Source organism: Ooceraea biroi, chromosome 7, assembly GCF_003672135.1.
Source record: "Ooceraea biroi isolate clonal line C1 chromosome 7, Obir_v5.4, whole genome shotgun sequence".
NCBI lineage: Eukaryota > Metazoa > Arthropoda > Insecta > Hymenoptera > Formicidae > Ooceraea > Ooceraea biroi.
Window position 1 is genome coordinate 10,344,612 of NC_039512.1, and position 274,294 is coordinate 10,618,905.

General features: G+C 41.3%; 3 protein-coding genes across 3 annotated transcripts; all 3 read right to left on the reverse strand.

Annotated features, from left to right (window-relative positions):
- Positions 1–3,672: 3,672 nt before the first annotated feature.
- On the reverse strand, positions 3,673–207,805 carry LOC105279887 (neuroligin-4, Y-linked). Its single transcript, XM_011339990.3, has 14 exons — positions 207,102–207,805; positions 161,766–162,098; positions 159,105–159,507; positions 157,767–157,942; positions 86,972–87,325; positions 79,888–80,197; positions 78,534–78,741; positions 77,196–77,450; positions 63,713–63,867; positions 38,739–38,866; positions 8,003–8,336; positions 6,445–6,708; positions 6,008–6,167; positions 3,673–4,698 (listed from the first exon to the last, which is right to left on the reverse strand). The coding sequence occupies exons 3-14, from the start codon at positions 159,350–159,352 to the stop codon at positions 4,549–4,551; spliced, it is 2,742 nt and encodes a 913-aa protein (XP_011338292.1). The 5' UTR covers positions 159,353–159,507; positions 161,766–162,098; positions 207,102–207,805; the 3' UTR covers positions 3,673–4,548.
- Positions 207,806–216,312: 8,507 nt separating this feature from the next.
- On the reverse strand, positions 216,313–234,008 carry LOC105279885. Its single transcript, XM_020031834.2, has 11 exons — positions 233,870–234,008; positions 231,784–231,978; positions 229,945–230,030; positions 228,963–229,159; positions 228,542–228,659; positions 228,087–228,326; positions 225,704–225,861; positions 222,935–223,050; positions 222,501–222,711; positions 221,450–221,941; positions 216,313–219,522 (listed from the first exon to the last, which is right to left on the reverse strand). The coding sequence occupies exons 1-11, from the start codon at positions 233,988–233,990 to the stop codon at positions 217,530–217,532; spliced, it is 3,927 nt and encodes a 1,308-aa protein (XP_019887393.2). The 5' UTR covers positions 233,991–234,008; the 3' UTR covers positions 216,313–217,529.
- A 25,643-nt stretch (positions 234,009–259,651) lies between these two features.
- LOC113562267 (neuroligin-4, X-linked-like) lies at positions 259,652–262,138 on the reverse strand. The gene is made up of 2 exons (XM_026971101.1): positions 261,073–262,138; positions 259,652–259,923 (listed from the first exon to the last, which is right to left on the reverse strand). Exons 1-2 carry the CDS (start codon positions 261,302–261,304, stop codon positions 259,652–259,654), a joined length of 504 nt encoding a protein of 167 aa, XP_026826902.1. The 5' UTR covers positions 261,305–262,138.
- Positions 262,139–274,294: the final 12,156 nt, after the last annotated feature.

Genomic DNA, 274,294 nt, shown 5'->3' on the forward strand with positions numbered 1-274,294 from the left:
CAATCAGTAATGTTCCTATTTTCAATGAATGATTTTAGATCTTCAATACCCAGGTTTATTAGAATCACATTTTTGAACGTGGTTTGTAAAACAAAATATAATTGTAAAAAAAGGATAATGAAAAATGAAAAAATATTGTCCAAATACAAATTTTGTATTTTTCCTCATTTAATTGTAAAAAATACTTCTGCAAATAGCTACAAGTTCCACGGATTCGGACGACAATTAACACATATAGACTAATATAAAATCTAGTAATTATTTTTCTCATACTATCATTTTTATCGCGAAGCATCACGAGTTCTTGGGTAGCAATGATTTTCGATTAAGATGACGAGAGCCTAACTATGGTGTACTGCGGCGACCGTGCGCCTAAACGACAGCTACCCGATCACCACACGTAAGCTAGAGACCGCAACGTCAAGTCATCATGGCGAAAGATTCCAACGCGAGTAACGGAAGAGATGTCACGAGCGCTGACTTATCTCGCTTATCAAATAGTGACTAGCGAGAAATATAAGACCGGGGCGATGAGATCCGTGATATTGACACTTCCCCTGGTTCACTTCTATGCTGGCCGGGACATCGTATTTCATACTTGATCTTCGATAGGATTTAGTGTTTTAAATTGTTGTGTTTATATTATAATTTATAATTTCTCCAATGTCTTCTAATGTAAATAATTACCCAGAATAATTTTTTGGAAACTGTCATACGTATATGCGCATGTATGTAATACGATAAAACTTTGTAGGGAGGATTTGGGATTTGTGTTAGACGCAATGAGCAAATGGGACACATTACACATCGGTGGTTTCATGTATATCATTATATATTTACAATTTGACAACAAAACGTTCAACGTAACAGGTAGCCTCGCCCTCGGCCGGAAAGTATAATTGAGGTATCGTTCTAGGAGAGCGCGAGGCCAGCTAAAGGTCTCACATAAATATAATAATATCCGTCATAATAATTTATTACAATGTGTAATATGTGTATAATATATATATAATATGTTATTTAAATTTCTTAAACATCTGCTTAACTGTGTCCGACGACGTATCCTTCCTCTTGTTTTTTCCTCCCATCTCTTCCTCTTTCTCTCTCTTTCTATTTCTCCCCCCTTCTTCCTTTCTGTCCATGGATTTTTACTACTCTATTACCAGCTTTGTTCCTTAATCTTTAATATATTCGGATTGTCCCGTACTTGATGATATCGTACAACGCCTGCGATATTTAGTTTACACTTGCGAATCCTGCTAAAATTCACGTTCGGCGAGAGATGGCATCATCTTTTTTCCCTTTTCTGCTTTTTTTTACATTTTTTTGTGTGTCAAAAGTCCAATTTCGGACGCGCGCTTGGATCGGTTCGCCATTGTTTCTGTGAGATGTCACGGCTCCAGGAAATTTTTGCATCTTAGCATCCTCTCTGCAATTCCTGTCTTTTATGAGCAAGAGTATCGGTCACGCAAGAGTATCCAATTTCAGATTTTTCCAGAGCTGCGAGCTCTCTCGTTCGATTACAAAAGTACAAGTTCCTTCTAGGACGGTAAGACCCTTTGATTACGAGGACCCAAAGATTCAAGGATTCCAGGAGCTAACTAAGCCACTTCGTGGCCGCGATCGCCGTTCTGCGCAAAAAGCAAGCAAGATGCGCCCTTTGATATCACGTTTAGCAAAGGTGCGTATGTACAAAACTTTGACTTTCCTATTGATCTATCGATGAATCGATTTTTGCAAAGGGGATTTCGATAACGCTCGATTCTTTTCATCTTTGATGGTTTATCATTTTATTGGTAAAAATGTTTCATCATCAAAATAAACTTTTGTCTTATAGTCGGCAAGTTAACTTTTAAATTGCATTTTGCATTGGTACATACACAGATTTAATGAATCAATGAATATATTTATATAAATACACGCTTAATAATTTAGTAGAAACTTTACAGAACTTTTAGAGCCATTACTTCTTGAAAGATGTAAAGAATCGCAGCTCGTGAGCTCTCTTTATTCATTTCTGTAGTCTTGTGGCAGTGTGTTACATAACAGATTCACGTTAGTCTTTATTTTACACCTATATATATATGTATATTTGTAAAAAAGGAAAAGAGATAATCAAGTACCACGCGTGTATCCGATAAAAATCGAATTTTGGAGACTCGACATCACATGACTAACCACTCTGGATGGCCCTGTGGTGTCGTTTGCGACAAGGATAACAGTCTGCGGGGGAAACTGCAGTTTCGTCAAGTATGACACGTTCGAGTTCTATGCAGGGTGTCTGACATAAGGCGAAAAACCTCTCGCCCACAGGCAGATCGCGTTAAACTGAATTAAAAAGTCCTGTATCATTTTGCAAACGACCACGTAAAATTTCGAGTAATAAATAAAGAAAGTTCGCTAATTCAGCGGACGCGATCGGCAGCGAGGGAAGTAGGCATGAATGACGTAAAAAAACGGCTAGACGCGCGCGCGACGCGAACGTATTTCTTACAACGCGTGGACAATAATTTCTCAGCGTCTCATTCACGTGCTCGTGTTGCCGAGAAAGTGTTGTCCACGCGTCGTCTCGCCTGCCGCTGTAATCCGATACTCGCTGCTATCGCGTTCTAAGAAATACGCTCGCGTCGCGCGCGCGGCTAGCCGTTTTTTGCGTCATTCATGCCTACTTCCCTCGCTGCCGATCGCGTCCGCTGAATTAGCGAACTTTCTTTACTTAATTACTCGAAATTTTACGTGGTTGTTTGCAAAATGGTACAGGACTTTTTACTTCAGGTTGACGAGATCTACCTGTGGGCGAGAGGTTTTTCGCCTTATGTCAGACACCCTGTATGACAAGGATGACCGCACCATGAAATTTTGATGAATCCAGCAAAGTGATACAAGAAGTGTGAAGTTACGAGGGAAAACACTTATGTCGTCGTCATGCGCGTGTAATTTCACTTCGTACTTACTACAAGTCCGTCAAAAGACCGTCGAAAAAAGAAATGAAGAAATAAAGACAATCGCAAAGAGAGAGGACAATTCGAGATACTGTTCGATCACCCTTTATATATATATAATATGTATATATATATAAAACACATATGCATAGACACGCGTACATGGAAAGGGTACGAAGATCATACTATGTGCGTATGTATATCATAATTCATACGTGCACAATACATACGTCCGTAATGGAGCCACGTGCATGGCAGTCGTGGTAACTGGAGCAACGATAATGAGCGACATTGCTCCCGCGTGGTCTCAACTCACATAGCGCGGTGTAAAACAGCGGAACTTTGAAGGGAAGTGGTCGACGTGAAAAGAGCTTTCCGAGGAAAGGATCTTGGAAACGAATAAAGAACGTACGACAATAAATAAACGAGTACAGAATTAAAGGATCTTGGAGTTTACTTGGAAATTCTGCGGAAATGAAAGCTCGAAGACGTTCTAAAAGTTTCGAGAACTCATAGAGCCGTCGTCATCGTCGAGCAAGGTCGCTCGTTACGCTCCGAAGAAATGTCCATTCCACATTCATACGACGTGCTGCGACACGGGAGAATATCGACACACCAACCGAAAAACGGACTACCAAAATGATACGCGTGATGGCGGATACAGTTCCCTTAAAAAGTAGCAAACTTTGGCGTCTCTCTCTCTTTCTCTCTCTCTCTCTCTCTCTCTCTCTCCCCTTACGGTATAAATTCGTATTATGTACAAGGAACATCTAACATCGTAGTGGCTAGTATTTCTTTTTTACACATGTGTCTTCATCGCCGAGCATCGATTCATATTGAGCCGTCCACCATATTCTTTCCTTCATTCGCCTTTAACGATTAGAGATTCTTTTGTTATCGACTAACTAGCGGAATGCGTCACGTTTGATTCCTTTGCGCGAAAATTTGATTGAAGTTTCGATTGACTCAGGACGACTGTCCTGAGATTCGCCGTTTTCCTTTCTTGCTGCTTGACCTCGTGAACGTTCCGACGCGTCTACCGATTATTGCAAATCGAGAGCTTCAAACGGAACGGCTCTTCTATTCTGCTTTCTTTTTGTTCATTACAATTATTGTTGCAGTTATAGTTCATTACAGTTTGGTTTCTAAAATTAAAAAGTTTTTCGTCGACATATATATTTCCTCAAAAAATTTCTAGATACTGTTTTATTAACTGTTTTGATTGTGCACAAGTGATTTCCGTTTCGTTTCGCAGAAACGTGTTTTGAGAGTTTGTATTTGCGAATTTTAAATGATTAAAAATCTACATATCTTTATTTAATTTCTGATTTATACAATTTCGGCGTTTCTCCCATTCCTCTCTCTCTTTCGTACTCGGTAGACGCAATCTCGGCTCGACCACCCCTCAGCAGTGAGGAACTCTTCTCCAGCACCCCCCTCCGTTCGTCCGGAGCTCACGTTCCCCGGGATAATCTGCGTCGGCTCATTTCAGGAGCCGATAGCAGCCCTTCAGGGCTACTTGAGCAGATCCGCGGCGAGCCACCTATAGCAAGGTCGATGCCGTGAGGACATCTGGGACGACTGGCTTCGGAGGGGGGTCCAAGCATCACACTCGCATCTCGCTCATCGTCGCCTGTGACACGCGACTCGACACCGTTGCGCTTTGCAGAAGTGGCTGATTCTCCGGTGGACTCTTCGCCCTGGGTGGCGGGGGTGCCCGCGGAACCGTCAAGTGGATGGACCCGTTCGGAGGACCCTGAAAAATGGAGGGCGATTAGGTCTTGAGAAATCCGGAATACAAAGTCTCATTTTTAGGAGATCGATAATAAAGTATTTACAGTCGATACACATCGCCGACATTTCCGCATAAAAAGGAAGTTTTATCGAGGAAAACGAGAGGCGCGGAGGCTTTTAGAAGTTTAATTCGTAATTCCATTAAAAAAGTTTCCCCCGGAGTTTCTAAAGCGGACGGATAAAATATGCGCGGGGCAACACGGCGGTGTTGCCTACTTTACGATCATAATTCCGATTATGTTATGCCTTACCCGGATACTAAATTTCTAAATTTCTGGAGAAAAGTTCGAGGGGGACTTTCCAGCGATGCGCTTTATTAGAAAAAAGTGTACGTGTGCACGTAAACTATAGCACTAACAAAATCAATCATGATGTTACAGAAAATTATTTCTTCTTGTTACGCGCCGTATTTTTTGTGTGAATACACGATCTGTCCAGGCTCTGGTGCGACTTGTACCAAAAAAACACAAGACGTCAATTATTAATTTATTTTCATTTTTTTATTCAAAATGCACTCCTTTTGCGTCGTTGGAAGTAATTAAAAAGTTTTTTTGAAGCGGTTACTGTATTCCATCTTTGCAGTGCTCCACTCTGGCATCTTTATGATCCTTCGTTAACGTTTGAGGTACGAAGCGTGTTTTTTCAACGAGCGTCAATAAGGTCACATTTGACGTCAAAACTAATGACGCAGATGTACTAGTGCCTTGAAATTTTGGATGGTCATAGGTGAAATGTCAAGCTTCATAACGCAATCAGTCATCAAGAGGTGCTACAGGAAAAAGTTTTAAATGTCAGTTGCATCAGAGCTTGGACAAACCGTGTCTATCTGCATGTTTGAAATTTTTATCAGCAGAAAAATATCAGGATGACAATTACATCATATCATTGCAACCATTTAGTACACTTGCGTGCATGTGAAAAATTACGAATATTTTATTATTTAAATGCAAAGTTTTAAATCGCGATGTCTGATGGTCTGACTGATTTTTAATTCATTAACTGAACGCCAACAAATTTGTTGGACTTAAAATGCAATTTCTCGCTTTAGGAATCAACAACTACGCGCCAACAGATACGTTAGACTTAAAAACGCAGCTCTTCTCGATTTCCTATTGCAGAACGAAACTATTAATTAGGTGGAATCATTAATTAATATTATTTCGTTGCGAAAAATATCACCCCGTGCCAGGGTTATTTTATTATTTTCTAATTATGCAATAATTATAGTTATTTTAATTATGAATTATAAAAATGGACTGAAGGCTACTTACTTGAGTTTGCGTGTTTATGTCTTGAATGACTGAAGTTCGAGGAAGAGTTGCGTGCTGCTGCTGATGCTGTTTTTGGTAATGATGTTGATGAGGCAGTGTATGAGTTCCTTGGCCTTGGAAAGGAGCGTTAGAATCGCCGGGCGGTCCTTTCATTACATTTCTGTAACAACAGAAGCGTTTGAAAATTTTGCTGCAAAAACATAACTACAGCCAAACAATATTAATAAAATTCCCCCCAAATTAATTAAAGCTTTGTGTCATTATTATCCGTGTATTCTTGTTCCTTGTTTAGCAAGCGCATCAGAGAACAGCACAGCTCTCCAATATATCTTTGCATTTCCAATATTCCATTGTTTCATCATCAGCGATACGTAAGTATACAATCAATGTTACGTCAAGTATCAGATAAATAAGGAACGGAAATAACGTTTCGATACCTTCTCAACATTTCATTCTCAACGTCGACGATCACTTGGCCTCCACCGGCGTAATGAGAGTGCGGAGGCGGCGGTTGTTTCAGCTCAGTGAAACCGCGAGGACCGCATTGTTGATTCAACATCTGTTGCTGCTGAAGGCTCTTCACCTCGAGCCGCGTTTTATCCCTCTGATAATAGACGCCCGCAAATATCAGGACGTTCAAGATCAGCAAGCTGCAGCCGATCGCGATTGTCACGCTCAAAGCCGTCGAATACGCCGCATAACTGCACATGTAAAGAATTTTAATCGATATCTCGACGCCGAGAAAGCTGCGCGATGTACCTCACATAGGCAGTACAACAAGATTAAAAATTTTATCAAATTTCAGAACTTATATTTTTCTTAAAAATACGAATTTTAACTCTCTCAAATATATGAAGAGATTTTTTTCTCTTTTACTTGCGTACACATGAAATATTCGTTTTTTTAAATTTTATCGGTACTACGATGACGTGTGGAGTTCTCCGCTTAGAGATGTGGTTATCCCGGCTATCGCGTACACACGTTGCATCGAGAATATTCATGTAGCATGACCTTTCGCCGATGGTGAAGCATCAAGAGAACGTTTTGCCTGTACCACTTTTACGGAAACAAAATTCTGTGGGGGAGATACCGTAGAAGTCCGTAATGTACACACATGTAAGATTTTCGTTGACAGTTTTCCACGACAGTATATTATTGTATTCTGTTGAGTCAGTTATCACGCGATATCAGGTGTGTTTCGCCGACGGTTCAATGGAGCCGTTGCCATACACAGCTGTTCCGCTCGTATTCTGTTCGAACCGACGATCTAGTTCTCTACGGAAACACGCTGCAGAAGCTGCAGAAAAGATTCGAGTCTTCTCGCACAGCTGCCGTTTATTTCCGTTCGCTGCGCGGTCCGTCTTATATGTTTTACGAAAACGTATGTCGTTTACAATTTCACTGCAATTAAGAAATCATCGTAACGGATATATCTTGCAAAGGATAATTCGTACAATTGATTCGCTCGCAAGATTTATTCATTGCAATCATTTTTTAATTGCAGTGCAATTTCAGACAGTTAGTCGATAGTTGAATTCAATCGGTTTAACGCTCGGTTTAACGATTGGTTTATTAATGCATGCGGATTTTTCGCGAAATAAAATTTGCATCTTATATGTGTGTATCATGCGGAAGATCGAAAGTTTAAAGAACAAAGAGAAGGCACAAAAATATGAAAAAAAAAAAAAAACGGAAACTCATCGCGGCATCGTATTCTCGTAGCTCCGATACATAACCGACGTATCTGAAGGAAAATCTATACGTAGTAAAAATCTAGGATACCTAAAGTGAGATCTAAAGTGAAATCTCGAATATCTCGAGTAAAATCGGGGGTAAAGTCGATACGCCTAAAGTCAAATTGATAAGCAAAACTCTCATAATGCAACGATACCAATATCTTTAAACGGATCGTCCTCAGAACGGCAAACGGATCTTCCAGCGGAGATCGCTGGAAATTCGAAGCGATTTTCGCGCTCGAAGGAAGATGATAATTACCCAGCTGCGTCCAAACTGGCTAAAGTGTCAGTGCTAGCGTTATGGACGTTCTGGAGATTGGTGCTCTGGATAAGGCTGACGCATGTCGTGATGCTGTAGTCCGTCGTGGTCGGCGGATCCGTGCTGAAGTTCTTCCTCTTGAACTCCTCGCTGATCCTGCTGAGAGGATCCGGCCTTACGAAGCCGTCGTACAAGCTGGGATCGCTATGACTGCGGAACAGGTTGTGCCTGGAATCGACATCTTCCATCCCGGCACGGTGCAACTCTGGGACGAGGCGCAGCCATACCGAGAGCTGATGCGCCCTGTAGTGATTCTTCATCTTCGGTTTCATTCCTGCAACGATAATTTGTTTGTTTTAAGCATCAGGACAAAAATCGAAAACTATTATTTTACAGTCAAGGGATTAACTGTATAAAGAGTTGTTAAAGAATGATAGCGTTTAAATTAGATTAAATTATAATTGATGTTTTTATATTAATTATGCACAGATCTTGGTCTTCTTTTCGAAAATTCTCGCTTTATTTTCATACTATTAAGGACAATTGTTTTATGATGTGACGTTTCGAAGACTTTAACGTTTCTAAATCACAGAAAGGCGAGAATATATTTATTTCAATTTTAAATAACTTTTCTAGAGCGGTGAGAGAGAAAAATTAAATGCGTACACCTACAGTTCACATGATATGCACATAAATATGAATACATGTTTCATTGCAAGTGTGATTTGCATAAATTAAGCAGTTACATGATTCTAAATGTAAGCGCGCGTATAATTTAGAAAATATTCTACGCGTATTATATTATAGTATACATACGTACACCATGGCAAAGAAATACGTCAAGGAGTGTAAGAGTAGACGCCAATGAAATGTCGTATCAGTGACAAGCTGAATATCACATCCCAGGCAATCTGCGGTCTCGAGTTTTGCACGATAATCTGTTTCCGATAGCTTGAATATAGCTGTGCATCTCCAGATTCGCGGGGATCTTGTTACAATGCGATGGGGCATGCAACTAGCACGACATTGGCAAATCGCGTTTCAAGTCGCGGACCGAGAAGGAATCCTTTCTGAAGAATTCCGACAGAGGACAGCTTTTTCGAGCATTTCCGTAGGCTTTCAGCGCTTTCCGAGTCGTACGCGAGAGTGTCGCTTACTCCTTTCCGTCATGACTTATTTCACTCTTTCAACTTGTCCATCAACGGGAATCAGGCTGCAGGAGCACCGATTCCAGCGGAGCTCGCTGATGCGTGTGCGAACAGCCAAAGGAATATCATATGCCCGCCGTGCTGAATCTCATATACAGTTTATTTGCTTATGCGTCTATTTCGCTGATTCCAACCGGCGCAACGCTTGTTTTGCCGTCTCCCTTCCGTAAGAGACGCAAAATTCTCTGGAGCGCGCCGAATCGCGCGCAGACTCCTTCAAAGGAGCCCGCTTTGATTCACGGTTCGCGGCAGCTCGTTTAATATTCACGGATCCTTTGAAAAGGATACGGCACTGGGCGCATGGTATCGCGAGGCTCGTTCGATTACAGAACGGAAATACGGTTCCCGCAGGGGTGGAGGGACAAAAAAATTCCTCTGCATCGGTAGAATATTATTATCCCTTCGTTCGCCGGTCAAACGGAGTCGGCAAGCGCGGCCTCGTGATACCAGTCGGGGAAACGGTGATTACGCATGAATCGTGATTACGTGTGACGTCTGGGAATAATGGCTTCCGCGCACATTCACCCAGATAATCGTTTATGCAGTACATTTAACCGGGTTTTATACTCTCGGGTTTTGTACTCTTGCATTTTCTGTGATATACGGACTTTGTACGATAAGAACAGCAATTTTGAAGGATAAAAGTATAGAGAGAAAGATCTTGCGTGTATATGCATCTTTTTTTTGGAGATATAATACAAATGCTACTTAAGATTTCTCTTCTTCTCAGCAGTTTTCCTCGATAAACTTTTACGAACTTTTCTCATGATCGCGTCTGCCGGCGAAGTGTTTTCCAATGAAGGTTTCTTATGGTGCGTATTATATTTAGTTCAATCACGAGCACTGGCTAACGTAAAGATTTATCTGAAAGCCGATTTATATATGCTATAGATAGTATATTGTTTCATCAGGAATCCTTTGACGTTGCTGTTGACATTTTCGCTCAAACTACGGTATTTATCGAACATTAGTTTGATAGTTTATGGACGTGTGTTTCTTCGCGATTTAGGTTTAATAAATTAAAAATGTCAAGTTTCTCTCCATAGGATTTCTTTATAAAAAACTGTATAAGACTTTCCTAAAACATTATAAAGTTTTAATTTTAGAAATTAAATCACTATTTTATTAGATTTCTATTTATCTGAAAAGAACTATCTTTTTAATTAATAAATTATCTTCTTCTGAAACTCTTGGAACCATCCATCTTTAGATTTTAATTTCTGGATTTCCGGAAGTTTAACGCCTCATTGTTCCTGCTTCTTCAAATACAATAATCCTAGGATTCTATTCAATAACGTCACGAAAATTGTTAAAAGCTTGCTTGTAAAAATAAGCTGTACCGTGATGCGGGTCACGTTTCCAGTAGCTATCCTGGCCAGGATATCTGTCTTCCAGTGACCCGATTCGAACGATCAGGGTACAGGATACAGCGGAGGCTCCAAGAATCGATGCAACCGACGTCACCGTGAGTTTATTTCAATTTTCAATCTAATAAGAAATTCTTTCGCGACTATTTCTCAACTTACCCCCGTCTCCGGTAGCCTCCCCTCCGCGCGCGGTAAATTCGTCTCTCGATCTTTTTCAGCGCCCACCTACGTCTCCGCTATCTCTCGTGGCAGCGGCGTCACCCCTTCCGCTATATTTCCCTCATGGAGCTTCCCTATCGCTCACCTCCTTTCCCTTCCATCCTCTCTTAACTTCTCTCCCCGCACTCGTCTCGCGTATCCTCGTAGATTCCCCGTACCTTTTACACGACTTATCTCCCACTATCTGCTACAGTTACCCCTGCACCCACGTAGCGATACTGCCTCTCACCCCCAGCATCCCTCGCGCCAGCGGCCTTCCGTTCTCATTTGTTCCGCAAAATTCCCCGAGAAAGGCGATATCTCCAGCAGACGCATCACCGCTGCCCGCGGGCGATGATTATTTTACGATCGACAACTGTGTGAGCGTGTCTCTTGCCTCGTCTATTTTGCAGTTCTTATTATATGCTGGATAAATGGACAGATGAATGAAGCCGTCGAGTCTTTCTTGACGGCGTTAAAATTCACGAAACTATTCGGCGGTCCTCACTCTGCTCGTGATATTTTATTAAGCGGGTCTGTCTATTGTCTCGCGAATTTGCGGTCTGCGAACTTGGAATCCATTTCCACACCCGCATTTTCGAGTATCAAGATATCTCGTAATTTCGTCTAGCAAGATAATTATGTAACTTGGATAATATCCCAGGATTTTATCCCTTTTAAATGTTTAGTAAATTTAAGTTAATTTTTAGATTCAGTAATGTGAAAATTATATATAAAACAAGTTTTTATAAATTTTCTGATAATTTCTGTATTCTTTTTTTCTGATAGATTTTATTATCTAATAAATCTTACATGGAATGCACGTGCAATCCTTTGTCTGTTCTCAGAATATTTCTCTTTTTTAAAGCATTTAAATTCTAAAAACATTTCACGATTTTTAAAAACTTTGAAAACTCATTTTATCCTTTTAGATATACGTGCCGAAATATGCACGAAATTTAACCGCCGGTTTATTCTCGCCATTAACGTAATTCGGACAAGCCGTTTCTCTCGCATAATGAAAGCTGACTAATCAGGTAATTGTTTTCGCTGGGCGCGGAATATTCGGAACAGGAAATCTGAATATCTATATAACAAAACTAGGAATAACCGGAAAGGGATGAAGGATAGTAGGAGGATTATCGGTTGCCAACTTCTCGTTAATTTCTTCTCCTTTATGATGTTTACTTCTTCCTAATCCATTAAGCGGCCTGTTAGCACCACGACGTATTTTCTCGCTTCCCCGCACCCTTTTCCCCTCTCACCGGGTGTGCCATTCTCCAACTTTCTTCAACCGCATTCATCCTCTCTGCTCCTCCTATCCTCCCTTCGTGGGTGAAACTTCTCGACAGGCACGTTCGCATCCTTGTAATCGGAGGCTACACCACCGAATTCGATATACCGATCACGCTTCTGTCGTCGACAAGGAATCCCATTTCCTGCACATGCGAGCCCCACCTCCGAAGAAAATCTTTCCTATATCCTGCTGGCGCTTGCTACCGCGGAAAGAGTTCCTCGTTATTTAGCACATGCTGGTAGAACCGATCTTAGATTTTTTGGCAATTTTTGATGATATTTTTCCTTTTTTACGATACTATTAAGTAAATCATTGGGAGAAGAATTTACATCGATATCGTTATCCCTTAATGTAATTTTAATTCCGTTAATTTTTTAATTAATGTGATTTGTTTTGTTTGTATATATTATATTAATTTTATTACATTTCTACTTTCATTAATTTTATTACGTAATATTATCGTATTAATTTTTATCTTCTCTTAAAATCCTCCAAATCAGGATTTTGTGTAGAGATTAATAATAATAATGCGATACATAAACATTTAAATAAAATTTTACTTAGCTGCACTAGTTCTTGATGTAGCTTTCAGAGATAAAATATATTTTCCGAAAATCATTATACCTCTCGTAGCCTTCATTTTATGTCATAATGCAGATTATATTTAACATGCACAGATAAACAACATGCCTGCAATCTCCATAATTCCTTGCTGGAAACGCTAGTGCATCGTTAAGCTTCTTCCAAGAAACATGCAAGTACATTTTCCGCTTCTACAGCTCGAAGTACGAAATTTTCCGGTGACTTCAGAAGTCGACGGAGGCCATTAGTTCGGAGACGGCAACGGGCGACGCGTAAACATGTTATTCAAATTTCGTCTTCATATCCGTTTGCAGACTATGTCAGTGCCATTGACGAAGGGTTTCTACGTGAGACACCCAGGAGACCTTAGGAGCTAACTGCGGGAACAGCGTGAGAAGCTGTGAGAGCGCAAATTGGAATGACGAAGGGCGTTAAAGGGTCAACGTGCTGGATTCCGCACGATGTCGCTGCTAATTGCTATTCAATTAATCGGGGTTACATCACGGATCCTCGGATCCTTTTACATTCATTATGATGTATCTGTCAATTTATGCGTTTGAAAATATTGTTTTGTGACAATTTCAGCTAATTATTTTTGTTAATTGTTAATAAGCGAATATTCAAGCAATGGTTCAAATTGACTTTAGTCTTACTTCTAGTTCTTGATTGTAGAATTATTTAACGTCTTCATGTGTACAATGTAGGGCGTTCTATTATTTATTTTCCTAATACTGACAAAATTGTTCTGTTCTTTTTTCACCAAATATTCAACAAAGATAGAATGAATACTGGCAGTGAATAACGAAACACAATCTATATTTATCACAACCTATATTTATAATTATTAAAATATCTTAATTAAAATTATAATTCATTAAAGTGTGTCATAAAATTAGAAATGCAAGTAATATTTCATTTTGAAAAATCTTAAAAACATAGCGCCCTTTTGCGCGATATAGATTTTAACGTATCTTATGTCTATCGACAATGTACTTTATTTCGCTTCCGCTAAATCACAACTTTCTCTTATTTGCCAAACAGGCACATTAGGCCAGACGCGAGACGAGATTTTACATCACTGCCCGGGTGAGAATCCTTAATTAACAGACTGTAACTAAACTGATCCCCCGCATATTTTCATCGGCGCATATATACGCTTCGTGTAGCATTCCAATTCCGGGGCGAAGTAGACGATGCTGAACGCCCCGGTGTGAATATAAGCGCGCGAGCGTGCGCGCCCGCCTCTGTGTATACGTATCTGTGTGATCGATTTGCGAATTCGCACGCGTTTTTGCACGACCGAGCGGAATGACCGTTTTTACGTTTGAAGCGGCCTTTCGCGAGATGCACTAGCAATTATCCTAAATGTAGCTCGCCCCTACCTCTCACCCTCTTGCCGCCCCCGCCTGTATATTACCCCTCCCTTACCCGGCCGTAGAGTACGACGATAGTAACGGAGTGGTGTGAAGAGGACCGGTGTTAATTACTTTATCTGTTTACAACCCCTGCCGAAAGCCAATCTCAACGGAAACGACTAGTTTGCACCCCTTTTTTGGGGCGGAACGTCCTGCAGCGTATGCGTTGCCCGCCATCGCCGGAAGTTGTGGCTGCACTGCGATCGGAAGCGAGGAAGTGATGCGCGATGTATATCAATCTCATTTCATATATCAAATCACGTAATCAATTCGGGAATTTCACGTGGTTAGGAGGATATGTACTTGTGTTCGCTTAACGTTCAAATGTAATCAAGTTGATTGTAATTGCAGTTAATTTCATGTAACTCTGAGTTAAACGTAAATTAGATGAGATTCTCGTATTGTTATCTCGGCGGATCGCTTAGATGCATTCATGCAAGATTGCTCAATATAATTCGTTGAATTTTGCAGCATTCGTGGGATTGACGGCTTTTGAATTTCGAGTCTCTGGTTCGTGCTCGTCCAACCGGATGTAGCGAATTCCGCGGAATTTCCGTCGGATGATTGCACGAGGAAGTGAACGAAAGAATTTCGATATGGTGCTGGATCACGGCTGACTTCGTTCGCCAACTGGCGATGTGTGCGCAGCAAACTTTTATTTATTCCCTGTTTCGGCAATTTTCCGGGAATATATCAGTATTAATTACTACTGCATAACAATTAATCCATAATTTAATGAAAAAGCGCCATCCTTATTCGCGCAATTACGCGTTTATTCTATTCTAATTGCATGTATGAGCAAAGAAAGGACATAATCGTCAACGTTCGTTGCACCAAAAGTTTTTCAACGTAACGTCACTTTGAAAACGAAAATTTGCGTGTTTTGCCCGTTTCTCTTTTTCTTCATCCCTCGTTGGGTGTTCCTGTTCACTTCACCGCAAGTGTTGTTTTGAAGTGGTCAGGATCACAAAGGGTAGCTTCAATCTCGTAGGACGAGCTCCAATCTCGTCGGCACTCGCTCGTATATTCTCATTTTCAGGACGCCTCTCTTTTGTCGTGACGGATTTATAAGCGTCGATCTTGAGAGGGACGAAACCCCCTTCTTTGATCCTCTCTCGCGTGTACACATATAAATCAGAGAGAATCACATTCGATATTACCGCGGATTCTTCTACGTTGTCCTTTGATTTATAGCGAATTGTGGCACATATAAGTGGCTTTAAGTTACATAAGATACTTGAAGAGTATATATCGATATTTTTATGGATACTGCTGCAAACAACATTAACAAAATTACGTTCAATAAAACGGCGTTTTATGAAATTTAAATATTGAAGTAAGTTATATTTTAGATTTCTGTGAAGTTTACGTTTCTTGTTAATTTCTCATGAATAATTTCTACGGTTTTTTTTTCAACAGTTTTGTCTTTTTGATAAACGATAAATAGCAATAAAATCATTATTTGTTCACTCTCAATTTACTTCGACCTAAAAGTATTAAAACATTTGTTTTCACAGAATATTGCTTTACGATTTCAGTATTAAGCGATTTTGGAATTGCTTAATGACCCGACAAGATGATTGTGGAAAGCTACTATTTCCTATTAATCCGGTTAAAAATGTAGTAAACAACTAGATCAAAGTGCGCAAGTCTATTTTGGCTCGGGAAACCGGTTGTAATTCGTCGCTATAATGTTTACTGCAAAAGGGAACTGGCGCATTAGGAAGAGCTACGAGCATGCAGTCGCGCAAACTGCTAAGAAAAGCAAGCTTCCAATTACGGAAACACGGAGCCAAGTTCGTCGAAAGAACTACGAATTAGTGTTCCCAAGGCGTAGTTAGGGTTGCATTTTTGCAAATTAAAGGCGAGCGCATACAAAGATACTTGCTTGCTAAAGATGCTCACATTACAAACTGATTTATGAATGCAGTTATACATCGCATTTTAACACGCTTAACTTCGTGTCAAGTCGAATCGGCTTGTAATGTAATACTATTACACGTTTTAATATTAATTAACAGATAGCTGGGTAATTATTTGCAGGCTTCAACATGTTGTGACTATTATTATTACATTGTATTAACAATATTGTATCTATTAGGTGAATTATATTATGGTATATATACAATGTTGTAACTATTGAATTATATGTGAATTATATTTGATGCAGAGATAGATTATTTAATTAAAAATAGAGATTATTATACTAGATAACTAATAAGATATTTGCAATATCCGTTATTTCAGAATTCAGAAGTATGCAAATTCACATGTTCAGATATCCGGTTCTAGTATCTAATATCTAAGATACAGTATACACTTTCCGATAACTAATATCCAAAGTACCAAGTATCCGCAGCATCTAGTATCTAGATTACCTAGTATTCAGTGCTCAGGGTATCTAATATTTAATATTTACTCCAACGTGCTCGGTGAAATAGGAATTTCGATCTTCATTAAGATTTTAAATGCCCTACAATTTAAAAATGAAACGAATATCCGTCATTCATATCGTGTAATATTTTATTTTATCGAAAAATGTCAGAAAATTCAATAAACGTAATAGTTAATACACATAACACGTAAAAATTCAATATACACACACAAATTAAACATACATAAAAGCACCGCAGAAAATTAGTACACAGAAATATGGAAAACGATAACGGATGGATTTAGAAGGACAAAGGAGTAATATAGAATTTGATGTAGAATGACAGTCAAAGGGTACAGTTACTCTTATCCATCTCATCGTTGATTCAACGGACATCATACATGGTTCCGCAATTTCGCATCTCGGTTAATGGCGAGTCCAACAATAATTCCAGCAAATGCTGCGTGAGCACCAAGCGTGCGGTTTGTAATTATTACCAGCGATGTTTCCGACAAAATAATTCCATTATTTTGAATCCTACAAAGAACCTACGCGATCAATATGCACATGCATTTCGAGAATATAACGAACATCCAAATTACGAATGTAGGAGAAAGAAGTCTTGTTGCGATGTTAAATTATTTCATCCACCATCGAAGTTTTGATTCCATTTCAGTATAAAGTCTATATAGACCATGCGGAACAAATTACAATTGAGTTACAATACGGATTAAGTTACAATTAATTGCGGTTTTGGATTAAAAGATTCTTCGTTTTTCTGCTTCCAAATCGCTTGAGAAGTTACTTGAGCGTTCGATTCATTATTCCAGGTTGTACCGAGTAATCGATTGTTGTCGATGGCAAATGCGAGTTAAATCCAACTAAAAAACCTCGTCTAAATTGCCTCGTTCCGTTCGTTTCTACGCCTCCGGTAATCTCATATCTGATAGTTACCGTACGACAATGGGTCAAAGCGACGCAAATTAGATCGCTTCGATCTTGCCTCTTCGATATTCACGCATGATTTACGCATACGCAGTATCGTACGTGCGCGTAGATGTGTATTTATGTACACACGCGCGTACATATGCATTATGTGGAATCTTGAATGGGATAGTCGTCACAGAGAGATTGCACGGATCGATGCTGCAGCGATATCCGATCGCTGCGTTCATAATGCCGAGAGACGCACCATAGCCAACGAGGTGAGGCGCAGAGTAATAAGGAGCAAGCGTCTTTGATGTATCGAGTTTCTTGATTGACTTCGTAGAACTTGACGCAAAGCGCCGGAAGCGTATAATATTAATTTGAAATATTTTTCACGTTGGAGGGACAAGTCTTCTGTTTAGAGCCAAGAGTATTATATTTACAAGGAGTAATACGTGCGAGACGATAAAGGCGGGGGAAATCGCGCGTTTACAGATTCTCGGATTTAATGTCGCAACGATAACGCTGAAATATTCGCCGTGGGATGTTGCAACGTGCGACGGGACAATCTTGGAAATTAGAAATTATTTCTGCGGGGAGCTTTATGCGCGACGACGCGAATAATAAAAGGATGTTATGAGCGAAAACCGCTTAATCCGCGCCGTTCTTTACAATGCTCATGAATTTTTCAACGATTAGCCGGTGAAGGGAGCATCCTAACATTTAATTCGGTCGCGCTTTTATTAAATTCGAAAGTCGGGTACGGAACGTCCGAACTTACTTCGTTAATTAAAGGAGATTGCCGGGCGCAGGAGTCCGCGAAAGAGAGCAGAGAGAAAGAGAAGTAGAGGTGGCGAGAGGGAATATTGCGTAAGATCTGAAATACGATTTTACGGTAGGAAAAATACGGCCGCGCGCGAGAGTGGAAACTGTCGAATCGTGTCGGGGCCGACAGGCGGTTGGCATAAAGTCTTTTTAATATCTTCCCGTGTCATCCTTTCTCTGCCAACTTCGTAACTTATGAACTTCGACGACGACATGTACGTTCTTAAAAGGAGGACACAAAACGCGTGCGCAAGTTTTTAGCTTCGGCGAACTTGCGACGAGAAATGCGAAAATTCGTAGACGCGTGAATCCAGGAAATCGGGCCGTACCTGAAAATAATTCGTATTTTTATCGTCGGGAAGACGACTGGCGTCGTGGAAGCCAGATGCGCGTCCGCCCGAGGCGAAAGTTGTGCGTTCAATTTCGTGGTATATAATTCTCGGAGAATGCAGGATTAACAAATGGCGCGATGAATAATAGGTGGAACGATGTAAATCCGTAAGGATCCGGCGCGAGGAGGACGGGGTGGATGATGGGAGAGAAGAAAAATGCGGGGAAAAACATATCTCGGCGGATGTGGAGGAAAATGGCGGGAGACACGTGTCGGCGTTTACGCCGCAACTTATCTGGCGTTACGGACACTCTTCCTTTTTATCCTCGCAACTCGTAGTCGCAGCTCGCGATGCCGCTATCTCAAATGCGGGGAGATTCTGTACGAGATCGTGCGCAAGTGGCAACGCCCTTAGACAGCCAGGAGATATTCCTGCTACGACAAATCGTTCGATGCGATGAAAAATTGACTTCCAAGACGTTTTATAACTATCTCTTTTCTTTCTCTTTTGATGTCGTTCTCTCTTCTGCTTTCTATATCTTCTTTCTTCCGCCCTCCCTTTTCTTCTCTCGTCCCTATCGTTTCCATCGTTCTACCTTGTGCTCTCTTGTTTTCTTTTATTTTACCATTATCGTACAGTTTGTCATTTTGTCTCCTTCTTTATTCGCCCCTCGCGCTATATGTTCTTCGCTTTTTGCCTCGCTTTGTCTCACTCTTTTTCCTTTTTCCTGTTCCCTTTTCATTTCTTCGGTTATAACAGTTTTATTTTTAGATATTCTTTGATCTGTTTTTGCTGTTTTTGTTTCTATTCATTTTAACGTTTCTGCCCTATTTTCCAGTTTTTTAATTTTCCTTTTTTCTAGATTCATTGTTTTATGCAGATAAATAGAGCGAAATTAAACGTGAAAAGTGATCCCATTTTTCTAAATCTCAGGGGGTGATACGAGATGTTAAAACGTCACGGATAGTAACTTATATGATGTAAGGGTATGAAGAAAATGTATGAGAGGGAAGGAAAGGGGATGTGAAGAAGGGGTGAAAAGTATCTAGTCGATCACGAAGGGAGGAATCCCCCTGCTGAACAAGCCGGCGGGATGTCTGATGTGGGGATAAAAAAGAAGATCACGAGAATGGACGGGAAATTTAAGAAAAATGATGCTGAAAATATGGAGCAATTTACAGGCGCGTAGACTGCTTCTCTCTCGATGCTGCTTTCATCGCCGCACCACCGCGAAAACATGTCGCCTTTCTCGGATCGATCAAACTTACCACCACGAACTTCATGCTCCAAAATACACAGGACATTCCTCCATCTATCTCACTTTATCACAATGATATCGCCGCTTGTACTGTGCCAACAAATGCAACCATATGAAGAAAGTCAGTTACAGCAATGATAGAGCAAACTATAATATCAAAAATATGAACTAAAATAGAAAATTAATTCTTAAATTAGAATTAGAATTATTTTGTTTAAAAATGTAAACTTTGAATCTCGTGAAACGCTTGTGAAATTTTAACGACGTTAGTTGTTGTTTAGTTAACGCGCTCTTTCTCAAAACTTTCAGGTCAAAGCGGAAGCGAATAGAAAGTCAATGAAGCCGCCATAAGTGCGGCAAAGTGGCGCGTCGACGCTCCATTGCGTTGTGACGAATTTATAGTCGGTCTCGATTTTCCCACGTTTCCGCCATGTATCCTCGCCAAGATCACAGAGATCTCCCGCGCGCCGAGAGAGGCGGTTGCGGAACGACATCTTGCATTTTCAATTCCGATCGATCGATCTCTCGACGTGCAAGACGCCGGGCACGGAATGAGACTCGTATTTTCTGTGGCACGAAAAACCAGCCTAGGGTCAAGTAAGTGCATTCAGGATCGCGCCGGCAATCGCCTCAGCGCGAAATTCTTCGGCATGATTTACGGCAAGTGGGAAGAATTTATGTATGCGCGCATAAGTGTGTGTGTGTTTGTGCGCGCGCGCGCGAGAACGCGCGCATACTGAAACTCGTCGCATTAGTAAGACCTATGGGAACCCGAGATGTAAGGGATCCCGGGACTGAGGAGAGATCCATCCAACTGCTTTTATACATCTCGCTCTTCGCGTCTCTGTGCACATCGTGGCGCTTTTCCGCGTACTTTTCGCTTATTTTGAGGGGAACCTTCCCATTCAGCGTCCACCAAATTCACGGGGAGTATCCGAGTGCTCAATCACCGAGCACGCTGTAAGATGAAGTGAATCAAATTTATAGGGGTAATTTAAGTCTCCCCGTTTGAGCATATATGATACGAACATATATGATATGAAAAATATGTTATCTCCATATTTTTCTTGTAAATCCAACAGAGAATGTGTCACTTTTAATGGTCATTTGAGAAGAGAACTGTGTATATTATTAAAATAAAATTGAGCTGAAATGTTATACTTCCTGAAGCTCGTATGAATTTTTATCCTCATTTTATGCTCAGGTTCGCGCTTACGACGGCCGAGTGGAGCTCGTAACAGATTATATCGCGGCGGGCTCGTTCTCAGATGTTACGGAAATCCAGCGGATTGGAATGATAAACCAGCAATGTGTATGGTAATAATTCTAGGCTGGGTTACATAGCTCGTTAATATCGTGTGTCAACGCCTTGCAGCACCCACGAACTTTCGTCGCATTTCAAGCGCGACACTTTTTACGACGCTTCTCGCGTGACACTTCGTTTTTCGTCGACATTTATCGTTTATCACGGATGAATGATCATTCTGTTTGTACCTAATAACAATCGCGAAAGAAAGTAATCATATCGTGCTTATCTCGTCATAGTTCTTGATCCTTTTCATTTGGATTAAAATCTGGCTTATAGAAATCCAACATTGCTTCATACGAATTTATTTTAAAATTATTGCAGAAATTGATTAAATCCGCAACAGATGATAAATTTAATATATCTAAATGAAAACAATGAGAACTACGCTGCCTCATATTACATTATTTGTATTATATTTCTATTGTTATTTGTATTATATTTCTGAAATATATGTTGAATAAAATATTTGTATCATACAATAATATTTTAATAATTTATCCAGCGTTTTCATTATTTTACTTTACTAAAATTGCTTAATTAACAATAATGGCACATAGAGTATGAATAAAATAAACATTTTTAAACGAGATTATGTGTCTAAAATTACCGATACGTTACGGAACAACAATTTGTTACTGTGATGTAGCGATTGCAGTGACTAAACACGAATACGAGGGGTTAACGGCCGGACAGCGCTATTCCGACAACGCTATTCGCGTTAATCAAGCCGCCGGCGATCGGGAGTTTATTAAAGAGATTTCCCGAAATCTCACGGCAGGTGGTAACAAATTATCCCAGTAATACTTTAATGCCCGACGCGGCAACTTGGAGCGAGTTGGTGTTCCCAAGGGAAAGCGTCCGCAAAGCCTGGAGCTCCTGCATTATGCTTAACTATTGCAATATCGACGGACACGTCGCGTCGAGTAACTTACGGCTATTCGTACCATCTCTCGGTCGACGCCAATTTCGTCCTACCTCGGAAAAGGCAATATTAATATCGGATGTAATCTCCGGCTGCATTCAGAGAACCCGACCTTACTCGGTCATTACCGGACTTCCTGAGTTTTGGATCACATTATACACGAAAAAGAAAAAGTGAAATTGTTACTAATGTTATGGTTCGTTTTCTTCTTTTATCTAATTTTCTTCCACTTTTTTACATGTCTCTGTTACGCCGAACGTTTCGTGAAAAAAGGAATAATATCAGGAGAGATTTCTGTTTCGTATTAAAGTCGTAACAATTAATGAATAAAATTTGATATATCGCGGGTAAAAATAATGCCATTGTTAAGAAAATATAGTAATTTATATAATTTAAATATCTATCTAATCTAACTATTATAATATATAATCTTTTTAAAAATCTTTTAAAAAAGTACTCTAAAAGATAAAAATAATTAAACATAATACACTATATCATCTCATATATATGGTAATTTGTTATGTTTAACTATTTTGAATATAATCTCGATGTGTTTGTAACTACAGTGTAGAGATAACGCGCTTTGCCCTGAAAATTTATCAAGAAAATGTATCCAATATTTTTATACATATATTTATATGACATCTATTAAACAGATATGTAGACATATTTATTATGCTTTTTTTGTAATTTTTTATGAGTCTCTACAGGGGAAAGCAAGATTTCATAATTACAATTATTGTTCAACATTGTCACGCGCAGACATGAATAATACAAATCCATTGGAGATGCGGTGCTGTTAATGGAATTCCGCGGACACATTTCACATTTGTCGGAGTGAAGGTTTTGTCACGTCTAAATTATGAAGAACAACGTGCATGACGATTCGTATTTTTGGCGCCATTCGCGCTATCAACGACAGCTATTATCTCAGGCACGCACGAAAATTCGCGACGCCAGCTAATTTCCGTGAAAACGGCATTCATTAACCTGTCAATGGCAGTATTGTCCTTTCGATCAATCGTTATCGAAGACATGGATGATTATGTCAATAAGGCTAATTTGGTGCCGGATAAAACCAGAATTTCCGCGTTTACAAGTTCCTACCCTTTTGCGTTCCTAACGCATTGCTTTCTTTAAATCACATTGAACTTTAATGTGAATCACGCTAAAAGTGGCACGTAACATTTAGTACGTATGAAGGATGCATTTATGATCGACTAAAAGTCTACTTAACGCTACAAATGTTTTAAAATATTTTTGATCCTTCTTCTTTTTCAAATAAAAACAAAAACTAGAAAATGTTTTGAAATATTTGTAGCGCTAAGTAGATTGCACCGTAAAATCATCACGCAGCTCGAGGTTAAACTATGAGCGACTGATAAAAGGCTGATGTGCTGATATTAGTGTGTAAATCCTGATTAAAATCACGTCACCACCCTATATTATACGATGATAAACAGACACGGCAATCTTCCGCATTGCCGCGGTCGCTATTAAAATTATCTTCGCTTTCTATTGCCGCACAATTTGCGATGGCGCAAATTAGATTTAATAATCAATTAAATCAGTAACATTTTTATTTTCAGAAATTTTGAATTAAATGATTATGCGTAATTCTCTTTTATATAGATATAAATTTATTATTGTGATTTTCATAATTCCTAATAATATAATTTTAACATGTGCGTGATCTCCTTTTCATTTGACCGTTTGATTTTTGTCAATTAGCAGTGCAACAGCACTCGAATACAAGACCGCACGACCATAATCAGGGTGGCAATCGCAACGGCTGTCGTTATTTCCGTGCGAAAGCACTGCAATCCTTCTGGCGTCATCGATGCTGACACAGGCGCACCTCGTTGCGGCCGCTAAGCTCCCCTTCTCCGCCCTCACTGGTTGTGAGCGCATTAATTCTTAACGCCAAATTGGCATTGCATTAGCGGCACTCTGTCACGGTAATACCATGATTAAGTGCTACACGTCGATGCAACATTTGTCGTGTCCCAATGTGGCGCATTGTGGCGCCAAAAAATATAGAGTGATCAGACCATAATCCTGATTTTTATTTTGATCTATATTATTTTATTGTTTATTTTCCACATTGTAAGAGGCGAAAAATAACTAGGGGACTGCCTTAGATTTGAACTCGAACTCTCCGGGATCCCTGGTTCACACGCCTAGGTCTTAGGCTGTACAGCCAATACTCCTACTGTTATGATCAACTTGTTTTCATTCCGATCTTCTATACGACCTGTCAGTCTCGACTATCTTTCCAGATCTTACAGCTCTGCCAGCCTGATATTATATTCGTCCCCGAATGTCTCCAAATCGTCGGTTCACTCCACTTGAGTCCCTCCCAACCTCCATTTTTGGTTCACTCTTCTGAGTCCCTCCCAACATCCATTTTTGGTTCACTCTTCTGAGTCCCTCCCAACCTCCATGTTGGTTCACTCCTCTGAGTCCTTCCCAATCTCCATGTTGGTTCACTCCTCTGAGTTCTTCCCAATCTCCATGTTGGTTCACTCCTCTGAGTCCGTCCCGACCTCCATGTTCAGGCTTCACTACCGGCCAGCTGCTTCTCAACTCCCTCCTCTCCGAGGGGTAGCGAATGAATCTCAACTGTCTTCGAGGGGTAGCGGATTTTATCCAACTTCTGAATTGTAAGAGGCGAAAAATAACTAGGGGACTACCTTAGATTTGAACTCGAACTCTCCGGGATCCCTGGTTCACACGCCTAGGTCTTAGGCTGTACGGCCAATACTCCTACTGTTGTGATCAACTTGTTTTCATTCCGATCCTCTATACGACCTGTCAGTCTCGACTATCTTTCCAGATCTTACAGCTCGGCCAGCCTGACATTACATTCGTCCCCGAATGTCTCCAAGTCGGTTCACTTCGCTTGAGTCCCTCCCAACCTCCATTTTTGGTTCACTCTTCTGAGTCCCTCCCAACATCCATTTTTGGTTCACTCTTCTGAGTCCCTCCCAACCTCCATGTTGGTTCACTCCTCTGAGTCCTTCCCAATCTCCATGTTGGTTCACTCCTCTTAGTCCTTCCCAATCTCCACGTTGGTTCACTCCTCTGAGTCCGTCCCGACCTCCATGTTCAGGCTTCACTACCGGCCAGCTGCTTCTCAACTCCCTCCTCTTCGAGGGGTAGCGAATGAATCTCAACTGTCTTCGAGGGGTAGCGGATTTTATCCCACTTCTGAATTGTAAGAGGCGAAAAATAACTAGGGGACTGCCTTAGATTTGAACTCGAACTCTCCGGGATCCCTGGTTCACACACCTAGGTCTTAGGCTATACGGCCAATACTCCTACTGTTGTGATCAATTTGTTTTCATTCCGATCTTCTATACGACCTGTCAGTCTCGACTATCTTTCCAGATCTTACAGCTCTGCTAGCCTGATATTATATTCGTCCCCGAATGTCTCCAAATCGTCGGTTCACTCCACTTGAGTCCCTCCCAACCTCCATTTTTGGTTCACTCTTCTGAGTCCCTCCCAACATCCATTTTTGGTTCACTCTTCTGAGTCCCTCCCAACCTCCATGTTGGTTCACTCCTCTGAGTTCTTCCCAATCTCCATGTTGGTTCACTCCTCTGAGTCCGTCCCGACCTCCATGTTCAGGCTTCACTACCTGCCAGCTGCTTCTCAACTCCCTCCTCTCCGAGGGGTAGCGAATGAATCTCAACTGTCTTCGAGGGGTAGCGGATTTTATCCCACTTCTGAATTGTAAGAGGCGAAAAATAACTAGGGGACTGCCTTAGATTTGAACTCGAACTCTCCGGGATCCCTGGTTCACACGCCTAGGTCTTAGGCTGTACAGCCAATACTCCTACTGTTATGATCAACTTGTTTTCATTCCGATCTTCTATACGACCTGTCAGTCTCGACTATCTTTCCAGATCTTACAGCTCTGCCAGCCTGATATTACATTCGTCCCCGAATGTCTCCAAATCGTCGGTTCACTCCACTTGAGTCCCTCCCAACCTCCATTTTTGGTTCACTCTTCTGAGTCCCTCCCAACATCCATTTTTGGTTCACTCTTCTGAGTCCCTCCCAACCTCCATGTTGGTTCACTCCTCTGAGTTCTTCCCAATCTCCATGTTGGTTCACTCCTCTGAGTCCGTCCCGACCTCCATGTTCAGGCTTCACTACCTGCCAGCTGCTTCTCAACTCCCTCCTCTCCGAGGGGTAGCGAATGAATCTCAACTGTCTTCGAGGGGTAGCGGATTTTATCCCACTTCTGAATTGTAAGAGGCGAAAAATAACTAGGGGACTGCCTTAGATTTGAACTCGAACTCTCCGGGATCCCTGGTTCACACACCTAGGTCTTAGGCTGTACGGCCAATACTCCTACTGTTGTGATCAATTTGTTTTCATTCCGATCTTCTATACGACCTGTCAGTCTCGACTATCTTTCCAGATCTTACAGCTCTGCCAGCCTGATATTATATTCGTCCCCGAATGTCTCCAAATCGTCGGTTCACTCCACTTGAGTCCTTCCCAACCTCCATTTTTGGTTCACTCTTCTGAGTCCCTCCCAACCTCCATGTTGGTTCACTCTTCTGAGTCCCTCCCAACCTCCATGTTGGTTCACTCCTCTGAGTCCTTCCCAATCTCCATGTTGGTTCACTCCTCTGAGTTCTTCCCAATCTCCACGTTGGTTCACTCCTCTGAGTCCGTCCTGACCTCCATGTTCAGGCTTCACTACCGGCCAGCTGCTTCTCAACTCCCTCCTCTTCGAGGGGTAGCGAATGAATCTCAACTGTCTTCGAGGGGTAGCGGATTTTATCCCACTTCTGAATTGTAAGAGGCGAAAAATAACTAGGGGACTGCCTTAGATTTGAACCTGAACTCTCCGGGATCCCTGGTTCACACACCTAGGTCTTAGGCTGTACGGCCAATACTCCTACTGTTGTGATCAATTTGTTTTCATTCCGATCTTCTATACGACCTGTCAGTCTCGACTATCTTTCCAGATCTTACAACATTTATACTTTCGGCGCCTTACCTAATACTTGCATCATGCATTTGGTGAGTTTTATGACGTCACTTAATGGCGAATGATTTTCTGGGACACAGAAGCCGTAAAGCGCGCATTAGGAACTAATGCGCCTGAAGAAACAAGGAATTCTTTGAGTTAATACCTAACACGGCTAACACGTGCGTCGAAATGTTGCCAACTGGGTTTACGAGTTTTAATTGAACCGTCTTCGTTTGTAATCTGATTAGGGATGCAAAGTACCCGGACTTATGAAAGTTGCTACACGTGCGTTCACGTGCGAGCTAATTTATGCTCGCTCCATGTTACGCACGTAGACCATGCCATACGTGGTCGGGGAGGTTACGATGTGGGGAGATGGCGTGCATTACATAACACACGGGACACGCCGCAGAGGAACGGACGACGTTCAGTTGCAAATGGAAGCGCGCTCATCAACATCATCCCATAACCATCGATGCTTTAGGCTTCGACCGTTTTAATCTCCGCGGCGCGTACCGAGGCGACAGTTATTCGCCGCCACTCGTGTCAAATTGCTTGACGTTTATCCCGCGCCGCGAATTCCGGTCTCGGGGAATCCCACGGGAGCCATGCATCGTTTAGTAATGCACGTTTCGTCAAATATACGCGGAGACACGCGGTACATAATGCAGGGTAGTTACGCTCAATTTTACTTATCGTATCCCGCTCGGGCGTGACTCTCCGACCGGTTTTAATATTAATGTAATACCTGCACACGCTAAGTTTTAATAATTTAATTTAATATTATTTGCTCCCTTTCTCCCGATTCCAATATGTGTTTGCGTGTACATTGGCAATATGGGACGCGTTTAATAATTTACTGTAGAATGAGTCAAAATATTCATATTTCTGATAACAATAAACGTTACTGTGTGCAATTGTTGTGCTGAAATACGATCATTATCGATCTTTTTATATCACTTTTAAACCATTTGCAAATGAAAAATGACAATGTATAATGCAGTATATTTAGTTTAAATTTAGCTTATCGTGTAGAACTATTGTTATTCATATCATAAATAAAATGAAGAAATGTCCACTTATAAACGTAAATAATTGATACTGGATCGTGTGTAAGAAAACGTTTTAGCCGGTATTGCGGATGCAATCGGGTGAAATAGATTCGGCCAAAGCGAAGTAATCACCCGATAAAGTTGTTGACCCGTGATTTTTAATCAATCTTCGTTCGTGCATCGCTCGCGTGATCGGTCCGCGATATCCGAAAATCGAATGAACGCCAAGCGTGAGCTGGCCCGGGCTACTGAATCTCATTCGACGTAACTGTAAATTGTTGCTTCAACAATACCTATAAAATACAATTGAGATATATCCAGTTGGCAGCAGTTAAGAATAAAAACATGATTTTTTTGACTAACTTTTCAATTCTTTAAATTGTACAATTCTATGAGATAATACGTCGATCGATAATAAAATGGTAATGTTAATAAAAAATCAGAAACACAAACTGTAATATATTAAAATAAAGAATAAAATTGAGCATTTTTTACAAAACGTTTAATTTACAAATTTCTGCAAGAATTTAATGATTTGGAAACATTTGAAATCTTAAATTTTACCAGTTTTATTCTTCCTCATGAAATTAAAAAATAACAGTTTAAACAATTCGTTTAAATTCGATGCGTAAAAGATTATCTACAAATACCACATCGAACAGTTTAATCGTTCGCTGATTAATTACTGAGATACGAAAAAACGCGTTTTTCTTTCAACAGAAACGAGGCTCGTTGAAGAAGACGCAGTTTTCATTACGTGCTAAGTAATTAATTGGCACTTCATTTGCATAACTGTCACAAAGGCTACAGTTTGATCGATGTACTTTCGCGCGTTAATTGATCGATGGCTCTGTATTCAAATTCTCCAATTCCCCGCGCACCTTTGTGTTAAATTAAAAATTTAAACGTATTCGGAGTTTTGATAGCAATTTCAATCTTTTCACCGGACAAAAATATATCTTTTCATCGAATTTTTGCAACAGAAAAGCATGAACGAGATAGAATAGAAAACAACGTTCTACATTTTAATATTTTTACAATAAATACATATGTTTAATTGTATCGGCTAATCAAACATGAGGTCACTGCAATATCCGAGAAATTGTGATTGAGACCTCGGTTTTTCCCGGTCAGTGGGTTTTTTGTTTAACAGCATTATTGCAGCAAAATCCTGGGTGATCGATACCGTGACGCGGCTGGGGAAGCGGAATATAATAACAACAAGAATGGGAGTAACAAGAAACACATGGCTGCGTCTTTGCATTCAGTTCCAGAACAGCTGCTAGTCGTTGGGAAACTGCAGCAGGGACTCGTGAGAACTTAAAGACGAAGTTACACCGCCTCAAACTCCAACTCGATACGTTCTCCCGCCTCCTGTTTCCCTTTACCAAGATACGGGTTTACCTTTATTTTTATGTACGAAAGTTGTTGCAGTCGTAAGCACCGCCAATGTTGTACCGCCCGTGCTCATCGGCACGATAAAATAAAGCATCTCACCGGCCGAAAAGTGCACCTTTATCTCCGAGAATTGCATTTGGACCGCGGATACCTTTTACATTCTCCCGACTTGCCTCACGAGACTTACGGAAAAACTTTAAGAGCGTACCTCCGACGAGCTTTTCTCAGTCGAGATTTAATTTTTCAGCCGAGTAATTGCACGTAAGTACGTGGCGATTAAAAGTCTTTGAAAAGTGACGTCTACAAAGCAAAATAAGCAACACAAAGCGTTTTCCTCCCCCCCCCCCTCTCTCTCTCTCAAAAGTAAGGCGAACTGATCTTGCGTTCGAAGAGCTAGTTCCAACTCTATTCGTTCGATTTGCTCGGCAGTCCGAATTCTCTTCTAAATAAATTTCTCTCCGTCCGATGTGTACGTGTTTCGCGAAGAACGATCACCGAGAGGAGCCGAAGAATTGCAACGCGCAACGAGAACCACCCTCGGGAGCGGAATCGGCGCTCGCCGGTCCGAGATAATTCCGCGGCGTTACAATTTGGCAGCTCCATCGAGTTGTTCCGAGCCGTTTCTCGATCGTCGAGTGCCTGTCGTAATATGCCAGAGTTCTCACGTGCATTAGTCTCGTCTCCCCCTTAAGGGGAACATGTATATACCGCGATAGCGGGACGGGCGAAAGGAGCGAGGAGTTTGCCAAGTCCGCGCGTACTGTTTTGGCAGCGTTCTGAGACTTAAGATGGCGGGAATAAGGGCTTCAAAGAGGATCGTGGATGGCTGGCTGGTTGGCAGCTGCGTGCACGATCTCGCACACCGAACTGATTGGATGAAGCGCGATCTCTTCTTCACCCCGATGGTCCCCCGCGATAAGCGATTATTTCGATCGTTAAAGTGACAATTCGGCTTTCATAAATGCGATGTGGATAGACAGGTCTATCCTGATAATTTAGTTTGATTTATTCTAATTGTGTGGCATCCGATATTAGCAGGGACATACAGGGTGTCCCAGACCTACCGTATCACCGGTTAATGGTAGATTCCTGAGGTGATTCTGAGACGAATGTTCCTCTTGCAAAATGTCGAGGGTGGCGTAGTTTCGGCGCTACGAAGGGTTGTAGTTATCCTATCCTTGTGCAGAATTTTCCCGCGTTCAGTGACGGTGGGTCGAAGGGGTCCCGCGCGTCGCGCACACTTCAATTTGATCTTAATTTTTCGCGGCTGTTCAAATTGAAGTGTGCGCGATGCGCGGGACCCCTTCGACCCACCGTCACTGAACGCGGGAAAATTCTGCACAAGGATAGGATAACTACAACCCTTCGTAGCGCCGAAACTACGCCACCCTCGACATTTTGCAAGAGGACCATTCGTCTCAGAATCACCTCAGGAATCTACCATTAACCGGTGATACGGTAGGTCTGGGACACCCTGTATACGGATGCATAGAATATAGAAACAATATACTATAATACAAATATGGCATATAGAATATACAGGGTGTCCCAGGTTTTAACCGACAAACTGCGGGAGCATATTCTACTAGTGGAAATAAGAAAAAATTCTTATATCGAGTTTGCTTAGAAATACTTTATTACAAAGTTATAAACCAATATTGAAAAGAAATATCAGATAAGTAACAACGGATTTTTTCACAAAAATAAAAATTATGTACGCAATGATTTAGCGACGCATTTCAAAATGTTGTCCTTGCACATCGATACAAGCTAGACATCGACGTAGTACAGAATTTGTTACGGTACGACATTCCTGAAAATTTTGTTGCATCTCAGTAACTGAATTAGTAATTCGTTGCTTTAAATCTATCTGGTACTCTCCTGTTAGGAAATCTACGTTGATACTCTCGTACGGCAGCTCGTGCATTTCCGTCACAGAATCCGTACACGAAATGAATATCAGTGTATTCCTAATTTGAAAACACTTTTGGCATTCTGATAGTAATTGCTAGTTCACACGACGATTGAAATCTAACAGCTACTGTTGTGAAAGTAACAATCATACTGAATCGTTTCAACATAGTGAACATGAATACATGTGAATACATGTAACATAAACATCTTCGACCTTCCAAATTCTACACTATGTTCCGTTGTTACTTATCTCATATTTCTTTTCAATATTGGTTTATAACTTTGTAATAAAGCATTTCTAAGCAAACTCGATATAAGAATTTTTTCTTATTTCCACTAGTAGAATATGCTCCCGCAGTTTGTCGGTTAAAACCCGGGACACCCTGTATATAATATAGAATATAGAAACCAAATATAAATATAGATATGAATTATAATATTATGATAAGTCAACTTGAAATGTATTAATAATATTATCAAAATGAAAATGCACTTGGGGACGACTATATGACTAAATTAAGTGCAAAATCGAGAAACAAAAACAGGATGAAGTGATTAGAGATAAGAACAAGCCACGAGTGCATATGCACACTGAGAAACCCATTTGGTTGGATTAATCAAATTTTGGTTGACATGACATAAGTCATTTGTTTCTATATGAGCAAACGAATACTTTTGTTCGAGGAATAAATTAATTTTGTTGCGAGAATATGTATGTGGAACCAAATATTTTGTTCAAAGTACAAAACTCCTATTTTGCTACTATTAAATACAGATACTACGACTTACGGATTGTAACTGCAACACACTTTTTGTTTCTGGACTATATACATTTCAGTATTATTTGTTGAAGGAACAAAATACTTTTGTTAACAGCCAACAAAAGAAGTTGGTGTTTGTAAACAATCCAATCTTTTTCAAAAACCAATTGATTTATTTCAATGAAACAAAACTCGCCAACGAAAAACTTTTGGTTCCATCAACTAATTAGGTTTCTCAGTGCAATGAACATATCAATGCAAAGAGAACGCAAACAGACGTGCAATTCACGGATGCTCACATGCGCATTCACTAAGTGCTATTACGTGATGATTTATACTCTGCACACGTCATATTCTGTAGCGGATTTACTACCCATATAGATTCTCGTTTGCGCGAAATCGATGTGCCAAACCTACTTCGGACGCTGTCAGGATTATACCATATCATTATGATGTTGAACAGAACAACATCGCCTATTGCATTATTTTAACTCGTCTATATTTATTGCTGTATATTTCAAGGTGTGCGAAGCTCACCGTGCTTTTGGTATACACGAGTAATATGAGAAGTTATGAATGAAGAAAAATAATGCTTCGAGATAGATAGTAAACTGTTTACAATTTCTGGAAATGGAACTAATGGAAAATCTGGAGATCCAAGCTTACGCGTGGATATAATATTGTTGCAATATTGATGCAACTCGTACAATCTGACATTCGAGTTAAAATTGTTCATTGGTAGATGTATGATCGTCATCGTAATTCTAATTTTCAGTTTGCAAAATATTAACAGAATTACTGGACTGGACGGAGTCCTGGACAATGTAAATTTTAACTAAGAAGGTGAGCAAGGCTCTGCAAGTTTCGGGATTTACTTTGGTTAAATTTCTAGTTTCCTTGGCGGAATGAAACATCGCCTTCCGAACTCTCCGATTCTCTAGAATTCTAGATTTATTGACAGTTTGTCGGATACTTGGCCTGTAAGATTCTCTGAACTCCTGGAATTTATTATCGCAAGATTTATAGCTCTTCACGCGCTCCTGATCCTACTCTTTAAGATTTATTAATTCCTTCACTCTGTCCCAGCTTCCCAGAGATACGATGACGAAACTTTTGGCGGATCTTCCGCCGCGTTTTTTGCAGCCGCGACTATTACGTAAATTCCTGAAGAGAGATCTTACATGTATACAGGTATATGTTCCCGAGCGCCGATGGCGGTGCGCCAGGAAGGCGCTGAAACTTTTAAAAGAACGAACATTGTCGCCCGCGAGGGCGCATAAAAAAATCGGAAAGTCCGTTGCAGCGCGGTAAAGTTCGCTAGTATGGTTTACAGCGCCGATTGGATTGGAACTTTCTCCTCTCTCGAACTTCAAGCGCGCACACATATGTAACTTTCGTGATACAAATGTGAACTTGAACGTGATGGAATATAACGCGAAGTATAGACATGGTTGCCGGCAAGGGATATCCCTCTTTAATTAAAACATATGCGACTTAGCCTGCCGAGACCGAGTTTAATGTCGGTACAATATAACCGTAATAAAAGAAGAGCCCGGGTGCAAAGTTATGGCTCCTGCAAGGATAACTACGTGCACGCAAAACTTGTTACTTACCGGGCATCGCGATGTTTATGTCAACGAGAGAATATAGTACGAGTATCCGCTTTAAGATAATTTTAGTACAGTAAAGTAAGGGATAAGAGTTTTGAATTCTCTAAGAAAGTGAGAGACAAAAAGAAAATTATTGGGTTGTAACATATATTCGTCTCGCACTCTTTTAGTGTTTTTAATAACAATTATAATGTCACAACCCATAATTTAAACACTAAAAATAGGAATATACATTATAACCCAATACTTTCTTCTGTTTTTTCTCTTCCTTTCTGCGATCTCTAATTTTCATGTTTCGGCGATTTTGAAAGTCATGCACGCCGCGTGTAAAACATTCATTTCTATTGATTAATATCGCTGTTCCGACAATTCACTTTTTCTTCACGAGCCTGCTAATAATAATTCATGGTTAGCCGAAGTGACGTGAGGTTGAATGCGCGCACACGGGAAGCCAATATTGAAGATATTTATTGCCCGGGACGGTCAAAGGAGGAGTAGGAAGAGGTGGGTCGCGAGTTCGGCGGTGTCACCTTCAATATTTTGTAATAAATTGCCAACTTTCTCAGGATTTCCGGCATGGCGCACGGCCTGGTCTGGCCCGGCTAATCTCGGTAAGAGCAAAGTCGCGAGGCTTCGAAAGTTCGAGGATGAACTTGCTGTTTAGCGCTTTATACTTGGGCGATAGTCTCGGGACGCTACTGCCTTCAAGCCTTTCCAGGTTTCATCCTGCCTTTAATCCCGGGATAAGGAAACGTCCTCTCTCCTCCCTCCTCCCAAGGGGAACCCGTCCAAAGGGAAGCAACCCTCTAAGTAGCTTGTTCTTCGTAGCTGCCAGAAGCCAACTTCCGTTCCGTACCGTTAGCTTTATTGATATAGCGAATCAGGGACAGAAAATCAATGAATTTAGAGAACGGTTTCGGACGAATACGTGTACAATGTTAACATGCTTCAATTTTCTTTACATCGCTTTTCAATGTTCGTTCGTTCGTTGTTTGAATCGTATCATGCAGACGAGAAACTTTTATTAAATTAGGTATAAGGAATATTTTGGTTTTGTTGTCTGCATTTATAATTAGACGTTTCGTAATGATTAACTGTGTACAAGCGAATTTTTTAAACTGAATCTAATGAGTTTCACCATGAGTTTCGTCAAACTTCTTCCTCGGACTCGTACTACGATTACACCGGTTTCCATCACTGACACAAGTTTATCATTGATCCAGTGCTGGACCTTTGGTCTAGTCGATATTGGACCAGATATGATCGATTAGCCGGAACGCGTTACCTCATAACTTGCACGCGAAAAGCCGGCCAGCCTTGCCTTGTAATCTTCGCGTAATCTATTTAAGCTCGTTATTTCACGTCGCAGCGCCTTGCTACCGTTACGAGCTTCTCATACTACGTTTCTATACAGGATGGTTACAGGATATCCTACACGACACCCGCATTTCCAACTTCGAAAGACGTCTCTTTTTTAGGAAGACACAACAAAAGTTTCACCAAAAGTTTGTGAGTGCGTGCTATTTATTCAATATTCTAATTTTCCACCATTTCCTGTATAATAAATGTAACATACGTGCGCATAATGCAGATTCCCCAAAATATTCAACAATATGATGTGATTTCTGCATTTTCTTTTTATTACTCTACACTTTCTATTATTTCTACTGGAGTCGACTTCTGATAATTCGCAGACTTGCGTCTTCTAAAAGTAACGGTAAAAAATGTCAACTATACGTGTGTATCGCTTATACCGAATAAAATGTTTAATAAATAAATAATACGAGGAATATCACGCAAGGTGAGTTTGTTGCAAAGCTTGTGAAACACCTTGTAGGTGTTTATACGCCGGTGTTATGCGAACGCGACAGCGTCCACCCGTGTCAAATGTCACCGTTCATCACGAACCGGATATAAACCCCTGGCGCAACGCTCGTCATGGCTTTACGAGCTCTCAGCGCGGCAGCGGGAAAAAAAGGAAATACGGGAGGATCTGATTTAATTACGGACAATGGCGTCTGTAACAAACGCGTGAATCGGCGAAGCGACGCAATAGATCGTTTGGGAACGCCTCGAGCAGCAGACGTTGCTGCCACGATACGTACAATTGTTTTAATTTCACTGCATTCGGCGTTTTTGCCAAGCTTTTTTTTGCTGTTTTAATTAAAGATTCATTCCTAGCGTCCAGCTGGCTTAATTGAAGACTCGTTACGGACGTGTCCGTACTACGTCATTTTCGGAATGAGCACCATTAGTCACGGTGCTCATTCCTTCCGATTGTAAGATTCTGAGATTTACCAATTTTATATACGTATATACAGCACATGATACAGTATATATAGGATGCATCATTTTCGAAAAATAAAATTTTGGATTATTATATTTATTTCTAAGTTTTATAAGTTTTGGATTTTGAATTAATCGATCTCGAAACTTCGAATTCCAGTTTAGATCACCGAGAGCATGACGATTCTGTCTTTCTGGAGCGAAGCAACATCAAATATAAATTTTAAAATTTGAAATTGTAAAATTTGACGCAAAAGTCAAACTAAAACAGCATATGTCTATTTAATCGATTCCATCTAATAATGATAATAAAATTGGTTATCAAAACGTAAATACGCAATTGTAAGGTATAAAACAATGATAAATAATTGAGGTCTAACTCAACACGAAAATTAATCGATTCTAAAGCGAAGTGCGCTTATATGAGAATTAAGGAGCATCTACAAGGGATGTTGAGGGCAAAGCGAGGAGGGGGTAAAAACTATACGCGAAGTAGATAGCGAAACGCTGCGGTGAGAGCGGATGGGCGAACAAAAGCGGAATGCCGAGACGTAAAACAACGACCACTCGAACCGACGATTGCTGTTTTCGTTTCGGTCGGAAACCCCGCCCGTTTCATCGCCGAGTTGCCGGAAATCGAAGATTAAACTGAATCGAAGGAACAAAAGATTATTGAATTTCTTCGCGGCGTAAAATTCGAAACAGACTTGCTGGTAATGCTCGACTTACTTCGAATGGCGAGCGTTTGCAATCAGATTTAAATACATGTGTAAGTGAATTATTTGTTTCTTGTTAAGAACTAAAATGTGTGATGCAGTCAATTAGCATAAGAAGTATTTGAACGGTAGAAAAGTCTAATGGTATCCAACACAAAAATATCTCAGATTGTTTTAAAAGAGAAATGTGAAATAATCAGAAAATTTATAGTTGTCAACAATAACATTTATAGCCTGAGGACGAATCCAAGTCTTAACCGTGCAGATTCTAGAAAACGTATAACAATGTTGTGGGTATAATGTATCGATATCTCTAGTGAGAATCCCGTTTCCCGGGCGCGAGCTTTCTGCCGAGGGCTTTTATTCGAGCTAGATAAGAAAGACGGAGGTGCAAAAAAAATTAATCACAGGGAGGGAAAGTGCCCGCCCTTCTGCTCCATTTTCACGGCACATTTTTCTCGAATCACGCGCGAGTGTCTCGGAGAATCGACTCAAATCGACTCGCACCGAGTCGAGCAACGTGGAATGTAGGCTATTGGTTCAACACGATTTTTCACCAGACTTTCCGACGAAGAATGGCAGACACTTTCCGTCATGTCTCACACAATAGTGATTCTGATGAACATTTTTTTATCATCAAGCCGAATTATTTAATGTGCGCATAAGTTTGAAATTCTAATCAAGCATCATTTGGCTTATGGGCAGTGCCAGGCTTGGCGTCTAAAGGACCATTTTAGCAAAACAAAAGATGCTATTATTACAACAAACATTATTATTACATTATCATATGCGCATATTATTACATACATTTAATTATTACATACTAATGAACATATTTTCGTATAGATGGCAATAATAAGATTGTTTCTAGATTCTTTATTTCAAATGGTCTCGAATAAAACAAAAAGCATATGTATATAATGCTTTCATTATTGTATATTGTTAACAAAAATAACAATTGAATTAGAAAAAAATAATGATCGAGCTGGGTAATTTTCGCGGATACGCAGGAACGGTCAGTTTGCAGAATAGGCCGCAGATTTTTTTTTCCCTTTTTTTCAGGTCAAAGTGCTCATTTCGCATCATCCACGACATGCTCGAGCACGGTTCTCAACAATAAAAATGTCCCCGCGGAAAGCCTCTGGCCGCTCTTTTCCTCCGGCTTGGACAGCTACACACGAGTGGCAAGCCGTGTTCCTGGCGCGACACTTCATCTCCCGCCCTTTCTTCCCTCACGTACGAAACGATGAAAGCTCGCCCGGGATCCGACCCGTTCTAATTCGAGCTAACTCGGCAGCCAGCGCGCTTTCTTCATGCGCACAGGGCCAAGTGAAGACTAATCGAACGTCGAGTGGCCGCGCTCGAGATGAACCGCTCGCGTGAGCCCGCTCTCGTTATTCGCTCCGTGAAACTGGAGAGGGCACCTTCGTTTTTTCAGCATTTGCATTCTATCTTCTCCCGTGCTGTTAATTTAATTCCAGAAACGTGATGCTAACGCGCCATTTCCCGCCAGCTCTCGCCAGTTCAGAAGCGAGCGAGCCGATCGTTCGCATCGCGCTGCAGCAACCGAAAGCCGAAGTATTCGGTAATTTAAGTTTTTATTCGCAACTCACACGCAGTTAATAGCATGGCGGTTTAATAGTTGTGGGCCGTTTCTCACCCTTTGTTTCAGCTCGCAACTTTCCGCTTGAGCTTTCATGAGTAAATTATACAAAATGGTAGCACGAAAACTTTTCACAAGTTTGGAGAGGCTCGACGTACATTTTGAACAATTATTTTCGCCTTTGTTAGCTACCAAAAGTTATTCCAGGTTCTTTATAATTACGCACTCTCGAGTGTCTCGAGACAATCGGGGAATTAAAGTTCGAGGAAATATCTTATAATTTTCCTAATTTATGACAGTTCCAAAATATTCGTCTAACTCGAATCACCAGTATTTCAAAACGTATCGGGCGGTCTAAAAATACTTAACGCTTATTGTGTAATGCTTACCGATTTCCAAGTACTTTTGATGCACTGGATCGTACTGCTCCCAGGACAAACTGCGAAATCGGCTCTTTTCCCTACTAGCCGGCAAAAGAGTGTCGTTTCTTCCATGATGATCGATAATGTTCGGGTTTCTGTCAATCAGACGAGCAAGTTATGAGTTATTAGCAATTTTAATGAATATACAGTACATTTATGGACATAATAATAACGATAAGACAATAATTAAAAAATAATTGTGTCCTTTTAGGAAAAAATACGTTAGTCCAATACATAAGAGGGACAACACGCAAGTGCAAATAATCAAGTTAAATTAATTCATTAAGACAAGGATCCCAAATATCGATGTTTCCCTAAACTTTGTGTTCTACTAGATTACACTGTGTGTGTGAAGCTGGCGTATCATTTCGCGGAAAATCATTAATTGTTGAGAGTTCTGGCTCCCTTTTTAATAGTTCTAGAGTTCCTGATAGGTTAAACACATAGTTCTGGCCAATAAAGCGAAAAAATCGCATAGTGCAAAGTGAGACGCCAACTTCACGCAGCGTCTCACTTTGTCCTGCGACAGTTTCCGCCTTAATTCCGGCTAGATTTTAAAAGATCTGCAGTTCTACATGAGTTCTAGAAAGAGTTCTAGCGAAAAATTTTTTTTTCATCTTTTTATAATTATTAAAGCTAAAAAATGTTTAAGGGAATGACGACTGGTTAATTTCAGAGAGTTCTGTGCTTTATGAAATATTTCTCGTGTAGTTCTGAACGTATTTAAGCGTATTCCAAAGAGTTCTGACCGCAAACATTAAAAATTATTTAATAAAAAATTTTTATCGTCCGAGAAAGACGTATCTACGGAGATATATGTGAGACTCTGGTCGATTTTCGAGAGTTCTGTGAAGACTAAAATATTTCTCGTGTAGTTCTGAATGTATTTAAGCGTATTCCAAAGAGTCCTGACCGCAAACATTAAAAATTATTTAATAAAAAATTTTTATCGTCCGAGAAAGACGTATCTACGGAGATATATGTGAGACGCTGGACGATTTTCGAGAGTTCTGCTTATTCTAAAACAGTTCTCGTATAGTTCCCGGACATGTGCAATGCCTTTCCAAAGAGTTCTGATAGGAACAACGATTAGAAAATTTTTTAAAAATTATTTCGCCCGAAGGGTGGACATTTTCGACTTTACCAGTGAGACGCTGGTCAATTATCGAGAGTTCTGCTTATTCTAAAACAGTTCTCGTATAGTTCGGGACATGTACAATGCCTTTCCAAAGAGTTCTGACAGGAACAACGATTAGAAAATTTTGTAAAAAATTATTTCACCCGAAGAGTGGACGTTTTCGACTTTACCAGTGAGACGCTGGTCGAAATGTCGGAGTTCTGGCTTTCCTAAAATACTTTTCGTATAGTTCCGCACGTACTTATGAATTTCTTAAAGAGTTCTATGCACCTCTCATACATAGCACTTTGTAGGAAAATCATAAGTACGTGCGGAACTATAAAAGTATTTTAGGAAAGCTAGAACTTCGACATTTCGGCTAGCGTCTCACCTTTTCTGTCTGAAAGTTCACTTTTCGAGCAGTTTTAATTTTTTTAAAAATTGTGCAATGTTGCTGGTGCATAGCACTCTTTAGGAAATTCATAATTACGTGTGGAACTATACGAAAAGTATTTTAGGAAAGTCAGAACTTCGATATTTCGGCCAGCGTCTCACTGGTAAAGTCGAAAACGTCCACTCTTTGGGCGAAATAATTTTTTAAAAAATTTTCTACTCGTTGTTCCTGTCAGAACTCTTTGGAAAGGCATTGCACATGTCCGGAACTATACGAGAACTGTTTTAGAATAAGCAGAACTCTCGAAAATCAACCAGCGTCTCACATATATCTCCGTAGATACGTCTTTCTCGGACGATAAAAATTTTTTATTAAATAATTGTTAATGTTTGTGGTCAGAACTCTTTGGAATACGCTTAAATACGTTCAGAACTACACGAGAAATATTTTAATCTTCACAGAACTCTCGAAAATCGACCAGCGTCTCACCCATATCTCTGTATATCCGTCTTTCTCGGAAGATAAAAAGTTTTTATTAAATAATTGTTAATGTTGGCGGTCGGAACTCTTTGGAATATTGTCAAATACTTTCAGAACTACACGAGAAATATTTTAGTCTTCACAAAACTCTCGAAAATCGACCAGCATCTCACCCATATCTCTGTATATCCGTTTTTCTCGGACGATAAAAATTTTTTATTAAATAACTGTTAATGTTTACGGTCGGAACTCTTTGGAATATTGTTAAATATGTTCAGAACTACACGAGAAATATTTTAGTCTTCACAGAACTCTCGAAAATCAACCAGCGTCTCACTGGTAAAGTCGAAAACGTCCACCCTTTGAGCAAAATAATTTTTTACAAAATTTTCTAATCGTTGTTCCTATCAGAACTCTTTGGAAAAGCATTGTACATGTCACGAACTATACGAGAACTGTTTTAGAATAAGCAGAACTCTCGAAAATTAACCAGTTTAAGAAATAAACTTGACGAATTGCGTTATGTTACTAATTATATTGTGTTGTGGTGCAAGTGCGAAAAGAAAATAGCGCGCGCCTGTGTTGTTCTAGTAATTATAAAAAGATGAAAAAAATTTTTTTTGCTAGAACTCTTTCTAGAACTCATGTAGAACTGCAGATCTTTTAAAATCTAGCCGGAATTATGGCGGAAACTGTCGCAGAACAAAGTGAGACGCTGCGTGAAGTTGGCGTCTCACTTTGCACTATGCGATTTTTTCGCTTTAATGGCCAGAACTATGTGTTTAACCTATCAGGAACTCTAGAACTATTAAAAAGGGAGCCAGAACTCTCAATAATTAATGATTTTCCGCAAAATGATACGCCAGCTTCACACACACGATTACACTTTATATTAGCAACAGGATGTTATCGTGTCAGAATCAACTTGTCCATCTGAGAATGTTGACAACTTGTTGCGCGGATGCAACTAGAGCATACCTGTATGACTTACTATTAAAATACACTTGTGTAAATATTACTTGTATATATAGCGATTATTATATATTTATCATTGTGTTATTAATTTATGTCTGCTAAATATTTGCTCATAAACTAAATGATTTTATATATTGAGTACCAATGTCAATATTAACATTTCTCGAAGGATTTCACTAATATCGTTTAATTTTCGTTATAACTTCATAAACTAACATTCTCTAATTTGTTACTGATACTATGCATTAGCATTGCAAAAAGCCGGCAAAAAGCAGATTAAAGTTAGCGTTGGTGAAAGCAGCTTTTAATAGCTGCGCGATCCAGTAAATTCACCCTCAAAACTTTGCTCGCAGAATTAAACCGATCTGTATAACGTCACATTTAGATCGAGGAGGGCAATCTTAAGATAAAATATCACATCCTTCCGCGCAATAGAGAAGTGAAGGAACTTATTCGCTGAGAGTCGAGAGAGCGAAATTCAGTCGGATCGGAAAGCGAATTCGACTCACGAGCGTCACATAATTCAGTATTGATGCAGGATATGGAATTCGCAAAGTTTGCTCGTTTCCCAGCTTGTGCATGCCGTTGTACCGCGGGTGAGACTTGCGGGTCATCTCTGCCGCAGCCTTTGCTGCGGCCACGATTACAGGCCATGGGGTGATCATGGTTACTTTGGCCGGGAAACGGAAGTAACGTATGGCCGGTCTCGCGTTTACATTAACGGAGACGTTCCTTGTTCTCTTGAACAAATAGAAGGAACACGTCTACTATCTTTGCCTACTATCGTCGCTCTGTCTAAAGATCAGTTGTTTCTGCGCTTCAAAGAGGATAAGACAACATGTGCTGCAATATGAAACGTACGTTATGTTTCTCGACCGTTGTATAAACGAATATTTGTTAATAAAAGAAGAAAATGTATTAATATATCTTTTCTCTTTTATCAAGACAAATACTGAAATATTAACAAATATGCAATATATATATATATATATATATATATATATTTATATTATATTATATATATTAATATTATAGATATACAAGGTGTCCCGGGTTTTAACCGACAAACTGCGGGAGCATATTCTACTAGTGGAAATAAGAAAAAATTCTTATATCGAGTTTGCTTAGAAATGCTTTATTACAAAGTTATAAACCAATATTGAAAAGAAATATGAGATAAGTAACAACGGAACATAGTGTAGAATTTGGAAGGTCGAAGATGTTTATGTTACGTGTATTCACATGTATTCATGTTCACTATGTTGAAACGATTCAGTATGATTGTTACTTTCACAACAGTAGCTGTTAGATTTCAATCGTCGTGTGAACTAGCAATTACTATCAGAATGCCAAAAGTGTTTTCAAATGAGGAATACACTGATATTCATTTCGTGTACGGATTCTGTGACGGAAATGCACGAGCTGCCGTACGAGAGTATCAACGTAGATTTCCTAACAGGAGAGTACCAGATAGATTTAAAGCAACGAATTACTAATTCAGTTACTGAGATGCAACAAAATTTTCAGGAATGTCGTACTGTAACAAATTCTGTACTACGTCGATGTCTAGCTTGTATCGATGTGCAAGGACAACATTTTGAAGTGCGTCACTAAATCATTGTGTAGATAATTTTTATTTTTGTGAAAAAATCCGTTGTTACTTATCTGATATTTCTTTTGAATATTGGTTTATAACTTTGTAATAAAGCATTTCTAAGCAAACTCGATATAAGAATTTTTTCTTATTTCCACTAGTAGAATATGCTCCCGCAGTTTGTCGGTTAAAACCCGGGACACCCTGTATACGCGCATTACTTTCATATATACAAGGTGTCTGACATAAGGCGAAAAACCTGCCCACAGATAGATCTCGTGAAACTGAATTAAAAAGTCCTGTACCATTTTGCAAACAACCACGTAAAATTTCGAGTAATTAAGTAAAGAAAGTTCGCTAATTCAGCGGACGCGATTGGCAGCGAGGAAAATAGGCATGAATGACGTAAGAAACGGCTAGCCGCGCGCGCGACGCGACGCGATAGTGAGGTTCGGATTACAGCGGCAGGCGAGACGACGTGTGGACAATAATTTCTCAGCGTCTCATTCACGTGCTCGTGTTGCCGAGAAAGTGTTGTCCACGCGTCGTCTCGCCTGCCGCTGTAATCCGATACTCGCTGCTATCGCGTCGCGCGCGCGACTAGCCGTTTCTTATACATCACAAAAAGTCGTCTCGCCTGTAATCCGATACTCGCTGTCATCGCATCTTCGAAATACGCTCGCGTCGCGCGCGCGCGCGCGCGTTTTTTACGTCATTCATGCTTATTTCCCTCGCTGCCGATCGCGTCCGCTGTATTAGCGAACTTTCTTTACTTAATTACTCGAAATTTTACGTTTCTATCTGTGGGCAGGTTTTTCGCCTTATGTCAGACCAGTCAGACACCCTGTATATTTTCTATATATTAATATAATTGAATTTCATACATAACAAATGTTCAACCTGACGACTTCCAAACACATTACAAGTATTGCACGTTGTAATAAAAACACACTCTTAGAATATTACACGACTTATTTAACAAAAGTTGTTCTATTTATGTAACGAAAATACCACCCTTTAAGTTTGTCGGAAACATCCTGCATTTGGTTTCATCATAACGATTTAACTGACACTACTTGGTTCACAATTTACAATGTAATCGCATAAATTATCATCGTATGACTATGAACTTATCATCTCCAGAATGCACTATTGATAATGGTTGCATCATAGCGAAGCGTAGCGTGCGCATGCGCGCAGAAGCGCGATCGGGTGCATTATTTGCGTAATTCGTCGGAATTTATGAGCGTGCAGGGATAAATACCGGAATCGTGAATCCTTGATATCGCGATATTCGAGAGCATATCGTTCGATCGGTCGAATTACATGGATAATTACGAGCAAAGTTGGTCGCAAGCCAGATGTAAATCACGCGGAGGAACGCGAAAACGCGCGAGCTTTTCGCCGAAATGGAAATTTGCCATATGAAATAAGGCTGTTATTTTAGTTATTGCGATATCGTATGTTACGCGGACTTGCCTGGAAAAAAAAGAAAACATTTTATCTCGTCGGAAACAGACCGTTCTGCCGAATTCCCGCCATATATGAAAAAAGCAGCTGAAAATTTTATGAATATTGCCACTTTTCATATCTCGATGAGCGGTCAATATATTTGCAGTATATACTTGAATTTTTATCGAATAATGCAGCGATCTCCAAATGACCTTTGTATCTGTGCATTTTAAAATATATATGTCACAACGTAATATTTTATTATCATATTTTACTTCATTCTATTTCACGCAAGTTTATTCTTCAAGATTGTTTCTAAAAGCGAGATTTGTATTTGGTGTTTTATTTTCGTTTCTTTTATCTTATCTGTTTTATAATAGTTTAAATTAATTAAGTTTTTTAATAATTGAAGAGTAGTGCCGTCAGTTCAGCTGAGACTCGTTATTGTTTCTTATATTTTTTAAGTACATTGCATTAGAGTGTGATAAATTGAAGCAAAAAGTAAATTTCGATAAAGAAATCGCTCTCTGACTGGTTAATGATAGCAAGCGCGAATCAATCGAGCGTAAACCCCTTTCGAATATTCGCAAACCGACGTGCTACAAGTTTTCTCATCAGGACAGGTACTCCATTTCACAGTGCGATTATAGCCAATTATTTATCATAAATTTCTTATTACGTTTGCTGGCAGCAAACTATTGCAGAAGGGAATTTAAACAGTCGAGTTATTTCCGTAAATTTCCAATATCGCATCGTTCTTTCGCGAAATAAAATAAAACATTACCCAATGTATACATAGCTAGCTAACAATTATTTGTCTTCATTGAAAATTGGTAATAGCGTTAATTTAGTAGATACAAGCGAAAATTTCCAAACATTTAGTTAGAAAACAAGCAGTCTGACGACGCTTGCATGCAAATTTAGATACGCAAGGGTGGAGAAGCGAAAGATCCTTCGATTGCGCGTCATCCAAAGTTTATGCATTGCTGCATACAACCGCATACTGCACCAGTGTGTTCGCGCATACGTCCGCGATATGCGCCTGCGACGAAACATACCGAGACATTCGGATAACGTATAACTATGTAGATTGCGCTGCGACGGGGCCAACAATAATCTATAATGCACGGCTTTCCGCAGAGCGTGCATACACCCCTTTGCTGCATTCCCACGCAGCTCGATGAGACATTATATATAAACCGCCGCGATAATGAATCCTCGGAGCGATTCCTCCTCGCGCGCGCACGCGCTCGTGGAGCGTGCATTTATCATCGCGTCGCGTTTAGCACTTTCAATTACTCGCGAGCGTGTAAAATTTGGAAATCGCGTGCGCGATATCGACTCGCACGTCAAAATCAGAAGTCGTTCCGCGATTCATCGCAATGCACTCGTTGCAGCTCTTCTGATGGGAATTCTCTGTCATCTTAAAACAGCGACGTGTTTAAATCGTTATTTTAACTGATTTCTTCACCTTATTTTTCGTAACAACTGTGAAAAATATCGCGAAAAGAAACATCGCAGCGCGCAAATGACATTTATGAAAAAATTTGTACGCCAATCGATCGGAAACAAGTATTTTTATTTAACAAACTGTTTGATAAAAGTTTGATAAAACTTCCTAGTAACTTTGTAGAGTCGAGTTTTCCAACGTCGATTATATCGATTGTAAACATTTATGTCGAAATAACTTGCGCGTTGCTCTCTCTCAGTTTACATTACCGAGAACTATTATTTTTCGCTGTACACATTCTTGACGAAAAATATTACGTTGTGCTTGTTCTTCGATTTTTCTTGTTTCAAGCCATCATGATTTATGACACTACAGTCCATACAGTTTGCTATCCTGGTCGTATAAATTCAATGAATTATGTAATGTCGGTTACCCGTTTCTCTGAAAACGCATCGTCGACGATACATAAATTACGAGCCGCAACCATTGTACAGGCACATAAAATATGCGCGATATTGCTGATGCATTACTGTGAAGGGATCTCTATCAGTTAATATATCATTACAATTTTAATTAAATTATCCTCGAAGTACGCTAACATCCAACTCGCGAATTAATGATTAATTGTTCTTGCATAACCCAAACGCAAGATATATAACGCATAGTTATCAATGTTTTAATCTCATTTTATTATTTTACGCAGATATTGATTGTGTTCCCCTTTCCTCTTATGCAAAATTGGAAACAATTAACTGGAATAAATTATCAGGTCTTTACAAGAATTTTAGTATTTTTCGGCAAAATTATTGTTTCAGTTTTACAATACATGTATACGAAACAAAACAAAATTAATTACTATGTTGATTATATTTACATTTAAGTTGAAAAGCTTTTTAATTTTAACACTTTAAAATCACAACTCTTTCTAGAGCGTTGGAAGCAGAATGAAACTCATGCATACACATACATACATACAGAGATAATTAAACCAACTGAAAAACATAATTTTCTAAAGAGATTTTCTATACGCCTTTGTAGAATATCTTTTATTGCGGTAGACTGTGTAAATAACTCAATTACGCAAACGACCATAATAGTCACCTGTCTTCAACGGGGAAGACTTCAAATTACAGTTTGCAACTGCGGCTCATTGCTTTTATCATACATCCGTTGAGCCTGTAAAGGAAAGGGATGTTCCGTTTGAATGATGAAAGACGCCGGATACAACAGCTGGTTATGGCGATGGAGCCAATTACGAGCATCGTGGTCGTGTATGAACTTGCAGACAATCTCCGCCCGAGAGATCGATCACTAATGGACGCGGCTGCCAGTTAGCATGCATCATCGGCGATTTAAGTGAAACCGACTCCGATCAATGGCACTCTCCCCTTTCTCCCCTGTCTCTCTCTTGTTCTCTGTCTATCAATTTAAAGCTCGATTTCGCTTTAATCCCCTTACGTAAAGTCGCTTGGAAAAATGCCGACTAACGCGGGATCTATGCTGGCTCAGTGGACCTTGATGTCATACCTGACCGAACCGACATTTACCACAATCTGTGACCCCCGTCTGCGTACAAATTATCATGAGTACAACGTAAAATGTTATAAAGATATATTATAATATATATAATATATATGATACAAAAATTTATGAAAGACACAAGATTTTATATAAAGTATAAAGAAATGTGTGCACGGTATATAGAAATAGGATATTTTGTAAAGAAACATTAAATTCGAAATTAATATATTTTAAATTGATCTCAATAATGGTATAAATAATTACTAATGATATATAATAAATGAATACCAAACGTTTTATAATTTTATTATTAGAATTATTAAATTAAATTCAAACATGTACAAATAAAATTAATTAAATTAATTAATATAACCCAATAGAAGATTCATGTGAATTAATATATATTGAAATTCCTGATAAATGTATCACAATAAAAGTTTTATTAGTCGGCAATGACTATTGTTGCATTGTACTTTAATTATTACAGTATAATATGTGTTATACAGTAGCTTCCGATATGAAAATTATCAAATACATTCATGTTATTGTTAAACGAGCGAAGCTTCTGTTAACTTTCCGATTAATGCGAACGAGTCGACAAATTGTGTAGCGAAAATTTCGTTTTAGTTGGTATTCAGCATAATGAAATTTTCCTGTGTAATCGTTCTTCCAAATATTATGCACAAGCTTCACCGCACAGAAACGAATGAAACCTGCAGCATTGTCGTCGCTCTAGAATCTCATGTGGTATCCGTAATAGCAAAAGGCAGTATATCACTGTTAACCGCGCGGAGCAGCCACTCTTCCTCTCTCAATATTCATCTCCCTTCACCCCCTTCCCACTCCACCATAAGTCGTTAACACATTCTTGGTCACAGCGCTGCAGAATTTCCTGCTGATACCTGCGAAAAAGCTTCATATTCGGGCTTAACGCTCCTTTGGGGGTGTACAAGAAGGGAAAGAGGAGACGAGTGTGATTTAACCCCCTTTCCGTATGCTTCCATGCCGCGGCCATGGCACGTTATATCTTCTCGCAATTGTACCTCTACATCGCGTCGTTATAGATCGATTAATAAACAAAATTATCGCGCGTGAACGATATATCGTGAGTAATAATCAAGTGAAAATCATGTGCCTCTCGCTTTCTTCCTCTTTTGCCTAAAAACATTCTTTAAGAGAAAGCAGACGTATTTCACTCTTATTAAATTAAGGATGCGTATCAAATTAGACATTGTTTTATTTCCGCCGTGGAAGTTGTTCTTTTCGAGGGCGCGACAATTTCGAGGACGCACAAATCGCGAGTGTCGCGCAACACTGCGCGACGAAACAAATTCAGGCGAAACTTTATTTACCGGGATTTCAATTCGCGCCGTCAGGAACGAAGCCAGCTAGCCACCGTCATCGCGAGCGCACCCTCCGCCCCGATCCCCTTTATGGCGTATCAGCGTTCAACCGGCGCGGCACGGCCGCTCTAATTGGACCACCCGTAAAATTAATGAATGCGGACGACTTTGAAGTCGAATAGCCGCCGAGAAAGAACGTTCCGCGTTTGCGTGCGCCGCGCCGTCTCTTCCCGCCGAACACCCTCTCCCGTCCACCCACCACCTCTCTGTCCGCGCTTATTCGTCGTTGTTTCACCCTTCCTCCCGCCGGCGCGCAATAATTATGGCAGTCGCGTGCATCGCGCTCGCCGTGTCATCCCATCCCCTTCCTCCCCCTCTCCCCCGTCCCCGCAGCCTTTCGAGTTGCGGCACATAGGGGGCTCGTGGTCGGTGGAAGATAGGTGGTGGTAAGGGGTGGGTTTTAGTCCGAGAGAATATTAAAGTTTGCTCATTAACCGCTGATGCATTGCCCTGTCGGCTCGCCCTTTCCATTTTCCCCGCTGTACCTCCTCACCCTTTTTGCCACCCTCATGTTTCCATCACGTCTTCTTCTGCATTCTTGTTACGATGTACGAAAGTAAGATTAACGTGGATCAAAAATGCAGGGTGTCCCAGACTTACCGGTTCATTGACGATGATCGCACGTGACCTCTCCTTCGGCGCGAGATGACGAACGACTGTTATCGTTTTGCACTCTCGTCGTTTCGAGTTGCACTCGCGACGCTCATTTCGTTCGCGACAAATAACCTACGCGATCTCGATCACGTACATAGTCACATCACGCGGCACTCCCGGTACTCGTTGCACTCGCAACACTCACGGGACGAGCGAACAAACGCGAAACGCGACGACCGATCGTCCATATTGCGTCCGATACTGCGTGAACTTGGTTAGGCTAGCTCCGAAAAGCGGAGTCGCTTCGCGACAACTTCACGGCGCGCCGCGAATCCTGCCGTTAATCGCCGCCGCGATTCGGCTAATCGCTGCCGCTTCGCTTCGAAATTCTTATCCCTCGACTCGAAAATCCACTGGAATCATCGAACGACGGATAACCACGAAGCTTTCGTACAGTTTTTCGCGATCGTTCGCGCGCGGAAATCGCGGACGCAACGGTAAAAAGCGCGGAAGGCGATTCCGGAAAGCCGCTGTACTAGTGCCCATGGTGGAAGTAACAAGGTGTGCTACTGCGCAGACATTTCTACTGACCAATAAGAGAACGTGACAAGAGTCCGCCATCTTGAATAATTTAAGTGAATTAAAAAAAGATTCGGATAAGAAAAGGATTAAGTAAAAGATCTTTTGTGTGCACTTATGGTAAATATATTTTTTTAAATAAAATACAGGGTGTCCCAGACCTACCGTATCACCGGTTAATGGTAGATTCCTGAGGTGATTCTGAGACGAATGTTCCTCTTGCAAAATGTCGAGGGTGGCGTAGTTTCGACGCTACGAAGGGTGTAGTTATCCTATCCTTGTGTAGAATTTTCCCGCGTTCAGTGACGGTGGGTCGAAGGGGTCCCGCGCGTCGCGCACGCTTCAATTTGAACAGCCGCGAAAAATTAAGATCAAATTGAAGTGTGCGCGACGCGCGGGACCCCTTCGACCCACCGTCACTGAACGCGGGAAAATTCTGCACAAGGATAGGATAACTACAACCCTTCGTAGCGCCGAAACTACGCCACCCTCGACATTTTGCAAGAGGAACATTCGTCTCAGAATCACCTCAGGAATCTACCATTAACCGGTGATACGGTAGGTCTGGGACACCCTGTATAGGTAGGGTCTCACGTAAAAATGACCGATCTTTATATTGCGAGGTCTTAAAATGTTGAGAACAAACCCGAGCTAGATAAAGAAATTTTAAATAATGTATTTTATTATATTCTATTATATTTAATTTGTTAAATTCCATTTACCACCTTTCAATATTGCATATATACATACCGTTCTTTGCATTGACATTTTCTTTGCAAAGTCTTTTCTACTGCGCAATCGTTTCTTCATTTTTTGGAAATGAAAAATACCTAACATGTTTATTATTTCGTGACGTGTTTTTACACTGTTTAAACGAACACGACGGCATTGTGCGATGTGCGAGACTCTGAAACAGTGCATAACCTGTGTCGTGACACTTTCGTTTACATTTATTATCGCGTTGCTATTGGTTGCTATTTGCAAAATGGCGACAACTTGGTGCTGTGCAGAACGTGACGAAATTCGTCCGAGATAATAGCGCACCTCAGCACTTCCACCATGCTAGTGCCAACGTCTCGCGGCTGACTTCGCGACAGCGACCACGCGAGTCATATTAATTATCAATGACGCATTCGAAAGGGCAATTACGCCGCGTGATATTAATGCAATCATCGTCGACTGACGTGCCAGCGGCACTAACTTACATGATAACAATTAATCGATGATAATTGCATGGGATTATTAGATGTTGGAGGATACAGATTAGTCGAGGTTCGCTCTACTTGAACCACGTTGTCCATTTTGAAATACCTCCCCCTCCGGCTTTCTTCTCCAATTCGAACTATCTCGCGCTGCATCGCGACGTTTCGGAACAGCGCTCGGGCTCGTTTCGCGATCTTTAACTGCGTCCGCGCCTCACGCACGCCGATCACCGATCGCGAGTGCCGAGTCGCGTGGGAGGGCGTCGCGGAGCATCGCGAAGCGCGAGATCGCGATCGAACGAGTTCGATATTCGTTCGATACTCGTGACCGTTGCCCTTTGCCACCCGCCAGTTTCCGAAAGATCGGCATTGCCTCGCGTTTTCGCGTTCTCGCACGTCGGCGCGAGGAATTCTTCGATCGAAAGAGTACCGGAAACCGTGTCCCGTGCCGGACGATCGCCGTCGAGGCCCGCGATCGAACGTGAAATCCGTTGTCCGGCCATTCGTCCGACCTCACGCCGGTATCTCTCCCTTCGCTTCGTTCTGAATCCAGTAGAATTGCCGCCATCTTTTATCCTTTTTGCGCTTTTTACTTCGTCGTTGGCGAATTTCGCGTGGAGTGTCGAAATCGACAGCGGACAATCGGCGTGATAAGTACGCGATCGCGATTACTCCAGTGATTTTCAGCATTTCTTTCTGTGCGCTAGGTCGGGATTTCGGAAAGAATCGTGCGTCGCGAGACCGGCTGTGAACCGCGCGCGCGCGAGTGCACCGGGAGTGCCGAGATGAGTAACGGGCGATCAGCGATGATTATTGCGGGTATTATTGTCCGTTCATATTTACGCGAGTGAAAAAAGTGCAATGAAAGGAAATAAGTGAAAAAGTGCAGTGCTCACTCTAAATGGATTACGGAAAGAATTCAGCGCTGGAAAGAAGCAACAACGGCGACTTTGGATCATCTACAACGGTGAATACATTCGATTATCACGTTCAATCGCATGCTTATCTTGCTCCCGATGATTCAACCGCGTCGTCGATATCGCAAATCATCCCCGATCTGCACGATTTTTTATATAATTTAGATATGAACGGCTCCTCTGATATTAACTCTATTTCGAATAATTTCGATTCAGTCGTATAGTATGCGTCGATAAGGTAGAGTACGTTTTTACCTTTTCCTCGCGAAGCGCGCCGTTATCGACCTGCTGCCCCTCCACTTTCATCATGTTATCTTACAGTAAACGTTATTAATGTCTACACTTCCGTATACAGATCGATACAGCATCATCCCTCTTCCTCCCGCCAGCTACCCTTAATATTAATCATTATCTCGGTTTCGAGACATCCTCCTGCAAGAATGTCGATTCGCGAGATAGGAAGATCATGATCTCGACTTAAAGGAGATTTATTATCACTGGAAAAGCGCATTATTATACATTGATGTTCGCATCATTAAATAGACGGGGACTGTTCGATTTCCAAGACCCTCGCGCTTTTCAATGCAATAGGGTTACGTTAATTGGTTTTTGATACCCGCTGCGTGCATTGTTTCGATTGTATTTATCTTTTTTAATTATCGTGAGCATCGCGTGAATCCTTGAAATGTAAATGGGTGTAAATTCAGAGAAACCTAAGGAGGGGTTGGGGCGAGAGCAACTCGCTCCCCATGCTTCAAAGTCGGTGCTCATCACTCTTCATCGTTCCTTTTGTCACCGAGACAGAAACGAAAGCCGTTGCTGTGGTAACCATTTTAACGTGTCTCCGAAACCACTAATAGCAATTTACCCAACGTGCACATCCAGGTAGTGCGTAATTAAGCTCTGCCTCTTCCCACGCCCCCTAGAGCCCATCCCTCCCCATTCACCGCGCGGGCGAGACACGAACAGGTTTTGCGGTTGCGAGGTGCGCGTGCGAGACAGGGCAGCGCGGTCGGAGGGAAAAGGAAGCAGTGGAGAGAGCATTAGCGGCATCATGGACCGGGCTCTTTCCCCCCGGTATGTCGTACCGGAGTCGTTATAACGCTGTTCCTTCCTCCAAGGAACCACAATGCCTCCTGCGAATTTCCAAATCCATCGGGATCACAACCCTCGAGCAACGCTCCGCGGTGGAATTCTCCGCGGTGAGTCGTCCTCGTCGAAGGGCTCATCGTCGTTGCAACAAAAGAGATGAGCGATATAGATATGGCGTGGGAGCGTGGTATTTTGCAAGTGTATGGAGCTCGTGGTAACTCAATTATATCCGACTAACAAAGGATCTAATCACTGGGTATCAAATTGCTTCAGAGATGGCTCTCCTTTGTGATGTATATAATAAGCACTAAAAGATGCAGTCTTCAAAAGCTTCTTAATGTTTCTTGATTTAAACGCGAAAGGAGTCAAGTATTTAATTTTATATTAAATACTATTATATGTATGCTAATATTTTTTGCTATTTGTGTCTTGTTAACAAAATGTTTAGATTTGGACAATTTAATAGGATCTAACAAATAATTTGTTCTTACGTCGTCTATTGCACGCAACAGACATGTACATGCCGCAAGCATTCACCGCAAGCTCCTTTCAACTCATGCGAAGCCGATTGCTGTCATTCTTGCTCGGTAAACGCTGTTAACGAGTGCACGGTGTAATTAGCGCATTGTTCATTCGTCTAAACTGAATTCGGGGAACGAGAAACGTGCCGCGAGATAACAGGAACTTTTAAGGGTCTGCCAATCTGTTGAAACGCGTGTTGAATCAGGGTTAAAAGTTTCGGGTCGTGGCGTAATTAACGGCATTTAGAGGTTTCGAAAACTTGTTGATAGGCGGCCGCGAGAGTTTCCAGCAAACTCTCAATTATTTGCAATCTAAATAACAAACGCAAACCGCGACCGTAACTTGCGCGATGCATTGTTGATCCTTCGCGTGCCAACAGCTGGTTGTATCCGCAGTGATTTCTCGCCACTCCTATCACGCGAGACGGGCTTGTTGTAGATGTCCGTTTCAACACGCATAGAAACGCGCGGAAAACCGCCAAGATTTAAAATTTAAAAGATCCCGGTGTAGCTTTCAACGCTTTGCAATTCATACGAATTGTTTAAAGAGTGGAGCGAGTCCGTAATTGGTAAAGTCCACTTCATTTACAAGTTACGGGCTTAGCGCACAGCGCGCTCATATATCTTGAACCTTTTACATGTTAATTAAAAGTTCGGAGGGAACGCGATGAGCAAACCAAGTGACAGCTGCGCGGAAAGGCGTTGATCGCATTATGCAACGTGGATTATTACGCAATATGCATGTATTGCGAGTCTGTAGATTGTCGCGACACTTTAGGCTGTTTCCTGTGGAGTTAATTCTGCCGTATTCTCTCTCATTTTGCATTATCATCTCTCGTATCCTTATTGTACATTAATCTTGTACCATTTATCGATTCGCTATTTCTTCTTTTTCCGTTCAACGTCTACGTCATTTAACTATTCTTCCCTTCTTCCCTTCCTTTCGTCTATCTCGTCTATTATGCACGTGAAAGAGAAAGGGAGAAAGGGAAGGAGCGAGGAAAGTCTAACCACAGATCTTACCTGTTGCAACGCGAGCTTTCAGTTCTCAAGAACGTGACGTAGAACTTTGATATACAGGACATTAAAGAATGCGTACAACAAAATCCATGTTCTCGGAACAAGGTAAACGTAGCATGAATTATCAAAGTTCCTTCCTTCAAAGTCTTCAAGATCTTTCCGTCACGCCCGATTCCATAAATTCAGATAAACGCAACACCGAATTCCTCGAGAATTTCCAATTAATCGTGATGTGAAATTCTCGAAACTTCTTGTTTCGTAAACCTGGAAAGATGACGAGAAATCAAAAAGATTTCTTGTAAAGACTAGACAATGCACCTTGAAAAAAGGAACACAGACTATGTAAAAACGACTGTGCAGAACTTCTTTCTCGGATTTTAAAAAAACGTCATTAAAAAACGGGGACTCTTTGCTCTGTATCATTTTCATTTCTCTTTTCCCTCGAATTCGATCATGAAGGAGTGAAGATAGCGGTTAACGAGCTGGTCAGTTTTACATTTATGAATCTTGAGTTCTACCGCTTCTTGGGATTACGGAGAGGAGGGGAATTAGAATGCATGGATGCTGCTGCGGGGGTTTTAGCCGTAGACCAGAGAAGCATTAAGAGCAGCTTCGACGGCGCGTTACCGCGTATGTCTGCATTATGTGGAGTTTACCCGCGGATTACGACAGTAAAGTACGGCGGCGGTATAGTTCAAGGGGGGAGTAAAGGTGAGCGGGAGGGCGGAAATGCATCGGTCCAATGTTTGCGATTGCCGCATTCGCGGTTATTGGACGGTCGTACTGTTTAGTCCTCGACGATTATGCTAAATTATTGTTTACACCATCCGCGCGCCATATTCATCCGTTTCCCTGCGGCCATGCGAACCGATAGTTACGAACGTTACACCTGTTACAACTGCCCAGAAGAACCGGGACATATTAATTAATTTGCACGTGCCGCTGGCTTCATTAATTAATCTGCCCTGACGCGGCTCTGACTGAAGAACCTTGAATCTTCGCTTGAATTTTCCTTCGTTCAATTTTTTACCGTTATTTATTATTAGGATACTGTCTGTTATTAATAAACATGTCATCTAGTTTGGAACAATGTGATCTAAACTGCTGCAATAAACGTTTGACAAAGTGCCAGCTCATGTAATTGTTGGAAGGTTAAAAATGGAATCTTAATTAAGATGTTAAACTTTCTGTTCAATCTTGCATATCGAAACCGACTGTTTCATGTACCGACGCGTTCATCATCGGCTTCCGGCGATGCTGATTAAACCTCAAAGTCATTCCAAAAGATATATATCGGTACAGGATGCGAGTTCAGGTGAGCAGAAGGGATAATCCCGCGGAGTTAGTGTCAGTCAAGCCTGAATTACGACGTGTGATGATATGGACGGTTCTATTTGCTGTAAAATTATGATAAACTGTGCCGCGCGCGCTACCCGGTAATAAATACGTGATCGATGACCGTCGTTATTTCCACATTCGTACCATTACATATAACACGGCAAGTAATCCGAAGTTATTAAAATAACGAGCACGAACAACAGAAATGTATTTAGCTTACAAGAAAAATGTTTATGTGCGTATTACATTAATTCTACACGATCTTTCGGAAAAATATCAGAACATTGAAATCTTCTCAAAAATTCAGAAACGAAAGTCTGAGAATAGAATAGATTGGTGTCGCACGAGTCTGAAGTATCAAAAAAATCCAATTCAAAGGTCGTCAACTTCTTCGAGATCTTTGCTCGAAGGCGCATTGGAGTGACTTCTTAAAGGTCTTCTTGCATGCGAATGCACTTCGTTTAGGGGAAAAAGGCGGGTAATCAGGGCAGCACGTAATGGCTCCGGGCATTATACGTCCCGACACTAATTGCGAAGTGCAAAATATCGATTGCAGTTTACGCGGCTGTTATGGACAGGTAGCACTCGCAGCGATATCTATCGTATCATCTCGAAGTAGATTTACGGCATTTAATCACTCGTATTTAATCGCGATTAGCGCGCGGAATTACACGTCGGCGGGATTACACGTCGAATTACGGTGTGACGTGCGTTCTGAGCATTTTTATAACACAGTGTCGATGGAAACGGCACGCCGTATACCGTTGACTGGCGTTAAAGCCAATATGGCGGAATGCGACAGCGGGAAAGGTATAAAGGATTAAGTGACACGCTAATCTAAATTGTGTTTGTACGTAAGCCCGACAGATTGGCCGGCGGTAGCAATTTTGGCATTCTAAATTGCGGCCATGTCGATGGATTACAAGGGTCGGTATATTGTCATATATTATCAATGAACTGCGTGTTACCGCCGCCATTTCGATCATTACCGAAATGGTGCGGCGCTGCCGGCACGAGAGATCAATAGACAATCAATGCTCATCTCTCGGCTTCATATTATAGATGATTGGATTTTTCCCTACCGCACGCGCAATTCCCTTTAATTAATGACGATAGCTCGATTTCGCTCATTTATTATTGATAATTAGCGATATATTCGGCAGCGGCGATATATTTTTGCTATAATTCAGGCGCACGATGGCGCTTCAGGCCGGCAGATTACGTTCTATTTAAACGATTACGAAACGACATAGCTGCTCGGTTCCTGCTGTAATCAATCCGCTGTCAGATTATGTCGGCAGGCTTTTGCCTAGCGTAGAACGGTTTAATACAGACGCGATTTATGCCAATCTGCGACGATATACCGAATTTGCCGTTACGCCGGCTATGTATCACGTGACGCCGCGCTTATTGCGGATGTCGCGAAAGAAGCTGCTTGAAGCGATTGCGAATACCCCCGGCACGAACCCGGGTAAACTCGCGTTAATGAAAAGACGCTTGCGCAAGCGCACGGGAGTGCCGCAATTTCCTCGCGTTTACGTGATTAAATTCTCAGTACAGCCGACAATTGCACCGTGGTCTTCTACGCGTTCCTCGGAACCTCCCGGTAGATCCGTGGAACGTGGCGGATGGAGCAACCGTTTCGCCATTGTGTGCGTGAGGCAACTCCTCACCAATAATGGAAATGGAGAGGGCATTCGAGTGGAGATTGCCAGTGGTAGATTGGTCTGACATCGTACAAAGCTCCGTAAAGAGACAACGCCGAGTATCTATATAGATTGCGATCCGCTTTTTTCTCTGCACAGAGCGGTCTCCATCTTCTCAAAGCGAAACGTCTTGATCTTCCCCAAGAAGAGGGATGCTGTGCTCTCGGTCGGGTTGAATCTTTCACGAGCGCGACTCGGGATACGCGAGTTCTTGTATCGTCGAGTCCCGAGGTCGCTAAATAGCTGGTTTACCAGATCGTCGAATTAACAAATCTATAACTATGAGACTTCGGATTTTCAAGTGTCTCGAAGTACGTTGAAACTCGGCGGAAGTTTGTCGTTATATTTTATACACTTCAATAACGCTTTTTGATTGATACATAAAATACGTTTATGTATCATGTATTTCACTTTGTATGGTTTCGCGAGTGTTAGTCTACCTTTGATTCTTTGATGTATCGTGGAGCCTGGCGTCTTCAGATCTGGGCAAACAAACGAATCCTTGCTGGTTGGTAGCAAGACTAGTCACGCGTGACAGCAAGTAACTTCATTGTTTCAGGAAATGCAATTTCGCGGAAATAGCGCCGTGACATTCGGTAAACTAACAACCGCTGCAATCGATTCTTTTTTGCCGGACAAGACGTTTCTCTATTAGTTTGTTCGGAAGTGTTTTCCTACTGGAGCTCCCACTGGGAGACGCTCCGTGTCCTCACGTGTCCGGAAACGGAACGTGTTCGATAGCGAGAATGTCAAACTTTATACAAAATTTGGAAGCTTCTTCTCTTCGCCAAGCTTCTTGTTCAGGAATCATTAATACGTCAACGATTTCAAGCTTTTTCGGGTATAGTTCCTAGCGTAACTCAGTTATAATTTGTATGATTATAATGAAAAATGACTATAATTAAAAAAAGTCGATTACGATTGACGCACATTGGAAGCTCATAGAATCTCGTTTTCATGGTTGTTTTAAATGAACTATAAATGGGTTTTGATTTAACCAAAAGCGAACATCGTTGAAAAATCGCCAGAAACTGGCGTTTAATAAAAACGTTCGATAAAGCACAATTGAGTTGGCATTTGCCAAAGGTCTATAAAATTGATAACTCGCGTACGCGTGTTTTGTAAATAATTGAAAGTATTCGTAATTGTAAAAGTACCTCGGTAAAGTAATAAATAATTATTCGGGCCTTTGAGAATTCACCCGTGACATAGAGCGAGAAAAGTGAGGGCGCGTTAAATTTGTGGGAATCATTTTGCCGGTATTCTCTCTCTCCCTTCCTCTCTCTTTCTCTTTCTCTTCTGCCTCACCGCTTGCAAATTTGTTTTTTACGCACATGCATACACGCACGTACACAGCCGGCGCCACAACCTCGGCGGCCGATAAAATCCGTGATGAAACGGGGTTCAGAACGAAAACGCGTTTTTAATGTTTATTTTGAATCACCATTTGCTGTGCTCATTGGCCGAAATGAGCATTTGAGCGATGATTTATAATCCGAGCCGACGCGCGTGCAAAATGACGAGCTCGTTTTCATCTCTCGGGCATTTTTTCAAGACACGGGGGTGACCGCCCCCTTCCCTTTCTGCCGTTATTCGGCGTTTTAACGACAAAAAGAGACGATGGGCAGCGTTCAGGAAGTTCAGGCACCGAAAATTCAAGCACGCTCTAATCAGCCGTGGAGTTTGCCGCAGTCTACTTCCGATAGGATGCGATCGATGCGGAGACGGCGCGAATCGCATTTCTTGCATGCGGACAGATTTCTGTATAAGGTAAGGTAAGGAGGAGGGTAGGGAGGAAACCGCACGAAGTACTCGGGAGATCCTGTACATTGAAAGCTGTACACGTATCTATTCGACGGCAAGATACCGCAATGTGTTGCGGAGATGAGCCGCATATTCCGTTTCTATGGATTTGCCGACATCCGTCGACTTGCCGGCAACTACGAGCTAAACTACGAACTCCGAGACGCGTCACGTATTAACCAATCGGATCGGTCTGCGGTGTCAACGCGTCCTCCACCCCGTCGCCGCGTGTAATACAATGCAAGTAATTTTGAGGGTTCGGGGTTCAGACGCGATCACGTACACACAGGAATTACGTGAGACAAACTACGTTACCCTGTGCGTGATCGCGCACAGGATGTGTTTGCGCGTGACGTCTCCGCGCCATGCGCGCGACCCGGCGAGGTGTTGCGTCGGCAGCATAACGGAGAATTCGGAATCAATACGCTGGAATTCCAACAATCAGTGCCGATTCGTACTACAGTATTAATATATATATTCTATATATATAACTAATGCGGCAACAAAAAAGAGCCGTTATATATATGCGAGGGATTGTACGGACTTTCAACTTTAAAGCTTAAAAGCTTTATAGGAATTTCAAACATGCATGTTGACCATTTTTTTTATTAATCAGCTTCACCGAGCTCGTTTTTGTCGCTTAATTGATCGCGCGTGTCGTCATCATCATCGTGGTTGTTCATCTGATGTGTCAGTGACGTCACCCTCCGCATTTTTAATTTATTATGAATGATACATTTTTTTATTCCAAGTGAAATTTCGGATAACGTTAAATCCATTGAGACTTCCCATTTTCTTTATGCAATGTTTCTTCATCGTGAGCGCTATGCACTTGATATGAGCTGCACGTGCAAATTTCTCGTAAAAACCTTTATTGGAACGCCCTACGCGCGCAGCGTGTGTCCTGTGTACGGGACGCGTCTGCCTGTTTCCGAACACACGCCACGTGCGTGTCGATACACATTGTCCCAGACACACCCTCTTGCAGGAGTTAAGCCACGTGAGAGGGAGGTCTCTCTCTCTCTCTTTCTCTACCGCGAAACTACAAAGTTATTGGCGACATATGCGAAAGTTCGTTTAACCCCTTCGTCCCTCCGATGAATATGCAAAAGCAGCACCAAAACGAGCCGACGATGTTCCCGTACGCTCGTTGCCGCTTCGAGCGACGTGAAATCCGCTTCGCTGATGCGTCGTCGTTTCAGGCAAGGCAGATCGATGTCCCGGATCTTTTGAACGTGAAGCGAATCGTTAGCTGGAGATGCGTTATGTGTATTACGTGTGATGTTATAGAACGATTTCATTCGCTGCAATCAACGGTTATTCCTGACAAATAATATCTTGCAAATATTTACTGAGCAGAATTGCAGTGGAATCTAGAAATGTGGTTTGGTTGAACAATATTGTCTCGAGCAGATGTACAATTGTTTAAATAAGTTATATAATTATTGTGACAAGTTCTTTATTGATTTAATTACGATTAACTGATCAACCACGTTGACACAATTTTAACACATTAACACGTAATTTGTTTAATTGTGATGTGGTAATTGCTTGGACAAGACTGACTGTCATTTTAATTTAATACTTTTTTCAGTATACTATATATACTATATATAATTTATTTTGTTAGTCTTTGGGGCTTTCGAGTAATATTCATGTAGGCTTTTGACGTAATTGATGTAAAATTGACAAGTGAATTTTAGGTTTTTAAACTTTTAAGTTGTCAAGATAGTTCAAATTAACAAATGTAGACTGGTAGATGTCTCAGGCCCTTGGACATAATGAAAAGCTTTACGGAAATTAAGATTAAAATCAAGACAATTCTAAGGAATATACTTCTGCCTCTGAACAAACCCTTGGCTCTTGGTTGATTTTGTGCTGGAAGAATAACGACGCAAATTTTCTGGTTCGAGATTCTCAGTTATTTTTGGAAAGACAGACATTAGATATCTAAATTAAATATTATTTCTACTCTGGGAAAAGCTCAGCACTGTGTCCTTGCGAAAGAAGTTCGCGCTGGGCAGGCACGTTCCATTTCCCTTCGTCTCTGAAGAGACACATCGGTACTGAAATAAAGACGAGGCCTTTACGAGCATCTTCATTGCATAAAATATTTTTCGTGTTCTCGTCGATATTCCATCTGCGGTCTCAAGAGTCACGTGTACACGCACACACGTGCTCATGTACATGCGTAACAACAGGAGAGGTAGCTCAGTGTGATAGTGTTACTGCATAACAGTTATAGTGAGAGGTAAGAGAAAAAGAGATCTTGCAAGACCAACTCCAATTTTTCTGTAATCCTGGATGAGTCCTTTCTTGTGGATAATGCGCTTGGATGATACTTCCCGATCCTGAAAACTTTATCTGACTAGGATCTTGACAAATAAAAGTGCATTCCTATTCCTTAAATTCTTAAAACTTCAAGAAGTCCTGAATGTTGGAAATTTCACAATATCGAATAGCGGCAAAATAGCGAAAAATGCCATTAATTCAGACAAGTAATAAATTTATGCAGTTTGCGTTATCTGATTCTCGATAATTCAATTATTGATTATTGTTCGTTAGCAATAAACGGAGTTTAAGAATGCAAAAGCATATTTATTTATATTTTGCAGTAACAGATTGTCAATAAGAGTGGAGTTTTGCCAAACAAGCGTGCTATTGATCGTGAACTGGGGAGAATTTATGTTTGTGCTTATGAATATTTCATACATATTTTTTGAATATTTATCGGTGCAGTTTTTTTATGGCATTACTAATAGGCATGGTACGCATATGTGTGAGGAATATGCATGGTACGCGTATTCGGGGGGAGTGAAATATTTCTTAAATTTTCGAATATTGTGCACAGAAGTGATATTAAAATTGTAAAATAAACGGTGGGAGTAATGTTTGCAATCTTTCTCTACAAAATGTTGCTTCATCTCATCTTTTTTTATTCCATCTTTAATTAAAAGACGTCTCGCTTTTCCTTAATTAATAATATGATATTTCATTATCCTTAAGACGTTTAATTACATCAATATGTACAATGATGCTCTATTGAGCATCATAAATATATATACCTAACTTTTGCATGTAAGATGAAAATTCTAGCAGTATAAACTGCATTTATAAATGCTGCTAGCGAAGCGTGACCTCGTCTTTTCCCATTCTCTACGATTATCATATTTCGCGACACATTTAGTCATTCGTTTTGTAGAGAGATACCGTTTTCGGTCTTCGTTGGTTATTTCCCGAAATTACATACGGCCGCACGAATAAAACTGCCATAAAACTTCGAGTGTGTGCGTGAAAAATATTTTCGCTTTAATCTGTCCGCCAGGCGTCGCCAGTTGCCTTCATTGGTGACCGCCATTACGCGTCTGCTACTTCTACCTTCCTCGTCCCCTAGCAGAAACGGACTTCCTGCACGGCTCATTCATGAATATGGAAAATTAGACTTTTCAATGTCTCTTTTTGCATCGCAAATTGATTCCGCAAGTGGTGCGTTGCGGAACGTTGCGGTTAATTCAAAGAAAAAAGGACGGATTTCCAAGACACTCGTGGGTGGGCATTAAAATTCGCTTTTGAAGCAGATATGAGCAAGCGGGTCACAGAAAAACACTCGGTAATCCTGCCCCACAACGAAGTTGCCATTTGCAACACTCTTGCGATCATTGTATCGTTAGATTATTAAAATTCAAGCTTTAGTGACCTAATTGTTCTGTTTTTGAACTAAAGTCTTTGAATTAAGTTCCATTAATTCTTTTCTTAGACTATACGATATTTTTTATAACTTACCCGGTCTTCGCAAAGTTTGCAAAATACTGCATGATACTCTCCGAGAGCGCCATTTCCAGTCTCGTGTAGTTTTTTGGAAAATGACCAAATCCCTCGACCCACAATGGCGCCCCGAAGACGAACGGAAGTTCTTCGCCGTGCACCGAGCCCATCTTCTGTAAAACACAGTTCAGTTAAACAATTTCCACGGTTTTTATCGTAAAAGTTTTACATGATGAAAATAAAGAGAAGCTTAATATCGACGAGACGTGAACATATGTTGAAATTATTAAACGTAATAGCAGTCGATAGATAAAAATGAACACGTTTTTCACGCCTGTCCACTTTAATTGCACGGAGCGCGGACTATAAATCAGAGATGTACCGTTTAATATCAACCGGGATTTAGAAATGGCCATCGTTGGCGCGAGCTTATCCGCAAGCTCGATCATCGCGGACACGTCAGATGCGATACAATTTCTCCGTCGTCTTCGCCGGAGAAATACGACGTTCCAGCTGAAACGTTCTGACATTTAGGTTGACCCCTGCGCCAAGATTAATGAAGGGAACGGACGCCTTAAACCTAGTCCCTGTTATTAAAATGTTACAGACACCCGTAATAATATAAACGTGATAATCCTTAGAAAAACCAGATGTACCAAACAGATTGTCGCAATGCGAATTACTACCCTCATAATCTGAGATTACGGGATATCATTCGGATATCATAGACTCGTGTATTTTCGAACTTGGGGAGATACCAGACTACGGGATCGATCTGAAGGGCCAAGTCCGCCGTACCGAGGAAGCTATCTGCTCCAGCAAGCGGCGAAATGGAATCGGCGATTCTAAGGCGATTACGTACGTACACGTCCGTGCCGAATGGCGCACGAAAGGGCATTTGCCAAGTAGACGAGCTTAGTTCCGAATCGGTACTGCAGCGGGTTAAGATGCTGCCTGTTCCACCAGTGTACCACGGTGCGAGGACGAACATGAAGATGAGGAGCGGATCACAGGCAGGGATGTGGATAGGGAGGAGATAAAATATGAAACGCGCAGAAAACAAAATCCAACATGTCCGTCCAAAAGTGCATCCGTCACTGTCGAAACGAACCCGCGGCTTTATCGGAGTTGTTTCGCCAACTAAATTCCGTCGCTGGCGAGAGCGCCAGCTAACCGGTAATGTGCAACTGCTCTACCAATACCATTAATTTCATTAAGGTGCACCAAGTATACCTCGAGAACTGGGGCGATCCGCGGCGGGGTAATCGATTGACGCCACGATTGAAAATGGAGTTTGATCGTCCCCATTCGCGATCAGCTTAATCTTCCAAGGTGAAATTCTTCTTCCATTGTGCTACAGCGGCATTGACGTAATGAGATTAACGAAAACAATGTCGCGGGGTACCCTGAATACGCAGAAATTCCAGAAAAATGCGTATTCGATATGAAAGCTGTATATCGTTCATCAGATACAGGAAAAATTTAAACGATATTTTTTATGTTATGCATAGAATATTAAAAATATAGTACACATATAGATTTATCTATATAAAATATATAGATATATATTTCATTTATCTATAACAAGAAATTGCGCTCTAGAAGATTCCGATTATTCATTATCATTTGAAATTCGCAATAGTATTGAAGATGGAATTACGGAATATTCAAGCATGAAATGTGTGATGATTACGTGTAACACGTACGTGTCGTTCTGATTATCGACACTCAGCTTCGTGCTTTCGTTCGCTCAGCTCGAAAGATAAATGGCGCCTGGCGCGATCTTCTTTGAGAATGGATTTTCAGCGATTTGTTCCGGTCCTTTCGCGTGATATAATAAATCGACGCCGATGACCTTTCGCGCTTGCGAAAAGCCCGAAAATTGGAGCGGGCGTGAAATTAAAACGAAAAAAAGGAGGAAAGAAGCGAAGAGAAAGAGAATAGAGCGCGTTCACGTCGCGCTTTCAACCCTTTTTGGCACGGATCTCGCGACCGGCCCGTAACTTTTAGTTTTTATTCTGCAGTTCTTTTTTCGCTCCAATTTCACTCCCCTTTTCGGCCTCAAGTCCGTCCACCGTATGCGCGCACGCTCGGCTGCCATAAAGTCGACTTCCGCCGTGTCTGGCATCGACAATCGCAGTCGCGAGTGCAACGGCCGAACAATTTCACGATTTAACGTCGCAAATGGAAGACAAGCGCTATGCACTAGTCGCGGAAAAACGTTATCGTTGATGAAGAAATACGGTCCGACCGTTCGCTAATTGTTCCACCGGAAGTGCAATTCAGATTATCGATACATTTAGCGCTGAAGAAGAATCCGCTATTTGGCCCGCGAAAGAACGAAGCTTTCTTTCGATGGAAAGAAAATCGATTTGCTTTCAAGAATCGTTTTGGCGGATCGTAAGTTAAACTACATTAGTGGGAATTTGAGAAGCGTTTAACTATCGCTGCCATTTTGCCTCCTCACAACAGTTTAGGTGCTGCAACGGAAGCATCCTTTTGTTCATATAATAACACCGTTGTAAATTTACTGCAAACATCGATCTCGTAACATTGCTATCGTATTTTTTTACGATTTTTTCGAGCGTATTTCAAGCGTGCTAAGCGCGTTACCGTTTGTACTACACGCGCTACAACTCTATCTGGCGGCGGCATTTTCTCTTGGAAAAATCGAGCTCACCTGCATTGTGCAGCATCACTGTTGATTCCACTATTGTATTCCGCACGAAAATTTCTAATAATCTCGCTATAAAAATTTACAAGGCGGTTCAGTAAGACGGGGAAAGTAGCTGAAATTGTTGCGTTTTTCCCGAAAATATATGAATTTAAATTATTTCATGAAAGTTTAATTTATTTCGAATAAAAAAGTTCTTCAGAGTTATAGAACAAACTAAATATAGTTTTTAAGTAAATATTAAACGTAAAGTAGGAAAGATCTCTTCTTGAAGTATTTTAATATTCATTAATAGTAGACGTGACAGAGCCAAGAGAAATATAAATTTGAGTGATGTAAAGTTTAAATGAAATCATTAATTTTTAATTAACTGTTTTCGTTAAAAGGATGTTGAAAATTTATTTTCACTATCCATTGATTTACATACATTTGGTATACATTGATTTTTTATATATAAATGTATAATTTCATATTTTCTTAAAAATAATCAATTCTAAAATAGAATTTTTTGGAATAGTTGTGTCTAAATAATTTTAAAAAATGTAGAATAAATATAAAAATTTAATAAAATTTGAAAAAAAGAATTTCTCAATCTACAGGTCAAAATATACTAAAATAGCGCAGGTGATTGTCAGCGTCACGAAAGCTGTACTTTTCACAGTTTCAGTCGAAAGGCCGCGGAAAACTTTTTCCAAACATACTTCTTTACAGTTTCTGACGTTTCACCTACACAAATACAAAGAACTGTCACTGAGTCCATGCTACGCTGACTTTTAACGTATTATTCACTCCCTTCGACCTTCACGAGCGAATGGAAGGGAAAGTATTGTCGGTACAAGGGGAAGAAAGCTTTGAGTTCCGCTGATTTGCATTGCTAGAACTTTGTAACAGGGATGTAACCGGGAAGCGGAGAAAAACTGTTCCGCGACAAGGGCCGGCGCGACAAAAAGCGAAAAAGGAGACCAGTTAAATGTCGAACAAGAGAAGACGTTGGCGCTGCTTCGCGTTATTAAAACTCTACCTGTCTCTCAGCTTATACGTAAAAATGTAATGACTCTTTGAAAGCGCGATCTCTTTCTCTTTTCGATATCTTTCTCATTTTTTCTTTCTATCTTGCGATTAATTGAGCAGAAAATTCCAACTGTGCGAATCTCAGATGGAAAGTATTCATCACCATCAATATATATTATATAATGATATATTTTCATCATGTTGTAAAGAAATTTATAGATTTTTATTATGTTACGTATATGTGAATGTTTATATATAATAAATTATATATTATATATAATTATATATATATATATAATTATTTATAATTATAGTAAATTATATATAATACTTCTCAATGCGCATTTTTTCCGTTAACTTTTACGCTCCGTCCTTGACTTATTTTATTTCTGCTGTTTCCCTTTTTTTATTTGGCCATTTGTACTTTGTTGCGAGCTCATCTTACTGCTCCGCCGAGAGGATTAAAACGTCTGGGATTCTCTTTTTCCGCTGATGTTCATCGCCCGTTACCCAGCACTGCCTGATGCGAACATCCCTCCACATTTTCGCGTTACGCACGCAGAATCGTCGAGTAAAAGTCAGTCGCTATAATCCAGCGAGTTCGTAGACGCGCAAGAAACGTGCTGTTAATGTCGCATCTTGGCTGAAGAGCAACCCCCGAGCCACATTACGCCGCCTTTGTAACAACCCCGGTCTTAACAGTGAAACGACGTCTGCGACGACGACGACAACAACGACGGTGACTACAGAACGCGTACATTCAACGCGTAAATTCGTGCACTTTCTTGCGCTGCTTGCAGTCAACGTGTCGCTTGACGATTCGATTATGGCAATTAAGGAATTCATGACTTTTGCAAGATGTTTCCTAAAAATCCCTTTCAAAAAGTGCTCAAAAGATTCTCGGATCCTCTGAAAGACTGTTGTAAAACTCTGATTATTTCCTCGCACGATCAGGATTCGTTCCCTGCACCACGCGTACTCCAGACTCTTCGTAACTGCGTAATTCGAGTTTGTTCGGCTGTACTTTTGTTCGTGCACTTGTTTTAAGTAGCTCTAAAGCTTGCCGGGATGACTCGCTGACGACGTGGATCGAGCCGCGAGTGAAGATATGCGATGAGATTTTGATTTCGGTGAGAGCGCGAGAGGGAACATGAAATTTTACGATGTAATCTGGTTGACGCGATTGGACCCCCGTCTTTTCGCTTCGCCTCAAACCCCTCAAACTCGTGGATACCGACAGAATTACGGCGGACATTCCTGACATTCCGCAGATGCCGGCAAATTTCAATTCGTGCTTCGGTTAAACCGCTGCTGTCGTCGTACGTAGCGACAATACGAAGTGCTCTCGAAAGTAACACCGCTGATAACAAGGTGGAAACCGCAAATAGCAATTTCTATCGCAATTAACTCGTGGAATTGTCATCTACCTGATTATTTTCGGTTGCTCGCGGTATGAAGAAGAAGAGAACACTTTACCTTCTCGCTCTTGTGGATTATTTTTAATTTAAATTCGTAGCAGCCAATTTCCCTCATATTATCGTACTATTTGGAACTTTCAAGTGAAATGTAAGTTGTAAGGTTTTATTTTAATCTTCTACAAACGTTGATATTATTGGGATATTGCTCCATTTATATTTATCGTTATTTAAATTTAGATTTAGTTTTAATTTGTCTATTTTATTTCGCATGTTCGGGATTCCGTTCTTCGCAACTTAACACACCCTCACATCTCACTGACACAAATAAAATATTTCACTCTATAAATTTACTTCAAATTTCGAATTCCGAGATTTTTGCATGTATATAAAAAAAATGCATGTAACGGGTTCGACATGGCAATATATAACCCATAAAAAATAGATTCGGAATTGAGAAGAGTCACTGAAATGTCTCTAACGAGAAAAAAAATGAATTGGAGTACAATTGAATGCTGTCGAATGCATGATATACGTGAGATGTACGGACTAATTCTAGCCACTAATTAGCGTTCGTTCTAATTTTGATTAATTACTTTATCATATCGTAATCTTGCTGGCTGACGAGATAACGCAGTAACGTTATGACAGTAGCTGCGCGAGTAATAACGTGACAATAGCGTTCTGCCGTAATACATCACGTCCCCTTTGGTATGCGGACAACTACGTGCGCATAACTACGTGCTCCATTTGCCGCGTCAATTATTAACTGCGTGCTCCTAATTTTCCCTCAAAAATGACCCCTTCACTCGTTCTCGTGACCTTACAGATGAATTAATGACCTGAGCGAAATTAGCTTCTAACAGACTTGTCATTAGATTTAACGGTCATCATCAGCGTTTTAATTCCACTGCGTGCACTGTAATTTTCCAGTTTATGTAACGAAAATCTGTATTTCGTTTAAATCCCGTAAATTGGATGTTAACGTACAATGTCGCTCCTGTCAAACAGCAATCGCCTCATTAGAAAGAAACACAGCGGCTGTCAGACCTCGTTGAACGGACGTAAAATATATATTTCGTTAATTAGGCAGTAGTTGTACGTATACAATATAAATTCATTAAAGTGCAACACTTCATTGCACACGAAAGCTGTTTCTCATTTACTAAAACGTGCGATTCGTGTCAAGCGCCGGGCCTTGTTCAAGTGCACTATTAGTTTAAATTGATCTGATTTGTACAGAAGATATAATGCAACAATGATGTAACAACATAAACAATAGAGAAATATAATTATTTCAATCTAGAAACGAGTTCAACAAGTTACTTTACGATAATTAAAATGCAGTTTGAAAATTTCAAGTCGCCGATTGTTTTTGCGGAAGCGTTCGTTTCGTGGAGCAGAAACGGCGTCCGAAGAATCGATCCTGATATATACTTTCCATGTCTATAAAGCTGATCATTATTCACGCCGATTATTGTTACTGATTCTGATGATCCGCGCTTACCGAGCGTCCGAATTGAACGCAGAGACGAGCGTTTCGCGATCGCCAACTTGCACGCATCGTTTTACGACTAAGCTTACGAGCGCGTTTCGGTGCTCGTTTGCCCGTCAAAACTAGGAAGAACGAGCATGCAAATTGTCGGGCAGTCGCCATAAAACTGCGACGCTTTTTCCGTCGAATGGCGCCATCCGTTTGAAAGCGCGTCTATTTGGTGGCTATTTCCTGACGACGGAACGCACACTCTTCTTCCTTTTTTTTTTATCGTAGCGTGAACGCTTACGTGCGTCCACCGTGTTTAATCCTTTCTAACGAGTAATATTTGGAACAACACGGGTGGATCCATCGATTGAAAACGACGTGCAATAAATGGACTCGCTTGGTAAGCGCTGATTAATTCTGTTGCAGGAATGGTCATTCGCCTCCATATCTTAGGATTAAAACAAACAATATCGACCCGAGCCTCTCGGCGATAAGAGGATAAGCGTACTGCTTTGCAAGATATATATACTGCTTTGCAATATACAGGGTGTCCCGGGTTTTAACCGACAAACTGCGGGAGCATATTCTACTAGTGGAAATAAGAAAAAATTCTTATATCGAGTTTGTTTAGAAATGCTTTATTACAAAGTTATAAACCAATATTGAAAAGAAATATCAGATAAGTAACAACGGAACATAGTGTAGAATTTGGAAGGTCGAAGATGTTTATGTTACGTGTATTCACATGTATTCATGTTCACTATGTTGAAACGATTCAGTATGATTGTTACTTTCACAACAGTAGCTGTTAGATTTCAATCGTCGTGTGAACTAGCAATTACTATCAGAATGCCAAAAGTGTTTTCAAATGAGGAATACACTGATATTCATTTCGTGTACGGATTCTGTGACGGAAATGCACGAGCTGCCGTACGAGAGTATCAACGTAGATTTCCTAACAGGAGAGTACCAGATAGTTCTGTGTTTAGTAATACCCATTTGCAATTACGTAATTTGGGTTCATTTCGACCTATGAATGAATATGATGATGTTCGTTCAGCTCTAAGACACCGACGACGCTCGGAAAGAATCTTAAATTTTCGCCAAAACAGCTGGATACAGTTAGACGGTTGTCCATCGCACTATGCTAGACAAGTGAGAAACTGGTTAGATGAACATTATGCTCATAGGTGAATTGGTCGAGGAGGACCGGTTTTCTGGCCTCCAAGATCGCCCGATTTAACGCCTCTTGATTTTTATTTATGGGGAACTTTAAAAAATAAAGTTTACAGTACAGAAGTAATCTCGCTTGAAGATTTAAAGCAACGAATTACTAATTCAGTTACTGAGATGCAACAAAATTTTCAGGAATGTCGTACTGTAACAAATTCTGTACTACGTCGATGTCTAGCTTGTATCGATGTGCAAGGACAACATTTTGAAATGCGTCACTAAATCATTGCGTAGATAATTTTTATTTTTGTGAAAAAATCCGTTGTTACTTATCTCATATTTCTTTTCAATATTGGTTTATAACTTTGTAATAAAGCATTTCTAAGCAAACTCGATATAAGAATTTTTTCTTATTTCCACTAGTAGAATATGCTCCCGCAGTTTGTCGGTTAAAACCCGGGACACCCTGTATATATAGCAAAGTATTACAACGAATTGCTAAGACGATGAATGTATTATATCAACGTTCATTCGCAAATATTAAAATAATAAAACGATTATAATTCATAGTTTTGAAGCGAAAGAAATGAGATTTATTTTTCGTTTATTATTATTCTGTCTTGTTACTATTTAATGCACATATAGCGGAAGAGATGTCGACCGATTTGTTTGCACGCGGAACATACGCAATACGCTAATCGACGATTGTCGATGGTAGTCGGCGAACGACAGCGCGTAATTCATTCAGCGTTACCGGGATCGCCTGTCAGAGAAAGCTATTTTTCTAAATTGCATTCATAAATACCTGTTGCGTGGGCGTTCACGCGAAAAGCGCATGCATAACTAGTGCGGAGATGCATATTTTAGAGGAACAAATAATTTAATTGCGCTTTAGCGGGCGCGAATATTAAGCTGCGCCGTGTTAACTACGCTCCACGACTGCGACAGCTAACAGCCGTAAACTTTGCGATGAATATTTTATCGCTGCGATGCGTTCGCGTAATGGGAAAAATCTCCCGGGGACATCGGAAAATCCGGCACGACGTTCCGCGGAAAAACGTAGCGGACGTAAAGACAGATTTCCTCATCCGTGCTTACTTTATCGCAGTATGCAAATGTTTCAGAGTCGTACTTGCTCACTTTTCTATCGTTCTTTACGTAATTTCATAAGAAATTTCTTTTTGAATCAAAAATTAACTTTATCAGATTTTATTTCTCATAAAATGGTTAATCATTAATAATAGCTTTCATCGATGTCTGGTGAAATAAAAGTTTATTATATATTTATTTGTGTTACACATATAAACTTTGGACTGGTTTCTCCAAACTTTGTAACTGATACCGAAAAAAATACAAAAAATATTTTTTGTTTTTATTGTTTTTGTGTTTTGTTTTATTCAGAATATACTTCTTTTAAATTATGCACATTTATTACATATTTCTTTTATTTTAATACAATTATATATTTTATTTAGCTTTGAATATATATATATATATATAGCTTTGAATATATATATATTTTTCTTTTCTTTTGTTCTTATTTATTGTAAATACTTTAAATACTTGTTAGAATTCTATATCATTCTTTAAAAAGCAATTGAAAAATGTTTTGTTTTGTTCGACTCTAAATTAATTTATAACATATAACATTATCAGCGATATTTCAAGCTAATTCTCTTTTTTTGTTTGCACATTTCGCAAAATTTTATTTTATCGCGCCGCATTATTCGTTTATCGTGTGTAATTTTTTTTTAATAGTTACACGTAGCGAATACATTTTACGCAGCGATTCAACTTTATTTAATTTTTTATAATACCTCGCGCGCGATGACGACATTTAATGTAAACGAATAACACCGTAATTTCCGCGCCGATTATTACAGCACGCGTGATCACATGCGCGTGCAATTTCATTTAATTACAGTGCACGCGCGACCATGCGCCTCTGTTTACTACTTGAATTTATTTAATTTCACATTCAGCATCATACAGTCGTATGAGCGTGCACGAGAACAACGGCTGTGGATCTTCGGCGCGGCTGTTTCTTCCGCGTGTACTCCATAGCGAAAAATCCACAAGGCAAGGCACATTGCGACGAGAAAGAAATTGAAGAAAACGGATAATCTTCGTCCGAGGCTCGCAGCGCCGTCGTTGCTTCAGATTTTTTGTCAGCTTCCGGCGTTTTGTTTCATGTCGTTTTGCCCTCCTTTCGTCGCTCATTAGACGGGGTGTTCCCCAATTAGCCGGTAAAGGATTGCCGCGACAGGGTGGGAAGGGGATTCAAGCCCGGTTTTGAAACCGTGCACCGGATAGCTTTAATTAAATAATTCGTTTCCTCGTCCTTCCCATCCCTCTCTCACCCCACTCGATTCCAACATTCATCGTCTTTGAGGTTCTTCGTGTCCGTCATGGCGTAATTTAACCCTGCGAATAAAGTCTAATGTACATGTATATTGTGCGCAGCCTTTTTTTCCTGTTTCAATAAAACTGTCCTACGAGACGGATAGACTCTCGGCTCTCTCGCTTAAAACGGGAAATGAAAGGGAACCGGGGAAATTCGAATGTCTTGAGTCTCGTCGAGGTTTACAACAAAGGCCCTACGCAGCCATCCCTTGTCACGCACCCTTTGCTGGATGCTCGCGTGAGAGGAGCGCGCTTCTCTGGAGACTGCGTTTCACTCGATGTCTCTTAAATGAATGCCGAGGCATAAAGCGGTATCCTGTTTTGCAGATTTCATCGAGAGTCATTCCACGAGAAGAGTCATGTTCATTTTCTCGATGCGCCCCGCATGTATCCGAATCCTTCATCGAGAGAGAGATCCTCCGCGCCGAGGTGGGTTTACGAAATTTCTTTCGGGAGGCGCGGGCGAATCCCGACGAAGGGAAATCATCCGCGATCAAATTACAGTATGAGAAAGCTTTTTAAAGGGATCCGCCGCGAGGAGGAGGCGCCCCGGAATGGACGAGGTGCCGTGCGAGCTGATAGATTTTGAACGTCGGCTTCGCAAATCCTCCGCGTATCGATGGGCCTTGCAAATCCCATCTCGATCCTCGGGATGAATTTCGCTCGTGTCGAGGCGGAATCGATCGCGCGACCCGCCTGCAACGTCCGTTTTCACTTTGCCGCTAGATTACAAGTTGCTATCTCGAGAGAGAGCTTTTATGTATTTTCGAAGAGAAAGTGATTCCCTCCGCTATTCCTGCGCGTCGCTGTTTCTCCTTCGTCCTTATGCAGAAAGGACGAAATTATGGATCGCATAAGAGCGACTCGGTTTCGCGCTTCGTTTTCCTGCCGTTTCATCATTTTTATTACGTTCACAAATATTTGACATTTAAAAATCGTCGCAATAAAGACACGCAATTTGTGATTTCAGTTTGTTATTTAAATGAGAAGAAGACATTACGTGAGTTTGCAATGTTTGAATTTTCAGATCGTGGGAACTTCGCCAACTTTCTCGATTTGAAGATCTCCATCCGTGAACATTGAAACGATCATTTCATGATCCTAGCAAGATATCTTCCAAGCGAATATCAATCACGATAATACAACGTTGTCAGAAAATCGGTTTTCGACCGGACCAGGCAATGTGCTTTCTCTCGATTACATAAGTGTAAATCGAGTTACGGAAAGATGCTAGTTCGCGAGATAAGGAATCGCCGGCGAACGTGAAAAAGCAGGAAAACTGCATTGTGGACAAACGTGGAGGCGTGTTGCTGTGCATATGGTGCACGTGACATGACTGGAATATTTCGTGCCTCCTCTCACATCGACAAGACCCTCTCATCCTTTAGTCTACGTACGCGACCGCCATAAAATTACGCGCGGGACGCAAAATGTGGTCCAGGATGTGTGGAAAAGATATCCTGAAAACGCCGAAAGTGACACAAGCGTTTGATCAGCCGGTTTTCATTTATTATACATTATCAAATTATCTCGTAAAAACATGAGAATAAAAAGGTACATATATATTGGAATAATTCTAAAGTGGAAGAGCCAATTCATTTTAAAAGGTAGGTCGCGCAGAATCCATCGAGCCATTCTGTAATGTAAAACCTAGACGAGAGAACGAGCACTTCTCTTACGCGAGCTTATAAAAGAAAAGACAATACATCATCCATCTCGAAGCAACGGAATTGTTGCTTCGGTAATGTGCATGAATTTCTTACGGCGCATCTGCTGATGGAACGCATTCCGCATGAGAAAAGGATATCCACCTAATTAATAGTTAACGTACGAGCGTACGCAGCCTCATTGTATGTGTAATAGCAGCTGAAATGTTGCCAAGCCGCAACTATTTATTCGGAGTAATTATGTATGCAACCGGATGGAGCAGGATTCTACCCGTTTTACGATGGCAAACAACGGGGAGGAGATTGCACCCTGCGAGATAAAGACAGAGAGGAAGGGGATGTTAGACGACACCCCTGGTTGGAACAGCATCACAAATAGTGGAAGCAGTGCGACAGTCTCGCGATTCGACTGATTATTCTGCCGATCTACACGATCTCCGTACATATTTACCCGGCGAGGTTCCTCTCGCCGGAAACTAGAGACTCGAATACCGCCATCCATCGCTAATCGACCACTCGTTGATCGATCACCGATTTAAGTGGGGTTTGCGCACGATAAGTTTGCTCGCGAACGAATCCGAGATTCATCAACAGTGGATCCTCTGTGTCGCGCGTCTTAAGTGTACAAGTAGATAAATAGTCCATTTATCTACTTGTATGCTATTGTAAGCGATATTGATATCAAAATGATCACATCAATGTAAAAAAGACTATTATAACGTTAGTCCGATAATCCTTTGAGTGTCTTATTTCTTTTAATCCTCTTTTAAGAGGTAAGCTTTTTAATATTTAATTTTTGCAGTACATACATTTATCAATATTGTCAAGTCAGTGAAATATTTGACATCTAATTCAATTCTGTATTTCGATGAGCAATTTATAGTTCGGAAAGAATTACAATTCACGAGACGTCTTATAAAAATAATTTGGTACCCGAATTCTCTGTCTGAAGGCCTGCATCCGTGCTGATAATGGATGGCGTCTAGCGCATCGCGGTGGAGAACAATAATGTAACACCGCGCGTATAACGTAATCTGTGCATAATTGAACGTAAACACGCCGATAATTTGAGCTGGCAATAGCGGAGGTATAGAGAGAGATAGAGAAACGGAGGAGAGACAGAGACTAGCAAAAGAGAGAAGGAAAACATTCATCATGCGGTTACACAAGAACATCTCGCAGCGCTGATGAATGAATACCTGTTTCCGTCAAGCTTTTATCTTGACAGGCTACAATTAATGAAACTAATGAAAATAATGAAGCTAATGAAGCTAATATTAAATTAAATAATAAAATAAGTACCCACGGAGACGACGAACTTTGTTACACTCACAAGTTGCGGTCCATAAATTCGGATTAAGAGGCAAGATATTACTACAACGATATTACGCGAAAAATAGATGATTAATCAACAAGTAAATTAAAGTAAGTAATTTCGCGTTTACTGAAATCTGAAAATGCGTGCATCAAATTCGTTCATAGCTTTGTTTGATCAACTCATTTTGCACGACTGTTTGTCGCGGCGCAAGAATGAGATTGATGCTGAAACATGAATTGGAACGCGAAAACAAATCCATTATTTTTTCTCTTGACAGCGCAGACAAATTTGCGAGTTTTTTAGAAAGGTTTTTCTCGTCTTTATGCATCTCATGTGAATTCCAATTATTTCTCTCACCTGAGGATAATCGCCGTCCTTCATTTGGTAGTCGAACACGTAAAAGTAGGTCTTGGGCATCGGTTCCTTCTCGCTGTCCGGGATGGGCGAGATGTGAGGGTTGTTCGGTTTTTTCGTGTGCCTCAGGGTGAAGAGATCCCCAGTTTGCACGAGTGGTGCCACGAACTGCGCGTCGCTTAACGCCTGCACGCACGCGTCCTTCGTGTTGACGGGGTGCTGAACCGTTCGTTCCCAGTCGGTGTATTCGTTCACCACCTATGCGGAAAAAACGAGTTTGAAGTCTATTATTCACGCGCCACTGCGAACAGAATGCTACCGAAAAATTGGAGAGAATACAGGATTGGTTTCAATCCAGCTTCAGATAGTTATTTTCCTTATTAAAAGCGTATTTCTGACAAGCCATGTCTTTTCGTTGAAGAATATAGAATATAAGAAGAATAGAATTTAAATAAAATCAAGTCGAGAAACGAGAAGAAGACAATTTAATTGGAGTTGAAGGGAGAGGCCTTCGGAAAAAATTTCAAATTAGCGAAAATTTCGAAGGTGAAATTCTCACGAATTCCGCACAGAATATTCGGCTTGATTTTCGTTACGATCGCGTGGAATAATAAGCAGCATTTAACAGCGCAATGTCTCCCCTGCAGCGCGCCCGTAAAAATATGTTCTCGCGGTCATAATCATTTAATTGGTAATAATCATTAAGTAATGTCCGGCATGCGTCGTTTCTGGCACGGACCGATAACGTCCCAGCCAAATGGAATTGCGTCCGTGTATTTCGACAAAACGCAACGCACCGGCGATTCAATCGTTGTGTGGAACGTAACAATTATGTCCCACGATAAATTCCGTGCGGATGCAACGATATACGCGCCACAAATATGCATGGTATGTTGTACTGTTGTCGATAAACATAATCCATCTTTGCTTGAAAATGATTAGGATTTTCTTTTTAGGATTAGGATTAGGAAAATGATTAGGATTTATTGTGAATTTCTCCATTCGCGCGTTTAAATTTAGATTCTTGAAATAGAAAACTATAGAGTTTTTATTAAGGATCTAACAAGGGTTCAAACACTTCTAAAAATCAAAATGTAAATCCGAGCATTGAACTTTGTCATTATTAGAGAATTTAGAAGCTAAAAATACGACAATGTGAATACCGATAAAATTCAATTCTAAATACAAATCTTAAAAAGTTTTATGATACGATGACTTAAAGAATAATAAAGTGCAAAAAGTACAAAGCATTTTTATAAGTTAAGAAACTGCAATCATTATAAACATAATCTATATGAGATTTAAATTACTCAATTTGTTAAAGAAAGAACATTGACTTACCGTATAAAATATTTCGGTGAGATGGTAGACGTAAGCATTTCTCACATACGTGCGGATGATTCTATCTCTCCTTTCTCCTTCGAATCCTTGTAGAACGTCTTTCTCTGCAAACTTCCATAACGCTTCACTCGTTGTCACACCAAACAACAAATCGTATTTGTTGTTACTCGTGATAGGAGCACCGTGTTCAGCTTTTTTTGGAAGAGGCCTGTGGTCAGCAACAACAATAACAGTTCAATGCTAGTTTATCTTATTCAATTTGAAGAAAATAATATTTTATGCAAAATATAATATTTTTATTATCGTAAAATAAAAAACTAAAAGATTAAAAAATTTAAATACAAGAAATTAATTGAAAGAGATCGAAGATTTCAAGAATTCGAGTTGAAGAAAGTAAATTAATAATTAAAATGTTGAATGTAAAAATAAATAAACAAGCACTCGGTGGACAATGTAAACTGCTTCGATAATTAGAACACAAAAGGATCATTAGTAATTGCTAAATCTGAAAATCTCGGTTAGCAATTGTGGCTGGAAAGTGCAACTTGGTAGCGAAGATGATAACGCGAACTCGTTCTGTGGTTTCCGGCACGAGTGTGGTGCGATCTTCGATTGTAAGTATGCTAATGACGTGGTAGGGTTGGGGCAGGTCGTTTACAATCGCGTTAATGAACCGCGCTAATGTTCGCGGTGGAACCGGCTCGTTTAGCTTCCTTTTTCCATTTAACGAGAAAACTCCGGGACCCGTCAGACGGAAGACGGAAGGCGGAATTATTGTGGAAGCCGACGTTAAGTACGAAACCCCTCTTCTGAAGCAAGAAAGCAAAGCCGAGTCCGGAAGTGCACACATCAAAATAACTTTTCCGCCGCTTCACGGATTTCCTTTGCCGCCGCGAAAGAAAATGTAGAAATATACGCCGCATTACCATAAAACTCTATTAAGCCCGCTCTACCGGAATCCAAGGATTTCCCCACTCTCCCTCTTTTTCCCCACTGTCTCCGGATTCCATTTTTTTCTCCATTTGCTACGACCATATTCAAAGTGATGCAATGTCGAAACGTACTTTATCATGTTTTTCATCGCATCTTGGAAAACGGATCGAGAATCCTGGAGATATTTTAAAATCGCACGTCGTTATATAGATTCAAAATTGCAAGAATTATCAGGTTTTAAAATACAATTGTAAACGCATTGCGAGATTACGAATTCTTGAAATTTCTTCAATTTTATGAAAATTTAAAAATTGTAGAATTGTGGAATTGAGCACAACTTGAGAAATTTAAATAAGGAAAATAACAGACAATAAACTTAGATCTTAAAAATTAACAATATTTTACTACCAATCATGCTTACCCGAACCCTTGAAACTCTGGGCCGAGATAGGACAAGAGATCCTTCTGGAAATCTGGTTTTATGACGACACCGTCTACACTTGGGCCGAACGCACTAAGAAACGTCGGCGGCTGAATGTCGACTTGCATTAGCTCTTCTAGACTACTCTCCCTCAAACAATCGACTATTAACTCATTGTCCTTGAGTAGATCGTCGGGAATGGAGCAGTTGACAGCCTTGGCTAGTTTCAAAGCGTACGACACAGGATCTTCGACTACCGCCCAGGATGAAAGGGCGCTACCCGACAGCAGTATAGCTCGCTTGAACAGTCCTGGAAGAATAAAAACGCTTTTGTTGTTCATAAATTGCAAAGAGCGTAACCTTTAAAAAAAGAGCATTTTTTGTCTTAAGATTTTATTTATTATGTCAGATATATTTATCTATTCGGTGTGGATATTAAAATACATGCTTTGACATTAAAAGGGTATCAAGAATATAGATATTGTATGTAACATAGTTTTTGAGCTCATTTTCAATTAATCAAGTTCTCTAATTGAGCTTCTAAGTTAAATATCATTTGGTATTTTTAAATAATTTTTGCTTTATAATCAATTTAAAAAAAATCTAGGCAAATATTTTTTGAATAAAGAGAGAAAGGAAGTTATAACATTTTCGATTAAAGGAATTCTTTATCTACAATAACAAGAAGTCATCTCCTAATGAGACATTTATGTCGCAAAGGAGGACGGATCCTTTGGTAAAAATTTATACCAGGGGACTGGTATTTTTACTTTTATTTTCGTAGATCGCAAAAGAAAGATGACAACAGGTTACTCATAAAGGAATTACTCTCGCGAGAAATTGTCCGATGGACTGGAACAGGCTTTCTATTTCTTAAAATGACGCAGAAACGGGATATTTCGCGATAAAGGAGTTATTTTCGTGGATTCTGCACTCCCGACAAGGCATCGATGGATAATCTGATTTTTATTTACTTGGCTCTAAAGAGGAACAAAGCAAAATAGATATTGATTTATGTGGCAGACGCTAAGAAGGACGTGTATTTTTAAGAAGGAAGAAATATATTTAGATGCACAGGATTATATTGATAAAACAGAAAATAATTATGAAATATATCAATGAAAGTATTCAGGGCTTCGAATATTCGTAATATTTGAGTTTGGACGTCACAGATCTCGTAGATTTAATATGCCATTTGGCAGACATGAAGAAGAAGAAACTTGGTGTTTTTAAAAAGAAAGTTTGTGCTTGTTACTGTTTTCTGATATTTAAATTTCGAGAAGTATAAAATTTCAGATTTTTAAACCATCAAATTTGAAGATTTACTGCTATTTATAATTTTTTACCATATAAATATGCGAGAGTTCATACTTTGTAAAAATCTCAAATTTTTATCACATAATCATTATATAATTATTTATTCTTTCTTCTTGTTTTATATTCAATTTATCAACTCTGCAATAATCAAATCCTTGAAATTTCATAGTATTTTGTCACCGTGCCTAAAACTGGAAAAAGCGCAGCCGTTACGATGCTGAATATTATGCGAGTGAATTGTTTGAAGAGGAAATTATGCTGACGAAAATGGCGCTGCGGATGGGTGGAAACCACGTCGTTACTTTCAGTGAGAAGAGAAAGACAAACCGAAGTCACTCTCAAACCTGAGGATAAAGGTGGCCGAGGACCTATAATTATCCAAGAAGAAAGTCGTTTTCGCGCGGATTCCCATAGATATTATTTGCCTAAGGAAAAATGGAATGTTTGGTTTTATGCTTTAAGGCAGGGGTTTTCAATCTTCACTCCGCGCGATAAACGCCATTAACTTGCCGACAGTTTTGCTGCGAGCACCACGCTAAGGAAAAATTATTTTCTTTTTATAGCTATTAACTTGGTATAGCTTCCCAACACTATTTTTCAATAACAACATTTAATTACCGATATTTATTACATAGATTTAACTTTTTGTTTTCAATTTTAATTAAATCGATTTTTATTTAATTTAATTAATTGAAAAAGCAGGTTTAAAGAGAACATTAAACACTCTACTATTTTTAGTAATTAAAGAATTCCTTAATTTCGCAAGATAATTTTGTATTTAAAAGTGAGATGGTGTTTTATACATATACAGTTCAGTAACAATCTTAGATTGAGATCTCCTACTCTGAAATGAGAAAAGCTGCCGGCGCTGTGCAAAGAGGCAGAAACGTATTTTCCAATTTCGCGGGAAGATAAAAAAGATAGCGAGATAGGATGTTCTCTATTTCGAGAAGTCCTTGCGCCTCAATATTTTCGTCGAATTCAGCTTATCAGAGAAATTAACATGAACGTAAACGTAGACGTAGAAACGAGGAGGGTGAAAAAACAAGGCAGGAATATAGGAAAGGGGAAAAAGACAAGAGCGAGAGACTACGCGACATCGCCGTGTTCTGAGACTGCCGTCTCGGAAAAATGGAATTCTCATTTCTGTTCTCAGTGATACGAGGAAGAATGAACCGTCCACAGAGGCAAGAGGACGAGAGAGGACATCCCGTGCATGCCAGGATTCTTTCCGATCGGAGGTCCTCTCACGCAAACAAATAAGCAAAGAGATAGAGAGCGCTTCTTCCTATCGCGAAGTACGCGAGCGAAGAGCGTTTTGTGCGACAGAAATCGCGGGTAACACGGCATACAAGCATTTTACGGCATTACCCTCGCGAGTGCTAGAATGGTTGGCAACGTAATTCTGGTAATTAAAGGAAAAGAAGGAAGAAAAAGGAAAAATACGGAAAAATACGGAACAAGGATTTTTTCCATTTCCGTTAAATCCCGTTAAGGCGGTTAATGTCCTACTAATCCAGTGGCGTTTCCGCGGTCATAAAAGCTCCGTCATTTTAATCATCTCATTCTCCCGCGAATGGTTGTTACATCCCTCGGCGTCGCTCAACGACTCGAATCTTTCCTCCGTCCACGTGATTGTGCAATGTGCCACATAGTTTGTGATACGTTCCCCGTTTCGCACGTGCCGAGTACGCGATGGCGGATTTGCCAATTAACGAAATCAAGCAACTCAATAAGGAACGTGGAACAGCTTTGACGGATAAAAAGCGGAGGAGTGCGGGGAAAGGAAAACTCCCGTCCTGGACACGCGTGGATGGCAGTGCCCTCCTCATAAGGGAGAAAAGTATTTTCCAATAGCGCTTACGACGGGGGTGGCGCTGGCGGTAGGAAGGGGCGATATTTCACGCACATAATATCACGAGCGGTGGAGCAAGATGGAATGAGGATAAAAAGAGTACAGCAGAAAGAGAGAGAAGAGAGACAGGAGGAGGAGGCTTTCCCTTATCCTCTCAACCATGTCCACCCCCGTTCGCAAAGGCTGTTAACCGTCGAACGTTAACCGTGAACACGACCACGAAGATGGCTCACTGCTGCTGCTGGATGAAGATATAAAGGGAGACAGCCAATATCCTCAGCAATGTGTTACCACGCCGATCCGCGCGTGTTCGCCCTCGAAAATATCGCGAATCCTGCAAAATAGCAAAAGGAGACAGAGACGGAAGGTGGGAGACGGTGAATATTGGAGAGAGAAATTTCGAGCTGATATTATTTTGCTGGTTTAAGTTACCTCTCATTTCTGAACACTGCTCTTCCTTTTTTCCTCCCCCGGATGAGGAATGCATTACGAGGCATGGCGCAACGATTCCTGCGGCAGATGGCCAGAATGGAGTTTCTCACGAGATATTTTGAGTCCGCCGGACCTCGTGGTTTTCAACGATTTGCCCCTTAGATTCCCAAAGGAATCTTTGTAATTTTCAGGTTTTAGTAATTTCTCAGTGATGTAATAAAAGCAAATGTGTGCAAAAAGATGTCAAAGGTCATCGCGTTTCAAATTTTTTAATTAGTAGAAGTATTTTTTAAATTCATGAATATATCTAGTTTTCTATATATTTCATATTCAAATTCTCAAGATTTAAAATATTTAGATCTATTACAATTTGTAATAAAAAATAGTTCATATGGATATTTTTATAATTGAAATTGAGCACCTCTGCTTGTTTGAAAGGGTATAGCAGGATAAGCATGTATGCGCTGCCCCCGCTAGGATCTGGATGAGATTTTTACAATAAGTTGTCATTGATGTGAGATTAAATTTTCCGAAAGATTATATCTGAAAAAAATTTTTATGGGAGTTATGGGGGTAAGAAAAAAAATCGAAAACAATTTTTTTCTCGAGAACGGCTGAACCGATTGTGATGAAAAAAATACATGTTATGGGTTTCAATGCCACAATGTTATAAAAAAAATTACGGATTTTTGTTCAAAAAAGACAGGTTACAAAAAATTTTCAAACTTTTTTTGAATTTTTTTTATGGGATGCACTTGAGGCACTATCACCATTTTCGCCCTAAGAAATCTTTAAATACTCTAGAATAACATGTCCGAGTTTCAAAACGATCGAAGGAGTAGTACATAGTTTAAAAAATGAAGATCTTCAGTGCGTCACGTGCGGCGTATGGCGCGCTGTACAACGGGTACGTGTAGCCAGTGAAGCCAGATCGCGGCCGCGGCCTCCGACTTACCGTAGTGGAGGGGATGACACACGCAAGTAAAAACCGCGTACGTGTGCGCTTCACTGATTGGTTCATCGCTTGTGTGTGTCATCCCCTCCACTACGGTGAGTCGGAGGCGGCCGCGATTTGGCTTCACTGCGTGTAGCACCGTAGCATTCATTTTTTTCACGTCAACACGTCCTGCGATCTTCACTTGTTTCTTTCGCTGTTGAGTAGTCAGTGTTCCCAATGTTGGCGTGTTAAGTTCGTTCTCAGAAATCGAGCAATCAACATCAAGCTTCTCCTTTTTGTATTGGAACACTCGACATTTCGAACACAAGATATCGTTAAGAACAATCGTTCGTTGAAGTTTGTTAGAAAAATTCGTTGCTTCATCTTCAGTTCCAATTTTTTTTTCTGGCCATGTACTTTAAATAAACACTTATCACATCCAGCACATCTAGGATTTTTATTTGTCGCAGACATTTCTTACTATGACAAGTCAAATCAAGTATGGCAAACGAAAATCCAAAGCAAGTATTTTAGCTGGAAAGAATGTGCATGAGAAAAAAACACAAGGTGTAACAAGAAGCTATTTAGAGCTATTGTAGAGTACAACATTTGAGATGAGTGAAAGAAGCTCAAATAATAACAGCAAACAAAACGCTTTCGTACTGTTAAGTCAAATCGTCACCTACATTAGAGGCTTCGGAATATGTGAATATATCAGCAGCAGAAACATGCGACAATCGCAGAACAAAATAAATGTTCCTGAAAGAAATTAAGCTACCAATGTCTTCCTTTACATAATTAGAATCAATGGAAGCTTCAGTAAACAGAATAACTATCAGAAGAAAAGAATACCACGCTGAACCTATTCTTTCTAAGGAAAAACAAATGAAGACGTATGAAAAGAACTTAACACGCCAACATTGGGAACACTGACTACTCAACAGCGAAAGAAACAAGTGAAGATCGCAGGACGTGTTGACGTGAAAAAAATGAATGCTACGGTGCTACACGCAGTTAAGCCAAATCGCGGCCGCCTCCGACTCACCGTAGTGGAGGGGATGACACACACAAGCGATGAACCAATCAGTGAAGCGCACACGTACGCGGTTTTTACTTGCGTGTGTCATCCCCTCCACTACGGTAAGTCGGAGGCCGCGGCCGCGATCTGGCTTCACTGGCTACACGTACCCGTTGTACAGCGCGCCATACGCCGCACGTGACGCACTGAAGATCTTCATTTTTTAAACTATGTACTACTCCTTCGATCGTTTTGAAACTCGGACATGTTATTCTAGAGTATTTAAAGATTTCTTAGGGCGAAAATGGTGATAGTGCCTCAAGTGCATCCCATAAAAAAAATTCAAAAAAAGTTTGAAAATTTTTTGTAACCTGTCTTTTTTGAACAAAAATCCGTAATTTTTTTTATAACATTGTGGCATTGAAACCCATAACATGTATTTTTTTCATCACAATCGGTTCAGCCGTTCTCGAGAAAAAAATTGTTTTCGATTTTTCTTCTTACCCCCATAACTCCCATAAAAATTTTTTTCAGATATAATCTTTCGGAAAATTTAATCTCACATCAATGACAACTTATTGTAAAAATCTCATCCAGATCCTAGCGGGGGCAGCGCATACATGCTTATCCTGCTATACCCTTTATAAGTTTCTTTTACTGTAAATGTAACAGAATTCTTCAATCGGAGACGAGCGCGATGCGCGTGTAAGCTCGTTTCGCATGTTACTTGAAGATCTTGTTAGCGGGTTTGCGTTGCAATCCGATATATCGATGTGAATTTCTGGGAGTTCGTAACTTCTTTGCGAAGAATTTCGCTTTAGTTAGAAATAGACGAGGGGCAGGTTTCCATCTCCTTTGTGAATATGTAATTGGCATAATATGTAATTAACCAGCGCGAAATAACGCGCTGCAACGAGTCATGTAAAACTTCCTACCTTTCAATTATGTGTAATGCGAAAGCGCTTTATCATTTATGAGACGCGCGGGGAGTGCAGCGTGTTTTCTGAATAATTGCGAGTGCAATATGGCGGCGAATGGTTCAGACATTTTAAACAGTTTCACTTTCATGAAAATTAACAACGTCCGTCTGAATTTTGCAATTCACAACTATAATTAGTTTTGCTTGTGTTGTGATTTTCCACCTGATGTTATCACGGATTAATTCATCACATTGGAAGTGTCCATGGTAATTAATATATTTATAATCCTCAAGTTATTTGACGTGATATTTACAACATGGCAGCTGCGCTCAAGTTTTCATGTGAATAAAATATTATAAAAATATTTTATTGAAAACACTTTTGCAAAATGTTGTCGGGTATCAATTACATAATATTTCTACAAATAAAACTTAAAACTTAAAACCCCAAAATTACAGTACACGTACGGTATAAGAAATAAATCGAAATTCTGTATTGTACTTTCGTTCAATATTACTATATCGTTTTACTATGTACCTACCGCATGATATCATCTCAATGATGCTGTACTTATCTCCCCTAACTCAACTACTTTAATCACTTACCCCGTATAACGGTAGGGCTGATGGCGAGAAAATGCACGCAAGCGGCTCCGGTGCCTTGGCCCATTAAGGTGACGTTGTCGGGATCACCTCCGAAGAGAGCAATGTGCTGCTGTACCCAGTGCAAAGCGGCGATCTGGTCCATGAGGCCATAATTCGCAACCCTTGCTTTGGTCTGCGGCGACACGTTGGCGTTCAGGAAGCCGAGTACGCCCAGCCGGTAGTTCATGGTGACGATCACTTGGTCGGTGTAGCTGGCTAGGACGCTGCCGTCGTAGGGGTTTCCGCTACCCCAGTCGTAGCTCTCACCGTGAATGTATAGCAACACCGGATGCTTCCTGCCACCCTCCGCCATGCCTGCGACACAAAAGGATCGCGTCGTTTCAGTTCCTCTTTCGCCGGTGACAGAGACAGCAATGGCGCCGACGCCATCGTCTTTTTTTGTCGCGGACACGTCGAGAACATGAGGCGTTCTACCTGCCGAAGTGACTCACATCGGCGACACGACAAGGCATTGTTCAGCCGTTCCGGACAAAACGTGAACCGCGGAGTATCACGAGATTATCGAACTTCTTTCAACTGCCGCTGCAGGAACGCGATAAGATGAGGGAAGATACGAATCTCGAGGTTTATACGAGAGAGAAAGAAATTTCTTTCATGAGGATTTTGTTTAAGGGAGCAACAACAGCCATGGAGTTGACTTAAACAGTTAAAATGTGCACAGAAGCTTTCCCAAGCCTATTTATCTTTTTGTAAAACTGAAAACCAGGCGATAGAATGATATTTAATTTAATAAAATACAAATTATAATTAAAATAAAAATTAAATATATCTAATATTTAATTTATCTTTGTTAATCTTTCTATTAAGCTTATTTCTGTTAATCCTTTAATTAATTTCGGTTTTCAGAGATCAACACACACACATACATACTCAACATTTTATATATCTGTGCAATCGTTGCATTGATATTATGCATTTGTAAAACGTGAGCGACCGCGGAATTTGACATCTTATTTCGTTCCAGAACATGGAGTCCCGAAATTGGCAAAAGTGAGACATGAATTTATCGAGCCGTAAAATTACAGAGAACCGTTTCCGCATTGCCATCTTGCCGAGCACGACGGTGACTTCGCTAATGTTTCTTTGAGAAAAAGTCGGATCTATATGATGTTAATCTTCTGGAAAGAAATGCGCAAAAACTAATGCAAAAATTGATTTTTTATATTCTGTGCTTGCAATTATTTTTGAATCATTTTATAGATTTATAGATTTTTTTCAAAAATATCGTGATTTTTAATAGCTTTTGGTTGTAGATTCCTCTCTCGCGGATTCTTCGGAAAACTCTGCAAAACTATTTCCTTTCTCGGTTTCCTTTCTACTGGAGATGCGACTTTCTATGTGACTAGATACACGGTCAACATAGCTCTTTGTTTCGATAAGAGCCACTTCCGTCTCGCTTTCGCGGACATAACGACGAGAGTGGTGCGGTGGAGTGACGTGGCAAGTGGTAGGTCCATATTTCGCGATAAGGAACGCCTCCGGAGGATCCTTCGGTGAGAGGAATCTACAATTCCAATGCTTACCGTGTGCACTTCTCGGCCGTCTACAACCGAGGAAATACAAGAAAGAAGGTAACTTTTGTTGAGAATTTTACTTTTTGAGAAGACAGATTTCTCAACAGTTTTCGGAAAACAGACACGTTGTGATTTGTTTATCGTCGATCTTGTGGCGCCAAAACGTTCACAGTCACAGTTTCTATAACTCCAAAGATCTCGTAGATATTAAGAATTTAATGCATCTAACGGATCTCTATTAAAATTCTAATATAGATGTAATAGATTTCTTAAAGGTCTAATAGAGATTGTAAGAATTTTTATCTTCACTACTTTAATTAATTTTAATTAGAAATACATTTTATGTGTAGATGACTTTCATCACTTTTGATCAGGAGATAAGTATTTCAGGACGCGTTATCAGTTCCTTCGAAATGAAAGCCCATTGAACGCGGGGTTTTCCCTCCTTTTCAACTCATTTGGTGATTTCTTTTTTATGCGACGAAGATACTCTTCGAATTTCCGTATTCCTCCGCAGTTAAATCTTGATGCTCACCAGCTCCCCCATCTTGGTATTGGAACAGATCAAGATACTCGGATCCAGCCAGGGAATTTTTTCCTTCGTAGCCCACTCAGAGAATCCCTCCCCGATCCTCTCCGAAATTATCTCAGAATCTTAATCAGGTAAGTCTTCCGTTTCAAAGTACTTCGCAAGTTAGCAGCGTATTTGCCGAGTCTCTTTATTCGGATTAATGCAGATCCATTTTAGCTCCGTCTTCCTCCGCCGCACATAGTGCTCTCCGCGAAACGGTAACGAGAACAAACTGCACAAAAGCCGTTCTATACATTTATACGAATGTGCACGGTTGAGACCGGAAAATTTGCGCCAACTTTTCCACACGTAATGAAACACGTTTCTTAAGTAATTCGCGTTGTCAATGCTGCCATTCGTCAGAAGCTAACCGCACAAATTATTTCTTGTTAAATAAGAATGAAATTACGCAGATTAAATTATGATATTATCGTACCAGCTTAATTGTATAAAAATACATATCACGAACCGTAAATGTTTCATCTCAAATAATCCTGCGTAATGAATTACAGTTTCATTAACGTTAACGTTCTGCTGAAGGGTATTTATACAAAAATTGAGTTTTTCAAGCTTTTGCGAATGGCAGGGAATTAGCGGTAGGCGGGGCGAGCATTAATCGAAGCGTACTGGAGATAAATTCGGCGATTGGACGGATGGGCCAGCCGCGCTCGCGGATGTTTCGAAATGGCCGCGACGCGAAAATATTTAACGCTGAAACTCGATGTTACTGCAGGCTTTCTGCATTCGCCGGGATATGCTCGATAAATCCCGCTTGGAAAATAGATTAGCGCGATAGGTCATCAGCGAGACCTCCTCACGACATGCACGCGCATCGGTATCAATTTATTCGCCCTCTCTACTTTCATCCCCAGCCCGCCACCCCCTTTCACCGTCATTCCCATCCACCTCCCCATACCACCAGTGATCAAAACAACGGGTGTCAAACATGCCTGAAATAGTTCCAACTTTGTCTCGGCATGCTTTATGTATCGTGCGCATCGACACGGCTCGTTAATTAACGTTGCCCAGATGAGTTAATATTAACGAGGGTCGATAATCGTACAAACGCAATGACGTTGACTTCCACCGGTCTTCCATTATTTCGAACCGTAATACATGATCGGGAAAATGACGTGATATATATTTTACAGGTTGATGCGCGAGAGAGACGAGATGGATTAAATTAATTGACGTAATCAGCTGCAATAAGTAAACGCAGCTACAATATAATCTTAGCGAAACGTGTATCAGCGTAACGAGTGTGCAACGATTTACAAAAAGCAAATGACACGCACTTTCCTTTGCGTAAAAACTCCGGTAATCCGAATTTAAAAGTCAAAGGACGAATTTGCTGTAACAATACGTTGCCGCGGGGCCGGCCATTTTTGCCAATGATGTTATTCGTCCATCATCGGAAATCCGATTACTTGTTCCCGCTTTAGTTTGCGCTCGCTGAGTATCATTTTTAGCTCGTTATTGTGACAGTCCGTTATATAAAGCCCAATTTACACCATCCATCCTTGACCGTTATCCGTCACGAATTAATCTGTCAATGAAAGAAATTGCAAAATGGAGCCATGTTGTTTAAATACGCGAAACTTGCGTTGAACTACACTTTTATCTCAATATCTGTCGCAGACAATATTTTATAATTCTACGCGCATATATTTACTATGTTATATATATTCATATATTTTATTAACGCCCTTTAATTTTTTAATTTAACTTGTATTTTTCAGTGGATAAACTTTCCAATGAAATTACTAAAATCGCAAATTCTGTTCTACATATCAAATATTGCGATTATACAACGCCCCTCTCCTTTCTCTCGCGTGTGACGAGATAAGTGAAATGATTATTAACAACGAATAGTGTAAATTCAGTGTAAAGTAGATCAATTATTGTTTGCGATATTACGTGGGATTGCGTAGCTGTAACGCGACGAAACTTGCAGGCGGCTTTAGTAACTTTATCGCTCGCGACTCATTATGGACAAACAGAATCAAAAGTACGTAATTACATCGCGAACTTTGCAGCACAAACTGCGACGGGCATAATCCGCGCATAATGTGCGCAGTACGTGAAAGCAAATTAATTACTTCGTTCGTCGCAATATCGCCGGCAAGTTTGCAAACGCACGGACAAAGCCCGGCTGTGTCAGATTTCGTCAAGTCCTAATAACAATTAATTTTGTATCACTTTTCTGCCCTTATCTTCCTTATCTTGCAAAACTTGTAATTATATTGAACTTAATAAAGAGTTTTGAATCAATTTAATACTAATTTGTATCGCATAACATCTTATTTCGATTTCATTTACAGATTTCAGATTTATTCGCATTTATAATGCATGTTGAATCATGGTAACAAATAAAAAGCATAGAAAAATGATGGTTTCAATAATTGTCAATTATTTTAAAAAATTTAATTGTCCTATATAACGTATTACAGCAAACATCTATTCATACTCACGATCAGAGCGCGTATGCGTCAGATTTCTCTTCCATTTCTCGTCGGCACAACCGATACTTATAAATCAATTGCATTCGAAGTATTTTCGTTCATGACACGACAATAATTAATCTCAACACAGAATCAGTAATCCATATTAATAGTTAACAAATAAATCATTTATTAAGTAACGATTATACGAGATTATTTGGAAATAGATGTCGAAATGCAAGAATAAACTCGTCGAGTCTGCGCGTGAATTTCATCCCGCTCATTACGCGACGGGAGGAAGTGGGAGCGGAAGGAGGAATCGATAAAGAATTTATAATATATCTGTTAAAATAATAACACGCAATAACGGAAAGTCCCAGAGTCCGTACGCGCGCGTCGTTGCGAATTAAGCGAACGGCAGCGAATGACAGAGAACATCGCCGATGTAAATTATTACGGATGCCTCCCCGGGGCATTGAAGGATTAAAGGCGTTATTACTTTATCAATGAACGTAATTATGTCACCTCGCTTGCAACCATCCTCATCAATTCGAGTACGCGTTAATGGAACCTTCGGAAATAGTGGAATATCGCATATAGATTTTTACGAAGGCGCGTACAGAAGGTGTCGCCGTTCGCGACATGAGACTGTGCCCGCGCGACAAAGGGTTCGACACTCCGTGGATTGTAGAGGCACGAGGGCTGTGTAGGCTTCACGTGCGTGGGATAGCGCAGCTGGTCGAATCCGAATTCACCGGAGCGTCTCTACGGCCTCCCTTCTCTCTCATTCCACGTTATATCCCTGTATCATAAACTCCTAGTATCTTCTTTTAGTGCGCGATAAAATAAACCACGATCACTTGCGTTATCATGCGGCGCCAGGGGGTGTGTTAAATTAAATTGATAAATACTACGACGCGAGTTTACAGCGATCGCCGCTGCGTGCCGGGCTTTTACTGCGCCCAGAAGGCAAAGGAGATGTTTCAATAAGTTCCGGTAACAAACCGACCCTTCCAGGTGTTGCAGATAACTCCTGTTTTGGGGAAAAAATGAAATTTTAAGTAATATTTTAAACGCATTTTATCTATAATACCTCAATATTAATTTCAAAATCATTATTTTTAGTTTATATTATTATCTGGAAGAGAAAAAGTTTTGTAGTCAATATTTGCGTATTTTGTCCATAAACTTTTTAATGTAAATAACATGTAATAGGAGGTGTGTCTATTTTTGATTGTCACTTTGCATCGCGATATTTTCTTAAAATATTATTATGATACTAATTTCAATTATTGCTTTTAATTATTTATAATTATATTTGCTAATAATTAAATTATAATTAAGGATAGAGATTGAGAAAGAGAGAATTTCTTTTCAAAAAGTGTATAATTAAAAGAATCTCGTTATCATTTTGTTGCTAAAATTTTTGCTGCAGAGCAATGAGTATCAAATTGGCAAGAACTCCTGCAAATGTAGAATAAAACGCCGCAGTTTCGAGACATTCAGAAGAAATTAATTAAATAATCGTTTCCGGCGTGCGAGTATCAGCATCCTCCTGGCGGATTTTCGCCGGTAAACGAGATTAGAAGGCGAGCTGGTAGTTTTTGAGCGGAGACGCAAACAGAGGGCTGTCGGTGTGTCAGTATAGGGGGTGTAAAGAGAGTGAGAGAGAGAGAGAAAGAGAGTTAGGGTGGAAGGGAAAGGGACGCAGTTGGAAAACGCTATGCAGAACTTGGCAGTCGCGCGGGCTCCGGGCACGATCTCACTTAATTGGGGTCGTGTAATTTAAGTTAAGCAAGTCGTAAAATTTGAATCGTAATTGCGCGCATCCGTTACACACACACACGTACACATATATACGCACACGCAAGTGCACCAGGCGATACTTCGCGCACGTGTACGTATGTACGTAATCGAAAATCGCTTTCAGAGAAGAGAGACTGTCGAGTAGTTTCGCGTGTTCTTAGGGTCGTTTTTCTGGAAAAAAGTGCAATTCTCAAAATTAAACTTTTCGGACCTGATCAATTCTCCCTCTGTTTGTCCGGGAATTAGATTGGGGAATGTACGTTGAATGTTTTTTCCTCAAAAAATGAATCGACAAGTTGAACGAAAGCTTAAAGTCACTGTTTTTGTAAATTGATTATCGAAATATATTTACTCTTTCAATCGCTAAGCTTTAATCTTAAAATTAGGTCGTGCAACATGACATGTATGTGTGCTTCGCTCACACCAACTCGACGATCCATTTTATATTTGCGGGAAAAAACGGATAGGATGATTTTTTCGGAATTTTTATCATGATTATTAGATCGCGTCGGTGTAAACGGCACGGCGATTAAAAGCCGTGTTGATATAGGTAACAACAGGTAGATAACAGGTACCTGGGCATTATATGGAGATGCGGATAACGCGATTAAGAGCTTACCGCTTCAGTGTATCGTCAAACGCGGATTACGAGTGGCTGCGGCATCGCTGGTGCAACCGAAAAATCCGCTCGTTCCGAATAACGCGTTCGGATCTCGAACTTAAAGCACGTACTTTGAAATCACGGATTAATCCTGTTTCCACGTTACGGAATTAGGAAGCTGGAAAACCTGCGAGTTCTCCGGAGAAATCAAATATCTGAGAATGTCAATGTCACGCGAACGGAACTGTCTCGGCGACATTCAAAAATCTAATTACCGCGTCAGGCGATCCGTTTATTTAAACTTCTGAAAAATGAGAAAACAAACTTCAAAGGGAACGGGAGGAAGACCTAAGGATTACTTGAAATTCATTCGGGATCGAAACTCTTAATTATTCGGGATCGAATTGCGCGCGGAATTAAGAATTGAAGAACCGAGCAAACGGATCGTGCTTTCTTTCAATCAAACCGGAAGCTCGCGGGACGTCGACGGTTTCCGTGGACGGTGAATTAATTTAATGACAGACGTAAAAAAATGAATTGCTGAGCTCCCGAGACGCATCCTTCATAAACTCTCTTCCAGTTACAAGGATTATAGGAGCGTCATGAGGGGAGGACGAGGGATTCTCTCAGATAATAATTCACGGAGTTCAAGCTTTAAAGATCCGTCGACGTAACCATAAACGCAACAGTTCCGTCTCGCCCCCGCTCACCACCCCTCCTCCACGAATTAATGCCGGCGCAATCTTGCGGCACAGACGAGAACCGACAAGAGTTAGACAAGGGAGGTCCCGACCGCTATTCCAATCTGGCGCCAGGCTAGAGTTTAGCAGACTCCATGAAAACGAGCTTCTTCCTACTGCTCGATCCCCTTCCCCCTTCTACCCCTGTGCATGCACACAGGCCGTGCAAGTGGCCCTGCATATTTGATGGGACGTTTCTCGGCATCCTTTCAACCGGCAAGTTTCCAGGTATTAGCATAGTAAACATGGATTTACGTTATGCACGGCCCTCGCGGCGCTATATTACTACATACGGCGAAGAGACCGCCCAAGCCGTTACAGACAGGCACGATCAAGCTTAGAGCGAGCTTAGACGTTTACTCACTCAACGCACTTAAGCGCGGAACGACGCGCCCTTCGTTCCTCCAGACATTGCCGTCGATCACGTACACGGAACGAAGATTTCATGGCTTGATAGGACGACCTTGAAAATCTGTATGCCTTGGACAAGTTAGGTGAGCGTGAGCGATTGGTGGATAGATTGGCTGATAGATAGGTGAGGTAGTGAAGCAGAAGATGATGAAGAGATCATTGAAGAGCTTACAGTATACGCGGAAGATATTTATTGTGCGATACAAGATAATCTTGCGTATGTGAAAAACATTATTTTATAAAGAATCTCTAAGTGAATCAATTAGAGATTAGTGATAGACTGATAGGTGAAGAAATGAAATGATGAAATAGATAAGTATAATATTAAAAGATAACTAAAGAAATATTGCAGCACATATGCAGAAATTATTTTTCATGTAATACAAAATACAAGACAATCTTAAAAACGTTTTACGTTTTTATTTTATATTTTATACCACAACGAAGCACACTGCTAAGAGATTGGTAAATGCTAATGAATGAAGAATGAGGTGATGAGAAAATAACTGAAAAGAAGCTATAGCATACGCAGAAGTTATTTATTACGCAATACGAGTATTATTATAATATTTACCACGTAACGCAAGTATCGCAAGTAGCGACTGTCCGATGTGAGCAGTCGAGAATCATTGAAGTTCTCAAGAATTTAAGAGCTTTATTCCGGTACTGCTGGTAAAGATCTCAGATTTGGTATAAGTAACACTGAGAAGCTTTAAGTACGCTTAAGTACAGTTAGGTAAAACTTCCTCGCAATGCTGCTGCGCCGTATTTATCTAACAAATGTATTAATTCTTTCTTCTCAGAAATACACAGTACAAGGTAAGCCTGCATGGATAAAACTTGATTTCGCCGGCGAACTCGCTGCGCGCAGGCGCGCCCATCAAGCCGTGCGAGTAAATGAAAACACGTACACAGGTAGATGGGTATTGAGCACGACGTTATAACAGCCATGTGGAATTTCATGCGGGATACGCCAGTTTCGCGTGCCCGCGACAAACGCGGAACGTGCGAACCCCGCTCGCAATAACGTACACCTAAAAAATGACCGAGCATGTCGAAGAGGGAGACGGCGACTCGAATCCGGGAAGCCGCACTATGAATTACACGTGCCATGTGACAATAGATTTTTTTTTCAACTTCTACCATTGCTCCCAGCGCGACGACGAATAGCATCCAATTTTTCTCTATTCAACTCCTAACAATCGAACGCGCGTGGTTGGCGACGGGAGTCGGTGGCGACGGGATAGGTGGAAGCGCAGGAGGAAGGGGGTGGAGGGTGGGACGAGATCGAACGGAATTCTGTCGTCGCACCGAGTACGGCATATACAACGACCTGAGCTTTATGGGGCTCCGGGTATCCGTGCTCGTAGTTTGTCTGGAGCGATGCTGGTTGGTGTTACAATTGAATTCTATCAGGAATCGCTGGCGCACGCGAGCGAAAATATTCCGGTCATCGATGAAAGTGCGTACGCGAGAGCTGGCAGACTCGAATCCACGGGATTCAATCAGCGTTTATTTTTTCACGCGCTTATTTTCGAGCGTATTTCCACGCGAATCTGAGTTCTCTCTCCGCTCGGCGACTGTTTTCTATGTCTTCCATTTTTCCGTGAGCTTGCGCGGGAAAATCGGTCTGCGGGGTTGCGGTCTCCCGCGAGCACTCTCGTTATGAGACTGTTTCGCGCTACAGCGATAATCCCAACAAGTTGAGAGTTTCGCCGCCGGGCCGTTCCTTCCTGAATTTCAATTCCACGTGTGCCTTCGTTAATCCGATGTTACACAGAAATGCGCGAGTGCAACCTCGTTCCAATATTTGCTGATTCGGTTGAAACTTCCAGCTGAACTGCCTGCATGCGCGATCGATGTTCTCGATCGTGATTTGTTGTCATTTTCATTTAAGAGGAAAATTGTTCACGTAACTTTTTCGACAAATATTTCAGCGGGTTAGAAATGCGCTCCGTTTCCACGGAAATCTGGACGAGATTTAATATTGAACACTGTTAGAAATAAAAATTGCCTGTCATATTTGCGTCGAGGCCGGGGAGAAGGATCCAGATTTGTTGGGGAATACATCCATCTCGCTGCGTGCGCCTTTTAATTAAATATTACTCATTAGCACGGGGAAAGTGGGTTTAATGCCGGCGACGTGACGGCATTAACGAAACTCGGGCGATTAAAACCATCCCGTAAAAACCGACAGCTTAATTTCGTGCTCGGAGGGATATCACGTGATATTTGCTGGTAGTTTCGCCGCAATGGCAGTTCCTACAGTACTGTCAGCGCGGTATAATTAAGCTTAACGACATAGCTAGCTGTGACAGACAAGGAGACTTAAGGGCTAAAGGTTTCAAGACCCGATCAGCGAATCTACGTGTGTGAGATCGTGGAAATCCTCGAATCTATGTCTGCAACGAACAGCGCAACGTCGGATTTCAACAGCGAGATCCGAGAATCAAACGTTATCTAATTATACCGTCGTGTCCAATAATCCGCATAATCGGGAGCATGAAGATCCACACGGGCGATTGACAATAATTTTTATTGGCCGATAACAGTTGAAACGTGTGCTAACGCAATTATCATATATTGACTAGCGTTTGAATTGCCGCGATAATTAGTTACCGTCATATTTTCGGTGATATTGAAGCAATATTAGTGAGCGATGCGCTCGTGCACAAATGAAGCTAAAATGAAAATTCGTGAGCAAAGAGAAGGGGAGCGAGGAGCAAGGTGGAGGGATAAAATTCATATATTGATCGATAATTGTTTGCGACCGATCACGGTGCGAGACATACCAGCAATAATGGCTGTAAAACGCACCTAAATGTATCTCAATTGAGAATTGCCAAAACTATTACGAAACATGATATTCCACATTGATTTGAATATTTCCCGATTAACAGTGCAATTTTCATAGTGCAATAATGCGATACTGTAAAATGCATTTAATGTTTTTAATATGCCGCAAACACGCTGCAAACGTTCGCAGATAAAAATAAAAATAAAACCTTTATTGAAATATCTTATTATATCTTTATTATTTTATATTAAGTTATTATGCAACCGCTCTACAGAATTGTGTAGCAGGCCTGGTTGTATCATGAGACTAGTTAAATAGAGATTAGCAGACTCTGCCGAGTCACAAACTTCCATAATATTCACTAAACGACTGAAATATGAGCGAAGCGAACTACCATACGTAATATACAAATATGCAGCAGTTATAAAACAGTTTCTGTTCTTCATGATGTATGCAATATTATACAATTATTTAATCATATAAAATCGTTGCGATAAATCTTACCAACAACTTCATCTACATGTATCTTTTCGATAACAAATTGTACCGTCCTCTTATTTTTTTTTCTACCATTATTCGTAATTTTTTATATTTTGTTAAAAAAGAAACATTATAGATGAACATTAGGCTATTAGAGAGACTTTAAAAATTTGTTACAGTAAAATTGGCTACCGTGACAATTTATTCAAATGAAGCGAGAACTTTTGACCGTGCTTTGAAAAAATGGCTGACAAAATTATTTAGCGCAATAAATTAGAACGCACTTAGAAGCATGGCAAAGTGAACCGATAAATTATACTTAAACGGCGATGCAGACATGAATGCGGATACTGCACGAACATCTTTTCGCACTCCGTGTAATCCGGGATTAGCCGTAGCGCGCATTTTGAATTCGTCCGCGGGGCACAGCGCGTGGTTATAAACTTTCGAGGGGTACTCGGATTATCGCTTTAACGCAGAAGAGTTTAGTTGCACTATAGAACACTATTTGCGTCTTGATGCAATTTTCCGCGAAGAATCATTAATTAACTAAATGTGCTGATCAACTTCGCAACGTAGACGGCATTTTGTTATTGTCTCTAATCGCAATATATTAGAGTGTAGAATGAAGAACCAGTCCCGCCCTTTCCACTTCACGTGATTCCCGTGCCGCAATACTTTTCTTTTCAGACAAAACTCGCCAGCTAAATCGAACGAAACTGTAATCACGACCAAATCGATGTCGAATAATACCTTGAGAAGTAAATATAACTCCCTTAATTCTGGTTCAATAGACTGGATATTTTGCTAGTAGTTATTGCCGATCCTCCACCAAGCGTTCGTGAGGAGATATTCTTGATTGTCTGTGATAATCAAAGTTTTAAGCTCCTTGAATCTCATAATCACTTAATCTCAGGTTTTTAATGAATAATGGATTTTTTCTTGATTTATAAATCTTTGAAATAGAGAATAATAGTGTTGATATGTAAAGGCGTTTTAAAGACCTGGATATTCAGTCCCGAAGACATAAGACATTTTTTATTCTTAAAGTTGCACAAAATATGGACAATCTTAGATCTAGCCAGATTTTTCGGTCTATTTTCCGGAAAAATGACAGCGAGAAAGAAATACGCGCCGTTTCTCCCTCCTATGCCTGCCCGCACATGACCCTCTTAGTTAAGACCTTGAGGAGGTTCTCCTTGAGCCAATCTCAGGAATACCCTCCTGCGAAAAAGGGACGACGTACTTTAGTGAATCCCTTCCTATACTTTCTCCTGCCCAGCCAAAGGCTTGTATCTAAAGATTAGACGATCCATAATCTTCGAGCAAAGATTGCTGATTCCAAAAATACCGATTAAAGATCTCAGCATCCGTGAGAGATTACATATGTACATACCTATGTATATGAATAAATATAAAATGTATATTTATATACAGAATAGTTAAATAACAATTATCCAATAAAATATATTTTACAATATAAAATACAAAATTAATCATCTAGCCTTTTATGGGTACTTAACTCAAGTATGTAAGGACTTAAAATTCCAAGAATCGTGGGTGAAATATGTGTCGCAAAAATTCAAAGTCAAAAGAATCCAAGAGGCCAAGTATTTGACGATTCATATGTGTAAAAGAGAAACTTTATTACATGCACATTAATAGCAGTTGATGAGGGTCGTGGTGTAAGATACGATGGAAAGGCGATAAAAGCGCAAAGACAAATCTCGTCCTGCTTTATATGTCGGAAATATAAGAGCGGTACGTGACGAGATTCGTCGATTCCTCGTCGGCCTTATCGCATTTCTGATCCGTCGCTGGAGCAGCCTCGTCCTTCTTTCTATGCTGACAGAGCGTTGAGTAAATTTATCCATCCGCGATGATACGTGGGAATCCGGCGTTTCTCAGTCTTACGTCGCTTCCGTTGATAGCAAAGAAGACAGTAGACAGGCGATGTATCTCCTAGGCTATAGCCCAAGTGCATCCGCCCATACCAGAGGACTTACGAAAAATCCCGCGATATTATTCGGTCTTACGACTGCATTCTTGTAGTCTGCCAGTGCAGGATGGGGCAATCTTTACTTCAAGGGAAGGACAATAAATCATCATTAGTCTTACATTTATATAAGTTTATTTAGATACAGATTATTGTAGCACTTGAATGAACTTGCTCGCGCGATTTCGAAGAGAAGTTTTTTAATAACGCTGTGTTCAGATCGAAGTAATTCGAGTAAAAGGTGTCCACTGGTCTCATCTCTCGCTGCCGATTTCGAGATAAAAAGGGACACGCAAGAAGTGCGAGGTGCTTCCTGCTTTCGTGCGACCTTGAGCGCAGAAGATTTACTTGTCCATTCCGGCAACGCGAGGACTAAAATATCGTCTTACGTCTTGCCGGGCGATAGAACGGAAATATAGGACAGCGGTATTGTCGGACTTCCGTGCGCAATCCTGCAGATGGAAAGATTTACTTTACGGCTCGAGTGATTCAGGAAGAGAGGACTCTTTTTCTGTCGCGGGAAGAAACTGAGAGTACCGCCCCGCCATTTGTCTCGAGTCTCACGCTCGAGAATCGAATTGGCACGTTATTTTGTGCGCGCCGAAACTTATCGTTCAATCGCGTAAATCTAACGGTTCGGTATCTTACATAAGTAGGAAGCATGGGAAACACAAAATATTTATAAGGATCTCTCATGTATTCACAGAGAGTGCATCGTAAAACGCGATCGAGTCGTTAATGCACGACCAATGAGATCGCGTGTACTGCGCGATTCTCGTGATTGGGCAGCATGATAAAACTCAAAAACTTCGCGACGCCTCGTTGCGATGCGAGCGCGCGCCATGTTTCCAACTTCCTCTATCGAATAAACTCGCGATGAACTTGCATAAGCAGACCGTACGTGGCGGTCCATCAGAGTTCCTTGTCGGAGTGCTCGGTCAGCCTGCTGCGCGTTCGAGTTTCCCCTAGAATCCTTAAGACTTAAATTTACATGTTTACTCATTCCACGCCAACTTTTGTGACGAAACAAAGCCTCATATACGGATACGAGAGGTTGAGAAAATGGCGGAGCTCTATTTCGCTATGCCGTGAGAGGATTGGCTTCTTCCTTGCGTCTCGCGGATAGACATCAAAATTTTTATGGCTCGCGCGTAACCTGGCGAACGGGGGAGAGGAGGAAGGATTTCAAGCTCGTAATGCCACTAGACAATACTCTCGTCGTTCGTTTCTCGCGAAACATTGTTTCGGAATAAAGAAGGGGTAATTTATAGCATAGCTTCCATTACTTCAGACGTATAGGCGTGCCTGGATATTTGAGTTTCAAAGCGATATCAAAAATTAAAGAACTTGGAAAACAATTTTTGAATGGCTGTGCGAATATTCAATATTGCTGAGTATTCTTTTCTTCGTGTACTTTATAACTTACACTCGTGATTCTATAAGTGGACAAGGTGTGAAACTCATGAAGAAGAGTTAAAGAGAAATAAAAAGATTTAGAAATGCGATTATATTAATATTAAATGTTCGTTTATTTTGCCTATTAGAATTACATAATTATCAGAAAAGAAATTACCTAATGCAATAAACTTAATCTAACTTTAAAAGTCAAACTTTGAGTTTTTTGAAGAAAGCGTAAATCTGTAAAGTCTTTCTCGAGATATGAATCCTAAATTCGAGGCGCCGGGGAAAGGTTGTTAAGCCAAAAGCTTTCCGTCCGAAGGCCAAATACCAAATTATCCCTATGCATACGATACTTTTTCAGCGCCCTGCACCTTCCGCACCCGGCGATCCCGAAGGATCCGGCCGGGTTTTTTACGACGCCATTCACGGAAAATTCTATTATGGCTGCGGCGCGCGATCCTTTCGGCAGGATCCAGCGCCGATACTTCGCCCAGACCGCGTTACGACAGCGGCTCACCTAGCTATCGGGGGAAAAGTCGATAAACACCGAATATTGTGTCGTCACCGGCGGATAATAAGAGTTAACTCGGTTAATTTCGACGCGCCGACGTTACGGCAAAGGCAACGAAACTAAAGCAATTTGCGGCGTTCAAGCGCAAAGTTCAGCCGTTCGCGGGGCGAATGTCGTTCTGGCTAAAATCCTTCGAATTCTATGTTAAATCCATTAACCCACACTCCCACTCCCTCTCGACCCTCCTCTCTCGTTCCTTTTCGTGTTCCAACGATCCCACGCACTCCACGTAATTTCATTGGCAGCCTCCCGACGTTATCAACCCTTCAAGAACCAATTAGTGAGTTACGTCAGTGGAGATGTAAATAAATAGAGGGTCGGTCGAGAAGCTACGTTGGAACTTCTCGTATCTGTTAACGGAGGTAGTTGAGGAAAATATTCGTACAAACTTCAGAGACCGAAAACGCACATCGTTTTGGAACATTTTGGAATGTTAGAAATGTTTGATAACCTTGAATGGCTAAAAAGTTATGATATAACGTTGAATCAGCTATCATCACGAATCCCATCTAGTACGTACACACTTTTAACTTGTACTGGGCAGTTAGAAATTTTATTTCACTATACACATCATGCATGTTCAAGTACAATACTCATATTGATCGACGGACATGACGTAGATACATCGAAAATTGTTTCACTCGATTTAGATACATCATGAACAAGAGACTAGTACAAATGCAATTAATAAAAAGTAACTAACACTTGTTCAATAAAATATCAAATTTATATCGTCAATTTTAATGACTTCGTTTATTTGCTTATGTATCAGTTTGCCCTTCGGTGCTAAATTAATTATCCTGGAGCTTAATGAGTATGTTAATTGTTTATATTAATACGCTGTTACTCGATTAATTGCTTCGTTTGATTGCACAAAGTTGATTAAAGTTGCCGTTAGGCGCGATGAATTATTAGTTTGCTTGAAGTATTTCCCGCGATACATTATTATGTATAATATTGTACATTATATCTTATGTTAATAGACCTCACGCAAATATTCGGGCATATCAGCCACGTAGGATTAATTCGGTAATTGCACACATGATAATTGTGTAACAGACATTAATACCGCCGTTGGAAAGTTTTGTAATAACCGACGCGCGTTACATTAAGAAGATATTAAGTTCAACGAAGCGCTCCGAAAATAATCCTTGAAACAGCGACGAACTCATTACTCGAGATAATGAATCCGCAGAAAACTTCTAGCCTTTCCCAGGAAGAAAGAAGTAATAGTTTCGGCCGATCCTCGCACAAGAACCCTTGTCCGATTTTTGTGAAATCTCCACGCTGCACTTCTCAAATAACTCGAATGAAGTTCCCAATTAATTCACGTAAATAATACGAATAATAATAATGACGTAAATAATAACAATAGCAGACTCTTCTGCTTCTTAACTAAAAGAGAATGTGAAGTCAATTTATTTCCAGAAAATGAGACAGAGAGGAAATTTAAATTTATTTAATTATTCAGGAGTGTAGACATTCTTATAAATAATGACGTGTAGTTTTGAAAAAGGTTAATATACTTTTAAAAACACATTATCAGAATTTATTTTTAGTTTATTTTACGTGATTTATTTGTTTTACGGAATTGAAGTTAATAATTTGATCGTCATTCCGCATTATACTGTATCAAGTTTCCGATAAAGCAGCAATTTTTTGAGGAACGCATTTTAAGGATAAGCGAGGCAGACCACGTGCACAGGCCACGAACAAAATCAAAGTCTTGCCGAGTGACTTGTCGAATGCTAATGCAAACACTTCGGTCGTCGTGGAGGCAAGTTGTGTAAATTGATTACTGAATTATTTATCGGGGGCGCGCTCGACCCCTTCTCGAATGTGGCTGCCGCGATCGCAATTTCTGTCTGCTTCCATACCTGTGTCTACTACTTCTACATATGAACGTTTACGTTTTAGATCAAGTCAGAAAATTATTTTCCTTTCACGAATACGCGTAATATCGTTCAAAAGCTTCACATCTAAAATTTTAATTTAGACTTACCGGAAGAACTTTTTAGAAATATTTCTTTTTTATTACTTAAAATATTTTTAGCTTCAAGCACGGAAAGGCGTTCGATATTTTACCGCAGAAATTTATCAGTCCCCTCTTGTTTCAGCGGAACTTTCAAATTTCAACTCGAAAATTGCGGAGATAAAGGTATAGGATAGATGTTATAGGCACTATCATTGTACGATTACTTCTATCCTAAAATTATTCGCGGTCGGTTTAAATCGCTCGACAATTCTCTCGCTTTGAAAGGCTTGTTCTACAAGCACCGCGCTTCTCGTGGTATTTATGAAGGACCCTCAGAAACGTTAAATTATACTTTCTCTTGGACGTATAACTCAATCCTAGAACAACTTTTAATTTCCATAAAACCATTTCTCGCCAGCATTAAACTTCTCTCGCCGGCCATACCGTCGCTACGATGCATCTTGCTTTACCATCTGCTCAGCGATATTATAGTCGTAAGGATTAGCGTAATGTCTGAATATTTAATTCTAGTATTTTCTAAATGACGCTCGGAAAAATGGGAAAAATAATAAAAATATTTTACAACTGACAGAAAAAAAAAGACAAATTTTGTCCTTCGTTATATTATATTTTATGACAGCTGCATAATCCATGAAAGAATATACGACAGAGTTAAAATAAAACTATACATATATCGCGATTAATAATTTCTCTAATTATTTGTACTTATTATATTATAAGTATACTTTGTTACTAAGAATGAAAAACTAAAGTCGTAAGAAACTTGAGTTTGGAGAAAAGACAGTTATTTCTTTAGCTGATGAACAATTATTCTTTGAGGAAAGACAGTATAGAAGAGGACATATTTTTAAAGATAAAAAAATATCTATATGCCGAAGAATAATATTTGATACGTTCGCTATTAATATCAGAAAGTTTACCACAAACCATTCCGTATTTCAAAAATTTTACGATAAAATAGATTTTATTCAGCTTTCTGAAAATAAAATAAAAATAATTTAATAACAGTTCATATTCTCTCTCATTAACTGATTCGTATATACATGTAATCTTCCTCACCGTTCGTGCATCGTTTGCACGTGCACTTGACAAAACGTAATCGTCGTGCCCCTTTATTCATCTACGTGCGAAATTATTATATGCAAGTTTTTAATTTCGGGAGATTTTTAATCTCCTTAAAAGTCTTTGCAAAATTTTTATATTAATTCTTAAGAATATGGTATAGGCATGCATCCAAGAACTTGAAGGTAGGTAAGGGATTAATAAGACTGTAGAATCTTCGGAGAATCGAGAGCGTCTAACATTAATTAAAAGCTGATCCGAGTGACATCGTAAAAGATGTCCTTGGAAATCCTCGTGGCGGTTACCGAGACCGCTGATGGTTCTTCAAAGGACTTCGCCAGTAGCGACAAAAAAATTACGCAAAGAAAAAACGAGCGGTGAAGGAAGGAATGATAAAAGGCGAGTACGGGGAACAAGGAGAATGCTGAAGAAATATCGAAGTAAATTTCACTGGGTATACTAAAAAATTAACTTAACCCGTGGATAAAAAGGTAAACGGGGAATCTCTTTAAAGAGTTAGCTTAATGACACTCCTCTCATACCTTTTCCTTCGTCCACGTAGTCCCTCCATTCTTTCTAACATCGTCCGCTTTACAGTTATCACGTCTACCAAATTAAGATAGCAGGAAGTTCGATGAAAGCACACCACGGTAAAATATAAAATTTTATTTGTCAGCGTGAACGTTTTCAGAGTCCCACGATACTCATAGATACATGCAAATATCTTATATTCAGAGCATTCAAAGAAATCGTTGATATTATTTTGCAAATGCTTAGTATGACTTAATGCGTGAAAATATAAGGATATGAAGATGTGAAAGAGGATTCAAAATAGAAACAAAATAGACTCAAATTTTCAATCAATTTTAACTTTAATAAATGATTATAATTAATTAATAAAAAATTATTTTATCAATCAATTGATTAATAAGAAATTACAAATTGTTAACCATATTTTCCAGATTTTTGCTTGTCTCAATTATCCAAAATTATTATCCAAAAATTTCTAAAATAAGATATTCGAAGCACAAAAGTGCAAATTTCCAAACACAGATTTGAAAGATAATAAAGATTACGCGATCTTCAGATGAATATTTTATTTATAATTTTTTAATTTTTTAAACAATCTCGTTTTAATTTTGAAGCTCTTGCCTTTGTAATAACTATCGATGTGACAGCCATCGGGTCAACTATTGTCGAGTTGGAAAGGTGTTACCTTGTACGGGATGGAAAGTGGAAGTGGATCATTCAGTCGATAGACGTCAGCCTAACGTAGTATAAACCTAAATCTCGATACCGAGTCAGTTACGCCCGACCGCGAACGCGGAAACGCTCTTTGGGTATCGGTAAAATCGTTAGTTCTACGGTGATCCGATTTACGACGTGACAAATCTCCTGGCCTGCACTTGCGGCCAACCCCAGTTTCCCCATTCGTCCGCCATCCGGGCTGTTTTAGAAAAAGCACATCTTCGGTAGCTGATGAATTTATAGTGACAATTGACATAATCCGTGCAATCCAGAGAACAGCCGAAAGCACTTGTTAATCAATTACTTCATCGATTAACTTATTTTTAAACGTTTTCTAAGCATGCAAAGTGTGTAAATGACTTGATATAGAAAGATTGGTAATTTGTGAGAGGCAATTGATAGGTATAGATCTGTTTGATCGCTACCGTGAAACTTCCGGATTGAAAACTGTTGAAGCGCTGGATTTCAGCTCTTCCGGACTATTTAAGTCCATGAATATTCATTCCATTGAATATTTACATCCCTGATAGAAGAGATTCTTGAAGTGATTGGATTTATTATTGAAACTTTGCATTCCTAAACTTTTTACTTATGAGACTCTTCAGGCACGGGAAGATATTTAGAGATTCATACAGGCTCATTAAAGATTTGCGTCGTTGCTCGGGAATCCCTTTACCTGGTCTCAATCTTGAGTGATCAAAATCATAAAAGCGGATTCGTTAAGATATCTGTAGCTCGACATTCGCAGTCGTTCGTCGTACGACTCTCTCCTTTTCCTCAGTCTCAAAGAGACAGTTCAGTACCGATATTTCTCCGGCCTTTTAAAGCCTGACTGCACGGCATCCAGCAAGCCAACTCGCTGCAAGTTCGCAGGCCGCGAAATAACTAATCTCCCTTAGCGCGGCTGTGCAATTTCGGGGCGAGACAAATCCAATTTCTTTGCGGGGCGTTGTGGACACGGAGACACGTCCTGTGAGCGAGGTTCATTCGCACAACCACGACGGGTACTGTGCCTTACAATAATAGTCGTGCCCCCGTAACGAAGAGATATACGCGTGGGCGGACGCGACGCCAGGCCTGACAAACGAAGAATCCCACCATTGCCCGCCATTACGAAAGTTTCCCCGCGCTGTGAAAAACGTCGGATTTCCGCTCTCGGACCTCCCTAAATCACCGGATGTGCTTTCGACCGCGAAGGTCCGTGGTTGTATCTCAGCCTTAAGTCGAAATCAGTGTTTAGTGCTTTTAAATCAGCTGCCCTCGAGGCCACATTCGCTGCTGCTTACTCTGACTTTACTATTCTTTATGTCAGACCTCGAATCTCTCTCCAAATCTTTCCGAAGTTCTGACGTCTTTATGTTCCCGTGATGTGTTCTCTACGTAACTCCTTTTTTTCCTTTTTTGAACAGGAATCGCCATTAAAAGGGTTCATGTGCTTCTTTCATTCTCGAAATTACGTCTATCGGAATTTGGGAATCTTTCTATTGATAATTTGCCCTCCAAAAAATATAAAAGTGTAGAAAAGTGTAGTAACAAAGTATTAAAAAAGTAATAGCGATATAAAGGAAAGAAAACGGAACTGAATTTCCTTTTTGTACTTCGTAATTATTTTTAATCCTTTAGATCAGAACAACATCTGCAAAATTTTTAATATAAACATTTAAGGTGAAGTTATTAATTATTCCATCAATTTTTTTAATATCTAACTTTGCAATGTCTGGGTTCTTTCAACGAAAAGTTTTGTTCTTTAATCAAGATCACGAAGGAATTAATGTGCCAAGTTTGAAATTGCATAGTACTTCCGAAGCTTCGCAGATCGATACAGTTGATCCTGAGTTGATACTTTTCATAATGATAATCATCTTGTTCCCTGGATATCCTATTGCATATTGATGATGCGAGGAAAGCTATATAGGTACAATTAGTCTAGAGATGGCCTCCGGTATTAAGCTCACAATAAACGCAAGTATAGATGCGATTGGCTATAAACTCTTGATGGGCCACTACGTGAGCAAATAGACGCACCGCTATTTTACGCTCCTCTCTTTACCTCCCTCCGTTCTTCTTTATACGTTGTCACTTCGCGTGATCGTAAAATTTTGAGATCGTTTTTCGTCTATAGTGCTCCTCCTTAAAATTGCTTCATATTAGGTCGAACAGTTGCTCGATAAAGAAATTCTTGCCAAATTGTGTTTTTATATTTTTCAATTGTTACGAGACTTTATGAAGCACCCTAGACTTTTAATTGCAATCGAAACTACTCATCTTCAACTATCTTGATTATTTTAATGGTTTAGCATTAACGTTAATTAATTTCGATATTTTTACTTTTAAAAGTTTGAACTCTAAAACTTTTTTATGTATTTTCCTTCATATTAGAAAACTTATAAATTTTCATAAACTTTTTTATAATTTACAACAACAGGATTAATTTTGATATTAATATTTTCATTATTCTGCAGACAAGAAAGGTGAAGATCGGAACCGATGTGAATATTTAAATGCGTCATTTATAGGGACTTAAAAATTCTTATTAAGTGCAAAGTTATCCACGAGCGGAGCGCCGCTCTCGTAAGATAATGCATCGCTGTTCCAGCTAGCACAGCATCATTTGCAAGGATTACAGCTTCATAACCAAGTTCCGAATTCCCGATAGTGCGGTTGCCGCTGTAAGAAAGCCTTTTTACGACGTCTTCCTTGTTGAGTTTATCGACGTTTTAAAATAAACGCATTTACGGGATTTACTGCGCGACGGGCCGGCAATTTTCAAAGCTATTTGATATAAGAATTCTCATTAATTCAACTGAAACGATCGATCGCACATACAATAAACTTTACAGCATCCCCCGCATCAGCAAAGTACAAAAAGCTTATCTGTATCGTGAAAAACGATAACATATCAAATATATAACAGCATCAAAAGCCGCATGAGCAATACCACTAAAAAAAAAGAACTAATCTGCTTAAATACGGAGGCTATGCTAGAAAATTAAAGCGGGACGTTCTTTGAATGCTCAACGAGCACTCAAATTATACTAGTCAAAATAACTGATGTTTGAATCGATTGAAATTACGCTGAGCTCTCGATAAAAATATTTATGTCGAGCCGATATGAAACCCGGTTTTTATCAACAAGAAAACCTTGTGTCAGCGAAGTTGCCGCGAAATATTAACGTCAACGCTGCTGTTGCCCACCCCTTTTATCTTCCACATGTGAAGTTTTAATATAAAATACGGAATTTTAATATAATGCTGCCGTTATCCCCAGAAGTTTGGCACGTAATATTCTGACATGAATATGTTGCTATATGATAAATACGTATAATTAATTTTCGTGCAATAATTTCTTGCATATCACGCACATTATGAGAATTCTCCATTATTTAAATTTGTGTAGCAGTGGACATTCCACATTGTTTATTACCGGAATATTTAACCTTTTGTTATTCATATCATTCACGTCAAAAGCACTTTGAAAATGCGTGAATTTATTTTGCTAAAAGCATAATTAAAAACAAGTGTACGTAATCTTATACAAGTTTGATACCTATTCTAAAACATCGATTTTGTTAACTAAAACCATTTGCCCAAATCACATAATCAGGATAATGTATCATGCCTATTATCCTTTATTATACAGAAAAAAAATCTGAACTGAACAAAATTTTATTTTATTAAAGAAAATTATGTACTCGATGGGTGTACATGCTATAAATATATTAGTTTTTTTTCGCTCAAGATACTTTTTTCCTCAGTGTAAAAATTTAGTTTAATTTTAATATTTGCGAATTAAAAAAATGCATCGTATTTGATTATACTCACATTAATTTCAGTCACATTAACTTGCAGTTTAGTACACAGCAAATTATATTTTGTATAATAGTTGCTCGTATAATAGACCTTCCAATTAACGTGCAAACACGTGGAAATATGTTTTTATGTTTTAGGAGGAAATCTGTGTTCACTACCAGGTTTCCACATGGGTGCGCGAAATATTAATCAAAAAACTTCCATCACGCGCTCTGACCACGCTTTCTTCGATAAATAATAAGCGTGAGAGCTACGCAACCAGCAAAAGTAATTTTCGAGCTCCTCCGTGCCCGATGATTAATGATTTCGGCCGCTGATATTGATGAACTGCCGCGCGCGAACTTCGTATAATCGCATCGGCGATTGGCAGCTGCTTTCAGCTCCCTCGCATTATTAATCTTGTAACGTTCGATTATGCATATTTTCCTCAAAAACCCGTACTCTTCCGCCCTTCTTTTGTTGCTCTTTCAAATTACACTAAACGTCAGTGCTCAAAGAACACCACTCTCTGGAATTCAAAATGAGAGAAACTCAAAAGTCCTCAAATTTTTATGTTGAAAAATAGAATTCCTCAAAAGTATTCGAATATACTTGAAAATATTGAACATGTTTTTTTATATTAAAAATCAAAATAAGAGACAAAACATAACATGCACGTAATGTGAGAATGTGTTCAAAACTTCGTCACGTTTAAACTTTCATTTGTTTGAATAGATCTTTGCGCGGCAAAAGGTTCGGGTCTTGAGTGACAGATCTGCAAAGCCGAGGTGGCGAGAAAAGTGATGGTGGCTCAAAAAAAAGAAAGAGCGGTCACGGACAGAGTTACGCAGGGATGCGCTTCTTTCACATGCAAATTCCCGACTTAACAAAAGTGCGACTGAATAATACAGCCACCGCAGCGTCGGCGTCGCTGGATTTTATTTCACTGTGAACGCGTGTCCGGTAATCCAGCGAAGCCAGCGTAGTGATCATAACGATTGACAAGAAACGTATCACCCTTTATGGGAACTATTGTTTTTAGAGAGAGAATCGATATGCTGAAGAACCGAGGTTCGTTATAATTATTGATTGATGGGATCGGGAATTCCGCGTTAATTAGGGTACCCCATAATCGATCGATATTAATTAATTAATCAATTAATATTCAACTATGCATAACATTCGGTTCCCCTTCCCTCCTCTCCTATTTGGATATCACTGAAATGTAGGTACTTAAGATAAAACTCCTAATTAAGGAAAGAATTCTTTGAAGAGACTTTTGGGTCATGGAATTAATGCAATCACACTGAGAAATGAGCGGAAAGTTAATTGATGATCAGCCAATCACTAATAATCTTTTGTTATCGTAATGACGTCAGCAGTTACCTGTCGAGATAGTAACACCTGAATGCAATTAGGGACAAATACATTGAATTGATTTGATTTCTGCCAGAAATCATGATCATGTTATAAAATTATATATAAAATGTACACCGTAATGAAAAAGCAAAAACTGTGATGAAAAGTTTGTGTTATGAAATTATCTCAATTTATGATGAATCCGCTTCGTGATGCGCAAGGTTTTCGAGGTAAAATCGCAACCGTGTGAGGAATGTTCTTAAAAGACTCATTAGAAGAACAAATCAGCAAGGCGCACCATTTGGCCAACCATTTGGCCAGCCGTCTGCGGCCCTGTTCTGCAGAACACCTTCGCCATCCTATTCGCCAGCGACGCCTTTTATTTCCACTTAAGGGCCATTCATATTTAAAGTTGTATCCGCCACGGACTAGGATTTACTGACGCTACCGCTTAGTAAAGTATGTAAAGCAGTAACCAGCCGCGCGATGTATAGTTCGCCGAGCAGTCGCCTCAGAAGTAAATCCACCGCAAGCTTTGTGCTGGCCCGGCTAGCTTCGATGCACCAATGGCAAAACCTCTTCTAATACTAGCGCGAAGTTGGGGATTAATCTTCTCGGTATTCCAAAAAGTTCCGAATTCATTTTTAACAGCGAGAGAAAAGTAAAGAATGACTCTTAAGCTTAGCTTAAGATTCTCGAGAGTTGGTAAAGCCGAAATTGTTGGAGATTCCATGCAAAAAAATTATCGGCCATCTCGTATAAAATAAATGTACAAATGATCCTATCGTATAATTTGTATCACATATACTAATCATAAATTTTCCATATCGTAATTATTCAGTTTCTTAACAAAGATTGAGTAAATTTGACATTATATATAAAATGTACACCGTAATGAAACAGCAAAAACTGTGATGAAAAGTTTGTGTTATGAAATTATCTCAATTCACAAAAAATATTGACGTTATATGCTCATAGTGTGCACATTGTCCGAATTTCATTCTGGCTTGTCGCACCTGCGGTGACAGGCAACTAAACGGAAAGGAATTTTCTTGAGGAGCGACTGAAAGCCAGACGGATAAATTCCGAAGGGTATCGGGACAAAGTGCTCCCTGTAGTGTCGTCGTGCGGCATTTATTTGTCCGAACGGAGAAAGAAGAAAAAGTTATTATTTCATCCCATCCCGATCGTTTTTCTCCCTTCTTCCGGTGCGAATCTCCGATGGGTCGGCCGAGTTTTCCCGGCAATTTCCACTCACGATCGCACAATCGCCCCCATCGGCGTTTCTTCCAGAATTCAGAAAATAAAACGAGCCCGCTGCTCACCGTCTCGCATTTTTGATGAAGTTATGACTTCGAAAACGTATATGTACGGTACGTCAAGCAGGAAGATCCCCTTTCGCCTTGGACCTTAGCAACAAGTGTTCGCGGAAGGATACAGCTTGCAGATCATAAAACAAACGAGCTGAAAGACTAAGGGAACGATAACTCGCGAAACAGAAAAGTGAAGAAACATTTGCGAGACAGATATTGATTAGGGGGAGAATCGAGCATATCTTACATCATTATTTATATATGAATAATACAATAACGATAAATAAAGAAAGAATTCTGAATTTGGATATATAGGGTGTCCCAGACCTACCGTACCACCGGTTAATGGTAGATTCCTGAGGTGATTCTGAGACGAATGTTCCTCTTGCAAAATGTCGAGGGTGGCGTAGTTTCGGCGCTACGAAGGGTTGTAGTTATCCTATCCTTGTGTAGAATTTTCCCGCGTTCAGTGACGGTAGGTCGAAGGGGTCCCGCGCATCGCGCACACTTCAATTTGATCTTAATTTTTCGCGGCTGTTCAAATTGAAGTGTGCGCGATGCGCGGGACCCCTTCGACTCACCGTCACTGAACGCGGAAAAATTCTGCACAAGGATAGGATAACTACAACCCTTCGTAGCGCCGAAACTACGCCACCCTCGACATTTTGCAAGAGGAACATTCGTCTCAGAATCACCTCAGGAATCTACCATTAACCGGTGGTACGGTAGGTCTGGGACACCCTGTATAGATAGGCAGGCAAATAAATGTGTAAGTCCGGTACTCGAATTTTTTATGTTTCCAACGATTCTGACAGGTTTCCATGATGCATTGCGCCTTTGGGATCAAATCTGATCGTGTTCTATATCTGTCTAGGCACGTTTTTAAGATCACACGTTACTACCGTTAATCGTTAACTAGGTGATTTCACGCGCTTCTAAATGTTTCCTGGACATTTTTTGTTACCATAGGACAAAAAGCTCCCCCGAGGATTGGCCGTTCCCGAAGTTTAAGCGGAGGTTTAAGAGTCGGCCGATCGTAAGTAGTTCGCGAACTCGACAACCGCTTAGGAAGTTGGGTGAAATTCGGAGAACGCCGAAAGTGATTTCCGACCGCCGGAAACTTGCTTAAATCTCGAGATGATTTTCGAGGTTCCGCGAGTTTATGGCGGCCGCGTCGATTGGAAACTTTCACGCTCCTCACACGAAATGGTCCCCGGAAAGTCCCAAGCAGATGTTCACGAGAATCTAAATTTCGCAGATAAGGAATCGCGAAATGCACAAGGAAATATGCTTCCTATACTTATCATTTTTAGTCCATGAGTTTCTCCTCAAGCTAGTTTTATGCTACTTATGCAGTTTCCATAATCTTGCGCGCGCAAACTATTGGGTTGGCCAAAAAGTAATTGCGTTTTTTTTTATATAAATAAAAGGCGAATTTTTCATGGGAAACAAAAACTTTATTAAACAATATATTGTCCATTTTGTTTGATTATCTTTTGCCATTTTTCAGGCAACTTCATGATTCCGCGCTCAAAAAAGTTCTTATCTTTTTCAGCAAAAAACAATTCCAAGAACGATTTGATATCCTCATCAGCAGTAAAGGTTTTACCATTCAAGGCGTTTTGCAAAGAACGAAACAAATGGTAATCTGATGGTGCCAGGTCTGTCGAATATGGTGGATGTGGTAACACATCCCATCCAAGCTGCAACAATTTTTCACGAGTGACCAAACTTGTACGTGGTCTAGCGTTATCATGGTGAAACACAACACCTTTGCGATTCACCAATTCTCGACGTTTCTGTTTGATGGCATCATTTAATTTATCCAGTTGACGACAGTATACGTCTGAATTAATGGTTTAATTCCTTGCAAGCAGCTCAAAATACACAATACCTTTAAAGTCCCACCAGACTGACAGCATAATCTTTCTTTGGTGAATATCTGCTTTTCAAGTGCTTTGAGCAGGTTCATCACGCTTGCTTCACAATCTTTTTCGTTTGACGTTGTTGTAGACGATCCATTTTTCGTCGCCTGTTATCATACGTTTCAAAAATCGATCATTTTCCTCACGTTTCAAAAGAGAATCGCAGATGTCAATACGCTTAGTGAGATGAATTTCTTTGAGCTCATATGATACCCAAATATCGAGCTTGCTAATGTATCCAAGTCGTTTTAAATGGTTTTCAACACTCGATTTCGATATGTTAAGATCCTCAGCAATCTCTCGTGTCGTTAAACGCCGATTCGAATCGATCGGTGCCTTTATTTTGTCATCATCAATTTCGATTGGCCTTCCTGAGCGTGGTGCATCTTTCACATTAAAATCTCCAGATCGAAATTTAGTAAACCAATTTTGACACTGCCGCAGTTTTAAAGCATCTTCGCCATATACATCAGATAACTTTTTATGAGCTTGCACAGCGTTTTTCCCTTTTCGGAAGTAATAAAACAAAATATGAGGAAAATGTTCTTTTTGATTTTCCATTTTGAAATCGACGGCAAACAAACAATTGTTAACGAAATCGTGTACTTTCTTTTTCTAAAACAAGCTTGAACTGTGAGTTGTTAACCTACATAATGAATTTGCGGTTTAGAATGAAGTTAGTTACATTTCAAGACATGTATGTCGATCTATTGGAAAAAAACGCAATTACTTTTTGGCCAACCCAATAGTTACAAAATTTTTTACAGACTCTGAAACTCTTAAAATAATTACGATTAAATGCACAGTATTTCAAAATTTTATATTGATTTCTCAAATTATTAAGTTTTAATCTTTCTAATAATTTTTCTAACACAAGTTATGACACAATAATAATTGATAATTTATACATAATTTTAATACAATAATTATTAGAAATTTGAATTTCGGAAGTTATGGGTAGGTACTAACAAACATCTCGTGGAATACGGACATGATGGTACCTAGAATTCGCAAACTGGCATTCCAGCTGCAACTCGAGGTTACTGATGTACGAGTGGGACATCTCGAGTGCCGGCGAGATCTCCGGCAGCAACGTCTTCGAGACGTCGACTTGTCCGGGATAAGCAAAGCACGGGCTAAGAGACGCCACCATCACTAGCTGATAATATCGCGAGCAAGAATCGCGTCGTGCACATACGAGAATACATACGACAAGGAATGTACATAGGCGTGACGCGTGAAATACATCCTACCTATTCTGCATCTGATATTGGCCAATAAATCAGTGACGTACGCGGGCCACTTTATCGGCTGAGTCTCCTAGATCTTTATGGGTATCTTTATGGGTGGATTTTGGCGATATGATGGGGAGGATTCAGTACACTTTAAAATCTGAAGTTTCTTGCCGGAAGCACGTACGGCCGATCGATTTCTGCTATCGGACGAAAAATAGTGTATATCGGCTGCTGGAATATATAGACAAGTGTAGCCCATAAATTATAACCACTGCTGACGGTGGGAGCGCAATAGTGCTTCCTTCTTACATGTAAAATTAAGCAAATTTTCAGCGCGAATTTCATTCGAAGTATTGGTGCATTTATATCAAATCTCATTGCGAAATACACGATTTATCGCTATGAATTTCATTGTCAAAAAAAACAAGTAAAAAGAGCAAAAAGGATCATTATAAATGATTTCTGTCCAATTGAAAACATTCAAATTACCAACAAAATTCCGCTTGTAAAACGCGACAGGGATGGAAGCACGAGCACAATGCAAGAGCAATTTCCCGATAAGCAAAACGAGTGCAGCTGGACGGGAATGATGACGAGGAAGCGCAGAAGGAACAAGACCGAGTATAAGAAAAGTTCGTGCTCGGGGACGGCAGAGAGCGGAAATGCGCGGAATAGAACCGTGCATGGAATTCGTGCATGGACGACAATGGTCATAACTTTGTGTCCTGTCAGTTCCGACAGTACCGGTCTGCGCGGACTATTCGTCATGCGTGTGCATGCCGCGAGGCTGGCCAGAGTTTGGGGACGTTCCCGCGAAGCTGCGCTGTCTTCGCGCGCGATCGAAGTGCAAGTGCACGTGCGCGTGTGCATATTTGCTCTCCGTCTCTCCTCTCGGTTGAAATGGCGAGCGGGATTCTACTCGGAACACAGGAAAAATATGCTGCTCGTGCTCGATTTTTCTCGGTTATAAAGCCCGCCACTCTCGGCAAGGGAATCGATCGGAAAAGGGGATAGACGGAGCTGGCGACTGTTGATATTTCATCAATCAATAAAGTGTCAGTAGGAATACACGTGTATTGCCGAATCGCGTTGCAGCGGGCTCTATTTGGATCTTGAAATTAAGTTTGTTGTGCGTCGAAATTTTATTTTGTCGAGTTGCTCGTGTATTGGCGCACAACTCTACCGGGAATTTAGAATTAAGTTTCGTTGCAGTTAAATTTTATTCCATCCGTATGTATATATATGTATACGCGCGTTTGATATGAATGGATCTCGCTCGTACATCAATCGGAAAACTGGTTGAATATTTTTTCATCAGTTTTCAGCGAGTCCTGTTAGGCAGTTGTAGATCATATGTTTGCAAAGAGATTCAAAATTAATTTCCATATCACTTTAAAATGTAAAAGCATATGTAAATAATAAACGAAGCCCGTATAGGTTTGAGATCCGCAAGACGAACATTCTACATGACAATAATGAGGCAACGCTAATTGGCCAATGGATATCGTCGTTATTCGATGGTGTTGGAGGAGCCACGAGCAAACACGGTATGCGAGAATCGCGAAGGAAACAATAGTCCTTGTAAGAATCCGCTAAGGGACAGTTGTGATAATAGATTTGCTTGCGCGCGAAAGTGAAGCAAGGTTTCGAGTTACGTTTTGCGGTTATCGTGGCCCCCGCGCTTTCTTTCGGTTACTGCGTTACCAGACTTTTGGCTTTTGTGTGCAATTATTTATCCTGACATCACTATCTCTTATACTTACGACCTACCACAAAAATATATAATATTTGATTTTTAATATTTAATAGTATATTTAAATCGTGTGATTTGTATATGCTGTAATATTGAAATATGCTATTCTTAACGGCTGAAGCATATGTTAACGGAAAATAAAATATTTTTCCAAATACCTACGAATTGTCGTTAAAATAATATATTTTTGCGAAATCTATCACGTTCCTCGAAGACGCGCCGTCAAGGATAAAGGGGACCGATTGTCTAGATATTGATGGGACGAGAATCTTGACGCGTGCTGAGTTATGACTGACAGAAGGTCATCGATCAGGCACAACTTGGTAGATGCACTCCGAGGGAGCCATTTTGAAGATGAAGTGTCGATCAGTCGATAGTTTCTGGGTCCGGCTCGTCACAGGAGTTTCCTCGTTAGAATGCCCAACATCGTGTGTTTTCCTTCCAAGATTGACAGGGCGATCTGTAGCGATCACTAGCAACTTCCGTAAACTAATTCAAAGGCAAACGATAGCTCGATCGAGTACAAATTTGCGAGAATCCTTGATCACGACTAACAGATACTTGCTGGATGGAACGCTGGAATTTTGGAAATTAAATTAGCCAATGACCACCGAGATCCCCCGAGAATTTGAGGGTACGTTCGCAAATAAGCGGGGAAATTGTTAACTGTCCCGTGGCGGCAACTGTTGTACGGATGGAATACTGCTAAATAGTTTCCTGGAATCTTATTAGTGACCATGAAAATGGAGCGAATCGATCATTGTTCCCTCGATTTTCGATTGATTTTTATCTTTTGCTTTGAATTGATTTTTAAACTAATTTAACAGCGAGCGCTATTGATACAAATTCGACATTGTAACTAAATCCTCTTTAATTTCTTTTTCCCATAAATCTCTTTGTTGGAAATATAGAAGTTAATTAGTCAAATAAGTTAAATACGGAAATTATATATGGATTACAGCAATAAATATAATTCTTTTAGAGAAAAAAAAAGAGAAAAAAAACATAATTTACTGAAATAAAACCTGATCAGCCACATTTAATCAAAGTTTCGGCTGCAACGTGTCTTCAGCTAACTTATAATTAATACAATCAATCTCGCGAATTAGAAGCTGTAATTACAACATAGGAAACTCAAACTTAGTTTAACCGCGACTAAAGCTCGTAATCTGGACGCAACTGTAAATCAGTCGTAAATCGCGGAAATGATCGATATCCGAATGGCCTTGTTAAACGACAGTTTATGCACAATAACGGGATATTATTTGCAGTATCGCGGAAACCGGCCGGTCATATAGAAAACAGGGACCGCTTGCCGCGTGCGCTATCGATCTAGATTGTCGGTCAAAGTGGTCAGCGAAACTGATGGATGTCCTGCAATGACTCGCGATCACCGCCGTGTTGGATCTCGAACGGATCTCTCCGCAGCGATTTTACTCAACGCGATTTCATCTCGCATTGCGTTTAATTTCGCGCCGTAATTTCGCCGCCATTGGCTTCGTGCGTAAATCACCCGCTCGCGGAAAATGCCGCGAGATTGTGGCTGACAACAAAATCTCCTGAACGTCGCGCGACGTGATGCAAAGCGGTAATTGTTGGCGCAAAACGATTAGGGCTTTCGTGGCGTCTGGTGTTTTATGACTAATGCGAGAGGAAGTGGCACGGCGAACGGAACTCTCAGGTTACCGCGATCGAGGAAACCCAAGCTGAACTAGGGCGAACAAGCGCGAGCGAGCGCGCGCGCGCTTCCTCGATTCGCTTGATTTTGCGAACTCCGCACGTTCAGGTATTTCGGAGCGTACGTGTCTGCTGATACTCCGGATTTCTTCCGGATTTTTATATTCTCCGTTCCTTCTCGAGTGCAACTTCTTCCCGGAGCGGAGCGGAACGTTTCAGCCGACGACGACTCGAAGAACTTCCGGCGACGTGGCGATGCAAAACGCGCGAGTGTGAGCGATGTGGCAGTAAGTTGTCGTTTAACAAGCTATCCGGCGACGGTTATCCAACGCGTACTCGGCTGAATCCGTCGCACGCTACCTGCCGGTTAACGGGAGGCAGTTAAGCGTAATATATCTTTGGTAATTATAGCCGGCGGAGAGGGATATTAGCGCGCGGGCGTACATGCGCGCGCGTTGGGAGTAACGCGAGAGGACGCGCGGCGTGACGTAAGGCGTAACCGTAACTGTAACCACCACTTATCTCTAGCTAGTCGGCGTAATTGGAAACAGGATAGCCACCCGGTCGTCCTGCGAAACGCCTCGGACCACAATTTGCGACATGCGCGATTATGCTCTTTCGCCTCGTATATCCAGCCTTACAATGCATTAAGTGAATGTGAATTGTCCTGAAGTTAAATAGGGATGCATTGTACTCGTAAAATGTCCAATAAATATTACCTAAATACGTAAACGACATTTCTACTTTTGTAAAATAAAATAATATTAAAATTAATGTGTTCTGTAAGGAAATTGGTTAATGCGTTCGCCACGTGTATTTAATTGTCAGCTGTCATAACATTTGTCAGAGGGTTTTGGAAGTGACTCGACATTTGCAAGGCAATTTTCACGCAAAGTCCTCTTCGATGGTAATTTCTGTATAAAATAATTCCGCAACAAAAACTCAGAGAGCAGAAGTCAATTATCACGCAGTAATAAAGGCAAGCGGAAGTAATACGGGCCGCGCAACGTATCCCTGCTATTATTTTTAGATTGACATATATACCGGTGAAATATATGACAGGTGGGATGTGTTTGCGCGTATATGCACGCAGCTACGTTACGCAAATATTTGTACAAAATTTCCTGCTCGTAATTCACAACTGCCAATATTTTGTCTCCATTCCATTTTTGTCGTGAGTGAGGGTGTGCCTAAAAAAAATATAAACTTGACCCACACGTTTCGAAAGGTCAACGAGCGAGGGAAGATGCGATTAACTTAGTTCTTTTATCCCTACGCACTCGACTAAAATGGTTTGAGGATCCCTCTCAAGATTGATCTTATTTAGATAGAAAGGTAAGTGTGATCAATTCTAAAAAAATACAGATTGACGATAACTGTTTGCGATTTCAAATCAGCTTGGACTGTCAACCTCCGCAAAAGTTCACCTAAACACTAGCTTGAAATGAACTGCACTTCACCAACAAAGTCTTGCTGAAATGAACTTATGTCGAAGTGCGTTATCGAAGGGTGGCTGTGCGGGTGCGAGAGAAGGTCGCGTTACAGAGCGCAGATGCAAATAAGTCGTCGTTGTCGTCGTTATAACGGCCGCGAGGCGAGGCGCGGGCCGCAAACTTCAGTTAACCATAACTGCTAACCATATCTACTAATTAACATGCGCAAAGTTTCTCGTAACACAAATAAGCAACGACAGAGAGTTGCGTAACGAGGGCTTTACTACCCTGTCAGAGGCGTTCTCCACCACGCTACGTCTGTCTACGAGGGTTGGCTTTGCCTTCGCTCGTGTTCTATCGAGTGTCCTTACTGTCCGCCACCCTCAACACGTGTGAACCCCTTATTCTGCGCGTGTTATACTACTTATTAGCATGATTCTGCGTCACCCGCAATCGCTTTGACTGTTATTCATGCCGCAAAAGGGCATGAACGCGCAAGAAGCATCATGAGAACAACCAGTTCATTTAATTCAAGAATGTATAATGGCAAGTCCAAATAAAAAGAGTGCTTGAAATTCTAAGGATGCGCCTTATCTAAAATATCTATGGATGTAGATAATGATGTTGATATTAATGTTTTATTAGTTCAAAAGATTTATTTCAATCAAATTTCAATTAAATCTCTATTAGTCAGACCTCAGAGAGGCTTCAGATGTCATTAATGAATTAACTGATATACATCGATAGTCATGTCGCATGCCGTTGTCGATGCATTAGAGCGAGGGTGGCAACCATCTGCATTACTGAGGACAGCCTCAGGGATGTTCGTCGCTTTGGAAAGATATTAGCTAGTTTATTTTACTCTTAAAGGGATGTCGTGAATTATTGTCAGAACATTTCTGGTGAAGAAGGATCGTGATGAGTTGAAAACAATGCTGGTCTTCCCGAGCGAAAAGTCATTTTCTTGCGTACAGGGAATACTCACTCCGCCGTGCAATTTTTACACCTCGTGAATTTCAGACGCGTCGAGTGCATCCCCATTGAATGCCAATGCATGCGCCGTCACTGCGGGCGGCCACGGGGGTGTTGCAAGTCGTGCACCGTAGATACGCGCGACCGCTCCTCGAGTCGATACGTCGATCCAAGTCAATTCCACGAAATGACGATGCAGCTGCTTCCCGGTCTTCGGCTGTCAGGCGCAAGCACCGATCAGGCTGTATACGTGTACGGTCGCATGTAGCTACGTGTGTCGTACGCATTGATTTCGTGCCACCCCCGGTGGTCTATTTACTAGGTGCCCGATATTCGAGATATCTCTTAACGTGAGATTCTCTATTCGTGAAATATATAATAATATGTGTGTAAAAATTTTACATGTATGTGTGTGTATGTGCATCTCCTCGGTCTTCGTCAAAACGAGTTGGTTTGTTGCTTTAAAAAACAGGATCTGTATCTGGAAAAGTTAAGGATATCTTATTTAAGGATTATTATGTAGAGTCAGAAGTTTGTTTATTTAACTGTAAAAAGTTAATGATAGGATGCATAGAGGCAATTGCACATTTTGTCGACTGCGATCCTTTTAATCCTTCTAGCTTCTAATCCTTCATCATTGATTCGTAAAAGTTAACGAAGTCTACGGGCTGTTTCGAGATATCTCCAGTCTATAGACTGAATTAATTTGTAGTTGGAAAATTTCTTAGGAGTTGTGAGTTATCGGGAACTTTCCTTAGCTGAGAAATTCATAAGCCGAAGCAATCTGACACATGATTCCAAGATGATCCCTGCGCTTCGATGTTATTGAATCCTCAAGTTCCGCGTTTTCGTAGCGTCAAAATTCCAAGCTGCCGGAAATTCCAGTTGAAGATACTGGCTGGAAACTTCCGCCCTCGCGACCCTTAACGATCGATTTTACGGCAGCCGTTAAATTTCTATAATACTAACAATTTATCGATGGCGTCCCGCGACGCTTTACTCCCATTTTTAAGGAGATCATTAAATCACGCCGCTATCGTTGTCATCGTCGTCGTCGTCGTCGTCGTCGTTTTCTAAGTCTTTGAAACATGCCAGTCTTACGTTGCGTTTTCGCCTTCCGGTGCTGGAATAGATTGGTATTCGCATTCTTCAAGTCGATTTTCCAATTTCGATTTCGCAATTCCGGAACATTTCCGCAATTCCTGAATGCAACGTCACCACCTGCCTTTAGATGCATTAATTCTTTCTTCTTTTACGCTGAACTGTACAGTGATAAAATCAGAACAAATCCAAATGTATAATAGATTCCACGTGTATTTTATGTAAACGGCAATATAATTTTATATAATTGATAATTTTATATACATAATGCACATTGTTAGCAAATTTTCCTAGATTTCTAGATTGGAATTTTTCCGAATGCCTTTGAATCCGGAAAGTGGCAATGTCTCGCGGACTTCGGACGCTCCTTGCGTGGCTTTGAGACTTCGGAATCTTGAAACACCGAAACTCCCGCGATATCCGGATATCGTTACACAATCGTTACGTCGTTCGTGGAACTTTATCCGCCGGCGGGAAATCATAAGTTGAAATTCCAAAAGGAATCCTTAATATTCCATTTCCGCGTGCCTCGCGGCGCGGAATACAGAGCGAAAGGGCGAGACTTCGTTTCCCCTCGTATTATCTCGGAATATCGATATTCGTACTCGTTTTCCTCTACGATTCTCGAAAGCGATGCCGCCGTAAGGAAATGCGAATACCTCGCTTGGGAAATTATTGCACGCTCGTGCTTGAAAATTACGCGTGTTTCGCGCAACAGCAATTGCATCACTCTCTCTCTCTCTCTTTCCCCCCTCCCTCCCTCTCGTACACCAATTGAAAATATCGATTATTGCGCATCGCAATCCATCTTAAGCGTCGCAACATTATCAATTTTATTGATATATTACATACTAAAAAACCGATGCTAAAGAGATTGAAACCAGCGAAGCTCTCGAAAGCTTCCGACTTGACACGGTGCGATATTTCGCTCGACATGTTCGCGAACGAACCTGTCCATCGACAGGAATCTACACCGATGATCACGTGACCAACCGAGCACACACCATCAGCGCAGACCGATACGGGATCCAGGTCGTTCCCGGAATGGCACAGATTTACAGGACCCAATTCGTAATGGAGACGTAGCGCAGATACGCCGGTGGAATGAATTTGAAAAAAAAAAAGAAAAAAAGCAACGACGGTAAAGGGAACAACGATAGAGTCCCCGACGTAATCCCGGCCGCTCGCCGATACTGACTACCGCCGTAAATCACACATCACTGCTGATTGGTCTTAATTTCCTTCGGCTACGTGCCGCGAAACTCAAACGCGCACGAGAACCGCGCGCAAAGAACGCGACGACCGAACGGGTACAGGCAGTTTTTCGCGCCGTCAACCTTTCCGCTCGGAAACCGTCAGATCCGTCAAATCAGTCGGGGCTTAGAAAACCCGTCAACATCCTTCACCGACTCCCTGGCGCGAATCTCGAAGCGTGTTCGATCAACGCGCCTTTTTATTTCGAGTATATCTGGAAAACCCTGTAATCTCTCTTCAACTTGGAATAATAAGTACGCACGCTGACACATTTTCCAATAATCTTTTTTATTTACTCGGCGGTATACTCAATTTGTTTTTTAACACGAGGAAATACCGTGCCTTTAAACTGCTGCGTTCGACCGCGTTACAATACATTAGGTGTATGCAAAAGTTTTAGTCTCTTTTTTCAGCGCTCTGGCTCTTTGTTATTTAAATTTCAAATAAATTCTCGCTTTTTTACGTTTTTGAAGAGTTGACATCGAAGTTTGTAAAACGTCATGCGTCATGATTTAATGGTAAACTTAACTTCGAAAAACAATAGTGAATGCGATGAACAATGAAAAATTGTATCCAGCAAACCATTTTGGACTTGAGTTTTGAATTGGACAGTTTTTCCGTACGCGGCGTAGTCACCAACTTGGTGCCTTCGGATTATCACTTATTCCAATCGATGCAATACTTTTTAACTAGATGGTACTTTCGAGATGTAGCTGAGATACGAAAAAACTTTTTCCGCAAAGGAATTCGGAACTTACCTGAGAGATCGCAGAAAATCGTAAAAAAAGGAGGGCAAATATTTCGATGAATTGTATTGCATATATTATGCAATAACCGAAAATGTGCAAAAAGTAATTCGGATCGCTATCTAAGTGGCGATGAATCAAACTGAACACATACTTATGACAGCACAACATGTCATGTATTAATTTTATAATAGGATAAGCAACTTTTAAAAAACACGAAACATAATTCTCCAATACAATATTTGTATCGTCATTTACACACGTGAGCCGGATTACTTAGTTCATGACCGAATAATATATGAAATACTGATGTCGTTCGTATCTTAGCCCGATGTTATTTCAACGTGAATTCACGAGAGAGAAACAAAATTCACTCTTCTAGATTTAAACGTTCATCTCTCCCAAGACCCCAAATACTTGAGTCTAAAACTACTCTCAGTACCATAATTCTCACGATCAGCGATATTAATGAATCTCCCCGGGTGTTTGCGAGTCAAAGACTGCTCCATCATCGCGATGGATTTCGCAAATGGGGTTGCCATTTCGCCGCTCGCGGTTTCCTCGAAACAGAAATTTACAGCCACAGCAATGACGCGCGGGTAAAAAGCTTTCTCCTCCTTCATCCAGCTTTCGTAGCTCTTCCTTAAAGACGTGTCGGGACGGACAGGCATTAGGGAAGAGCCCTGCGGTGTGCTTTCGTCACCCTACTCACTATGATGGAGGGTCGGGAGTACCCTTGTTCGGGCACGACGTTACTCAACAAACCAACCAATCCGTGATGTTTCTTTTTCTAACGCCAGCCCCGCGGAAATGGAAACTCCGGAAGTATCGCGAGGCACTTGCGCCTTGAACTCGAATGTTGATGAAGTTGCGAAGCAGACAATATTGCCACGTGATAAATTATTCTCATCCTCGAGACAGAACATCAAGACAGATTAAATCAAGAGGGATTAGTTTCTCGCAAAGGATTATACGAGAAGGCTCCATTCTCTTTAAGAATGAGTAAATGGATTAGTTGATACATCTCGATGATCAGAGAAGTATACTCGTATGTACACACGTATAAACAAGTACTAATATTTTATACTGAACATTTTAAGAGAAGACATTACTTATGGGGCGATCTAAAAAGGATTGTATAAAATCGCAGTATTCCGCAGGACCGAAATCGCAGAGTTGTGCAAATAACGCATCACTTCGTCGATCGACATCCGGAAAGTTTTGGCGCCGTGGCAAGAGACATCCGGAATCCTTGTCACTGTTTTCTGCTAGCTCGCTAGGATAATAAAAAGTCGACATTAGGAAAAAAGGAACACAGGAAGGAAAGGAACAGGATCGGACTTTCCGGTTCCGTCGAAGGGAAAACCTACGTTTGGTTTGGCGGAAATCCCGAATCCCCTTGCTTCCTGCCAGGCAAGAGGATACAAAAAAACGACAGCAGAACGTGCAAGGAGCACGGAAGAGAGACTGACACGCAGGATCCAATGCTAGTCGGACGGAGGTAATTTTCTACGGTAGTGCAAGCGGCACTTCCTTCCCTCTTCAAGATTCCGTCTATTGACAAAGGAAAAGAAGAGCAGAGTCAAAGCCCTAATCCGGGCACATTAGGTAAAGTTCTAAGTGTCGCGTACACATCTGAAAATTTCAGATGCAACAGTCAGAAGAACAACAGTGATGCAAAAGGGTAATAATGATCCAAAAAGAAAATACGAGAGAAAACCGAGAGATGCAACATGACGCGGAGAAATCAGAGCAAGGGGGAAAACTATGAAGATTTCAGTGGAATGAAAAATCCGGGGGGAGAGGCGAAGGGAAACGCGTACGAGGGAACGAATTCGAAAATTAGAAGACACGTATCTCGAGGAACAACTTGCGTAGTCCGGGATTTGACAGATCTGTCGCCGGGACAGCTGCTCCGGAGTGGCTTCTTCCTCTCGCGGCTCTTTCTCTATCCCTTTTTTCTTCAACCCAGACTTTTTCCTGGCCGAGGTGGATGCGCTATATCGGAGCCTCGTTTCATGGCGCTGGATTCTACTCGCTCGTGTTCACGCTATTTTCCCGCGCGCGCGGTGTGTATTTGTGTCTATCTGTGTCTGTGTGTGTGTGCTAGAGAGAGAGAGAGAGACTGGATCGAGATAATGGTGTATAATAGTCCGGCAAGGAAGACTGAGGAACGCGCACTTCCGAGCGGATTTCTGTTTCCTTTTGCCCGCCTTCCTCTTTGTCCGTGTCCTTTACCGTTCCCTTCCCCGCGTCCTTTCATTATATACGGAGTAAATAAGAATATCCCGGTTGGCCTTCCAGCAGCATCCCCGTATCCTACGTTCAGCTGAAGAAAGTGATTTCCCGGTCAAGTTGATCGCGCACCGATTTGTTCGCCGAGCGAAACGATGCGTGGCGATCTATTTCATCGGACGCGACAATCGCGTGATTCTGAAAACGTTCCACGATCGAGCTGCGATTACCAGCACTTTTAATAAACATCGACGGCGCATGAGATATAATGGAACTCTGAATTAAATTTCAGATTATTACTTTTCCGATATTGCGCGCGTATCAGAATACGATAAATCGAATGCAAAGCGGACAAATGGTACAACACATGTTTCTCTATGCAATCTCTAGAACATAATTAAGCGATACTTATGGAAACGTTTAAAAACGCGCGAGGAACCGCGGAAAAATACGAAAAAAGGAAAAAATAGGGGAAGATGAAAAATATTAAAAACAAGCTCTAAAGATTGGTAAGAATTCGTAGAATAGTGATTTCGATATCAATGTTTCAATTAAGCAACGCAGCTTTTAAAAGCTGATCGATTGCACTCTGCATCGATTTCTCATGTATGTTGAATGTAAATTCTCTTCCAGTCTTCGTGTTCCGCGGATTTAGTGCGACCTGCTTAGGAATTTGCATGCGGATACGTGGAGAAATGAAAGCCACTCGAATGATTTATACGCGACTCGCCTTTTTCCGCTCGTAAATTTTTCAGTTCGCCGATGAGGCCGCCGTCGATCGACAAGACTGGCGTTTCCCGGAACCGTAATTTTAAATTAAAGGGGAAGGAGAGAGAAAAGACAGTGAAATTTTAATCAGCACTCGTTTAATTTTAATCCAGCAGTTATACTTTAAAACCGGATTTCCACGGAGAGTCTAACGATACGCTTTTGTCTTAACTAGAATTTGCTGTATAATGGTGCTGTACAGAGCGCTTTCTACGGCACATTCTGCGAAAAGCAAGAGAGAAGGAAACATTCGACTCCGTCTTCCGCGCAAAACTCGTGAAAACTCGAGCTGAAATGCGGTCGTATATACCTGTATACCCAACGAATGCAGGTGTACGCATTCACAAAAACGACAGAAAAAGAAGGATAAAAGAACGGTTGGATTGCGCACACACGGAAAGGAAAGAAGGCCGAACGGCGAGCGATTTATCAAGCGAGATCCGAACTGGCTTAACCGTTTATTTTCCCGTGTTGTCCGTTTCGCAGGCCGAATCGAGTTTTTCCAGAATGAGACTTGACGCCGGAACATTTCGCGGATCGACAAAGTGGATTTTTGCAGATCGTTTTGCGTCCATTGATGCGCTCGCAATGATCGTGTACGGTCCCGATGGGACCAGTCCGTTTTATGGGTAACGGTCGAATTCGGCATGACGTTGGCGAATGTCGTGAATATTATTCTGCGATGGATAATCGACCCCGACTGTCTCTCGCGAGTAAATGCAGTCCAGAACTGCCACAGTATGTTCAATGCAGGTCGGTGCAATGGAATTTGACGATTTTCGCAATGGACGGTGCAAAGTGCTGCTTTGAGTTCAACTGGGTTTGATTAAATTGTTTATTCATAATCTAATATAAATCAGGGGTATTATATCGACATATTATATCATATTGTATTATATTACGTATGTTACAAAGGGATTTGATATGTTACAAAGGCAAAATGATAGTAACTATTAACTTCCCGAAATGATTAAATGGCAGATGTAAAGCGTCTAATCGATTTCTCGACAACGATGTAATCGAGTTTCCAAACGATAAGCAAACGCAGAAAATGTATCAGGCAGAGGAAGAAATGACCGTATAACACAAAATACGCAAAATTCACTTTGCTTACCGTCGATATATCGGAAAAATCGAGACGATACGCGCTCTACAGGAAGATACATTTGCAAATTCGAATAAGGAATCACAAAGTGAAATAAAAAAGAGTCAAATAAGTCCGCGCAATATCGAAGAAGCTGCTGCGCGATTTTTGAAAATATACGCCCGCGGGTACACATATATACGACACGGTCGTATATATGTAAAATACAATATTCCACGGGGTACAATGGGTAGCCGCGAAGTATAGCGAAGCGTCAACGCATCCATCGTAAAGGTTTTTATCGTTGGCGCCATGTTCGCTGAAAATCGCGGCTGAAAATTGCGTGTCGTTAATCGAATCTGCGGGTGACTTCGCACGTCCTTTCGATTCATTCTGATTTCCGGTCGCGGCGAAAACAAGAGAAAACAGGGGAATCGAACACGTTAATAATTCATAAAAACGCGCTTTCCATTGAAAGTTAATTTCGACGACGCCATCGAGAATTTCATGACGAACGTCGACATCGTCCTCGGTTTTCGATCAATTCTGCATAAGAATACGTTCGACTCTTCATGCCTCGTAAAGGTCCCATTAGAATAAAAGAGAGAGAAGAAAAAAAAGGAATAAAAAAAAGAAAAAAAGCAGCAGGAAGAAAATACAATGTATTCCACTTTTACGACAGTCCTGCGTTACCGCGGATCGTTTTAACTTGCCAACGGACTCGGCGAGAGAAATGTAATAGCCGTCCCTTTATTCCCGGGATAATGCGTATCAGCTCGGACGCCTACTTGCAAATCCCTCCACTTACGATTTTTCATTCCATCAACGAAAACGCGAGAAAATAGTCCAATCGATAAAACGCCATTATTGGTTTGCGGGTAATCATCTCTCTCATCATTCGTCTTTAAAACACATTCCGAAGATTTTGCAATCAAAAATTCTTCAAGATTTTCGAGATACCGCTGAAAACATTGATTGCTTTGCAATCTCGATGTTTATTACGGACAATCATACAGACTGCTGATTGGACTCTTACCATTCTAGATCTAGATGTTCAAGACATATAAGATAGAAAGATAGAATTAACCAAAGAAAGAAAATAGAAAATAAGCAAGCTAGCTTGTTAAAACATATATGATATTTGGAACGTATGAAGTACATAACAAAGATTATTCTTATCTCTCCAAATTTTATCTTGAGGATGAAAATAGAATTAGAGAATGCTCGATTCACCAGTACGTTTATAAATCCGCCGTCCAATCGTGAACGTTTATTAACAGGCGCTCTAAAAGACTTGAAATTCCTCAAAGTTATTGGACTTATTCTCTTTTCTGCAGACGGCGGATCGCGGACGGAAAGCCGTGCCGTAAATAAACGGTTAAACGAATAAAGCCTGCCACGAGATCCGCACACACAATGCCAGCTGTTGATTATCAGGAAACATTCCGCAGCTCGGGCAAAAAATTCAGTTTAACTGAAATACACTAAATGCAGATAAAAGAGATTGGGAGAAGCCACGTCGAGACGCAAGAAAATTCGTATAATCCGGGTAGCCGACTCCGACAAGCCAGCGAAATTAAGAAGAAGTGGAGAAGGTGGTTGGGGCAGCTTATCCACCGGTCTAGCTACGAGAAGGAACCAAGACGCAAAGGAGGGGTGGTTGCATTCCCCTTGCACCGACTCGAATCCTTTAACCGCGCCTGTTAGCTGCCGCCATCCTCCGCTTCCTGACATTCACCTGATATTCCGCGAGAAAGAGATATTCAAGAGCATCCAGAATACCCAAAAGCCTCTAAAAAACGCATTAGTTTTACTCCTCATTCCATGTGGATACTGCGGAACTACAGATATATTCAGTTAATGACTTACTCTCTGAGCGCAAAGTTTGCGTACGTCTTAGGAGACGACAACACTGAATTATTTCGACCTAATTATATAACAATGCCCGTTGCTGGAAGGTAAATGGTCGCTGGACGCATCCATTGCAGGCTTACATAAATTTACAAAGCTGTTACTGAATGTCCTTGATTACGGCAGATTGTAACTTTGTACTAGAGACGAAACGGAAAAAGAGATTATGCAACAATATGAGTTTTTAAACTAAAAGAAAAAACGAGAGAACCTATTAATCCCAAAATTTTGTACAAGGTTTCATACATTTGAATTTTTAACTACTTTTAAATAGTTTTAGATAAACGTAACTTTTTACGTTTCAAACAAGGTCTGGATTTTTTGGTTTCCAGTTTCCGTAATTTGCAGATCCTCGTGATTCCAAACAGTTACATGTATCTATTTGGCTTGTGGCTTCGGTCTTCCTGCGATCCTCGAATCCCGCGGATTTTGTCCTTCCGAAATCCACCGCTATCAGAATATTTAATTCGATAGATCCCTTAATGGTCCGTCTCTTTGAATTCTTTCATCGGGCTCCGTTAAATTCTTTAGATGTAAATTTTACGACGGTGGACCCTCCGATGGGGATAGGGGATGGGTTTCCTGAGAATATTCCGTGCTTCGCAATTGGAACGTCCTTATTTCTCGAATTCCGATACTCGGAGTGGACGCTTACTCACGGTCAACACGGGCTTGAAACCTTTTTAAGATACCGCGTTCACAACTTTCAAGAGAGTGGAAATATATTTCGTCGGCTGGCACACTCTACGTGCAGATGCATCAAGGATATTATAACAGCGTCGTGAGATTATGACAGACAGTTACAAAGTTCGAACTTCTCAATTACCTAACTTTCGCGATGAAAACATGAAGCGCAACGAGGAAAACTTTTTCCCCTCCTTTCAGGCTTATTCCGTCCTTCTTCCTCCTTATCTTGAAGCATTAAACTTCTCGTTAAATTCTATCCGCCGGATAGAAAACCGACGACATGGCGCAGACAGATCACTAATATACGAAAAATATCGGGCGCCGAAGAGAAATGCCGAGTCCAATTCGAAACATTTTCAGCAGGAATGTTAACTGTGCGAGGAGCACAAGAACGAATCAGCAAGAGAATTATTTGCTCACTTGTTTATTCCGAAACTTTCGCTTTCTAGTTGTTTTCTGGAGTCAGTTACAGCTCAGTTAACTTCAGGCTACATTTATGGAAATCACTCTAACTGCAGTTAATGTCCTTTAGATTCCTCCGTTAAAGCACCGGCTGAGTTTCAACGATCTCGGGGAATCCATTCGACGATGCTGACTGTCGTCAGCGCCGAAGTGCCTCGCACATCTCGCGACTTTTATGGCGATTCTACGGATGCGTCCGACATACAATTGTAGAGTCTGTTTTCTGATAACGAACTACATGTGAAACAACCGCGAATACGTTCGTGACGAAATGGAGAAGAAACGGTGTCTCAGCCATTTTGACGCCGATCGTACACACAATCGGGTGGATTCTTTGTTCCGTCACGTCGTCGAGATTCTCCGCTCCTTCTTCGGACTCGTTCGACCGTGCCAATTTCGACGTTAAACTGCAGATTTGTTGGATTTCGCGTCGAGCGGAATCTACACCGTCGTCGTTCTCGTTCACGTCGGCGACTCGGTTTGATTTTTGGCCAATTTCCGGAATGGAGCTACTCCCTCGAGAGAAAAGGGAACGAAAGGGGGGGAGAGAGAGAGAGAGAGAGAGACGGAAAGATAAAGGAAGGATGATCGCAGTTTTTCTCCTTTCATCTCTTTCTCTCTTTCTCGCTGTCTTTCTATCTATTTTCCTTGTTCTTTTCTTCACGTAGTCGCTTTGTAGAGATGAGCTTCGTGGAACTCTCATGCATTTATTCAATCGTGATGCATTATTAGCTGCGACGAGCATGAGGATGAATACAGTGCATATGTATTGCGCCGCGCTGCTCGCATAAATTTGTATTCTATTAATAACGCGCACTGTCGTGAAGCAACTCAAAGAAGCTGGATACTTGGAAATGCCCTCAAAGTCCCTAATGAGAGATGAAGAAATGCTCGACGTAGGAATTTGAAATAAGAAGTCCAAGATTTCAGGACTATGACGACCAGAAGCGTTCACCTAAATCATCAAGATAAAATATTGGGACATCCGAAGAAACTGAACAATTGTGGCTTGTTTTGTTTTGTTTGTTTTTTAGAAAATCGACACCTTGGCGAGATAACGAGAGAGTTCCGCTGCAAGTACTAATGATGCCGTGTAGAATAAACGTTAAAATTCGAGACGCCCAATTAGTCGCCCATCATTGGATTGTGAACAATGGACACTAATTGACAACGGGCCACCGTCACTTCGTGCCATTATGCAGTTAATTACTGACCGTGATCACAGACGGCGATTATTTGTGAGTAATCGCTTGCTCGCTACCAGTCACGTGTCTGAACGTGGCACCTGTATTCGCCGATAAGAGCCGATTCAACAGAACGATGATTATGCGTGATTGTTAGTGGGTGCTATTTGCCGATTAATGACAATGGTGCGAGCTTTAGTGTGCGCTTTATTTTCTCTTAGCGCGAAATTAAAACATCTCATGAAATAATGATAATATATTGCCGTGATAAATAATAGTTTAAGCTTTTAAGCAAAATTCTGAGACAACGGATAATTTGGATCTTTTGCTGAAGAAAGTCAAAATATTTAAGATTGTGATATCTAAACATTTTTAAAAATGAATGTTTAGTAAATACTCTCTTTAAACATTTTAACCAAATGTCTAGCTTTAGTCAAATTACAAAAATACTTTTAGATTAACATTGCGAATTAAAGTAGTTTTATTAAAGTTTGAGAAATGCTACTTCGAAAGCTGCATTATGTTTTTAATTTGAGTTTTTAAATTTCATTAGGTTCTAAATTCCTTGATTCCTTTTTATAAAAACTACGAAGGCAAGATAACTGGAAGTCCTGTATGAATTGAACATAACGAAAGCCTTAATTGAAACCCATGGGATTATATAGGGGTTACACGTGTCCTGTCTTTTGGGAGAACATGTCGGCTAATTCGACGGTAAAGTGGAAGCGCATAGACAAGCCGTTAAGTATCGATTTATCGCCGAAACAGAACCCCAAGCATTTAATTGCGGTGTGACAGTCGCCAAGTCAAATCAAAGACGAACTTTGGTCACCATTAGGTAGGGATCCGTGGTGATTACGCGATGTTTACGCAGATATACATGGAGCCCTCGAGCAATCGAATGTATCGTGAAGTTATTAGTTTATTCGTTATCAAGCCTCAATCTCTTAGGGGACAGTCCACCTAATTTTACGCACACAAAATTGTTCCCTTAATTATTGATCTCCCTTTAAGATGACAAAGCAGCAAAGAGAAGTCCAAAATTGATAGAAGTTGAGACATAAACTTTTGTGTAATGATTCTAAAAGAAATGTATGCATTATGAAGAGAACAGTGCCATACAAAAATAAAACTTACTAAGCTTGCACTTTTCTATTTTATTCAAAAAATACATCTTAAATTCTTTTTTAACATCTATGAATCTTGCAATGAAATCTTACATAATTTAACAATCTCTTCGGATAAAATATTTTTAAAATCAGAAAATAAAATAAAATATTTTTAAAATCAGAATTTTTAGAAATTCAATTAAAATTAAAACTTCAAAATAAGAAGATTAAATTGTTAGCTAAGAAGAAGAGACACAGATGTATAATTCAAACGTGAGACAAACATAATGTAATAATTGTGATCTAGTACTATAAAATATCAGCAAGCGGTAGTGAGTGAATTTTTACTAAAAACTGACGTCAATTACCAGTGTCAGAAAAATTTGTTTACCACGCTTGCAACTGCAACGTAAAATAAACGCGTCTTTACACGGGACGCCCGTATTTCACCTGCATTTTTGCACGAGCGTGTTTCCTTATGGATACCAGCCTGCCTGCCCCAACAACGTTGACGTCGTTGAGACAACGTAAATTGTAGTAGCATCACTTTTATAACCCTCGACGCGTTCGTTATGTCAGCCAACGAGTGCCTGTCTGGGTTTTATATTCAGACATTTTGTGCAACGCCTGCGTCGCGCACATTCGTCCAAAAGCACGCTTCTTAATCATTTGCGCGTTAAAGAAAAATGTCAAAAAAAAGGAAAAAAATGAAGTCTCCATTATACCGAGGAATTATAGACAATTGGCTTTATTATGAGAAAGCGGCTTTAACTTGCTTTCAGGTTACAGAGGAAAGTATAAGACACGAGACACTAAATACGAACAAGTCCTATAATTACAGGGTCAAATGACTGAGTATCCAAAGGGTTGAAAGATAAGACATGCGAGATATTGTTAAGCTCGTTATATTCTTTGGTATTAATTTTTCAGCGATATCGAGACGCAAGGAAATAGGAAATTTTTTCCTCCTTTTATTCATCTTCCATCTTCATCTATAATAATAACTCGCATCAATTAAATTATTTCAGTTATTTCAGTTATTTCAGTGTCTCATTGAATAAATTAAATTGTGTATCGACTGTTTAATTTGCTCTTCTCTTTTCGCAATTTGCTCTCTCCGCTCTATCTTAGCTTACATTACTACTACTTTAACTAACTTGAACTGCTTTATTAAGTAGAGTAAATTTACTCGCAGAACGCGGATTAGATTATCTAAGCGTCCTCGTCAGCGTTTGAACACTAAGCGAGGAAAAATCGCGCGTGAACGGTTTCCTAGGGCTCGCCGATGCGTGAAACTTCCATTAAGGTCTCGTGGCGCGAGCGCGGGACAGTTATTTCATGTGAAACGTGGTTATCATTATTTCCCGATGAAACATTATCTTTCGCGCTTGAGTGAGGGTGCTGTTGTAACGCTCGCAGTGGTCACGCACGCAGGTGGGCCGTTTGTTATCGAGGTTACGGTGACGCGCGTTTCAATGGCGCCATCGTCGGAAGGACGAGCGTGTCGAAACGATCGATCGTAGAAAGAGCCGTCGTCTCGTCGCGACTCGCGGAAACGTCGTCGGTAACAATGCAACGACAAAATTGGAGCGGACATTATTAGATCGCTGATTTTGTCCGCTAGTTTAATGAAGCGCCATCAGTCGAGAATTTTCAACGCCATCAATAACACACTTCATCGACGCGCGCCGCGACGCGCGCCGCGACGCGCGACGCGCTGAAAGAGGTAATGGAAGGATTTATCCGCGAACCCTCTGTGCCTACGCCTATGAGTGCATTGTTACAATTATTTTATGAAGATTAAACTTTTTTATTATCAGTAAACTAATTTCTGTAATATACAATTTCTACGTAATTTTTCTGCTTAAAATCCTTCCATTTTTCATCTTTGCTTCATCTTTCTAGACACGTCGGACATTTCTTTGATAAGTTTACAAATTGAACGTTGGTTGGTTGGTTGGCGTTGGTACCGTTAGAAGGAGAATAAGAGAACATGTAGATACGGAATAGAGGGATAACGAAATTCAAAAAGCTCGGAAACGTCCGCTGGAATGGCTAGGTCGAAAGGTTGACGACAACCATCCAAATTCAATGCGCCATGGTCTTATCGGGCGTGACAGCCAATCGAGCGTATTTGATATCTCTTTCGCAGGTTCGGCTTTTCGCTCAGCCGCTAGCATTGTCAGAGCCAACCTATTCTTGGTATCTTTTGTTCGCGACTGAAACTTTCCTACTCGTTTCAGAAGCAACTAGGACTTTTATAATTAGGACTTTGCCCCCAAGTTGCAGATCTCTTTTACAAAGAGAAAAAAAAACCTTTAATAAGAATTCTGGGGATCAAAACCTCAAATTTGAAAAGACGAAAACTCGAAAATCAAACCGAAAACCCCGTGGAAACATATTAGAGTCGTGAAACTTGTAATCGCAGGATTGCTAAAGTTCAAAATGCGACACGCTGAGGGAGAAATGCAAGAGATTTAAATTAAAAGTAGGAATTCAGTTAAATACCGAGTAAACAAGTGTTCAGCGAGAGAAGTTTCCTCATTATGATCTTTCTACGTTCTTTAGATCGTTCTCTGTACGTGCACTCATGCCCAGAAACACGCTCTATATTCCCGAGCGACACAGTCGCGCAAAGAGCGGTGTGATAGTAAAATTATAGTTTTGTTCTCGACACTTATACGGAGATCGCCGTATAATTTAGCAATGAGCGGATCCTCGCATACGGTCATCGCGGGTTCGAATCGCCGCCGCCGCCGCCGTCGCCGAATGCGCCGCATAATATCGGGCCGCGAATTTTTATCCGGATTTCCATGCATATTTTCCAACGCCTCTCCGTAACGAACTATCCTTCCAGCCTGATTTGCATATGTTCCCTCGTATCCCTCCATCCTGCGGCTCCCGCTATCGTTAATGCGAATATTACGCCGGTATTCTCGAGTGTAATTTGATCTCGGAGTATTCTAGATTAAAATCGTAGATTGGACAAGCCCCACCTTTCCTCCCTATCTAATCGCATATCGATTTTCATTTATTTTGAGTCCGTTTGACGGGACGATCAGACGTCCCCGTGATGGAATCGCGGATTAAAGCGAGATAGCAAAGCTATCCGGCTCACTGCAAAGTGGAGTTATTTAGCCAGCATGTAAATTACATAAGCGTGTAATAAAAAAGGACGTCTTTCGAGGATATATTTGAGGTATGCAATGAATGTGAAGGAGGGGGAGGGAAATTTAAGAGATATAAAGTAAAACGTCGATGATAAAAAGTTTTACGTCGGTGCCCTGCGCGAATGCGAGTCTGTACTGATCCTTTGCGGCGAAACCACCAGGACTAAAATATTCTTTATGACGGAAATGAGGCGAGTTCCATAGTTGGATCGACGCGTTGAGGAAAGTTTCGCGAATACGCTGTAATTTCATATACTCCGAGTATTGCACCGGCCGTCACTTTATCGGTACTGTAAATTTGACGTCCAATGTAATTAGTGTCACGATAGGCGTTGAATCGCCGTTCAAGAATGACGAGTAACGAGTCCATTCGGGCTACTTATAGAAATCCATTCTTTCTGCTTTTAAATGAAATGCATTTCCAAAAGGAGAAAAGCCAATAAATTAGAAGAAACAACTAAAGTTCCCCCACATATTCCATATATAACAATTTTTAAATCTATTATGAATGCTAGTCTTAAATAAACTTAGAATTTATAATAAGGAAAATTCTAGTTCGCGTCCGAGGTAAAAGTAGAACAAAAATGCCAAGAAAGGCGTTACGATGTTCAAACTAAAAATAAAGAAGACAATGGAGTAAGAATACCGCGGCGCATTCATACTAAAAATATCGAAACACCAAGAAAAACCGTTACGACGTTGGAAGTAAAAATAGAAAAAAAGCCTCGAGCGGAAGATTCCGAAGCGTGGATACTTCTCAAGCAGAGAAGCTTCGCACTTTTTCCGCTATCCGAAGCCCGGCTCGTGAGAAAGGAGTTGTCGTTCCGTAATACAATCTATTTTTCGTTCTCATCTACGAAGCAAGACGACGATGGCGGCGCAGGCGACGCCGACGGCGACGAACAACTCGAGATATAATTTTTCTCCGTTCGCGAGGATCATCCAGACATTTTTCATACTAAGCTTTAGCGCGGCCGGGTCGACCCTCGTCGTTCTCTTCGCCGCATTTACCATCCTCGCCCGCGTTGTCGTCGTCGTTGTCGTAGTCGTCGTCTCTTTCCCAGCACTTTGGCGTCGTTGTCGGGCGTTATTAAGTTTCTACACTACCGCGTCCGTCCAAATTGCACGGAATGGAATCCCAAACAGAGCGCGAACGCCATTTCGAGCAAGAAGAAGAATGCATTCTGCCGACCATGGAATTCTCTCGGACCGTTCCTGTATTTCAAGGATCTGGCCAGGCGGTTCTTTTCGATCCGCCGATTGTAAGAACTCTTGTAGAAACACCATTATACCAACTTAACTTATTCCCGTCAGAGTTATTTGTTCTATCAAGAGATAATATGCATAAATTACATATATAATTATATGTTATACAATGCGATAATTCAAATTTCAGTTTAGTATCATGATTTTTTTATTTAATCAGATAATTTATAAGCCATATATTATCGATATAAGCTATAATTCAAAATGGAAACGTTAATTTTATAGGATAATGTACATAATTTTTTGATAATTTTATAATTGGAATATACGTGTAGCAAGGTTCTCTCACTAATTTATGTGAGAATTTAATTTCCTTCCTTGAATATCTCGGTAATGAAAATTTAAATTACACTTCAAATAAATAGCAGAATAAATCTCTTATTACCTGTTTACTCTTTTGAAGGTGAAACTAAAATGTGGAATCTTCAATATCACTGATTTTCTAATTAAACCGTTAATTAGAATTTTATTACGGAAATGTAGATGTTACGTTGATCCGAGGGAAAGCTGCAAGAAAGCTTTACAAACAATTACGATTGATCCATCGACGAGCGAACGTATAAAATCGCGCTTAATTGCAGTCAATAAGGATTCGTCCATTCTCTGTTCAAATATGGCGGACTAAAAGTACCTTGTCGTTTCCATATGATATGGCGAACCTAACTGAACCGCACACTTATCATAATTGAAATCCGATACTTTCCGCACACGGATCGCAGCACGGTGACACTCGAGGGCGGCGACTCTCGAGTGTTCCTCGACACGTTGTTACACGAAGTTCGTCGATGGATCCATCCAATTACATTCACGGATGAGTGGTAGACATGTCCTCGGAAACTCCGTTAAGTCGGTGAGGCACTTGCGATCGCAAAGAAAGATGGCCGATGAAATTGAACTTTAATATCTATTAAAAATCTTGAACTCTTTTCCTTCTCCGACGCGAAAAATCGGACGCTTTACAAGAAACGTAAAGATTGTATTGAACAGAAAATAGCAAGTCCTGGAAATTGTGAAAATGTACAAGTTGATTAATCCGCTAATAATTCGTTAACGTATATCTACCTTCAGTTCTTATTATTTATACAAATTGAATCTATTATTTATTAATCACCATTATCTCTATCTGCTAATTAGTGTTATTTTGGTTTTATTTTATTATAATTTTATTATTTTTTATTTATATATAAATAAATAATTTACAGACGGATTTGCATAAACAATATAATTGTTACATCATAAACTATTTATATAAATTATAAGATAAAATTATTTTTTTATTCTTTTCGCTAAAGGAAAACACTATCCTATCTCGATTTCGATGTAGAAAATACGAGCTGTTTCGCAGCTGCTCAAACACGATATTATCTATTTAAAAATGGATGATTCCGAGTACAAACAGTGCCGCGGCTTAATAAACGTCACGTAGTTGTTAAAATTAACGGATTACTTTTTGATAAGACATCACCGTAACGCATTGTACGCCGTGCAATTGCAAAAATATGCACCAGTGACGCAGCACCTGCTAATTATTCTCGCAGGGCGCGATTTTACATTCATTGATTCGCGATATTGCGTATCAGCCGTCGTCAAAGTAATAATTTAATAGTGTTGATGTTAATCAACGTATATTTTCAGCGTCCGTTAAATAACAAATAAATATTCGCTCTGAAGACTCACACTTGCCATTTTTCCTCTTCTCGACAAATTGCATTTTTTGCTTCGTATTCATTTGCGAGATTGCGAGCGAACGTTACGTTACGTTAGCGTACATGTACATATAGGTATACATATTTTCCAATTACAATTGTAACTGTGCGTTCGAGTCGATCTCGATCGCGGTTGACTTGATTTTACATTATATGGCTTTCATAATGAGAAATGGCAACATTTTATGTCGTTTCATTAATCAAAATAGCTTTCCGCGCATCGCTTGTAGATTCGCACATACTTTACAGTCTTCGTTAAAAGGCGCAAATGCTTTCACGTCCGTGGACACGTTCATCCCTGATATTCGATTCTTTATCAATTCTTCGATGAATTATCGGCTGTCATATCGCGATGCAAATTATTGAAATCAAATTCGCCGTTGCGAATGAGAATAGGACTCCGTCTTTAAAGATAAAGTTATGGCTTTATGGGTAACCACGTACATGGCCGAACGTCTTTACATAGCAGGTGAATTACGAGTTTTGCACTAGTGTCCTACTTGCGTATTTTACGACATGACCCCGTACTTCGTAATTAAGAGGAATACGATGAGGTCAGTGAAACTTTAAAGTCGGATGCCGGCTCTATCGCGCGTAACGTCTCAAAGCGTCAGGAATACCTCCCTTGGCAATTATAATTTTAATCTTTCGCCACATGGTTTTCCATAGATACAGACGTTTGTCGTTCTTCTCCATTTTGAGCTTCCATAGTTGTTTTTTGATAAACGAGAGAAAATTGATAAATGAGAGAAAATTGAGGATGATTTAATTCCTGAGTGACTAGATCAATGTTTTGTCCAAATTAACCGACGTATGCACAATCAATTGACGATGTAAATTTGTACCTTGTTAAATTACTGTTTAATAGCTTGTATCTAAATTAATATTTTGATATATGTGTAATTAGGAAATGATTCGGTTATAAGATATATGGACATTTAATATGATTATTAAAAGAGTAATTGATGTCAGAAATACTAGATTTATCGCGTTGCACTGACAGGAGATGCTGAAAAACGTCAGGTGCTCGGTCAAATTAAAAGGAATTAAAGGAAACTCTCGTCTCGATTCTTCTTTCCCATCGCTGTGGCGGTACGCGAAAACTTTTCAGCAGTTGCTTAAAATTCCCAACACCGCGTACAGTATTGGCATTCGATTTCGTGAAAAACTCGCTCGCCTCTACTTTTGGGGTTCGGGAAGCGTGGTGTAGTCTCGTGCGTTTGACGACTTCGGCGGTTCGTTGCATCGGTATAAGAGAGATGGGGGAGGAAAAAATACAGGGAGTTGAAAAGTATGAAGTGAATGGATCGGAGCCTCTTAAGAGAAAAGGGGTGAGAGAGAGGGGGGCGGGGAGGGGGAGAGAGAGAGAACGGAGAGGGGAAGAAGAAAGGACAGAGGAGGAAGCCGTGCGGAATTTAAATTGCTTTGAGCGAATCGCGCTGACGTATTTGCCTTTTTTCCCATCCTCGGCACATGCCCGGCGAGTTATCGCCCGTCGTAAAACTGCCACCGACTGATTCCTGAGTTCCGGAACTATGGCACTAAACATGCAAACATCCCCGGACTGTTTCCCGGATTCAGCCAGTTCAGGCGAAATCAGGCATCATGGCGAAATCGAATGCCAAGGGTATTTCGGGCAAACGGTAATTCAAGCGATCATGGTAAAGGACCTTGAAACCAGCACAATTGCCGATCCGTTTCTGGCGTTAAATTGAATCTCCGAATTAGATCTTTCATTTCACTTTGATGTTTGAATTCGAGCATTATAACTGTCACAAGAGGACTATCACACGCAATAGAACAAAATAATGATAGTACTCGAAAGAAGTCCGATGATTTTATTTGCCGTATGTACAGGTGGCTGTAAATTCGAAGTTAGACACTTGCACTGGTTGAGGATAGCAAGCGACCCTAACAGAACCACTGGCCATGACATCAGCAAGCCCTATAAATTCTCTGAAAATTTATAGGATGCCAACGCATCCTTGGCTCGGTATTCTCCGGGGAGCTTTCTTTCCAGAATATTGTGCGATTTCTCGCTGCTAGAGAAAATTTACTCCCCAAATCCCAGCGGAATAAATTGCCCGACAATTTCGGTATCCAAGGATTTAAAAGTGGAAACATTTGACAGTCCTACAACTCGGGAAGAAAATAAAGGAGCTTAGGCTGCAAAGAATATTAATTTAAATTTTGCGTCAAGGGACGAAAAATTGTTTCAACGCGGCATTTCGAGATTTTGGGTCTTTAAATTGTCGCATTTGTGAATTAATATTGTCCGTTATAAATAAATTTTTAGTTTCGCATGGTTACAACTTCGAGTCTATGCATTTGTGGGTTAGATTTGGGGTTACGACAGATCTCGTTGAAATTAGGCGTAGTTTCTCCCGAGAAGAGAGACGAACAAATATAAATCCAGATGAGAAAAGAGGTATCGATGCAAATATAAAAGGAAGGCAGGTGCGCCTTTGCAGCTCTGCATTATTCAGGCGTCGGCAAACATTTTGCTTCAATTGGAAAGTTCAATACTCTGCGACACAATTCTCTCACTTTGCATGCAGGAAGCCGTGCTGGCATCGATATTTCAGCAAGGGCGCTCTCCGACTTGCAGTTCTCAACTATTCCGTTAACGCGCGTCGAGACCTCGTCGATAATTCAATTAAAATCTATCGCCCGCCGTCACTTGCGCCACTCGATCCGATCTATTAAATTGCTTTAGTAAATCCCGAGTTCGCCTACGAACTTTCATCGTAGATGAATCCATCCCGAGGAGTCTTCTGCCGACGTATTGCTGTCGTGGCGCGCAGTTCACAGGACGATTACGGCGTCATCCACCCCGGGAACACACGCGAGAGACCACGCGATCTGATAGTAATTCGTCATTCTTCGCTAACTCCATTCTAATCGTTTCGATTGGCTTAACGCGCGAGAAGCGACAGCGCAAACAATGCAGTAACTGATATATAATTACCGTTCAAGTGTAACTCTGTGCCTCATGATTTTCAATCCGCATTGCAAGTCGGATTTATGCGCGTGAGGTTGAACAACTTCAACAAAAACTATTCCATCTGATATCGGAAAACGTATCTCGCGACGGAAGTTGATTAATGAGACCGAAGCCAGTTGCGAAGCTAGTTAGCGCGCGCTTCACCACCGAGCGAAAATTCTGTTACCCTCTAACGTAACCCTTCACTTTCGCCTTCAGTTAACCCTATCGTGTGACGTACACGCGCGTACACGCGTATATGCCGAGCTCTCTCCTGAAATATTCAAAGCAACTATCCGGTATTGGATGATAGCGCGCAGCCATTTGCCACGCCGCGTCACGTATTTTTCGCGCTCGGCAGACAATTTAAAAGTCCATTTGCGCGTCCTGGAAAGCGTGCAAGGAAATCCGGCAGCGGGGAATTGGAGTCCAGAAGAAGGCTGTTTCCCGGATGCGACTTCCTGCGTCGGATAACGAGGTTATTCTCCGGGGAACCGATTACACTGTCGTACACTCGCGCTTTATACATTCCCATCACCCGATTCTGTCATACCATCTTCGTTCTTGCAGCAGCAGCAACAACAACAACGTCATTTCATTCCACCCCCGCAAATTTCAACAAAAATTCATTAATATGAAATGAAGAATTGTGTTCCGCGATCTCATCTCGCATTTCCCTCACGGCTACGTTGTATAAACAAAGACGTGCAGGGCGTTGCATTACATCAACGTCATTACAATTTCCTCGAAGAGAATCCACGAACGATTTCTTCTTGAATGACAGAAATAAATTCGATGACTCGGCGGGATTACCACGATCCAGGTCGCCGATTACCCTGTGAGCTTTCGCTCGACCACTCAACTTTGTCTTATGACGTGTAATGGGGAAAGCAATTAGAGAGATGACGTCGACGATTCGCGAGTGCGAATGCTTACGCTTTCCACAATGACTGTTTTTATCGTATAGCGTGCAGCTAACGTCGAGTCGTTATTTCTAAATTGTGTAATTTCAACGTGGAATAAAACCCTTACTTTTGTATTAAGTGCATTCTTCAGGAAATTTATGTTTTCAAAAAACAGTTATCAATTTTCAGGTATGCGGAAACTCAAAAGTCGCAAAAGCTAACTCCGCGATACTAAAACTATCTCGATGCAAATTCAAACGGCATGACGAATGTAATAGTCTAGAAACTCAAGCGTTTGAAAAACTAAAAATGACTTTTAGAATTTATATTTCTAGTTTATCAAGTTTATGTTCGCGGGGTTTTTTACTGCTGAGTGAATCGATAAGCAATTACCTCGACTCGTTTGTTTGACTTGGCGCGAATTTCTCTCTTTCCCTAGGATTGAAAATACTTTTGCTGAATGAGTGCGGCGGTTTCGCTGCCACTCCCGAATGTTTGGGCGCGTAATTGAGGACGGAAAATATTAGGCGTTGGTCAGCTGGCTGGTTGAGGAAAGGACAAGGAGCGTGGACCTGCCGGCGATTTCACCCTTGATGTTTCGCCAGACATGTTTGCTCACTTTCGTATATTTTCAGCCCTTTTTTCCGTCTCCCGGCAAGAGAAGGCGGGTGCATATCAGCGTGACGGTAAGCCTGGAATCTCCTCTCGCGCGAGGGTTTGTAAACCGTCGACGGAGCAAGATACATAGCGTTACAATAAGGTGGTCCCACGCCCACCTCCTCGTGTCGTGCATGCACAGCTACGTACACACACGAGCAATTTTGTCAAGCAGACGTGCGAACGCAGAGACACAAAGTTCGCAATGTTGTAGCCGTCTTCGTGAAATAAAATCGCTCTCACGCTGCCACCTTCATAACTTCACGTGTTTCCCGCCCTTCCGGTTCTGCTTACCGACTTTTACTTCGTCTGTCTCGTAATATTATACTCCTGTTCACTCGTTCCGAAAGCGACCCGAAAATCCGGAAATCCCGAACCAGATACTTTAGCACCGAAGCATGTTGGAATAAAACAAGAAGATGGGGATGATTGTAAATCTTCCGGACTACGTCGTTCAATTCTTTTTTAATAGATAAAAACTTGCATTATTTTATTATAAATTATTCTTGTCGTTCAAGACACTGTTAGATGTTGCTCAACAAGGAGGATTTTAGAGACCCACTTTGCACAATATTGAACTCAAAGTTCCTTTTATATAAGAGTCGTCGAAATGACGCCAATTTGCGAAAGCGGCCATTATGCCATTTCAACTCATAACCCTGAAGTTAAAGTTACGAAGACTGAATTTATATATGCTGCACATCCCTGTACTCAAATGTGGATCTCTTCAGGCGTACAATCACAGACTTTTCCAATATTCTTGCGCGATACATCAAGAATATTAAAATCCAATACATTCAGCTTATTCAGAAACTTTCATATTTTATTTTAGTTAATTTATATTTAATGTTTGCGATTCTTATTCTTCTTGACAGATAATGAAACATTAACATTAATTGATAAAATATCCTAACAACTTTTCAGTTTGCAACTTTTAATCTTTGCCAATCTTCGACAACCATCAATCTCAATCATTCGCGCATAATAGACTGGTCTTCGGCGTTTAGCTTTTCTTTTTCCTTGAAAGATGCAATTTCGGCGAGTGTATAACAGGAATGCGAAGTGACACGAATTTACCATGTCCCTTGAATGAAGCGGCATTGTGTGCGAAAGTAATTTCGGCGTTTGATCGGTTTCCGATTTTGTCGCCGAAAAACAGACACCGCGCGTGTGATGTTGACATAAGCGCCTGCAGGTAGAGGCAATATATCGAATTTCGATCGATGGCGCGACACGCGGTTCCCAGTCTTATGCGTTTTGGACACTCGCCAAAGAGGAGCAGAATCTCGTATCGAGAACCGGGGAGCAATGGGGCTGCGAAACTTATCACTTTATTTACATCTCGGTTTCCTCTCGCGAATACCGGAAACCTTTCAGCTATGAAACCTTTCTTACGAATCAAGTCCTTGCACCACGTGAAGACGATGTGGCGCCGCAATAGAAAGAAAAGTCTGCGTTCGCTCGTCTTTAATACTCTGTACTGTCATTTTCACGCAGAATCAGCTACTTGGAAAGCGTCTATCTTGAAAAGTAATATAATTCCGATAATTTCTATCAACGGAAGATTTCCTCTTTATCCGAAATAACCAGCTGAACTTGAGAAGGAATTCAAGGGCGAGAGCTCCTTTCTCGCGGCCTCAAAATGGAAGCCTCGTTCCCTCCGCGACAACAGGGAGAAAATCCTGCATTTGACGTGAAATCGAAGTTTTCCCCTTCCTTCTACGTATACACAGTGGACAATCTTTCGGTTAGTGAGGAAAACTCAATCGTGGGATCCGCTCCGATGAGTCTCCAGGTTGGAAGCTCATAACACAGAAAACCATGTCTCCGCGGTCACGTGATCAGGTCCAACGAATGTAAAAGCTCTCACCTAGTTCACCATTGCTCCTTCAGAATGAAGGTCTAAGTTTTCCCGCTTGCCCCTCGTCCGACTGCTTCGCCCCTCGACGTCCCGCCTTTTTACGTTCCTCCTTCCCTGGACCCAAGGGATGGCTAGCGGGTTGATGTTGGCAACTGTTTTGAGCACTTAAACCGAATCGGTGGGAAAGTTTTGGCACACGTTGCGGATCTCCTCGAGCGCCCGTATTTGCGGTAGCCAGCCGGGCGTAGATCATACGAATCGGCGCACTTGTGTAAATACTCGTCATCAATTGTCCTCGTCGAGAAAGAAGAGGAGGGTGGGAAGGGGGTGGACAGGTTCTTCCCGCACCCGCGTGCAGATTCGTGTAGAGCAGCGCGCGAAAAATCATGAGACACGTCGGCCAGGGACAATACTTATGCCACTCGCGAGAAGGTGTGGCGCCACGCCATATTTCAGAGTCAAACGCAGAACCGGCGCGTACAAGGGGCTACGCGATCCTTAAGAGAACCCGCGTACAAGGGATGACCAGCCTTAATTTCGTGAAAAGCGGAACTTTGGTAAATAATAGTTGAATGTATGTAATAATAATAATGAATGTATGTAATAGTTGAATGTATAAAAAACTAAATTTTTTTGAATACTCAATTTAACGCTGTTTTCTCTTCTCCCCGTTTTTCTTTCATTTCGCTTATCATTTCCTTCCTTCGTCCATGCTTCGTGTTTTGCCCGAAAATATTCCAGCCGAAGGGGCGAGGCACTGTGTTTTCTTACTGTCATAAAAATAACGTTTCGTCAACCGTCGAGAACGTGGTTGGTTTGAAAATGTTTTAATTCGGTCGGGAAGATGAGAAATATCCCGGAAAATGCAGTGGATTAGGGAATCCACGGGTTCAGAGATTCAAACGCTTAATCGTAATCGCGCGGTAGTTTTATACGCGAATTATTCGATGAAGCGATTTATCGGGAAAACGGGGAAACGACCCGCGGGGATTCGCGATTGTGTCGAAGACGAGGACGATCGATCACTCTGGCACCGACGCCGACTGTGGTTTGCTCGTCGATCAATCAAACGGAAGCGCTTGAGACGACGATATAATGCTTTCGCGGAATTACGGTATCTACCGCGCCACGTGAATAGGCTTCCTAGTTTTTTCGTGAAATCTATGCATTTTTTAAAAGTCCATTAATCTTCGAGAGCTAAAGTGCAGTTTACCGACGATTGTTGCAGTTCTTCAACGGACATGAGTCTTTTATCTTGCTCCCACTATAGGATTTGTATAAATTACTTTTACATTACATCATTACTTAATGTGTTATTTTTTTATATTCACATTAAAAAGAGTCCAATTTAAAATAAATTAAAATCGTTAATCGAGTCGACAATTAAATTTAGGAAACATCAAAAAGATATCTTTTATTTTATTTTAGAACACTGCGAAATTATGTGAGCGCAACCTTTTAAGGATTTCAACGGTTGAAAATAGCCGAGTTTTTGATAGAAGGTTAAATCCGAAAGCAGAGACCAGCATCGCACTTTCCGCCGGATGTGTGCGGGAGCTAATGCGAGGGAGTTGGCATGACGTGCTTTTCACTAGCACGTACGTGCTTAGAGTTTCGCGAGAATGCTTTGCAGAGGGCGAAAGAGAAAGTCGTAGGAATTATTTGACAATTCGCAACGTCCACCGTAAAAAGAGAGAAAAATGGCTGGCCACTCGGGGAGAGAAAATGTCACGAAGCTTCTTATACGGCGGACTATGGCAAACTCGTCATAAGGATATCGTCAATTCTACGCAAGGACGTGTTTTTGTAAAAGCGTAGCCACCGGCAACGCCATTCAAATCCATTTCTTCTGGCAAAAAGGATTTCGCTAGAGAGGGATTTTAAGTCAAGGACAAAAGTGACACAACCCGTTCAAAAGCGTCGAGCGAAATACTTTTTTGACGTGAGGTTCCGCGAACGATGCTTAAAACAGCTCGGAAATGTTTTACGGTTGTTACTTAATAATTAATGTGATCAAAGTAATTTTGTTTATTTTTAATCGTTTAAGTTTTGAAAAACTTGGTAATTACATAAAAAGTTAATTAAGTTAGTGCAACAATATAATTTGTTCTCATTGTCTTTGATTTGATTTTATTCATGTATATGTATCTAGTTTGTGTCGATTAAACGGCAATAGTGTTAGTCAGACTCTTTTATATTCGGTAACACATGTGCAGTAATCGACGCTTTAATCAGAATTTTAATATTCGGTGTAATTAATAACTGTGTGAGTAATTAATAATTATACGGGAAGAGCAACAGTTTGTCCGAAAATTAAACGCTTGCTTCAATAGACTTTATTAATAAACGACAATGGAAAATTCTCGCGTTATAATTAATATGATGATATTGTTAGTGAATGTGACGTGCAGCAGAATTTTATAATACACGTTCAATTTGTGCAGTTAGTTGGTGACAAAGCAGAGAGTTATATAAAAATTTACTTGTTTATTTACAGAAATTTACAGAATTACAAAACAATTGTAGATTGAACCGTTGTGTTTTTATATATTTAATAAATAAAATTGTTATTGAGTTAGATTGTTTCAAAACCATAAAGCTAAAAGTAAAGAGACAATAAAATAATAAATAAATTCATCAATAAAAAATTAAACCTACTCTCTATTGTTGAATTATATTATCCTTTTTTCTACGATCACTTTTAGAATGCAATCTGTTTCCACCTGCTTTCCCCGTATTATAAGATACTCTAACGTTAATGTAGGCTGACAGGATGGAGGGCGAGAACATGATGGAATTTTTCATAATAGCTTTTGCAAGAAAGAAATTGCGGAGTTATCGGTTAAGCGAGTTAGGTTTAAGAAGCTTCGTAATTTCGCCGGTCGAAAGAAATTTAATTATCGGCGGAAACAATAACCATGCGGCTTTGGTCCCACGACGGAGATGGGAAGGGGACTCCTTGATCTACCGCTATTTTTCTTGAAGCAAAAAATCAAGATTGCGCAGGAGGAGTTCCCCTCGCGGTGAGGAGAATGAAAGACTCTAATTTTCGTACCGTGCTGTCCGTCCGACGAAATTTAATTATTCTTAATTAATCCATGGGGTCCATGCATTACTCGGGACAACTCCCGATAAGGACGGGAGGACCGAAGGACCCTTTGAGAAGACGACAACGACGACCGACGTCGTGAATGCCGGGCGACCATGCGACGTCTCGCGTGAATTATGTCGCTATTACGAGGAAAATGATTGCACCTGCGTTCCTTCCAGCTTCAAGCGGAATTATTAAGAAGGATTCATTAAGAAAACGACATGTCGGACAAGAAGCCGATCCATCCCAAATTTGCAAGTAATCGCTAGTTATAATGTGCCATTAATTTCGTGAAATTTAAGAACATGCGTATACAGAGATCCTGAAAGATAATAAACGAAAAGATCTAGGTTTATTCAATATGATTTGACTCAATTAATTCATGTCATATGTTGTAAGAATTTCATAAAACTTAATTCATCTCGTAACTTATAAGAATTTGGCTACAGAGAGAATTATATAAAATGTTGTTTAATAATATTTCTGATAACAATTTGTTTTTGAATAATTCTTCTTTATTTAAATATCAAATCAAAGGTTATCAATTTTTCAATCAACAAAACATAATAAGAAAAGAGTCTAGGATCGCGAGTGGTCAATGCAAAAAAACAAAATACCAATTATATTTCAAATTTTAATAGTGAATCTAACAATAAATCTTATTTTTTATTGCTTTTTAATAATCTGTAATGTATTTCCTCCAAGAATCTCTTGAAATGATCAGAGAATTGAAATCACTCTTTCGCATTGGCGTTTGTTATTTGTTAATTATTTCTAAAACGAGCTTGTGCTTATACCTATATTGACGTCCAGTTTTGATCGGATCATGCGCATGACGGCAGATACGGTGGAAATTGAAATCCGGAAGTACAGAAGGGTTAGAGGGTAGGTCGGAAGGGTGGAAGAGACGAATTAGTGTTCTGCTCGAGAGGTCGCGAGCGATAGCAGAGAATTATTGCTTAGCAACGAAGGACAGAATCGATGTTGCCAGTAGTGACAAGTCCGATTACCTCACCACGGCTGCGCCGGAAATATGTTTGCGCGCTTCTCTCGTCGATCGCAATCTCCGTTAATTGAACCATTGTGCGGGTGTAGTACTTGTGACTTACAATATACCGACTGTACCAAAAATACCACGGTTTGAAGATCTCAACTTGAGAGATCTTAAACTCCATCGCCGATTCACCATGCATACGCCCTGAAAATTGTTGGAGGAAAATACGTTCGGGGTGGAAAAATGTTAACTGGAAAGCGCTTAAAATCGGTGAAACTGGTTCCTTCAATTTGCCTACTTCGATAATTGAGTTTCTTTCTCTTTAATACCCGCGCGAAGCCGCGGATTTAGGCCGCAATTTTTTCAATATCGGGAAATCTCTCCGTGCGAATCTACCCCGCTGGGATGAAACAGAATTAACGCATTTTGATGCTTCATGACGGAAATGATGAGAATGACGAACCAGGAGAATACGTAACGAGCTGATCCGCACCGTCGGCAACGCCGGGCTGGCTATACGTGCGCTATTGGTAACTCCATAGATAATTAATTACTTTAGCAGGACGAGGATGTGATCCTTTGCGCATGAAAGGATGCCATTACGCCCATTAGCTACCGCTAATTTGCGCAAAATCATTCGGAAACTCCCCTTGCTCGTACGACGATACACGACAACTCGAATGTCTGCTAACAGTACTGAGTTTCCGAGAGAAATGTAGTTGTCTTTGCGCTTGGGTGTCGAGGGAGAATTCACCTTTCTAACCGGGAATAGTTCTCCTTAATTAAAGTAGTTCCACTGCGTTCAATTAAAATAGTTCTACTTCAATGCGTCACTTGCGGGTGTATCGTTGGTTTTGGCCTTTATCTCTGAATACCACAATACATCCTCGCGTCTATGTATATTCCGTGAAGGTACGGATACACCTCTCCTGGGTGCCTCCGATTTCAATGCTGCGGCCCTTCTCAATATTCCCCGAATCGGCAAATCTCACGGCGCAAATTATTTTCTAATTGAGAAAAATCAATAATAAATCAGAGAAAGGTGAAAGCGAGCGAAAGTAACTCAGTAAGTCATTTAAGTAACAGAAAAGCTTTGTTAATGATATATATTGAATATTCTAATTAATCTTATTTTAGTTTGCCGCACAAAAGCTACGTATAATTGATTTTACAAATATAATTACTTCCTTTGTTCTCAAGAATTACCAATAAAATCTTGCAAAGCATTTTATTTGTAGTAGAGTTTTAATTGTAGCAGAGTTTCAAATAAATCAGAATTATGCAAAAGAGAGGATTTGCCTGGGTCTTTCTAAGATTCTGGCGAAATTGGCGTTAGCTAGATTAATAAACCGCTAAGGAAACATGCCACGCAGTTTGGGAGATGGAAGACAGTAATAAATCCGACGAAGTTAACAGGTCTGTCAAATCTCAATTAGCCGCGGTGTATTTTGGCTATATCGACCGAAATAACACAACAGCACGGTCCATCTGGCAAGCCCTAATTACCATTTATATTCCGCGTTTGCGCAGCCCACGGACGATGTAAAATTACAACGGCCCGGGGAATCTCGGCTTTCATTAAAAGATAATTAAATCAGCAGCGAATCGATCCCCTGCTTTATTCTGCCATCTCCTGTTCGCGGAACTTCCTGAATTATGTAGCGAAGCGAGACGAGAACGTCGACTTTAAAATTGTATCATGAAACAGTCCACAGGAATGATCCTAGACATTCTTTTTTATTACATTGCCTTTTCGAGATGAGCAGTTGGCAAAGGAAACCTTTCAAGCCGCTTTAGGTGTATTTTAATCTCTCTAAATGAAAAATTAAATACAGCGGTCCTATATTAGCAGAAAATCTCGTTTACCTTCATTTAAATTTTAATTTGCGGGACACTTGGTTCACATGAAAAATAACCGCCGTTGTTTAAACCTGGGTAAAACGCCATTGTCAAAATAAATTCCAGCTATTTCTGGAGAATCCTGGATATAAATAACAGTATCAGCTTTTTTAAAAACTTTCTCCCATGCATGTGATTAATTCTTACTAATTATTATTTATTAATATTAATTATTGCTTCTCTAGAAATGTATTTTTATCTTGTTATTTTTATTCTTGTACTCCTTGTATCCTTATAATTACTGGGTCCTTCAATCTGTTTGGATTTCCCCACTTGTCAGTGCGTGCTTGTCAGTCTCGATAACGACACTCGTGCATAATAAATGACAATCTCGTGCGGGGACGGTGACCTTCGTTATACGACGTAATTAATAAAACGACTAAACGGAGCAGCACTCCGGTGCCATTAATCACAGCGACGAGAGCTATTAGTAATGCCTTTTCGGGGCGGAAGTTGAGCGAATGCGCACTCTGCACTTGCAACGTTCTCTTTCACTAAAAAGGGGAAGGATGTGCAAGGATCGCGCGATTTCTCTCAGCTCGCCGCATTAAATTTCCTGTCGCTCCGTCGCCCGCGCCAACGCGCGTATAACGTCCGAAAAGTCACTTCCGCAAAAGCGCCGTGAAGCATCCGGAAATGATTCTCGGCATGCAGGTCGCCGTATCACGAGCCCGTTAATTATTCATCCGCACCAAATTATCCGCGGATCCAATCGCTTTGTGAATCTCTCGCAATTATCGATGGGCAACAGGCTGCGCGTGATTTATGTCACTGTGGATTTTATTATATTATATCGACGCTTCCGGAAACCGCGATTCCAGCAGAGGGATCTCGGTGGCGAACCCTCGAGAAAGAGGGTGAGACACTTTATCTTCCGCACGAAACGAACAAATCATTTCGCGTGCCATGCCCTCCACGCCTATAAGAGAAACGAGCGGACACTCTTTCTGCCTCTATCTCCCGCTGGATGGAGAGGGTGTGGGGAGAGGAGGGACGATCCGTGAAGAACGGAGGATCCTTATTCCAAAGTATTCCGCGAGTTGGAACAAATTCCGCGAACTCGGTGGAGATTCGATTATTAGTTCGCGCCTCGAAAACTCGTCCCGCTCTCTTCCTTCTTCTTTCGCTTCTTCCTTCTGGCTGCTCCTCCCTCCTCATCCGCTTCCGCCATACGTTCGATACTGGGCTTTACCTATCGTCGCTGGAATTGTGAGTGCAGGCGGCCGTGTAATTGCGAGTCTTCCAAGGTAAACGGAAACTTCTCCCGAAGTCAGCGGCGCGAAGGGGTGAAAGGGCCGAAGGAGAGTGCCGACGACGTGCATTAGCCGGATCCGAACTTTCGATAGAAATTTCCATTACGTAAGAATCCGGGAGACAATACCGCGTCGCGAAGGAAACGTATCCCCTTCAGAATTGAAACGGCGATCGTGAGGATGCAGTTCGAGACTCCGTGCTATTATCTCGCAAACTGTTATCGAGCAGCCAGTTGGTTTGCTGGACGTTAAGTTAATTGTTGATTACGGCAATTATCAAGAAACTGAAGTTAAAATGAAGAACAAGAATGAAAAATGGAAATGGAGAATGGAGTCCCTTACTTGTTTCACAATTGGGAAATATATACGAAGAAGAATTTTAAAGGATTTGTTTTGAATAAACAGGATTTAGAATTGGACGATCATGAAAATTCATGGGAAAAATAACATAATTCAACTTTTCACTAATAAATTACAATTAAATTAACGACTTAGAACAATGTAAATTTTTGCATAATTTTTGAATTCTAAATAAAGTGAAAACTTTAAACCGCGCTTAGTATACGAATATTATAACTTTCTATTAATAAAAATTGTATAACAGCTTGAAGACTTTTCTTTTAAATCTTTTTTAGCCGAGGCAATTGTAAACCTTGATAAATCATTACCTTTGGTTTTCTATCTTGAATCTTGGAGTCCTCGAGACACTGTACTTTAATTTAGATGTACTCCCAGCGAGCGAGCTGAGATCTAGACCAACTTATTTCGGAGACAGAGAAATTCTGGCACAAAATCTCCTCAATCTTAAACGACACAAAGACTGAAGGATTTACGGATCCATTAGAGCTCACGCTGTAATCTCGCGAAACTTTTACGCAGTTCGCCATGGCGCGGAGATTACAGCGAGCAATTTCGTACCACGTGTCAGTGGCGTGCGTCCGAGAAATGAAAAATATTTGATAAATCTAGCCGTGTCACTCTTTTCAGTTCAGACTTTTCAGTCGCGAAGACACGTCGAACATTGTGGCAGGCACACGCAATATATTTCTTTATTGTTGTACCTCTTCATCTTCAACCCTTTTTATTGTTGTCACTGCTTTTCCACCCCTTGTATCTCTCGCCGAACTTTCTCTTTCTGTCTCTTCCCTTTGGCTGCGAGGAAACCCCTTTTACATCTCCACATATGTCGGCGTCAGAGTGAATGGTGTTTCAATAATCGTATATCATTGAATTTTCTCGACAAAATAGAAAATTTTGCCTTTTCCCGCGCTAGAGAGCCATTCCAGGCTTCTCGACGTCTCGAAGCCGGAAATTGAACAGCAAATATGACCAGTCCACGTTTTCTTTATTCTCAAGAATCTATATGTCAACAATCCTGCGTGTATCTGTGACGAAAGATACATCATCAAAGGGAATATGAATACAAAAGACTAATATAAATATTCTAGAATGAAGAATTTGATTCAATAATTATAATGCAAATTATAAGACACGAGTTTTAAGCGCGCATTTTCATTACAAAAACAATGTTTTAATCATGTATCATCCTGATGGTAATTATATTCCTCATGCTGCCCCGAATTCGCGAGCTATCTAGGATATTCTGCATGTCTTCCCCACCAAACATTGGTTCAAGCTCGATAACTCGCACAATCCCGGAGAAGTTCAGTTTTAGACAGTCCGCGCGAGAGACGTCGCTACATATATATACTTACATATATATGTGTGTGTAAGGACTGCGTGGAGGTCAATGACACCTATTCCGGCCAGCGTAATTTACGGGATCGACCAACTCGGCGGAAAGTTCCCTCAAACTTAGATTAGTGATTCAATTTGGACCGCTACTGAATCATCTTAAAAATCGCTTTTTAATCGGGACACCATATAACGAACAAAACGTCCGGCATAGCCGGTGAGCGGCTTTTCCTGCCTCCGGCTTTTCCCGCCTTTCCCACCCTTCCGTTCGCTCCTGCGCCGTCCTCCTCATAGATTTCCGCGCTATTCATTCAACGCTGCTAGCTCGACGAGCGGTAAGGATCGCTTCATCTGCTAATGCTCAGCTAGAATTCCGTTTTTCCAAGAGAGCCGACGGATATATTGGTCTCATTATATTCTCGCGAAAGAATAATATATTCGCCGCAAAATCTACTTTTCAGAATAATATTTGTCGAAGAGATATGATAATACCGCTGAATTTCCCGACAACAGCACAAAAAACAAATTCGAAAATTCTTGATGTAAAAACCGGCACATGTTATTTTCAGGAAAAACAGACAGATTAAAGAATATTCATTAAGTGATATTGCCAACTAATATTTAATCAACCTAGTCAGTTAGGTAACTTTTAGGTAGCAAAATGATTACAGTATTTTATCAGTATTACAGTATTTTTTACAGTATTTACGTAATAATTTAAATATTATTTATGAAGACATGAAAAGAATAATTAATTTTATTATAATTTCAAGCAACTCACGATCTGATATATTATCTGTAAATTTCAGTCGTTAAATATCATTTATATTTAAGCAAACGATAGAATATTACAATCTGGAAGTTTGCGAATCTTGTAACTCAAATGTTTTGTATTAGGAGTGGATTAAATATTTTCAAGAATTTTATTATTCAAGTATTCTTCGAGCATTTGAAAGTTCCACAGAGAAGTCTCGGAATATACGTTACAAGAGTGCATATAATTCTGAATCGCGTTACAAAGTTCCTCCCTCGAGATATATACACATATATAGCGTCGAAGGCATATCCCTTGCTGTGACTTCCGAAAGGGGAACGTATGTTCAACGTGGAAGTAAAGAAGTTTCGATACTTCGTCTTATCGATCTTATCCGCGCTTCCTCCCAGCACAGATTGTCTCGACGTAACGAAGAAAAGAATATCTGACATTTTTAGCTCAATACATATCTAATCTGAAACGGCTATTGTACTTATTGTTAATACAAAAAACAATCTGGAAAAAGTAATCGTGGAAAAATTTATTTTATTGACTGAAAAAGTTTTTAGAAACAAAACCGAACAGTTTGCCGATTAAATTTACAGCTGTAGAAATTTTTGTTCTCATCGCTCAACAATTCTACATGTTGTCTTTTTTCTAGTCATTATGTCAAACTATCAAAACTATTAAGAATTTGGTGTCGCAGTTAAAGGTTGCAATCGTAGTTCTTGGTGAAAGGCCCGATATCTCAAGGGGGTTCTTACAGAATCGCCCGGGAGGGCATTGGAGAAAGGATGACAACGATGGCCGTGTTGCTCGCAATGTTGCTCATGCGGTTGTATTGCCGGTAGGTTTGCAAATTCACTCACCCATCGCAGGTGCGTAGATGTTCAGGTAGAGGCAGTCCTCGCTCTGGTTACGCAGATGAGGCAGCAGTCTCTTCAGGTACTCTAGCCTTCCCTTAGGCATCCGCTCGAGCGCTTCCTGCTCGTTTGCGATGTCCGGCAGCTTTTGGGGACAGACTGGACCCACCGAGTCCGATAATCTGCAGAGGAAATCGGAAATCGTTCGTGCGTTACAACGAACCGAACGGTCAAAGTTTCGCTTGGAATACGCGCCGCCATGTTCAATGAGGACGGACACCCTCGACGGAGGTGAACTTCCGGGGGCGTGCACGCGCGCCTTAATCACGAACTCATTCGAAAATGCGCATAATGCTCTGAAAAACGAGGTTTCCCTTCATTCTGAGTGATCATAATTTCACCTTGTTGGATCCCGTCCAAAGCAAACTGTCAAATGGATTCGCCCCCCCCTGTGCGTAGTAGTTTCCGTGGATAGGAAACGTCGGAGATTCTTCGACAGCTGCGCATTCGTACGTGGATTTAACGGCGATATATAACATCGGCACGCCAAAGATTTGCCAAGGAATATCTTGGCATAATCTCAGAATGCCGTGTACCCTGCGATACTCCCGGACACTTCGAGACTACGAAGACTGCGCGGCATCCGAGGTATCTCTCGAGAGGATCGCGCTTGTTATAAAATTGGAAAGTAGTTGCTTTCAAACTGAGAAGGGGAGGTCATAAAGGCGATCGAGAGAGCCCGCGTACGAAAATAAAAATTGATTAGCCTCGACGTAACTCCCTGCATAACTCGCCGTAAACTCGCGAAGAACATCGAAATGTGCATCGAAACGCTAACAAGTAAGAGAGAGACAGAGAAAGAGAGAGAGAGAGAAAGCGATACTCTATTTATATAGAATATAAATGAACAAGTAAATAGCGAACGAAAAATTAATTGTGTCACAGCGTTTGTTCATTCTAATGGAATCGCGATAAATAATTAACGCTTTGCGTTAATCATGCGAGTTACGTCTAAGCGCCAGACATTTTATATGTCTGCAACATGCGTTTTAATTCGAACTTTTATAATTTTTATGTTGACGTCGCCGACATGACGCTGCTTATCGTGTTTATGCTAAGCGCTCACTGCAGTGTTACGCAAAACGATAGATTTATCCGTTCAGTTGTGTATCTCGAAACGGATAAATCTATCCTAATCGACATTCATTTTCACAACTTTATATTGCGCATCAACTTCCGCGCATGATACTGGTTTCCCAGAATTCATACCATTCCCTTGTCGACTTTAATCAACACAAGTCCACGTAAATGCTGCTAAATGGAAAGCACAAGAACGAGTTTTACCTGACACCCTCCCAAGGACTCGGCGCCCTCGTTGGCGAAAAGCGATTGCTGCCAACCGGTGGTGTCGCATATGGTATCCCAAGGTACACGTCGATCGACTTGAGGAACTTGGGGTACTCAAAGGACCTCGTGATGCCCTGCACTTCGCCGTAGCGCGTCTGGACGATCCGAGGGTTGAGTTTGCTCTTGATGGAAAGCGAGAGGGCGGGCGGTGCGATCAGGCAGACGAGGATCAGGAAGAGTTCCATCTTGCCACCCCTCGCCTCGCGCTACCGCAGCTGCCCGATCACGCCCGGCACGATCTATGGATCACCTCCGCGACCCTCGGCGATCGTCTCTCATTTACGCCCGTGCGATCAATTGCAACGCCGTCGATCTGCTCCCGCCGACCCGCTGGGCTTCTCTGGAAACATCACGTGAATCATAACGCTGGCTGGATTATTGATTACAGATTATGCATCCTCGGGTTTTAATTTGGTGTCGTTTTTGTTTTAATTGGTCTCTTAATTAGTAGTTTTAATGGACTTTGTAGTTGCTTTGGAATTTCATTTGAATATACAAATTTTGAATATAAAAATTTCATGTTGAATATAAAAAGAGATCTACAAATAAAGGATATAATTAATTTGATAATTTGTTTTTTCTTTATAACATTTTCAACATTAATTTTCAATATTAAGCCATTCGATCAGGCAAATTTCTATTACATTAAATGCGACAGTAACAGTCAATTCAATTATCGCTGTTGCAAAATAACTAATAATAACTAGCAATAACAAAGGAAGGATTACGGGCGCAGTAATGTAAGAAGGCAAAGTACACTCTTTCCGCGATGACAATTGTTAATTAATATCGATTCTGGATTATAGCAATGTTGTTACCAACGGGATCACAACAAATGGATTCGCACTTTATTTCACTTGCGCGCGCGATTGCGTCAATTAATTTCGTGTTTTTGTTAGTTTTAATTTTCAGAGTCGCCGCTCGGGTGTATTTATTTTAACGTACCGTTCAATTAACTATATCAATATTTAATTAATACGCGCTGCGGTTTCAGCAACTGTATCGGGAAACGAAAATGATATTCAGATGAAAAAAGAAATGAATAATTGAATATATTGTACATCTGAATGGAACAATCGATCGATATCCTACTTTAGTTTCTTATGGAATGCACGTCCATAACGCAACATCTCTTATCGGTCCGCCAATTATTAGCGAATTCTAATCCTCTGCTCGAGAGAGAGATAGAGAGAGGAGGCAGAGTGACGGGGGTGAGTTTCATTGGCGACTACTTGATGGAAGATAAAGTAAAATAGCCGAAGGGAAATAACGACGAGAGGTGAATGCGATGGATAAGCGCGAGAAGGGGAAAGTTACAGAGTTCGATAAGCGCGTGGAAGTACTCTTCACAGAAGTCGTACGCGTTTGCCGTATCTCAGCGGAATCGAATATCTCCAAGTGAACTAATCAACCTCGCCGCTGCGAAATCTGCACTTAATCTATCGCTGCATCCACCGACAAGCGTGTGTTCGCGCTTCCGTTTGGCGCGCGACGCATTTAACGTTTCCAATCGCGTAATACGCGATAATGAATTACGCGCGTCGCGATTTCTTTCCCCGCTTCTGCCACTTATTCAGCCGCTGCGTGGTAGTTTAGTGATTCGGAAATCAACGATGAAACAGTGGAATTAAACCAAGATTAATTTCGAGAGACTAAAATCTTACCGAATCCCTTCACGCCATATTTAATATACTTTTTGTCGAAAAAACGATAAAGCGGAACGGAAAGCTTTTAAAATGCCGAGCTCGAGAAACGCGTACTGGATGGCAAATCGTTTCGGCATCAGTCGATGGATCGGGGAATGCGGATATAGAAACCATCGAATAATTCCGCATTCCGTCGGTAAAATTCTCAGCATTGCCGTAAAACCGCGTCGCGCCGTACATAAATGGCGTAAATCAAAAAATTAATCACGTCCCGACGCGATTATCGGCGCTTGAATTCGCATTGCGGGATAAGATTACGGGGACCCCGAAGTTTCCACGGGCGGATAGAGAAAGGACGTAGGGAAACGTAGGTCGCGTCGAACGGGATAACGGGGCTGAAGAGGGATGCAGAAAGGGGTAGGGGATAAGTGAGTGCACTCGTACGTGGAGCCATTATGGAAATCAGTACTTATCGGCCCGGAGAGGAGAAGGAAATTCAACGCCGTGTAACGGCGCCACGTTCTCCACGTGATCCACGTGGCGGGAAAAAGGAGATAAGCTGTTTCGGCCCCGTCACTCGCCCCGATAATTTCTCTCCCTTATCAATGATACGGTCTTCTCGCCGCGAATCTATCTCGCCGCTTCACCGAGAGCGAGAAGGATCCTCTTCTTCCTCCGCAGGGATGAGAGGAGACGGATCAAAAATGATATCGGACGGAGTTCGCACCCGCGAATGAGTTATTCATCCTGATCTACAATTCCGAGAGCCATTTTAAGCGAAAACACCATGACATTTGACTAAAGACTCTCTCGATTCGGTGTCGCGTCTCTCAATCGCTCGTCGCAAAGAGATTTACAACCTTGATTAACAATTGAGTGAGCGAGCGATTGGCCGGTTCGTTGCAGCGGATTTACAATTGCTTTAACGTTATTCGTAATGATTCAAGCTTACCATTCGTGCAGATCGTGGACCTCGATTGACCCTTTCGTTTTCGCGGAACTTCTAGAATTATCGAACAGTACAGGCTCAACCCAAAATGCCTCGCAGCATCTTGTCGTGATCTTGTTTCGCGTTTGGTGCTCGTTTATTACGAACGATCGATCGCTAATCGTTTCCTCAAATTAATCGTCGGGATAAGCAGCCGTTACTGTCACGATCTTTATTAAGTCGCTCGAGCATGCCCACTCGTAAATAATGATTTGCGAAACTCCTACATTCTTCGTTCTACTACGATCGCTTTGTACAATCATCTGCGAATATTTCCTAGACGTTGCTGCCAGCGTTCTGAAACACAAAAGAAATAAGTGTAATTAATTTCTATGAATTCTATTGTAATACATTGTATGTAACGAGTAATTGCAGTTTTGCAAAGAATTCTTCATATTTTTCTGACAATGAGTCTTTATTGAAATTTTTTAAAGAGACATTTGATTCGTGCATCTATTCATCTTCTTGTTTAATTTTATAGGAATATTACTTTTATGATATTCTAAAGAACTATAATTTCTAAACAATTATAACATGTCAGAATTAAATATGTATATATATTAGTCTATTCCAAATTTACAAAGTGTTATATTAACATAGGATTATGCTAATCACAGGTGTGGCAACTGGTCAAATTGTTAAATCTGACCATGAATAAATCATCATATTATGTGAGAGTATTGTTTAGAATTGAATGACTCGCATTAACGATCTTTATTAATAATTAGCCAATTAATTTTCGAAGAGAACCAAAGAGGGTAATCAAAACATAATTAATTTCACGCACAATAAGATATTGATTATCCGGATGAGCTAGAAAAATAATAAGTAATGTATAATTACACTTCATGAACTCATCACGAACAAAATATTTAACAAAGAAATACGTTATATGAAAATAATAATTAAGTACCATAAATAATAGAAATATAATTAATTATAATTTATTATATCAGCTCTTGTTTAAAATATCAATCTAGATAATACCGTTCGTTATCATATAAATATAATTTTCCAATGTTTCCTATAATCCGTCTTCATATCAAATAAATAACTGGAAACAGTTGAACAAATATCTGCAAAAAGTACAGATGAAATGCAATTAATTCTGCAAAAATAAATCAAGCAATTACCGAAAGCAATGTGAATTGTTATTTCACTTTTGTTTTTATTATACCGATACAGACTTGCTTTCTCTTTTAAGCTCTATGTTCTTCGAGCCAGCTGTATTCTACTTTGTTTAATTTACTTTATTTGCAAGTAAAACCTCAATTTATATATTTCTCTCAGTCAACCTAATTAATTCATTGAATCTCACAGCAACTTTACATTATCAGTTCTCATTATTTATTCGTTCAAACTTCTTTTTCTTCTTACCCCTCCATCTTTCTCAGTACCTTTATAATTTATCCTTATGCTCTCTCTTGTTCTTTTTCTCTTTTTTTTTCTTTCTTCTTCTATGTACATTGTAATGTACTGGGATTAAATGAGTTAATGCCAACATTTAATTAGACGAGGAAAAGAAAGAAAAGGGAATGAGAAAACCTGAGAAAACTGCACAAATTTTTTAAGCAAATTGAAATTAATACGGCGGAAATCTGAATGAAACAATTAAATAGAAATAAATACAATCTGTATGAAAAGAATAAATCCGTTTTTTCTGATCAAGGGAGAAAAATGTAATTATAAACGTTTATTTATTAATTTTCATGAAAGAGCCAACATAATTATTGTCGTAAAATTTTTCATTACGCATTATTTATATATAATATTCGATAAATGTTAAAATAAGAGGCGATCTCACTGATTTGACTATACATGTTATGATCATTAAAATCGGTGAAATCGCCTCTAATCATAACATTTACCTTACCACATAACATTTAATATCTAACATTTTAACATTTAATTTACACATCGTATGGCACTGAATACTGAAAAAAATGTAATTCTTCCAAATGTACTTATGTACTTGAGTCTCACGTGTCAATAAACCTGCACGGGTTAAACCATTCCGGAATACACGTCCGATCTTGAGTAACGTTAATTTACTTATCTCAAAGGGCGAGTGCTACGCGACGCCCAAGACTAATCGTACCCCATCTCCGACTCTCAGTGCTTAAACCTTTAATCTTATCGCGCTGCTATCTTGTATGACGCGGATGTAGCGCAAATTCACCATGGCGCCCAGATTCTCGGCCGGAAGTGGAGTCGCTCGGCGAAAGAAAGACACGGCTGGGATTCGATTACGCCGAAGGGCCATTCTTGAAAGGGTCGACGTGGCGATGGCTGTTGCAGTGATAGCGAGATGCCGGCCATTGCCCGTGCGGACGACGCTGAGAACAATTATTACTACTCGGCGAACTGAAACAGTCTCCGACCGGCAGATACGACTTGGCAACTTCTGGGGCGCACATGAATGCAAGTCCCGGCATAAGTCGAGCTTCTGGACCGTGGCACGGTCGAGTCCGGCGGACTCGTTTACCATCCCGGCTAACTGTATTCAAAGGACGAGCAACGGATAACTGGTTACGCCATGCAACGTCGCGGTTAACGACACGTTTGCCGGTTAATTCACGCGAGAACGCAACTGCCTCTCATGGACGTGCATGTGAATACACCAAGTACCCCAGTACACTGAATTTCAGGACTTAATCTCGTTGTCCGCGCGAAAATAGCGCGAACCATATTAATTTAATAACTCGGTAACCGCGTTTCGAAACGGCCCGCATGCGGCGACGACGCTGCATTTTAATTTCAGTAAGGATACGGGGATTTAAAGATAAAACTGCTCAGGGGGATTTCGAAGTGGAGACCTTCGTTCTTATAAAGTGAATCAGTGAATACAAGAAATTTTTTAAAATTAATTTTGTAGGAGGGTTTCTTTTTTTGGAAGGACGAAATTAGATTGGTGGGATCAAGTCTTTTTCTCTCTCTTTTTCTTCTTTTATTTTTAAAGAGATGAATGTACCTCTATAATATGCATCCACAAAAGAGAAACTTGAAATTTTAAAAGAGAATTAATTTTAAAATTATTAATTTATTTTAATTTTAAAAGAGAAACTTAAAATTTATTCTATTAAATAAAATAATCATTACTCATTGATATATAAAAAATAATGAAATATTATATTTCTTGATAATAACGTTCTGTCCCTCATTGATTTAATTATTTTTATACTTATTTATTCATTTAAATTATATCAATAAAAATGTCACTGGCTGAATTGTGATAACTGAGTTGATACTAGTCACTTAATTTCCGCTGAGTTACAAAAAATCAATGAAAACTTTATTAAAGAAATAAATGGAATTTACTCGTTTCAGTAACAATCTTCTTTCGCTCCAGGCTTTTAGCAATCAAACACGACTGACTTATTGCCGATGAGGTTCACCGATCGCAGTGCAATGCTTATAACTGTATTTCAGTGAAAATACAATGTTGTACCTAAGGGACCCTATTCAAGAGGCTATATCATCCCCCGCTTTTTTCTCTTTCTGTTCCCTTTTAACGCAGTTCTTGCGTTTCGCTTTCGATCACGGTGAGAGACCGTAGTCCAGCCGCAGCCATGGCGGCTGAAACGGCGAGTGCATCGCCGTGCATCGGGAAGAGGATACGCCGCGACAGGATGACAGGCGCAGGAAGACGCAGCAGCGAGTGTGCGAGCATCGGAAAGCTATTCACGACGTGCCGCTTTCTTACGAGATTGACGGGAAGAAAAGAGGACTGTGTATCTCGCGGTGCCACGCACAACGGAAGAACTCCATTTCCACCATATTTCTCGCACAATGCCGCGAAATTGACTAGCCAGAAAGCGGCGTTTCGTGGCCGATGCCGGCGAAGAGGACCCGGGAGACCGCCATTGAGCACCCAGGTCCCGCTTCACCCTTTCCTCCCAACCACCGATCGATCGATCGATCGATCGATCGATCGATTGAGCAGATCGCCGTGTGCTCGCCGGCGAGCGTGTACACACAAATGCATCACCGGCGCGACTGCCTTCCGGCGATTTATCGAAGTTTCGTCACTGGATACTACCTCTCTAAAGATATGCATGAAAGTACGATCTTGGCTGGCATGAAATTTTTTGTCGATAAATATTAAACGAGCATTCGCAGCATGAAGTTATAATGAAAGGTTGACGGACGAGGTACATGTTTATTCGTATCTCGTCTCGAAAATTATTGCAACGTCTGAGAATAAGAAATAAGATACTCTGAGTGAGTATTTATAAATATTTATGACAAAATTAATTCTGTATAATTTCGCGTAACAGAAATAATAATTTATAATAAATTCATATATTGACATTGATTTAAATAATAAACGGATATGATATATTTTTTATTTCTTTTTTATTATCATATTGTGAGGAGACAACTTGGAAATGTAGTTGATCAGGATTAACGAGAATTGATTTTATCAATAAAATTGTCTCTCACGTAGCACCGATAGATGTACGTGTATTTTCGTATCAAGAATAAAGAAGTTTCGAGTATACATATTCACAGATTATGGATAGCAGACTGCATATCTGCATGTAAATCGATAATAGAACCGACGGACATAAATAACGGTTGTTTCGGAAGCTAAAACGGTTTTGCGGCGCATTCAGCAAAATTCTCAGGGCGAGCAGTTTCATTTTCAGAAAGATGCAGACGCGGCACGCTAATTTCCGCATGAAGTATCCACAGAGGAATTCTGGGAGATAGCCAAAGCGTGCGTATAAATAATGCGGGCTAAATGAAAAATTCCCCGGGACGGTGGTGGGGAAGGAAGACGAAATTCCGCTAGTCTCTTCACGAGGCTAAACGAAATCCACGATGGAAGCGTTTTCGAAAGTGCGATGCAGCTGCAGCTGCGTTCGCGGATTCTCTTCATAATCCCCGCGCACCCTTCCGTTTTCCTTCTGACCCGCTTTCCTCGGTAGACTGAGCAAAGACAAATAACCTGTGGGTTGTTTGTTGCTCCGCGGTCGTTTCTCCCGGAAAACGGAAGGAACGTTGGAGAATCATCGGGGGATTGGAGTGACCTCTTGAGATGCAGAATTGGGCAGAGGTCGGTATTATAAAGTCGGTGATCGTTGTGAGAAATAATAATGGACGAGAGATTCAAGTGCGCGAGTGGAATATATATAATATTCGAGCGGGAGGGGACGCTCTCCCAACGAAGTTGTAGAAGTGCTGAGGGTGCAGCGACCGCGACGAGGCTGACTAAAAGTCGAAGTCGAGAGCGAAAGTTTATTCGGAATCTGATTCTGGTGAAAATTTTAAATTCGATTCTCGAGAAGTCAGAGTAAATGGAAAGATCCTTCGAATGTTCTCCGATTTCAGAAGAACTCAAGATTCGATCGGTTGATACTTCGATGAAGCGAACACTTTGATAGCGCGTAATGCGTAACGATTCAAGTATCTCGCTATGTTTAAAGGGCAGAACGGGAGCAGCAGAGGCTGCTTCGAAGATCCGGAGAAGTTGAAACTCGAAAATCCCACTTAACAACTCTCAGACGCGAATTTCCCTTGCGATGCAGCGTCTCTGTACAGCGGCGCCAGAAGGGCGATTTAACGTAAATACCGAAGGATTCGCGTAAGTTCGTTAGTGCGCGGTCCTCTCGCGAAAGTTTGCGCGGAGGGAAGCGTGCGTTCTCCTCTGCACGCGGGTCCCTAAGCGACGATCGAAGACGCCTCTAACCAGCCAATGACGATATGGCCGCAACATTTCCCCGGGAGCCTCTAAGCCGGTTGAATCCAATTCGCGGAACAATAAGGACTAACTTGGCCCCAGCTTTCAGATGCCCCCTCGTGCAACCCCGAACGGGGGTACGGCGGACGATATTATCCTCCCTCAATTTTTCCAGCGATCTGCTCCTTTGCTCCTTTTCGCGCCCTCACGCCCCTCGCACCGAGCACGAGATTACTTTGCTACGACGAACGAGAGGATTCAACCCGCCGCGGGGGGTACGGGTGGCGGAGAGAGTGGCTCACTTGCGATCCTGCAATGACGCTTGATCCCCCGACTTTCCGGTCAATTGTTCGGCTTCTCTCTGTCTCTCTTGTGCGCGCGCGAATGATGGAATCGGCGGTACAAATCGGCGGCTCAAACGCTATGCGATCGAAAACACCGATTCTAATCCGATCTTTCTCTTTTTTTCCGTTTTTGTTTTTTCAAAATCACTCCGCTATCAGAGCTAACTTTATTGCAATTTTTTGGCGGATAAATCGACGACATAGGAGGCTCCCGGAGACGGGAGCGGGACGGCGACGTGACAGGAATTTATCTGCTCGTCAGGACCGACGGCCTGGACGGTCCTATTTATTTGGCTTGGCCATGAAAAATGTCCAACTGGCCCTTCCACGCGTTCAGTTTGATCCACGCCGCCCCAATTAAACTGTCACGTGATATTAATCTACCACTTGTTTGCACCTATGTCGGTGAATACAACTTTCAAATGGGATTGACGAGCAATTCACGGCTATTTTTTCCAATTTGTCACACCGATGACAGAGGGCGCGTTACGTGCCTTAGAGACAGATTATTTCTCGACCCCGATACGGAGCGTGATGAATTATAATCGAGAAAAGAAGAAATCGAGCGTTCACGTTGACTCGATCAATTATTACCTAATGGCGATCGCCATTTCCAAGTTTGGCTTGATCAAGTTTTCTTGGAATTCCGGATATCAATTTTCAAATACCTTGGATTCACGTTTTACAACTGGGTTATTATGTAGAGGTGCAATAAATTCGCAGAATTAAAAAATGCAGAATTAGTTTCATGCACGGCATGGCCACGTGAAATTTTCCACGTTTTAAATTCAATTCGCTTGAAGCAGTTACTTGTTTGATTAATCCATGTGCACAGTCCATCGAGTATTTCGTACGCGGGTGTTTATCAAGAATTAAAGGCAAAGCTGTGCCCATTACATCTGATACGTGTGAGGTATGCCTGAGAAAACCGGCGTACATATTTATAATGCTTATAGGTTCACATTTATCATTTAATATAATCGTAATCGCGTAAGAGGATTATCAAATATCGAAGAATCCGCGTGTACATTTGATTGCACTCACACCGTAGCGGAACACTTTGCACATCCGGTACCATACGAAATATATCCGTGTGCGTTCAAATAGCGAACAGTTCTGCAGCTCTGCTTCTGTCAGCCATTATCTAGGTCGAGCTACGATTAGATCCTGGAAGCGGGATATCTACGGACGCGGTATCAAATATTGTGCGGTCAAACATTCACGGACCGTTGCATCCGTAGCAGTTTGGATTCGGATTTTGGCTGTGATAGCGCCCGCCTGAGAATTAACTCTATGCTTATCGCGTCTCAATACTTCGCCTTGCTGTTATCGAGGCCTTCCCCGTGCGGAACATAAATTCGCGCGAGCTAATCATTTTTCAATCTGCAATGCCGTGAGAAAAATGGGAAGATATGACATTAATGGCTAACTTTACAATGCTATAATGCGAATGTCCCGTAATTCTAAGCTCTCCTATTTTGAATACAATTAATACTTGAATGCAATTAGTGAATACGGTTGAATACCTTTAATATTGGAATATAATTATAATTAATTATAAATAAATGAAAACAGTTGAATACCATTGAATATAGCTGAACGCTATTTTTTTAAATTAAGTTGGATATAGTTAAGACACGGCTGTTTTTAAATCAGATCTTCATCTTTCGAGGCTCATCGACTTTTTTTCTAAACGTGACCTTTCGAAATTCTGAATTCTTAGATCCTGACTTTAAGATCCCGAGATATTTTAGTTCTCCGTGACGCTTAAACGGGATCTTTGATCGAAAAGCGTGGCTCGTGAATTTTAAATGAATTTCTTTTATTATTTCGACGAGATGAAGTCGGGACTTTTCCTCGAAGCGATGGAGAACGGGGAGAGAAGACTTGACGGAGCGTGCGAGCGACGAAAAGTCGGACTTTTGAAGTCGAATGGAAATAAGACAGCGGGCTTATCAAAGGACCACAACCTTCAATCGTCCTCAAACTTGCGATTGGCGATAGCTATAGATCGATACTTCGATATAAACTCGGGTACCTTATACGTGTGCCTCAAGAAACATTTTTACATCTAAAACGCAGAGAAATACAGACCCAGCGATTCATTTTCTATTCTTTTCTATTTCATATATATGTATATAAAATACATCTTTATGATATTAATTATTCATACATAATATTACTTGATTACATAATATTAATTGGTTAAACTACTTTACTAAAGCAAAAGTCACATTAAAATTATTGCTATTTTTATTAAAATCGAAAGGCAATTCTATTTCAATATTCAGTATAATGTTCAGACAACAGAACACAAATACTTTAATCTTATTCAGCGCCTTGAAATAAATTTTTTAACGAGAACGGCATTCTGTAGCTCATTCAGACCTGCACGTATACAAGAGTTTTTTTTCCAACACATTTTAACGCTTTTCAACGCAGTCCCAGATGCGTGTTCTAGAACAGGGAATCCGAGTACCGTGTCCACGGGCGTTCGAGAATTATGTGTGTCATTGATACCGGCGCGGTGTGTGCACGCCGTTGTTGCTGGCCAGTTTGTGTAAGGATCGTTGTTCCGCGTGATCTATGCGACGCGCGTAAAATCGGAATAACGCGGCCGCGATATAGATTTCACGCCTGACAAATTTAATTACAGCACCCGGCATCCCCGTGTATTATTAATCAATCCGCACGGAACGAGGCGCGCGGGCGCGTCCACGTTTTCCGTAATAACACTCCGCTATATTATATCATCTGTTCCAACGGCCAATGTAATTACGAGATTGTCGTAATACTTCGTCACGCGGTAAAATAGCAACGCGGACGATCGGAATCGCGTTTCATCGGGACCCGCCCGTTTATCACCGCGTTTGCGGGCGCGCGAGCGCAGTTTCGCACGCGGAATTTAAGACGTGCGGGATACGCTGCCGGAATTGCATGCGCGTGTCAATTTATCAGTTTCCCATCGTTCTTTCGCGCGATTTTCAGATTGCCATTCGTTCCGCTATTTCGTTTGCCACTCGGTCGTCGACGCGTAGTAAAGGACACATTTTCCGCTATTTTTCCGCTATTTTTCTGTCATTTATTTTTAATCGCTGCAAAATATGCTAAAAAGGGATACATTTCGTTGCTTGCGCGTTGAACGCACTCGACTGGACTTGATGATAAATTCGAATAATTTATTTATGCATTATTTATATTCTCAACGTGTAAATGCAGAAAACGACGGCCGTTTACAGAGGATTCCATGCAAAAGTCAAACGTTAATATGTCAGCAGCTTTGACTGTTAATTAAATCGTGTTAGTATCTTAAGCTTTGTTGTAAATAAAACAACGACCGTTCGAGCAGCAACGTATCCGGTTGAAAATGGCCTTCGGCGTGCAGGTTTCGCGTACAAGTTAATGTGGGTTAATTAATCACGCGATTTATTACATTTCCCCATTATTTTTCCTCGCTCCCGGACGCGTCGCGAGCTTTTGTGCGAAACAAAGCGGCGCCGCGCGCGTTGCGGTCTTTGTCCGTGTCAGCCGGCTGCCAGCGCCGTTGCTGCTCCGACAATTCTTGCTACGCGTAAAGAAAAAAGATGAGCCCGGGGAGAAAAAACATGAAAGGACTTGTTCGAGTTAATTACATGCTACCTGCAGGACAGCCGCAATTTTTCTTGCCTAACTCAGACCGGCTCGTCGCCGCTGTCCCGATAAACTCGCGCTACATAGCGCGGCGCTTTGCATTTATATTCAAATTATGCGCAATGCTCTTTGTATTGATACAGGCATCACAAAACGAATTTACTGCTGATCCTTTCCTGTCGGGAAGTCGATTGTGGATTCAGTTGCAAAGCTATTCGACGACGATTAAGTTGACAAATCAGATCCGGGAAATACGGATATACAGGTGCATCCACTACTTTCGTGTAATATACAAATTTGTGCAATATAAAAAGATCAACGATTTTCTTAAAACAATATCTCAATTGTTCAAAAATGCGAAAAATCTGAAATTTGAAGAATTATTCAAGGATTACAATTTCACGCAGTCCAAATGTGTGATACGTGTAATAAAATATATCACAAAGCAAAACTCTAATAAGATAATAAAAAAGATGCGATAAAGTAAAATAAAAGAATATTCAATCGATTACAATCGATTCAATTTCTTAATAAATAGTTAATAAAAAATATACACGCTTCTTTTTCAGATAATCATTCATTCGCAGACTTTGTCGATACACCTGTCTGATCTCCTGCTTCCTTCGAGCCTAATCTACTTCCTAAAGCCTATTCCGCTAATGTGTCGTTGACAAGAGGCGACCGGAAGTGGATGGAATTACGGACGGCGAACTCGGCGTACTTATGCAGGAATTTAGCGGGAAAAAGCGGCTTACCAGGGTAAGCGGGTAGCCATCAATCACCGGGCGTCGTCGTAAGTCTCGTCCGCATCCAGACGAGTTCGCAGCTCCGGGCCGCATTACTTTTCTCAACGAAACGGCGAAAATTTAATTGGAAAAGTTCCGCGCGGAAATTGTCAGACGTTGCGCGTTATATCGAAGTCTTGTCGCAACTGTCAGCAAGATTTCACCCACGCACTGATTGATAATTACGCCCGAGAAGATTAATCCTGATCTAAGCCGTTTGGTTCGTCGTTTCAATCAATTTCCAAGAACAAGTTTTCACTCTTGTACAAATCTTTCTGGAGATTGGAAAGATGTGCAAAGAAACGTAGAGATAGTTAATCCAAAAACTTACATCAGACTTTTCAGCAGACTGCAAGAGTAATGGAAATGTGAATTCTGATAATATCAAATTCAAAGGATTACTCTCAAAGATTAAAACATAATATATAGAAAACATAGTATATAATATTTCTGTGCAACCAGAATTTTAAAATATCGCAGTTTAAAAAATTCTGTCAGAAGGAGAAGGGGGGGAAGAGAGAGAAAGAGAGAATATCCTGACATTCCCGAAATTTTAATTTCACAATTCCCAATTGTCATATAATTCCGTTGGAATAGGGACACAGGGACAACGCTTCTAGCAAGGTTCCCTTACCTTATGCACTGCCGTATGCGTGTGCGTAAACGTAATCCGGCGCTTTGATAGCCTGGCTAAACCAGATTGAGTATAGCAGCGATGGCATTCTCAATGCACGAACTCGGTCCGTCTCCTGAACAATATCGCTAATCAACATGCTTCTCTTGCATTCTCTCCGTAACCAGGACACGCGTGTCGTGCACGTCCCGTTTATTTTGCGAAAGATTGCGTACAATGTTGTTCTCTGTTTCCTATTTTTCCTTTTTTTTCTATGACGATACGCACCGGCGAAGTTCATTATTTTTTGGTGGCTTTCATCGGTGATTCTCGCAACACACACGAATCGATTTCCGGCTTTCTGCAGGCGAGCGGCACCAGCGCGCTATGTTTTATATTCGATGCTTTTTAAGCTTTTAAACGAACCGAAGCTGCTGATGGCATCGGCGATAATCAGCGACGAGATTTATCAGAGTACTCTTGAATTTGCAATAGTGGAAATATTGCGTATATTCGCGTATACTGTTTCAAGTTTCGATTCAATTCGCATACTATAGGCATTCTAATAAATAAATTGCGCATTTTTAAGTTAATAAAAGATAGTTTTATCAATTAACAAAGAACGCTAAAAAATATTCAGAGTTGTTACCACAATTCCATTAAACATTGAAACATTTCAAAAAATTTTATGATTCAAGCGTGATAAAGGTTGTTGCTCTTATTAAAAGAATAAAATAATGATGCTATGTTAACAGATAGACAGTGTTTATAATTTACAAGGCTTTACGCATGCGATAAACTTGCTCCGATCTCTCGCATTCTCATGCTCGCCTTCTCCTGTTCGCTTCGTTATATCGCGCTTCACAGAGATAAGTGTCTCGATCAAATTCCCGTAAACTTTGGAAAAATCTATTCCGTGTCCATGACACGGCGTACATCGTTGTTGTGTATCCGAGCTTCGCGAGATAAATAAAGACGCTATCGTGAGACGCCATGAGCGTACGCGAAATGATAAGCCGGCCGGAAAGTGAATTGGTGGCAGAAGACCTTTTGCATAAAGCGCTCGCCACTTTGCATATCTCTCCCTTCGTGTTGTATTTGCGTCTCGGTTTTAGGCCAGGGTTTCGTGAAACGAATCCTCGCTCTTCTCCTCTCCCATCCGGGCCCGGCACTTCTCTCTATGGCGCCTTCTTGTTTTCACCCCGCAATCCAACGGGAACTAAATAGGTACTGTCGCGCGCAGACATCAAATGAGACCAGGAATGGTCTCATTTCGCCGGAAACCCCGGGCTCCGATGCGACAGCGGCGACGGTAGAGATTGCCGCACTATTTTTATAATTTAATGGGAATTAATAATTCCGTATTTGTCATTTATGCGCGACTAACGACGCACCGGTACCGACATTAATAAGAACGAAGTCGGAAAGGTAATTACGTCCGGCTCCAAATGAATCATTCCGCGAAACATCCTGCGAGAGCAGAAATGATGAGAACTATAATTTATTTATGGCTATGTAATTTATTTACGGTTCTCCGTTTTGATGTTGGAAACATTAATTTCCTACGTGATTTCCTCAGTGATTTTAAGTTATGCAAGCTTTTCAATTCCGCTTGCGAGTTTTGAGATCCCGCGCAGAATCCTGTCATCCCCTCGAGCGGTATTCTTTCATTTTTTACATCCTTCGATTCTCGCGTTCTCGCGTTTCTTAGTTTACAACTGCTTGATTTTCGGTTTCCTGCGTCTCTGCAGATCCGGAATTCTCGAACTCAACGAAAGCTTAGCTTCTCTCCTCTTACTTCCCTTTATTGCAGCCTTTATTGCAGCCTTGATCGCAATACTTAGTCTTTTTAATAGCATAAAGAGTTAATTTCCACATCTTACCGAAAAGTTAATTAATTACGTAACACTGCGACGAGGAAGAAGCCACCGAAAGTTTTGCAATCTTCGAGCGGTTTTCCGGGATCCGGTCCCTGTACAAGCACGTAATTGTGTTACTATAATCAATGGACGAGTGCGTTCGCTGTTGCTCGTGAAATTCAAGCGTATTCACCAGCGGCGAGGTTTTCAGAGACGAATTTCTCTACCATTCAGTGCGCTCCTTATTCATTCTGAGACATCGAGTTGCGAGTAGTAATTTTACGCTCGGCACAATATCTCGGATTTAATTAGCCACTCGAATAAGAGCGGAAACAAGATTCTACCGTTCTCAAGCACGCCGTTTCAGGATTTGCCACCATTGTGTATATAGAGTATCCTATGCGTCCTGCAGCTCTCTCTCCCTCTCCTCCTTTCTTTTCTTTCTAGCTTTAGTTTCTTTTTCGGCGAATTTTATTTTCTTCCTTCCTTCCTCCCTCCCTCTATTTTTCCCTTTATCTCTCTTTCTCTCTCGCAAAATTTAATTAAGCATCGGTGACTTAATTTTAAACTTTACACAATTGTCAGTACACTCGGTTTACTCTTAAGAACTTGCGACATGAAGACACACGAAATAATAAAAATCTTGTGAAGGATTTTCATCTCCTCTTTTCCGTTCCGAAAAGTAAACGCCCCGGCGCGGCGTGGAGTAGCTTGCGGTGCGTTAATTATTTTCCGGGGGCAGTCACCGAAATAATAAACATAGTAGCGCGGAACAATTGCATGTTTTCCGCTCAACTTGAGCATAAATTAAATAGTATGTTTTTCATACAAAACCGATTGCCGCATGGATGACACACGATCGATTTCAAATCGTTAAATAAAAGAATAATGGCGAATCAAAAAAAAGTGCAAGGGATGGATGAACGAGAGAGCGGAAAGACACTAGGTACTCGTGATCGGGATATAATTTATCTACACATTCGGCGCAACTATAACGGCAATAATTTGTTTGTTACGGCGGACTGAGCCTTTTGAAAGCTGATTCCGCTGTTTCGCCACGCTTTGACATATTAAAAGCATCGCTCGTAGATTTCGTTATCGATCGTTTCGGCGACAGCAGTAGCGACAGCGTGCTTCCTATTAACACGCTCGTGCGGAACAAGTTGACGTCGGATAACGTTAGCAAATACCGGTTTTTACAGAGAAAGCACCACTCTCCTGTCCCCTGCCACCTTCGCCCACCCCCCGTACGAATTATCCGGAATACGCGTGGTTGTGCGCGGCATATCCCCAAAGACCTATTGGTGACCCGACGACCCCTTTCAACCCGTAGCTTCTTCTGCCCGAAAACAACAATGGTCATTTCCGGTTCGGGGGTTACCGGTGTGTTACGGAGTGTCTGAAAATGTCGGTTTACTGCTTCCCATAACTCTGCGGGCATACATAAAGCGGTTATTGCTGGAAATTAGTGCATTTTGAGTTGCGACTGATGAGTCGGTGTTACGTTGCTCGTGAAACGGACATTGTGCGCAAATGTTTTCCATGAAACGTACGGAAATGCGTGGCTTCAATATTTAAACTCTTAAAACATTTATTTGCTAATTTATGCAGGCTGTTTTCCAGCGTTGTCAAATATTTTTATGTGTATTAGGATAAGTCCGTAAGTAAGATATGAATGGCCATAGCTTTTTTTAATCTAAAAACATACTCTATTTTTCAATAAAAAGTCTTTAAAAAATAGGCTAGTATGTATGTATATTTAGGTATGTATTTGTTCGGCATCTAGAAAAAAGATGGAAATTTTTTAGAAAAATATAATAATAATGCCACGGGTGATTATTTCGGAGCTGTTGTGGCCATCTCTGCCGATTATCCGAGACAGATGACTATAGTACTTCGTAAAACATTTATTTGCTAATTTATGCAGGCTGTTTTCCAGCGTTGTCAAATATTTAAAAACATGACAGGCACGAGTAGAAACTTTACGACGTCAACTACACGCGGAGAGTTCCAACTAAATCTAAAATCCTCGTTTCTATTAGTTCAAACAAGATTCTGATATTTCTGATATTTCTGCGGAAATAATAACATACAAAAAACTTTTAACAGCAGGTAGTAAAATTTAAAATGGAGATATTTCACATATTTTCATTCTGCAAAATATTAAACTTCCTGTTGCAAACACAACTAAAGCTGCCCACAGGCTGAATAATACAGCAGAATAGTACAGCTGTGTGGCCAGTAGCAAATTAGAGCAATTGGTCGTCTCCCGCAATTACTCTATATGTGAACAAACATATTAATACAGGCAATTATATTATACATATGTAGTAATTGGTATAAAAGATACGAATAGTATTCAATTAAACTCTAGAATACGCGAAGAACGATGTTGAAAAGCTTCTAAGAGTTCGAACGATGGTTGCGCCGAAGACTTCAACAGCTAAAGGCCCGGGTGAACGGCGTTGAGACAAATGGCTTAAGCATTTAGCAATGTAAATCCTCTGCCAGAACGACTCTATTTCATGACGCCACTAATGTTTGACCACGATGTCGCATGGACAAAACAGGGGCCCGACCCAACGACCGGAGCTCGACGGGGGTGGGTGGTGCGTATCTACTTGAATATAAATTATTCTCATTTCCCGTTGGTGGTTGGCCAGTGAAGTGCTTCTCGTCGGCGGATTATAAGTGGATATCCTTAGATTATGCATACCGAATATCGGACGAAGAGAGAATGGCTAAGGCTGAATAGAAAGAATCTCTACCCAGGTCTCTCTTTCTCTCTCTTTCTCCTTCTCTCGCTCTTCTGGTTTTTCCTCCGTCTCTCTCCTCTCTTTTTCACGAACGCAAAAATTGCTGCAATATTTCCTACTCGGTGACGTTTAAATTGAAGCGAGCACTTTCGGCGAAATGGATTTTAAGAGAATAACCCATGACTTCTAACCCAAGCATCCGATGTGCTACAAAGCTTAAAAGATCCTGGTGACTCAAATAAGGGACTCCAAGCTCAAGATTCTATGAAATGAAAAATTCTACGATAAGCATGAAAGACAAGAAGCTCCGTAAGGACAGATTGACTATCCGGAAGTTTATTATTTATTATTGAGTAGATTGTTATTTAGAGATGCCGGATCACATCTGAAATCCTCAAAAAGAATCTGCAATTCCTAAAAACTACAAAACTACGCAGACGTTGATATTCTTGACTGAATCTTTCCAATCAAGACCTTAAAAAATTGGGAAGATGTCGACGCGTACATAATTCGCATTTCAGAAATGAGAGTCATTATCGAGGAATCAGCATCAAAGGAGGAATTTCCGGAATTTCAGGAGATCTGCGCCTTCACGTACACGTACGAAAGTTGGCTCACATAAGTCAAAGAGTAATGACCTGCGCGATTGCCTGGTAACGTTCGCTAAAAAGTTAGATCCTTTGACGCGGTTTATCCTCCGTGTGCTACACGTCATTCACACAGACACGGCTGATCGCACATGTATTCGTTGCTGCGCGTTGTCGATACGATGTAGAGAACGTTACGAGCAGTTGCCCCAATTTATCCCACTTTTTTGCACCGAAAGCTTCCTAGCCTTTTTAGTCGGCATCCCTTTGCTCTCTTTAAGCGTTGCTTTTAAGTGCACGTACGGTTTAGTGGGGCAGTTGCACTTTGACCAAAGCATGAAGCCGCTCGGGAGACATTTTTATTGCTGCGGCTTAGTGGCTATGTAGCCGCAGCCGATAAATGTTTTGTTTTTGCAATTAAAGTTGGAGGTAACGCGATACGCATAACGATTTGCAGGAAATCGAGACAGACCGCAAATATTTCCGAGCACTTTGATGCCACGGTGCAATCCATCGAGCAAAACTGAAAATGGATTAGGTGTACAAGTCAACGAGATACTATAACCGTATTATGTTTCGTTATTTCTGGATCATGATTTACGTGCAACACTAGTAACTGAATTGATCGCAATCTGTATGCTGGATATACTATGTATATCAATCTCGAAGCAGAACAATCGAGAGACAATCTTTGAAGGAACATCAGGTTGTACGAATAAACGAAAAATTCACGATCAAGACAGCTGATAAACCCGCATCTTGCAGCGAGGAATTAAAGATTGAATAAAAAAAGGGCGGTGAAGATGGCTCCACGGTTATCTCCGGGGATGCTCAGTTGTTCTTAATACCTCGATCCCGCGCTGTCCGAATTCTATTTTCCCGGTACACCTGGACTCTCAAAGAAGCAAAAGAAAAGCATCGAGTTAAAGATGTTACGCGTTCGCGGTAACATGCCCCTCTTGCACGTCTCGCGCCGTTGCGGAAGATCGAGGTCTTGAGCATGATAGATCTCGCGTATTTATCTCCCAGTCCGACCACCCTCTAGCGTCAATTTATTTCCCCTCCACCTTGCGCGCGAGCGCGGCATTCTTCGTGTGCCACGTTGCTCACCCCCCGCTATCGTATCGCGATTTGTCCGACCTCGATCGACACGATCTAATTGATCACGTGAAAAATTGAGGTTTATCTCCGTTCGCACACACCGCGCCCTGACGCAAGGCCGATCTGCGGTTCCCGCGGGAGGCAGAAGGCGGTATGAGGGTAGGGTTGGAGAGGGGGTTGAACAACGAAGTGGCGTTACGCGTTTGTGGCTGGTTCGTGCCATTGAGGTCTCGGGAACACGGCCGTTTATGCATCCCGATCGCTTTACAGTAACATTAGCAGTAACTCGTTCTGCCGCGGCTTTTGTCTCCCGTACCCTCGTACGACCCCAATTCACATGAAACCCGCAAACTATTTCTCGTCTTAAAAAGACTGCGTGCGGCCACGCAAACCGAGTGGAAACTTCGAAATTGACTGTCGTTGTAATAGACACGCTCTGAAAGGTGAAAATTAACATCTAAAAAAAGATTTTTATATTTGATTTCGATGAAATTAAAAATTTGATATTCGATGTTTGATGAAATTAAAAATAGCTAATTCTATAGAATTATCAAATTATCAGAATAACGTTTATGATAAGTAATTTTTAATTTTCAATTTTTTCAACTAATATTGGGTTGGCCAAAAAGTAATTGCGTTTTTTTCCAATAGATGGACATACATGTCTTGAAATGTAACTAACTTCATTCTAAACCGCAAATTCATTATGTAGGTTAACAACTCACAGTTCAAGCTTGTTTTAGAAAAGGAAAGTACACGATTTCGTTAACAATTGTTTGTTTGCCGTCGATTTCAAAATGGAAAATCAAAAAGAACATTTTCGTTATATTTTGTTTTATTACTTCCGAAAAGGGAAAAACGCTGTGCAAGCTCATAAAAAGTTATCTGATGTATATGGCGAAGATGCTTTAAAACTGCGGCAGTGTCAAAATTGGTTTACTAAATTTCGATCTGGAGATTTTAATGTGAAAGATGCACCACGCTCAGGAAGGCCAATCGAAATTGATGATGACAAAATAAAGGCACTGATCGATTCCAATCGGCGTTTAACGACACGAGAGATTGCTGAGAATCTTAACATATCGAAATCGAGTGTTGAAAACCATTTAAAACGACTTGGATACATTAGCAAGCTCGATATTTGGGTATCATATGAGCTCAAAGAAATTCATCTCACTAAGCGTATTGACATCTGCGATTCTCTTTTGAAACGTAAGGAAAATGATCGATTTTTGAAACGTATGATAACAGGCGACGAAAAATGGATCGTCTACAACAACGTCAAACAAAAAAGATTGTGGAGCAAGCGTGATGAACCTGCTCAAAGCACTTGAAAAGCAGATATTCACCAAAGAAAGATTATGCTGTCAGTCTGGTGGGACTGTGTATTTTGAGCTGCTTGCAAGGAATCAAACCATTAATTCAGACGTATACTGTCGTCAACTGGATAAATTAAATGATGCCATCAAACGGAAACGTCGAGAATTGGTGAATCGCAAAGGTGTTGTGTTTCACCATGATAACGCTAGACTACGTACAAGTTTGGTCACTCGTGAAAAATTGTTGCAGCTTGGATGGGATGTGTTACCACATCCACCATATTCGCCAGACCTGGCACCATCAGATTACCATTTGTTTCGTTCTTTGCGAAACGCCTTGAATGGTAAAACCTTTACTGCTGATGAGGATATCAAATCGTTCTTGGAATTGTTTTTTGCTGAAAAAGATAAGAACTTTTTTGAGCGCGGAATCATGAAGTTGCCTGAAAAATGGCAAAAGATAATCAAACAAAATGGACAATATATTGTTTAATAAAGTTTTTGTTTCCCATGAAAAATTCGCCTTTTATTTATATAAAAAAAAACGCAATTACTTTTTGGCCAATCCAATATTTTCATATAATACAATTTATCTACGCAGGATATGAGCAGCAGAAATTTTGTTTACTCCAAAGCTATAAAATCCAAGTAACTTCTGAAAAAGATCTCTCGTTACAAGTTACGGGTTGTATTCGCATTCACGGCGAAAAATTCAGGCTCCCAGCGGGGGGGGGGGGAATCAAGATTTCCGCGCCCGTATTTATCATTGGACGATGCAGTTGGCCGGCGGTAGCAGCGGGGACGATGGTGCATTTGGCTTCATTCAAAGCTGGGCCATTGCTTTGCATTTTTTACGATCCGAGCAGTCGTCGCGCGCGCGTCCTGCCGTCGTAAATGTCAGCTCCCCAGAAAAAGCGCGCCGTTACTTTAATTTCGGGGGTACCCCCGTACGTTTCTCGCAAGTTCGGGCCGGCGATTCCGCGTCGCCCCGGCTGCCAGGCCGAAGCGAGGCGAGTAAACGGAGGTCCTTCGTCTTCCGTGGAAAACGGCGCACACACAAGCTTTAATCTCGCGGCAGTAAGTCGCGGCTTTATTATCGTCCCGGGGCCGAATGTCTGAGTTAACCTGCGTTCTATCTGCCTGAAAAAGAGTCGTCGTCTTCCCTTACCCTTTGCCCGTTAAGTGCCGCGTCCCTTAACCGCGCTTCCGCGTGTACAGATCGTATCGAGGGGCGTATAATTCTAGACTCGCTCGAGAGGTTAAAACCTCGCCAACGGGGAAAAGCACCATTGCGTTTTTCCCGGCGCGCGCCTCAGCGATAAGGCATTTTCCTTTGAAATTTATAATACACGTAAAAACGTCCGATAAGGCGAGATTTTAAATACGCGGCGCGAAAATATCACTACGCGCGCATGCGCACTCGCACGATTAAAGGCGGAGAAAAATTCGCCGAGACAATGATTCTGGTGGATGTTTCACAGTCTGCGACAGCAAAGTTGAATACTTGCGGTGGTGGAGTGGCAAGTCAACGCCGAAGAATCAGTCTTTCAACGGTGCGGCATCGTTGGAAAAGTGTTTTAAGATCCTCGGATGTGAATGAGGGAAACTTGGGACGACCTCACGCCGAGAGAGTAACATCCTTCCGCGCGAATATCGCGAGAACTCCTTCTGAAATTTACGATGTGTAAATGGAATGTGCACCCGGGGAATGTAGCGATCTGAATAGAGATTACCAACTTCAGTAACCTTCTTTCAAGGTTCCTGCTTTACGCAGCCGTATAGATCATAGTCCGAGGAATTTATCCTAAGAATAAATTGTCCAAGAGAAGGAACTTGTATCTTAATAATGCAGTTGCGAAAAGTCGCCTTGAGGATTGAGAATTAAAAATGGCTATTAGCTTTAAAGATGGCCTGGAAATTGCGCCCTTGACTATTATACTATAATAGATGATTTAATGTTATTTCTTTTGTATTATTAAAAATAGGTGTGTAATATAATAATAATATAATAAAACTTTCAAAGGAAAGCAGAATATATTATTATATCACGTTTTATCATTTTCCAAGTCGTAACATTATCTACATCAGCTAGAGAAATTCTCAGCAGCTTCTCACAATCCTCTTTTAATCCTCACAAAATAAAATTTGATGTATTTTCACGAGCGTCTCCAATGATATTAAGTCCGCTGTTTTTCAAACTTTTAATACGAGCACTTAATCCTGAAAGATTGGAGTCTGGACTTTTTACAAAAGAGGTGCAGTGATTCTGAATTCTTGAAACTTAGTCGCGGCTAAAAAGGGAGTTTGCAATCAGCTTGTGCCATGTGACAGGTCGCTCGAAGGAGAAGAAAAAAGGGGAGGGGACAGGAGAACGTGAGTTCCCAATTTAATCAATCTCCCGGCAAGGTTACGTACATCAGCGACAACGGACATCGGCGTTCGATCAAGCTCCAACAGCTTCCAGCGTGCAAAGTGTTAAAGAAGAGGCCGTTGTACGACCACGTTCGTGTCGCGCGCACACACATGCGCGCCGACCGGCGAGTGCGCGCGTTCGTTTTATCGGCTATCTAATCGATAACGTGCTGTACTCGGCGACCCTGTCGGGTACAGAGTGCAGCTCACACGTACACGCGCGTACCCGTGTACACACCGGTTACACCGAGTTCATTAATCGTGAACGTCGGTCCGCGTAATGTCTGCGAACCGAGCTTTGGGAGTCAATCGCGACCGGCAGTGATGGGTGTGGGTGGAGAGAGGGTAGTTGGTTGCGACCTTGCCGGCGGAAGTCGGAGCGGATGACATCCGGATGACTTATCGGATTAGCGAAGTTCCTGCCTGCACTTTTCATAAGTGTGTATCGTAAAACGTGGAGTTACTTATAGTTTTATGATTGCGATGTATCGACTTTTACAGCCGCTAACCCGGAGAGCGCCGGCCTATAAAGTAAATTCATTGGCATCCAATAAAAGGAGGCGCATTCATTTCACTAATGCGAAACGCGCAAATTGTTGTAAGTGCCACAATATCTTTTTTCACGATCAGAAAGAGAGCAACACCGAGAAGATATTACATAGTGGAAGTAATTCATATTTTTTATTGTAAAAACAAGTATCAGAGATATTCGTATAAAATTGTTTATTGACTTGTGTAACAAGCAATTTCGGGTGTTTCGCATCAAACCGAGTTGATGCCCGAATACAATTCTTTAAATGCAATACAACAGTTTTATTTGACATCTTCCTCTATGTTTCCAGTTGTTGATTATTCTGCAATAACGCTACAATTGGGAAAATCTATTTCTCAGAAAATCTGAAATTCTTTTTGCACAACTCAACGTGATAAAAATCTCAAAGTGGCGCGCGCATATGTCCCTCCAGCGAGGCCATCAAGGCTCTCGGTACAACTTTTCAGACACAATTGCGAGGGAGACATTTGTCAGAATTATTTCCATTCTTCTTGTTGGTCACAATTGTGCTGCACTTCGATACCATCGCAATAATTCGACGGTGCACAGTGCTTCTTCATGATAGATATTCTCCGTGGAAACGAGCATCGCGATGATATCCGAAGTTGAGCGTTATCGATTCGCGACAGCGCGCACGACTGCAACGGCACCGCGTCGCGGATGGCGGATCGGAGATAGAAAATACACGTTTCGCGCTGCTAGGAGACGGTAATGAAATTCACGAAACGTCGCGTGTTACGTCCTCCTTTGTATGCCTACGTTCGGGGGCTCTTTCCCGATGCACCGGCCATTATAGGGATACGGAAACGCCAACGTGTACGTACGTATACAAGTAAACGCCGGCGATCGACAACGCATCGAGGGACCGATTTCATTTTGGACCGCATGCACATGTCGAGACAGCCCTAAAAGAGAGCTAGGCAAATACAAACGACAGCTTCGGCGACGCTGCCATTGCCGATTCCCGGCCATCCGTGTCTCCGTGCGACAACTATTCTATTTACTTGGAGTTTATTCGCCTGGTCTCTCTCTCTTTCTCGATGTTCGAAGGCAGCACGAGTGCCTCGAGTTTGCTTATTTCCGGCCACGAGAGTAATAGCTGTGGCAGACCAAAAGTGAGCAGTAATTGAAGAATTGAGACTTGAACAAGCTCGATGTACCAAACATATAAAAATCCGAACAGCAAGGTATTGAAGAATAAATCCTGAAATTGAGTAGAATCACAAAATAGAATACCAGAGAGATTATCGATGACAAAGGGAGAAAAATGCAATCCATAAAAAAGATTAATGGAAATAACGGAATTAAAAGCTCGCAAAGCCCTAGCGAGGTCAAAATGGCTGACGTTTTGATGCAGTCGATATCATCGGCTACATCTCTCTCATAATTAACCTGATTTGCAAAGTATTGAAATTTTTTAACGATTTAATTGGGATAATTCTTATTAAAGATTTTTTTCATTAATTGAAACGATGAAGATAGCTTGTGGGATGTAATAAGCGGCTCAAAAAGCGGTATACATTTATGGAACCACTGATGGATGCACGTATGCATCGTTTAACGGGCAACTGCATTTCTAAAGAGAGTCATCGATCTAAAGATGGCTGCAATAGCAAAGTGAATACAGGTCACATTTTCCGCACGACTAATTACCTCGGTAACGATCCTTGCTTTGTACAGAGTGATTCAAAGCTCCGCTCTCATCCTTGGGCCCTGCGTAACGGTAACGGAAATTTTTTAAACATCGCAAGTCGACGTTTTCAAAGCCCTTTAATTCGCCCGCGCATTCGAATGCACGTGGCAGCTTCTGCCAAATAAAATGTCCGCCATTTCCTTCTTTTTTTTTCTGCCGGACGCAACGGCCATTTGGTGGCGAGTCGTTCATCCGACTTTGTCGCGAGCGCACTTTCAAATTTGCGAACGCGCGCTATCAGCTATGGCTGCACACACACTACGCGCACGTATACAGTACACGAGACGATGCGGAGTATCCATGCGGTTTGAAAAAAAAATTGCGACGCGACCAGGACTGTGCTCTAAAATACAATTCCCTGTCGGACGTAACATCGTTGCAACACGATCCGCGCGACGCGACAAATTCCGACCTCCGCCACGGTTGTGTACAGCTTCAAAAAGCACTAGGACGTTAGTGAGCCGTAATTAAATTCTGCGGATGTATATATGATACATGTAACACGCGTTGATTCGCCAATTAATACGCGCTACTGCCGGCCACCCGCCAGCTCGGTAACACTGTTGTTTCGCCCGCCATTCACATTTCCTCGGCATTCAAACATACACGAGTAACAGCTATTAATTAACAACTAGGGGCTCTTATGGGTAAACAGCAACGTACATCGCACGAATTAACAACAACGCGAGAGAGGAAGAGAGAGAGAGAGAGAGAGAGAAAGGGAAGAAGAGATGCAGAGGAAAAAATGAACAGTGTTTCACAGCCGACAAATTATTCGCATCTAAAAATGGTAGAAGAAATGATGGCCCGCTTGAAGAAGTGCTTGGAAAGAATGTTGGGACAACAGTCAGAATCTGATGGCGGCAGTCGCTGAGGATGGCTGTAAGGGGTTAATAAAGTCAGCCGGCGACGACTCTCGCAATTTCAACGCTCCGTCTCGACGCTCGTTCGGCGCGCGATTTGGCTCTCGGTCCGATCCGCGTTTAATGGACCATCGACCTCAGCACTCCCACTGTCGCTCTTCCTCCTTGGATCGATCCGAGTGCCGGGCACATGCAACCCCCTCAAAAGAGCGAGCGGCGCGGGCCGGCGAACTTCGCCTCGATTACCATCAGCAACTGCCGTTACAGCGTCGGCCGAAGGAAACTCAGGACGAACAGCGGACCGGCTCTGTGAACCGCATCCTCAAAGCAACGTCTATCTTATTATCCAGTTTTTGCTTTCAGGACTGACACTGTTGGACGTTCGACCATGAGCGCACGCTCTGCAAACTGTCACAGGGGCTAATTGCTTCCTGTTAAGTCATCCTCGATAATCACTAATTTTTCTCTTTTTCCTTCTACTCCCTTCTACTTTTCTTCTCTTTCTATTTGTGGAATCCGAGCAAACGTTTCTTTTATAATTCGCCAATAAGAATTACAATTCTTTGCAAATGTTCAATTTGGAGAGTCCCTTTCTATTTGTGGAAAATCCGAGCGAAAGTTTCTTTTAAAATTCGCCAGTGAGAATTACAGTTCTTTACAAATTTGCAAATTTTACAACGTGGAACATCACTCAGACTAAATATTCTCTCTACTAACGTTTCCTCTAAAGTAGCTTAAAATATAACGCGATTACAATTAACTTTTAGAAAAAATTACAGCGAAGATATCCTTCCAAACTAAATTCAAACTCAAATCTGTTGAAAATTTACCAAAGAGCAACGTAATTCCTCTTATTCAGCTCATCCAAGCGAGCTTTTCATGACTAAATTTATTTTTCTGAATTAAACTTGACTCAAATCTGGCCAAAATTCAACAATGCGAAACGTAATTCCCGCTCATGTAGCTCACCCATCTGAGCTCGTTACGATGAAATCCGTGCTGATCACGATAATCAGGCCCTCGACGAGATCGCTGTTCGATTAATGACGAATCGAATTCGACGAACGTCCACTGAAAAATCAACAGAAAAGAGGATTTTCCGTGAACTGGCCGTCAACGGACGGTCAAGTAGGGCGACTCGAAGCGCACAGCTGTCCACGCATTTACAAATTCGCGGCATTGCAAGCCTCGTTGCGCCGCGGTGCCGTTTGATGGCCATTTAACGCTGATTGATCGATCGACCTAGTGCGACGGCGCGTTCAATCGCGTCGATGCTCGCGCGCGGAAGATCACTCGCTCGCTCGCCCGCTCGCTTGATGCATTATCTGCAGTTCCAGCACGGAGTGACCGATGAATGCTTTATGGTACTGCATGTTGCACTTGCAAGGAGGATCGGTCAGGGCCCCGCCAAGCCGCATAATTCATCCGAGTGCGACGACGACGTGGACGACGACGTCGCTCGCGTTAGCACATGTCGAGCGATAGCCCGCTTTCCAGCGATTAGCTCCATCATGGCTGATATCGTTCCGGCCGGGATGCGAATTCCCATGGGACCTCATGTGCTCCGCTCCCCCCTCAGAGAACCTCGCTTTTGCGCGAGTTTTAACTGCGCCCGATGATGTTATCGCTCCTGTCACATCGTCTGACTGCAACCGCCATTGCCAAGGCTGAAATCATGAGCGATTTTTGGAGGATTGATAAGAGGTCGGGGATATGCTGTTACGATACTCTGCGGAAAGCGCCATAAGTCATGTCATATCGGAGGAGAAGCGCGTTCAAACATGTACGTGAAACGAGAAGAAAGGAAATGGAAGGTTGAATAAAACAGAATAGTATAGGGTTTGGTGAGATTTGTTCGAATGACTGATGCAAGTTTCTGTTTTCTGCTATTATAAAGCAGTGAGCTTATGTATGTGTATGTACATTTATGTATATGGAACATGCAAAAACCGATAAATGGTTGATGAAAGAAATTGCAGATGAAAGGACATGTAGAATTCCAAAAGTTTGGCAATTTAACTGCAAGAATCTCTAACAAAATTGTTATTGACTACAATTCGTGATTCAGTAAAGTTATTAGCATATAATTTGCAACGAAGCGAGACCTCATTTTTCGGGTAAAATGTGACCAATTTCGTTTATCGAGCAAACATATTTACTTTAATTAAATTAGCGTGATTCGTGCATATTCCCTCGTTACATTCACTTTGCAGTTTAATATTCATGATGGAGAAACATTAAAACGGTTTTAGTCCGTCCGATGGCAAATGGATCAGATGAGTAAATTGTGAAACAGATAGGTGTTTGTCGGTGCAATTATAGCTGAATAATTAACGTGAGATCCTTAAACTTCGCCGCGGGTTGGTAATTGCTGGTATTGTCGGACTGTCCTGCAGTATTCTTGTCTCTCGTTGACGTTGCCGCGGCGTGGAAATTCGTTATCCAAATTGAAAACTTATTTCGCATGCTAGTGGGCGGTAGATCCGCTAAAATAAATTAACGTCGGTCCAATTATCGTAACGAGATCTCGGCACCCGCGTCCCGCTGCGCGTTTTTCCATCGATCCTCTCACGAGGAATTCTTTCGCGAATTTATTCGTTCTCCACTGCACTTGCCGCTTCTCCCCGCCCTAATCGATGCGGCTTTGCATCGTTGTGTCATTTATATTATTATATATTATTTCCCACGCAATCATCGCTTGTCCATTTCATGCATGCAGAAATATCAAGCACAAATCGTGAAAATGAAAATAAAACGATTGATCGTCGCTCGACAACTAAAGAATTTAAACAAAGTTGAGGACATCCCGGATACTCTCGAGTGCCTGAGGACCTTCTCCAAAGTGTGCAAGAACTCGGGTGGGATCTGATGACCCAGGAATCCAATTACCACGGGTTCCGGGTATATCCGATGATTCAAAGCGCAATTTGAAAAGCTACCTCTTCCCGTTCGATCCTCGTGGGACGCTCGATCTGACTAGGAATTGCTTATCAATAATTCTGGCATTGCTTCAGGGACGTGACACTTACTAGAAACGCTGAGGAGGACGATCGTTTGGACGAGGATCGAAACTTCGCCGTATCCCACGAGCATCTTTAATGTAGCTGTGCCGTAGTGCGTCGATACAGCGGACCCATCAGCCGCTATTTTCAATATTAAACAAGTATATGGACTTACATGAACATCGTATCGTATCGTATATCAAAGCGGAATTCACGATTTTGAAAACTGTCTGAAAACGGTAATTCAGAAATTCATCAACTAGAATCTATCTCGAATGCAGCGAGTTTTGCAGAATGCGCCGTGTATTAATTATATAAATGCATTTTGTAAGTTATACAAATATTAAATGTCACCATTCCATAAATATTTGCGAAAACCTCATTTTTTGTGGCAAATGTAATTAATATAATTAAAAAATTTAATTAATTGGAGTAACTAAAGTACCAAAGTTGCTACGTCAACTCTTGCATGCCTCAATGTCATAGACTTCTAAAATGTGCAAGTTGGTCGACAATTGGACAATTAGGAATTTCCGTCGTAATTGCTCGCCATTGAACTGCCGTCATAGCTGCCTTGCGCACGATTATTTGCGCGGAAATTTCACGTATTCGCTACGTGCGAAACTTGCACGTTTGCGTGGCAGTAGCAGCGATATTAAACCGCGACGTGATCGAAAAAGTGTTCACTTTTTTACTCAACGCGGCTCGTTATTAATGCACCCCACGGCTGACGCCTCCATCCGTCTTGTTGCGGCAGCGCGCGGAATTTCCAGCGACAAACGTATCGTATAATACGCAACGCGGATCCGCCACGGGGTTGACCATAAAACGAATGAATGGCCGGAGCCACTGCGGTAGGTTCGTGTTTCGAATTTGCGTTGTTCGTCGTTTGCGATACCTCGCATACCATTTACTTCTGTCATTATACATTAGCATTAGCGACCATACGGAATTTACCGCAAGATCAGAGATTTCGTTTCAAAATACTAACAAATCAGGATATTATTTGCTAGCGTTTCGATTGCCAGAAAATGTTTATATTAAATGTTTATATTATATATTATAATTAGTAAATAAAATATTGAGAGTTGCAAAAGCTTCCTATCAAAATCACATTGAAGTAATTTGCATCGTCTCAGATTTCTCAAAATGCGTCAAAGAGTGATCCTCAGATTTCAGGATTTGATCAAAGAATATTCTTAGCCTTGAAGAAAGTTAGCCGACTTTTCGAGCATATTAATGACTTCATCGAACAGCCATTAAAATATCTTTATGTGCTCCAGCAAAGGACTTAAAGATGCTAATAAAACTCTTCCTTCTTATTACCTACTTAATTCTTGAAGCTTGAAAGTTCTCCCTCTCGTAGCGATAAAAGAGCACGGCACGTTGGAGAGGATTCACCCGAGCCGGGGTGCGAAGTTGTCATCGCAGTGGTTTTATCCACAAGAGTGAATGGATTCAGGATGCCAGGGAATTTATCAAACCAAATTGGATTCTTAATAAAACGGAGAATCTCTACTTGACACAAATATTCTAAACAAGCAAGTAATTTTGTGCTAAAGCTAAGATTATAAATGTCACGATAAAAACCTCGGTCATTTTGACCAATTTAAATTAGATAAGAAAAATAATAAGAACGCTCTACGATAAATCAAATACTTTCAAGAATTTCAAAACTCACAAGGGTACATTACCAAATGAATTCAAAGTACGAATATTGAGACCCAATGTGGTATATGTCATAACGTCTTAGAACGTCTCTTGTGTCTACTGCAAAGGTTAATGGAGCCAAAAGAGCGGGGAAAATTTGGTATCTTCCGGGCGTAGTCGCGCGGAAACCTTAATTATCGCTAATTGGATTTTAGCCCATCACGTTTTCGTCAGACTCCTGTCAGCGTGGAGCTACAGGGACGCTGGCTGGGGTGTGCTATCGCGGCAAAGCTATCGGCGTCTTGACGAGAACTTCTCGATGGCCCATACCCAATTAAACGAGAGTAACTTTCCGCTACCCGTACAGCCCTCATCACAGAAATTACCCGGAACAATGATGGCCGGGGCGGCATTTCTCTAGATTTAACTTGAGTGGGATTATTAGCGTTTCCCCCGCAATCATCCGCGTTCGGTCGCTTGCCCCTGACACGTAGGTACAAATATGAGAAATCGCTAATCATACTTGAAATTTACATTTCTGCGTCTTGAAGGCTCTTCCACTTCTGAATTCTAGAGTTCATTTCCGAGTTCATGAACGTTTGATTAGCTTATATTTCTTCTCGTTTATAATTCTCGATATTTGTTGGGTATTTCTACGCTCTTGTGTCTTTCATTATTTTTAAATCTCCACCTAATAGTTTCACAACCTGTATCTTTAAATTTATGCATTCTTGAGTACCAAACCTCTTCGATCTTTTTTAACGTTTAAAATGCGTGCCTTGATTCTCTGAATGTTTGAGCACGCAGGCACTTTTAGCTCCAGGAATTTTTGCAATCTTGAATATCTATTTGGATTACATCCATATTGCAGTTTTCCGGTCCTTGAATTTATAGAACTTCAATTTCCAAGGGATTTCCAATTCTATGATCTTGAATTGTTAGTTCCTGAAGCAACCCCTTCATAAACGCAGCGACGCCAGTGGAATAAAAATAAGAAAGAACGGGAAGGGGAAGGGGGGACATTTTTATTCACCCCCGTAAAATATTTACAAGTGTAATTTCTCATGCCGCTTCCTATGTAAAGTGAATATCGAATATCGATAGCACCTCGCGAGAGAACGAAAAATAGGACGATAACGTGAAACGTTCGTCGCAATCACACAATTGAACATTATTTCTATGATCGTCACGATAAAAGCGCGACGTGCAGTAACGAGCTTTCATTAGATTCCGTGCATTAAGAGGCAAAAGTCCCGGCAGGTTCAATCAAATCGTTACCGAGTCGCCGAGTTTTAGCTCGAGTGCACCCCGAGGGAAACTTCATCTAGGGTTGTTTCACCGATAGCCCCGCGGGTTCTTCTTTTATTTTGTAAGACACGCTCTATGGATTCCACGGTAATTATCGGAAAATGTCGTAACTGTGACTAAGTGACATAATTAGAGCTATCGGAGACTTTCTCCCGGCGAGATGTCGACCTCAGAAAATATCCCCACCTGATGCTCGCCCAGTAAGTTTGCAGGTACTCCCCAAGTATTGGAAGCAATTTACTGGCGTTCTAATAGCGTCCCCGCGCGTGTGCGTTTCCCTTTTGCACGATACTCAACCGACTGAATACCATGCAATGAATTTTTCCGCGATGTTTCGTTACGATGTTCCGTACATCCACGTTACTCGCGCGATATATCTTCGCGGATCTCTTGGAATTTCTTTGTCTGAGAATTAAGTGTCCGAAGTTCTCGAATCTCGGTATCGGAGAGGATTTAAGTACACCAAAGTGGTCCAAAGATATTGCAATATGGGTACCGGGAAAACGCGATGGGATCCCGGTATGCGGGATCGAATGAATAAAAGCCAAGGAACGAAAAGAGACGGCACCGAGGGGGTTGAGAAAGAACGCGAGTGACGCGGAGGACGGCGGAGGGCGCGAGAAGAGATAGAACAAGGGTGAGGGGATAGTGTGCTAAGGCAATATCACAGTCGACTAGCATGAGCCGTCCCGGCATACTAAGAGGACGGGAGTGATTTTTAAAACAGAGGACGGAGCGCCTGCGGGAATCTTAAATAACCGGGCCGCGAGAGGTGCCGAGACAGGAGGAGAGAAAGGGAGAAGAAAGGAATCGTAGCGCCACGCTCGATGCGCCGGCAAATCGCGGAAATATTCCGGGCGAACGGCCACGAAGGGGAGAGTGACAGTCCGGGAAATTGGAAAATTGAACCCGTACTCTCTCTCTTGGCGAATCCGTCAGTGGAATGCTTCTGAGACATTCGCCTCCCCTTCGCCCTGCTACTTTCTACCAAACGACTCACGAATTGGATGAGCAATGTCGCTCCTGATACGCACGAGCGACCTTCCCTTTACATCAATGGCGATGATATTTCCGAGGAAAAGCAGTAAAAATGGTTGTGTTTAGTTGAAATTTATACGAAGAGGAATTATCGGCTATACATTAAAGCGATGAATCAATCGCTTCGGGAAAACGGAAATCGTACGTCAGCCAACGTCAGGATCTATTTTACGTCAGTAATTTATAATAAAATTGATGCAATCGACATTACATTCATATAAAGAGAGAGAAAGGAAAAGAGAGAAAAGAGATATTTTTTCCCTGAACATCCTTTTTTTGTTTGTTGTTTTTCAATTTGTAGAACGATATATTCCAGGAAGTCTAACGGAAAAATATTAAATACATATATTGCAACGACAACGCGCATTGTCAGAGCCCTTTATTTTTAACACACAGCTTTCGTTTTAAAAGCAAAGAAGTTCCGACTGACTACTCGCGATAAGTGAACTCTATTAAACTTTCCCTATGAAATTCCAGATTCCCATAGGAATAAAACCATGTTGCTAATACAACCTCCTGTATGATGCACTAAAAAATGTAGGTAGGTAGGTGCACTATCTGTGCGCGTGCATGCGTCTCTTCCTCTGATACTTTGAAAACGATGCATTATAGGACAATACGTCCATCTACTCCGCGCTCGCGCGCGCAGAGAGAGCATACCGGATGGCAGCCGCCCATTCTCCCTTTAAGCCGCTCTTGTACTACCACACGAGTCTTTTGTGAAACTTATTCCAAAGTTCGGGATAGTAACGTCCCTACGAACAAATTTCGCCGCCAAGGCAGACGAATTATGTTCCCTCGAGAGTAACTCCTTGCTTCTCCTCGCGCGGATGCAAATCATTGTCAAAATCCGCAAGAAAAAGGAGAATTACTGGGACATTGGATAAAGAATATTCTTATTAATTCATTTACGTTTTACTGCGAAAAGCTGCAAAAATGATTTCACTTGTCACGGCTTTCTTTCCTCTTTTTCATCGTTTTCCGCGTTTCTTCGAGATAATTTAAAAATGATCGCTTTCGCTGACGTCATCTCTGAATGCTGACATCTTGTCATTTGTTCGCCAATAGGAATTAGCGATAATTGAATGCAAATTGCTGGACGTTGTGTGTACATCGTTTACCTTTACTCGGCACGTGGCTGCGCGAATTTGCAGCTTGTCGAATTATCGAGAAGCTCTCCGCACGCTTGTCGATTACCCGAATACGCGTGTCAAGCTTTCGAGCCAGGGCTTAATCAGAAGTTCTCACTGAAAAGCGACGTTCCAGTTACTCGCCAAGCTCAATGCTCGATTGTCACGTTTCGTGACCTTATCGACACGTTTCACTTGAAATCACGTGTCAGAAATCTTTGGCAGCAGAAACTTTTCTTGCTCAATATTGTGACGGTGAAGATTGCCAATAACTGATTTCAACGTGTTTTTGACGATTACACTTTGGTTACCAAAAATTTATGGTCCTTGATTTATAATTTAGATTTAATTCTCCAGTTTCTTTTTTATAAATCATTGTTTCAACGTAATTATTACATAACAAATTAGACGATATTTGATTTCAGTCTTGTAGAATTATAGGATTGTAAGAATCTAGATGTAAAGCCTTTGATGTTCCACAAGCTTAATGCCACAGATCTTGACTTTAATAATTCTCGGTCAAGCATATTTAAATCTACAGATATTTCCAAAGATTCTCTTTCCTTTCCTCTGTTTCTCTGGCAGGTACTTTACAGATCCTCACTATTGCAAAAGTACAAATCTCTGCTAAAGTGAACCTTTGATGCCATAAAATCTTGCTTCTCCGGATTATTGCATATGCATATTTAACTGACGTCAATGATAGGGATTAATTCCCTATCACTCGTTTTTTGGCCCATAAATGTACAAGGTATTCGATAAATCGTGGTAAGCAAACAGCAGGAAATATGGATTCTGCCTGTTCCCGACTTTCTCACTTTATACACACTTGATTGCGCGCTGATGTTCGTATAGTTTTATATTGCAGCACCTCTGAATTCAATTTATAAATCCCGCCCCGCAGAGTGGAGCATAAAACTAAATTCAATATTCGTACGTCATCACAACATACGACTGATATATTTGAATCAATTCGGGCGAAATAGAATAAAAACAGGCACGGGCAAATGCACGCGCGCGGCCGGAACTATTTCTATTGAATTAAAACGAACGGCGAGACCCGGCCTTCGAAGCGCGACAAACGGCGGGCATTAATTCCGACTTGTCGTCGAATGAATATTTCCTGGTCGACGGGAAGTCGTAAGAAGGAAACGCGGTAACAAAGACCAACGTCGCGCGCGGTCGCCGCGGAATTTTCGCGCCGTGTTTCTAACGAGCTCATGAATTTTCGCTTCATCGCTCTCGCGCTAATGCATCAGCGCGAAGAAAGAGAAGAAAGAAGAGATAACGAATGGGAGCGAATCGCTGCTGGTCGCGGAGAGCGGACGTGGATGAAAAGCTAGCGGCGCAACCTGCACTCAGCCCGCGACTCTCGCGTTTTTAATGTCATCCTAATAGCGTCAGAATTTATATCGCACTACGGCAACCCCCGCCGACGCTGCCAAAAAGATTGGAGGGCGGATGACACGGGGAAGATTAGATTTCATCCAGAGCTGCTAGGAGACCGCGTATGTTTCCGCGTTCTCCGTGAACGTCCATGGGAAAGAGGAACCGGTCGTAAAGGGATACGTTAAAAATTCGGAAACTTTAGAACAACATCTTGAAACACGACTAAAATCCAGAAACCATAAAACAACATCGCGCAACTTGACTACAAACTGCAACTGCCGAGGAAGCGGAGGAGCGTCCGCCGACACTAGGTTTATCGCGAATTGTGGACATCCTTGCTCCGAGTATCTTCTTCCGCTTCGCCACTGCCCCCCTCCCTATCACTTCCTTGAATAAAATTAGAGAGAAAACTTCCTTTAACGAAAATTTAAGCGAAGACCCAGTTACGGAGTTAACATCGCAAAGTAAGGAGTTTTCAGATTAAACACGACTGTAAATGGATAATGAGATTCAGCTTTCTAGTTAATTCGGCGTGCAAATTAAATTGGCTTCGTCAGCGGGCGATACGATAACTGCGGATCAAATTTAACTTCTCAGACACAACCGACCATAGATCGCAAATCCCTTGATGCAAAAATCCTCTTCGGCTCATCGAGGATCAGCGACGTCTCCTCCCTTGCTTCACAATTCCTGCGTCTTACGACGTATTTTGCGCTTTGCGCGAATTTACATTGTTTTACACGTGTACGCGAAAGCGGAGCAACAAACGACCTGTCTAAAAATAGTACTCGACGACGCTTATCGCCCGCGCATGAGAGAAAAGTTCAACACTGGGTCGCCGCTGCAACACCACGAATGGATAGGGTCCTCGTTTAAATTCAAATACCAACCTACTTCCTTGAAACCCGGCGAAATTTACTTTCCTGTGTTGCGTGCGAGATAATCGCGAGAGCTGAGCGACAGGCGGGAGTTTACGCATCTCTAAAAAGGCCTAATTACAAACTTGACAAATTTAGCTTTTCGTTAACAAACGATAATACTTGTATACAGATCGCTGGCTGCAAAACGTTTTAGTCACGCGAGATACATGTTTAAACAACTACAAGAGATGATACGTAGGTAAAAAACGCGTATCAAAGGTATATTCAATGTATTTCGGAAAGATTTACATTAATTTATATCATGTAGGTCAACACTGAAAAATACCAAGCTCTGACTAGATTTAGATCGGGTTATATAGCGAGTGCGCTAATAATTTGCAGCTTCGCGTAAACGAGTTGGCGTTCGTGAGGTCTGCGTGAAATATATGACCGCTCTCCCGAGCTATTCCTCAGTCTTGAATTTTAAAAAGGAGAGCAACGTGCTAAGTCTGTGGAATTTTCTGCGATACCGCGTTTGTAGCCGCTTCAAATTCACTTGACTTTTATCGCGTATCAAGATTCCGTAGCGCTAGCAGATAGCGCATGGAGAATGCTTCCGTGATGTTGAAAATCATCAGGCGTCCCCGGACCGATGCTAATGTTCTGATACGACATCTGCGCCCTCTCTATGTCACGTAAGTACATGGAGTATCTCTTGGACATTACCGCGCATACATGCAATGGACATTTCGTGATCCGTGTGGTGAGAGAAACGATCCGTATCCTGTAACGAGGATAAGCTAAGGAACGCAGCAGTTCAGAAGTCATCATCGCATTATGGCTCATCACGAAGATTACGACCGTGGAGTCAAGGACATTGCATATCGACGAACTCAACAAAGGCCGTTCTTCGTTACTCTTTGTCACAAAAAAAGAAGCGACGGGAATCCATTGTTAGGAAAACTGTTACATTCCGAAATTGAAACAAAAGTTGCAAATTTGAAAAAAAGGATTGTAAAGCTTCAAAACGAAGCTTTCAGCTTCGAAAATCCCAACGTTCCGAATTTTTGTGGATGCTCGATTTTAGCGAAATTTCAAAAACTTCGCTATCGCCGAAATGCAAAAAATATCAATATTTGTTGACTGTTTATTTAAAAATATGTCATGTATTTCTTTCTTGACATCTAGAAAGTGAGAAAGCCGTTCAAGTTTCGAGTCGATGTGATCAGAAAAGAATTTGGCGAATGCGTTTATCCGCATGTCGAACATGCTTCCGATGCAGTAACGCAAGAAGCGGCGGCACCAGCAGCGGCACCAGCAGCGGCACCAGCAGCTAGCTAACGGTCGTGCGCGCTACGTGCTTCCGGGCAGATAATTTTAACACAAAACCCTGTGTAAAGCCCGCCGTTGGCTTGCCCACGGTGTGTAACGTGATGTTAAATTGTACCGTTTCGAGCGATTGCCGCGAATAACGTGGCGGCTAATAGAACATAGCCGTGCGAAATTCGCTGTATAGTTTGCTTTGTGCTCCCCTTTCAATAAGACGCGTCGATGGAGATATAGAGCCAGCGATTTCATGCGCATCGAATTGAAATCTGAACAATGCCGGCAGCCAATTAACGAACGCCGATATATCCGCGTATGAAGCGTTCGCGCGTGCGTGTGCGCGAATGGCAAAGAAGGTCAATTGTGCGAGTAGACCAAAGAGGGTGCACTACAGTAGCACCACGCGCGGCGATTAATCAGTATCCCATGCGTCGAGTCTCTCCGAATAAGAAACTGGTTGTCACATAATCGCGCCGCTTTCAGAAAAGTCCGTCTTTTCGGTTAGGACGTGATTCGAATCTCAATGAACGATTTTTGAAACTCCGTTCGTAACTCCGTTAACCGTCTGGGGGAGAATTCGATAATTTTGCAACCGCCTCGCGCATTTGATCGGCACGTTTATCTGCCGTACAACTCGGTTTCAACGGGCGATAAAATGTGAAACAGATTCGCGCCCGCTCTTGGTTATTGCGGTTTTCATTGCAACCAGCTCGTGCATTATCGACTCCCGTTGTATTTCGAGGGCTCGATAACGTCCTGGCACCTGTCACCGACGGCGAAAAATCGGAACGTATCGGCAGCCAGACTTCGGGGATACGACGGGTGAAGAGATAAAAAATAGAAGGATCACTAATAATGTGTAAATCGTGGAACGAAATCACGCGCGATCGATTTACCACGAATTAAAACACGTGAGAATTGTGAGACCTGGTGTATGGACATTATTTCCGATATATCACACAAGAGCGAAACCCCGACAATTGTTCGGTCTTATTCAGTTAATTATTGTCAATAAAAAATAAAGAGACTTCGTGTGTATGTGTCTCTCTTTCTCTTCTAACATGAAATGAATTTCTCTTAATGCGAATTACGGAGATGGAGAAAAATGCAGATTTTCTCTTCGTTTTATACACTTCGCGATAGGAATTTATTATAAATTTATGATTGTCAAAGAAAGTTTCATTCTCGGCGATCAACTCATACGCTCGAGAACGGTTCACGGAGTGCTCTAATAAGAGCAAATTGCGCAAATAGTTCGGAAATTTACATGGTTAGAATTCTTTTCGCCCGAGCATGTGCCGGCAACGGAACGAACTACCGCCGGTTTGCGGTTCGCCGTGTTTAAAATACTTTCCAATTAGCACAGGAGTTCGCATATTCGCTGCCACGTACTGCTTGGATTTGTATGAATCGTTTATCCTGAGGTACGCGCTGTTCAAAAAACCCCATACTACAACTGGCTTTTGTTTGTTAAGGAATTTCCGCACTTTATCAGCAACTATTTAATTCTCTCACTTGCAATTTCTTCTGATTTTAAATTAGATTGGGAAATTAAATGAACAATTAAGTAATCAGATACATTCATAGAAGTATAATTATTTAAAAAATAATGAAGCGGAGGAGTATACTGGTCTGATAAAACACTGCATAAATCCCAGTTGGAGAATTTAATGCTGATAGCTTAATGATTGTTCCGTGCACGCTCAAGAGCATTAAACGAAATTCTATTGGTAGCAGGGAATTTAAATTTATAGCACGAAGCAAGCGCTCTGTTTTCTAAAACTCGCAAAGCGTTTGCGTTCCGCATCTCGTAATCGGCTTGGAGTTATTTCAGAGAAAAGCCGCGTTTCACGGATGCCAGCCGCGCGTTAAAACGCACGTAAACGCCAAGCGACGTTGAACGGAATCGACAGATTCTCGTTACGTCGCGACACCGGGCGCCCGCTTCGTGTCAATGATCCGCCATCGGAAATTGTAACTCTTCGGTCTTCAGGACGGCGATGTCACGTCGCTGGATACATATGGCGCTGCTTAATAAATCCAGCAGACACAACCCGCCGCAATCTAGCCGCCGGACACGTAATCTAGCTTAACGTATGTATCCACTCGATTTTCTCGCTTTGCCGCACTCTCGCGGCCCTTTCTCACCCTCTTTCTATCCATTCCATCCCTCTCTGTCTCCCCCATCTATCTTTCGCGACTCGCCGGTGGATGAGGCGGGACGGGGGTTTGCCACCCTCTCCCCTCCCAGGATTCCCAGATATGAAATCGGTCTATAGATACAGACCACGATGGATCGCTCTTGAAACTTGAAACTTGAAACGCGAGAGTGGAGTAGCCGTACGATCAGTTCCGCAAAATTGTGAGCTTCGAATATGCCAGTCCGTTTCCAACTGCCCCGTGTCTCATTGCGCGAGTTTCACATCAAGTCTGAATATTTGCATGTCACAGCTGTCGAGCGTGGACTGCCATTGGAGTCTTCAGAACTCGGCTTGTTTTCCTGCTGTCTGATCCCCGTTATCTTCGAGCTGCGACGGTTTCCGTCGCGACTTCGTCTTAACTTGCAGATGTCAAATATACCTCTTAAGCGCCAGTAGCTCCCGCAGCCTTTGCATCTTTGTATTCTTTGAACATCAAGGATGCCATGCTCTCCTTATTAGAATTCTTAAGAATTATATTCTCTTATCTTATCTAACAAGTTCTCATTATTCTCAAGTTGCAGCATTGTTTATTTCAAAATCGATTGTGAATTTCGGATATTGGATTAGAGATGTTTGTTTACTCTTGAACGAGACATTTTAGTCAATACATTTGTTACATTTACAAATTTTGCAAACTCTGGACGTAAAAAGCGAGATTCATATCGTGAGCATGCGATCTCTGGACACAATATCGAAGCGGAAATAAAAATTCGGGCAACGTTACGGTCGTAACAAATGCGGCCCCGTTCCATAGGAATTGACTCCGCTGTAGCTCCATGACTATTCATTAAAGTAGACTCGCGAGCCCACTCCGATCTCGTAAATCACAGAATTGGTGGTCCGAGCATTAACCGCGATTTGAGAGGTGATACGATTCCGATGGAGTCTGGATTTACAATCGTAAACGGAGCGCGCAGTGACGAAGTCATAAAGCAGCGACAGATTTAAAAGGTGGCTCATAGTGCTCACTCTTGCGTCGCATATATGGCGGATCCCCACGGAATCGCGAGTAGCTTCCGCTTCATTGGGATTTACGCGACTGCAAGGATGTGGACTGTCGTGAGATCGGCGGTCGGACTCGATCCTGACGCCTCGACTCTGAGCTTAGCCTTATGTAACAGCCCCAGGTCTGGCGCGGAGCGATAAATCTTCATGGAAGCATTAGCGGTCCCTGTTCTATCACACACATTTTCTCTCTATATATATGATGTGTTATATATACATAATGTATATGGATATGGAGGCTGTCAAGATGTCTCCTAAGAAGGTAAAAAGTTCAGTCAAGGCGAGTTCTGATTGTTCCAATATATGACGATGTGAATCCATATGGCGCTGGCGGAACGGAGAAAATGGAGGAATGAACGAGAATCGCTCGATCGAGCGATTCGTACGGTTATCCACATCTTTAGTTTCAGATTTCGATGTAAATTCATGATTCCATTCGTAGACTCGAAGTCCACTCCAAGTATTAAGGTATTCTGATTATAATATAGTTGAATATTTGAGTTCTCCAGTACATTTGAGTACTTTAAGTACTCAAGCGCCCTTGACTGCTTGAAATCCCCTTTTTATCCTCTCTTGAGTACTTTAAAACTCAGCGTTTGATATTTTAAGTTTTCGACGCCTGCGATATCCTTATGACAATTTGTTCGATAATGTAAAGATGCCATATTCTAGCAATTTTCGATATCCTGGGACAATACGCGAACTTACTGCACTTTCCAAAGTGCAATATGGACGCGAAGAATGGCAAAATTATGGCCGCGTTTACGCTGGTAAATAAGACCTTTCCTGGTAAATAAAAACTTAGTGAATCTTGATTCACCGGCGAAGTTTCCCCGAGCAGATCACTGCAAGATCGAGCGTCCCCAAACTCCCACGATCGCCACGGAGAACTTACGGCGCACCGTAACACCACCGAAACAACGTTCCGTGTGCGCCACGAACTTTTTCTATAAATCAACAGTCGTTCTCTCCTTCCCCCGTCATCGGGAAAGCTTCAAGAAGGAGGAGAGTCACTCAATCCAAGAACCGTGAAGCGTTTACGTTCGGAACAACTTCGACCCCCCATCGCGGGACAAATAACTGTGTTGTGGACGCAAGTACCGTCTTCTTAATTCCTATATTGCTGTTTTCGTTCAACGAATGCTCATAAAACGCCCGTCTACTAGCTATATACCGTGACAAAAGTGACAATCGGGCAAACTGGACCGTTTTCACTGCAGACTCCGACGCTACAGCGCGATCTCGCCATCTTCTGAGATTCCTTTCCGAGATCCTAACATCCCGAGCTACTAGGATATCACATGAACCGGGGTTGAATCGCACTGGACGCGACAGGAATCGAATTACAACGCGGACAATAATCGTTCCCGCTGCTCATTCGTAAAAGAGACGCGAGATTGGACCGTGCTTTTTCGGAGAGGAAGCAATCCTGCCACTCGGACTACGTATCCACGTAATGCTGGACAACCCATGACATTTCGTAGTGTCATCCTTTTTACGTCTTTCCATAATCCCTGATTTATTCACCTATATCCATAAACATCGAATTTTTCGAAATCTTTTGCCATCTTTATCAAACTGGCTCTAAATTATAACAACTACAAATTGCTGGTTTAATTCAATAAATTAAATATTAAAGAACTATCAAGAATAATTTATAAATCTATGGCAAACTATGTACATAATATAATTATTTGAATATTATTAATCCACTTTTGAGTCGATGTTATTAAAAATTGCCTAAAAAGTTTCTAATCAGATAGGTATACATTAAAAACTCAATAAAATATTAAAAGTATTGAAGATTCAAAAAATACCTAGATATCATAGAGATACTGAATACATCGCGGAGACCATGCAGGATCGAGAGTTAGCGTTCTGATATTTCTTAAAATATGGCACGTTATCGTAATCAAACGCGCTATAACGGATTATCGATCCATCGTGAACCCGTTTGCCCAATGACTGGGCGAAGTTCCCGCGATATGTTACTTAAACGGCGATACCAAAACTACGGTGTAAAGTGAGACATTTTTCACTCGTACCCGAGATACGGCGCGTCATGGCGTGCACATCGCATTTGGCCGAGTTCCACGCGTCCGCGTGATTCTCCGCTCGCAATTTTCAGCGGAATATAACGCGCCGACACGGCGCGGTGCTCGATTGCGCTGCAAACACGCGAGAGGTAATAAACTTCTGTCCTCCAATTAATATCGCAACTAACAGCCATGTTAATGAATGTTTCGCTCATTATTGCAAGACTGGACGTAGTTATTCCGTCACCGAATGAAAAATAATCTCGTATATTGTGTATTATTTGTGATTCTGCACAGTCTTCCATTGTTGTTGTCCAGAAAATATAAAAAAAGCCTTCGTGAAATATATTCTTACAGAAAAGTAAAATTACTTCACTTATATGAAATTCTGACATTTATATTATATAATATAAATGTCAGAATTTCATATAAGTGAAGTAATTTTACTTTTCTGTAAGAATATATTTCACGAAGGCTTTTTTATATTTTCTATATATATATATATATAAAGAAATACTGAAAATAAAAATTCTCTGGGAGAGAGAAAGAGAGAAATAAAGATTTAATAACAGGAAACTTGGAGTACCTATTGAATTTAAAAGTTACTTCTGATATTCATCTGAAAAATTTGAAATTTGAAAGACAAGGTCCAAGAGATTCTACTCAACAATGGCAAGCTTCTGACAGATCTAATCCGCAGAGAGAATTTTAAAATAACATTTTATTTCAACTTCTTTTATTTTAAAGAATAGAAAACTACAACGATTTCTCTCGATCTTTATCATCGATATAAATTTTATTAATTTATTGTTATTACAGTTTTCGAATCCTTTTCCCTGCGAAACCCTTATATTTCAATTTTAAAATCCTTGGACCTTTGATTTTCGAGCCGGCAGGGGATTCCATTCACGCTGAAAGGAAACTTTAGTAAAAGTGGGAGAGAAAGAGTAATACGTCTAGTTGAAGGAGACTGCAGCAGAAGCGAAGAAAGAGCGAAGTTGGCTGAACTCTGATTATGGCGCGAAACGGGGACAACTAGAGATGAAGTCGAAGTAGAGCCAGGAAGAGGAACTCGGCGAAGGGATGAAGCCTCCCCTTCGTCCCAATCCCTCGCATCCCCACACCCCGCGTACGCGTACGGCGTCTAGGCAGTGCGCGTTACACACGCACGCCTCTCCTCGCTGCCTTCTTACATAGTTCCGCTGCGGCGGACAGAATGCATTTCATCAAAACTTGCGGCTTTCGCCTCGTCGCCGAGCGAGCGCCCTATTCACCGGCTCGGCGTGTGAATCAGCCTCTCAATCTCGTACATCACACAACCGAAGGCTCACTACACGGGCGATATCCCTGGATGTGCATGAGCGAGACTACTTACAGCGTTGAATAAGTTTCTAGCCACCTGAACTAATCTTGCCGAGGCAAGCCTTCAGTTCTAGCGGTGATCATTAATCCGCGCGTAAAACAGCACGGGGAAGAAGGGAGGAAAATTGCAAAAATAGAAGAGTTTATCTTCCTACAAGAAACTGGGTGGCTGAAAACGTATAGTTATACCGATAGAAAATTCAAACTTGCAGAAAGTTTGAAAAGATCGGAATGCTATCCAGGAAACACAGATTATAGCAGTGATATAACATGGAAGTAAAATGTAACATAAGGAATGTTATATCCTATTTATATTGTGGCATGACATTGGTTACATACAATTATGCTTTGTACTATTGAGTGCAATATACAAGTAATGCGTACGTTTAATACTGATAATATTGTTCGTTATAGTAGCTATAACATTCCAATTTATTACGACAATATAATACTTACATTACTGTGTTTGCTGGATAAAAGCAACATGGTTTGACGAGCGTTATCGATCACATCGTAAAATACAGACATCAAGAAATGCTTAACATTTGTATTCTCGAGTTTTATGCAGCGCATAATTTCGTGTTTAATCTCGCGCAATTCCAGCCGGCGATCTTGATAATCGTTGGACGTTTTTTTCTGTCAATTTCGCGCGTGCTGCAGAACATACGTCCATGCCAATGAACGACTTCTTCACGGACGATGATAGCAGGTGTTGCGCATCGCATCGGGCGATTATTCTCGAAGAACTGTGGCACCACCCGTCGAATATCCAGCCGCATATTTCCTGCGGAGGGAACACAGCGGGCCGAGTGTACACATGCGAGGCACGTAATCCGCGTTTCGCCGTTACGTCGGGAAAGATAAATCAGGCGTCTTATGTACGTAAGCAGAACAAATTTCATTCAATCGAAATCGCGAGCGCGGGCGGGCGTGTTGTGTGTGTTTGTTAGCCGCTTGCATTTATCAATAGGGCGCATTTGCATTCCGGGGGGCTCTTCCCGCGCCAACGCCAGGTCGGCGGTGGGATTATTTTTCCAATACACTACAAATACACGGGCCGTATTTTCGAAGGAAATATGGAATACGAGATTGGACGTGAGTCCCTCCCGGAAGACGTGGTTTGCTCAGGGACAACACATCGCGTGGAGTGCAGGATTGGGTGCAGACTGGATATAAAACCGAGCGCACATTTTCCGCGATATTTTCTTGATTAAAATCTATTCAAGTCCCTAGTTTCACGAGCGTGACAGAGAGAGAGAGAGAACGCGCGGAAATTAAGATCCTTTACAACGGTTGCGGTATAAATCGACGTAAATGTCGTAAATGTCGGTTTTAATTATACTTAGAACTACTCAAGATTGCATTCACGTGCAGACACGTTTAAGTGCTCGAAAGATCGCATGTACGCTAAGCCGCACGCTTAAGGGGGTGAACACAACGTGCCTCGCGAAACCGCCGAAGCCAAAGATATATCGCGTCCGAGTTTATTCTAGAAGTGTCTGAAACTTCTTGCAGTGTGCCTCGGCATTAACCGCGGCTGCTCACAAAGGCATAATGAGCACGTAAATCGTCAGTAACTTGTAATCCGCTTTGAAGGCTCCGTGCGCGCGCGCTCGCGCCTGCCGGTATATCGCGCGACATGGCGGTCCCACGTAAATTCCGTCGGCCATTTATGCAAATTATCGGCGGGCCACGGGGTTAATACATTTTCGCGTGCGCGCGTGCAACGTTTCGCGATATCTATAACGATTTGATAGCCCGGCTACGTTCGAGCTCCGGGTATATTTTCCAGCGAATTTACAGCATTTGCATACTTCGGGAATATTTAAACGCGGAAACCCCCGCGGCGGGCTACCGTTGGAAAAACAGGAATTTCACTGTTGAGCGAGAACGCCCGCCATGTTTCCGCGCAATGTGGAAGATCGGAACGAGATTTCGTTTAACCCCTTCTCTTCTGCTCCCACCTTCTGCCGCCCCTCGCGTTTCCGAATTCAATATACGAGAGCACAGAAATCTTCTTTCGTTAATTTTAATTCCTCAGACGTTTCAGTTATTCAACAAATTCCTGACATTTTTATCTGTTCCATTATTTTGTAAAAAAAAAACACACGAAACTATTTGTATTAAAATTTTACAATTTAAACATTTATATACTGAGATGTTATTTGTCTTCCTGAGAATCGTTTACACACAATAATTACACACATTTTGCTTAAAATATGATATGCCATTAATCATATTTGCGAAAATTTTATTAAATTACAATAAAAGACAGCAGCGAGAGAAAAAGAGAGAAAGATTTTATCATTAAAAGAGTTTAGCAGAATATTTTTATACGTGAAATATAATAGTTAGTATTGTATCAGAGAATATTTATTTTCAAATTGTATTGATAAATTTGTTAAAAAAACATTGATGTGTATTATGTGCAAAATTCTTTTCATGCTGAAATAACGCGGAAATAATATAGTTCCTAAAAAAATAAAGATCTAAACTACACAATTATAACTTTATTAATCCCCGTTGCATAATGAATTCTGTAATTATGGCTTAGATGCTATAGAAACTTTGTTTCCGGAATCGGTGGTTTATTATTTTAAAAATATTACTAGTATCAATTTTCCATGAAAAAAAAGGATGATTAAATTCATATTTTTGAAAATTCGATATAACATCATATTTTTGTTGCAATTACATATATACGCATATTCGAATAATGATCTGCCGATTCGAGAATTATTGAGACCTTACGAGATAAGAATTGATTATTAAAAGCTGCCATTATTAAGACTCACCGTTTTCAGGAATAAGGATTCCACTCGACGAAATCAAATGAAGAAGGCTAAGAACGCGCACTAAACTCGACACATTTTTCTAATAACCACTAAACGCACACACAATATGGAATTTCACTCAGTTTCACAAATGACCAAGACGGCAGCCGAAAGTCGAGTTATTAAATTAACACGCGAACCCCTCGATTAATTAATTAATTCTCTTACGCTTCAGTCCGCGGATTTAAATACTCTTCCGTGAGCCTGAACAGCTTCTACGGTTTTCACAAACATCCTACAATCACTTATAACGCCGCTGCTCGTCATGAATCATCAACCCTCTCATGTTTTACTGATGTTTTCTTCAACAACACCGTATCACATCTCGATCAACGTCGATCGACATTGCCAGACGTTCGAACAGCGCGATACGCCTTCCGGTCCGCGTTTACCGGAAGTGTGCCCGAGGCGATGTCTGAACCCTCGCGAGGCCGGCGACGACTCATCCGCGCGCATTCCGCTCGCGGTCGCAAGGGTGAGACGTGTCACGCGGCGCGACGCGACGCCCGAGTTATCGCAATCCCGTGTGGACGACCCCGTAGGACGCTGCGACGACGCGGGGCCACCCTCGGACGACGCAGGGCGGCACGGTAACCGGCAACGGTGCGACGTGCGTGACGTCGCCGCGAAGCTCGCGAGACGAACTACGACACCGGAATGGAAAGCTCCGCAAGCTCTCGCGCAACGCGACGCCAGAGCCTCCATTCTCGTCTGCCGAGCGCGCCACGGTCGATTCCGCGGGTTACACTCAGGGGTGCCAGATAGCAGCCGCGGCTCACGGCTCACGATAGTGGAGGAGGGTGGCACGCTCAAGCGAGAACCGCGTACGTGCGCGCTCAGCGTTTCGCTGAGTGGTTCGTCGCTTGTGTGCGTGATTCCCTCCGCTAGCATGAGCGGTGAGCCGCGGCTGCCGTCTGGCGGCTGGCAGTACTGGCACCTCTGGTTACACTTCGGGGTTGGACGCTGCGAAGCCCGCCAGCCGGGCAGAGTTTCCTTTGTGGATCCCAGAAGCGTGACTGCACCTGGCCAGGCTCGCTTAAACTTCGCTTCAGGCCAATTTAATGCGAATCAATACCGCTTGACACTTTCCGCGGGCGAATTAATAATAATCATCCCCCTGGGGGCTTTCGCGATCCTCGAGAAAGTCGATTTAACGTTAATCAGCCGTACGAGGACTTTTTTTCTTTTCTGGGGGAAGAGCGGCTTTGCGATATCGGTAACGCTTGAAGCGATCGGGCATGATAGAGCGATTGGAGTTATCTCTCAACTGATATGACAATATAAGTTGCGCGTTTACGTAGCGTGAAAGAGATCGATGGGTGATACGTCAAAGCTATACCGCATGGAGGCCCTCAGCTCAGCGTTCTCTTCTTCGTGGCACTTCGAATATTGTTCCCCTATTGAACTTTAGGAGCAATTTCTGATAAATCCTTTTAAATTCCGCAGGCAGGTAATTATGACCCCAATTTCGCGCGGACATAGAATTTCATCACGTAATGAGTAATAATAATAATAACAATAATAAATGTATCGCAATAAATTGTTCTTTTGTAAAATTTCTATCGCAATAAACATGTATTCGCGAGTGCTGAAACTTCAACAAGTCAATTACTGATAAATAATCATCTGATCGTCTTTAAATCGATGTCGAACGACTTGTTGAGTAAAAAATAAATGGGAATTCTCTGCGAGGTCGGGAAATCGAGGCGTCATAAAGCGTAACCCGGCCTCGCAAGCTGGAATGTCTGGAAAGCTCGAGCGTCGTCGGAGCGCGCCGCGCAGGCTCGTGGGGAGTACGAAGAAAAGGGCAGTCGGGGCTATCGATTCAGTCCTGCCAACGGACAGACCCTTTCGTGGTGACTTTAGGGTCGTCTAGGGACTTGCCACAGCCACGTATCGCACCTCGCAAGGCGGGAACCTTGTAGATCGATGTCCTCTCGAAGGACACGCGAGGCCAAACGCGCCGGATAACTCGCGTCGCCCACAGGCGCTCGAGAGCTTTCGAGTTTTGCGCTGCCGAGACCGCTAATTGGGTTGCTCGATTGCGCCGTCGGGTATTCCAGCTGTCTTCCAGCCAGATCGTGAGGCTAATTAATCTTACGCGTGAATAGCGAAGCCGATTCATCCGAGCGTAAAGAGGATGCGCGCGCGAGGGCTCAAAAAATACACAAATGTTGCAAAAACTTGCTTTGCATTGCTGCATAGAACAAAGCCTACCGCGCACAGAAGTACCTCTTTCCCAAACAACTTTTAGTTCTAATGAGGGAATGTTATATGTACTGAGAAGAATTAGTAGAAGCTTGACTGGTAAAAAGTAGGAGATTTCTACTTTTTGGGGAAATTCTACTTGTCTGATTTTATTTTTTAAATTTGCATCATCTATATATGTATTTTTTTTAATACGTGCAAAAAGCGTTTAATTATTCTATAAAATGCAATTCTATAAAATGATTCGTTATGCTGAAGAGAAAAATGTCGCATTCCACTAAACGAGGATTGAGCGAACGCGTCCAAGTGGTGAAAAACTTTTTTGACATATAGAAGTTCGACTGCATCTGCAGCGGACAATGTTGTTTACAACTGTTGACATGGTAATTTTAAACGTCTACAATATTGTGGTTTGATGCGTTGATGCGCTGCGCACGGCTCGATATTCAAAACTTGACACTTGGGTGGTATAGAAATTTAAGAGCGTAACGATACAATGACAGAATGCAAAAGATTAAAACATGATATGTTTTTGAAAATCTAAAATGTCACTAGGTGATAAGAGTTGTGAAATTTCGAAAAGAAAAGTAAGAATCCGTGTGCACCAGCAAAGCAGAGGTGCCTATGACAATGAGAAAAAATTTCGTAATGCAGAAAGGTTAAAAAAAGCTTGAAATGTTTTAAATTGTTCGAAATCTTAAGCTGCTGTTTTTGTTTTCAATATTTGAAACGATAGAAAATTTTAAAAGACTCGATAATCTCATAAAGCAATGAATGTAAAAATCAATAGTCCTTTCACATATGTAGCAACGTGAATATTTCATAATTTGTTTCCTTTTGCAATTTTGTCACACCGAAATCATATAGTGCACACTAACTTAGGTTTAATAATCGAATGGACCCCCGACGATGCAATCCATAGCTTTTAATTTCCATGAAAGTATAATATTTTCGATATGAAGGCGAGCTTTTCACAATGGATGACATTTTTTTTCAATAAATACGAATCTTGCGGCGCAAATTGCAGTAACTGAATTTTCCGATGGAATCTGTGTCACGTAATTATCTCCAGGAGCGATAAAAATTCGAAAAATCTCAAAAAAACCAAGTCTGTGTGAAATAAAACGGTGTATATACATGCGGAATTAGGACGGCTTTCGCGTCTCTACGGTTAGTATCGATCCCCTCCTAGAAATCCTCTAATTTTTACAGCGGGACGACAAGCGCGTACGAGACGGGTTTTCCCCTTACCGACATCCGCATTCATATTCGTCATGCGTGCAAAGTGCTACACGTTTAGTGTAATTCGGCGTGCCGAAATGGGGAGCAAACAGATATATACTCCTGCGGCACTTCTTTCCTCCCGGTTTTGGCCTCCATTGTGATCTCACGCGGTCGAAATTCGACGAGATATATCAGAGGATTCCATCCCGTCTGCAACATGCGGGAGTGTTCTAAACTTTTTCAACGTACCTGGGATTCGGCGAAAAAGTTTTCCCGGCGGGGCTACTGATTTTGTTAACGGCCGAGTCTCCGAGTTCTTTCGCGCGCGAATGAAATTTATTTCACCGCAGGACCAGCAGAAAGATAAAGACTTTTAGATAACCGCATTACTTCGTACAGTCTTGTGATTTATTTATAATAAATTAATAATCTGCCTGATTGTACTTTCTGCACAGACGCATTACGCTCCCCTCCCTTATGTAACAGCAAATTCTGCAAATTGAAAGTGCGACAAAATGTATACTCTAAAAGAATCTGAAAAAGCACATATTTACCAAGAAAAGAATTATTTCGAAATTTTGATCTTCCGAATTCTCATCGATTCGAAAACCCGATTGTCGAGCGATCGAGAAATACTCGGAAGAATCAAGGGGATTTGCAGGAAATTAAGGAATTCCAAGAAGAATCTGAAAAAAAAGTCCGAGTTCTAAAGATCCAATCCATTTCCGACGCGTTCAACCCGCTCTAATCCCCCGGAAGATGAATCGCCCTGTTGGCCACCCTGAGGACAGGATGCAGACGTCAGTGGCGTCTAAGTGCATGAAAGAAAACGGCTCACTGCGAAGAGCGACGTGTCTCCCTCGTCGCGGGCCAAGCCGTGCTCTTTGTCGACCGAAGGGTGGACAGCTCCTCCACCCGGGTGGTTCAGCCGCGGAAATGACTGTGAACGAAATTCAATTTGCTCAGTGGGACGCGACGCGACGCGACGACGTTCCTGAAGACGGGCCTGAAGAGGGCGGTTAACCGGAAACCGTAGCTCGGTTGGCGTTCTTAACGAGAGCATCCAGAATGCGCCGCGAGAAACTCCAAAGCCCGCGTAATCGGATCGCAGTGAATAATGGGAGCTCTTGCGCGAGGCCTACAGCGAGTGATCCCTCGATAGTTTAAACGAGGATGGTGTTCTCGGCTTGCGAAAGAGACGAGCTAAACTTTCACGTTGTTTTCGTCCAAAGTCCTTTGAAATTTCAAATGTCATGTAACTCCCAAAATCTCATTAATGACATTAGTGTATTATATAAGCTTAAAATACATGCGAGCTTTAGTTTGTATGTATGTGAATAATACAGTTTTTTCTGATATATTTCTGATATGATCTTTCTATTATCAAAATGGTAATACACTTTGAATATTTTATTTTGATTGTAGAATATGTTTTTTCTCTATATTAATTAAAAAGTTTTAACGCATAATTTTTATTACTGATCGGCAAATTTGTACATACCAATGGATATTGATTGTGTTCGAGCGTGTTTGAAAGTACTTTTTTGAAAAAAACGAAAAACTAAGATAGACAAAGATCAGTGTATGCTAATGCACACAATTTACACGTTGAGCAGTGTAGCAATCAACTTTCGTCACACGTCGCCATCAAGCATGCTAAAAAGGATTGTCTGGTAATTCGTAGCGACCGGCTACGAAAGATTTTCGCTCTAACGAACTGGGAACGTAGAGACAAAATCGCATTCGCAACTCGCAACAAGCGGCGACGCCGAATTGCAGTTCCTCACGCTCTGCCTTTCCCACCTCTGCCAAAGTGAAAATAGGATGAAAAGAAGCGCGGACCGAAATTCGATTTACTTCGTGGATGGAAATGAAGATCCACAAAGAACAGCCGATGCCAACCAGCGAGCGTTCAAGGAAAAACTTGCTGTAGGTTTTGTTCACTTTATCTTCTTATAAGTCTAAAAATTATTTTACGCTGTCAAAATTACTAGATTATTGCATTGAATATATTCAAACTGTGAAAAATTCAACAAATAAAAATCAATTATAATTCTAATATAATTATTATATATAATCGGAGATTAGGAATTAATAGATGTTAAACCTTAAACATTTTAAAACAGAAAATTATTTTATAAGTTTCAAAAATTTCATTAATTTTAGAAAGTTTTAAAGTTTACAAGAATTTTTAAAATTTTTAATAACTCAGACGTTGAAGAATTTTCAGAAATTTCTACATTTTTAGAAATTGTGATGGTTCCAGAATTATTTAATGATATCATACATTAGCATGTAATTAACAACGTAATTTTGCGCGTAATGCAGAAAATTGGACTGTCAAGCCGTAAAAATTGATCTCGTAACAACATTATGGTGTACGTGCACTTTTTTATTGGATTTGGGTTGCCACAAGTTGCTATCGAGTGTCGCCACGACGATGGACAATTTTCAACTTCGATCGCCCCTGGCGTCTGTCGAACAGGTACAAACATTAATGAAGTTATCCTTTGAAACTTTCTTAATAAAGAATTATTGAGCGTGTGTTGGTTCTCGATAAGTTACGCTAGGAAGCATCGTCATCTTCTCAGCTGTTGTGTAATTCAATCGAAGTTCCTAAAAACATTCTAAGCCGTCTACTCATTAATTTGCATAATATTCCATCAAGTATCTCAATTTTCCGACATGTAGAGTGAGTTCAATTTCATGCAAAATTAAATTTATAGTCTATGGATTGAGAGAAAATTAATTTTAGCTTTCAGATATCATTATAGCAGCTTTAATTATTTATAGATGATCAAATTACTGCTTTCACAATACAAAAGGAAAAAGTAATTAAATACATTTAATTAGAAAAGGCGTGACACAGAAAATACGAGAAGCAATCTGATAAGGCGTACTGATCCGATAAACTTAAATAGCTGTAGAATGTGATACATGAATACGTCAATTAAATAAACTTGATTTTAGAGAGATACTCTTTAAAACTTTTCTTCCATTCCATTCCATTTCGCTTATAAATTCTTACGTTTGGCTCGTTGAATCTTCGAGTGTGCAGTTTTTGAGGCGATATTCGAGTTTCCGAAGATTGGAATCTTTTAACTGTAAAATTGTTATTTACTTCGCTCTTGGAACCTTCACGAATTTTGTAAATACTCGTAGTATTGCTCATGTTATTTCGATATTGTTCTCGAACTTCACTTGTAAAATTGAAATCCCCGGATTCAATAAAGATTAGAAAATCTCGCCAGTGGAAAGTTTCGCAACTGAAAACGCTTGCGGTCGTTTCGATTACTTTCCTGCTGGCGTTTCACTGTCGTTTATTTCCTTTAAAAATCGCCCGTTTACACAGACGTACAAGATTGTCCTTTTTGACCGTGCGGTTCTTCGATAATTAACGCACACACATACGCACACATACACGTAACTAACAATTGCATTCGAGAAATATGTCAACTTCAATAATTTTTTTATAGAAGAGCGATTCAAAATGCATCGATCAAAATTGATGTTCTTCAAAACTTATAAAGTGATGTATCGTCGATCGATCAATATTTCAATTATCTGCAAAATGACAGAAATTGTTAACATTGTTATCTTTTTCAGCGCAGCTATTCCCAGGTGTACTCGTGCACAGTATACGTATCTAGGGGTGAGTATGCATAGTTACTTAGAGACACCTCGTGTACTCGTTTCGAAATCTAATTAATCCGACATCACGTTCTACTAACCGCCTCTCGGGTGGCACAATGTATTCTAACTGCCAAGTAGCTGGTATTGTCTTGGAAACAATGGCCGCCAGTGGAAATAGACGGACCGACCTTGTCCCGCGGGCAGCCAGCCGGTACAAATTTATTAATTGCTTCAGACGGGGAAGACGAAATTATGTACCTATGCATTCGCAGCACCTCCGATGCCGTCCGGAGCATAATAATGAGGTTGCCGTGCAGGTTCGTGCTTAATCGCTGATTACCGTGTGATAATTAGACGCGCGTGCCGCAGATAATCATGCCGCAGAAATTATCCCTCTCATCGACGTCGACGCGCTGATCGCAAACTTGTGCGGTTTAACCGTAAGAGTTTCAACCACCGTGACTCATCCGAACTTTGATCGAATTTGATCGCGTAATATATTCATCGTTTCCACGATATTACACCCGCCGAATTAACATACTAAACGCAAATTTGACATAATAATTTAACGCGATATAGATGCAGAAACAATTAAAACTTTGATTTCAATGCAAGTTTCCTTTGGAGCGCAAAGATACTTTAATGCAATGATTATTATCGAATGATGCTTTTTCAATATTCTTCCTTTCTTCTTCTTCGACAAGCATGCTTACTGCGGACTTTCTAGTGCTCAATTTGGAACCAGTAACTGCAACTGCCGATTAAGCTAATTTTCGGACTACTAGTTTCTGGTAGAACTAGTTTCACACAAAAGAGATGCCTTGTTGCTTAGCTCATGAGACTCCAGGATGAACAGGAAAATCAAGATCGCCATTTCAATTCACCGTCGCGGTTGCAATTTCATGAAAGTTTGAATCTAGAGGGTGGCTTCTCTTGCAGACGGAAGATCCGGCTTTGTTCCCTTCATTACTTCTGACAGTATATCGTCTCAACAATGGATCACGCGGTGCCACGCACTTGTCACAGCGGCTGCAACATGGCAGTAGCTCTCTCTCTCTCTCTCTCTCTCTCTCTTTCCCCGTACGTGCGATGGATGATTACCGGTTACGTGCTGTCGCATAAGGCAGAGGACAACAGCATCTAAACGCCAACTTAGCGGTGCGTGCTTCAACTCGAGGACACAGCCGAGTTATCATTGTCAGATTGCGCGTGCATTACAACGCAGCTTGCTAAAGTTACGGATTTCTCCGTCTTGTCTGTATGAATCACTCGAGATACACATTTGCTAGATCAACGATCTCTAGTAAGCTTCTGGATCTTGGAGTTTGATGCTGATTTTTCTCCAGAAGTCGAGACGTTCTTTACGCCATTATTTACGCTGAGTTTTCTGTAGCTTATTTTGCGAGAAAGACTGTCGTGCTTGATTATTAAAATTATTGCATGCAGTCGTCATTCCATTTAGTTTAACTGTAACACTTTTATTTCTTTCTCGTCTCTTCCTTCCTCGTTCGCTTTTTATTGATATTTTAATATAATTTAATATACTTGGAAACCCCCAATTCGCCAAAAATATCGCAAATACTCGTGCAAACGGAAATTTCACCAACCGTCAAAACACTCGACCCTCTTTTTTCACTCCTTCAACCCTGATCACGCGGCGATACTTTCGAACGGATTGAATGACGTGGAACGTGATGAAACGAAAACACGAGAAAGAGCGAGCGGGCAAGATGAGAAAAGGGAGATAGCGACAGACCGATTGCAAGGGAAAGAGGGGTGGCTAGCGTGAAAATGGGCTTTTCCCTTCCGCGCGGTGGCGGTTGGAGACGAAGAGAATCCCATTACCGTAGGAACTTTGAAAATCAATTCGATTCGCCGGTAATATAAGTGAGAACTCGCCAACCACTTTGTCCCGATTCGCCCTGCCGTTCGCTGTTCCCTCCGCGCGACTTATAGACCCCGCTTCACTTAATAACAAACTTTGTAGGACGCATGTAAAATCGCGTGGTGCACAGTGCAACATTCGCGAGTGCATGGGAGATATGCGGTAAATGGGGGATATTCGCTGATGGTGAGAGACTCCGTCTCATACCGAATTTTCTGCTGAAAAAGTATGAAAAACATTTATTCTCGTTATTGTACAAAGTTACACGCGTACAAAAGCGCGAGCGTCGCGGAAATTATCGACATCCGACTAACGTCTGACATCCTGTCCGATCAAATCGGAACCCTGAACGCGATTGGCAACGCTCGCGAGAACAGTCTTGACAATCTATGGGCATATGTAGAAGAACATGGTTTGCTGTACAGCCTTAAACTTTACACTGAGAGAAAAGTCTTTGGTATTTGCGACTATAATTGCATAGTGAAAAAATTATAATTTTACAACATTCTGAAAAAATATTCAGGATGCGTATTATGATTATGGTGACTATAATGCAGCGTAAAATCAGCTATACAATACGTATAGTTAAAATTACAATAATGTTGTTGTCACCGAACTTATTGTGAATTATATTTAAATTATAGTACATGCAATCATTTCTTTTTCTCAGTGCAATAATATTGTTGCTATTTCATCTTAATCTTAATAACGGTGTTATTTTCTCTATGACGTGCGATTGCGTAACGTTTGTATTTGTATCCGCACAGTTTTAATTAGTAGTAAAAGTGTATTAGCAGTTAATGTAATAACAACTTATGATAAGGTAACACATAGATAAATTGCGCTAGCATCACTAAAATACAGTTCAATGTGCGAAAAATTGCAATATCTAAGATAGTAATAAATAATGATAACTCTAAATATTAGAAAATATTGCTATTACTGTTTGATTCTACATCATATGAATAAGAAAACAAACGTAATAAAAAACGCGTTTGAACATGTAAAAGATCAAATCTTTTTAATTAATTTGTTCGCTATTATGAATAATTGCAAATGTTTTATGATAGAAAATATAATTAACTATTATCTCTGGATCGTTTTTTCCCTACCTATTTCTTAATGTCATGTCCAAAATTATGCTACGACACTCTGAATCTTCTTATACTATTAATGCAAATAAATGTTAAATAACTATATACATTTTTCCTATTTTCCACTGTACTGCACTCAGTGTATAAAAATATCTCCAAACATATTTTATAACGTATCTGTAATTCAGAATATTTCATTGATTGATAATTGACTAATAATTACCGGATATCAGAGTTTTTTGCCAGTTTCAGGATACTACAAGAGTTGCGTCGACGTCCGATGGAAACGACGGAAATCCAAATCGCGTGCATTGGCAAAACAGGGCGAGACGTAGCTCGAGCCAATTATTTCTTGCACGCCGGTTTACGTTTGATCGTACCGGTATTCGAGTTGCTGGAATTCCCGTTGCTGGCGGACGACGAATCCGTGCTGGGCGTCTTCTCGCTCTTCGGCGTCACGGGCGCCGTTGGCGTCGGTATGCCCGACTTGGCGTCGGGCATCGATGGCGCGTTCGTGATTTTACTGGGCGCCGCCTCCACTCTCTGTACGATCTCCGTCTTCTCCGCATACGATGGCTTTTCAATTCCGACATCCTCTCGCCTGCGTGAAAACGATGGGATCCTCGTAACCCTCGGCTTTTCCCTTAGAGACGGCCTCTCCCTCTGCTCCAATGCTCTGTCTCTCTCGCTGTTCTGGCAATTCTGCTGTTCCGGCGACGGTATGGCTGACACCTTCGGTATATTCCTTTGATCCCTGTTCCTCGGCAGAGTCGCCGTTGTCGGCTTTATGATGATCTTCGGCTGCTTCAGACTGCTCGCCGGGGCGCAATTTTTCGGTTCCCGCGCGGTGATGATTATCCGCGGCTCTCTCCTCTCTGTTTCCCTGATCAACGAACCGCCGGATGTAACCTCCTCCAACGAACCTCCGGCTCGTATCGTTTCTGCTGTTTTCAGTTCGTGCGCGATTTTGTCGTCGAAGAGCGCCGTGGGACTCACGTTCTGATTGGCCTGGCACGGATTAAACACTCTCGGCGTGATCGCGATCTTCGGTTCCACCGTCGGCACTCCCGTACCTAACACCGGCTGCCTCTCGTCCCTGCTAATCACGATATGCGGTTCCGAGGTGGTCGACGTCATCATGGCTTGCGTGTCGCCTACCACCGCTTTGTACCAATTTGGGTTGCCCACTTCTAAAAGTCCGGCGGATCTGCCGATGTCCTCGTCGACGCTTTGCGAAGTCGGCGGATACGGATATTGATTTCCGTGAAGAGGGCACTTTGGATTGGCGTAAATGGCATCCGCACTTCCACCACCTTGGACGATCTTGTTGCCCTCCAACGAGTCTATCATATTAGGATCCGAGTTGTTCCTGGAATCCTGTTTCTTCAGCAACGGCCCCACGTGCAGATTTGTCGTGATCGGCTCACCTTCGCATTGGCTTTCGTTCTCCTCGATAAAGAACGCGCTCCTTTCCAGACTCTTCGAAGGTCCGAACATCCTCGGCGGCGGCAAAGGCGGTTGATTCGAGAACAAGTTCACTCGATTGCCACTCTTGTAATCCTTCAGCGAATTCGCGTGCTGCTTTGGCACAAAGAGGCTGTTTGGTGCAGGCAGTGATCGCCTCTTTTCTATGTCCGGCAATACCTTGGGATAGTTTCGGCGCTTGATCGTTTTTAGGGCTTCTTCGGGGCTTATGCACTCTCTCTCCACAGTTGGCTCACGACACGTCACGTTCACATCGCCCGTGCCAAAGGTTGTCAGGCCGGTCTTCATGTAAATCTCTTCATCAAGGAGATTCTCGCACCTTGATTCAGGCAATGGCGCCTCTGCAGTTGCTCCCGAACCGAGACGGGGCAGACGGGACTTCAACTTGGGATTGATCTTGGCGTACAGGCTGTTCGCGCTCCCCGAGTCCGACTCGTAGATTCTGGGAGTAGAGAAATTCGGCTTCATCATCTTCAGGACGTTTTCCATCGGCAGTGGGTCGCTCCTCGAGTGATGATGCTCGATCACGACCACCTGAGGTGCCAGCTGATCCGGACTAGGTTCATATTCGTTCACCAGCTCGATACCCCTCACTAATTCAATCGGCACTTGGTTCAGGATGGAGTTCGTCCTGGTTGCGGGGGTAGCGTCAATAGCCACGGAGACTTTCGGTGTCTTCGGTTTCTTTCCAGGACGCACAACCAACGCTGGGCTCTCGTCGTAGATCGGCTCCTCTTTTCTCTCCTTCAATGCTTCTTCCTCCATGCGTTGCTGTTCCTCCTGCTTACTCAATTTTTCTTGATGCTCCTTCTGCAACGTCTCTCGTGTCTTGCGCAGGAATCGCGGCGAGCATCTGTGCAAGCAGGAAGAAAGCTTAAGGACAAAACTTCGATCAATCTCACAAATTTGTTCTAAAAACGTGTTTCAGCATATTTGTGCCAGCCGATGCGTTAAAAAACAATTTAAAAAATTTAATACATTTTAATATATTTAAATTTTTAATTTATTTATAATGTATGTTGATTCTAGTTTTTGGTATTATACAAGTTAATTAAGAAACACTTGTTCTTTGCTTACAATTTAAGGCTTTAAGTTCAACAATTATTTTATTTTATTCATGATGTACTTAATTATTACAATTTAAATCAAATTGGAGAGTAGTACCAATATTATCGGGACATATTCAGCAATGAATAATATTTTATGGTGGGAAATCACCGTATGAGTTAATATTACACCATGTTACAGTATGTTAAGTAATACCCTTGTAAATTTTATATAATATGCAAAAATGAGCTTTATTAATGCGTAACTGCATAGTTGATATAACCTACCGGTTATGCCATCCAATTATCAAAGGTTATTGATCGTGCTGTTTTATGCATTTCACAAATGAAAGGTACGCATTAATTTCACGATTTGATAACGACCGGTGATAATAGCAGTTGCACTTTCACATCCCGATGCTAATTAATCACTTTGAATTCTGCACATTATACTGACAAGCAAAAAGTTACCAAGCCAAACGCATTTGTTTAATGATGTACTCATTCATTTAATATACAGCGTGCTATAATGCGTGTTTATAATTAAACATATTTCAAGTGTATGATTTTGCAATACACCGCAATGCGTTACGCGTACAGACTGATGAACCGGTGAAATAATACATATTGCAATGGAGATGCTGCAATGACAGTCCAAACACAAACGTAATCTATTTAATAATTTACAACGTTTCCTGGCCAGGAATTGGCAAAGTAAACGGCAATATTGTGAAAAATGTATCACGCAATCTTTATAAAATGTAAATATCGCAACGGGCTTTCATATTGCCGCACCAAATACAGTTTTCCTCTAAATCGTATTTTTTTATATTTCTACTCTTTTAAATTGTGCGGCAACACACACAGGAACGCGGTGGCACAATATTGCGATCTACAAACCAGAGATATCGCTTGATAAATGACAAGACACGAAGTTCGGCTGTAACAAGTTCAATTAACTTTGTAGGACCGCACTTAGCGGCCTTTCCCTCGAGTCAATACACCTAACGAAATATTCGAGGCGAAAGAGAAAAAGGGGGACTCAATTCCCTGATTTGAGTGATACGGACGACGTCTCAAAGCAACCAACCACTCTTTAAGCGGAACTCCTAATTGGATTACTAGGTCGCACAACCCTCGTCGTGATCGACGAATTTGCGAGGGTAAGCGTTCTCCGAGTATCTGCAGCTCTCTCTTCGCAATTAGGAAAGACGTAAGAATCGAGCCCGAAACGTTGACTGCTACGATGATAGCGCACAAAAGAATGACGTCGAAATGACGAAAGATTTAAAAAACCATTAATGCACCCCGGGTTTTGTGGATTTTATCCAAAACTCTTACTGAATTCTGGAACTAGCTCTTTCAAAACTCTGGAAAGGGAATTTTAAAATCAGCCAGAAGTATTATTGAATTGACATAATGAAGAAATAATTATGAAATTTAAAACTATTTCGAAATAATCTAGAAATAAAAAATTTAAGAATTTAATGATCTCAAATTTTAATTTTCATTTTCAATAATTGTATGATAATTCTATTCTATTTAATAAATCATCATTAATTTAATCTCGACGAGAGATATAGACAAAACGGGAACATTAGTATTTAACTATTTAACATCGCCATTTAAAATTTTATTTTGGAACGTTTTATTAGGAAATTATAAATTTAAAATTGTTTTGAAACCAATCATCCAATTAGTGTCGTATAATGCATTATTCAGAGCTTCGCTAACCTGTGCACGATTTCCTGCTGAATCCACTCTCTGACTTTGATGTGAGTATCAATGGTAGAGCTCGAATTCTGCCTCGACAGCTTGGATCTACGCCCAAAGTTGGAGTTGTTATCGTACGCCTTGTCATTCTTTATCACGTCATTCAAATCTGGCTTGCTATCGCTTTTGTAGCCCAGCTGGCTGTAGTGGTTGTCGTGTTTATCGGTTTTCGACCTCTTGACGGAGTCTTCTCTCTTCTCGCTCGCTCGCCTCTTCAACGATTTCTCCTTTCCCTTCACGTTGTGCCTCTTGTGGTAGATATAGAGGAAGATTGTGAGGTTTATCAGTATAAATAGCACGCTGAAGACAATCACCATCATCATCATCGACTGATTCTTCAACGTGCTCGGCTCCACCGTGGGCTCCTGTGCGATGCTAGTACTCGTCGTAAACATTATGGAAAATGGCGTTTTATCCGTGCTGGAGTCCGTGATACTGGATGGTGTTGTGTATCTGCTGAGAAATTAATAAACATACGATAATAAATTCACAAATTAATGAGAAAAATATTTTACCTAAAACATTGATCTTAAAAAACAATCTTCAGACTTAAACTGCACCGCCATCCTTGCATGGATGATACGTGAATTTTTGCATGAGCCCCCTTATCCATACATAGGCAATGGTTTTAATAACTTAAATAGAAACAATTTTATTAATTATTTACAGAAATATTAAATGAGAATAAATAAAACATTATTTGTATAATATATATTAATGCAAGAAATAAAATCAACATCATCTCACACTTGAAATTAGTTGATCAGTCCAAGCATTAAAGCACATGAGGCAATTAAGTAAATAAAATAACATAAGCTCAAATTGATTCTTCCGGAAGCGAAAGCGCTTTCCGCTCTCACAGATTTCTCTAAATTAAATCTTCCGGCTTATTCTTTCCGCGCAAATTCCAACGTTTTGCGCAGAGCTCTCGATTGCCTAGAAGCGAATTTGACGGCGACAACCTGCGAGGAATCGCGGAGCGCGAAATTAATTAGCCGTTTTTATTACCGACCTGGCACTGTAGGTCTCGTACTTCCGGTTCGCGGTACCGTTGGCGTATCTGCCGATCCCATCGGCGAAATCAAGGATCTGCGGTCGCGGACCTCTCGGTCGGGTCGGGCCCGGAATGTCCTTATTCGGGTGTCTCAGCAAATTGGGCAGGTCCTCATTCCAGAACTGCATCTCCACCGAGCGGTAGTGCGCACCCACATTAGGCGGTATGGCTATGTGCGAGAGAGGATATTGCCAGATGAGCCGGGAGCTAACAAAGGAATCTCGCCAAGTAAAACGAAACGCATCGCGACATAATCGCAGCGATACTGATTCGCTTCATCACTTGGTCGCATGATAATCAGCTGGGACGCGAAAAATCTCATTTCTCTCGAATTTTTGAGCGACCTCTCGCTCACGGGATGTTAGTTAGTGTGGAGATTTTCGCGGACTTACTTAGGTTGAAGTATGTCTGATTGACAGGGTCATACTCCGGCCACTCGATCTCGTACCGTCCCCATTCCTTGAACGCATTGGTCAGGTAGGGATATCGCTTGGCGATGTACGGGCTCCTGGGGAATTCGAGTATTTTCTTTGATAAATAATCGAGAATGATTAATGTAGCGGTAGAAATGCCCGATATATTTTGTTAGACTGTTATGGGACGCTTTGGGATTAACGCATCGTCGGGAAATTGGGGTGATACAGCAGAGGAAAATATCGGGCGTGATCCAAAATGATCCATGAGGATGCGCGAAGGCTTATCCCTCGTCATTTATGTATACGCTTGTTCGCACAGGCTGATGACGATAACAATAGATGATTGGAACGTTCCAATTAAACCCAAAATACTGAACAGATAAATGCATTATGTTCATTCGATTCACATCGAGAAGTCCACGTTCGTCAGCTGCGATTGGCTCGTGCACATATTGCCATTGACGCTAGTTCGCTAAATTTCTGCATCGTGGAATTTTCGCAACAGACTTCATAATGAATTGACGTCAGTGGGCTCCTGCATATTAATTAGTTTTTGAAAAAGCCCTTTTCGGCGACGCCATTTGTCTTCGGCCGCTGATGATTTTCGCGTGTCAGGAAATAATTTTTTAACGGCTGGTCGAATAAACGGGACGGATCCGATCAATCTCGCGTGACAGCGGAGTTCACGCAGCGTGGGACAAAAAAAATGTTCAGATCTCCTTCCGTCATTCGTTATCACTGATGGTGGTGCGGTACAGATGCTGCGTGTCGTTTATCCCGGCGAGGAGACGCGCCCTTACGCGCCAGATACGGTAACGCGTGAAATATCGATCAGCTGCGCGGCGTTTGCGAACGCGTTGCGTTCGCCGTTACATTTAAACACCTTAGTTTCACTTAATTGCTCCAACTCAACATGGCAAGGTGAATTACGATATCTCGACAAATGAATGAAGACTCGCAAGCACATTTCATAATTGATTGCATTAAATTGTGCCGTCCAATAAGGTTCCAACGTAATTACAAATTTCATACTTTTTGATATCTCATGCGCAGACCTGCCTTCTTTTTTTTTAAATAATTAATGTTTAATATAATTAAAAATCCGACAGCGCGATTTGAGCGGTCGCAGCTTTAAACTTTTAATATAATTAGAAATTCGATATTCTGATTTTAAACGAAACGCAGCGTTATCGCGAGGACATTGAGCTTGTTCGACCGAGTAAAGTGGAATGTTTTGTTAGGGGAAACGAAATGTCGAAATAATTTCGAACAGCGGATGATCTGTTTTCATCGCACAAATTAAAACGGCCGATTCATCGGATTGTTAATTCAACAATACCGAGTATCAACATAACAAGCGTTAAATTGCGCCGAGTTAATTCAAGATTGAAATCCGAATAAACGCACGTACATGCGCGCGCCTGTATAAAACCAAAGCGCAAAATAAAAAAAATTGACAACATATATTTAACTGCAATACGTAATAAATTATCCGTGTTCATAAAGCTCTCTCTCTCTCTCTCTCTCTCTCTCTTTCTCTCTCTCTCTGTGTAACGCTTTTCAAAGTTCTCGTCATTTGTTTAATTATTAACGCAGTAACTTGGCGCTTAGAATAACAAACGCTCTAGAATAGCCCTTCTGTGTATCAGTACAGTTATGCTGTGTTAAAAGCAGCATAACGTGTCGCTTTTAAAGGACGTTGTGAAGTCATCTATGTTTAATGTACGTTTCGGATATAATTCATACACTTTAAATGCGTAACCCAAATTAATTCTAAGCAGTATTTAATTATCCGTTTCCGAGTGTTACGCATTTTGTAGACGATCCGCTTTAACTGTATTCTGATTAATTTATTTTAATTAACTTTTAATTTATTTTTAACTGGACGTACCAGATATTTATTCCCAAAATTTTATCCAGTTTTATGTATTTTTCTTTTAATTTATCACTATCTGCATCTACACTTGAATATTTTTTAATACTATTTATTTTGAGATCGATCAGTGTACATATGAAATTCAGTTGTTTTTAAATGTACAATGGAAAAATGTATTATCGTCTGATTTAATTAAACTGAATATTTAGTTAATTAAAAATTGCGATCGCGGATACGTATGTACGTTTTCAAGTTTAACTTTAGCAACTACGAATTTGCGCGTCAACACCCAACAATTGTTCACTACTTGTTATTAAATACGAATGTTTCTACGCAGTATCCGCCACTCATACATCCAACTTTTAATACAAACTTTAATTTAACTTTAATGCGCATTGTAATCGCTTTATATTATATTACATACATTATTCGTTTATTTTTCTCGTCAGAGTTGCAATCACCAGCTAGTTCCAGAGAAATATATTTTTATTTTTCGACTAATAATTCATCACTGAAATAAGTTTAATAATTTATTTCTGAAATAAATTGTACTTTAAAAAATGAGACTAACAGTTAAATAAATTTACTACTTATGGATTTTTCAACACATTTTCAAGTTAAAGAAGATTCTCAATTTAATACATAATAATCAATGTTTAAATTTGGTGCCGCGAAATATGGATGACTTCGAATGAATGAAGCAAATATATCGATATCTATTAAAAAATAAGAAATAGTTTCAGAAATAACGATTCTTCAGTTTTTAATAAAAAGTTTTAACGTAACCCCAAACTTTTGAAAGATGAGATGCTTATATAAAATTATACATGAGAGATTTGCCGTTAGATGTTATACTTTTAATAACTTACCCGATATACGCGAAACTGCACCACCAGTTCATAATGGCCTCCGAAAGCAGCGTTTCTCTGACGTCATATCGACCACGCAGGTCGTACTTGCTACCATCCAGCGGAATACCCAATACATATGGCAACTCTTCTCCATGCACTGTGTGTTGACGTTGTTGCTGCGAACATAACAAGATCACTAGATGCGCTTTTATACCAAGGCATGGATTTTATCGACATTTCGATGCTACTCGCATAACGTGAAAATATCGAAGCTCAGGTTGTTACTTCCTTTCGACGGCTTTCCCTCTTTTTCGCTCTCTCTTTATATATTTCTCTCCCTCGCTTCTCGTATCTTTTATAATCTCCATTCTAATATTTCCAGTTATCAGAGACTTCTACCGACATTTCAATCTTTAATACTTATTTTATTTTTATTTCAAATATATTTTCCATGTTTTTCTTTACTTTTATAGAAGACAGATGTACATGTGCTTTCCGAATTTTATTAACGTACGATATGTTTTTTCTTTAACATATTTTTAAACTTATGATTCTTTAAATAATAATAAATAAGTTATTGAGTTTATTGTAAAATGTTGTAACATGTATTTAGGCCGAGTGTTTTGGATCCTTCTTTATTTTAATATTCATAATTGTCTAACAACGCGCACGTCTAGAATATTCTCCATTAATTTATCTATTAATTTATCTATTAGTATAGTTTATTTGGAATTTAATTACAAGCACGCTCATCATGAATTTCCATCGATAATTTTCGTATAAAATTTCCTGGGCACGAGTTCTCAGATTTATCGCATTCGTAATTATCTTTAGCGCGATAAACCGAGCGTATTTACAAACGCGTCAATTTGTAAAGTTCAATAGAGGGCGGAATTTACGAGGACGGATGGAAATTAAAATTCATCGGACTCGTTCGCCGCGCACGCAAGAGAAAGCGCGGGCGAAAGAGGGTGAGAAGGCTACGAAGTGAGAGGGACTGAGAGAGGAAGACGTAAACTGACACGGGGATGATGCACATTGCGAATCGCTATTTGCAGATTTAAAATCTAATATCCTTGTTGACGCGAGGATGGCGTTGGACACGAAGGTACATTCAATTTAGCGATATTCTCGGTTACTGGATGGCGGGCTCGTTGCCGGCGCACGCAACGCCGATAAAAATAGTTGGCCGAAATCCAAATGGGTTCGCAGTCCGGATTTTTCTCTCGGCGACTCCGCGAGTACAATGGCCGCCACTAGGTCACAACTCGCCCCTTTCGCGAGCTAAGAAACCGGAGACAATGAATACAATGCTAACTGCGTCGGGTGTCCCAAAAATCCTGTGCTGTCTTCGCGGATAGCAGTTCGCTGGCTAATTCAGCGTTGACTTTCCATTAGTAGATTTAATTGGAACTCGTTGCTACCGCGTTTCAATCTCCACATTAAAAGATTTTAACAATATTTCGACTCGGATTCCAATAAATCCAAAAATAATTAAATTTTAATTAATTACACCATTTTTAATTAATACCATTTTTCAGTAACGATAATTGAAAATAATTGAAAAAAAAACAGTTTTGTATATTCAAATTCACTCAAATTTATATGCACGTTCTATTCATATGTAACTAGATATTATAAAATTTCTAGATAGACGATTGAATGATTTGGCATAGAATTTTCATCAGTATTACGGCATTTCTTAAATAATCAGTTGATAATTTGAAAAGTTGTAGACTTAAGGATCTTAAACTAAAGCTCTGAAAGCTGTCAAACCCAAATGGACTATTAAAGACATAACTTTCAAGATACCGCGTACATTTAAGATAAATCCACAAATCTGCTAATCTAAAGTCGCAAAAGGAGGAGAAATCCAATTCCTGAGAGTTCTCAAGTCTTGCAGGCTCTTTTGCTCGTTTCCTCCCTAAACGATCAACACTCCTTACATCTCTCGCGGGAAGACCGCAGCTTGTTTCTCCCTTCTCTCTTCCTCCCCCTCAGAGGTTAACAAATTAGAAAAAGTAAATTTCCCGTTTCGCGCGATTCGCCGATAAAGAAACACAGCGATGAGAGACGCGCTGCACGTTTTCAGAAGCAACATTCCGTATCAGGGGTAGGAGGATGCGAGAGGGGGTGGAGGAGCAACGTCGCACGAAGCTGTACGAACTAGAGCGTTAAAGGAAGCGCGCTTCAACTCATCGCTCGTCCGCCCAACCCACGTGTACCCCTCTGCATCCTTCGCTTCTCACCCTTCAACTCCTCCTGCCACACTTTTTCGCACCCCTTTCTCCGTCCATTGACGCGGCGCGCAACATTTTTCCCGTCGAGTCCCGGTTTCGACGAGAAACGCGTCTGAGCCGCGATAATCGATCTTCGTTGTATCGTCGAGAGACCTACTTACTCCGGAGTAGTCTTGCATAGCTTTCGGATGCGAGAAGACGTACATGTAGCTCTTCGGGTTCGCCCTTGAATGCAAATTGGCAGTCATTATTAACGGCGCAACGATGCCACTGTCGGAGATCGCTTCCAGCACCAGGTCCCGATTCATCGTTGCGTAGTCCTTCGTGAATCCGCTCGAGAAGTCGCCATATTGCTCCAGCACCTTCGACAGGATCAGCTCCGGCTCCAGTTCATGCGTCGCCTGAGAATACAAAGGAAAGTTGATACCAGAAAATCATCATACGGGATTCGACGTGACAAGGGATCCCCGACGTGACAAAAACTTTTGACCTCGACAAGGTCTAATCATCCCGGATTCTGCGAGAAAGTACATGTCCCAAGTTACGTCCAATAAAATTGGAGGAAAGCAGAGATCGAGTTACTTCATAGCGCGATATGAGGCGCAGGTAAACTTACCTTGGCGTGATCTCGCAGGACCTCATCACGTTGTCCATCGAGCATACCGTGCAGCAAAGCAACTGGTGGAAGGATGTGAAACTTCTCGGACTCTGTTACGCCATACATCAGATCAAACCTGGGAAACAACATAAAACTAAACTAACCATTTAAATGCATTTGTATACATATTGTATTTAAACATTAATAGTTATCATAGAGATGTTATTTATAACTAATGTTACATAATGGCAAACGATTTTCCAGTAACTTATTAAAGTTGCTCAGTCCAAAGCGTTTAATAAAATTAGAATATACACGCGCGAGAAATGGATTAATTTTATATCATATCATGTCGTGTATTGTTCGATAAAGAAATCCGAAATTTGGATTTCTCCATTTTTCTCTTTCTCTCTCTCTCTCTCTAGTTCTGCTCTCATACCGGCCAAAGGTCTGGACGTTCTCCATTAAATTGAGCGGCTTGTCGGGGATGACGGCGCGGTCGATTAGTGGCGCGTAAGCCGGCACATATTTCGGCTTGTGGATTTTCACGTGCAGCAGCGTGTCTACATCCTGGTTGCGTAAGCACAGCGCAAGTTCACTATCGCTAGTAGTGGGACAGTTGAGAGCGTGCGCTACCTGAAAAACGATTCCCGCCATTGCTCACGAACGCAATGAACGCGGTCGACCACCCAACCCCCTCAGCATCGCTGTAAACCGTGTAACGATTCTTCGCCGTGACGAGCGACGATATTTCTTTCTGTCGAATTCAAATAGCGAGCGGAACAGAAACACGACGCTGTTATTTGTGAAACATACGTGTCGCGGTATAGAAAATAAAAGCCGTGATAAACGGTGGTTTTCTTTATTTCAGTATTTTTTCGAGACTCATAATGGCCGGAAATTCGGAGTTTGAAAATTTCAGAATCGTGAATAGCGAAAGCTAAATAGAAGCTCGATCTGTCGTGAACAGCGAAAACTTAAAGATCGAGAATTGATAAAAAATATGAAAATGATAAGAATAAAGAAATTTGAAATCCTGCAATTGTTCTTGCATCTAGAGTTCCCATAAACTTTAGATACCTATAGGTATATAACAAGCTTTACATACACAATTTATATAAATTGCTTTGTATTATTCGAAAATTTAGAATTACAAAGATATATTTTTCGAAATTAGATCAGGAAGACAACGAATTAAAAGAAACCTTTAAAGAAACTAGGTATCTAACAACTTAAGACTTTAAGAACTTTAGAAGGATTATAAATACAGATATCTCTCAAACTCTGAGATTGAGTCAATCGTGAAACTAACGATAATAGATGCCGCGATTTGTCATTTCGCGTGAGACTGAGATTCAAGCATATCAATCCTCATCGCGCGTTTTTATTCGCGACTGTTATGCAATAGCAGTTTTCTTTACCTGCTTGGTAATTTGCAGTGGTGCCTTACCGATGGCGTCCGCGCTCATTGCCGATCCGGACATCAGGATTGCCCGTTTAAACAAATCTATGTTAACAAAAATACCACAGATTAAAAATTTAGCTATTTAATACAATTCAGAATGTTTGACATTTTATTGAGGTTTCGCATTAAATAATAAAAATTCTCACAGTTATATTAAAATTTATCCCTTTTAAATTAATTTTTTATATGCAAACTCTGTTTTTGCATTCAAAATTTAAACTTCTAAAGTCCCTCGAATTAAGAAAAAGGTATTCTTCAAACTTTTCTTATTATTTTTGTATATATAGAATATAAAATTCCTGATAGCAATAGTGTCCCTCTTGACAACAATAATGTTGCATTTATCATTTCCCAAGGATGGCCCAACAAATGATTATATCCATGTGAAGAGGAGTGTTTGCGCAAATATAGAATGGCTCGGATGTTTGAGCACCCTCGCGTGGCACGGGAACGAGCATTTCTATCTCGACGTGTAAAATATTAAGTCCGGTTATTTTTCATAGCACAATATAATTATTGGCCGGACGCGGTGGCATTGTGCGCTCGGCCGGAAGAGAAAAGTTCCTTTTCCCGGCCTCGCTATTGCGAGCCGGTCAGATGAAAAATGGTCGACATCTTCTTTCTTGCTTTCGCTTGCTCTCACTGACCCTGCCGAGCGCCGCCGAGTACCCGGGAGTGCTTGAGTGCTTGCGGTCGATGTGCTCACCATTGAACACGTGTAGACCAGTGATTCTTAGCTCCTTATCAAACGCGAAAATATCGCGGTGCAAGCGCTCGGGAAGGAAAAATTCGAAAGGAGTAATTTGAAATTGAGATCTGAATAAACGGAGTTGCCCGGTAGTGACGGCAATATTGCACTCAGAGAACTTTTCTGAAAGACATTAGCACTCGAGAAATCAAACAAATATCGTATCAACTTAATCTGACAAGAGTTTGACTGCACGATAAAAAAGTTGCAAGGAAAATTGTGTATGACATGGAAAATTAGGCAGAGAAAAATTTCTTGTATGTATCTAAATTTGTGTATCATCAGATTAAAGAAGAGATACGCAAACGAGAGTTTGATTAATTTGTGATATGCAAATTTGGATTATATTATGTCGAATCTAAATCGCATTAGCTGTATCAGTTATATGATATCAATATAATTATATCTTTTCATGTTATAATTTTCTCGATGAATAGTTATCCTCCTCCACTCCAATGTGACTTCAACATTCTAATTTTCTAATTATAGTGTAAAAAGAAATAATCTGATTAATTTCTTGATGATTCATGAATCGTTCATTTGGAAGCATGGTAAACAACATCGCGACCATGCACATCAATGTATTTGCATTCAACGCAAAAGCGCATATATCTATTCCTCTCTCTCTCTCTCGTCTCTCCTTTTTCCCCCTTTCCCACTATATCACTTTATCTCTATCTCTTCCTATCTTCCTTCAATTAATCCGACGGCTATCTCTCCCACTAACTCGGGAATCGCGATCTCTATATGCGATCGCCATACACCTCTATGACTATGGATAATGTTTCCAATTACAGCGCGGAGAGGGATTAGCTCAGATTACATATCATCTTTCGATTCTTGCGAGTGGATATTCGTTACGAGTGAATAGTCGGGATCTGGTTTTTCTCGAAAACGATTGATATATATTAACAAGGATCGAATGGTGGTAGCCACGAAAAGTGAAAAATAGTTCATGAAGATTATACGCATTCAAAAGAAAGGAAATCTAGTAAGACTGATAAAAAAGCGATTAAATTAAGTACAACATAGTATAAAAATGTTTACCTTTTCTATTAGCTACCGGACTGATTAGCAGCAGATTAGCAAAAATAGCTCCGGTTCCGTGACCGACTAAAGTGACGCTGTTAGGATTGCCGCCAAATTCCGCAATGTTCTCCCTTAACCAAAGCAACGCCGCTATTTGATCCAACAAACCGAAATTGCTTGCTGTGTCGTCTCTAATTCCAGGTCTCAGGAAACCTACAACAAAGATCACACAATGAAATAAAGGAAGTATCTAAAGGGATTAACTGCCTTAGATATAAAAATAAAAAAACTTGGAAAACTCAATAATCTCGTGCAGCTGAGAGACGTCGGGATTTAGGAACGTGAAAATCCGGACAAACAGCATAAAATAAAGGTTCCCCGATTTAATTAAAAATTGAAAAAATCAAAAAACTTTGCTGGCCGTACATTCAGTAATCCGCTATCCGAGGAAACGTCCGCAAGTATCAACCGCGCGGGAATCGCCGGAACTAAAAATCCTCCAAAAACTCTACCGAAGCGCGGAAAAGTACATTCCTATCCCAGCCCCAACAACGAGAGGTTCCCATAAACGCTAATTACGGCAGTCCGAAAGTACTGTTTCCACGAGACACGTCCTTCTTGCGTTCCTTTTCTTATAGGAGATCCCGGATAACTGGGATTCTGGGTCTCAAGATCCCCGGAGACTCGCGTACTCGGTGTCCCAATTAATTAGCTCCACGGAGATGCAAAACTCTCCCCCTCGTCGCCCTTCCCGCCTCGCCCCGCGCCACACACCGCGCTTAAACATGAAGGCACTTTCGCGCGGTAACGCGATCGCCAGGGCTCTTTTTGCTCGGCAGACGCTTCGCGCGCGCGGCACCATATTTTTCCCCTGTTTTGCGCAGAGCGGCGGATATGGCGGTGGTGGCGGCGGCGACGATGACGACGATGGTGGTGGTGCCAGTGGCAACGGCAACGGCAACGGCAACGGCAACGGCAACGGCGGGGTGGGTTGGAGTTATCCGCAGGCTCCTCACGGGCTAACTCCGGTCCGGGGGTTACTAAGCGCTTCCCTAGCACTTTAACCTAATTTATGATTATGGTTTCGCGTCCGCCTCTTTTTTCCCTTTCGCAAACCACTCCACTTACCGGATATACCGAATGTACCCGCGTACATGCACGCCCGCGCGGTCGCGCGCGCACCGTGCTGCACCGCGATGCACGCCGTCCCGGTCGTCCATTTGCATTGCCGCCTGTCATCTCGCGAGAAGGAATTGCCGGAATTTCGCTGTTAACCCCTTCAGGACGAGCCGTTGTACACGACAATTCTGGATTGCAGGTGGAACGCGACGCGCTTCTATATATATGGCACTTTTTAACGGACTTTCTGAATAATGACGCTTTCGCATAGCCACTCGCGCAACGAAACATATATTATTACTGCGTTACCGTCAGTTACCGTTTTTTGCGTAACAATGAGGCAAATACACGTCTGGATGAAGCTTCGAATAATTTAACGCTGTTTTTTTTTATTTTTTCATGCCAGCAAACTGTATCGCGCAACAATCCAGCGTGAATGCTCCTCGTTGCCGTAAACCGCGCGTATGAATACGCTTTTATGACTGATTCACGCGATTCGTGAAATTTCGTATCAGGTTTTACGTTAGCTTCTTCGTTAGCGTGACGAATCGTTCTATCGGTCGTAAAATAGCTATTTATTATTAGCCGGGCAGGGCGACAGCGAGCTGTCTCGTTTACATTTCCGGTGACGCGATAAGTCAACCGCTTTGTATTGTTTAGCCTCGGCAAACTTCCCTCAAAAGCGAAGTTCAATATTGAAAAGCTCGGAGGCAATAAAAATTTAGATAAGAAGTTTGCGAGGCAGCCGGGCAGTTTAGCAAACGACGCGCCGTAACAAAGTTATTTATACGGCGCAGCAGTAAAAGTATATTAGGTGCCTAGTACTTTTCTGCATGGGGAATCGATCGATACTTTCACCCCGTCAGTTTGCAAGATGCGGGTTGACGAGGCCAATATATAAAGAGAGACGTGTCCAAATTGATAAAAAGGAAATATGTTACGCACGACAGTATATCCGTTAAAATATCCTTCACACCACGCTTACCTAAGATGCCCAATCGAAAATTAATCGTGACGAAAACAACGTTGCCGTAGGCCGCCAGTATGGTGCCGTCATAAGGATTGCCGCTGTTCCACTCGTAGCTTTCGCCATGGATGAACATCATGACTGGATATTTTTTCAGGTTTCTCTGACCTGAAACAAGGAACAAGCCGTCCTGTGGTTGGCATAAAAATATTTCCATCAAAAGTTTAATTTAATTTACTCGATCCTTAATATTGTTGACAATTCTCGCTGAACAATCCCCAATGGTTCTTTGAATCTGCTCGATTAAAGAAATACAAGGGAGAATAAAATTTCCATTAAAACGTTACTCCTCGGCGATCGATTGCTTCATCTACTGCAGCGATAGTAATTGTTTAATTGTATTAAGAAGCTTTCGAGAAAGTAGCGAAGGGAGGGAGGGGGCGAGAACGAGTCTTGCAAGATGCTCTTCGAGAATCTCTGATTTACATCAGACGAAAAATTATCGCCAGAGTTTGTTCGCGAGAATGGAAGCATGGGATTAGTCCCGGAATTTATATCACCACCCCTGCAAACTATCCACACAGTGAGCTTTCGATATTAGAGCAACTATAAATTCTTCTCCATCCCGTCCTTCGAAGGTAGTTTGCTTTTAGCATGCGATCCGCAAATTAGACCAGGACGAGAGCCTTCGGGGAGATTTATCGGGAAACCGCCGCGCTGAACACCGAACTTCCCGCTGACATTTGAATATCGAGCTTGCCGCTGATTGTAAGTAAATCATTTCATCTCCAAATGCCGCGCTACAGCAACGGTAGCTCAAATGTGATAGCATTGCGAGCGATATCATTATTCATACGCGTGTACACACAATTTATTCCATTAAACAATTAAAGTAATTCCGTCATTTTAATTGTTTAATGTGATGTTATTTCATTATGATTATCTCATCATTATTGCATTATTCTATAATTATTCCATTAAAATAATTAAATGTATGCTGTTTAATAGAACACTACGCAATTTGTTTATAGAAATTAATATTTTCTAGAAATCAAATTGTATCGCAAAATTAAACTTCTTTCTTTTAAATATACTAAATTTTTAGTCTTTAGAGTGTGAAATCCAAGCTTTAGTTTCGAGTGAGATAGAGCAATATGAAGGTTCAGGAAGATTCCAGATACAAATGTCGTTACGTGGCAAGCGACATCGGGAATGAAATGGCGGAGATTTTATCCTTTGGCGACTTCGAGAGGCGGAGATCTAAAAACTCATTTAGCCGCGAAGCTTATCCTGAGATTTAATTAACGGTTTCAATTATCACCAACGGTCGTTCATCGAGCTAGCGTATCTCCCATTTCCTCCGAAACGCTCGATGGGATGGCCGTACTCGATACATCTCGATAAATCAAGACACTCGATCGTGACACCCTCTCTACCGAATCTTCTTGGCTATCCCCTGACAACGACGCGACTTACCCCATATTTTCCACGATGCGAGTATCGATGCAGTAAACTTAGAACTCTACATCATTCGTTTTTTCATTTCCATTTTTCGATTTATCGTTTACACCTTTCCGGTGTAGCGGCTTTGCTAATAAATACTAAAAATTTGCTACGATAAATATATCTTAAATAGAAGAAAGCGTATTTAAACATTAAATTTCGGTGCAGCAACGTTTAACTTCTTAAATAAATAATTTTGTCACAATAATAAATACTTTGTCTAAAATATACATGTTTATGGTTATCGCAATGACATTAACGTCTACTTTATCTAACGAGAGTTCAATATTGAATCCGTGAGATCGTAACGGGCAAATATTCTATCTCATTTCTACGTTACGAGAAACATTGCGATGGTTGCCGCACAATCGCGTCCGCATTCGCGCCCGTCCATTGAGTCCTATACATCATAGCCGGATCTCGAGCCGGAACAAACGCCGGGAGAACAAGAGAAAGCGACAGGGACACGCGATCGCCGCGAAATTTACATGAAAATTGAAAGGCGGTTCGATCGATGCGTTCTGCATAAAATTGATGTATCGCGAATCATGCGCGGAGATATTTTCATCTCGCGTCACGTGAGCACGTGGCTAGCGCGCGCGAGCAACGAAGCCACCGTCGCCATAAATCACTTCGTATGAATCCATATCCTAATAAAAGGAGAACCGCTCCTCCGTTCGAGCGATAGCGTACTCTTTGCTGTAAAAATCGCACGTAACTTGTAACTCGCGTGAAACCGCTCTAAAACCGCCAATATGAAACGCGTTCTTATTCAAGGGGCATGCGACGAAGAGGGTGGGCGACTCGTTAAATACAACATGAGGCAAATACAATATGCATTAATATAATACAATAAGTATGTCTACTAATCTCTTTCATGTATATTTTAATTATAAGAAAATCAAATATAGATTTTCATATATAAAACTGAAATCAGAAAACACACTAATTAAGCCTGACTATTTTGCAAAGTTGGATTACTATAGCGGCTATCTTAGTCTTTGACTGATATCTTTTAGAATCGTTCGAAGTTGGTGGCTTTCCGTAGTACTGGAAGGAAGCGCGAGCGTCGTGAACAAAATCAATTTCCGATATACGAACGGTTTTATCGCGGGACGTAATAATTTTTATCGGTATCTCTGGCCGGCCGATGCAGGGATAAATATTTACGGGGGGCCCTGCACGCGATGCGTGCAGACAACGTCAGCCTCGTAACTCATGGAGCACCGAAGAGCCGACCTTCTTCCAGTCGGTTCGCATGCTCGTGTAAATAATGGATTTACAGCCCTTTTACGGCGTCTCCATATGCCTGGAGGAACCGGTTGACGCGCTAGCGAGCGTTACGTCGATAATGGCTCTGTAAATCAACGAAAATCTCTCTTAAGATCGATCGATGTCCTCCCTCCTTCACTCCTTTCCTTTCCGCCGCGCTCCCTTTAACGTGGAAACAGCTTCTTTTGCGAGCGGTGTGAAAGAGGGTGAAAAAACCACCCCAGGATGCGGCAACTGGGAAACGCGCCAGCCTCCGCCATCTTGCAGAAGTCACAGGAACCTCGCGACACCCTCGCTTGCTTTAATTTTGTGCAGATGTCGGCACGGACATTATTTTGCACGGGGGTTGAAATTGCACGGAGGTTCGCAAGCTCCGCGCGTATCTTGCGAATCAATACATTCGAACCCGCGAAAATCCGGTTTTTAAAATAATATTATCTATTGAATAATATATTACATGTGTCAGATTCGTTCAAATTGATATTAATCGTTTGTTTTGAAATATAATATTAATTAACTGCACGAATATCCAATCTGTATGATAATTTAATAATTTTTATAAATTGAAATTTTAACCCAATAAAAAGTACATTAAATTTTAACGATAAAGCTTTGTCGAGTCCGAATGTAGTAACATCACAAAAATGTGAAATTTCAAACAAGTGAGAAACGCAAATGTAATAAAAAATTGAATAAAGTGATACAAAAGTAGAAATTAATTTAAATACCCGTGTGGAATTGTTTCATTTACATTTACACGGGAAATTTACTTATTCATCCATTGCTCTCGGTACTTGCTTTTCGGCTGAATCTCCGGCTAGTATCCGGCAGCCATCTTTGATCACGAGCGCAACGGAGATTCCCGCAGTCCTGTGAAGCGATATATCCGTCTCGCTCGGCCAAAGTGCGGAGTCGTGTCGAGGGCTTTTTTGCGAAGCGACCGTTTCGCAAAATCGCGCGAGCTGCCGGCTGAACGCCGGAAATTGGAGGAATGACGGAACATATACCGACCGCGAGCCACTCCGCTTTCTCTCGTTTCATCCCCGCGGCAAACCCGAGACGAAAGCTTCCTGGCTACCGCTCTGTTACGCCTGATTTCGAGACACCTCAATCCGTTGCTCATGCGACTCATCCGTTGCTCAGGACCAGCGAACGTGTTACTTAAAGCGAACGTTGGAATTGACAACGTAATCTATCGAAAGCAATTAAAAGACAAAACCGTATGCCCTAAAAACTGAGACATCGTAATTACGTAGATTTATTTATTGAAGATACTTAAGTACTTAAAAATAATTATTAATATGTCATATATTCATATTTAATATGTCATATGTCCAAATTCATTCGAAACATTTCAGAAGTGATTCACTTATGAGTCTAGATCAGAAGAAATAAAACTATTCCGTGTGAGCTTAGCAGCAGTCACGCAATGGACGCAATAAATCGATAGGAGGATTTCTATAAAGTCTGAAACAATTGAATAATTTAATAATGTAACTATATTGATCTGATCATGATTTGATTTTTAGCAGAAGTGGGAGCGCTTATCGACAGTTTCGTTGCTGCAAACGTCGTGACTCGACCTTTCCTCGTTCATCGTGGCGCCTAGGAAAGACGCGCTTGTCGATGAACGCGAGCTTATGTTGCTGCGTAAAGTCCGCAAAGCGATTAAAGCGTTAAATCTCGCGATTAGTGGGATCTCTTCCCGGCTTTTCAAGGAGACCGCGGCGCCATAAGAGATCCGTAAGCGCCTGATACCGATAGCGCGGTGTGTATGTGTTGTAGATACATGGACTGGCAAAGCCTTCCATTATCGTGAACGACGTTATTCAATCCATGGTACACGTATTCCAATGTACACGCGGAGGAGCGTCTGCGGGGCAGATAGGACGACGGAACGATGACCCTCTCACGTGCGCTGCTCCCCATAAACGCGCGCATTTATCGACCGCCCGTAATGCATTCGACTTGAAAATTTCGCGCATTTCTCTGCCTCTCCTTCTGCCTTAACTCCTCCGGCGCCAGCGACATTCACGAATTGCATCTTACGGCGTGAACTGTTTTCTCTTTTCGTTAAGTACGTCACTTTGGTGAAGAATCATTTTCTTCTTTGGGAAACGGGCGATTTTGGTAAAGCAGAAAGCCTGGACGCTATTTGCCATTATTTTAAATCGAAGATAGTTCAAGACAACGAAGAAGAGTTCGTTCTACAAGATAGAATGATGACTCGATATCGGTTACAATAACGTCACACTTTCAGATCTTCTTGTTAAACTTCCATGGTGTTACTCCGCACCTCGTCATAATTTGAGCTTTGATCTTCTGCGAACGAGATGTTCTTTTGGCGGTCTTGGGATGAAATTTATTATTTCGCCGAGCGACGCCGTCGTATACTCGCCAAGAAAGCGGCGAATAATGTGACGCCGATGGTAAAGCAAGCAGGAGAAATATTTACGGATACCCGTTTACTGAAAGACGCGGAAGAAAGTGGAAAGAGGAAGTTACGACATCAACGCCTCCCTTTCACGAGTCCTTCCCTCGGTGTGCTCTGCTCTCGATTTTCCCTATCTACATTTTATCATGTCTCCACTGCGCGAGATCTCACGCTGGGGACGATATAGCTGCCTGTTTTAGCGGCAGGCACCTTCCTGTCCGCCGGATGCAATTTCCGACATTGCTAAAGGCTAAACATCTTCAGACGTATCTGCCTACTGCTTTTTAACGCGGATACAATTACATCGCGAGCTCGGCAATGTAGCCCGGATCGAGGAAACCCCTAGAGTGCACCCCGCGGACAAATTAATTGCATAATTGTAACTATAGAGGATGCCCAAGTGCGCCCACTAATGTACCATCAACGTAATCGTTAACGGTAAAGTCTACGAGAAGCTTGGAACAGGGAAAGACTGATGGAAAGGCTAATTGGATGCGTGTCGGATATTGAGAGTCAAGAAAGCTTGACCAGATTGACTCGATAAATATGCCTATAAGACTCACACCAATCCTCATCAACTCTCAGCTGTTCCTCTTAGAAAAAGGATGTTACACGAGTGTTGCGCCGGCTATCCCATTCCGAGCCGATGACTGTTCCTTTATCAACGTCCTAGGAATAATGGCGGCGGTCGTTTCTCAAGGTGCGGAACATGCTCGGCATCTGGTGCGACGCCGTAGTCCAGGATTGAAGTAACGAGAAAACATCCATACGGACGTCCGCGCGTCTCCCATTCCCTCAAAGCAACGACAACAAATGCGCGTGAGTGTTTACTTCATGCAAAACTCGAGATTGCAACGAGGGAATGTAGACTGTGACTTTTGCGCTCGTCCCACATAATTTTCCACAGTCGCATTTGGCGGTGGTGACGCAATGTGTCAGTGTCCGGGGTGCCTCGAATGCCCAGACCTTCAAAAGGTTTTGATACAAAATGTCAAAGGTAATTGGCCAACCGCTAGGCATTAACAGACCGCAGCCAACACCCGCAACTTTGGACGAGGAAAGGCGGACATCTGAAGACATTTGCACAGAGCATTAGTATTCGCTTTAAGCCGCGGTTACACTGTGGTGTGACTTTTTCTCCCTTGGCCAAAAAGCTTTTAAGCCCCGCTTTAAAAGGGACAGTCCGGTTATCGCGACGCGCGTAAATACGTCGAGACACGAGGTAGAACCTGTGCCCGCTTCCTGCTTCGCCGCGCGGGATAAGCCTCGCTGCGCTCGGCGAGGTTTCGCGGGATGAGCCCGGCGAGTTCTACGCTTCATGCATTTAAACGCGGCCTCTAAAAGCTTTATTACATTTAATAACGCGCCACACCATGATCACTCGCTTCGCTTTTCATTGGGACCGGCCGAAAGATTAACTCGACTTATTAGCAATGATTCTTTATTATTCAAATGTTTACGCTTGTACCGCTAATGCGCTATTGATCCCAGAGATTAACTCGGATTTTTATTTCAGCATTTATGTGCATTCGAAGGATTTAATCAGAATCATCTTGCTCTAGGATGAAATTATGAATGGAAGGAAACAGTTTAGAGAGAAAAATAAAAAGACGAAAATATAGGCGCACGCGTATATATGAAAATGAAGGTTTGGTATTTGTGCACACGCATACGACATCCATGAAATCTTACATATGTAATATACATCTTCTTCTCATCGCTTAGAGAGAGAATTTCCACTGCGAAGAGATCTCAAAACATTTTTATGAAAGAATTTTCGTTATAATTCATAGTATAAGACAGACATATTTTATATACAGGTATATTTCTGCTTCAATGCGGAGTCAGCTGGGCTCGCTTTGCCGTTAGACAGGTATCCACAGGTGTACGTCCATTTTTTAAATTAGATGTATCCGAGCAATTCGAGAGACGCTGGTCACTTCATGAAACATTATAATCCCGATTTGCAGTAGCAGTCTCCTCGCAATATATTATAATCTCGCATTTGCAATAATCATCAGCGTTGCAATTTCCAGTTGCAATAATCATGAAGCTCCCGCCGAAATCAAGCAAGTTCGACTGGAAATGTGACCGTCCGAATTCAGTTCCTCCGATCGTTACTGCATACCTGCCGCAGGTCGCAGTTTACCCCACGGGTCACGCACATAATTTATTGCGGAGAAACCAGCAATGGGGGATGACGTGCGGGCGAAGGGGGGCCGGAGGGGGCGGGGGTGGAGGCGGGAGGTGGAACGCAAGCGGAGAGTTAGCAATTCGAAACGGCAGAGAGGTTGTTGCAACCCCCGCTGTCCCCGCTGTTTGTATTTCTACCGTGGTGAGCGTAGCGCAGCCTCGAGCGTCGTTTTCCGAAATTACGACACGATACCGTTACATCCGCTTGAGCGATGTACCGCGGCGGCACGTCGATCGTTATACATTCTCCACTATAATCGATTGACCTCACTTCCGGTCAAACACACCCACCCCTCGTCTAGATGCCGCGTCGGCAACCGCCGTGAATTCGCCGCGGTTTTTGGTGGCGGCCCGTCTATGCGAAAATTCCGCATCCCCGATATTCGATATTGCTCCCTTTTCGAACGTTTTTGTATTTGCAGCAACGGCCGTCCACGAGAGTGAATTCAGGATTGACAATTTTTACATCGCCGCGTCCCTCTAACGTTCTACAACCGGTTAATATCCGACTCGATGCGTTTCTCTTTGTTCTCTAGTTCAGTCCACGATTTACGGAATCAAACGTTTGAACGTTCCCATCTTTGACGCTTCGTGTCGTGTCTCTTCTCTTCAACTCGTTTGAAACTTTTTTGGGGAGTTTCATTGATCCTAACTCTCATCGAATTCTATTGAGCAAATTCGTTTTCCCTTGCACCTCGCCGCGATTCGCGGTTGAATTACCGGCATTCCGTATCTTTATCAGGACTCACCGCTAAAAAGCCCCTCATTTTCTCGTATTACAGTTTACGTTTAATGCTATGCATAACTCCCGAGTTGCATCTCGTATATGCATATTGCTGTATCTCGGGGCATTCCGTAGAGATTCCTCGCACTCGGAGCTCGTCACGGGTATCGCGCGCATTCCTCGCAACACAAAAGTCGTTACATCGTTACGCCCTCGCATTCAGCTTCGGATATTTCCCTTTTTCCCCTTGTACAGCGTTTCCCTCCGGCCATGTACGTTTACTCATAGTTGAATTGTACGCTGAAACGTGCCAGCTCGTGCAACACATGTAGACTTTGGTAGTATCGATATCACTGACTATCTATAATAAGAAGACTTTAGATTCCGTATATTAAAATTGTTCATCTCTTTAAAATCTCTGATTTTCTATTAAATTTATATTAACAAGATTTTTTCATTAATCTTTTTAAGGTACAGCAGAATTGGTAAATTTTCTAATAGATGACGAAAAACTTATTCTGGAAAACATCACAGAATGTTTATTCTTCATTAAAAAAAACAATTACTATTTATAGATATTTAAAAATTGAGCCTCAACATTTCTGAAATCGTTTTTACATTGAACAAACGCTTTGGACAAACGTTTCGTTTAGTACGTTACTCCTGTGGTTTTGAATATCCGGGCTTTTAAACCTATGGATTTAGAGCTGATTGCAGCTTGGATCGTTCGAAATCGAAACATGATCCGCCGGTAACGTAATACAATTCACCGTAACCTAAGCTAACTGTGGGCGAGGTGAAGTGTAAACCAGTGTGTTTCTAGGGTCACTGGTTTTCCAATTATCACGGTCAAAAACGCGTCGCATCGATTTGTCGCTGGCAGATTGCGGCGCGCTTTGGCCTGAGGCCATTATAAATGAGGGCATTATGACTTTTTATCGCGTCGCTGCTGGTTCCAGATTCCGACGATTATATCTCGAAATACCTCATCGAAACGTATGAAATATCGCGCGGATACCGCGGTGGCAATCAATGGCCTCGTGGCAAAAGGCGCCTCGATATATCACGCAAAATATGTTAAACCGTCGTACGCCACGTATTGTGTCCACGCTCCATTCATCAGGAATGACTGCAATGAAAAATTCCGAAACGTAAATCCCGTGCGATTATTATCATTTACCACATCGTGGCGCGAGCATCCGCGATTCCAAATTTCGCCCTGCCATACCGCCCTTTTGGTATCGCGCTGCCGATTGTACCGAAACCGCATCAATGCGGACAGCACTTTGTTAACCCAAAACAAACGTATCGCAGAAATTCGTGAATGCGGAAACCCAAAATAGCCGATCCCTCTGCCGCAGGAAAGGTGCAGGAAAGTACTTGTTTCTAAATAATCCTATGTATAGTTGAAACGTTTCAATTTACTGAAACAGACTATTAATTGTGTCTCAAATCGCGTGACAGCTCTCTCGTCCGCTTTCTCGGGCGGTCGATTCAATTACCGTGAGCTGCACAAAGGGCGGCACTAAAAATACAATTTTCTCGAAACAGGCTGCGCATGCAAGAGCGGCGAGCAATACGCCAGGCATTCCGGTATCCCGGGGTTAAATGCATCCTTGAAGAAAACAGTCGTAAATTGTTCGTCGCGTGGAGGCTAGCACGGAAACGCGTTAAGAGGCGGGCTTCTCGGTCGAGAAGTCGGTGACGCCATCGCCCTTGGTGGATAATTGAACGGCGAGGTGAGAGACGCGTGCTGAGAGAAAGAATAGGGGCTCTCCCTTTGTGTGCCGCGCAAAGCGAGGGGTTGCAGGTGTCTGTGAGCCCTGCTTGCCGCTATCTTTGCCGGCGCACCGCCTCCTCATGGTGCAACGGCGGCCAACCTAATTTACAAAGATGGATTCGGAGAACCGTGAGATATCGAGCCTGTGGGAGAAAATAATTAAATGAAGTACGTCTACTCTCGTCGAATGAAAATCCTCCAAGAAATGGATACCTTCTACACCCCTTTTTACCGCCTCCCTTGCCACGTTTCAATCGTTGTGCCGTGCTGGTGATTACCGTTGTTTACCCTTATCTCTCAATTGTTGGAACTGGAATTAGATCCATTGCGATTTTCGCAATGTTTGATCTTGCTTTTCTTTTGACAAAGATTAGTCAAGAAGAAGAACTAGAATGTCGGCATTAGAATGGCAATAGGTAAAAATCTTTACGAAGTTGTACGATAGAAAGACAGAATAAAGGAAATGATGAAATTCTTGTAACTGTCGTCATTTTTATGAATTAAAAAACCGTGTACATAAAAATATTACTGAGTTTTAAATCCCCAATGTCATGCATATATTTTGCTATTTTATGTTGCATTCGTAAAACATGTTTAGTTAGCTACAACGAAATGAATTATATGTTCATTATCAAAATTAGTGGTAGCTTAATAGTCCTTTTAATGTATTTTTGTCATGTTAATGGCCATAGAGGTATTAAAGCAGCATGTGGCATGATATAAAAGAGTGTAGTCGCTCGTTACGATATGATTTGCTCCGGGAAACGTGAATGCTACACTGACATTATCCATGGCGAGTACCGATTGCTTTCATCCATCTTCATAATCCGAACGAGCAACATCATCGAGAACCCAATCCCATTCTAGTCCATTATCTCTATTTAACTATTTCGATCGTCACGCGGATGTATAGATGACTGCCCGGCATTTTTACGATAGCAAACTGGCCTCCACATTGGCGTCGTCTTGGTGTTTGCCCCTCAAAAGTTCCGATATTTAGAACGCTGGACCTTCGAAACTTTCAGTCGTTAGAACTTTCGTGCTCCGAAACTTTGAATCTTTGGAAATTTCAATCTGCGAAACTTCGATACTTTGGATAGTTGAAATTGTTAACCTTTAGTGGAATTTATGGAGCTTTGGATATCCGATATCTTTAATCTTGTTTTAAGCAATTTCAGTGTTTTATTCGATTTTGAAAGGTAGATTTGATTGTCAATGTCTTTAACATTAATATAATATTTTCTTTTATATATTTTATTTATAGACTTTTTTGTGTGTGTGCGCGCGCGCGTGTGTATCGTGAATTTCGTGATTAAACTTGTATGTTTTACCATTATTTTACATTTCTGCTTCGTTCTCATTAATTCCTTCGCTGCAATATATTATATCTTCACATTTCTTAATAATCTAACCAGAGAGAATCTTATTTACTGATCAGTACGCCACTATTGAATCATCTGGCATCAAAAATCCAACGCTATTGATCCTGCATTGGTTGATAAAACGGCCGAAAGGGACGATGATGAAGGTGTTTATACAAATTGGCGCTCAAACGAGATTATTCGCCCACGCTACGCCAATGGACTACGGTTCAGGTTTTCGATGAGCGGCATCGCCATTCGAGGATGATGCTGACCGCCGTTGTGCGGCATATCTGACTGCACTTCAGTCGGCTGCAATCTGCTGAGTGGCATGCACATGTAACATTCATCCCACGGTAGGCTCACTGCGCCGGCCGCGTAGTATTATGGAACTGACCCGGTCATGGAAACACACCCCGGCCTTGCCCTCCCCCTCGTCCCTCTTCCTCCCCTCATCCATCCGCCACCCTCCACCACCTTCTCGTCATTGTGCGAGTCATGTTAAGAGGACTTACGCTGTCCTGTTACATGCCAGAAGCGCCGTCGCGAGTGCCATGATTATCTGCCATCTCAATCGATCGAACTAGTGCCGGTGCGTCCCTTTGTAGTATTAGAGAAAGACGCCGAAGGGCGAGATACCTCGGATATACGAACGTCAGGGCAACCTCGTTTCCGACATTCCGACAATCTTCGACGGGTTGACGTTTTTCTGGATGTCCGAGTACCCGGAATCCCCGTAACAACATCTGAACAATTCTGTTGCTTTGATTGGGACGCGTTGATATGCCCTTCTTTTATCTTTCTCTTGAATATGTGACTTCCGCCATTTCCCGAGTTCCCAAAGCTCCGAGATCATTTTGTAGAGATTCTTGACCCTATCAAGGAGTCCCTATACCCTTAAAAGAGATTTCCAACAGTTCACTCTCTGCGCATCGCAAGAAGCAACCGTGATGTAACAGGTATCCAGGTCGAAGGCATTTAAATTGCCATCAATTGCACGATATTGAAAACTCCGGAATAGTTAAGCAATTTTGACATTTTCTTCCTAGACATTTTCTCTCTAGACTGGACTCTGCGACGATAATTACTTTGATGACGACGTCGTTATCCAACGTCGACGTAATATCTTTTAAAGCGATGTACCAGCTGTCGTCCCAGCATTTTTGTCATCTATTTCCCTCGCAAATTCTGCTATCCCGGCGATCTAATCCCGGCGACGAAGAGATTCGTTTGGAAGATTAAGATGAGCGTCGTTTATAACTGAAATTGAAACGCGTGGATTTAATGCAAGTTAAGCGGGGATTCGAGCTACGGTCAGCTGAAACGAGCTTGCGTTACTCGCATCAGTTAATTGAAGATAATACAGCGAAATCAACGGCTCATCACACACGTTTTTGCTACGTTTCCACACATAACGCGAGCACCGATGGGACCGTGGTGCATCGATTAAACTTCGAACGGCTATTTCCGGTCGGGAAATAAATATTTTAACGATGTCCCGGCCACCGCTGACTCCTACGAGGAATGAAATATGAACGCCCGCTGCACCATCGGGCACAAAAGAGAAGAATCGGATTAAATAGCACCGCCGTTGGCTCGCTGTCACCTAAAAGCTGCTTTCCACGTGACATTCAATATCGCGGCAGTCGCAAACATCGCACTACAGCAGCATGGTGCATAATGCTTTTGTCACAAAAACTTATACGAGCGTAGCAAAGAACTTGAGATCGGTGGAACGTGATTGCAACAGTCGTCAACTTGACTTTCTACGTTTCTACTATGACTATACAGTACAAACTACATACAGCAAAACAGTTGCGAATGTTCCTAGCAGAGAGTATTTCAAGATCCAATAATTAAAATAAGAGAATCGAATTTGCCACGAAAATTCGATGAATGATTTAAGGAGATTGAAGTCGAGAGAAAAGATCGAATATAAAAGATTGAAAATGAAGAAACTAATAATTCAAGGAACCAGGACTACGAAGTTCTACAAATTCGAGAGATGCAAATTCCAAACCAAGCATCTCATGATCCAAAGATTCTGGCGATCAGAGTCGCCAAAAATTCAAAAGATAGCACAGGAGTGACATCAAAATTGAAAGCGACAAAAATGCTAATGTAGGCACCAGCGAGAATAAGCGAGATACTTTGCGATCCGCCGAATTTCACTGATTTTTCCAATGATCCGCGCGAATTTGACGGTGCGGAAACATTTCCTAGTGCGATATATAATCCGCCTATAGGAATTTCATCAAAATAAACGAGGGGGCGTGGAAAGCGCAGGGCGCCTATCGATTCTCGACGAGCGATACGCTTTCGAACGTACGTTAAACAAGCACTCCCAGAATGCGATAAATAAAATTTGTGGAGCCGCAGAAGATTTTATCGAGCGCAGCTCTCTCGACCGCACTCGGAGGGTTGGGAATCAGTGGCCAGCAGGAGTGGAGGAGAGGTGCGAGGGATTGTTAGAGAGACTGGTGAAGAAACACAGTGCGGGGCACAGGCACTGTTAGTACAATAATAGGAACTTTATCTGGAAGTCTAGGAGTTCCCTCGGAAACAATTATACCGAGTGCGAAAGGAAGCGGCGGAGACGGGGAGAGGAAGCCTAGATGGAGTGAGAGGATGATATTTATATTCATTAGAATGTAAGAAGTCGGGCAGGGCGCAGTTAGTCCGGTCTACTTGCAGCTTGGAGATGCTTAATGGGAGCTGCGCCCGCTGTGCGATACCCATTGCGGCCATCTTTGCAACTAGAAAAGTGCTGGCTCCCGTTTACGACCGCCTTCATAATTCCTGATGTGCTCCCGCGATAAACTACCCCGACCTCATTAGGAATCGGCCGCCCACAGCTTCGTGGAAATGCTAAAAATATTTCACCATTTTTCTCTAACTGACAAAGGCGTGGTGAAGTCGCGGCGGACAATCAAACCCAAAGAAGAACTCCTTGTCGAGGAAAAGCCTTTTAAAACATCCTGTATACTTGTACCACGTACAGGTATACAGGATGTACAATTTGTTGACATATTTGTTTTTGTTAACGTTGTCCATTAGAGACGGTCAGTATGATGGACAGGCATATTAATTATACACTCTGTTAATTATATTGAAAAAGAGAGAAAGAGAGAACTCGCTAATTCTACAATCAATATCTCGCGTTCCGCGCTTCAGAATATATACTCTGCGTTCAATGATATTCGTATAAAATAATTTTCATAAACTATTTATATAAAATGACTCGCAAACGTACACAAAATTGTTTGTAAAATACATAATTATTTCACAGCTAAAATATAATCTGTCCGAAATAATTTATAATGACACTGTATCTCTCTATCTCCAATCATTTGCTACCTCCGTAATCAGTTTCTCTAGTATCTATAGTATAATCTACGGTTCAAGTAATCTCGTAATCAAAAGAAAGATTTGAAATTAGATAACGAGATTCCTCCCGCGATCCACGATGATACGAGATCAAGCATAATAAATCGGAAGTTATAATTATAATGTTGGATACACTCGCACGGCATCAGCATCAGTTAAAATCTCTTATCAATCTCCTCTTTCAGCATTTCGGCAACTGATAATATCATCATGCATTATTAATTTCGAGAGCCTAAAGGGAATGCCGATCAGTCAATGTTCCCCAATTTGTCGCGGAAAGCTTCCAGATCCCCTCAAGATCGTTACCTTCTAAAGCGGTCCGGTAACTTTTCCATTAAACGCGAACGGTAGTCGCGAGTTATCAGCGAATGTTAGCTTTATTGTCGAAAGCGAAAGCCACCGGTAAAATAACGTGCAGTGTGCTCCCGTGTCCGCGTTGCTCGTTAGTTATGGTAAACCTACAAAAGACCAGCCGTATCAGTTTCGCAGTAAATCCTTAAGATGCATTCAAGTTTTTGAGCCCTCAGTAACTAAGGCGCACACACGATCAGTATCAGTAACGACATAAATGATAATACATGAAAGCAAAATCAAACAAAAGAGCATTTTCAAAAGTACGATCTTTTCTCAAAATAATGAGGACGGCTTTATGGAAAGCGCTTTATGAAAAGCGCTTTATGGAAAGATAAACTAATGTGACTTAGAAAAGTGGAGCATTGCAAAGCCGAAGAGTATCGAAAATCTAGAAAATTTCAAATAGTATTCATCTTAAAGTCGAAAAACTGAAACGTTTAGTTTAAATGTTGACATCTTAGTATCGGACATTTTAGAACGATGCAAGAAGTTAAGATCGGGGCCTAATTGTGCCTTGAGAAATGTGGACATTCTGGCGCGGGTTAAGTGTACCGCAAGAAAAGGAGTCTACAGAATGCCCGACTTATACTTCTTGCCGCTGTAATACATCTTTCGGGACGTAGTGATGTTTTGCCGGCTCTCCCCCTAAAGTTGCTTCCATTAAATCTTTTTAAATCAGCATATTAGCGATTCACGGAAATCCATTTTGCGGGGGAAAAAGCGACTCCGCCCAGGACATCTTGTCGCTTCGCTCATTTCGTCGGATGAAAATTTAAGCTGCGTCTTCGGGGGAGGCACGGCCGATGGTTTACAAATCGCAGCGAATCGACGGGGATCGGTTTGTAACGCGCTATTTCATGAAACGACCGTACGGCTCATCTGCTGTAAATTCATGAAGCATCGATTTGTCTCGCCGATGACAACGGGAGGGTGGAGTCGGGGTGCGTCGCGGTGGCTGCTTCGTGTTTTCATGCCCGCGCAAACGTACGGAAATGGTCGAAGACGTTTCTCCGCGCACGAACGAAGGCACCGCGTAAAGATCGATCGATGAAGCCGCGTTTCTTCGCGCAAGTTATTCGTTTCGATAAACACGCGTGAAATGATCATAGCAGATGAGAACACCTATGAAAATAGTACTCGAGGAAGAATAAAAATAACGTAAAAGTAGCGTAAAGAGAAAAACAGAACGGAATACAAACAACAGAATGGAAATGCAGTGGGACAAATATGAACTATGGGAAAATAACATTAAAAGAAAAACTGAAACTGAAACAGAAATAAGGAAGAAAATAATGGAAATCTCGAAGCGTGAAACGTCGGAATTAATAATTAAAAATTAACAACATGAAATTGGTCAACTGTTACGAAATATTAACTTGCAATTAACAGCAGGCAATAAAAATGTGCAATAAGCACGAATGGCAGGCTATAAATGAACAGTAATTTCGCAGAGAATTTTGGAATTTCGGTGGAAGTCCCGACAAATGATGCGGTGGTACGATGAAGTTTTTCCGTAATCCGTAATTATCGCCGACGAATCGCTTCCATTTGTTGGCGTCATAGTTGAGTCCAGTCGTTTCTAGGAACTCGTCCAATTAAATCCTCCAACACCTCTAACAAGCGAAATCGTTAGAATCGTCCCAATTAACTTCCTTAATATCTTTAACGAGCTTTATCACCTGTGACGAAGACAAAACAAGTAAATCCAGCCACTCTAAGGATTATTTCAAACTGGAACGTCATTGCAAAATATTTGTAATCCCGTGCCAATGTCAGTCAAACTTTTATAATAGAAAAGCAGAACACACGATTTAAGAATTTCACGGACTCTTGAAATATTCTCAAACACTCTCTATAAGTATCTAAATTTCTTCGAAATTTAATTTTGTACTCTTAAATCGGATTAATTTGAGTTCTTGAATATTCTCAAGATCTTGGATATTTATAATTAATTAATTGCGCCGTCTGCTATGCAACTAAATTTATTTTTCGACTTCTGAGTGATGTATTTCTGTAAATTTTGCACTCCTAGTTTTGCAGTTCGTATTGTTATTGCGAAACGTTTGTAGTAAAACACCCTTCGATAAGCCCAATGTTTTCTTAGCGCGCAAAGAAAACTCGATGTTTATCTTTCATGGATCGTGATTTCAACTTTGAGACTCTTTCCTCCTCCACTTTCTAACTAATGTCAACGTTTACTACCTCCCGGAGCTTATTAGCTCCTGGGATTTTGCTCGAAATGCTCAAAATAATTTCCGTGTGTTTTTCTTCTCGTTCCGTTTCACAACCTCCTTTCCTCCCTATCTATATCTGTGTATTTTCCGACGAAAATTGGGAAAGGGCCAAATGGCAAGGGATGGGTTCTCGATATTAACAGTCAGCAGTAATCGAGTCGGGGCTTCCCCTCGCAAGTGAGTCCTCTCGCGAGCATCCGGCAAAGTCAGTTGCGAACACCTTACTGCATCCGCCGGGCCACCGGTTGGCGGCCACTTAATATGGAAGGAAAGCGGTGCGCCATGCGCCGCTTGTTCATCCCCCTATCTACTTGCGACCAGACGCCATCGAAGCGGACAGTAACATATCGGCCGTGCATGCCATGGATTTCGGTTCATCATTATGTAAGTCTCGAATCATGCCGAAGCATGGTCCTCCTACCTTCCTCCTTCTCCTCCTGTTTCCTCTAACCACCGACCCTCGTTCGAGAACCTTCCGGCGACCCACATGAATATCCGTCTATTCAGCCGATTATGTTTAGCCGCGGTTCCACGTTACCAGATATCGCGCGAGGAATCGAACGTGACCCATGTGTTAATGAACTAGCCAACTGAACCGCCATTATGCGGCCGGATCGCACATCTCGACGTGCTAAGATTTGTAGATAACTTGTTGCGGATTGTCAATTGATTCTTAAATCTGTTCGCGTCGCCTGAGGAATCTTAAAGAGCTAAACAAAAAAATGCAAAACCTAGCTGTTAGAAAAAGAGGAACATTCTCATTAATATAATTATTGCAATCAGAATTACGATCTTAGTGTACTCGTGCAAGAACAACGAGATTGTGCAAGCATCGTTATCGGAAAATTTTCACGATTATTGGACACGTATTGAGCGGTTCTTTCGCTGGCAGCGATCTAGTGGCTAGAAAGAATTATTTGTTTCCACAAAGAAGGTTTCTCCGGGAAACGATAACAGCCATCCAATTACTGCGTACGAAAAATGAGGAGAAGATAATGTTTTCGTCTCGAGGCGCGTCGAAATTGTCGATTATTGCCGGCGGGGTGAAAAGCAATAAGCAACTCTCAGCAAAAACGTATGAGCTTACCGGCGCTATATATAAAATTTGTCTAATGGGTTGGAGAGCGACGGCCATTCCTCCACTTTCCTCTATTTTCAGTACGATACCTACACTTTCTCTCTCTCTTTTTCTCTCTGTCGTTCTCTTTCTCTCTCACCTTCCTCCTTCTTTCTTTATATCTCTCCTCGTCCGTCGTCGTTCGGCGTTTCTTCCTTTCAGCCCGCGCGGTCGCCGTTTCCTTTCGGCGTGAGTTTGAAAGAACTTAAAATAAACGGCGTGCTCTCTCGTAGCAACGACTGCAACTTTCGCTTCAGACGATACTTTCCGCCGTTTCTAGTCATTGTTGTTGCCCGTAACTCGAATCTTTCTTCCGTACATATCGAAGGAACTGTCGATTCCGCCGCTGGTTCGCTTATGCAGTTTTAATGTCTCTTCGAAGTGATGAGACTGAATTACGGCAGATGGCACATAATTAACGACTTTTTGTCAGAACGGTTTAATGAATGATCAGCTGATTCCTTAGATTCGATTAATCGAAATATTATTGAATTAAATTTCCCGAGAGAAATCAGCGTAGAGGATCGAACGCACATACGTATTATATAAGCACTCGGGGTTCAAGATATGTAATACTCAATGCAGTTAACATCCAAGAAATATAGGCTGCAAGAGCCCCAGAATGCGAATAACTCAAAGTCAAGTAGCTCTTGAATTCAAGATGTTGCGAGAGATTTACGAGGCTCTGCAATCATTCTTCAAATGCATACAGAATCAAAGAATTTTAGAAATAAAGGCAATTACTGAGTAATCTAAACTTATTCTTTTACGTACTTTTGCTCGTAATTGATATAATTGTTTATTGTTATATAAATATAAAAATATGTAAAGGGAATATATATATTCTACTTTTCTCGAATTAAGAACTAACATTGTTCGAAATTTCCACGTATCTTGCATTACATTTACTCATTTCTATTCTACATAGATAAATGATATATGCGATGTGCGACACCGGGGTTAAACGGAAGTAGCAGCAAAGAGAGACGAAGACATAGAGGATGAGACAAAGAGGGAGAAGCGAACTAGGATAACTTTCACGACACGAGCCATTAGACGCAGCCTTTGAGGAAGACGACCATGTATTTCGCAAAACTCAAGAACATGGCGGAAACGCACGGTTTCGCTTTCTGACGTAACAAAGCCAATTTCTTTGGTACGTTCCTCGTAACATCGCTAACGGTCCGAACTTCCTAGCGATCTAAGCTTTTTTCGAGAACATCGACTGTCATCGGTAAGCTTTTTCCCCTCAAGGATCCTCCGAGATCTTATCTGCTGAAGTTTCCTAATAAAACAGCGTTAATGACAGTGATAAATTTTTTGTCAATCAAGCTGAAACTTTGATGAAACTATCAGTAAAAACCCCGAAAATAATTGTGCTGCTTTGTTAAGTGCGAATAGTTAAAGTAATCAATCAAGAAGACGCGATTATGTCTGGACATCATGTTACATCGTGTGTAACTTCATATCGATCTTGAAACTATCCATTTTGTGATGATAAGATACGAATATCCCCGTCCTAGTTCTCGTAAAAGCAGTGTTTTTGAGTCGTCATTATCGAATGACTATCGCATCATTCTTGTCCGAAGTTGAATAGAATGATAAGATAAGCCCAAGGGTGTTTTGTTCCATCGATAGCATCACGCTTAGCAAAGTTCCGCAGTAAAAAAAAGAACGAGAAATCTCACCAGCGCGCAAGTTTGAAAGGAAATATCGTATCGTATAAGCGACTACGGAGTCCTTTGAACCGATTAAGACCTTCCGCCATCTTTTGTCAGACGCTTCCAGCGAGCTTGATGTTCTGCAGACTTCTTATTCCACAGCTTCGAGCAGGAGTCTTTAAATCCTCGGATTTGTGAAATACATATAATGCCCGCGAACGCCGCGATTTCTGTAAAATTTCAGATATTTGCTGCGACGGATATACAGGGTGTCCCGGGTTTTAACCAACAAACTTAGGGAGCATATTCTACTAGTGGAAATAAGAAAAAATTCTTATATCGAGTGTGCTTAGAAATGCTTTATTACAAAGTTATAAACCAATATTGAAAAGAAATATGAGATAAGTAACAACGGAACATAGTGTAGAATTTGGAAGGTCGAAGATGTTTATGTTACGTGTATTCACATGTATTCATGTTCACTATGTTGAAACGATTCAGTATGATTGTTACTTTCACAACAGTAGCTGTTAGATTTCAATCGTCGTGTCAACTAGCAATTACTATCAGAATGCCAAAAGTGTTTTCAAATGAGGAATACACCGATATTCATTTCGTGTACGGATTCTGTGACGGAAATGCACGAGCTGCCGTACGAGAGTATCAACGTAGATTTCCTAACAGGAGAGTACCAGATAGATTTAAAGCAACGAATTACTAATTCAGTTACTGAGATGCAACAAAATTTTCAGGAATGTCGTACCGTAACAAATTCTGTACTACGTCGATGTCTAGCTTGTATCGATGTGCAAGGACAACATTTTGAAATGCGTCACTAAATCATTGCGTAGATAATTTTTATTTTTGTGAAAAAATCCGTTGTTACTTATCTCATATTTCTTTTGAATATTGGTTTATAACTTTGTAATAAAGCATTTCTAAGCAAACTCGATATAAGAATTTTTTCTTATTTCCACTAGTAGAATATGCTCCCGCAGTTTGTCGGTTAAAACCCGGGACACCCTGTAGAAGATTTTCACAGAGTCACCCCCTTCTAGAGTTACATAGATTTATTTTGAGGTGTCGCATTTTCCATTTTCGACGTAGATTAACATTTGATGTAGATTGGAGCCACCAAGATCCAAGAAAAAAATATCTGCTGAGAATATCCAGTCATCCCTTCGAGATTCGCAAATCTCTCAATTTCCTCCTGCTTTAGTCTAAATGACGGGCCGCATCATCAAGCGATCGTCGTTATGCGTTATGGGATTTAGGATAGCTTTGCCACCTCAGGGAGGTGGAAAAATCGCCTCTACGCGGCCGTTCTGACATTTTAATTTGAAACCGCTCGCGGCGCGGATGGTAAACAAAACTTATTCCCGGCACATTTCGGCCAACGAGCGAGCGAAAAGCTACGGTCGGACGGCGAAAGATGTGCCGGGGGTGCAAATAAATTGGATCGTTCGGCCATGGATTAAAGGGGCTGCTCTCCGCGCGAAAGATATATTCACCCTCTTAAATACTGGAACTTCAAAAGAAGCGTGAGGTACCGAGATCTTTTTTCTGAGAATAAGAAACTACGAGATGTCGAAACGGATTGTGTAAGTAGTTTAATAATTATTCAACTGCGTTAATAAAAAACTTTCAAAATTTTTAAAAATGTGATTGTTTTAATATTTTTTAATACACACTAATAGGACCGATCACTAAATAACTAGTCGATCTGAATTAAACGCGGATTCAGAAGGGAGAATCAAATTAACATATCGTTTTACATTAAATAAAGGAATGGGTTACCACAATCTACCACAATCATTTTACAGTGTTATGCAGTTAGATTATTAATCGCGATACGCGGAATACGTAGATACATATTAGTTTGCGCCGCAAACTATGTTCTCTATTTTACTCCATGATTCCGCCGTTCATGGATACGTACGCAAAAGAGGGAGATGGAGGTGAAAGAGAGAAGGACAGAGAGAAAGAGAGAAAGCTATGAAACAGAGAGGGAGGGAAATGGCTTTCAGCGTTCGCGACCCCCGCGGCGTTGTAAAATATCGGAAAATTCATTAATGCTCGATCCACAGGGCATAGTCGAATAAATCTCACCCTCGAGCCAGATTTCCCGAGGTGGAGGGGAGCAATATGGCGGCGCGCCAAATATGTGTGTCGAGGTAAGGAGGATCTCTCAAATGCCAGCTTTCTTACGTCGATATTCAGACGCGAATGCATGAACGCTCTCAAACAATATGAAGAGGCTAAGGATCGCAGGCACAGTCTAGGTGGATCATCTCAACATATCTTTACACGGAGAAAACCGTGAATAACGTATACGCGGCAGCGGATTCAATTGCTGTTTGATCTAACGTCAGAGTGTACAGAGGTGCGGGAAGCAACTCTAAGAGAATTAAATATTGCTCGGATATTTCAAAGGACGGTTATTTGCTTTCCATTAATTTGGACTCAAAGAGGCGTCATTAGAATTCCTTCCAGCGATTCGCTCGCTCGGAAAGCAAATTCATCCAGCGCTCGCAGAATAAATAATTTTTTTGTGTTCACTTATACGCATTCCTATGCATTTTCATAGCAATATGCATATTCCTGGAGTATGTATACGAAACATGTAAAAGCTATACAATTTTTTAATTATTTTGCATTTTCTATTTAAACTATATCTGGATGATGCTTCACATACGCTTAACTAAATATAACAATTTGAAAAACCAATTTAAATTATTCCAATATTCTAATTTTCTAATAGACTAATCACCAACAGTTTTATAGACAAATTATCCTTTTTTTATTTATAACGACATAACGATTTCGTAATATTTACAACAAATGTAGGAAATAGCTTAAGCTCAACTTACTGAATAAGTGATTGCATTTTACGAGATTTATTCTTGAACAGCGCGGAAAGAGAATTTCCACCTGGCTTAGATAAAAATCTTCGCAAAAGAAAATCACGCTCATTCGAGGATGGAGTACGTGTATATGAATACACGTACATACATTGTCGATATAATTACACGTAGTTTTGGCGGGGCACTGAGCACAAAATGCCGCAAGTACATGCTCTTCAGTCTCCGTCCGCCTCCTCTTTTCCCTCCTTTGTGGATAAAACGCGATAGAAGAGAAATTGGTCTCGTTGGAACTCCGGGACGACAAGACGGCACAAAAGCCCGCGCTGGCTCCGGCGACTTTCTCGAGTGCCACTCGTGCACGCGTTTCCTTCTCCAGTTGCACTCAATCCCCAAGCAAAGTTCTAACGAGGACTACAGTCATCACCGCACGTTTTATTCTATATTTCATGTCTCTCGCGTTATGCTAATTCCGTGATGCGTGATAATAACGCAACATTCGCGGTGTCCTTTTCATCGAGTTAAGTAATTGTATCTGCTTCAAGTCAAAGATGGAAGCAAGATTATACAATATTCTTTCGGTGAATGCTGCATCTGCATTGCTCCAAGAAAGACGTTAGCGATGATTCAGATACTAAATGAATCAAATATTAGGTGCTTGCAAAAGTTCGTACGATATTAAAGCCATCTTCCTTCTTTCTGGATCTCTCTCATTGCTTTCAACTGGCGGAATACTGTTGATTCATTAACTCGAAGCTGCCTTGCAAGCTCTTTTAATGTTTGGAACGAGTTTTCGTTGCAATGCTTCCAATTTATTGTTCTCCATCTACTTGTAGCCTTGCGAACTTTTGCAAGCATCTACTACGTGAGAACGAGATTATTGTGCATTCAAAATGTAATTATTAAATCATTACAAAATTATCCTTAAAGTAAAGTATAAAAAAATGTATGTTAAAATTTTGTAGATTTTAATATTCAAAAATCTAAAGCTTATGGAACACGAATTTACAATTTACAATTTCATGCACGAAATTTGGGAGTTTTAGATACACCGGACGATTTGCAAATGTAGAAAATCGTGAGACAATTATACTTTTTATAAATCTCAGCAATTAAATTTTTATCTTTAATCTATTTTCCGCAACGATGACTCGCACAACTTAGAAGTCTCGCGAAATAGCGAAGCCATTGCGGTAATTGCGGTATCCTCGAATCGAGTTCGTTTTAAGGGGTTGATGCTTATCACGGAGAAAACGCTGAGGAGACCCAGCGCAGCTTATCTTGTTTATCAGAGGTAATAAGAAGTGTTCTCTAAACTGATGAAGAGATTAATCTGTCCTCACATCAGAATGGGGAAACGGATGAACAAGATATGCCACATTTTTCACGGAATAACTGGATTATCTCTTTGCAGTTGAGATTATCATGTACACATGCCGGTGCAATTGAGATTATCATGTACGCATGACAATGCACAAAAGAAAAAAAATATTCTCCACTGCAGACACGTAACGTAAAATTCTTTCCGCGAATATCTTTAAACGGATCACAACATGAATTCACGCGGATTGCGGTCCACGTGGATAAAACTCCCGAGTTATGTATCGAGCTAGGAATGCTGATTCGCGATCGCATTTCGGTCGTAGCAAAGCGCGATATTGAAAGTGTAGAAGGGGTGAAAACGTGTTGCACACGCGTGGCTCATGGCGGACGTATTGCCGCGTGAAATAAGCGGGCCGACATTGCACGATGGTGCGTTTTGCGAGCGATATTTTCGCAGCGACTACGTCGAAAGCGTGCACGCGCGCGCCAGTCAATTCGATTTAGGGAGTCTTGCGTATATTTCCATACACACGCGCGCGAAACGACGATGCGAGTTTAACTCGCACGCCGCGCGAGCGTACCGAAACGGTAAAATTGTAAAACGGCCGGTATCGGCGCATCGGCGGCGGCGCGGGCGACCGACTGGCGGGAATGAATATATACGTACGTACGTACGTAGGTGCAACCAGCGAATGAATTTATAACGCTCGCGCTAAAGCCGAATCCCACGTGACCGCTTCTTCCTACCGTGACGCCAGCCCGTAAATCGATGGCGGCTGTTTTACGCAGTTGACCGTGCGGAAAAGCTCGTTGCAGAGCCGAATGCACCCGCATAATCGTGCGTCCGTCTGGTGAGCTCGACGGTGAGGCCGATCTGATTTCCACACTCCCTTCTCCCCACGCCTTTTTTCCCTTTTTTGACGGGTTCGATATTTCCACTTTTTTCCGCCATCGTGGATAAGAGGAGCGGAAAAGCGAGGAGAAAGCGCTCGAGAAAGTTTCAATTCAATGGTGGATATTTTCGTCATTCCGCCTGTGGATTATTCCGTGGCTCGTGGTTCGCTGGAGCTCCGGAAACATGTACACATGAGGATCATCTGCGTTCGCGGATTATATTATATATCGCGGTGTGTAAAATGCCGCCGCCGTTGTCGCGCGCTCTTTTATTTTGTATTTCCGGCACGAGATTCGCGCACACGAAAATTCTTCCATTTCCGGTGACCGCGGGTTAATTGCGAGCGAGCCTCGCTCTCGGTTGAAGTTAAATCAGAGTTAAACTGAATTAAGAGAGAGATTTTATTGAATTAAACAAGGCGACGTGGTCTCCCTTGCTGGGGACTCTTTATGACGTGCAAATAGACTTCGCGCCGGAAGTAGAAAGACTTCGGTTAAATTGCGATTCTGGGTTTTATGTCCCGGTTCAACTTCGTGTCGGAAACGGCAAACAGACAAGCGAAAGTCAACCCCCTCGACAACCCAGGTTCCCGGGCCTCATAGATTCTACGTGGTGTTGGTAATGACGCCGACTACTTCAGTACCACCACTACCTAACTTAACTTAACCACTACTATCGACAATGAGCCTCCCCATTCGTGCTCATGAGCGACATGATCGTTCGCACTCACCTTCGGCCTGATGAGGAGCGTAGATGTTAAGGTACAGACAGTCCTCGCTCTGGTTCCTCAGGTACGGCAGATGTCTCTCCAAGTACTCGTACCTGCCTGGCTTCACCTCGTCCTGAAGATTCGGCAAAACTTGCGGGCAAACTGGGGCAAATTCCTGCGACTGCCGTACCCCCCTCCAGGGCTGCGGTGAGCGAGGCGGTGAAAACCTGAAGGATCCCACGGGAGGTTCCGCGTAAGGAATCCCTAATGCACACGAGAGAAGATTGTCTGAGATGCTGGTTAACAGAGTTGTGACGTAGTTCTTGACTAATGCGATAATAACTGACATTTTTATCGTGGGATACATTTATCCTCGAGAACGGATCCTGTTCGAGAAAGAGGACTGCGTGTAGAGGAAAGCCGTCAATCGCAGCCAAATTTCAATTAAATTCCAATTCCCCAAAACTCCGATCTAAATTTAATTTCGATTCCGAATTTAATTAATTTCTAGATCATCCTGATTTGGGAATCAGTTCCTCTCTCCTCCAATCCCTTCTAATTCACTTATTCCTAGCAAGCCAATACGGCTAATGCAGTTTTGAGTATCCAAATTTTATAATCAATTTTTATCAATCTTTTTTAGTCCATCTCATCGTTAGTTAACATGATTAAGAGAACAAAGAGCTATTCATCGGACGCCATCATTGATTTTGGGTCATCACCAGAAGCGTACGTTGTGAACTTGGCTTTAGGTGCAAAGTGATGCGCGCGGATGCATCTCGGCGCGTGGCGACTTGACGAACGCCGTTGCACGACGAGCTGGGCGAAGATGGAGAAAGGTCGGCGAAGAAGGGAAAGGGGGACGAGGTGTGCGCGGCGATGGGAGTAATATCTGTTCCCGAAATACACGGACGCGCGAGCGCGCGCTTCTCGTTTTGGATCCTTTGACGTATCGGGACTCTCAAAGCGCGGATATGCAGCTGCCAGGAAACTTTTGCTCACTGACCGGAGCCGAGTTCGCTCCGGGAACTATCGAACGCTATCGAGATACCGTTGTAGTAGGTTGTTGCATGTGAAACGTCGGCTTTGTGTCAACCGGCTTAACCGTCTTCGCCGGATTAAACGTATTCGATTGATACGAGTAGCTCCCTTTTACTTCAGACACACGTAGCTTTCTTCAAGGAAGAAATCGTGCGTATTCGCTTTTAACAAGAAACGTATCTCGCAGACCTTCAGTACCAATTCTTCGACCCTGATATCGTAATTGCTTTAATTATTTCGTGAAACTAAAACTTGGGATTTTGTGAATTCAGATAAATTCTCCGGAAATGATTTTCATGACTGTCTGTTTTCATCATCATGATTGTCATGATTACTGATCGCAACTGAACGTGGTGCCGCTGCGAAACTTACCAAGGAAAACGTCAACAAGCTGCAAGTTATAATTGGTCATCGGTTGGATCACCATGCCGCGTAATCGCCCCTCTTTGACGCGGACTTCCCTCGTCATCCTCTCCTGAAAGTCGGGAAATCGGTGATAACCGTACTGATTCCGCGGCTCGTGGAAGTCGCGGTGCTCCGTGAGGATCTGCGTGCAGGTCAACAGCAGAAGACCCACCAGCTCCAGGCGCAACATTCTGGACATTCGTTCTCGCGTTTGTTGACTTCGCAATATCGACTCTAACTCAACGCTTCCAAACCTGGTCCCGAGTTTATTGACACTTGGAGCCAACTTTAATTACATCTAAAATTTCACTTTGTGATAATTTAATCAACCGCCAACAAAAACTGATTGTTCTCCGAGTCTTCACGGGAATGACTATGGTTCTTAAAAGATCTGGACCAGCCGTTTCATGAGGGAGACATCACTTGACGTTCCGGGATCTTCGTAATATTAGAAAAAGGTCAGGCGAAAGGAAGATAAAACGCAATCTTCAAGAAGCTTACAATGCCGAGTTTCAAGAAGCACGCGACAACTGCGCGACGAAGCACCCGCGATTGAAGCAAAAATAATTTTTCCGACTGCCGTGAGACCGGATGCGAGGGGAGCGACTGCTCTTTTGGCCGTCGTCGTCGGAACTTTTCACTTCGGAGCTTCCGCCGCTGTACACTGATTGGTATGAGTTACTTTCCTCCGCGTAGAGTTCACATTTTCCTAACTGTCGGCGAATTTTCAGAATGTCACTCGATTTTACTCGCGATTACAATCCGTCACAGAGCCCTGCATGTCCGCGTCTCTTGTCGAACTTTCTCTCTGCATCCATCCCAGCCCAGGTTAAACTTCCTCCATCGACATCTATTTCACGTTTGACACAAGCAACATGTAACGAATATTCCTCTCGTTAACATTTTTTAATTTAATATTTATTTACGAAACACGAAACCAATTCGCGCGAACACGGTAAGAACTCCAAGCGAAATTCAATTAACGCGAGGCGTCGCGAGCCAACGGTAGTTGCCATATTTTCGTTTCACCTCAACTCGTTCCATTTAAATTTTGCTGTTAAATTCGAAACGGAGCGAGGTTCAATGTACTCTTGTTTATTATAAAATTACGCGGTGATTCTTTGTTATTCGGTCGTTTACCGTTCTGTTTTAGCGGGTACGCGCATTCCGATTATCGCGTTCTGTTCGATAGAATCTTACCGAGGGGAAAACGAGCTGGCGCACTCACGATGATGCTCGAAACTCGCAGCGAGGGAACGCAGTTTACCAACAGGCAGCGCGTTCTATTTAGGGCGAAGAGTACGTGCAGTCGCGCGAGCCGTCGCTCTCTCTTCGTACGTGCGTTCACCCTTGTTTGTCCGCCAAGAATATCGCCCCTCGAGGACATCTCGACATCGCCGTGCGTCGCCACGTTCGGACCTCGCACTCTCCAACGTTATCCGTCAAAATCATCCGCGTCGGACGAACGATTCCAGATCAGCAGCCCAGATCGAGATCAATTCGTGTAGATTTACGTGGGACGATTCTTCCGATTCTCTACTTGACTCGGCAGACGCGTTTATTTCCTGCGATGCAATCAGTACACGAAGTTACCGCGAAATTACACTTAGACACTTTGCGGTGTTGTAAAGAAAAATTCCGCGCGTAGGGACGCCGCAACCAGCACCAAACGACGACATGAAAACCCCCTAAAGCGACAGAACGGAGAAGTCGCGCTCGCGCAAAATTCGATCGCGTGTACGAGCGCACGGTAAAGTACAGGTTTTCCGGCATCGCGATAATAGTTCGCTCGCAGTTTTGCGATATATATATATAAAAGCAAGCGTTCCGTAATTCCGCTATAATTTACGTCGAATGAGCGACGTCGAGTTCGAGACCGACGTGGGAAAACGCAAGGGAGTGCGACCAACTAAATCCGATATTTGCAACGTTTACGGTGGACGAACTTCTGAGGACTCGACCATGCTACGCGATTTTCAAGCCGTATCAGATCCGTCTGTCAAGTTGATGTATCCTGCAACACCAGCTTCCAAGTTTTTTTCTGGATCCCTTTTGACGTAATATTTTTATTGCGAGTTCCCAGAGATACTCCGAAAACTGTTTCACTTTGACTTTTTTCATCCGTTTCGTTTTAGCAGCAATATTATATGTCTATTGGGTTGTAACACATATTCGTCCCATTTTTTAGTGTTTTTAATACGAGTTGTAAATATATATTCGTTATTAAAAACACTAAAAAACGCGACGGATACGGATGTTACAATCCAATATATTGAATATCTATATTGAAAGAAGTTTTGTGTAGTATTTTTATATAATAAACTATTGTGCAGTACGATTGCGACCAAATTTGAACTTTTCTAGATTTCTTTAAATGAATTTTTTAAGTTCCAAAAATTATTATCAAACTCTGTGCTATTTTAGTGTTGCTATTTTAATTATTCTTATCTTTTACTTGTGTCTATTAAATAATCTGGGATTCCTTTATTTGTAATATTTATTTGCCATATTTTTTATTTTTTCGAGTTATAATTACATCAGAGATACTTTAAGTAAAATAAAATTGATTTCTCAAATGGCGAAATTATACTGGGAGAAAAGCATTGCTAACGAGATTATCAGAGTTCTGGAAATTTTTGCGAGAAACGCTTGTAAAGAGCCGTCCGCGTTATTTTTAGCGTTGACGTTGACAACCGGAGTCTCCTCGTCAAGCAAAGCTGAGTTTTCGCACATTTTCGCCTCGATAAGCACTTCTCCAGAGTGAAAAATCGTAATAACGGTTGATATGCTCGATATATTGCTCTCAAACGCGCGTGCAGTGTTACTCTTTTTGCTTACATGCTCCTCAAGTAGAAAAACATTTATTGCAGTTTTTCGTCTTTTATTACTTTTGTTTGCTTCTCTCGCTGGAAAGGTATCAGAAAAACTAAGGAAGAACAAAACCTTTACCATCATGTATTTAAAATATAAATAAAAAGGTTTATACTCTTCTTCTATTGTATGTGTAATTTTATATTCTAACGAGCCCAGCTTTGTTTATGAAACAATGGAACATAAAATAAAATATTTTTAATAAAATTTTGTATCTCTTCCCGGCACTGTTGAAGGATTAAAGAATACACAAGCGGATATAAACGATTATTGCAACAAATCCTATTTTGATGACCGCTTGTTGTGAAGCTTATAGGAATTCCACCGCATCCATCATTAATTCTCTTTTTTGCTTCCGCCCCAATGTTTATGATAGATTTTTGAGAGATGAGAAAATCCTGCCACGTTATTACACGCCGCTATCACACCTGCATTGTAGGTATTTCCGTTTTAACAAAAAATTGTGCTCGGCGAGTTTTATCGAAAGTTTTCCCTTGACCAAAAACACTTAAAATTACAGCAAATTGTTACAGCGTAACAGTTTCCATTTTTAAATTTCCACGACAAAATAGTCGGACACAGATCGTTTACCCTTTCTGTCACGTTTCACAGAAAACAACGGCAACGAATTTCATTCTCACGGTCGACGTATTTCCACTGACGACGAGATAATCAATTTAATCATCGCGATAATTATGTCGCGCCCAGTCACACGTATCGTCACGTTATCGCGAAAAGTTGTTGACCCGAAACAGCATGGCGGCAGTCATCGTCAAGAACCGAAAACGTTCACGATTGTTGAATAATCAGGCTCTCTTAAGTGACTTTTTTCTTCACGACAAAGGCACGTGTCGAAGGCTCGTTTTATCCCGACGAATCTCGCGAGCGAACTGAGTCAGTGCGCACGCACCGCAAGAAGCGTTTCTAAAATTAAATCGCGTGTTTTCGAACGAGGCGCCGCTGGGGCAGAGCGAGTGCCAAAGCGGAAACTTTCATTTTCGGTAAGAAAATGTCGTCCTCGTTGCACGGGAAATTCTTTCTGCGAGCGTGCACTCCGCCGATGGCTTTAGATATACGACGAAGCATCGAAGGAGAAGGATACTTGTATCCCGGATGCTTGTTTGCTCGTTGATCCGCGAGAATGCGAATCGCGAAAAGCACGAGCTTTCGTCTTCGTAGTTGGAGAGACGCGCTTTTCGCGGATGACTTGGCAAATAACGTCGCGATACTGCGTGCTCGTCAAGTTTTCGGCGAATTCCTCGGCAGCGGAAGTGCCGTTAACATCAAACAGCGATAGAAGACTTTAGTATGGCTTTTATTTCACCGCTATATCTCTGTGAAATTTTAGAATATTTTATTTCACCATTTCATAAGAGGCAAATTTTCAGATATCATATAACAAAGTCCTTATTTCATGCTTCTCCAGCTGCAGCTGGTAAATTTCTTTATTTATATCTCTATCTACATTAAATAAATTTTTAGATACGTGCAATTGTTAATTTACATATGAGAATTAACAATTAATCTGAAAATGGAATTAAACTGTAATTGCAGTCGCATTGTAATCATTAAATTATTAAGATTGAAATGGGATTCAATTACGGCCAAATTGTGATTTAAATAACCATCGAATTGAAACTCATGTCATGTCATGTCATGTCGAATTTGAAATGCAGACGACTTCCGGTTCGAACCGTCGAGTCAACATTAATTCTCATGTCTCGGCCGAATTTTTCGCCCAGTTAGAGATTACGACTCCGCTTTCAGGCGGAATGAATCCCCTTTTGGCGCATAATTCGGGTTTCGTCAGGTAAGACGCGAGACTCGAGACGGAAGTCGCCGGGAGCTTAATGCGCGCAAGGGGGTTCGCGAAATTAATTTTGTATCCGAATTATCCGCTTCGCGTCTACGCACATGTATTCACAGCGCATTCACGGAACGTAACGACGTGTTAAATCTACGATAAGAAGGCTTTGAGACGATCCTCTCGGGTTGCGGGGATGAAGGAGAGAGCGGGGAAGGTGAGAGAGAGAGAGAGAGAGAAAGAGAGAAAGAGGGAAAGAGACAAGGGGAATGGGAGAGCGAGAGCGGTTCCTCGACTCGACGAATAGCTCCTCTTCAGAATCATCTCATTTACGTTAATGAACTTACCTCGTCTCCCAGACACAAAGGGGATGAGGAAAGGATAGGAGCTGTCTAGGTTCCTCCACGCTGCATGGATTTTATAACTAGAACTTTAGCTCTTTAGAGTTTAGAAACTACTCGCGGCGCGGAGTTGCGACGTCACGAATTTTTCGCGACTTTGCAATAATAATTCCTCTGATCAAGCGAAATCGCGTTTCCAATCGGATCTCTTCTCGGAGCGTATCAGGACACGAGTGTATCCTCGTGAACAGAATTATCTGCGTAATTGCATCCGAGGAAGTCTGCATTTGTCTAGACAGACACAATTCTCCTTTCCACGCTCCTTGTGTCTCTCTCTCTCTCTCTCTTTTGTGTCACGCGTGTCACGTAAAATCCTCGTTTTAAGGATTATCGGATTCTGTCGAAGCGCGCAATCGTCCGAGACGAGTGGGGGTGCAATTTCGGGAGTTTCGTCCTCCCGGCTTTATAATGCGGGGTTTTACCGCAACGTCTCACCCTCTCAAAGTCGCCTCATAAGTTTGATAAATTATTCAGAATAAGCAGAATCTCGGACGTATTTATTTTGCCGGCCGGGTTGATAGCAAGAAGGATCGTAAGGATCCCCGTCATATCCGCCGTTCCATAATGCACCACCCAGTGATGGTGTTCTCGCCGAGGGATTACAGCAAAAGACGAAACGTCACTTTCTTCTTCCCCGCATAGCGCCGGTTCCCTCATCCAGCTCTCACGCATTCATTGTCAAGCCAGACATCATGTACGACCATTATATGGCCATTGTGGCAATTTTATCACCGTTTACTGTCATTATTGTTGTTTACGACGCTCTAATTGTCTTCGAGAAAGTGAATTTTCAAATTTACTTGCAGTTCCGCTTGTTTCGTTCGGTTGTTTATGAAGAAAGGTGGAAACAGTGTTTGTGTGCAGATACAAGCTTTCTGCTTCAGATATCAAATATACCCGGTGGCGTTATTATTTGCAGGCGCAACGAGTTCATATTCGTTCTACCTTTCTCGCCGAGCAAAACTCATTCGAATGTAAAACTGGCTGCTTCCGTGGATATGGTGGAATTCTCTACTGCGGAACGGTTACTGCTTGGAATCTATGGCGGAACGTTAGCGCATCGGCTTGCGAGGGCAACTGTGTCATTGTCGTTACATTTTAAAGTTCCGAGAGAATACCAGATTTCTTGCAAGATTCCTCGGCGTTATTTATCGATCAGCATCCCTGCTATTTTCATACGCGTTCTGCGGTTTTCAATTTCTTATTTAATTTTCCCCATTCCTTCACATTCTATAAAATCTACTGAATTTTTATTTTCAATCTTCAACCGCCGATCTTTAGATTTCGATGATGCGCTTGCTTCCTCTTCTCTGTTCGTGTGCGTTAAATAGTTTGGATTTCCTTGGAAAATACAGGATCAATTCCAGTGTTCCTGAATTCTTTTTCTCACGCGGTATGTGTACTACAAGACGGTTTTGCGATCAAAGCGCGATTTATTACAGCGATACCGGCCGCACGCTGCGTGATTCGCGCAGATTTAGCGGCGGCGCCTGTAGCCGAGAGTGCTCGAGATTTATCATCGCTACGTATAGGGAAGCCTTCCGACACGGCTGCCTACCTCGCGGGTGGTCCTGCGTCGTGATAAATCAAAGGGTGGACGCTAAGGGTGCGCTACGTGTCGCCGGAAATGACCAGCGAAGCCCAACAAGAATGCCTTTCGTTTCGCTCGCGTTAAACACCACCTGCAATCTTAACGAAAACTCGATACTGGCCATATTTCTCGAGCTCGCGTCTTACTTTCGGTGGCACGTAGGTATCGACATCCAAAGAATCGATTCGAACAAAGAACACTATAAGGAACATTGACAACTTTCTGTAAATTTTACTCGCGAATATACAGTTGAATAGTACAAGTTTGATTTAGGAAACGGACAATTTGAGGCGAAAACTCCAAGAATACAGAAATTTGCGAACGATAAAATTAAAAGAAATGTAAAAACATGTGTAAGCACCTTTAGATTGATCATTGCCAACTTTGTTAGACCAGGATTCTCATTTAATTACTGCAAGCAGCGGTGATGCTTATCGAGCTCTGTCTGTGCTTGTATTCGGCATCGAGGGGCGAGGGGAAAAGTATCGCCGGCCAATTAAATCGGAGCGACGGCGATTGGTTCTCGGTGTCGTTTGGCGAAATTCCTCGCCCGGTTGTATTTCTTGCTGAAAGGGCGCGTTTCCTTCTTCCCTTCCGCGCGATTACTCGCGCGAAGATAGCCGATACTGGAAGGAGCCTTTCCCTTCAATTTGGCGGAGAAAAAGGAGGGTATAATGAGCGGCAGGGATTTAAAAGCTAATTAAACTTCGCTGGGAGGGTCACTATTCGCCTTAGCTAAGTAGAACAATTTACGGTAGCTCGGCGAGGGGCGAGCGTAGCTGCAGACAATTTGGCGAGGGAGATCGAGAGGAAGGAAATCTCACAACCGTCCGCGGAGGAAGTTCGATAAATACGAGGTACACAAAGATAGATCAAAGATAGTAGGCAGCTGGAGTTTTACCGGAGACGCGGCACCAGCAGAAGCAGAAACATCAAATTAGATTGCCCGGAATGATAAAAAAATACAAAAAATCCATAAAAATAAATTGGATCGGATCGAAGGAAGATGCTCCGTAATAATACTCGATGATGCGCTTGATAACAACGCTCTCAGGACGCTGAGTACCTTAGACAAACGTGGAGAATCCCGCCTCGCCTCACTCTCGCCCACGAAACGACATTCCCCAGCTGCACCCTTCGCATGTTGTTAAAAATGTATTCTCTCCTTTTCACGGCGAGCGCATGAAAATTTCACAGCGTTAATGCACGTACACTGCCGTAAGGAATAATAATATAGTACCATACATGGAGAGAAAATTTTTTTCCTTTGTCAGTGCAATCGTTTTTTGTCGGTCCATCTGGTGTCCAACTTGATTCATCATGTACGCTGTCGAGACCGGAAGCGTTGGACGTCGCCGGGGCAATTAATTTCCTTTAACGGGCATGAAAGCTCGCTCGGCGCAGTAATTAAATGAAGTAGAGCCCATGCGAGTGGCACGCACGCGTCGGCACGCATGGGCATGCGTAAAATGCACGCGCGCTGATCGCACGCACGTCTCCTTCGAAGTGGATCGATCGATCGAATTTGGTAGCGCGAATTCCGCCACGTTGACGATATCGATAGCCGCCCTGGTGGACACACGGTTTGCTAGCAACCGTCGCGTGTATCAGTCGAGATTCAATATCCAAAAGTCCGATATCGCTTTTGTATAAAAAATAAGTGCAAATATTAACATTGCGGATTTAATCGTCCCAGATGCGCCGGGCGCGCATTTGAACGTGCAATGCCAATTTTCTCGCGGATGGCCAAAGGGGGAAATCATTTGCCGGGATGCGAGAATAAAATTATGCGCATAATTATGTACAAAGCAAAATTGTATAAACGGCGCTATCAGCAACGTTAATGAATTTCAAAGGCATTACGAAGCAATGATAAAAGGGACGGAGATTGATTCAAGTTAAAATAAAGCCCCGGCAGTACCACCATTATTATTGTAATTTACAATACGACATACTGAAGAGATTTGTTATTAAAATTGCTAAAAAGGATCTTTACTTATTTAGCATTGCAAGCTTTTCTATTTCATTCGTTTATTTCAACAATTTCTTCCATCTATGATTTTTCTTCTATCATTATATATTATAAAAACTGTGCGCATTTTAATACAGATCGTTATCAGATTGATGCAGCAACGTGTAATTATTACGGTTAAAATTAAAATGACAGCTATCAATAATTCACTTAGCGTTCGTGACAGCTCTTCACGATACGAAGTAGAGAACAAATCTACATAACGATAAAATGGTCAACAATAAAATTCAGTTGCATTTTATGTGACATTTTAAAAAACAATAGATATAATAATTATAATTATAATTATAATTTTGTCAGTAGATTAATTATTCAAATTTTTTAGGCAGATGAGGATTATGCGACGATTCACCCAGCGAAAAGGATAATAATGAACCTGAGATATATTAATAAACCTTATGTATAAGAAACCCCACATTGTGGAATAAAACGAAGAATTTTAATTTTTCATATATTCCCTACCATATTTTTTTATGTTAACATTCTTGCGCTCTCTTTTAGAGAAGTTTAAATGTTTACTGTACTGTACTGTATGGTAACCGCAGCTTTTATTCTTGCCAATTAAATATTGTAAATTTTCAAAATAATGTTTTGAAAACTCCACACTTTTATTTTATAAAAATTGTCTTATAGATACTTGAAAATATATTAATAATATATTAATAAAATTACGTACATAAATTTCTTTATGAATCAAAATTAATTGCATGTCAAAATTGTGTATGTACATTGGATATTAAAATCGGTTCAATGTAGAAACGTGCGACATTCGTGAAAAAGATTTTAGACGGAAAATACAATTGTCAAGTGATTAAAAAGCTCGGTGAGCCCTTCCATGTTCGTACGAGTGGATTTAACACTTTTAACACTCGCCGATGCGATGAACTGTCATGAATATGTGCATTAAGCTCGTGGAAAATACGAATGAGAGCCCTCTTAATAGAATTTAATGTCATCAACCTCGCTTCAGCGTCGAACTTATGTGGGACTCGTGCGGGGTAATTAAATGTTCCGCTACGGTTGTCGCTGCAAAATTAACGCGATTTTTGCGCGATTTAAACGCGTCTGTTAGGAACGATGGACGTGCAGCTAGCGTTGTTCCCCGCAACGCACAAGACCGGAAGTATTTTTCCTCCAGAAGAAAACTCGGCAAGATTCAAAAAATCGCAAACGCTTCTGAAGAGAGAATTAAATAGTCATGCACTTGGTCTTTGGTTGAAAATTGCATGCAAAATAAAACAGATTCCCGGTTGCTCGTCTCTTAGATGCACAATTGTGCGTGAATGCAGTTTCTCGCGGAATCTGTAATGAGACACCGAATAAGGAATTTCATAAAAGCGCAATTTGTTCAATTTACCTACGGAGATATCGCGCACGTGAGAAGCACTACAAAAGGCGCGAAATAATAAAACGCGCGTTTTTCCTGGATTCCATAACGCATGCGACTCTATGCATAATGCCGCGTTTTGAATTGCGTCCGGAAATGGGTGCGGCGATTTTTTAATAATATTGCGCGGCGCGTTCTCGTTTCACTTATTATTTACATTTTTTCCCCGCTGTACTTAAAAACCGCGCTGGCCGAATGAAATTTTGTAAAAATAACGACGCATACATTTCGATGGCCACACAAACGCTCGTCACTCACCTACTGGTTCGACACGCCAAGTATCGAACCTGCAGCAAATTCGTGGTCTTTTCGTCCTGAAATTCCTCCAGCGTTACGCTGCACAACAAAATGAAATTCCTCCTGTACACGTCAATGATTTTTATTAATCTCCGTTGCAAAAATATGGCGACCATTCCAAACAAAACTGTATTGTATTGCACACTACATCACGTTGCGTGAATTTAATTTATCAGCAATTGGGTTAACGGTTCGTTCGAATTTTTTCCGCAAAATTCAAATACAAAACTTTCTATTAAGAATTAATTAAGACTTTTAAAAATTTGTACGGACTTTCCGAGCAATCCAACAGATCTTTTTTCAAATTTTTGTTATAATCAAATTTATAATTATGATGATATAACGTATCTAAAAAAAGAATTGTTGTGAAAGCCGATAAATTGTCAACTTGCTCCCTTAAACCTTTACAAAGGGAAAAATCTGGTAATCGAATGCATCTTGCATTCCGTCCTCATCGTCTGCTCCGCAGTTGCAACCCCAAACTCTCGCGTCTTTTTACCACGATTCCCGAATTTACGTATAACGTTCACGGTGAACCTAGAACGTCGTGGGGCTAAGAGATACTCCAGTCCCTCCAGTTCCCGATTTTTACAGTCACCGATGTTCCCAGGATTCGCCGTTCTGTTGCACGAAAAGCGGCATCGATTTCCTGGATTTCGATGCTCGACAGTCCGGGCACGAATCTTTCGCGTCACACCCTGTCGGCTTTCCGACCCTTGTCTCGAGTCCTTCGCAAAAGACCTCCGCGCCGTACCGCGCTAAGAGATCTCATTTTGCCCGCACACTTCCCTTTTTATTTTACCGCAGAAAAATCTCGGTCGTAGCCAGCATCGGTCGAGCAATCCCGACGTCATGTCGGGATACTAGCGTTTCATGATTAATACGTCCCAGGGGATCGATAAGAAAGAACATTCGCTATGACAAGGGAAACTACCCTCGCAAGTCCTTGCTAAACAAGCGGAACGTTGCACGTTTCAACGGACTTTCTTTCAAAGGATTCTTTGAGAAATTACCGTGAGATTGTCTAAATAATCTAGTTTAATCCCGAATCAACGTTTCCAAATTGTATGGAATTCGTACGCCTTCGGGAAGCATCAAGACAACCAATCTCCCTTCTCGACTTAAGTGCTCGTCGAACATATCACTCGAGCCTTCGTAACTTTATCCCTTTGTCCTTCCCCAAAATCCGTTTACAGATAGCGGGGTCGATTACTATCTGGTATCATTATTTCCTCAAATTTCCCAATTCTCGTACATTCAGCTAAATCGTGACTAAAACTCTCGAATCCCTTGACGCTGGAAATGGCAGTTCTCCAACTTGTAAAGGATTCCCCTGCTCTATGAGCGACGAACATTTTTATGTTGTCGGATCAGTTCCCGGGAAGTTTTGCATCCTTGGGATCTTAGATTGGTGCGTGCTTGTAATTTCAACGGCGTCCTTGAGTTCTTGCACGAGCGAGTTCCGGAAAGGTTGCATCCTCGTGTCGCAAACGAGAAGACGTTCCAGCGCAGATTTCCGCCCCACGGCTTTGCGGCCGGAGGCGGCCAATTTCCACCTCCTTGAGGGGTGGCACAACGCCCCCCGCGTTGACTTTGCAAATATTTAACCATCTCCACCTCCCGGCCTCTTCCTTAGCCACTTCTCCGTCCAATTATTTCTCGTATCAGCCCGAGCAAGAAAGTTGCTCCCGATTTTTTGCCACAAAGAAGTACTCGAGGAAATTGGGCCTTTCTCCATCGAAAAATAGAAAATTACAGTTCCTGATGCACAAATTATTACGCAAAATGTTGCATGAACGACGTACATAATAATATATAAAGTTAAATGAGGCACACATTGTGCTAGAAATAATATTGTCTTAAAGAACATTGCTGCAGCAAGAGTTAACAATGTGCTGAAGAATTCGTTCGATCGTGCGATTTTCTAAAAGCGACGAATAATCTAACGAGATAATCGTGTAGTTTTACTAGCAAAGAGTTTGTTAATGTGCGTAACTACGCGATAAAATGCACAGGCGATACTAAATTCAGAAACGAAGCGAAATTTCGCAAGGAGAAACTCTTTGCGCAGCTGAGTCCATTTTCCGGAAATTCTCGTTAAAAAGTTCCTTTATTTCACCAGCCCCTCTCCCTTCGCATTTTCTGATGTATTTGTCGATCCCATCGGTGGACCCTTCTCGCTGCAAACTGCAAAATTGTGCGATTTACGCGCGCAAGCAAACTTGTCACATAAATCCCGCTAATTAATTGTACGTTATTTATCGAATGACATTCACATTTCTCATTGATTAATGATCACTAGTTTACTGAGAGTTATACAAATCATTGGCCGATACATTTTTTTACAGTTAATTAAAGATTGAAATTATTTACAGCTAACGTATGATGGGCCACATATACGATTCTTTAAAATTATTATGAGAGCTACTCCCTAAATAATTACCCGATAAGTGAGACATTTTGTGGAGAACAATTTAACATCATAATATCTTTTACATGATCGATAAAGCAATAACAAGTGTCAATTAATATAATAAATAATTTCTATGCAATTTTAGCATGACAATGATGGAGGAACGAGTATGTTTTAAATATTAAATTATATAAAATATGATACATATTTATCAACCGTGATGAGAAACATTAATTAAATATGATTAACAAATCAATTGTAAATATAAAAGTCGCATAATTATACATCACATATATCCATCATACATACATACGTCACCCACGCCTTAAAATAAATCAGACTTTCTTTTCAGGTATAGCTACAAGGGAACCCATGATGAATAGCCCAAGATGA

Excerpts from the sequence above, each read along its gene's own strand:
- LOC105279887 (XM_011339990.3), bottom strand. The coding sequence starts at position 159,352 with ATGGAACTCTTCCTGATCCTCGTCTGCCTGATCGCACCGCCCGCCCTC. Across the intron at positions 77,451-78,533 it reads TCACCGAAATATTTTATACG|GTGGTGAACGAATACACCGA; the intron begins GTAAGTCAATGT and ends TTTTCCGCATAG. Across the intron at positions 63,868-77,195 it reads AGGACGGCGATTATCCTCAG|AAGATGGGCTCGGTGCACGG; the intron begins GTGAGAGAAATA and ends TGTGTTTTACAG.
- LOC105279885 (XM_020031834.2), bottom strand. The coding sequence starts at position 233,990 with ATGATGTTCATCCATGGCGAAAGCTACGAGTGGAACAGCGGCAATCCT. Across the intron at positions 229,160-229,944 it reads CACTGCAAATTACCAAGCAG|GTAGCGCACGCTCTCAACTG; the intron begins GTAAAGAAAACT and ends ATCGTTTTTCAG. Across the intron at positions 228,327-228,541 it reads TCCTGCGAGATCACGCCAAG|GCGACGCATGAACTGGAGCC; the intron begins GTAAGTTTACCT and ends TTGTATTCTCAG.
- LOC113562267 (XM_026971101.1), bottom strand. The coding sequence starts at position 261,304 with ATGTCCAGAATGTTGCGCCTGGAGCTGGTGGGTCTTCTGCTGTTGACC. Across the intron at positions 259,924-261,072 it reads GCTTGTTGACGTTTTCCTTG|GGATTCCTTACGCGGAACCT; the intron begins GTAAGTTTCGCA and ends CGTGTGCATTAG.